The 278,248-nt window shown below is 41.5% G+C and overlaps 3 protein-coding genes, 1 long non-coding RNA gene and 2 other non-coding genes across 8 annotated transcripts; 1 reads left to right on the top strand and 5 right to left on the bottom strand.

Moving 5' to 3' along the window:
* The first annotated feature begins 36,171 nt into the window (after nucleotides 1-36,171).
* GTF2F2 (general transcription factor IIF subunit 2) lies at nucleotides 36,172-190,200 on the top strand. Its single transcript, XM_043579108.1, has 8 exons — nucleotides 36,172-36,430; nucleotides 49,986-50,059; nucleotides 58,319-58,337; nucleotides 59,681-59,825; nucleotides 119,650-119,731; nucleotides 162,170-162,269; nucleotides 175,567-175,710; nucleotides 189,638-190,200. Exons 1-8 carry the CDS (start codon nucleotides 36,365-36,367, stop codon nucleotides 189,755-189,757), a joined length of 750 nt encoding a protein of 249 aa, XP_043435043.1. The 5' UTR covers nucleotides 36,172-36,364; the 3' UTR covers nucleotides 189,758-190,200.
* On the bottom strand, nucleotides 101,706-112,692 carry KCTD4 (potassium channel tetramerization domain containing 4). 2 transcript variants are annotated; one of them, XR_006297223.1, is made up of 3 exons: nucleotides 112,304-112,692; nucleotides 112,161-112,208; nucleotides 103,282-103,334 (listed from the first exon to the last, which is right to left on the bottom strand). XR_006297223.1 is itself a non-coding variant. In XM_043579094.1 (2 exons), the coding sequence occupies exon 2, from the start codon at nucleotides 103,147-103,149 to the stop codon at nucleotides 102,370-102,372; it is 780 nt and encodes a 259-aa protein (XP_043435029.1). In that variant the 5' UTR covers nucleotides 103,150-103,334; nucleotides 112,161-112,692; the 3' UTR covers nucleotides 101,706-102,369. The 2 variants fall into 2 exon arrangements, 1 of the variants encoding a protein (XP_043435029.1); XM_043579094.1 differs by having other exon boundaries at nucleotides 101,706-103,334; nucleotides 112,161-112,692.
* Nucleotides 190,201-232,392: 42,192 nt separating the features above from the next.
* Nucleotides 232,393-232,526, bottom strand: LOC122496748. The gene has a single exon (XR_006300923.1). It is a non-coding gene; the product is annotated as a small nucleolar RNA SNORA31 (small nucleolar RNA).
* Nucleotides 232,527-232,978: 452 nt separating this feature from the next.
* TPT1 (tumor protein, translationally-controlled 1) lies at nucleotides 232,979-237,311 on the bottom strand. Of its 2 annotated transcripts, XR_006297221.1 has the most exons (7): nucleotides 236,979-237,144; nucleotides 236,642-236,715; nucleotides 235,902-236,092; nucleotides 235,376-235,481; nucleotides 234,506-234,622; nucleotides 233,345-233,517; nucleotides 232,979-233,258 (listed from the first exon to the last, which is right to left on the bottom strand). XR_006297221.1 is itself a non-coding variant. In XM_043579073.1 (6 exons), the coding sequence occupies exons 1-6, from the start codon at nucleotides 237,004-237,006 to the stop codon at nucleotides 233,515-233,517; spliced, it is 519 nt and encodes a 172-aa protein (XP_043435008.1). In that variant the 5' UTR covers nucleotides 237,007-237,311; the 3' UTR covers nucleotides 233,310-233,514. The 2 variants fall into 2 exon arrangements, 1 of the variants encoding a protein (XP_043435008.1); XM_043579073.1 differs by lacking the exon at nucleotides 232,979-233,258 and having other exon boundaries at nucleotides 233,310-233,517; nucleotides 236,979-237,311.
* LOC122496744 lies at nucleotides 233,589-233,718 on the bottom strand. The gene has a single exon (XR_006300922.1). It is a non-coding gene; the product is annotated as a small nucleolar RNA SNORA31 (small nucleolar RNA).
* Nucleotides 237,312-240,012: 2,701 nt separating the features above from the next.
* LOC122482788 lies at nucleotides 240,013-240,967 on the bottom strand. Its single transcript, XR_006297222.1, has 2 exons — nucleotides 240,772-240,967; nucleotides 240,013-240,226 (listed from the first exon to the last, which is right to left on the bottom strand). It is a non-coding gene; the product is annotated as an uncharacterized LOC122482788 (long non-coding RNA).
* Between the last annotated feature and the right edge of the window lie 37,281 nt (nucleotides 240,968-278,248).

Genomic DNA, 278,248 nt, shown 5'->3' with positions numbered 1-278,248 from the left:
TGCTATCCTATTTAAAAAGACAAGGGACTCGGGTGCCTGGGTTGTTCAGTCAGTTAAGCCTCTGACTTCGGCTTAGGTCATGATCTCACAGTTTGTGAGTTCGAGCCCTGCATCAGGCTCTCTCTTTGCTGTCAGCAAGGAGCCAGCTTCGGAATCTCTGTCTCCTTCTTTCTGCCCCTCCCCCGTCTTTGCATGCTAGGAAGTTCAGGGGCGCCTGGGTGGCTTAGTTGGTTAAGCGCCCAATTTTGGCTCAGGTCAAGATTTTACTGCTCGTGATTTCGATTCCCTCATCAGGCTCTGTGCTGACAGCTCGGAGCTCAGAGCCTGAAGCCTGCTTAGGATTCTGTCTTCGTCTCTCTCTGCCCCTCCCCTGCTCATGCCCATGCTCATGCTCTGTCTCTCTCTCTCTCGCTCTCTCCAAAGTAAATAAACGTGAAAAAAAGAAAGATAAGGGGCACCTAGGTGGCTCAGTGGGTTAAGCATCAAAGTCTTGATTTTGGCAGCTCATGATCTCACAGTTTCCTGAGTTCGAGCCCCACACGGGGCTCTGTGCTGACCTTGCGGGGACTGCTTGGGGATTCTCCTTCGCTCTCTGCCCTTCCCCCACCTGCACTGTCTCTCACAAGATAAACTTAAAAAAAAAAAAGTCTTTGCCACTATAATTGACTTAAGTATCTTGAGGTGAGATCATGCTGTGTCATCCAGGTGGGGCCTAAATCCGAAGACTTGTGTCCCTAAAAGCCACAAAAGAGGAGAGGGCCGCGTGAAAGTGAAAGCAGAGGTTGGGACGGTGTGGCACAGGCCAAGGGAGCCGGCAGTCATCAGAAGGAGGAAGAAGCAAGGAATGGAGTTTCCCCAGAACCTCCGGGGGGCGTGCCAACACCTTGAGGTCTTCCGGCCTCCAGAACTGTGAGAGAATACATGTCTGTCGTTGTAAGCCACCCGGCTTCGGGTCACTTGTTACTTCAGCCTAGGACAGATCCACCTGTCCACAGCCTGGGCTGCGTGGAGATCTACTCTTCGCCCTTCAGACTTAGTTCAGGTGCTGTGCTGTCTGTGGAGGCTCCCCTGGGCGGCCTGGATAGAGTCAGGCCCTCCCTGCCCTCAGCGCGCGGCTGTCACCCTCTGCCTGGTGTTTCTCCTGTTGCTCTTGTTTCACTGCCTGGTGACACCCAGCCGTCCTTGGCCTGCTCTTCAGCACGACACCGAAACCCTTCAGGGACAAGTCACCCCTCACCCCTTTCACTTGCTCACATGGGTCTTGAAGTGAGAGTAAAAACGGATTTAGATCTGTTACCTAAAACAGCACCTAGAGCAAGCCCTCGGCCGTGCTTCGTCATCTGTCCGCGGCAGCCTCCCCTCACCTTCTCCCCCTCTGGCCGTCAGAAACGGGCTTCCCTGGTTTCTCTTCACTGTGTTGAAACAACTCACGGGAGCTGTGCAGCCGCCTTCCTGGGAGAAAGGCCAGAACGAATTGACTCACAACATCTCTAATAAGAGGTTAAACACATATTCTGAGGCACAATTAAAACAAAGGGGAATTTTGTGAACTCTAGGAAATGGTACATTCGTTTCCAAAATCCCTTTCTACTTGCACTGCGTCTGGCATTTAGCTCCCTGTCCTTCCCCATCCCAGGCTTGTCGTCACTGGCTTCTGGGTCTTCCTGTCAGGCTCCCCATCCCCCCTGCCAACTTGTAGCTCTCCCCTCTGTAGTGCAGAAGGTTCCGGTCCGTGTCAGGGCTTATTCTGAAACATGGGCTCGGCGAAGCCAGAAACCCATCCTCTCTGGGGAGTTACTCACCTGAACATCATGTCAGACGATAATCGCCCCTCACCAGAAGCAGCCATCCATGTACATGAATCAAACACCCACAGTGCCTTCCTTAATAGGTCAAGTGAAAGACATTTTCTCCATCTCCCAAAACATGTCAATTTCATAATCAGAAAAATAACCAACAAAAACTAGATAGCGTGTGTCAAAGCGTGAATATCCTACTCAGAAAGAAATCAGTGTGCTTAAGAGACGGGCTGACTGTCTCTCTTTTAGGGAGTTTGCCACGATCTATCAGTGTTTGAATATGCTTTCTCTTAGACCTAGAAATCCTCCTCCTAAGACTGCCACAGAAAAATCTCTCCGAAGTGTACTTGGGCACATGTTCAAGATGCTGGTGTAATAGCAAAATACCTGGGAGAGATTGTTTACCAAATATTAAATCAGGAAATAGTTAAATATACAGCACAGGGAAGATAGTCAGTGGTATTGTAATAGCATTGTACGGTGACGGATGGTAGCTATCACGTAATGTACAAAGTTGTCACATCATCATGTTGTACACCTGAAACGAATGCAACATTTTGTGTCAGCCATACTTCAATAAAAAAGAAAGGAAGAAAGAAAGAAAGAAAGAAAGAAAGAAAGAAAGAAAGAAAGAAAAGAAAGAAAGGACGAATGACAGTACACATACAAAGAGGGCAGCAGCTGTTACAAAGAACGCCTTAGGTGGGTATATTCTGACCCAAAAGGATGTTTAAGGTACATTGTGGAGCGTTTGGTTTTTTCTTCACTCATCAGGCTTGTGAATTCACCTACACTACACTCAGGTGTATAAATAGAGTGTTATATTATTATATCCCATTATAGATCTGATCTGATGAGCTCTCATCATTTGGGGTAGCAAGGGTAAAAATTTAGTCCAAAACCACAACTGTAACCCAATCCAGTGATACCTTTACTCTTTAGTTACTCTTTCTCTGCTTGGGTAACTCAGGCAAATGCTCAGACCTACTTCTCTCCAAGGGGAGTCTGGGTCTATGGGGAGGGATGAGGGTCCTGGCATGAGGGTCAAGGGGCCTGGCTTCTTGGTGGCTCTCGTGGGGTCTCATAGAGTGTTTGCAGAGGTGTGGTGTGTTCATTCCTAATCCCTGGACCCTCTTCGGGCATCAAACCCCTTCCTTCCAATTTGTACCTTCATTGCAGCCACAGTGATCTTTCCACAACTACAAGTCTAATTTTGCCATCTCTTTGTATAGGAAAACTTAACCACCGCCCTCCCCTGTTGCCTTAGGAGAAAGACACAAACCTGAACACCATCTAAGAGCCCTTGCATGTGTCACCTCTCACTCTCCTGCCTCAACCGGTACAACCCCCCACCCCCACCCCAGTGCGCATGAGCCTTCTTTCAGTTCCTTGAATATGTAAGGCCTTTGTACCTGCCATCTTCCCTTCTCTTTGTTAATTCCTATCATTCCTTCAGATCCTTTCCTGAGATTCATCTTCCTTGAACTCCTTGATGTCCTCAATTCTCTGGCTTATGTGCCACAGTACCTCTCTCTGCAAAGCCCTGATCACAATTGTGATTTTATATTTGTGACACGTATGGTACCTAAAACACATCAACGCTCTATCAATATTAGTTTCTCCTCCTTCCTGATTTATAATTTAGGCCTACACACCAGGTTGGTGCTCCCTGAGGGAAGACCTGTTATCCTGCCAGCCATTTCTCATTGTAGATGAAAAAATTGAAATCTGAGTTTATAAAACAGTATGTGAATTTTGGTTAGAATGAATCAGCTTCCCAAAGCTCAGTTGCACATGAGACTGCAATGTCGTGGTAGTATCCTGGGGCCGTGTAGCAAATTACCACACACTTGGATGCTTAAAACAACAGACATTTATCCTCTCACAGTTCTGGAGGCCAGAAGACCAACATCAATGTATCAGCAGGGCATGCTTTCCCTGGAGGCTTTAAGGGAGGATTCTTCCTTGCCCCCTCCCAGCTTCTTGTAGTTCTTGGCTTGAAGACACATCACTACAATCTCTACCCCCATCATCACGTGGTGTTCTCCTGGTGGGTCTGTGTCCAAACTTCCATTTTCTTATAAGGACATCAGTCGTTAGATTACCACAATCCATAATCACCATAATCCAGATGACTTCACTTTGATTTAACTAATTATGTCTGCAAAGACCTTATTTCCAAATAAGGTCACATTCTGAGGTTCCGTGTGAATCTGATTTAGAAGACATTATTCAACCCAGTACACACATCCATATGTCTCATTTTTAGGCTTTTTAACATGCTTAAAACCAAAGGAGTAAAGATTCCTTTCCCTAGGCCCAGCACATGTGAGATAATAGGAAATAATAAAGTCATATAATAAACCCCCAAACAAACTTAACTCTTCTTTAATAATTAAAAAAAAATTTTTTTTTTTTATTTGAGAGAGAGAGCAGGAAAGGGGCAGAGGGAGGGAGAGAGAGAATCCCAAGCAGGCTCCATGCTCAGAGCAAAGCCCAATGCAGGGCTTGATGTCATGAACCATGGGATCATGATCTGAGCCAAAATCAAGAGTCGGATGCTCAACCTACTGAGCCACCCAGGTGCCCCTGCACTCTCCTTTAGAAGTAATGGCCATAGCATTTTGTTGACATGGAAGAATGTTTATGAAACATTGCTCAGTGTTTGTTCTCCTGTGTCAAGGCTGTACATCCACTCCCGCTACACTCAGATCTATAAATATAATGTTATTTTATTATGTCCTATTAATGTATCTGGTCTAATGAACTCTCACCTGCTGCCACTGTGATATATAAAAAAAGAAAGCACTGAAAGAAAAACATTGAAAAATAAATCAAAAGAGAAAACATCTTCCAACAGCAGACTTTCCTTCCTTTGTGTGAGTTGAATGTTCATTGTCTAATTCCTATGACTTGAGTTTTCCTGTTCGCTTTAGATACAACTTTTTACGACAAGCATATGTGTATTTAATATTTTATATTTGATCAATGATAAGCTTTTTCTTACAAACCCCTGAGACTAGTATTTTCTTACTTGCATTGCTAAAGAGAAAATCAAAGCACAGAGAGGTGGTGTAGCTTGGGTAGAGCTTGGCTAGAGTGATCTACCTGAACAGCCAGGTTCTGAGTCACTTGTCCCGCTCTACAGAGGTGAGGGCTCTTACTGCTGACATAAGAATGACTTCTGGACCCTTGAAACTTCAACCAAATCATTATCATCATCATCTTCTTCTTCTTCTTCTTCTTCTTCTTCTTCTTCTTCTTCTTTTTCTTCTTTTTTTAATTTTTTTAATGCTTATTTATTTTTTAGAGAGAGAAAGACAGAGTGTGAGTGGGGGAGGGGCACAGAGAGAGGGAGGCACAGAATCCGAAGCAGGCTCCAGGCTGTCAGCACAGAGCCCGACGCGGGGCTTGAACTCACAAACTGTGAGATCATGACCTGAGCCGAAGTCAGATGCTTAACCGACTGAGCCACCCAGGCGCCCCAATATTTCTTCTTAACAGACTCCTAAGGACAGTTTTAAAGCCTGGTGTTTTCTTAGCACACTGTTTCTTATCATTCTTATTATTCAACTGCTCAAGATAAAAGGAGAGTTATGGGACATACCAAGCAGTAACAAAGGTCTGATTCTAGATTGAATCTTGGTATGGAGAAATTAACTGTAAACGGCATATCTGGGATAATTAGGGGAATCTGAATGTGGACTGGGTGTTAGATAATGTTAAGGAATTGTTATTATTTTTAAGGTGCTGATGTTATTTCAGCCACATAGGAAAATGTTCTTAAACTTTTAGCAATGTATACTGAAATTAAGAAATTATTTTTATTCATTTATTTTTTATTTTAAGGCTCCATACCCAAAGTGGGGCTTGAACTCATGACCCTCAGATCAAGAGTCATGAGCTCTAGCAACTGAGCCAGCCAGGTGCCCCAGAAATAATTTTTTCCTCCTTTTTTTTTTTTTTTAAAGTAAGCTGTAGGCCCAACCTGGGGTTTGATCTCACAACCTCAAGATCAAGAGTCACATGCTCTATTGACTGAGCCAGCTAGGCACCCCACAAAGAAATTATTTTTAAGCAACATTTTGAAGTTAAAACTTAAATGTTAACAATGCTACGCTTAAGGAGTTGGAGAAGAGGCAAATTTTACCTATACTTTTATGTACTTCTCAGTTTGAATTCTTTGCAACATATGTGATACATATGTAAAACTATTCCCTCAAGAAACATCCAAATAAATCTAGATTGACATTTTATTTTATTTTATTTTATTTTGATGCTTTTTTAAAATTTATTTTTGAGACAGAGAGAGACAGAGCATGAGCAGGGGAGGGGCAGAGAGAGAGGGAGACACAGAATCTGAAGCAGGCTCCAGGCTCTGAGCTGTCAGCCCAGAGCCCAACGCGGGGCTCCAACTCACAGACCGTGAGATCATGACCTGAGCTGAAGTCAGACGCTTAACGGACTGAGCCACCCAGGCACCCCTAGATCGACATTTTAAAAACAACTGGCTTGTATCCTTCGAAAATGTTGAGGTTATGGAAGATAAAAGACAGACTGAGGAGCTATTCCAGTTAAGGGAGACTAAATTGGTTTGACAACTAAATGCAACTTGTGAGTCTGAATTACATCCAGACCAGAAAAAAATATATTTTTAGTGTACTATTGAAAAAACGTTATTGGGGGGGGCGCCTGGGTGGCTCAGTTGGTTAAGCATCTGGCTTCAGCTCAGGTCATGGTTTCATGGTTCATGAGTTCGAGCCCCACATTGGGCTCTCTGCAGTCGACATGGAGTCTGCTTCGGATCCTGTCCTCTTCTCTCTCTGCCCTGACTCCACTTGTTCCTTCCTCTCTCTCTTTCTCTCTCAAAATAAGTTAAACTTAAAAAAAAACAAAAAAAAACAAAAAAAAAAAACAAAAAAAACCCAAAACACATTATTGGAACAATAGGAAAAAGACAAAGTCTGTAGATTAGAGGATAGTGTGGTATCAGTTTCAAATTTCCAACTCTGATCATTGTACTGTAATTGTGTAAATAATGTCCTTGTTCTCCGAAAATACACATCAAAGGGGCATCATGTCGGCAACTTACTCTTTAATGGATCAGAGAAAAAAAATTGTGTGGAGAGAGGGGTTACAGAGAGAGAAAGAGACACAGGAAGGGATAAAAGATAAAGCAAATGTGGTAAAATTTTAACAACTGGGGGTCTAGATAAAGAATACACCAGAATTCTTTGTTCCATTACTGTGACTTTCTGTGATTAAAAACGTTACTCCCGGGGCGCCTGGGTGGCGCAGTCGGTTAAGCGTCCGACTTCAGCCAGGTCACCATCTCGCGGTCTGTGAGTTCGAGCCCTGCGTCAGGCTCTGGGCTGATGGCTCAGAGCCTGGAGCCTGTTTCCGATTCTGTGTCTCCCTCTCTCTCTGCCCCTCCACCGTTCATGCTCTGTCTCTCTCTGTCCCAAAAATAAATAAACGTTGAAAAAAAAAAATTTAAAAAAAAAACAAAAAAAAAAACGTTACTCCCAATTTTCCTTCTCTATCTTCAGAAAAGATTGGAAAGTCGCTTCCTCATCTGGTAATAGATATAAATAATAGTAATTATTTCTTGGCCATGTGATGATTAAATTAGGTAATGTACATAAAGGGCCTAGGATGTTACAAGACAAAAATTGAACTTCTGAAGTAGTTAAGAATAGAATCCTCTCTAACTAGTTTAAGTACAAACAGATTTATTGAGGAGTAGAAAGAGCTCCCAGAACTGTTGAGAGGGGAAATACAAAACCAAACCCAAAAAACCAAAAAACCTAGACCCACAAACCAAACCACACTAACCAAAGAACTGGTCTGCCAAGATGGCTGCTGCTCCTGCGGCCATTAGGAAGCTGCAACTTAGGGTGGCTCAGTCGGTTAAGTGTCCAACTCTTGGTTTCAGCTCAGGTCATGATCTCATGGTTTCCTGAGTTTGAGCCCTGAGTTGGGTCCAAGCTGACAGCACGGAGCCTGCTTGAGACTCTTTCTCTCCCTCTCTCTCTGCCCCTCCCCTGCTCTCACTCCCTCTCTAAATAAATACATACACACATACATACATACATACATACATAAAAGCTACAAACTCATGAAGCTACAAGCACAGCTGCTATCTGACTATACTGCCTCCACTATCATTCAAACCAGCCAAGAGATGATTCATAGCCTGCCTCTTTCTCCATGGTCTTCATTCCAAGTGAACATTTTATTTGTGTTCATCTGATTAGGGAAGCCTAAAATGTATCTAGATCCTAACTGCAAAGGATTCTGGGAATATGGTTCTTTGTTTCCCAGGCTTGTGGTATAGACAGCCATACCAGCAGTTGGTTGGAAAGGGTGTGGAAAGTACAACTGAAGCTACCTAACTAACCTCTGAAACTTCTCATTCTTGAATTTCCACACCACAAAATACCTGCATAACCTAACTCTGTCTCCTTCTCCCTACAGTTAGAAGCCCAAAGCCACATGAGTCCCTGCATCTATCTCTAGAGGATTTTTATTCCTCTTCTAGTTTAATCACATACCGTCTTGATATCCTGTAACCCGGGAACTAAATTAAAATTCAATCAGGGCAGCTGGGTGGCTCAGTCGTTGAGCATCTGACTTCATCTCAGGTCATGATCTCACAGTTCATGAGTTCAAGCCCCATGTCGGGTGAGCTCATGCCCCACTTCGGGTGAGCCATGCTTTCTCTCTCTCTCTCTCTCTCTCTCTCTCTCTCTCTCTCTCTCATTCGCTCTCATTCTCTCTGCCCCTTGCTCACTTGCACCCTCTCTCTCTCAAAAATAAAATAAAATAAAATAAAATAAAATAAAATAAAATAAAACAAAACAAAATAAAATAAAATAAAATAAAATAAAATAAAATAAAATAAAATAAAAATTTAACCCAAACCAAAACATTTATAAAGCAAAAAGGGAAATTGGTGGCAGGAGAGGAAGTGGGACAGGACAGTGGAGGGAAAACCATGTTAACAGGTATGAAAATATATACCTAACAGATAGAGTTAACAGATAAACTGGCTGAATGCTTAGTGGCCAAATGTTAAAATAAATACTTTGACAGAGGCAAGACCAAAGCTAAATATTACCAGCATAGGATGGACTTCTTGGACATAAGAATCAATCTGAAATATTATCAACATGTTTATTTTTATAAACTTTGGTGGCCCTCTTGAGAGTTATCACAGGGCAGAACAACATTCTCAGGTCCTGGGTACCTCTCATGGTCACCATACGCACATTAGGAATAGTAACTCATCACTTGCTTTCTCAACAATAGCCAAACTACGGAAAGAGCCCAAGTGTCCATTCACTGATGAACGGATAAAGATGTAGTGTGTATATATATATATATATATATATATATATATATATATACACAATTGGATATTACTAACCATCAAAAAGAATGAAATCTTGGGGCATCTGGGTGACTCAGTCAGTTAAGCCTCCGACTTCTGCTCAGATCACAATATTGTGGTTCATGAGTTCGAGCCCCATATCTGGCTGTTTGCTGTCAGCACAGAGCCTGCAGCGCTTTGGATCCTCTATCTCCCTCTCTCTCTGCCCCTCCCCTACTCACAATCTCTCTCTCTCCCTCAAAAATAAACATTAAAAAAAACGAAATCTTGCCATTTGCAATGATGTGGATGGAGCTAGGGTATATTAGGCCAAGTGGAATAGTCAGAGAAAGACAAATACCATATGATTTCACTCACATGTGGAATTTAGGAAACAAAACAGATGAGCATACGGGAAGGGAAAAAAGGAGAGAGAGAGAAGCAACCCAGAGGGAACAAACTGAGGGTTGATGGAGGGAGGTGGGTGGGGTGGGGGAGGACTAAATGGGTGATGGGCACTAAAGAGGGCACTTGTTGGGATGAGCACGGGGTGTTGTATGGAAGTGATGAATCACTGAATTCTACTCCTGAAACCAGTGTTACACTACATGTTAATTAACTAGAATTTGAATAAAAATTTGGAAGGGAAAAAATAAATCATCACTTGCTTTCAACTGTAGTCGGAAGAGCAGCAAGAATCTTTTCTAGCTTTACCAGTAATCTTTGCCTGATGGGATATTACCACTGAAGTGGAAGCTGTCCTTCTCTAATCACAATTGACTCAAGTAAAGGCTTCTTTGCAACTCCTGGTCTTGAAGCACAGTAGATCATGACAATGCACTTTGCCTAAAGCAGCCTCACAAACTGAAGTCCTTTGTACTGTTTGGATATGCGTTCTGCATATTTTTAGAAGTAGAATTAAGATTGTAGTAGTGATTTATGCTCTTCTGTTTCTAATATTTCAGTACGCACTTTCAGCTTCAAACAATCCCTTGAGAAAATTCTGTCCTTAAATATTGGAAGTAGAAATTTTTTAGTGGAAAGTATAGTTCATTTGAGTAGTGAGAACAAAATGTGTTTTCTCCACCCACTTTCTTCTCTTCCTCATACTTTTTCTGTTCGTTATTATTCATGGATCACAAATGATTGTCACGCTCCATGTGATTTTGGAGGTCTTTTGCTTGTGATATTTTGAGGTGGCAAAGTTGATATTCTATTTTAAAATTAAAATGCAAAGGGTGCCTGGATGGTTCAGTCGGTTAAGCATCCTACTCTTGACATCAGCTCAAGTCATGATCTCATGGTCATGAGATTGGGCCCGAGTTGGGCTCTGCACTGAGTGTGGAATCTGCTTGCGATTTTCTCTCTCTCTCTCTCTGTGTCTCTCTTCCACTCCCCCATTCTCTCTCTTTTTCTCTGTCTTTCACAATAAGTAAATAAATATTGAAAAATAAAATTAAAATGCAGCCTCACAGGGGCGCCTGGGTGGCGCAGTCGGTTAAGCGTCCGACTTCAGCCAGGTCGTGATCTCGCGGTCCGTGAGTTCGAGCCCCGCGTCGGGCTCTGGGCTGATGGCTCAGAGCCTGGAGCCTGTTTCCGATTCTGTGTCTCCCTCTCTCTCTGCCCCTCCCCCGTTCATGCTCTGTCTCTCTCTGTCCCAAAAATAAATAAACGTTGAAAAAAAAAATTAAAAAAAAAATGCAGCCTCACAAAATGTGAAGAAATCTCTAGTAGAACTTAAAGCAAACAAACAAGAACCATGGCCTAAACTTAATTAAATACAAAAAAATTATATACATTCTTAAAGGAAACACATCCTACTGCCTGCCATTATGCATCAGCCCATTATAAGGGGAACGTGAGAAAGTGGCAGTAAAGACAGAAGACAGTGAGACAGGTGTGGGAGTGGCAGATGGCCAGACATCTATCCATGGGGAACTAGATGCTGGGGAGCAGTGAGGTGCTGAGCTTGCACTTGAGAGTGCCTCCTTCAGTTTTGAGCCCTGAGCCCCTTGCTTGCCTCACCCTAGGTTAGCACTTCTGAGTATCCATTAGTATGCAGGCAGCAAGGACATAAGTTGTGAGACGGTGGTCCTCTGTGGAGTTGTTGTGGGCCGCGGTGACCCTACAGCCGAGGCTCGGGATGCACTACCGGGAAAGTGTGTAGAACAAAGGACTTTGCAGAAATTCAGGGACTGAGAAGGTGGAGTGAGCCAATGCTCCCCAAGAGCAGGTATTTCTCTTATTATTCCTTCTAGCAGCTCTGCACCTTCTGTTCCCGTACGGACTAGTCTGAAGCCACACGTAGAGTTGTCACTGTGTGATTTTCAACACCCTCTCTCCTGTGTTGGGCCCCTTCTATCTCATGGGTTTCTTCTTATTGGTGTACTACTAGAGAATTTTAGAGAATATCCTCTAATAGCTTTCTGAGAAAAGGTGCATGGCAGGTTCCTTTCTGAGACTTTATACGGCTGAAATGTGTTTTATTTCATCATGAAGTCGTATTAATCATTTGGCTGGGAATAGAACTCTGTATTAAAAATCATGTCCTAGGGGCACCTGGGTGGCTCAGTCAGTTAAGCATCTGACTTCAGCGCAGGTCATGATCTCCCAGTTCGTGGGTTCAAGCCCCACATTGGGCTTTCTGCTGTCAGCACAGCAGATCCTCTGTCCACCCTCTCTTTCTGCCCCTCCCCCACTGGTTCCCTCTCTCACAAAATAAATAACAAATAAAATAAAATACAAATTATGTCCCCCCAAAAAGAAAAGAATGTCCTTATGGTATGTTGAAAGCAATGCTCTTCTGTTTCCAATGTGGTTGTTGAAAACCCAGAAAGCATTTTTGTGTCTTATGTTTTATTTCTGGCCTATTCTCCATCCCAGCTATTCTCCAGAATCTATTATTATTTTTTGTTAGAATTTACTCTTGATATGTACCATTTCATATTTACTTTGCTGTCCTCTTTAAAAAAAAGTTACTTGTTTAAGTCTGTTTTTCATGTTGGGGACTTTAATCAAATACTTGGTAATCCCAAGGTATCCATTCGTGATAAAGAGTGGAGCACTAAAAATCTGACTGCCTTCATTCTGGCCACAATGCGGTGACAGTGACCAGGGTTACTCTTTTACTTGAAACAAAGACTCGCATACAAATGTTCATACCACTTTATTTTTTAAATGTTTTTTATTATTATTATTTTTGAGGGAGAGACAGAGCGCAAGCGGGGGAGGGGCAGAGGGAGAGGGAGACGCAGAATCTGAAGCAGGCTCCAGGCTGAACTGTCAGCACAGAGCCTGACGGGGGGTGGGGGGCAGAACTCATGAACTGCGAGATCATGACCTGAGCCGAAGTGTGATGCTCAACCGACTGAGCCACCCAGGTGCCCCTAGCACTTTATTTTTAATATCCCAAATGTCCATCAGTCAGTACATGGATAAACAAATTGTGGTATATCCATATATTATAATGGGATCCTACTTGGAGATAGAACAGGGCAAATTAGTAATATATGCAACAATTTTGATGAATCTCAAAATTATTATCATGAATGAAAGAAGTGAGATGAAACCTGTCAGAATGGCGAAAATTAACAACTCAGGCAACAACAGATGTTGGCGAGGATGTGGAGAAAGGGGAACCCTCTTGCACCGCTGGTAGGAATGCAAACTGGTGCAGTCACTCTGGAAACCAGTGTGGAGGTTCCTCAAAAAGTTAAAAATAGAACTATCCTACCACCCAGCAAGTGCACTACTAGGGATTTATCCAAAGGATACAAAAATGTTGATTGCACTCCAAACATTTGCACTCCAATGTTTATAGCAGTGCTATTGGTAATAGCCAAAGTATGGAAAGAGCCTAAATCCAAAGTATGGGAAGAGCCTGTCCATGGACTGATGAGTGGATAAAGAAGATGTGGTATATATATATTATATATTATATATATATTATACATATATATGTATATATCCATATATAATGTATATATACATTATATAATATATAATAATATAATATATATAATATATATATAATGGAATATTACTCAGCAATCAAAAATGAAATCTTGCCATTTCCAACAAGGTGGTTGGAACCAGAGTGTATTATGCTAAGCTAAATAAATGAGAGAAAGATAAGTATCATATGATTTCACTCCTATGTGGAATTTAAGATACAAAACAGATGAACATAAGGGAAAGGGAGCAAAAATAGTATAAAAACAGAGATAAATCATAAGAGACTCTTAAATACAGAGAACAAGCTGAGGATTGCTGGAGGGATGTTGGGTGGGGGGATGGGCTAATGGGGTGATGGACATTAAGGAGGGCACTTGTTGGGATGAGCACTGGGTGTTATATGTAGGGGATGAATCACTAAATTCTATTCCTGAAGGTATATATATAATTAAATAAATCAAAAAAAGAAAAAGAAAGAAAGAAGTGAGACTGGAAAAAGTACATATTATGTAATTCCAAGTATATAAAATTCTACAAAGTACAAATTAATGGAGTGGGAATTTGGGAGAAGAAATAGGAAACCTGTAGTTTGATTAGTATATGATTAGTCCTTCAGTAAAGCTCCCTGCTCCTAGTGTTCCCCACCTGGTCTATATTCTAGTTTTAGAAACCTTTCTAAAAAAAAATCTTGGGGCGCCTGGGGGGGCTCAGTTGGTTGGGCGTCCAACTTTATCTCGGGTCATGATCTCAGGGTTCCTGAGTTCGAGCCCCATGTCGGGCTCTGTGCTGACAGCTCAAAGCCTGGAGCCTGCTTCAGATTCTGTCGCCTCTCTCTGCCCCTCCCCCACTCATGCTCTGTCTCTCTGTCTCTCTCAAAAATAAACATTAAAAAAAATTTTTTTTAATCTTTCTAAATTACAAATTTTACCATGGTTCTCATGTACTTATGTTATGCCCAGAATTCGTGATCCCCAAAGACCACTAGGGAGCCGAGTCCGATGCCAAAGCAAAAGAGCCTTTATTCGAGCTAGCTCGAGCTCAATCCCCTACCTGCACCAAAGCAGCGGTGAGATATCAGGGAGAGAGAGCGAGTTTCAAAAGGACAAAGGTTTTGTGGGGCCTAGGGGCAATTGGTGAGGTAATGGCTATGGCCTCAGCCGATTGGCTGGGGAAGGGTCCGAGTCCAGTTAGGCAGGTGAGGGGGGGGTGGTTACTCAAGGGGAGGAGGTGTGGTTAAGGTGAAGGACACAGAACAAGATGGAGTCGACCCGCGTAGGCCCGCCCTTTCACTTAAATCCATTTGTTTTTGTTACAACACAAAAGAGTAATTGTGAGTTGCCCTAAGACTTGAAAATAAGAGCTTACCTCCACATGGAATGGATGTGATTAGCAATTTGTTCTAGGATCCTCATATATTGCCCTGAGAGGAAGATCGAGCCCATCATCTCAGAGTGCCCACCTTTGGAAAATCACAGGTGCAGAAAGCCACCTTGGCTAATAGATGTGTTTTGTAACCCTGGATATATTGCAGATGAAAAGGTGAGTGGCAATCACTGTTTAAAGCGGTTTGTGCAAAAGGGGAGAGGAGTGGAACCAAGAAGAGGTGAACAAGTGACATGTGAGGTCAGTAACGAGCTTGTTTTTTCACATGACAGAAAACGGCTGGACAGAGTGAGGTTTTTCAGTAGCGAAGAGTGAAAGGTAATAATAGTAATTGTACTGTTCACTGTGATGTGTACCAGAGACAGCCTCAAGCTGATTAGTTCCTTCAAGAATTACCTGAGCTGCGTAGAAAAAGGTCATGCACCTTCTTGGGGCAGCCCAGATCCAGTAACTGACGAAGGGTGTCTTAGCCTGGACTGTTATAACAAATGCCGTAGACTGTGGGGGCTTGAACAACAGATGATTATCTTCTCATAGTTCTGGAAGTCGAAGTCCAAGGTCAGTGTGCCACCACAGGTGCTTGGTGAGAGCTCTCATCCTCACTTGTACATGACTGCCTTCTCGTGTGTCAGTGGGGAAGGAAAGAGCTGTGGTCTTTTCTTCTTTTTATAAGGACACACTAATCCCATCATGGGGCCCCACCCTTGTGACCACATCTAAACCTAATTGCCTCCCAAAGCCTCAGCTCCAAATACCATCCAATGCTGGCGATCTAGGCTTCAACATAGGAATTTGGGGAGGACACAAACACTCAATCCGTAAGGGGTTGGGGGAAGGCCTGGCCATGCCAGCCCCGTTTGGGACGATCCTGGAGCGCCACGCTAGCCTGGGAATTCATCTGAGGGCTGGCTGCAGTCGTTGTTGGAGCGCATCTATTCACAACTAGATGTCTCCCTATACTCAGCCTGCTTTCTTCTGCAGGTGCTGATCCTAAGGGCTCCTTAATAGACAAGCTGGCAGTGAAACTCCTAAAGTTGGCCTGGGGGAACCTCCCCTGGGTCATGAGCTTAGCCCTGCTTTGCAATTTACATGTTTTCATGATCTCCTCTAATCCTCATGAACAACATTATGAGGTATCATTATTTTTCTGCTTTAAGGATAAGGAAACTGAGGGTCAGAGAGCGGACTTGCCCAGGGTCAGATGTTAGAAACAGGGCTGGAAAATAAGCGTCGTCTACCGACTCTGACGTTTAACAGGGTGAGTAGCTCTGCAGAAAAGAAGGAAAGGAAAGGGAAGGGAAGGGGGAAGGAGGAAGGGAAGGGAAGGGAGAAAAAGAGGGAGGAAGGAAGGAAGCAAGGAAAAAGAAGGAATAAACAACAAAACAGGCCTTTGTCACAGGCCAGGTCAGAGACTTTGGTACCCACAGCCTAACTAACTATTCATGGTATTTTCTGTAACAAAGCTGCACTGTCATTTCTGAGGCTGTACTCATTTAGATGCCAACGTGTTCACAAGTTACGCTCCAGGGCCAAAGGCACTCCAAACATTAAAGAGACCAGTAGAATCTTAAAATGTTGGCTGCCTTAATGAGTTTTCAGGTTTTCTCTCTGGGAAAGTAACAGGCAAAACTGCTGTAATTCTTTCCAAGCAATATGGTACCTAGGACATAGAGATGCCAGTAGTCTCCTTAGCAACCAGGAGTTGCTAGAAGATGAAATCCTGATCTTTATTCATGCAGCAGATCACATGGGGTCAGGTACTATTTATCGCTCCAGCAGAAACCACAAGTCACTGGGATTTTAATTGCATCCTTAAGATCAGTAAGAAAAGAAGTAAATGGGAGAAATGAGAAGAGTTACTAATGAGCATGTAGTGAACATAAAACATTCAGTTAGCTTCTTTGAAGCATGTGCTTTTGTTAAGTGTGCTTCAGAAGCCATTGCTTACACACACACACACACACACACACACACACACACACACACACAGGCTTTAGGGCTTCAAACACTGCCTTCTCTTCATTAAAATTCTAAACTCACAAACCGAGCTCATTATGTGAATGTTTGGTTTGGGAGGATTTTCCAGCTACATACCACTTGACCATTATATGTTTGCCTCATCTAGCATTGCTTTTAACAAACTTGCCTCCCAAAAGACCATAATATTGAGCAATCCTGGAGCCGAACTGCAGCTAAAGGATACAAATCAATGTTATCCCTTTTCATTAAAATAGCCTTGTTGAGGTAGCAGGTGGTGACTGGTCATAAAACCAACTGCTGAGTCCTTGACAGATGGGGTCTAAATTACATTTTTCGTTGTCTTTCTGAGTTCAATTCCATGTATTTATTTAACAAATATATATTGCTGTGTTCTTGATATTAATATGTATCAGGCACTCATTAAGACTTAAAAGTACTATACACAATGGCATAATTAGCTTACCAAAATTTCTCCACCAACAAATAAACGAGCCCTATTGATTAATCACGTTTATGTAAATTTACAGGACTAGAGAGTTTACAGCAGAATAGCACCCTGTTTCTCATATGCATAAAAGGAGTAATAGTATTTTCAAGAGTCCCAGAGAGAGCGATTTTATAAAGTTGACAAAGTATCTTGTCTTACAAATCAATTTTTCCCTTCAACCTTTGAAAGGAGCCGCTTTTGAAATCTGACCTCTGAAGGAAAGGAAATGACATTTAAAAATAATAGCTGTAGCTTTTTCTTTACTGGCTGCTAAATGAAGGAGCCAGACCAAAGGCAGGCAGCCTAAGGCACCAAGGACCACTGAACAGGAATAGGAGGTTAGTCCTAAGGGTACTATACTTCTCTCTTTCCTCTTATTTTCTTTTCCTTTTATATATTCTTTTATTTACTTCCCCCATTTTCTTTTCTCCTGCCCAAGTTCCTATTAATGGAATTTAAAAGATAAAAATCCTTCTAGCTCCATGGCCAGTGGCAAATATTTTAGACAACCTCTGTCACCTTTTCTAGCATGCCCCATGGGTTATTGTTACAGATGCAACGTGGGAAGACACAATAGTGGGTGCTTGACATGCTGTCAGAATCTGTTTCCAAAACACTGTGAAATTTCCCAGGGATTTGTGGAGCAATTTTGAAAGTCAAGTCAGAGAACCTTGGAATTCGTATGCAGGCAATTTGTACCAAGTTGTCAGCACCAGCAGTGGATGTTTTAATGTATGTGCACATAATTCTCCCATTTTAGGTAAGTAAAGTTCTGATCTTAAAGGAATATTCCCCCCCATTCTCTCTGGCACCTGTCTTCCTGTTTGAATGATTCTGTAACTACTATCGCATAATGATAGCAGAGAAGCCAGAGAAAAATAATTCTACCTGTCAAGGAATTAGATTTTAAAAATATAAAGCTCCAGAGCTGGAAGGGAATTGCAAGTTATTCACTGTTGTATTCCCAGTGCAATGCATATTCAAGGAATATTTATTGAAGAACTGAATGTATGAATTAACCATCCCCACTCCCACCCCCATCCTCAGAGTTTCATGTGCATATGAATCACCTGGAGATGTGAAAGTGCAGATTCTGATTCAGTAGGCCTGGGGTGGGGCTCTAAATTCTGCGGTTTTTTTTTTTGTTTGTTTGTTTTTTTAAGATTTTATTTCTGAGTCATCTCTACACCTAGCGTGGACCTCAAACTTGCTCTACCAACTGAGCCGGCCAGGTGCCCCTAAATTCTGCATTTCTAACAAAGCTCTTAAGTGATGTGACCTTGTTCTTTGGAGGGCCACTTTGACTAGCCAGGTTCTAAACCCTAGATTTCAAACTTCCCCTTGGTTTTTCCATCTTGAAACATAGACAACTGAATTTTCCTTCAGTAGCAGCTATTTTGTTTTTTAGACTGGCAATGTAAACATTGGATTGTGCTATAATTGGCCTGGTTGCACTACACATGAGCATTTTGGGGACTGTAAACGAAATAAACAGACTTCTCTAGTTGCTAAGAAGCACAGTGAAGAGTTTTTCATCGCTTCCATTCATGAAGTTGTCATTTCTTTCATACTCAACAAAATCATGGCTGATTTAGGTTTCCCTAGGCGCCTACTGCTAGAGGCACACTTATTTTCCCAGCTATGACCTTGTTCGCATTTTGGGTGTTAAGAAGGGATCCGGAAGGGAGCACGGGGCTGTGGGTGTTTTTACCAACATCGATGCATCTGCACGTTGAGAGGAGGAGCCTGTATTAGTGATCTATTGCTGTTTGCCTCTGCTTAATGGTATCTGGGGCCGCAGCTGGAGGATGCAAAGACCTGGAGGCTGAAACCATCTACAGGCCTGATGGAGGTGGGAGGAGCCGCCTCAGGGAGGCCCACTTGGGCTGCTGGCTACTTGGTGTCGCTGCACCTGAGCCTCTTTATACAGGAGCATGTCGACCCGGGACACATTCACCAGACTGCTGGAGCGTCAACATGGCGCTTAGCTTCCCCCGGAATGAGGTTGCTGACCGAGACAAACACAGACCTCTCCCCTTTTTCCTGAACCTGCCAACAAGGCAGGCCCTCCAACATGATCCTTCGACTTCCTATTCTTTGCCTCATATTTGATTAGGTAAAATTAGAACTGCTTTGTTCCTTTGTAAGCAGCTCACCAGAAAAAAACTTTTCCTCTTTGGATAACTAACTGAGGCTTCTGCTGGCAAATAAACCACACCCAGACTGTAAATCTGTAACTTGTTACCCCTCCGTATAAAAGTCTAAGATAAAACCATCTTGCTGAGACGCTCCCGATCTTCAGCTTTAGTTTCCACTATTGCAATAGCCTGAATAAAATAATTGGGAAAGAGAGAGGGAGAGGGAGGAGCAGGTGGAAGGCTATTCTTGTTATGACCTAGTCATGGAAATCATAGAACTACTTCACTTCCACCACATTCTATTTGTTTGAAGTGAGTCGATGGGTGTGGCCTATATGCTATATGGAGGAGGAGCCTACTAGGCTTCACATTTTGTAGGAAGGAATATCAAAGAATTGGAATATAAGAAAGAAAAAGAAAAGGAAGGAAGGAAGGAAGATGTATTTTAAAACCACCCCAGAATATCAAAGAATTGGAATATAAGAAAAGGAAGGAAGGGAGGGAGGGAGGGAGGGAGGAAGGAAGGAAGGAAGGAAGGAAGGAAGGAAGGAAGGAAAGATGTATTTTAAAACCACCCCAGAGTTGTAGCCAATGGCAGCAGTGGGAGTTGTCCAAGAAGGTAGGTAGTAACTCACACCGAATAGTAGATTAGTCAGGGATTCTCTCAATGTAAGTTACAGTTTTAATTTTTCTTGCCTGGTGGAACTTAAATAACACATAGAAAGTTCATCTAAATTCAAATAGTACTATAGCAGGTGCAACACATTTCTTCTAGTCTGCCGCTTCACACAAGAGGATATTGGTTACATCTGTCTGGATATGGAAAGGAATTTTTATCCTAGCATTTGTCTCTCCACCACCTGCGAACCCCACCACCACAACCAATACAGAAAGTCAGGACTGTTAAGTGCATTTTGTAAATCATCAGTGACCCACACTTTATACTGACAAGAGAGAGAAGGGTTTTAGTCATTGAAGAAACATTTGTTGGAATTGAAGACTCACATAGTTAACCAACATAATGAATAAGCTGAATCAAAAGATTTGCAGTAATTATTTCATTTAGAAGATGTCAGAAGAAGAGAAAAAATCTACTGAAAACAAATTTTCTTTAGAGTGAAATAAATGCTCAATTATAACTCTTGTAATACTAATGGTCAATTCTTCTTCTGGGTTCTTAATGGCTATTGGATTTGCGATTTACAAAGAGAATGTCTGACCCCAGGGAAAGCAGTTAACATCCCTTTCACCACAAAGTATTCATTGCTTAAGGTTTCTGAAAACTGAATGGAATTGTAAATGGATCACTGTAATAAAATCAATTTTAAAATGTGATTTACATAGTACCCTTTGGATTCAAGTAGTAGGCAAATTCTGATTATCTCATTAATGAGAGGTACATAGAAACAAAAGAATATACAATGATAAGTAACTGCTAAGGGTTTTTTTCCCCAGCTGTAGTTAAATCTAAGCATTGAAGCCAGAAAAATAGATAGCAATGGAACAGAAATATCACTACCTACAGTCTCCTCTCAGAAGTCATTCCATATTGATCAGTTCTGTCCTCCCAAGTATAGTTTGTTTACCAGTCCTGAGGAATTACGGAAATGTGTCCACATGGGCCAGCTAGTTACAGAACAAAGACTTGCGACCCAGCCTCCTGTATCCCCACACAGAGCTGAACTTGTGTGCACCCCAAATGGGCACTTAATTCTCTTAGTTTAGCAATCACAGAAGAAAGGTGGTGCCGTTCTTTCTGGATGCTGGACAGACAAGTTCTGTAGAAATCCATTATATCTAGGAATAAAAACAATGAGGCAATCAGCCGGTTGCAAATTTGGGGTTTCCAATTTTCATGGGCCATGTAGCTCTTCTTGACAAGTGATCAAAGGATGTTGTGGGAAAAATTAAACAACAGCAACAAAAAACTATGGCTTTGGGAATGAGAGACAAAGAGGATGTGAGCCGGGGAATCAGAGTATTGCAGATGGAGTGCAAGCTGCTCTCCCTGGGGCCCTCTTCCAGTGCTCAGGATCTATTCTTTTAATCCAAATACCCATTGGCCTTTTACACAGCCTTCACATGATGAAAACCTCACTCACTGGCCTTCACTCAGATCTGTGCCAGAATCAAGTTTTGATCTTTCATCTCATGGGAATGATGCTGGAATTTTTTTCCAAAGAATAAATGACAAGATTTGAATGTAACAATTTTGTAATCCTAATGAAATGCTGGGTCTACGAATAATCAATCATCAATGGCTGCCAACATCACAAAAAGAAAGAAACCTAGACATGATGCATCTCATGCTGACAGTGCATAAGAGTGCATATGAAGGAAATAGTCTTCACCTCCACCAACATAGAACCTAGGTCTGATTATACTTCAAAATCTAAGTACCGATTTGTAGGAAATCAAAGGGAAGGAGGCACATCAGAAATTACACCCTGAGGATACAATCAGCAAAATACAGAATGCAGAAAAGTATACAGGAAAACGAATCTAGTTTTAAAAATTTGTTTAAAGTCTATTTATTTTTTAGTAGTCTGTACACCAACATGGGGCTTGAGCTCACGACCCTGAGATCAAGATTCGCATGCTCTTCCTGACTGAGACAGCCAGGTGCCCCCCCCTCCTTTTTTTTTAATAGCAATGAGAGAGAAAGAGACAAAGTGGAAACTAGAAGATATCCAATCACAATGCGTGTGACCCTTGGATCCCAATCGGAACTATAAAATTTGTTTATTTTTTAAAAATATTTTAGGTGTTTTTAAAACTTGTGGTAAAATACATATAACATAAAATTTACCCTCTTAACCATTTTCAAGTGTATATTTCAGTGACATTAAGTACATGCATATTGTTGTGCAACCATCACCACCATCCATCTCCAGGAATCTTTCATCTTGCAAATCAGATTATTCTTTGCTCATTAAAGAGTAATCCCTCATTCCCTCCTCCTTTAACCTCTGGCAACCACCATTTTACCTTTTTTTCTACCATGTTTTTATGAAGTTGACTACTCTAGATACCTCATATAAGTGGAATCACACATACTTGTCCTTTTGTGACTTGCTTATTTCACTTAACGTAATGTCCGCAAGGTTCATCCATGTTGTAGCACGTGTCAGAATTTCCTTCCTTTTTTTTAAAGCTGAATAATATTCCACTATGTGTGTGTGTGTGTGTGTGTGTGTGTGTGTCTGTGTGTGTATACCACATTTTGTTTATCCTTTTCTTCCTCCCATGGACACTTGTGTGTGTTGCTTCCACCTTTTGGCTATTGTGAATAATGTTGCTCCGAAAAAAAAAAATATTTTTAAGCTCTAGACAAAAGGAGGTATAAACCTTCTTCCCCTTTCCCTTTTCCTGCTGGTTGGAACATGCAGACATTGTGGTCCACCGTGTAGAAAAGGGGAGCACTTCAGTGATGGTGAAATAGTAAAATGGAAGCACCCTTGGCCCCCAGCCCCTCCATGGAACAGAGCCATTATCAACTCAGCTGTTTATATGAGACAGAAGTGAAGGTTGCTTTGACAAAGCTGTGGCAAGAGCTCTCCTTACAGAAAGCAGCCTTCAACTGAACTTTTCTCAACTCTACCCACTGATGGGTGGGTGTGGGGACTGTGCTTGGTTTAGCTAACATTTTCACCTAACCCTGCCTGTGAAAATTAGCCTGCCCATGATGTTTGTGTACTGGGAGTAAAAGTCTGATGCATTCATAGGGAAACCCCTAGATTTTGCTCTCGGCAGGAATGTGGACATGATTCCTCATCGATATTCAGCACGTGTGGCTTCTCTGGCTTTGAAATCTGGGCATTAGTGAGGATCCATCTGTTTAATATGGTATTTTAGGACTTACTGTTATTTGTGATTTTTACCTGGGTCCTTTGACCAAGTATTTCCATGCTGTTTCTTCGCTACAATTTTATTTAATATATAAAATGTGATATAAAAGTTTTGGTAAATTCTGTATGAAAACAAATTGGATTTCATGACAGCGACCACAAATTAAATTTTCCAATGCTTTATTTAACACTTTACTTCCAGACTAATCCCTAATGGACAATTCAATTGACTTACTGACAATGAGGGCTTCTTGTAGGCCACAGCAGCCATATGTTACATCATACATAAGACACTTAACAGAAGCAATTCAACTGCTTTGTGTCATCTGGTCGGGCAAAATACATCCAGAGCCTTGTCTGATCTCCCAGAAGGAACGATACTGTGTGCGTGCTGACAGGTGTGTTTTGTTTCCTTGTACTGAGTTATCACTTGTCAGATGGTCCTATTCTGCTACGCAGCGAGGAATCACAAAGCCCTGTCAACTCTACCTCTTGAATCTATCTATATGTGTCCAATTCATTTACCTCTCTTCGTCTCCACTGCCACCTTCCTAATCCAAACCACTGTCCTCTTCCACTTGCATTAGTGCAATAATGTCTGAACTGGTATCTTAATTTCCTTTCTGCCCCCCCCCCCTTTTTTTTTTTGCACATCTACTAGAGGAATCTTTTTTTTTTTTTAATGTTTATTTATTTTTGAGAGAGACAGAGATGGAGTGTGAGCGGGGGAGGGGCAGAGAGAGAGGGAGACACAGAATCCAAAGCAGGCTCCAGACTCTGAGCTGTCAGCACAGAGCCCAACGCGGGGCTGGAACCCAAGAACGGTGAGATCATGACCTGAGCCAAAGTCGGACACCCAGCCTACTGAGCCCCCCAGGTGCCCCTGGAGGAATGTTTTTAAACACGTAAACTGAGGAGCCTCTGGCGGGTTCAGTTGGAACAGTATGCAACTCTTAATCTCAGGGTTGTGAGTTGGAGCCCCATGTTGAATATAGAGATTATTTTTAAAAATAAACTTGGGGTGCCTGGGTGGCTCAGTTGGTTAAGTGTCTGACTCTTGATGTTGGCTCAGGTCATGATCTCCTAATTCGTGAGTTCTACATGAGTTTGAACCCAGATCAGGCTCTGCACTCATGTGGAGCCTGCTTGGGATTCTTTGTCTCTCCCTCTGTCTGCTTCTGCCCTGTTATCACTCTCTCAAATAAATAAACTTTATTTATTAAAAAAATTTTTTTAATGTTTATTTTTGAGAGGGAGAGAGAGAATAAGTGGAGGAGGGACAGAGAGAGGGAGACAGAGAATCGGAAGCAGGCTCTAGACTGTCAGTGTAAAGACCTACCTGGGGCTTGAACCCATGAACTGTGAGATCATGATCTGAGCCGAAGTCAGAAGCGCAACCGACTGAGCCATCAAAATAAATAAATAAACTTAAAAAAAAAAAAACTTAAAAAAATATGTAAATCTGATTATTTTGTACTCAAGTTTTAAAATCTCTTGCCAGTTTAATTTTTCATTTTTTAAAATATTTTTAAATGTTTTTATTTATTTTTGAGAGAGAGAGAGAGAGAGAGAGAGAGAGAGAGAGAGCGAGCAGGGGAGGGGCAGAGGATCTGAAGCAGGCTCTGCACTGACAGCAGAGAGCCTGATATGGAGCTCAAACTCCCAAACCGTGAGATCATGACCTGGGCCGAAGTCAGCCGCTTAACCGACTGAGCCCCCCAGGTGTCCCTCTTCTGCCAGTTTATATTTGATCAGAAAAAGGCCTCCGGGGCCTTGCATCATCTGTTTACCGCCCCCCCCCCCCCCATTGCCTCTTCAACTGATGGCACTGGCACTGCCTCCCCATTCAGTCATTGAACCCTGCCCATGGGCATCCTCTCTGTTCCACAGACACAAACAGGTCCTTCTTCCTTGAGGGTTTACAGAGCTACCCCCTTTTTCCAGAGCACTAAACAATTAAATGTGTTACACACCAACCTAATAAAAACCCCAAACTCATCACTTCCTATTTTACTATCATGTATGCTCTTGAAGTTATTTACGTCTAATGAATCCATATGGTGAAATTCTGTACGATGGCATGCTTCAATGCATCTCATCCGACTCTACAACTACAAATCAGGCAAACACAACCAACTGGGGCTTTTCCTGGGGCTTAGTAGAAGCCACCTGTGAAACATCCACCAGCACACCACTGCCTGTCATAAATCTTTTGTGTTTCCTTCCCATTATTTGACCCAGTATAATTAATGCAGTTACCAAATAGTTTTCACATCATAGGGTTAAATCCTTTTGATTTGTTTTCTCATTTAGTCAAGTAACCTTACGAGGCAGGTATAGTCACCCCATTTTATAAGCTAGGAAATAGGTGTAGAGATGATGAAAGAAGTAGGCTACCATGCAGCAGGGCTATGACTTGAAAATATGTTTGACTCCAAAGCCGTGCTTAACAATATGGAAGTTATTTTAGGGAGTGTTTCTTTTTGATCGTGCGTGACGGAAAAAAGAAGGAAGGAATCTCCCAGGGAGGAGGGGTGAACTGATGTGGGCAAGAAAACGGATGAGGCAGAGGGAAGCACCGGGGGAATTTAGAGATGGGGTTTTATAGCCTTGGTGTGAAACCAAAGCAAAATGATCTACCTATGACATCACTAACATACGGGAAATCTAATTAATTGCCACATTTCAAAATTCATTTGTAAATTTTGAATGAAAAGCTTTTTAAAATAATGTTTTCTCGGTTTTTAATGTTTATTTATTTTTGAAAGTGAGAGAGCACGCACGCACACACTCGAGAGGGAGGGGCGGAGAGAGAGAGCAGGAGAGGATCCCAAGCAGGCTCCACACCATCAGCAGTGACCCTAATGCAGGGCTCCTCACAAACCATGAGATCATGACCTGAGCCAAAGTGGGATGTTCAACCGACTGAGCCACCTAGGTGCCCCTGAATGAAATCTTTATATTAATAACTGATATATAGTAAGTCTAGCTTTCTGAGAAGAATTCTATGGTGGTGTTCTTGCCATGCTAGAATGTTTCTGAGTATGAACAAATAGACTCTCTGGCCTAGAAAGCTACTGGGCCCATGTGGGATGGCCAAGGACAAAATCTGAGAGTGGACTTATAAGCAGAAAGAGTTAGGGTCCGCAGAAAAAGGAAGTGGAGACATCACTTTTGTGACACAAGTCATTTTAGGTCCCCAACTGTTTCTGTTAAATATGCCCTGCCGTCTCTACTTGCTCTGGCACACTTCTTGCAGAACATTCTAGTAGATGTCAAAATTACAAAGAAATGCAAAAACCTCACCCAAAGCAATCTACATATTCAACGCAATCCCTATCAAAGTAACACCAGCATTCTTCACAGAGCTATAACAAACAATACTAAAATTTGTATGGAACCAGAAAAGACCCGAATAGCCAAAGCAATCTTGGAAAAGAAAACCAAAGCAGGAGGCATCACAATCCCAGACTTCAAGCTATACTACAAAGCTGTAATCATCAAGACAGTATGGTATGGGCACCAACGTATGGGCAACTAATCTTTGACAAAGCAGGAAAGAATATCCAATGGAATAAAGACAGGCTCTTCAGCAAGTGGTGCTGGGAAAACTAGACAGCGACATGCAGAAAAATGAACCTGGACCACTTTCTTACACCATATGCAAAAATAAACTCAAAGTGGGTGAAAGACCTCAACGTAAGATAGGAAGCCATCCAAATCCTCGAGGAGAAAGCAGGCAAAAACCTCTTTGATCTTGCCCGCAGCAATTTCTTGCTCAACATGTCTCTGGAGGCAAGGGAAACAAAAGCAAAAATGAACTACTGGGACCTCATCAAAATAAAAAGCTTCTGCACAGCTAAGGAAACAATCAGCAAAACTAAAACAACCGACAGAATGGGAGGAGATATTTGCAAATGACAGATAAAGGATTAGTACCCAAAATGTACAAAGAACTTCTCAAACTCAACACCCAAAAAACAAATAATCCAGTGAAGAAATGGGCAAAAGACATGAATAGACATTTCTCCAAAGAAGACATCCAGATGGCCAACCGATACATGAAAAAGTTATCAACATCACTCATCATCAGGGAATACAAATCAAAACCACAATGAGATACCACCTTACACCTGTCAGAATGGCTAACATTAACAACTCAGGCAACAACAGATGTTGGCGAGGATGCGGAGAAAGAGGATCTCTTTTTCATTGTTGGTGGGAATGCAAGCTGGTGCAGCCAGTATGGAGGTTTCTCAAAAAACTAAAAATAGAGCTACCCTACGACCCAGCAATTGCACTACTAGGCATTTACCCAAGGGATACAGGTATGCTGTTTTGAAGGGACACATGCACCCCCATGTTTGTAGCAGCACTATCGACAATAGCCAAAGTGTGGAAACAGCCCCAATGTCCATCGATGGATGAATGGATAAAGAAGATGTGGTGTATATATACAATGGAGTATTACTCGGCAATCAAAAAGAATGAAATCTTGCCATTTGCAACTACGTGGATGGAACTGGAGGGTATTATGCTAGGTGAAATTAGTCAGAGAAAGACAAAAATCATATGACTTCACTCATATGAGGACTTTAAGAGACAAAACAGATGAACATAAGGGAAGGGAAACAAAAATAATACAAAAACAGGGAGGGGGACAAAACAAAAGAGACTCATAAATATGAAGAACAAACTGAGGGTTGCTGGAGGGGTTGTGGGAGGGGAGATGGGCTAAACGGGTAAGGGGCATTAAGGAATTTACTCCTGAAATCATTGCTTCACTATATACTAACTAATTTGGATGTAAATCTTAAAAAATAAAAAAATAAAGTTAAATTATATAAAAAAAAAGAAATGCTAAAACCTCAGTAGTTAAGAATTTTAATGTAACAAAACAAATGTAAAAAATGAACAGTCTCTACAGAGCCAGAAAATAGCCTAACCACACGAATGACAACTAATCGATGGTAAAACTCCCAGTGCTGTTTCAAAAATAAATAAGGCCCTGCATTCCTTGTCTGAGAAAAGGAGTCCAAGAACCCCATCCAGTTTATACTGCTCTCAGAGCGTGTCCATAGCCCCAGGGTTTCCTCTGCTTCATTAAAATGTTAAAGTCTCCGCCCAAGGGGGAACACAAGCTCTATTGTCATTAACACAGGATGCTCAAGTACGCCTGCACGAGCTAATGCCTGCCTTTACAAATCTCCCCTTTCTGAATGAATATTCATCCCAAACCTAAATAAAAAGAACCTGCTCACCCCTCCCCGCCCCCACTTGGGGAGTCGCGGCTTTGAAAGTTACTCTCCTTGATCTCCATATTTGTTGCAAATAGAGCACTTTGTGTGAAAACTCCACCTGATATGGTGTCTACCTCTAACTCATCAAGGCGCTCAGGATAGTTTGGTTACAAAACTCAGCTACAGTTAATATTCTCATTCCCTCAACCCACTCGTTGCATTTCCTCTAATGACTATGCTGCTTATACTCCAGCGGCTACAAGATAGAATTGTGGTGTTCTGAATTACAAGCCCTGGGGGAGTTCCCTGCTGACTTCTTGGAAAAACTTCAACCAGCAGTGAGTTGAGTCCTCTCTCCTTGGCTTGCATCTGTGCCTTAAAAGATTTAATGAGAACTTGACGAGTCAATCATCTGGGAGAGCAGCGAATTTTGGAGTTAAGGGTACCTGGATGGCTTAATCGGTTAAGGGTCCGACTCTTGGTTTGGGTTCAGGTCATAATCTCATAGTTTGTGAGAACGAGCTGTTAGTGTACAGCCTGCTTGGGATTCTCTCTCTCCTTCTTTCTCTTTGCTCCTACCCTGCTCAAGAGTATGCTCTTTCTCTCTCTCTCGCAAACAAATAAATAAACTTAAAAAAAAAGTTATCTTTTGGGGCACTGTATACAGAACCCTGTATCTATGATGGTCAGGTTTTTTTTTTTTTAAGATTTATTTTATTTATTTATTTTTAAAGTTTATTTTATTTATCTTGAGGGAGAGTGTGTGCCTGTGAGTTGGGGAGGGGCACAGAGAGAAGGAGAGAGAATCTCAAGCAGGCTCTGTGCTGTCAGTGCAGAGCCGGACCCAGGAGCTGGATCTCACCAACCGCAAAATCATGACCTGAACCGAGGTTGAGTCAGATGCTCAACCAGCTGAGCCACCCAGGCGCCCCTTAGGATTTTATTTTTAAGTAATCTCTACGCCCAAGGTGGGGTTCAAGCTCACAACCCCAAGATCAAGAGTCACAAGCTCGGGCGCCTGGGCGGCTCAGTTGGTCAGGCGTCGACTCTTGATTTCACTCAGCTCAGGTCTTGGTCTCGGGGTTGTGAGTTTGAGCCCTTCCTTGGGCTCTGCGTTGGGCGTGAAGCCCACTTAAAAAAACAAAGTCACACACTCCACTGACTGAGACAACCAGGCGCCCCTGTGATGGTCAGTTTTATGTGTCAACTTGAGTGGGCCTCAGGTTGCCCAGATGTCTGGTCGAATGTTCTTCTGGGGGTGTCTGTCAGGATGTTATTGAATGGATTCACATTTGAATCAGTAGACCACGTAAAATACATTGTCCTTCCCCTGTGAGTGGGCCTGATCCAATCCACTGATGGCCTAAATTAAAAAAAAAAGATCAGGAGGGGAGAATTCTCTTTCTCTGCCTGTCTTCAAGCTGGGACATTAGACGCAGACTGGTACTTACACCATCAGTCCTCCTGTCTCTCAGGCCTTTGGTCTCAGACTGGAAGTTTACCATCAACTCTGCTCATTTCCAACTTGCCAGCTGCAGGTCTTAGAACTTCTCAGCTACATAATCACATGTGCTGATTCTGTAGAGTGGGTCTCTGTCTCTCTCTGCATTTAAAAAAAAATTTTTTTTGAATGTTTATTTAGTTTTGACAGAGAGAGACAGAGCATGAGTGGGGGGTGGGCAGAGAGAGAGGGAGACAATGAATCCGAAGCAAGCTCCAGGCTCTAAGCTGTCAGCACAGAGCCCAACGCGGGGCTCGAATTCAAGGACCGCGAGATCATGACCTGAGCTGAAGTCGGACAATTAACCGACTGAGCCACCCAGGTGCCCCTCTCTCTGCATTTATATAATTCAAATAAAATTGCAGGCCCGAGATGGAGTCACTTTGCCAGGCCAAGTTATCAAACCAGGGCTTAATACACAACCTAACTGCAGTTTCGACCTCCCTCAGAAATGTAGTTTTAACTGATCAGTCAGGAATTTTTTGGTTGGCACCAACGAAGTAACTGTGGTGTCTAACTGGTGTCTCTTGATCAATTGGATGGTGGCCTCCACATGTGAGGCGACGATCGATCAGGTGGAAACCAGTGGGATGGGAGGTCAAGAATTCCCCTGAAACCCAACAAAGGAGATAGAATACACCAGAAGGGAGGGCGGACAGGACAGCAGAGGAGAGGCTGTCTACAAGGAGGCAGTGGGAGGGGGTGGCGAAGGAGGGAAGGTGAAGAGGCTTGGCGACCGAATGGAATTTTCCCTGTTTGGGTGACTGTGCCTGGTTTAAGTAGCCCATTGGTCAGTTAGGGCCTATGGATCTTTTGGGGTGGGTCGCCTGATGGGCGTGTCTGTATTCAGCCAGGTGGTCACTCTGGCTCCTTCCGCATTCCATTGCTCAAGCCTGTTTGCCTAAAAGTGGCCTCCACAGCAATCTCTCTGTCGCCCAAAGGAGGATCAGGTCTTCACCTAATAAGACCTCCTGCGCTTCCCTCTAAGGAGAAGTGAACTTGCCTGGAACAATTCTTTTTTTCTTTTGCCAAAAACGTCCTTGTTCTACCCTCCTTCCTATAAAAACCTTCCATTTTGTGCAACTCCTGGGAGCTCTTCTCTACTTGCTAGATGTGATGCTGCTCATGCTGAATTCATGAATTGCTTAGTAAAGCTGATTTTTTTTAAAATTTTTTTTTTCAACGTTTGTTTATTTTTGGGACAGAGAGAGACAGAGCATGAACGGGGGAGGGGCAGAGAGAGAGGGAGACACAGAATCGGAAACAGGCTCCAGGCTCCGAGCCATCAGCCCAGAGCCTGACGCGGGGCTCGAACTCACGGACCGCGAGATCGTGACCTGGCTGAAGTCGGACGCTTAACGGACTGTGCCACCCAGGTGCCCCGAAAAGCTGATTTTTTTTTTTTTAACCGTGTGTGTGCACGCTTGTGTGTTTCTCTGGAAAACCTCGACTAATGCAGATTTTGGTATTGAGAGTGGTTCAAGAGGAACTGTATGTTAAGGATGAATTTTCTTTCTTTTTTTTTTTTTTTAATTCAAATCCGAGTTAGTTAACATATAGTGTAATAATGATTTCAGGAATAGAATTTAGGGATTCATCACTTACATATAACACCCATTGCTCATCCCAACAAGTGCCCTCCTTAATGCCCATCACCCATTTAGCCCCTCCCCCACCCCAAACCCCGCCAGAAACCCTCAGTTTGTTCTCTGTATTTCAGAGTCTCTTATGGTTTGTCTCCCTCTCTGTTCTTATATTAGTTTTGCTTCCCTTCCTTTATGTTCATCTGTTTTGTACCTTGAATTCCACATATGAGTGATATCATGATATTTATCTTTCTCTGATGGATTTATTTTGCTTAGCATTATTCACTCTAGTTCCATCCACGTTATTGCAAATGGCAAGATTTCATTCTTTTTGATTGCCGAGTAATATACATATGTATATATACCACAATCTTCTTTATCCATTCATCGGTGAATGGACTTTTGGGCTCTTTCCATAATTTGGCTATTGTTGATAGTGCTGCTCTAAACGTTGTGGTCCACGTGCCCCTTCGAATCAGCACTCCTGTAAGGGATGAATTTTCTGAATTGGTTCTGGGTTTCCGGAATTGGGTCTCTAATCTGATTAGATTTAAAGATGCTAATGACTCTATTCACAGTAGTAAAGAGAGCACTGATAGTCCATTGTGTCACTGGGCTACGTTGATACATAAAATAACTGCCTGTGCTATGCCTAACTGACCACTTATAAGAAGCAAGGATCTGGGTGACTGTGACTTTTGGAAAAGTAGCAAACATAAAGAGATTGGCTGGTTGCTCCTAATGTTGCTGGACAAAGTGGTGATAGAAAAGGGCAAGCAAGCTCAGGGATTTGAACTCTCTCAGCTCAAGCACTGCATACGTAACCCGAAAGCTAAAAAGTTAAAGACCTTTATCTCCTGTAGCTGCTGGGCTAAGATGGCTAGAAATCAAACACAGATGCTCCTTCTGGGACTCAGTTACAGCACAGGTTGAACTCCCAGCCTCAAAGGGTGTCTACTGTTAAAGTAAGGGCATTGGTTGGGAAAAAATGAAATCCTGTGTGTTGGAATGGGGATGTGTGGGAAAACCCTGATGAAGCCGGGAACGTTGAAGTCCTAAATTCTGCTGAATCTTCGTTGTCAGTAGAAGTGGCCTCCCCCCCCACTGCCCGTAGAAGCAACCCCCCAACCTCAAGTGGTAGAATGCCCTAAATTCCCTAATCTCCTCTGAGAAAACTAAGGAAGAAATTCTAATAGCTTTGCGTAAGGCAGTTGTCTTGCTCCACAATCCTAATTCTCCTCCACTCACCACCTCTCTTTGCTCCCAGACCTGTAACTAGACACAAGTTTCAAAAGACCCCAAGGGTGAGGAACAAAATGTGACTGAGGAGGAAGTGCACTATACTTCAAAAGAACTACTTAAGTGTTTTTTTTTTTAATGTTTATTTTATTTTTGAGAGAGAGAGAGAGAGAGAGAGAGTGACAAAGCATGAGCAGGGGAGGGGCAGAGAGAGAGGGAGACACAGAATTTGAAGCAGGCTCCAGGCTCTGAGCTGCCAGCACAGAGCCCGACGTGGGGCTTGAACTCACAGACTGCAAGATCTGAGCCGAAGTTGGCCGCTTAACCGACTAAGCCGCACAGACACCGTAAACTACTTACGTCTTACAGACACCGCAAACTACTTATGTTTTATACAAGTAGAAATCCAGGGCACATGTGTGTTTGAGAGTGGATATTAAGGATGTGGGATCATGAAGGAAGGAGCACAAAGTTAGATCAGGCCAAAATTATTGCTGTCTGGCATATAATGGGCCCTCAGGAGGGAGAAAAATCTCACTGTGATACCTGATACCCTGCTGGTCACCACAGTGAATCTGTGAATCTGGTTCGCAGTGTTAGAGGCAGTTAGTTAGGTTCTAACAGGATGGCTGGAGGCCAGCAAAGGGGGAGTCAGGGTCATTATCATGAAAATCAGATACCTTTCCTGACAGCACTCTCTAAAACAAAACCACAGGGGCACCTGGGTGTCTTGAGTTGGTTAAGCATCTGACTCTTGATTTCAGCTCAGGTCACAATCTCACGGGTTTGTGAATTTGCAGTTCTGTGCTGACAGCACAGAGCTTGCTTGGGATTCTCTCTCTCTCCCTCTCTCTCTGCCCCTCCCCACACTGGTGCACGCTCTTGTGCGCGTGTGCTCTCTCTCTTTCTCTCTTCCTAAAATAAATAAACATTAAAAAAAAAAAACAGAGCCACACGAAGCCGAATCAAACCAGACAGGCCTGAGAGGAGGAAGACCAGAGACCCTAATCAAGTAAGGGAGAAAAGGTGCAAAACCCTGCTCCCAAAGAAGTCCATCCCCTTGGTAATATTCCATCCCCTTGGTAACAACTGTCAATGAAAGATAGGGACCCAAATCCCAGGGCACACAGCTCTCCCTTGAGCTCCCCTGCTCTCACATCTCGAGAGTGGACTCTCATTTTATTCATTTTTAAAGTTTATTTATTTATTTTGAGAGAGAGAGTGAGATCATGAGAGGTAGTCAGAGAGAGAGAGAGAGAGAGAGAGAGAGAGAGAGAGAGAGAATGCCAAGCAGGCTCCTCATCAGCAAAGAGCTTGACTTGGGGCTGGATCTCATGAACCATGAACTCAAATCAAGAGTCGGATGCTTAGCCAACTGAACCCCAGCAGGTGCTCCTGGACTCTCTAATCAACTCTTCATTTGCACAATTCAACTACTGTTTCTGGTCTGGTCCTGATTTCTTTTTTGCAAAGAGACTAAGAGCCTCCAACAACATCCCAGGGACAGGCTGGAGGGGAGGCTTCAGTGCCTGGTGATCTTCCCAGTCCACCTGGCAATGACAGAGCCCATGTCCTCCTTTTCTCTCACAGCTCATCAGCATCCCTTTTCAAGCTGGGAGTTTGAAAAGGAGAGATGAAACTTTAATCCTTGGGGATGCCTGAGTGGCTCAGTCAGTTAAGTGTCCAACTCTTGACTTTGGCTCAGGTTGTGATCTCACACCTGGTAGGATTGAGCCCCCCATAGGGCTCGGCACTGACAGTGCGGAGCCTATTTGGGATTCTCTCTCTCTCTCTCTCTCTCTCTCTCTCTCTGCTCCTCCCTCTCTCTCTGCCCCTTCCTCTCTCTCTGCCCCTTCTTCTTTCTCTCAAAATAAATAAACTTAAAGAAAAAAAAGCTTATTTCTTGTTCAACACTGTATGGGGATGGGGTGCTAAATAGTTTTTTTTACCCTTCCCTATGTAATCACTTGTTTGTTTGTTTGTTTGTTTGTTTGTTTGTTTGTTTAGCTCTACACCCAACCTGGGGCTTGAGCTCACAACCCAGAGATCAAGAGTTGCATGCCCTACTGATTGAGCCAGGCAGGTGCCCCACCCTATGTAATCATTTCAAATTCTTGCACTTTTTTCTTCTCTTGCCATTTCTTCTTTTCCCATTTGTTCTCCCTCATTCCCTGTACATGCACCCATCCACACACACAAACTCATATTAAGTCTTCCTGTGACCCATAGATCAAGGTCTTAATCCTTTTAAGTCCATTACTAGGGTGTTCCAGGCTCCATTTTCTCATGGTCTCATATCTCAATCTATTCCTTCTATTTGATCAAGATCAAAGCTGCAGGTCTCTTGACCCTTTATATGTTTTAAGACCCTTTTGTAAGCTGTGACACAAGAATGTAACCTTCCTTTTCAACCCATGCCTGGTCTCCCATCTTTCCTATTAGTTTTCCCAGCTGATTACAGAAACCTGATAACTTTTCCTGGCTCTGTGCTGCACAGACACAGAATTTCCTCAATTGTGCACATGGCTCTGATGCATGATTCAATATATTACTTGCCATTCTTACAGTGTTTTACTGTTTGTTTCTCTTTCAGCAAATGTTCATTCGGCTAAAGCCTATTGAAATCTGACAATGTGTCAGGCACTGTGTTAGCTGTTGTGGATATAAAATGAATAAAACATTATTTCCACCTAGGAGGAGTTCATAGTCTAGAAAGCAAAGGCAGCATGTAAACATGTATACATAGTGCAGGGTGATAAGTATCACACTGTGATGTGAAGAAAAACCAACTTCCTCTGGGGAAGTTAATAAAAGGTTTCTTAGGAAGTGACATTTCCATAAGTCTTGAAACCCAAGTAGGAGTTTGCCAATCAGAGGACACTGGTGAGAATGAGCGTAAGGGAAGAATAGGGCATCTGTTTATGAGTAAAGGGCATTCAGTGTGCAGAGGCTATGAAATAGTTGAGGAAGAAGATCCTGACCTGTTTGGGAGGTCTGATGATTGCATGTGGTTGGATGTGTGATAGATCGAGTGGCACAGATCAAATAAGGAGGGTCTTTGTAAACAGGATTGAATTTTATGCTAGAGGCGAGAAGACAGAGAGGAAACTCTTTAAGCCGGGTATTTAACAATCAGGTTTATCTTACATGTCTACTGTAATTGACCTAATTATATAGACTCGGGGTTTTGAAATCTAAAAGAGCCGCTCTCTGCTTGTTTAATTGGAAGTGCTCAGGGTAGCCTCTCACTTGAGACACTCTTACTTTATTTTATTTTTTGCGGGTCTACAAACAATGTTTTCAGTATACCCAAGCCTACACAGTCCGATCACAGTGCCCACGTGTGCTAATTAACTTATTCTTTTTATTACTCCGACCCTGGCCTCCAAAAATGTTTCTTTTTCCTTGACCAGGGTTGGACATAAATTTACAGCCTTTGTCTCTTTGAACCCCATTTTTCTGTTTTGATGCTGTCTTTCTTCACTTATGCTGACCTGGTCTTTAAATGTATTGTGGACATTTTGTCTCCTCCCACCCTGTGTCTTCATCACTCAGACACAACCAGCTACCGTAGCCACGCCCACTCAAGAAGGTGCCTAACCAGGAAGTTTGTCCTCACCGGCGCGCCGTATTGGCGGTGGCAGTGCGCAGGCGCAGTTCCCGCCTCCCAGCGGCGTGTTTCTTTTTCCGGGGATTCCCAATATCCTGGCGGGTGGACTAGGCTTCTTCAGTCAGCGCCTGGCCGCGGCGTACCGGGTTCTCCAGTCCTTCGTGCCGCAGGACCCCAGCTTCCCGGGCCGCTGATCTGGCCGGTTCGCCTCTGCCGTCAACAGACCCATGGCCGAACGTGGGGAACTCGATTTGACCGGCGCCAAACAGAACACCGGAGTGTGGCTCGTCAAGGTGTGTGCGCGCGGCTCCGGCTTGCGCTCCTGCTAGTTTAAGTAGTTTAAATGACTTGAGACTGTCCCACTCCGTCCGCCTTTTAAAGTTCTCTACAGCCGTCTCGTTAGAGCCACACACATCTTCGGAGGCAGGAGTCGTTGTGCTAGTTTGCAGACGAGGACGTTAATTGAGGGACTTTTTCAGTGTCTTTGCGACTTTGGAGTCCGAACCTGCCTGGTACAGATTCCTTTTCCCACCATGTCGTTTTTATGGGGTCCTGTCCTGGTGTTCTCCGACTTGAGTGGTGTATTGTACCCCAGACTGAAGAATTTCTGTATCTTCTTTGGGTGAAAGTGATTTTAGTCACGAGTCTGCATAGAGAGGTTGAGTGAAAGCTTCTGTACAGTTTTCTCGTCCAGAAAGTAGAACGGGTCCCTGTTGGCCCTTAACGTGTTCTTTTAGGTTGATGGCCCTTATTGGAGTTCCCAGGAGAGCTGAGAGAGCTCTGAACTCACGGAAGCAGAGGCCATTGAATTGGAGTGTTCTTCTAGAGCACCGCCGTCAATAAGTGTTTTGTTTTTTTTTAACAGCAGTCTTGATTAGCCCCGAGTGAGCACAGTATTTGTGCTTTCCTTTTCCTTTTTTTTTTTTTTTTTTTAAGATTATTTATTTTGAGAGAGCGAGAGCGCGCGTGCAAGCAGGGGAGGGGCAGAGAGAGTGGGAGAGAAAGAATCCCAAGCAGGCTCGGGGCTGTCAAGCGCAGAGCCGGTGGCAGGGCTGGAACTCAGGAACCGTGAGATCAGGACCTGATCTGAAATCCAGAGTCCGGCGCTGAACCGACTGAGTCACCTAGGCGCCTCCCAAAGTTTATTTCTTTGCTTTACTTTTACGTATTGAAGAGTGTTGCCTCTTAGGGGAGCTTTAGACACATGTATGTTCAAAATGTGATAATGATGGTCTTTGAAGTGTAGGACCTTTGGTTTAATTTTTTTTAACTTTTATCACATGGCTCGGTATTCATCGGTTAAATCAGGCGCTTCCTGTCCACCTCTCGAAAATAGCTCCCTTATGAGCAGTTGGTAGCATGTCAGACCTGTACTATATTTTTCAAAGCACTTGTCACAGCCTAAAGTGATTGTGTACTCATGTGTTCGGTGTTGGTTACCTCCTTCTCTCTAGTGCCGGTGCAGGGTGCACTCACACAGTCACATTCCATGAAAACGGAATCTTTTCTTGTCTCAACCAGAATTGTGTTTGGCACATGGAATTGCTCAACATATATGTAATGAATGAATGAACAGTCTCTTAGTTTTTATTCCTCAACTCCAGCTTTACTCTCTGGTGCTCATTTGATCTCACAGCTATATCAGTATGACCTAAAAGGCCGGGGTAAATTTCTCCTATTGTATTTCTCCTGTTGCATGCCCAATGGAGGAGAATCATTAAGGAGGAAATCTCCCTTGCAGACTGAAAGAGCTTGAAAAAATAGTGGAACTTGAGATGATGCATTAGTTCTTGGAGCACAGTAAATGCTTAGTGAATATTGTTTGCCTTACACGATTTGGATGGGTGGCCTGAGGCATTAACATAGTATATTACGGAGAGTGGAACAGAAGTGCAAGACTGAAAATGCATGTTAACATGGTGTGTCCTGTAAAACAAAGGAGATTATTATGCCTAGACAAGAGGGTTTGTGTAAAGAAAGTTGGGACCATATACTTATCCTGTTGTGAAATGGGGATGTCTTAACTTTAGTCTACAGGAAGTGAGGAACCTTTTGGAGGGTTTTGAGTAAGGCAAAGATGCAGATAATTCAGGGGGGCAGGGGAAGCTTGAGAGGAAGATTAGCAGAGTCAAAATTTAAAAAAGTCACATGGGGCGCCTGGGTGGCCCAGTTGGTTAGGTGTCCAACTTCGGCTCAGGTCATGATCTCATGGTTTGTGAGTTTGAGCCCCACGTTGGGCTCTGTACTGACAGCTCAGAGCCTGGAACCTGCTTCAGATTCTGTCTCTCTCTCTCTCTCTCTCTCTCTCTCTCTCTCTCTCTCTGCCCCTCCCCCACTCATGCTCTGTCTCTCTCAAGAATGAATAAACTTTCAAAATAAAATTAAAAAATTAAAAATTATCACGTCATCATAGGTATGTGATAAGTCTGAGGAGTTAGGGAAACTTTTTCAGTAAAAATTGTCGGGATATGGTGACTGACTAAATGAAGATGTGAAAGAATACAATCTAAAATGAAATTTAAAAAACATTAGTATTTTCTCATGTATGGGTATTTGAATACCTTTTATCTGTTTAAAAAGAACTCAACAATTTGTACTTCTTTTTTTTTTTTTTAATTTTTTTTAACGTTTATTTATTTTTGAGACAGAGAGAGACAGAGCATGAATGGGGGAGGGTCAGAGAGAGAGGGAGACACAGAATCCGAAACAGGCTCCAGACTCTGAGCGGTCAGCACAGAGCCTGGTGCGGGGCTCGAACTCACGGACTGCGAGATCATGACCTGAGCTGATGTCAGACGCTTAACCAACTGAGCCACCCAGGCGCCCCTCTTTTTTTTTTTTTTTTTAATGTTTATTTATTTTTGAGAGACAGAAAGAGCACGAGCTGGGGAGGAGCAGAGACAGAGAGGGAGACAGAATCTGAAGCAGGCTCCAGGCTCTGAGCTGTCAGCACAGAGCCTGACATGGGGCTCGAACTCACAGACTACAAAGTCATGATCTGAGCCGAAGTTGGATGCTCAACCGACTAAGCAAGCCATCCAGCCATCCCTGTTCTTGTTTTGTAAAGTTAGTTGTTACATTACTTATTGTTTGCAGTATCACAATTTCTTCTTGTCAACTTGGCATACAGTATATCTTCTTTTTCCAGTCTTATATATTAAAGAAAATAACAGGCTTGCACATAGGTCTTTCCAGGGTGTGAAAGGACTTTCTTGCCAGTTCTTGTCCTTTACAAATTTATCTCTGAAAGATGATGAGAATTGGTAGCAAATGCTTTCTGCTCTACAGTCTACTCATGTTCTTTCTTTGACAACTTTAAAAAAAAAAATATTTTTTTATTTTGAGAGAGAGAGAAAGCAAGCAGGGGAGAGAGAGAGAGAGGGAGACAGAGAATCTTGACCAGGCCAGTGCGGAGCCTGAAATGAGGCTCGAACTCACGAACCATGAGATCATGACCTGAGCCGAAATCAGGAGTCAGACGCTTAACTGACTGAGCCACTCAGACACCCCCTTTGACAGCTTTTGTTTCTGCTCCATTAAAGGAGACCCAGTAGACAGTGGGGTTTGATTTGAACAGCTCTCAGGTATTTTGAACTTGTTTCATTTGCCCCGGCCTTAGTATCCAGTGTGATTTTCATGCCCATACTTGAGCATACTTGGATTTTCATCTCTGAATTATAGGAATAAATTATATGACTACATCAAATTGTAATGGTCAGTTTCATTTTCAGCTTTCCTTGTGTGATATTAAAATATAACGTATTGATTAGAAAGCGTGTCTTTGTTTTTATCCAGTCAGAATTTGTGAATAGAATTACACACCAATTTCAGGTCTGAGGTGCCTGGGTGGATCAGTTGGTTACGTGTCTGACTCTTTTTTTTTTGTTTTTTTTTTACTTTTTTTTTTTAACGTTTATTTTTGAGAGACAGAGACAGAGTGTGAGTGGGGGAGGGGCAGAGAGCTAGAGAGAGAGACAGACAGACGGACAGACAGTATCCAAAATGGGCTCCAGGCTCTGGACTGTCAGCATAGAGCCCATTGCAGGGCTCGAACCCACGAACCGTGAGATCATGACCTTAGCTGAAGTCAGCTGCTTAACTGATTGAGCCACCCAGGTCCCCCGAGCGTCCAACTCTTGATTGTGGCTCAGGTCATGATCTCACGGTCATGGGATTGAGCCCTGTGTCATCAGGCTCTGCACTGACAAGGCAAAGCCTACTTGGGATTCTCCCCCCTGACCTTTCCCCACTCATTCTCTGTCGCGCGCGCTCTCTCTCTCTCTCTCTCTCTCACTCTCACTCTCACTCACTAAAAATAAACTTAAAAGATTTCAGGTCTTTTCTCTTTATGTTAATATTTTCACTATAAGTAATACTTTGAGTTCTGTTCTTTGAGGATCATTTGTTGCAAGATATGTAAATTTCTTTCTAGAGGATCTCAAAGTTTATGGGCCATCTTGTACCTATTAATTCCATCACTAGAAAGGCATAAAACAGGATAAATACAGTAAGGTATATACACCTAAGATCTCTGACAGTTTTGAGCAGGAAAATAGTTGTTTTTCTGGCTGGAACAGGGGAGGCTTCATGGGGAAGTTTACATTTAAGAAGAGCTTATGAAATTGATAAGTTTAGGAAAAACTTCCCAACACTGCTGGGGAGAACTAGAGTGTGTTCCGGAAAAAGCAAATGTAGTAGAATGTGTCCCAGAATATCCAGTACCTGTACTGTTCTGGCTTCATGAAATGCCATTTCTGGGAGTTTTGAAAATCTTCAAAGACTGATGATCCAAACAGGTTTTGATAGGTAATAGACACGATTGAATTTAACTTTATGATAGATGTCATCTGCTAAAACATAAAGTCACAGTTTTTACCTTGTCAGGAAGCTAGTCCTTTGTAGTTTGCATTACCCTGTTCCTGTTGCCCAGTCTGTGCTACTGTTAGGTTGGCAACTGGTCACAACACTGTTACACACCTTATACCAAATCATGATTTAAAAATTATAGGATGTTTAAAAATATTTTAGCCTAGTTGTTTGGCTTCCATATTTAGACTTCTGGAAAAATCATCTCTAGTTATGGTTGGCTGGAGGGTAAGGTACATGATGGGAAAAAAGGAGATAAAGCTAGCAAGGTTATTAGGAGCGGTGGGATTTTCATAAGTAGTGAATATCATACCGAGACCTGAGTTATAACAAATGCTACCTCTTTTTGGGGGAAGAACAAGTGGAGGTATTTAGAAAGTTTGCAGTAGGTCTAAGCAACAGCTTTCTACCCAGGAAAAAGATGTGTTTCTAGCACAATCAGTCTTTTAGGCATTTTGACTCATGTTTGTTGGAGAAGAGGATCAGGACAGAAGGGATGGACATCATCCCCAGTGAATATTATGTCCTTCATTCAACAACTGAAATGCCAGCAAGTACAGCTTCTATTTTTTTCATAGATAGGTAAACCATTGGACATTAGTGGCCAGAGAGAAAGCTGTATACCAGAGAGAGATGCTACTGGAATGGGTGATACCCCTAACCCTTGCAGGAGAAAAAGGAACTTTCATATGTGCCTAATATTTTATACAAAGCAAACCTGGGAAGTAGATACTTACTGTGTGTTTTTCAGACGATGAAATTGAAGCTTAGGGAGGTTATTTTACTCAACCATGGTATAGTGATTTAAATTTAGAGATCTGTTGGGGTGCCTGGGTGGCTCAGTTGGTTAAGCAGCTGGCTTTTGATTTCGGTTCAGGTGATGATGCGGTTTGTGAGATTGTGTGTGGAGCCAGTTTGAGATGCTCTCTCTCCCTTCCTCCCTGCCCCTCCCCCACGCACTCTCGTGTGCGTGTGCACTCTCCATCTCAAAATAAATAAATCAACCTAAAAACACAAACAGATTTAGGTCTGTTTATATGCTAAGATGGGAAATGTCCTTTTTACAGCTTAGGGCTCTTTTATGAGTTATCTCCCTGGGGAATAGAGGTGATGTGGGGATTTCATATCTGTGACCTTGGGTCTTGTCAGCTCCTTATGGTGATCTTCAAAAAACATGGGAGTAAAAGCTGCCTGTCATAGATTGGATTTCCTGGGAAGCTGATTCCAAAATGATTAGGTTTAATAGGGAGTGCTCTTGGGATCATCACCTGTGGAAGGAAAAAAACAGAATTGGGCACAGGGTATAATGCAGTCTGTAGGAGAGCTGAGGAGGATTCCATAGGGAGCCCTCCAGGTGTCATGAGTTGGGGTGAGGTATACCCTGTATTGACCAATCATTGCATGTGGTTTGTCCCAGGAAGAGTGCATGAATTTGGCAAAAGGGCCTCTCTTCAGTGAAGGCAATGTGAAAGAGGGCTAACAGCTAAGGGCTAACTTGTGGCCACACTCCCAGTAGCTAGGAGGATAAGGCCTTTGGTCCTAAATGGGGAAATGGTTGTACTTACAGTGTCCATTGCAATGCCCTTAATTTGCTTGTATTCTGGGAGAAACAGGGTTTGGAGACTAGTAGTTGGGGAACTGGACATTTGCTGAAGCAAAGTTGGCAGAGAAGCTTAGGGGAGTAATGTCTATACATGTCACCTTAGCACCTTGGCTCCAAAGTCATGGTTGACCTTAGTACTCTGCCTGCCAGGACTGAACCGGTGGGCGAGTATATTCATCCCACAAGCTTTGATTGCTGGCCATTGTGCCAGGCTCCGAGTCTTTTATGGTGAGCAGAAACAGACATGGCCCGTGCTCTGTGAACTAGGATTTATAGTCTACCGCAGGAGACACACATCAATCAAATATTAGTCCTAATGAAAACAGTTACAGACAGATAAGGACACCGAAGCCCCGAATACTGTTCTGTGGGTGTGGATAATAAAGGAATTTGACTTAGTTTAAAGGGTCAAGGGAAATTTCCCTGAGGAAGTATTGCTTAAGTGAACCATTTTCTGTCGCTGTTTTTGGAAATCTGAGAAAACATTTCCTTTTATGCCTATTATCTTGTCTCCATCTAATTATCTTTAATGAATGTGGAGACGGTGGAAACAACACATATCTCATACGTGACATGTTGACAAGAGTGTTTTGGGAAAATGTACAAGAGAGTAGAATTCGGGTGTTCTTATAAAAGAATTATGTGAGGACATGATATGTTAATTAGCTTGACTCTAGTAACCAGTTCACTATGTATATCAAATAATCATGTTGTATACCTTAAATATATACAATTTTGTTAAAACATAAAAGAAAAGAAAATGTTTTAAAACTTCAACCCTTCAAAAAAAAAGTTTTTTTTAGAGGCTTGGGACCATATCAGTTTTTCTTCCCCGTCTCCCTCCCTTTTTTCCAGACTTAATGCTGATGGGCTGGAACTCCTGGGAAGCTCATTTCCATAAGTTCTTGCTTTTGAGTTATGTGTATATGATTGACATACTATCCTCATTGTGTTCTGTTTTTCATCAAAAGGGTATAGAATTTTGGCAGCCTTTTGAATTAAATAAGCTGGTGGGGTTCCCTGGGAATTTACAATTTTATTATAATGTTGACAATGTAGTATGAGTTCCAAACTTATTTTTATCAATTAACTTCTGAAGCATATTCTTTTTTTAAGTTGTCAGTTGCTTCGTATTAGATACAATGTATTGTAGTGAATTTGATTTCTTTAAGAGAGAGAGTGATGCAAATGGGGTAGAGGCAAAAGGGGAGAGAGAGAAAGAGAGAGGGAGAGAGAAAGAGCATATCTCTAGCAAGTTCCACCATGCTCAGCGTAACCCTGGGATCATGACCTGGGCAAAAATCAAGAGTCGGATGGTCAACTGACTGAGCCACCCAGTCACCCCTGAATTTGATTCTTAATTTGTTTTAGTGTATGATGTATATTGTACTTAGAACTTCTGGTTGTTTGGTGGCCTAAATTGTCATCTTTAGCAGTTTGATCAGAGGCTCTTCTGACCTGGTTAATGTAGTAAAGAAGTGTGGTCCCCTCAGGTGTTTCTGTGCTCTAAAATATTTTTGTCTTTTCTTTATCTTAATAGCATTTCAGAGAACCAGCAATAAGGGACAGAGGCAAACTGGAAAATGATGTACTTCACTATTGGTGTCTTTCTTCCTTCCCCTTATTCTAAGGTAGATCTCTGAAATAGGTTTCTCTCTGAGAATGCAGTGAGGTATATTAAAATTAAATTCTGTATCGTAGATGTATCCCAGTAATGCCACCATTGTTAACTGCTGTCATTTTTATTACATTAACATTAGCTCATGTTTCTTCAATATTCAGTTATTAAAATAACTCCTTCTGCAAAATGCCAGGCTATTCTAGCTGCTAGGGATATAGCAGTAAACAAACAGACAAAATATCTGCCTTCTGTAGATTACATTCTAATGGGGAGGGAGAAGAGATGGTAAACAAATACATATATAGCAGGTGATAAGTGCTCTGAAGAAAAATAAATAAGGTAAAATGTATAGAAAGTAGCTGGGGATGCTGTTTTAAATAGGGTGGGGAAAGGGCCTTACTGATAAGGTGGTCTGTGATCAGAGACCTAAAGGATATTATGGGGGCATGCCCTCCAGATATCTGGGGGAAGAGTTTTTCAGAGATAACAGCAATTCAAAGGCCTGCAGACACGAGGTGCTGGTCCGTGTGGTTAGAGTCAAGCGAGTGAGAGAAAGTAGAAGGAGATGAGGCCATGGGCTAGCAGGGGCCTGAAACATGCAAGACATTATAGGATTTTTACTCTGAGTGACATGGGGAGCCAGTAGCCGTAGAGCTGGCAACGTGGCATGGTGATTATGGAGCTAGACTGCCTAGGTTAGAATCCTGGCTTCACTAGTAATTGTGAGAACCTTGGCAAATAATAACTCTCTGGTCTCCTTTTCTTTATCTGCAAAGATGGGATAATAATAGAGTTGTTCTGAGGATTAAGTGAAGTAACATTTATAAAGTGATTAGAAAAGTACCTGGCTTGTAGTAGGCACTATGTACATGTCTATTAAATAATTGAAAAGCTTTGAGCAGAACAGTATCATTTTACTTAATGTTTTAAGATGATGACTCTGGCTGCTGTATTGAGAATAAACTAGGTGTGGACAAGAGTGGAAGGTAGGAAATCGGATAGGAGGCCAATGTGATTATATAAAAAGTGATGGTGGCTTGCATTAGGATGGTAAGCCTGGAATTGGTGAGAAGGGGCTGGAGTCCTAATACAATTTGAAGGTATTGCTGACTGGATATGTCATTCAGTTGGATGTGGAATGTGAGATAAAAGGAGCTATTCAGAGTAACACCACGGAGTTTCAGCCTGAGTACCTGGAAGAATGGAGCTTTTGCTGAGACATGGAAAACTGCATGAGGAACATGTTTATGATGGAGAAATTAGAGTTCTGTTATGGATATTTTAAGTCTGAAATGTCTAGTGAATATTCAGATGGAGAGTTTGAGTAGGCAGTTAGATATATAAGTTGGGATTTGGGGGGAGAGCCTGGATTTGCTCTAAATTTGGGAGTTGTCATACAGATGGTATTTAAAGTCACGAGACTGGATAAGATTACATAAAGTTGAGTGTGGGTAGAGAAGAGGAGTGGTCTGAGGACTGAAACCAGAGCCTTTTAAAGGTGAGAGGCCAGGGAGATGAGAATCTAGATGTGTCGGGACCTAAAAGGAGAGGCCAGAGAAATATGAGGAAAATCAAGAGAGATTGTGGTGACTTGAAGCCAAGTGAAGAAAGTGTTTGTAGGAGGAGGAAACAGTTCTCAAATATTGTTGAGTGGCGTTAAAGATGAGGATTAAACATTGACTTGGCAGTGTGGAGATACTTGGTCAGTAGGGTCATCAGTTTCAGTGGAGTGGTAGAGAGTAGAGCCTGTCTATAGTAAAACAAAATGGCAAGGGGGGAACTGTAGTCAGCCAGCAGAGACAATGTTTTCAAAGCGCTTTGCTGAAAAGAGAGGCAGAAAAATGGGACAGTGTATAGAAAGAATTATAGATTCTGCTCTTAATAGATGTGTGATCTTGAAATTAGCAAATTTGCTCATCTTCCTGTGCCTCAGTTACCTCATTTGCAAAATGACTCTGTGGGTCAGGAGTCTTGGCAGGGCTTAATTGGGTCTCCTGCTTCAGAGTCTCTCCCAGGTTACAGGCAAGGTGTCAGCCAGGGCTGGAGTCTCATCTGAAGTAGTAACTGTGGAGAGATTGTTTCCGAGTTTTATTCTGGTTGGCAGAATTCAGATCCTCCAAGGTTATTGGTTCGAGCATTTATGTTTCCTGCCTGCCTGTTGGCTGGAGCCTCTCCTTAGTTTTTTGCCACCTGGGCCTCTCCAGCTTGGCAACTTACTTCATCAAAGTGTGCAGACTAAAAAAACAAGGAGAGAAGCAACACAGAAGTCACCATCTTATGTAGCCTAATCACAGAAGTAATATCCCATGTAGAGAAAAATGAATCCTCTTGCACTGTTGGTGGGAGTGGCCACTTTGCAAAACAGTATGGAGGTTTCTCAAAAAGTTAAAAGTAGAACTACCCTATGACCCAGTAGTCATGCTACTGGGTATTTACCCAAACAATACAAAAACACTTATTCAGAGGGATACATGCACCCCTTTGGTTACGGCAGCATTATTTATAATAGCCAAGATATGGAAGCAACCCAAGTGTCTATTGATTGATGAATGGGTAAAGATGTAGTATTTATATACACAATTCAATATTATTCAGCTATAAAAAAAGAATGAAATTTTGTCATATGCAATGAGTGACATGGATGGAGCTAGAGAGTATAATACTAAGTGAAACAAATCAGTCAGAGAAAGACAAATACCCTATGATTTCAGTCTGTGTGGAATTAAGAAACAAAACAAATGAGCAAATGGTGGGGGGGGGGGTGGAGAGATAAACCAAGAAACAGACTCTTAACTATAGAGAATAAACTGATGGTTACCCAGAGGGGAGGTGAGTTGGAGATAGAGGTGATGGGGATTAAGAAGTGCACTTGTTTTGATGAGTCACTGGGTGACTCTTGATCTCAGGGTTGTGAGTTCAGGTCCCATACCGGGTGTGGAGCCTACTTAAAAAAAAAAAAATAGACATGAACAAATTTTGTAGCCAAAAAAATAAAAATGAATGGAAACAATTAATTAAATAAAAGAATAAAGGTATCCTAGCCAAAGGGGAAGGGGAGTAACATCCCATCACCTTTGCTATATTGTATTGATTAGAAACAAGTCACAGGACCCCTTATCACTCAACAAGAGGTGATTACACAATGGTGTGAAGGTCAGGAAGTGAGTATCATTGGGGGGCATCTTAAGAGTGTTCCTGCCACATGTGGTAAGCACTCTAGTGTCAACGGTCATCGTCGCCGTCATCATTCTGATGGGGGGATGATTAGAGGAGAGAGGAAAGAGAGGGTAGAATTGAAGGAAAGATGCCCTTGATCAGACTACAGGGGAAGAAATTCAGGGCACAAGTGGAGGGATTGGCCATTGTTCATGTATTGTTTTTAGAGGGGAAGTCAGGATAAACGGCTCCTGCTTTGGCTACCTGGTAGATTTAGAGGTGCTCTGGATCCTCTTTCCCAGTTGGTAGAGGAAGTCAGGTTATCAGCACAGAGGGAGAAGGAAGGGAGGTGTTGTGGGTTTAAGAGTGAAGAGAACCTGTGACTCATCTGCGGTGGGAGAGTGAACTGACTAGGCAGATGGAGTTAAATTGCCAAGCATCTTGAAGGGCTAACTTGATGTTAGTGGCCATATATTTCAAGTGAGACTATTTGGCATCACTGTGTTTTTTTCCAGTTGCTCAGGTGCAGTGTGGAGAAGTAACACAAATCAAATCAATAAATTAATTAATAAAATAAGTAGCAGATAGATTGGCTTTAATGAGGATTAAGTTTCTGCCAGGCCAGTATGATGGAGGAGATAGGGGCAAGGAAATGATTGTAATGATGGGCTGTAAGTCCTTTAAGGAGCGAAGACGGGACATAGGCAGCTGAGGAACAGTGTTTAGAGTCAGTGATTTGAAGGGATGAAGGAACTGTTGAAGTACTGAGGAGAGAGCCAGGAAGATAGGAGATAGTGATTAGAGTGATTGCTTGAAATACAGATTGTGGAAGGGACACTGTTACTGTCAGGGAGGAGGTCTTATGGCATCTATATATGTAGAGGGCTCATTTGAACCAGGAACTTGGAATATGATGGAGAAAAGACACCAACTTTCTCCTATGGACTTTATTAAAGAATATGGCTGGTCTTCGATAAATTTTGGTGTAAAGAATGCATTCATAATTGAAGAAATACCATTAGGATCTCCTTTTGACCCTTTTGTTTCTGATTTTTTTTCTACTGTATATCCAAACAAAGCACTATAATTTGTTTGATAGTTAAGTGGTTCTTGTTGCAAATGAAATCTTGGTAAATAGAATTTTTTTTCCTTTCTTGTTTGGAAGCTCTGACTCAGTTATGCATTGACGTCCGTGTTATCATTCCAAGATTACTGGGGGAAATAACAGTGACACCTGACACCCATTGAGTACTTGCTTTGTGTGAGGTATTATGCTTCATGTGGTATCTCATTCCTCACAGCAGGCTAACCTTGAAGGTGTGTACTGATTCCAGAGTTTAAATTACCTCTTAGAAGAAATAGTAATGATTCTAAAAAAAAAAAAAAAAAAGGGGGCCGCCTGGGTGGCTCAGTTGGTTAGGTGTCCAACTTTGGCTCAGGTCAGGATGTTGCAGTCTGTGACTTCCAGCCCCACATCGGGCTCTGTTCTGACAGCTCAGAACCTGGAGCCTGCTTCAGATTCTGTCTCCCCACCCCCCGCCCCTCCCCCACTCCTGCTCTCTCAAAAATGAATAAATGTTAAAAAAAAATTTTTTTTTTTAGAAATAGTAGTGATTCAGCATGTATTCTCTTAACCTTTTTGGGAATTAACCCCCCCTCCCTTTTTTTAAAAATTATGTTTATTTATTTATTTTGAGAGGGCAAGAGCGAGCCCGTGCATGTGAGCACAAGCAGGGGAAGGGCAGAGAGAAGGAGGGACAGAATCCCAAGCAGGTTCTGTGCTGTCAGTGAGTGCAAAGCCTGATTCAGGGCTTGAACTCACAAACCTCGAGATCATGACCTGAGCTGAAACCAAGAGTCAGACACTTAACCAACTGAGCCACACAGGTCCCTGGGAGTTAAATATATATCTAGTTACAAATAGATGCTGGATCCAGACTGCCTGGGTTTGAATCCTGACTCCATCATTTACTAATTATATAACCTTGGCTAATTTATATAATCCCTGGGTGTCCCAGATTCATACTCTGTGAAATGAGGGTAATTAACAGTACCTACTTTATAGAGATGTGAGGATTAAATGTGTAAAGGTATGGAAAATGCTTATAACAATGTCAGGAAAGTAGTAAGTAGTATATAAATGTTAGTCGTGATATTTAATCATTTATTTCAGCAGATCCTTGATCTTTGGTCAGAGTTATAGTCTTAAGCACAGTAAAATTTGATTTTTGAACTCATCTTGAACTTGGTGGTATCTCTGAATAATATCATGTTAGAGTGTTATGCCCCTCTGAGAAACATTTTCTGGTAGCCTTTCTCATGTCTGAACTTTAGGACTTACTTGGGAACATAAGTTAGCACTTTGTTTTGTTAAGTTTTTTTGACTAGCTTTAGTTTTGTGTCACCAGCTCGACTGACTTCAAGCTCTTTGAGAATTAAGATGATTTCTTAGTATCCCTTCTAGTGCAAAATGTATGAGAGTGTGATACTTAATGATCAGTTATTACAGGCAGAAAGTAACATAGAAACATATCATTTTATGTTGAAGAAGTTTGTTAGCATCTAAAACATAGTCTTATTAGTGTTTTATTTATTTTTGTAGGTTCCTAAATATTTGTCCCAGCAATGGGCTAAAGCCCCTGGAAGAGGTGAAGTTGGGAAACTGCGGATTGCTAAGTAAGTTATTTATTTTTGACATCTTAAAATGCTGGTTTTTGAAATTTTTATAAATGCTTTTACAAGTCATAACAGTTCTTTTTCAGATGGGGAATTTACCTGGAAAATGAGAATGAGCACATCAAGGATTGTCAAGAGATGGTTAGGTGCGCTGTGAGGAGTTGTGTGTGCACATGTGTATTTGTGTGCATGTGTATAGATGTGTGTGCACGCACACACACACACCCCTCTCTAGTGATAGGTGTAAATATAAAGTCAGATTTATTGGTAAAACTTACTGGCAGTGAAACAGTAGAGTATGTAGTTCCCTCATCCCTCCATCTTCTCCACATCTTGTGAAGATGGATGCTTGGGTTGGGCATAACTAGATGTACCCAGTAAGTGCTTCAGTAGAAAGACTTTGCCATGGTGTCACCGTGTCTATCTATAGAGGTATTGGAAGAGGGTAGGGAACACCTGGAAAACAATGTAAAGGTTTAGTTTCCTGATTAAAGAAATGACCTTGTTAGAAAGGGAAGCCTCTTTCAAAGCTCAGCTGGTGTCAGCCAGAGGCCTTGCATTCCACTCTGTTCATTCAGTCTTAACTCTAATCAGATTTTCCTGCCTACTACTCCATTGGAAGAGCTCTAGTTGGTCTCCAGTGCCTTCCTTTTAGTTAGTTAGTTAGTTAGTTAGTTTAGTTAGTTTTTGCTTCACTACAAATCACCCCCAAATTTAGTGGCCTAGAACAAAAACCTTATTATTTGCTTATAATTCTGTGGAGCATTTCTGTTTGGGACTGACCTGGCCTTCCTGGCTAGAATGGCTTCACTCATGTGTCTAGTGGTTGGCTTGCTCTCAGCTGGGACAGTGGCCGTGTGTGTTTTATCTGCGGCATGCTCATTCACATGATGGTGAAAACTCCTAGAGCAAAAGAGAGAGAAGTCCCAATACACAAGCACTTAGCAAACCTGTGTTTGCATCATGTTTGCCAGAGTCCTCAGGATGCAACTCATAGCCAAGCCCAGGTTCATGGGGAGAGCAATACAGTCTACCTCCTGGTGGGGGTCACTGCGAAGGATTTGTAGTCCTTTTTTGCAATCTGGCACATCTACCTTCCTAAATCTAAGAGTCACTTGTCAGCCTTCTTAATTGTCCTTCAACAGAATTTTGACATAGTGATTATTCCAATCCTCCAACCCTTTTTTTCATTTCACTTCTGGGACACCACTCCTGATTGTCGTCCATAGGGGACTGTTCCTTCTCAGTCTGATGCTGGCTTCTTCTCTTCATCTTCTCAATCTCTAAATGTTATTTGACCCCAGGGTTTTCTTTCTAGTTTTTTTTTTCTTCCTTACCTTTGTTCTGACAGATCTTTTTTTTTTTTTTTTTTTTCAATGTTTATTTATTTTTGGGACAGAGAGAGACAGAGCATGAGCAGGGGAGGGGCAGAGAGAGAGGGAGACACAGAATCGGAAGCAGGCTCCAGGCTCTGAGCCATCAGCCCAGAGCCCGACGCGGGGCTCGAACTCACGGACCGCGAGATCGTGACCTGGCTGAAGTCGGACGCTTAACCGACTGCGCCACCCAGGCGCCCCCATCTTCAAATATTTTTAAGGCTAGGAGATACATAGTCAAGTATGGATTCTTAGAGGAAGATTAACCAGTTTATGGATGATCTGTGTGACAAAAAAAAAAAAAAGTATATTTGGGTAAAGCATGAAAACAAGGTTTTAAAGAGCCAGTGTGACATAGTGGCTATGAGTATGGACTCAGGAGTCATTCAGCTCTGGGCTTTATCTAGACCTTGTTAACTTACTAGCTATGTGACTTTCGGTAAGTTGCTTACCCTCTCTGTTTCCTCATCTATTAAAAGGTTGTGGTATTAATACTTCAGGGGTTCAATGCATGTAAAATAGCCAGTAGTGTTTACCTACTGTTGTGCCACATACTGCATAGTACAGACTCTGTGTTGTGTATGATGTGTGGGTATGGACCTCCCTTCCCCGGCACATCTCCCAAAGGTAAGCAGCAGCAGTTTGCAGTGCCTTAGATAGGCCAGAAGCCAGGAAGGTCTGTGTGGTGTGGTTGTTCATTCCAGCAGAGACAGTGCTGTGGAGTAGAGGAATTGGGAGAGGCAGAGGACGGGGAGAAGACATGCAGGTGGGAGTGCAGCTCTCCCCAAATGGGTTCCGTTTACACCTGAAAACAGGAGAATCCAGCCTGTTGTAACAGCTGGTGACATTTGGGCCATTTCTCTTAGGCAGTTTATGCAATGTTTCTAAAGCATTGTACTTGGATTATTTTTATACCTTTGGGCGTGTGATGTGTACTGCGTTTCAGTTAGCTTACGGTTTTACTTTAGGTTAAGTTTTATTTGTTTTTTTTTTTTAATTTAAAAACTTTTTTTTTAATGTTTATTTTTGTTTTTTTGTTTTTAATTTTTTTTTTAACATTTATTCATTTTTGAGACAGAGCATGAACGGGGGAAGGTCAGAGAGAGAGGGAGACACAGAATCCGAAATAGGCTCCAGGCTCTGAGCTGTCAGCACAGAGCCCGATGTGGGGCTCGAACTCACATACCGCGAGATCGTGACCTGAGCCGAAGTCGGACGTCCAACCGACTGAGCCACCCAGGCGCCCCAATGTTTATTTTTGATAGAGAGAGAGAGAGAGGGAGTGTGAGTGGTGCAGGGGCAAAGAGAGAGGGAGGCAGAATCTGAAGCAGGCTTCAGGCTCTTGAGTTCTAGCTTTATTTCTAAACACATTTAACAGTTAGGGTCATATGGGGGCCCACTAATAAAAAATATGTGGACAAAAAAATCAATGAGATGTAATTTTTCTGTTATAAAATTGACTAAATTTAGAAAACCTTACTGTTGATAGGAGTTTAAATAGGTGCAAACTTTCTGAAGGCCAGCCTGGCAACATATATATGTGTACACACATATATGACACACTCACATGTATTCACACACACATTACTGCCCAGAACAAAGTAGAATAATAATCCTGCTGTTTTCTCTGCCAGTTAGCTACAGTGCCAACAGTTCAGTTCTTGGTGCTGCCCTTATAGAAAGACTCAGACGAACTCATCCAGCAGTGTGGGACTGGGATAATGAGAAGGCTAGACATATTAATAATAAAATATTCATGCTCTTGACCCAGCATTTTCATGGCACATAGCTTCTAAAAGAAATAAGTTAGTGATGCAGAGGTTGAGGATATTCATTTCATCATTGTTATAGAGAAAAATTAGTAACATTCTCAAATTCTGTAGCAAGGAATTAATGAAGTAAACTGGGGACATTTTGAAATTATTTAATACTTTTTTTAATTTAAAAACTTTTTATTTAAAAACATTTTAATGTTTATTTATTTTTATTTTTATTTAAAAAAATTTTTTAATGTTTATTTTTGAGACAGAGAGAGAGTGCAAGTGGAGGAGGGGCAGAGAGAGAGAGACACAGAATCTGAAGCAGGCTCCAGGCTCTGAACTGTCAGCACAGAGCCCGACGTGGGGCTTGCACAGACCGCGAGATCATGACCTGAGCCGAAGTCGGATGCTCAACTGACTGAGCCACCCAGACGCCCCTAATGTTTATTTTTGAGAGCGGGACACAGAGTGTGAGTGCGGGAGGGTCAGAGAGACAGGGAGACAGAATCTGAAGCAGGCTCCAGGCTCTGGGCCGGCCACACAGACACCAACGCGGAGCTTGAACTCACAAATGGTGAGATCAGACCTGAGCCGAAGTCTGATGCTTAACCGACTGAGCCACCGCCCCCAAAAACTTTTTCATTAAAAAAATTTTTCATTTTAATTTTTAAGTAGGCCTATGCCCGGTGTGGGTCTTGGACTCATGACCCCGAGATCAAGAGTCCTGTATGTTCCACTGACTGAGCCAGCCAGGCACCCCAGTATTTTCATTTTAAAACAATGTCAAGCTACAGAAAAGTTAGTCAGAAGAACAGTATAAAGAACTTTTGTGGTTTTTTGGTGACTACAAAAAGGACATTCTCCTACAACAATCACAGCACACCCCTCCAAATCAGTAGGTTAACATCATACGCTACTGCCTAATCCTTAGACTTTATTCAGGGTTTGCCACTTATCTCCAGACTGTTTTATAGCAAAAGGATCCAGTCCACAACGTTGAATTACATTCCGTTGTCCGTTCTCTCAGTTTCCTTAAATCTAGAACATTTGGAAGTCTTTGATCGACTTGTATACTGTATAAGTGTCAACATGCTTGATGTTTACAAGGCTGTTATTTTATGTAATTTGAGTTTGATGTTTCTTCATGATTAGATTGGGGTTATATACCAGGTGAAACTGGGTTCTTACTGTATTTTAGCAAGGTTTATGTGTTTTCATTTTGTCCCATTACTGGTAGTGGTAACTTTGATCACTTGATTAAGGAGCGTCTTCTATGCTTTTTCACTGTAAAGTTACTCTTTTCCCTTTTATAATTAATATTCTGTGAGGTGGTACTTGGAGACTATGTATATATTCCATGTCTTTTTTTTTTTTTAATTTTTTTTTTTTAACGTTTTTATTTATTTTTGGGACAGAGAGAGACAGAGCAGAGACGGGGGAGGGGCAGAGAGAGAGGGAGACACAGAATCGGAAACAGGCTCCAGGCTCCGAGCCATCAGCCCAGAGCCTGACGCGGGGCTCGAACTCACGGACCGCGAGATCGTGACCTGGCTGAAGTCGGACGCTTAACCGACTGCGCCACCCAGGCGCCCCTCCATGTCTTTTTTTTTTTAATGTTTATTTATTTTTGAGAGAGAGAGACAGAGTGCAAGTGGGGGAGGGGCAGAGAGAGAGAGATAATGAGAGAGACAGAAAGAATAGAATCCAAAGCAGGCTCCAGGCTCCAAGCTGTCAGCACAGAGCCCGATGTGGGGCTCGAACTCACGGACTGCAAGATCATGACCTGAGCCAAAGTTGGACACCTAACCAACTGAGCCACCCAGGCACCCCTATGTATTCCTTTCTCATCAGATTTTCCACTTTATTAATTTAGCTTTGTTAGTGTGAACTCATGGATTCCAGTTTTAGTCAGTGAGTCACAGTTTGTTACTATCATCATTTATTCTCGTGTTCAAATTGTCCAAAATGCAGCCACTGGAAGCTCCTCCTAGCCCGGTTCCCATGCCCCTTTGTAAAATGTGCAGTTCAGTAGTGCAGCCCCATGGCCTTTTGGCATGTCTTCATCATTCTTTGAGCACTTACTTTTTGTCATAGAAAAACGGTTTTGGACTCACCTTGCGTATTTCTGTCAGAGCCTGGAGTCAGGCATTTCTCCATGGAGTCCTAGTTCTTCTTCTTCTTTTTTAATGTTTATTTATTTATTTTGAGGGGTGGGAGGCGGGGAAAGAGGGAGAGAGGGAGAATGAGAATATCCCAAGCAGGCTCCACGCTGTCAGCACAGAACCTCCATCTCTCGAACTGTGAGATCATGACCTGAGTGGAAATCAAGAGTCAGACGCTTAACCCACTGAGCCACCCAGGCACCCCCCCACACCCCTTTATTTCCTGACCCTGCTAGGTTCTGACACACTTCTTGTTGAAGCATTCCTCTATAGGGATGCCTTCCTTACCCTCCTGGGCACTGACACCTCGCCCCAGGCTATCCCCTCAGCCCCAGGCACTTGCTTTCCATCCCATTCGGGTTATGCTGCCTCTTCTCAACCCAGTCTTCAGATACCCACCTTCCTTGGCTCCATCTAATGGTTTTTGAGCTGACTTTTCAAGAAGGGAATGTATGAATAGGAATTAAAACCAACAAAAAATCCTGGAGCACAGTTAAAGACTTGGTATTATTTGGTTGATTTTTTTAACCTTCAAAAAGGGGGTGTTTTATTGGCTGTCAGTAATTAGTGAAAAGTCTCCTCCCATTGATGTCAAATCTGAGAAGTATTTAAAAAGTGTAAGAAAAAGACAATTTTCTAGAAAGGCCAGAGGAACTAGATTGGAGTGTAAAGGAATAGTGGCGGGGTATTGAGAAGTGGACTCAGAGTGATGAAGGACTGACTGCACAGCATTGTGAGGCATTCAGTGAAAGGGTGGGCTACATGTTCACTGCGTTCATTTCTGAGGATATTACCGTGTTTTACAGTAGTTGATGTTTATAATTTTAACCACAGGTTATCATGAAAAAGATATATTTTATTGGTAATATTGAATGACAAAAGGTCGTGTATACTTCACACATTTATATGCCAAGACAAAAGAATATCTAATCCTTTAAAAATAAGTCTTAAGTCTTTTTTATTCTAGAAAATTAACTCATCCAGAGTTCATCAATCTCTTATCATTCCAGCCAAGATGATGTTATAAATAAATATATGAAAATAAAATTGTCATCCCCTGTTGTGTTCTGTAATTGCATCTGGGTGATTTTCTATCCCCCAGACTGGAAATGTCAGCATGATCTTTAATCAGTCCTTTTCCCCTTGCTGCCTACTTCCAATCATTTCTTCTTCTGTCAGTTCTGACAGCTCAGATATCCTGCCACACACTCCTCCTCTTTGCATTCTGCCATTGCCTGGTTAAAGCCTTCATTACTTTTTTGTGAGTTTTTGCATTAACCTCAATTCAATTCAGTAAACATTCTGCAAGTGCTTTCCCTGCATCTTTGCCTTTATTTTGATTGCGGCACCTCTGTCTGAAAGGTTAGCTTAATTAAATGTCCCTAGAAGCCAGGTCCAGGAGTAATAGGGAAGGGACTGCAATGAATTCATTGCCTGTCTGTGCATGTCAAAGGGATTATTGTCATACTGAATTGAGGGGTGGGTGAGGGCACTATCGCTGCCAAATCTTCCAGTCTTTTGAGAGGAGCTGCAAATGCATATTTTTACATGAAATCTTAGAATTTTTTCACTTCTCTTTTAGGTGCTTCCCAACAAAAGGGTGATCAACATTGCATTTTAATACGTGAAAGACTCTGAGGAGTCCTGCAGTAAACAAATCTGTTTAAGATTCTGGATTCCTTAGTCTGGCCCAAGAGGCTCTTTACCACTTGACTCAAGCCTACCATTCACTGATGTTAGAAAGAATGTGCTAGATCTTCTCACTTCTGTGTTTAATTGGATTACTCTCTTAACCTGGAATGCCTCCGTGCTGTTGACCTCATCTCTCATTTAATTTGTCTTTTGCTAGCTTTCTCATCTGCATTTCCTGACAGCACGTTGTACCTGTCATAAAGTTATTATCCTGTTTATGTTGTTCATGGATCGAATCGTTTTGCATTAAACTAGGACCTTTGAGGACAAAGACCTGTGTTCATACTGTATACCATGCACTTGGCACAATGCCTAATGTTTGTAGACACTTCATCACAGAATGAGTGGTTGAGCCTCTGAGTGAAGGCAGGTTGGAACTCAGTCTGGTGTCATGGAGAAACAGTAGTTTTCTAACTGGTCTTCATATCCATTTTATATATATTTTCTGGTGCAAGTTTCTAGGAGCATATTTTATACTGTATTCTTTTGTTCATGCAATACATGTGGCTCTCCATTGCCTAAGGAATAAAGTCCATGCTCTGCACTGTGATATTCAAGATATTCTGTGGTCTAGCCTCAGTTCTCCTTTATAGTTCATCTCCCACTATTCCTTAGTTTGTACTCTCCGAGCCAAATGTGACTACATTTTCATGATCAGACTCTTTGTGGCTTTGCTCAGCTGATACGTCTGATACTATTTTCCGGTCTCAGCCTGTTGAAATCCCAGTACCCTTCAAGACTTAGCTCAGGCTTTCTCTTTTGTTAAGCCATTCCTCAACTCCTAGAATGGAAGAAATGGTCTCCTATCTGATCCTGGCACATTGGGATTCTCTTAAACATTAATTAAAATTTATCTCTTGTAGTTATGGATATAGCTTTTATTATCTTCTGCCTGGGAACAGATATTACATCCAGTACTTTGCTTAGAGTAGATATTTAATACATGGTTTTTAAAATTAGACTATTATATAGTATGCAGAAATAAAGGTAACAGTAACAAGATCATTACTTGGATAAACTGTTATTAGGACAGGTTGCAATAGTGTTAAGTGATATAAACTTATAACATGTACACAGGGGATTAATGTGGTTTTTATTTTTACCAAATGATTACAAGTAGGTTAGTTGAGGAGAGCCAAGGGTAAATATTAGTTGATCTATGTAAATGCTATATTTTATGTAAATATGAAATAGTGTTATTTCTTTTAGTTCTTAACATACATTTGAAGAAAACATGAAATCTAAATAAAATTCTTTCCTTTCTTTTAGGAATCAAGGAAGGACTGAGGTAAGATTATTTCTATGAATATTTTATTGAAAACGTGAGATTATTTTACCATGTATTAGTAATAGTAAAGAGAACGTGGTGTTTGCATTCTGGAAAACTACATCAAAACACTGGCTGATGGTGAGGAACACGTAACAGTATAAATGTCACTTTTGTGTGAATGAATGGACTCCTTTCTAGTCGTTCATTCTTAGCATTTTTCTGCTTTGACCCAAAATATCCCTTCACTGGGTACTATGAGGCTTATTCTTGCTTCAGTATTACTCGAATATTATTTCAGTGTGGCAAAGGCATTTGGTCTGGATTTTTCAGGGCTTTAGGTTTTGACCCATTAAGTCCAGGACATAATTATGGTACCTATCACATACTAGAGAAGTATTTAATAAATGCTTTATGGCCTTTCCTTTGTGGTTGGGAGATTAGTATTTTATGTTTATAAATCCCTTTGATATAAAATGTGAGGTTCCTTTGGGGAGAGCTGGTATGTAGTAAAAATCCTTGTGAAAAAACGTCTACTACGTCTTTTTTATTCTAAACCTCAATATTGAATTGCCTTTGTAAGTATTTATTTGTATTTGTTAAAGTATTCAAAAATAAAACAGCACCATGTACTCCTACAGCAGTCATTAAGACCTAAAAAAGAAATACATCCCCTGCTTATGGGAATGTTTAAGCTTTCTAGTAATAGCTCACTTTCCCCCGCTTTAAGTTCAGTCACCTTTTAAATACTCTTATAATATTCATTAAGCAAATACTGTTTTCTTTCTATGTGCCAGGCCCTTTGCTATATATTTATTTATATTATATATTTAAGTATATACATTTTGTAAGGATATAAATGTAAGAAGATAAAATCCCTTGACTTCAGAGACCTTAGGGGAAAAAATTTATTCCTGTTTTGGAGCTAGAGTTTCTTCAGCCATAAACCAGAGAAAAACATTTGAAAGCTGTCACCCATCTTTATAATGGTAGATCAGCCCCATTATTCTGACAAATGGGAATAGATTCCCTTTTTATGACTAAGTATTAAGGATTTTTTGATAAAGTTTTAGAAAAATGTTGAATAAAACTGAGGGCTGATGGGGGGTGGGAGGGAGGGGAGGGTGGGTGATGGGTATTGAGGAGGGCACCTGTTGGGATGAGCACTGGGTGTTGTACGGAAACCAATTTGACAGTAAATTTCATATATTAAAAAAATAATAAAAGAAAAATGTTGAATAAAATGACTAGAAATTGAGGTTCATATTTTTAAAAAGGTATTTGATTTATAATCAGAATTTCTGTGAAAGATACTTTGAATACATAAGTCTGTTGTAATAAGCTTTTGTTAATGTGTCTGTTAGGTGTCATTTACTTTGAATGAGGATCTTGCAAATATTCACGATATTGGCGGAAAACCAGCTTCTGTCAGCACCCCTAGAGAACATCCATTTGTCTTACAAAGTGTTGGAGGACAGACATTAACAGTCTTTACTGAGAGCTCATCAGGTAAGTGGGAATAGAATTATTTAATGTGATTCCAGTACTTGTTATATAGATGCTATGTCTCAAATTACACTTTAAGGTCATTATCAAGGCTGCTTTACCTGTTGTTCTGTCTACCTCTGTTATTCATTTCATGCTATTTGTTTCTGTACTTTCCTGTGATTAATGAAATTTTGGCTGTTACTCGAAGGGTTTAATTTCCATTTGGGGCATGAAGAAATAGAACAAAGCAGATGGAAGAGTCTGGTGCATCAAGCTGTCTTCTAGGATGTTGAAGAAACAGTATTCTGAGTTTTGCCAAGATAAGGTCATACTTTCCTGTTTTGGTAAATTGATATTCAGCAACTATAAGTTGTGTTTAAAAAAATACTGCTTAATATTAGGGAATATTTTAGTCTGAATTTTTGCCTTTGTAGGTTTCAGTTCTAAGAGAGCCTTTTTAGTACCGAGATTTGAACTGTTTTTACTTGGTTTTGACACTCAAGAAGCTCTGTGTTAAGTACAGTTTGTAAATTTTGTGTGTTTGCTCTGATATGCTACCAGTTCAGTAAATCAGGAGCAAGTGTTTCAGTTTGTGCATTAGAGAGGGAGATTTTTTGCAGCATATGTATATGTTTATTTTCATTGTTTCTTGGTTTTTCACCTTCTCTGAATGTAGAATATTACTATTAATGTAGCAGGGCAACTCATTTTAATGGAGCTAATTTCCTATATCTAATTTAAAAAGTTTGTTGGTTGTGTAAGGAAAATGATTTGTGATTTTGTCATATCTGCATTAAACATTACAAAGAAGGCTATAAGAAATTATAGTATGTTAAGGATGTTATTGTTATAAAAAAAGAATATGTTCAGATAAATTTTTTGTGATGTCTTAGAATACCAGTAGCTATAAAAACTGATCTAAAAAATATTAGTATTTCCCCCCACTTTTAATGTAGAATGTAACACAGGGGTAAAATAACTTTTCTGCATGTGGTTTAGGGTAAAAGTTTTGTTTTATTGCATTATTCTGATGCTATAATAATATTGATACTATAATAATGTGTAGTATTATGGGAGGTAGAAAGTGTTAAATACTTGCATTTTCTCTTGGAGAGGATTCAGTCATTCAACAAATATTTATTGTATGCCATGCAGGGCATAGCACAGGTGCATCCAAGGAATCTTGTGTTTGTCTTGTGATTGATAGGATTTAATAATACCCATTGAACCTGTGGGTTTTTTCTACTTTTGTGTTGTCCCTGGAGTAGAAGAGGCATAGTACCAAGATCGTAAATAGGAGGCAGAACCGTGAAAAAGTTTGAGGTAGGAAAATTTTGAACTACTTTTGTAGAAAAAGGTATCCTATTTCAGCCTTTTTACATTTTACTAAATTGCTAATTTTTTCAACATGTGATTTATTACTTATATAAAAGACAGTGCTGACAGCTCAGAGCCTAGAGCCTGTTTGGATTCTGTGTCTCCCTCTCTCTCTCCCCCTACCCCGCTAGTGCTCTGTCTCTGTCTCTCTCAAAAATAAATAAAACATTAAAAAAAAAGTTTTAAAAGACAGTGATTTAGAACGATAAGGTTTGTTATCCTCAAAATTTATCTTCCATTAAAAAAAATTTTTTTTTAATGTTTATTTTTGAGAGAGAGAGAGAGAGAGAGAGAGTAAGCATGTGCAGGCAGGGGAGGGGCAGAGAGAGAGGGAGACACAGAATTCGAAGCAGGCTCCAGGCTCCGAGCTGTCAGCACAGAGCCTTATGTGGGGCTCGAACTCACAAACGGCGAGATCATGACCTGAGCCGAAGTTGGACACTTAACCGACTGAGCCACCCAGGCACCCCTTTATCTTCCATTTTTAATCTCGTAAATTCTTTAGTTAGTATTGTTCTCTTTTTGAACATTTTGTGTTCACATTTCTGGTTACAGTGTACTCCAAAGTGAATTTGGTATTATAAGGATTATCTTGGCAGGGATATGGAAGTGGATCAAGATTGTCATCCTTCTTCTGGAGTTTGGACAATATGTTCTTGCTTTGTAGAGCTGTGGTAATACAAATGCAAGTCTAAGTTGCTGCTAGATGCTGCACACTATAAGGAAACTTTTTTCTTATTAATAGCAGTCATTTCGGTTTAAGTCATTGTTCCTTGGTTCTCCTTGCACTTTTCTGGGCTTTGTTTTCCTTATTTGTGAAATGGGATAATTATTATTTATGTATAAATAAGAATATATTTAAAACACAACAACACTCTACATAATAAATGGTCAGTGACTATTAACTGTTATTATTAGATTTTTTTTTTTTTTTTTTTTTTTTAGCTCTATCTATAGATGTATATATTTTTTTAAGTAAGCTCCGGGCCCAATATGTGGCTTGAACTCAGCCATGACCCCAAGATCAGGTGTTGCATACTCTACTGACTGAGCCAGCCAGGTGCCCCTATATTAGATCTTGTTTTTAAACACTTTAGGTTTCAAGTTTATTTTAAGCCATGTGCTTGCAGTTTAGCTGTCTGTGTGTATACCATTTGATGAACTTCAGCCAATAGAGATTTTTATTTATTTATTTGTTTGTTTGTTTGTTTATTTATTTATTTTTTTCCTGCTTTATTTATTTATTTATGAGAGTGAGCGAGTGCACATGTGTGTGCAAGAGCATGAACAAGGGAGGGGCAGAGAGTGAGGGAGACACAGAATCTGAAGCAGGCTCCAGGCTCTGAGCTGTCAGCACAGAGCCTGACACGGGGCTGGAACTCGTGTACCACGAGATCATGACCAGAGCTGAAGTCAGACGCTTAATCTACTGAGTCACCCAGGTGCCCTCGTTCAGTATTTTTGGATTGCCTCAATGACCGAGGGGGGGGGAAAAAAAACAACTCCATAGAGTTTTTTAATGAACCACTGTTTTTAATGATTCAATTTTATATGTTAGAGTTTTTTTTTTTTGTGAGGATGGAATTAGAGGGGACTGATATGTTTTACATTGTCTTCTTAATTAAACCATTCTGCATTTCTTGAGTGTTCTGTGACCACAATTCGTTTCTAGTTGAGTATTCCTGTCTGAGGGAACATGTTTTATTTTTAAGACTATTTGGGGTTTGACTCTTTTTCTGCCTTCACATTTCTCTGTGAAATTCTAAGTCTATTTCTCTATTAAATACATTTTTAGCTAGTCTTCTTATCTCTGTACCAGTATCTAGAGAGAAATGCCTGTGTTCAGTCTTCACTTTTTCCTGCTTGGATCTTTGGTTTAGTGTTTTTATCTACTATTTGTTGGAAATTAAATAACTTATGTTTCTTTTATAATTTACGCCCTTATGTTTGTTCGAACTTAGGTTTTATTCTTTATAATTGCAAATCCTAGACTAAAAGTTGCTATTCATTCATCTGTTCAGTAGATATTTAATTCTAAGCTCTGTTAGAGTAAGACTAGACTTTTGTTCAGTTGGGCAACTGGTATGTGGAAAAAATAAGTGTTACAGAAAGTACTGTCATGGAGCTATGTATAAAGAAGGAAGAAGAGTATGCACTTTAATTGGAGGAACTGGGAAAGACTTCAAAAATGGAGATAATATTTGAGCTGTACCTTAAAAGTATATGAATACTTATATGAATAAGTGTGCCTTGAATAGGAGGAGGGAAAGTAAAGATAAAAAGCATTTTTCTTGCCTTCAGATACCCTATTCTTCTTCACTTTGCTTTCTCCTACCTGTCATACTTTGTCATAATCGATCTAAAATCCATTAAATAGTCCTTGTTGGATCAAAGCAAAAAACTCAGTTGTGGACCTGATAGTCTAGTTTACAGACAAAAAAGTTTGAACTGGTGCCATGGGAGTGGAAAAGAATATCCTCTTCGAGAGATAACAGAGGTAATTTTGACAGCTTTTGGTGATGAATTGACTCGGACAGTTGGATGAGTGAGAAGTCTAGAATGGTTTCTAGGCTTTTTTCGCTTGAGCATCCGGATAAATGGTGAGATCATTACGGAGATAGAAAATATTGGAAGAAATGGGTAGGATTAGAGCTGATAGAACCACGGTGGCATTTGGTGTTCTAAGTTTTCATTACCTTTGACCCTTCTGCAGCAGTTCATTAATTCAACAAACTGATGTTTGTACCTGTTGTTTGCAGGACCTCTTTTATTTAGAGTTGGGGTACTTCAGTGAACAAAATCCCAGCCTTTATGGTGCTTACATTTTAAGTAAGAGGAAATAGCAACAAATAATAAACATAATGAGTAAATTGTATCTTAGTCTAGAAGGTGGTAAATTATCTGAGAAAAAGGCAGAGTGGTGTCAGGAGTACTGGGTTGAGGGTGGTGCTTGCAAATTTAGTGTGGTCAGTGTGGGTCCATTGAGAAGATGGGATTTGAACAGCCTTGAACTCCGTCTGGAAGACGTAGCCATGTGGTGTTAGTAAGCCAGCTAGGAGTTCTCAAGGCAGAAGCAACAACACATTTGCCCTGAGGTGGAAGCAAGCCTAGCATGTTCCAGGAGTAGCAAGGAGGTCAGTGTAGGGTGGAATAGATGGGCCAACGGGAAGAGTAGTGGGCTAGTGGTAGTAGGAAGCTGGAGCAGAAGGGAGTTGGCAGTGACCGGTCATAAAGGAACTTGTAAACTAGTAACAGTTTTGGATTTTATTCTGAGAAAAGTGGGGAGCCACTGGATGGTTTTGAACAGAATAGAGATTTGATCTGACTTACATTTTAAAGAATGACTCTGGCCAGCAAGTAGAGAAGAGACTCTGAGGGCAAGTGTGGGAGCTGGAGGCTGCTGCAGTAATCAGGGGAGAAATGACAGAGGACTTGGACCTCTCAGTGGTAGCCGTGACAAAGGTCTGGGCTCTCATCTGATGTCCAATCCCATCTTTTTTTTTTTTTTTTTTTAGTTTTTTTTTTTTTTTTTAATGTTTATTTATTTTTGAGAGTCAAAGCATGAGTGGGGGATAGGCAGAGAGAGAGAGAGGGAGACATAATCCAAAGCAGGCTCCAGGGTCTGAGCTGTCATTGCAGAGCTCAGTGCTGGGCTCGAACCCACAAACCATGATATCCTGACCTGAGGAGAAGTCGGGCACTTAACCGACTGAGCCACCCATCTTTAGTTGTCTGAACAGATAATCCACTTGGATTTTTTGTTACAAAAGTCATATTGATTTTTCCATTCGTTTATTCTCCAGATATTCATATTTCTGTCAGTGATAACATCATCAGTCTTTTATTCTCTTGGCTATGATAATTCTTAGACTCCTTTTACTCACACATTTAGTCAGGTGTCTCGTTTCGTCATTTCTGTTGGAAAAATCACATGTAAATGTTTGTGTGGTCCCCTGAAGCAGTCCTGTGAAAGCTTCACCCCTCTCTACCCTCTCTGGTTCAGTCTGCTGGAATCCCTTTTACAGTAGCTTCCTGGCACCTGCCCCTGCTTTTCCCCTTTGTGCCCCCCCTCCCCTCCCCACCAAGGATTTGTTTGCCTTTTTTAGTTGAAGCCACCTTCCTTCGCTGCTCTAGTCTTGCTTGATTCTTCTTTCTTGGTAGTAAGGTTTGTTTTACTCATTTTGCCCCTGAATTAAACCTTGTGGGTAGGATACTGTGTCTCATGCTTATCTCCATAGTGTCTGGGCTAGGATCGAGCAATATAGTGGGTGAGCAAAGGTGCTAAAATCATTTATTTTCTCTTAAGAATTACTACTCCAAAGGTACATTTTAGAATGGTTTTTAAGGGAGATGACTTATTAGTGACAAAGGATGGGCTTTCTTCTTCAGAGTTTCTTAAGACGTTTGAGGTTCAGAACTGAATATTACATTCCTTTGTTTCTCACTTTATTTCTTGCTCGTTATATTTTAATTTTGGCACAGCTGATTCTTTTACTTTTTTTTTTTTTTTTTTTTTTTTTTTTTTTTGCTAATCAGAGTAGTTCAGCACTGTGTGCTGTAACACTTGGTTAACCACTGCACACATTATAATAAGACCTATTCCCTGGATAATATAGCAGCTGAGATAATTGGAAGTATGAGAATTTACTTGGTGGTGGCTTGCCTTATTTTAAGCTTGAGTTTGGTAACGTATACCAACACATATTTATCTTAGAATGTATTTGAATTTGAAGTAAAATGTATATCTGTGGGAATGCTCCTTGAAGATGGAGAATTACTAGTCATGTTGGAAATATTGTCGGATTTATAATCTGCCTTATATGGACTGTCCCGCAAGTATGGTAAGTGAAGCCCAAATATAGGTAATCTTTTTATTTGAAGTTGAATTTTTGACTGTTAATGAGAAACATTAACTTGGTGCATTTCCCCCATTTGTTGAGGATGGGATATTGTATAATTTTCAGAGGTGTGAATTAAGCTTTATATAGTGTATATGTGGTTGTTAGCACTCAAACTACAGCTCTTTTTTGTTGAATTTTTTTCTCATCACTGCTTTTAAACATGACTTACACTGTGTTGCCTAAATCATCACCATATGCATATTACTGATTGCCATGCAATGGGACTCTGAGGTTTTATTTAGCCTTACCTGTCATAATTGTAATGATTTTATATCACTTTAGTGCAGTGGTTCTTGAACTTTTTGGTCTTAGAGCTCCTTTGTACATTATGTGTTAACATAAATCACATATATATGTGAAAAAGCCTTGTTTTCAAAAAAAAAATAGGGTGAAATGTGGCATTTTGTAAATCACATTAATATCTGGCTTAAAAGACTAGCTGTATTCTCCTGCCCACTTCTGCATTCAGTCTAGAGCGGTATGTTGATTTTGGTTAAGTATCTGAAGAAAATCTGACCTCTGACAAATTATGCAGTTAGAAAACAGAGGAGTAATTAATGACATTTTCAGATAATTGTGAATATTCTTTTGATACTACACCAAAATTTTACTAAGTGGTAGTTTCTTAAAGGTTTGTTGCAGCATAGAATTTGAAATCGGATCAGTAAACTTTTTATAGTCTGTTACATTGAAATCCACAAGGTTTATTCAGTAGTTTGAATGGATCTTTTACCTATGCATGATTTTGTAACATCACATGTGCATCATTTTGAGAATGTTGGTTCACTGAGTTGTGCACTTCTTCCGCATGTTGCCATGTTTCCTTACTCAATATTGAAATTTTGCATTCATTAACATCACTGTGTTAATCAGAAGATCTTTAGGTATTAGAGTGCTGTCAAGTTTATGGTGATGGGTATAAGTTTTTAACAAGGGCTAATTTTCATTTTAAAGGTTGAATTTTAATTTTTAAAAATTTTTAATATTTATTTTTGAGAGAGAGACAGAGCACAAGGGGGGAGGGGCAGAGACACAGGGAGGCACAGAATCCGAAGCAGGCTCCAGGCTCTGAGCTGTCAGCACAGAGCCCGACACGGGGCTCAAACTCATGAGTCATGAGATCACGAGCCGTGAGATCATGACCTGAGCCAAGACTGGACGCTCAACTGACTGAGCTACCCAGGTGCCCCTGAATTTTATTAATGGTATCAGATACTCTCAGTTGTTTCTTTGAAAGGATGGGCTTATTCCATTCATTTTTGAGAATTTTTTCCAGATACTTGAGCCTGATAACCAGAGTTTGTGTGGCAGCCACCTCTAAGTGTCGTCCGCTTTAGCAAGTGCACCGGGCTTTCCACTCTTCCAGTGAGTTATGTGCAAAGACCCCGGTGGCAGAAGTCGGGAAGCCTTATTTTCTCCTTACTCTTGAGTAATGGCCATGCTACTGAACACTTGGGATCATATCAGTTTCTGGCACTTTTATACTTGTCAGGAAGAACAAACTGAAGCCAAAATGTATGACCTTAGTGTTTTGTATATTTCGCGAGCTGCCACCAAGGTTTGTGGCTGACTGCAGAGGTTCAGCTTTGAGATTTCTGCCAACTGCCTGAGTCAGGCCTACTCTCTGGAAAGTTAAACCTAATAGCAGAAAATGTTCCTTTATTCAGTGGTTGGAAAAGAGAGTAAAAGGCATGTTTATACTCTTTTCATGTTCAGGTATTCATGTATAGATACATGGTTGTTATATAGTGTGGATTTCATAATTTGGGGATGAGGGTGAGGAGGAGAAAAAGGAAAACTTGTAAGAATAACATTAAGGTTTGGAATCACAAGTTAAATCCATTAAAGCTGATTTATTTTTTAATGAAATATTTCAAGCCTGTAGTAAAGTGTAGAGAATAGCGTAACTTGTGTGCAACATCTCTATTTCATAACTTGATATTTGCCATATTTTTTAAGGATATAAAACATTTTAATTTTTTTTTTCAACGTTTATTTATTTTTGGGACAGAGAGAGACAGAGCATGAACGGGGGAGGGGCAGAGAGAGAGGGAGACACAGAATCGGAAACAGGCTCCAGGCTCTGAGCCATCGGCCCAGAGCCTGACGCGGGGCTCGAACTCACGGACTGCGAGATCGTGACCTGGCTGAAGTCGGATGCTCAACCGACTGCGCCACCCAGGCGCCCCTAAAACATTTTAGATACAGTTGACATTCCATTTTCTTTTTCCTGGTCCCATTCTACCTTCCTTTCCAGAAGTAGCCATTGTCCTGGAGTTAGTGTATATTATTGTGAGAGTTTGCAATTGCTTACGACAAATTCTTCACAATATTAATGAAGAAAACAAAATTCTTTAGAGATGGTTTAAGCAGTGTCATCTGAATTTCTAACAATTAGGGAAATTCAGTGTTTAGATTGAATAGAGACTTTTTAAGTGTAGAGTATTTCTTGACAAGCCTTTTTTTTTGTTCTTTTGTTTCTTTACTGCATGAATTTTTTAAATTTCCTAGAATTTAACATAAATTATGTGATCAAGGAGCACCTGGTTGGCTCAGTCGGTTGAGCATCTGACTTCGGCTCAGGTCGCGATCTCACAGTTTGTGGCTTCAAGCCCCACGTCGGGCTTTGTGCTGACAGCTCGAGCCTGGAGCCTGCTTCAGATTCCGTGTCTCCTCTCTCTGCCCTTCCCCGCACGCTTTGTCTCACTGTTTCTCAAAAAAAAATAAATGTAAAAAAAATTTTTTTTTAAATTATGTGATCAAAAGTAATTATTAATGAGAAACTTAAAAACTCAATCCCATGTTTTCTGGTGAGAAATAACTGATTGATCGGTGAAAACTATGAGGATAAAAGAAAATATTTGAATTTTTTGTTAGCCTTGCCACTCATGCATTTTTTATTTTGGTAATGCAGTCTTCTGTATCTGTATTGTGATAAGCACACTGTCAGTGTTTTGAGTATGAGTTAGGTAATAAAGTGTTATTTCTCAGAAGAATTGATGTATAATTTATGCTAGGAATATTGGCATGTTTTTTGTCAGTTTTAGTCATTGCTATGAATTTGTTAAAGTAACCTAACTTTAGAAAGCATCTTCAAGTTTTTATCTTTATTGTATGTTGTGTTTACTCTTCCTAAAATTCTGTGATGCTCAGTTTTTATCCTCAAACCTCTCATTTCCTTTTGGTAAAGCAGCTGAGAAGAACTTGGAAGGTTTTTATTATGCCTGGATGTACTGATAGGCTGTACAAACATGTTTCTCCTTTTTCCTTTTAGTTTTCTATAGATTCCAGGTTATAAAGTTGGCTCTTTGTTTTGATTCATGTATACTTAGGAAGAACCTGGCTTCTTTACAGACATAGTAAAATCAGTTTTACAGTGCATATTATATTACTTTAAGTATTAAAACTAGGTCTTGAGACAGTGTTAATTTAAAACTACCAATGTATTTCAAAAAAAGTAAAACCATCTTAATTTTTTAAAAAATCGTTTTCTTTGGGTGTTTCAAATAACTTTATTGCCATTTAGTACAAGCAGGAGAGGTGCAGAGAGAGAGGGAGACACAGAATCTGAAGCAGGCTCTAGGCTCTGAGCTGTCAGCACAGAGCCCGACATGGGGCTTGAACTCATGGACCGTGAGATCATGACCTGAGCAGAAGTCAGATGCTCAACCGACTGAGCCACCCAGGAGTCTCTATTGCTATTAGTTTTTTAAACCTTATGCAAGACTGTTGCTCACAGACATGGTTTTGTCTCTGGTTCTTTGAGCATAAGTGTATTATTCTTATATCAATATTTAAAATGGAGAAAATGCCTTACAACTGATTTTTCTTTTTCTGCCACACAGCCTTTCATTATGGAAAGAGAAGACACATTACTTGGTTGGCTTTATACTTTGAGTGCTTAAAAGATAGTACTAATACAGTAATTCCGTACAGAAAAAAAGAAGCTAAGACTTTAAATTTGGTTTATTACTTTAAAAAGCAATTCATACTCTATTTATTTTATTTATTTAATTTAATTTAATTTTAATTTTAATTTAATTATTTTTTAAGTAGGCTCCATATCCAGTGTGGGGCTCAACCTCATGACCCCGAGGTCAAGAGTCCCATGTACTACCAACTGAGCCAGCCAGGCACTCTTCACGTTCTTTTTTTAAATTTTATTTATTTATTTTTTATGTTTAATTATTTTTGAGAGAGACACAGAAAGACAGTGTGAGTGGAGGAGAGAGAGAGGGGACACAGAATTTGAAGCAGGCTCCAGGCTCTGAGCTGTCAGCACAGAGCCCAGCGCGGGGCTCGAACTCATGAACTGTGAGATTATGACCTGAGCCGAAGTCGGCTGCTTAACCGACTAAGCCACCCAGGCGCCCCTCACATTCTTTATTTATTTGTTTTTTAATTAAAAAAATTAATGTTTATTTATTTATTTTTTTTGAGAGAGAGAGAGACAGAGTGCGAGTTGGGGAGAGGCAGAGAGAGAGACACACACACAGAATCTGAAGCAGGCTCCAGGCTCCTAGCTGTCAGCACGGAGCCCAATATGGGGCTCAAACCCACGAACTGGGAGATCGTGACCTGAGCCGAAGTCAGATGCTTAACTGACTGAGCCACCCAGTCGCCCCCACATTCTTTATTTTATAAAACGTGCATGGGGCACCTGTCTGGCTCAGTCAGTAGAGCATGGGACTCTTGATCTTTGGTTTGTAAATTTGAGCTCCACAGTGGGTGTAGAATCTTTAAAGTGCTGGGGCGCCTGGGTGGCTCAGTCGCTTAAGCGTCCGACTTCGGCTCAGGTCACGATCTCACAGTCCGTGAGTTCCAGCCCCGCGTCGGGCTCTGTGCTGACGGCTCGGAGCCTGGAGCCTGCTTCGGATTCTGTGTCTCCTCCTCTCTCTGCCCCTCCTCTGCTCCTGCTCTGTCTCTGTCTGTCTCAAAAATAAATAAAAACATTACATTTAAAAAAAAAAAAAGAATCTTTAAAGTGCTGTCCAATAGAAATAAAATGCAAGTCACATACATATTTAAAAAAATTTTTAAAGATGCATAGGACACCAAAGGCTTTCATGTAAAAAAGTAACAACCACTTCTCCCACGGCCTCACTAGTCCCACTAATAGGATACCAGCCCTGGTAAAAAGCTACATCACAACAGAATAGGAAGGGCTACCAAAATGAATTTGAAACCTACATTTGAACTATATTCTTTTTTTTTTTTTTTTAATGTTTATTTATTTTTGAGACAGGGAGAGACAGAGCATGAACAGGAGAGGGTCAGAGACAGAGGGAGACAGAATCTGAAACAGGCTCCAGGCTCTGAGCTGTCAGCACAGAGCCCAGTGCGGGGCTCGAACTCATGGACCGCGAGATCATGACCTGAACTGAAGTCGGACGCCTAACCGACTGAGCCACCCAGGTGCCCCTGAACTATATTCTTGACTACACAGGTTGTGATGCAAAGTGCCTTGTGTCATTTTATATTCTTGTAACTATTTGGTCTGGAAGAATTGAAGGAGGTTTTTATTAAGGCATAAATATTTACAACATTTACATCTTTCTTACCATTAAACAGTGAAAGGTAACAGAAATAGGTAATCTCCAAGCACGTATTTTGTTGACTATGGTGAGCACTTTACATGAATTATTTCCTTTATTTCATGCAGCAAGCCTGAGGTGGGTACCATTGTTATTTTATTTGATTGATAAGAGAACTGGGCTTTACGTAGGATATAGCTTGACTAATATCATGCAGCTTATAAGCTTGTGCCCTTAATCCTCATACTAGTGGTTTTCACCGTGACTGCAAGATCAGTTTCCTGATTAAAAGGTAACATTAAAAAAAGAAAGGGAGAAATAGAAGAGATTTAACTTTTTATTTTGTATTTCACACATACACTGGTGTAGAATAATAAAAAGAATCCTGTATGTCTTCACCCACTTTTAGGGATTTATGGTGCATTTTGTAACATGCTGTCTGTGAAAAGAGCTACTTCTATAAACAGGTATAAGTTGACTTTATTCATACACATTTGCACTCCTGCCCCATCATTGCGCTGCTGAATTTTACCTCCCAAAGTTCTATAAGGCTATATACCGCTGCTTTTGTTTTGGTTTTTTATCACAGTGATAGTTTTACCTGTTGTAAACCTCAGTTCCTTCTTCAATTCCCTATTGGATTTGCCTTGCAGAATCAAAAATAACCTGTCTGATTATCGTCTGTAGATTATGAATGTATTTTTAACCTGCCACCTTCAGGTATATGTCTTTAATAACTATCTAGTGCAGTGGTTCCTACCTGGGGACAACTTTGGCAGCTTTTAGAGATGTGTTTGGTTGTCACAGTTGACTTGTTACTGGCATCTAATGAGCAGGAATGCCACCAGATATCCTACTGTGCACAGGACAGCCCCTTGCAACAAATAACTACTGAGCCCAAAATGTCAGTTAGTGCCAAGGACAAGAAATCATGGTCTCATAAGAGAAACTGTTATTTTTAGCAGACAAGCTATTTGATGTAGCTAATGATGATACTGAGGTCATGAAATAATTTTTTTTTTTTGAAGGAGCCAGCAGCAGTGACCAAAACCTGTTCACCTCCCAGTAGTTGCTTTTGTTCTCTGCTTTCCCTTCTCCTCCTGCTGCTCCTCTTGCCGCTTTTCTTCTGTTGTGTCAGAAGAAATTTGTGTGCTTTTAGGGGACTGCCCTTGAGGTTTTAGCTTTATATGGATGTTTAAGAATTTTCTATTTTGTCCTTAAATTTTTTTTTTAAAGTTTATTGTTTTGAGAGAGGGAGAGTGCCCGAGCCTGATGGGGGGAGGGGCAGAGAGAAAGGGAGAGCGTGGATTGTAAGCAGGGTCCACCCAGTCAGCACAGACCCCTAGATGGGGCTTGATTTCAGGAATCAGGAGATCAGGACCTGAGCCAAAATTGAGTTGGATGCTTAACCTGCTGACCTACCCAGGTAACCCCAAAATATCTACTCTTAAGCACCATATTTTTTTCATTAGCCATTGTTTATCAGATTACTTCTTTAAAACACTTTCGGGTATTTACTATGACCACAAAAGTACATTTTTCTTTGTGTAAGTTCTAACTGATGAAGGATCGTAGAGCAAAAAAACATGGTGATTTAAACATGGCTTTTTATTGCCCCTGAAAAAATTCTTACATTTAAAGGGTTGTCACCTTCTACCTCATCCACTCTAATTCAAGCTTGATTTAATTCTAAATTTTTTTTTTAACGTTTATTTATTTTTGAGACAGGGATAGACAGAGCATGAACAGGGGAGGGTCAGAGAGAGGGAGACACAGAGTCTGAAGTAGGCTTCAGGCTCTGAGCTGTCAGCACAGAGCCCGACGTGGGGCTCGAACTCACGGACCGCGAGATCATGACCTGAGCCGAAGTCGGGCGCTTAGCCGACTGAGCCACCCAGATGCCCCTCAAGCTTGATTTAATTCTTAAATTTCAAGCTTGAAAGTTTAGGTTTAGGAAGGAGAACAAAGCAGTACAAAGTTGAAATGTGGCAGATTTCTCACTTATATATTAGTGTATTAGTAGAGAAGAATTATCTATAGGGCTTTTCATGACAAAAACTTACCAGGAAAGAGGGGCGCCTGGGTGGCGCAGTCGGTTAAGCGTCCGACTTCAGCCAGGTCACGATCTCGCGGTCCGTGAGTTCGAGCCCTGCGTCGGGCTCTGGGCTGATGGCTCAGAGCCTGGAGCCTGTTTCCGATTCTGTGTCTCCCTCTCTGTCTGCCCCTCCCCCGTTCATGCTCTGTCTCTCTCTGTCCCAAAAATAAATAAACGTTGAAAAAAAAAATTAAAAAAAAAAAAAAAAAAAACTTACCAGGAAAGAAAACTAAACTTGTTTTTCTCTTCCCCACCCCCATATTTTCTTTAACTTTTCATTGTGGAAAAATTTTAAGCATATACAAAAGGAGAGAAATAGTATAGTCAGTCTTGTTTCAGCTGTACTACAGCCACTGCCCTTTGTACCTCACAGGACTATTTTATTTATTATTTTTATTTTTTTAATGTTTATTTTTGAGAGAGAGAGAGAGAGAGAGAGTCAGAGCACGAGCTGGGGAGAGGCAGAGAGAGAGAGGGGGAGACTCAGAATCTGAAGCAGACTCCAGGCTCTGGGCTGACAGCACAGAGCCCAATGTGGGGCTCGAACCCATGAACCGTGAGATCATGACCTGAGCCAAAGTCAGATGTTTAACCAACTGAGCCACCCAGGCACTCCAATGTTTATTTATTTTTGAGAGAGAGAGTCAGAGCACGAGCGAGGGAGAGGTAGAGAGAGAGGGAGACACAGAATCTGAAGCAGGCTCCAGGCTCTGGGCTGTCAGCCCAGAGCCTGATGTGGGGCTCAAACCCACAAACCATGAGATCATGACCTGAGTTGGAGTTGGAGTCGGACTCTTAACTGCCTGAGCCACCCAAGCACCCCAGGAGTATTTTAAAGAAAATCTCACACAGTATATTATTCTCTTCTAAAATTCTTCAGTATGTATCTCCATGAGGATTCCTTTTTTTGTAAATAAATAACCACAACATTGTTAGGGTACCTAAAAAAAAAAACCAACGAAACCCCAAAAAACAGTAATTCCAATATCATTATAGATCTAGTCATTGGGAGCTATAATGCTCAAATTCCAATGTTTCCTGATTTTTCTCCTCTTCTGATACATGGTTCAGTTCTATCTGAAGGCACAGTGATTTGCATCTGCACAGCTCACAGTGTTCACTTGTAAAGGTACCACTGGAGAAAATATAATTCATCAAGTCATTTATATTACTGTGAAGGCATGAAGCACTCTCTGTAGAACTGTCTAAGGAATTTGGCTGATAAAGAAGTGACAGAACATTGTGTGTCAACTAAAATAAAAAGAAATGACAGAAAAGAAATCATTCTAAGTTGTACTGAGGTACTGATGTCTAACTTGCAACATTGTTGCTGGGGGGTATACTTAAGCAGTGTTTATTGAATGTGTTTGGGTTATTTTCAGATTGTATATGGTTAAAGTTACATACAGTTAACCAGATACATTTAGGAAGAAGGAAATCTTAATTCAGTCTGCCCAAACTCTAAAGAAAGAGGGCTTTTAAAACAGGTTAACACTAAAATAGGGGTGCCTGGGTGGCTCAGTTGGTTAAGCGTCCAACTCTGGATCTCGGCTCAGCTCATGATTTCACGGTTCATGAGTTCAGGCTCTGTGCTGATGATGCAGAGCCTGCTTGGGATTCTCTCTTTCCCTCTCTCTCTGCCCCTTCCCCTGTTCATGCTCTCTGTCCCTCAAAGTAAATGAATAAACTTAAACACACACACACACACACACACAAAATAAAAGCAGGTGGTATAAGAACTTATGTGATGAATGGAATAAAAAAATATTCGTTAATTTACTACGTATAATATGGATAGGGAGTGTATCCCTATCTGTCAATATAAACAATGGGGATATTATATTCAGTTTGTATATAAACCTTGATTTAGAATATTTCTTGCAATATAAAAGAGATTGATGAGGAACAGAGAAACCTATTTCCTTTAAGTTGAATTTAAGTTTAAAATCTCTTGAAAGTAACTTGAATTTATGTGTCTTTAATGCAAAACAACTCAGTAAAACGTTTTTAAGTTCTGAAATAGAAACTCCTTCCTCTGTGTTCTTACCAACTGTTAGAACTCGACAGCTGTGGCCTGGCCAGAGGTGAAACACTGATAGAGAGCCAGCATGCTCTAAAAGACTGCTGTGTTTGAAAAGACATGTAGCTGGTGATTATTATTTTTTTAAGAACTCTATGTATGTGTATTGGTCCACAATTTCTTGCTTACACTGTACCATTAGCTCTTCCAGAAGAAAAAGGGGGGGAAACCCTACGGACACATTCAGTGTTCACAATTTCCCCCCTTCCCCCTCTAAAAGACTCTGTCTTTCTTGAGAATATTTTATGGTTAGAAGTTGTAGCCTTCTCTGCTCATACAGAAAAACAGCACACTGCGCAGGATTGTTTACAGCTTCGGTTTCGTTTTCATAACTGAGGCAAACCTTAATGACTGTGAGGATCTTGCAGGTTTTTCCTTACTATGTCACTTGTCATGTACCATAGCTCAACAGTTTCTTGAGAGGAACACCTATACTGTTTAGCAGAGGAAAATGTCTGGTGATTTAGAGCAGTGCACAGTCCTTTTTCTGCAGCTTCTAGGTGAAGGGTGATTTTTCTTACATTCCCAAATTAGGGACAATGTCCCACAGATTGGGGATTATGGCATAATACCATGACGCTCAGTGCTTGCCCGTAGTCTTTCTTCCCTTGCCATTTCTGTGCACACTGGTCAACTTCTAGATCTCAACATCTGTGTGTCTTCCTGAATGTTTTCTCTACTGCCAGCCACTCTGCCTTCACGGAGGGCTAGTCAGAAATGCTAGGGTGTTAACACTCACTCTGAGAACCGCTCTCAGCCAGTATCTGACAGGAACTGGTGGGTAAATACCCAACTCCCTTAACCCTCAAGTGGGGTAACTCTGGACACATGTCCTACAATGTCTGTAGCAAGATTAAACAAGTTTTCCACAGTGATACGTAGTTGGTACCAATTTTCTAGACTCATCTCTTAAGTAATTTCTTTCCTCTTCCTGTCTCTTTTCCCCAGCCATCTTTCAAAGTTTCTTGGAATCATCTCACAAATAAGTTACCGGAACTTTAAAACCGTGTCTTAGAGTCAGCTTCTGGAAGAATCCAAATCAGGATTGAGAGAATAAACTGTAGCTTTACCTTTATTTAGAAATTGGAAATCGTGTCTTTATAGAGATGACCTTGACATATACCCCACCTTTGAAAAAATCATGGACCAAACGTGGTATTACAATTTTTATTAAGTTACTTAGTGCCATACTTCACAACTTACCACTTACACTGGTAAGTGTAACTTGCTGTATAACTGTAACTGTGTAAGTGTAACTCACTAGTATAACTGGCACTGATGTGTTCTTTGACCCTCAGCTTTTTGAGTGTCTGTGCGCCCAAATGGCTTTAAACCCTACTGTGATTCCTAGGGATACTGCACATAAAGCATACTTTAATAGACCCAAATATCCTAAGACTGAGGTTCAGGAAGATGTAAAGGAGGAAGCCGAGATGTACTTTTAGAACACATTGTTGTTTTTCATGCTGTGTCCTTGCAGACATTTTCTCTCCCCTACTTATTGCCTGTTTCTGCTGCCCTCTCAGTCAGCTGCCTATTCCCATTCTGACCGACCGTCTTCCTCACCTACCTCTGCTCCCACCCGGTATGACTGACTCTGCTTCACTAGGCTTTCATTAGTTCCCCTAATGGGACTCAATCTTGCTGTGTGATAAACACGTCCTTCCCATCCCTACCCTTCTATTCATTTGGACGTCTCCAGTGCCTCCGTGAACTGTTGTTACGACCTCAAGAAGATGCTCTCGGATACCACCTCTGATTCTTTTTCTGACTTCAGCCCCTAGTCTTTTAGATATGCACATTCTCTGTTTCCAGCTTTTGGAAATAACTACTTCAAAGTCATAGAACTGTCCCACTGAATATACGTTATTCAGGAAGACAGTTGAAAGGGGAAAATATGTATACACAGTACCTCATTAGCTGAAGAAACTATCATTTGTGAGAAACTGTCTTATTCCAAGACTATAAAATTCATGAAAATTAATTCACATAAATTAACTGCATCACTGATTCAGCTGACATTCACCTTCCAGCAAAGCTTTTACTTGCTTCTAAGTCTTGTCAGAAAAAAAAAAAATTAAAATATGTTAAGTGGGAGAAAGAAAAACTAATTGGAAACTGTGTAATGGTAAGTTTACCAGACTGTCTCACAGAGATAACTGTAGTCTCTTTGTGTTAAAGAAAAATCAGTAAAATCTTCAGTGCTAGAACCATGATTCTGGTTTGCTTGTTTTTAACATATTAGTCCTTATGAAGTTTAGTATTTCTAATACTGCAGTATTTCTAGATGGGTTATGTCCACAGTAAGACTTATGCTTGAAAGTTAAACAATTCTATTAGAAAGGAAACAGTGTCACTCATGATATGTAAGAGATTGTATAGCAAATTCTGTAATGAATGTATGAATTCAGAATCAAAGCACAGCTTTCAGTGTTCTACATTTTGATCTGAGCAGTGGTTATAGGAATGTGTTCACTTTGTGAAAATTCATCAAAGCTATAAACTTATGACTCGTGTGCTTTTTTAAAATTTAGGTTATATTTCAGTAAAATTTTTATTAAAGCAAAGCACAAGAAGAAAACACATTTTTCTTTTTCTTTTTTCTTTGAGAGAGTGTGTTTGCGAGCAGGGGAGAGGGGCAGAGGGAGAGAGAGAGAATCCCAAGCAGGCTCCATGCTGTCCCACAACCCTTGGATCATGACCTGAGCTAAAATCAAGAGTTGGACACTCAACCGACTGCGCCATCCACGCACCCTGAAAGCACATTTTTGTAAAAATCTGTGAACCAGATATCCTATTTGGTTCAGAAAATTAAATTACAGGTATTAAATCACACTGTATGAGTTTGCTAGGGCGCCCTACGAAAAGGACAGACTGAGTGGCCTAAAGAACACATTTATTTTCTCACCGTTCTGGAGCCTAGAAGTCTAACATCAAGGTGCCAAGGTGCCTGAGTGGCTCAGTTGGTTAAGCATCTGATTCTTGGTTTTGGCTCAGGTCTTGATCTTATGGTTTGTGAGATTGACCTCGGGCATGGAGTCTGCTTGGGATTGTTTCTCTCTCTCTCTGCCCATTACCTCCTCGTGCTCACATTCTTTCTCTGTGTGTCTCTCTCTCTCAATGAATGAATGAATGAATCTTGAAAAAAGTAAAGTGGCAGCATGATGGTTTCTTCTTAGGCCTCTCTCTGTAGTGTGCAGATGGCCACCATCTTGCTGCTGCTTCACGTGGTTGATCCTCTGTGCACAGACGCCCCTGGTGTGTGGTTCTGTGACCAAGTTTCTTCTTAGAAGATCACCAGTCATTTTGGATTAGGGTCTACCCTGCCTGCAGAGTACAGTAAAACTGTAGAGTTAACATCTTACTATCTCTGATTTGATTTGGATTTCCCTAGAAGCTTACCATGTGATATTTGATTGGGAACCTGAGATTGACTCTGTAGCACAAGATGTGTCTGTCCTGTGGTTTACATATCATTGGAGAGTGGTACATCCATGGCTACTTCAACCAGTAGAATCATCTTGGCTAAATGTACAGAATTAGAAGGAGTGCTGTTTAAATAGTAATTTGCTGACATTAGTGGAGGAGACTTGCCTTTTGACCCAGACCATTTCCGAATAGGAGGATTATGTGTGTGTGTGTGTGTGTGTGTGTGTGTGTGTGTGTGTGTGTGTTAGGATATTGATCGGAAGAGAACTAATTTTACTAATAATGGTAACTCAGACACTAAAGATAGTGGCCGTGCTGCACAGATAAAAGAGTATATTGGGAAAATAAAAAGTCATAGACTGTTGGTGGAGTTTAAGTAGTAGACCAAAGATGTTTTAGGACAAAATATTCAAAGTTACTGGTTCATTATTCAGAGTAAAATAGGGGCTGGCAAACTCTGTTCTATTGAAAATGATCTCTCCCAGTTGTAGTGTTCTCTAATTTCGAAAACATGGCTCTTATGGTTCTTTTCTTTGAGTTTAATTTTAAAGGTAGAGGAAGTGCTTAAGCGTTACCGAGTTCAGGGGTGAATTCAGCAGTATAACACAAGAGTTTATGTGTGTTATAGCTCCTAAAATAGTGCTGGGGTAAGAAACTGAATCCAACCTGTAGGCCTTTTTTATCTGCTTGCTTTCTGTTTTGTTTTTAATGAACTTTGATGATTTTAAGCAGGGCAATCATTCTCAGGATGGTTGGACTGGTAGCCATTATTCCTTATTTCGTACTCACTTGTTTCACATGGTTCTCTTTCCTGCCCCACACCTGACAACTTGTGGGTTTGAGATAGTTTCCTTTTTCTGAGGTAACAGATTACTTTGAATGATTTTGAGAAATAGAACCAGAGACCAGTTTCTTTACTTCACGCCCATGTCTTTCCTGCGATGGTAAGAATAGCAAAAAAGTGAAGAGGTGAGTAAAAAGACAAGTTATGTATCTTTGGACACAGGACAGAATGATAATGGGCTCTGTAGTTCTTGCTTTAGGAGTCTAGACAAAACTAAAAGAAATAATTGTAAGTAATTTGGCGGTCCTGAATGACTGTTGCAAAGCATTCTGATATTGTGTACCTCTTAAGCAAATTATAAGGAACCACTTTGGAACACTGTAGATTTTCCTATCCATTTGAAGTTAGAGGAAATTAAAAAAAAAAAAAAAAATTCCCAGATGGAGAAGCTTAATATTCCTGAAGGTTACCATACCCATCTTAGGAATGGAATCTCATAGCTTATTTGGTTAGGGAATTAAGAAATTAAGTGGTAGAGGGGCACCTGGGTGGTTCAGTCAGTTAAGTGTCTGACTGTTGGTTGTGGCTCAGGTCATGATCTCGCTGTTTTCTGTTTGAGCCCTGCTTTGGGCTATGCACTGTCAGTGCAGAGCCTGCTTGGGATTCTCTCTCTCCCTCTCTCTCCCTGTCTCTCCATCTCTCTCCCTGTCTCTCCATCTCTCTCCCTCTCTCTCCATCTCTCTCCCTCTGTCTGCCTCTCTCTCCCTCTCTCTCCGTCCCTCCCCCGTTTGCACTTTCTCTCTCTCAGAATAAATAAATAAACTTAAAAAAATTAAAAAAAAAAATTCAACGGTAGAGACCAGTGGGGTGTTTGGTTTTTTTCAACTATAGTTTCAGATAAAAAGCAGTGGTTTATTGTCTGAAAGATAAGTTTAGCCTATAAAAGCATCATTTGCACAGTGCTTTACGAAATACTTTCTGAATAAACTATCACGTGATCCTCAAAAATTCTGGGAGGAAAAATAGGTACCATGATGTGGGGTGAGCAGATTTAATTTGACCACCCTCTATGAGATCGCTATTACCCCCGTGTCCTGAGAACCAACTGTTTTGAAAAGATACAGTTCCCATCCTCAAAGAGTTAGTGTCTAAAAATTGGGTGGGAGGGGGAAGAGGTTCCATGGGAGCAAGAGAGGAAGCAGCCAAATTATCTTGAATGAGATGGAAGCTTCACTGAGAACCTAGCGTCTGAGTTAACACCTGAAGTATTAGTGTGGGTATGCACAAGCAAGCACAGCATGCCTGTTGCGTGCTGAAGCAGCCTGTGCAGAGGCCGAGAGCATGATGGATCTGGAACACTGCCAGAGTGGAAAGGCTGAGGCACGGAGCGAGGAGACATGGCACTAGATACAGGTACGCGTTGGAGAGTGGATCAAGCTGTGATGATGACTGCTTTCTGCTACTTTGATAAAGGAAAATGGTAGCTCTTGAAAGTGTGTCAATCTCGGCGAACACGCTTTGGGAGTGTTGAAGGGTGGCAGCGTCTTCACAGTCTAGGAGGTAGGGGCTGCTGTACAGGGCGTCTCAAAGACTGGCAGTGCTATTAGAATGAAGGTTTGGAAAAAGAAGGGGAGAAAAGTACTCCCTTGGAGTTACTTCCAGTAACCCTTGGGATCTGCCAGGCCCTCATGCTTTTTTGGGCTACCATGTTCTCATAAGAGACTCAGTTTCATTTTGAAGTTAATTGTCATGCAGCTATAAATATTTTATATACATTTTATTTCATATTTTATTGCTCATACTGAAGAATGAGGAATGTTTTGATCACTTTTGGGTATAGTATTTTTCGAAAGACGGCTATAAGCTTTGTTCACTCTAGCAGGCAAGTACCTCATTCGCTACTAGTGACTGTTTTATATGCTCTCCCATTACTTTTATTCACACAATACACAGTACTTCTCGTATCTTAGCACTTAAATATTTGTCATTTAATTTAAATTTAATTTGCTTTGAATACATTTGTGGAGGATTTTTTGCATTTTAAGATCATTGTTCCATGCGATTACTCTTAAGTGAAAAGAATTAGCTTTAATAGTGTTTATAATTCTGTATCAGTTCCTTTCAGTTGTATTAATTAATAGCCCTTACTTGGAGTCAGTTTTTAATTGTCTTGGTTGGTATATTGTCTGATTGACTATGCAGATTTTTTTTTTTAAGTTTATTTATTTATTTTGAGAGAGACAGAGAAAGCATTAGGGGAGGGACAGAAAGAGAGAGAATCCCAAGCGGGCTCCACACCATCAGAGCACAACCTGATGTGGTGCTCGAACCAATGAAACCGTGAGATCATGACCCAAGCCAAAACTGAGAGTCGGACGGCTTAACTGACTGAGCCACCCAGGTGCCCTGACGGTGCAGATTGTTACCTGAGTGTAGTGATGTTTTATAAATAGTAAGAAACAAATCTTAGTCTGTTTTAGATTTAATCAGACAGTGCATATTTGATACAAATTGTTAAGAATTTCGATTATAAAGTGCACTGTCTTATTTTGAGGGATACTCTGGTGCTGTGTAAGGCCTTCAGAAAATCAGATTTATTAGAAAATTGATTTTTATGCCATTTCTATAGAACCATAGATATCTTTGTAAAACTGATTTTCTAATATTTTAAATAATTATTTGTCTGGAAGTTTGGTGCTTAAGGTTATACTTTTCATTTCTTTAATGGAAAATTTCAAACATAGTAGAGAGAATAGTATATGAATCTCTGTATACCTTTTACTCCCTTTTCTACCTTCTTTATCAACTGCTGGATTCCTTTAAAGCAAATTCCACATCTGTTACTTCATCTGTGCATACCTTAGTATGGTTCTTAGATCCTACTCTCTCTTTATGGATTGCTCTTTTCTCTCCCATTAAAAAAATAATAATATAAAAGCTCCAAAATGAAAACTGTCTGTTTTCTGCTTAAGCATAATATTTCTGAATTTTTCATAATTTCCTATTTCATCTGTAAGTAAACTTAATATTATTTGTCTTAAAAATGAAAAGGAGTATTTTCATTATATTGTCTTTTTTTATATAACAGCTTTATTGAGGTATAATTCATATACCATACAACTTACCCATTTAATGTCAGTGTTTTTTAGTATATTCAGAGACATGTACCCAGCACCACAGTCTTTTTAAGAACATTTTTATCACCCCCAAAAGAAACCCCATATATAAGCAGTCACCTGTTATTCTCACTCCAGTCCCCTAAGCTAAGGCAAACACTAACCTACTTTCTGTCTTGCTATATTTAACTGTTCTGGACAGTTCACATAAATGGAATCATACAATACGTATTTGGTCTTTTGTGACTGGCATTGTTCACTCAGCATAATATTTCCAGGTTTCATCCATGATTTACCATTAATGCTTCAGTTTTTTATTGCTGAATAATATTCCATCATATGGATATGCCATATTTTATTTATCCATTCATTAGTTGATGGGCATTTGGATTGTTTCCACTTTGGGGCTATTATGAATAATGCTGCTTCAGAGTGTTTGTGTACAGGTTTTTTATGAACTTATGTTTTTGGATCTCTTGAGTATATACCTAGGAGTAGAATGGTAGGTCATATAGTAACGTTATGTTAAACCTTTTGAAGAACTGCCAGACTTTTCCATGGCAACTGTGCCATTTTTCATTCTCACTAGCAGTGTATGAGGGTTCTGATTTCTCTACCTCTTCACCAACACTTGATAGAGTCTGTCCTTTTTATTACAGCCATCCTAGTGAGTGTGAAATAGTCTCATTGTGGGTTTGATTTGTATTTCCCTGATAGCTAATTCCATTTCTATAATTTTATCATTTAAAAAATTATGTAAGTACTTTTTTTCCCCACTTAAATTCCCTGGAGATTCATCCAAGGTTTTACACGCTTCAGTAGTTCATTTCTTTCTTTCACTGGGTGTTCCATGGTATGGATGCACCGCAATTTAGTCACTCATTGAAGGACATCTGTGTTGTTTCCAGTTTTTTGCTACTACAAATAAAGCTGCTATGAACATTTGTGTATAGATTTTTGCGTAAGCATAAGTTTTCATTTCTCTGGGATAAACGCCCAAGAGTGCATTTGCTGGGTCGTGTGATAATTACGTGTTAAATTTTGTAAGAAACTGCCAAAATTTTCCTGAGTGGCTATTTCTAAAAATAAGAATATAGATAATTTAACAAACATTAGAAAAAGCAAACACTAACACATGCAGAAAAGATACATTAACATAAACAGTTGGAATAGAACAAGACCAGTTCTTCAGAAGCTGCTGGGTATCCTTCCTCCATCATAGTACACTCCTTCCTCCACAGAGGTATCTGTTATCATTGACATTTATGATAATCAGTTTGATTTTCTTTCATGATTTTAGCATTTAAGTCTTCATCCCTATTCTGTATATTTTACTTTGTTTATGATCGTTAAAAAGGAATCCTACAATATGCACTCTTTTTTAGTTGGGCTTTTGTCACTGAACATTGTTTTCTAAGACTGATCTACATTATATATATATATATAGCAGTAGCCCCCCTCTCTCTCTCTTTCCCTCCCTCTCCATATATATATATATATATATTTAGCGTGTGTATGTGTGTGTGTGTGTGCGCATGCTGTATTCCAAAGTATATATTTAACGCAGTTTATCCATTTTTACTATTAGTGGATATTTGCTGTGTTTGTAGTTTGTGGCTCATTATCAGTGCTATCATATTTTTGTATAATTGCCCTGGTGCATACATTTTTAAAAGGCATATTCGTAAGTGTGGACTCTGTTTGGTCACAGGGTATATTTATTTTTTCTTCTAGTTGATAAGCCCAAACTGTTTTTCAAAGGAGTCATACCAGTTTATATTCCTGTCAGCAATGTACGTGAGTTCTTTTTGTTTCAACTCTTCTCCAATAGCATTGTCTAATTTTTGTTTTTAATGTTAACTGTTACAATGAATGTGTAGTAATTTCTCATTGTGGGTTGATTTGACATTTCCCTGATTTCTCTTCTTAAGTTTATTTTGAGAGATCATGCACACTTGTGAGAATGCAAATAGGGGACAGGCAAAGAGAGGGAGAGAGAGAATCCCAGGGTTAGCACAGACCTGTATGTTGGGCTCATGAACCCTGAGATACATGAGCTGAAATCAAGAGTCTGACACTTAAGTGACTGAGCCACCCAGGGACCCCAACGTTTCCCTGATGTCTAGTGGAGTCCTTTTCACGTGTCTGTTGTCTATTTGGATTTCCTGTTTTATGAAATGCTTGTTTAGATTGCTTACCTAGTTTTTACTGGGTTGGCTTTTTGTTTTTTGAGTTGTAGTTCTTTATATGCCCTCAGTTATATGGGTTACAAGTGCCTTTTATTCTGTGGCTCCCCTTTTCATTCCCTTAAATGTGTCTTTTGATGAGCAGAAGTTGTCATCTTTGGTACATTCCACTTTATTAGTCTTTTATGGTTTGTGCTTTTTGTGTCCCATTGCAGTATCCAAGATCATGAAGGTATTTTTGTATCACTTTCCAGAAGCTTTTCTGTCTTGTCTTTCACATTTAGATCTACAGCTTACTTGGAATTGTTTTTTTCTCTATGGTGTAAGATAGTGGTCAAATTTTATCTTTCCTCCATGTGGAATATCGTGTACCTTTTAAAAGACTATGAGTTTTTGGGGCGCCTGGGTGGCTCAGTTCGTTGACTGTCCAACTCTTGATTTCGGCTCAGATAGTAAATTCACAGTGTGTGAGTTCAAGCCCTATGTTGGGCTTTGTGCTGACAGTGCCTGGTGAAGATTCTCTCTCTCCCTTTGTATCTGCCCCTCCCCCCCCCCCCCCAATAAATAAATAAAACTTAAAAAAAAAAAGAATATCATTTTCTCAACTGTTATGCCATGTCACCTTTGCCATAAGTTATTTATTGAAGCAGAGTCTGTTTTTAGACTCCGTATCTGTTCCATTAGTTGATTCACTTATCTTTGTGCTTTACTGAACAACTTTCTTACCCTATCATATAGTAAGTCTTGATATCCAGGAGAGCCAGCCCCTTCCCCCCTTGTTCTTCAGGAGTATCTTAGTTATTCTTGGCCCTTCTGCATTACTATGTAAATTTTAAAATCAGCTTGAAATCTTCCATAAACACTTGACTGATTTATTTTTTTATTGGAATTGTATTGAATCTGTATAGCAACCTAAGAAAAATTAATGTCTTAAAAATGACCCTTGCAATATATGAATATTTGTGAGGCCTTTAATTTTTCTTGAAAATTTTTATAGTTTTCTCTATAGATATCTTATATATTTTTATTATTTCTAGATATTTGATTATTTTTGACACTACTGTATTATGTATCTCTTTAAAAAGATTGTCATCACTTTGTTTCTGGTATATAGAAATATAGTTGAATTTTAATGTTGACCTTGTATTCATCAACCTTGCTCAACTGCCTTATTCATTCTAATAGCTTATCTATAGATTTACAAAATTTTTATATCTACATAATCATAAAAATCTGTGAGTAAAACCTCGGTTTTGTGTCCTTCCAAATATCATACCTTTTATTTCTTTTTCTTGCCTTATTGTACTAGTTGGGGGTAGTAATGGGGTCATGTCTATTTAACATTTCATTTTTAGGTATGTTTGCTGTAGGTTCTAGATAGTTTGTTGTTTTGGGTAGGTAGTCTTCATCAGATAAGGGAAATTCCTGTTTCTTCCTAGTTTTGCTCAGCGTGTCAATGAATGAATGATGAATTTTATCAAATATTTTTTCTGCATTGAGAGCTAATGAAATTATAAAATTTATCTTATTTGGAAAACTGTGTTGATTTGTAAAATTGCTCTTTCATTCCTGAAATAATTCTAACTTGGCTTTGATTTATTATACTTTTAAATATTGCTAGATTCAGTTTGCTTATCTTTTGTTCCATATTTTTACATTTGTATTCATGAATGAAATTGCCCATAAATTTCCTTTCTCCTAATGTTTTTATTAGGTTTTGGTATCAAGGTTACACTGTCGTCATAAAATGAGTCAGGGAAGTGATCTTTCTTTATTCTTGTAACCAAGAAGATTTTTTGTAAGACTGTAAGATTTTTTTTTTTATCCTTAAATATTTAGTGGAATTTGTCAATTTGTCTAACTAAGAAATGGAATTTTTTGGGGGCACCTGGGTGGCTCAGTCGGTTAAGCGGCTGACTTCGGCTCAGGTCACGATCTCGCGGTCCGTGAGTTCGAGCCCCGCGTTGGGCTCTGTGCTGACAGCTCAGAGCCTGGAGCCTGTTTCGGATTCTGTGTCTCCCTCTCTCTCTGCCCCTCCCCTGTTCATGCTCTGTCTCTCTCTGTCTCAAAAATAAATAAACGTTAAAAAAAAAATTTTTTTTTAAATTTAAAAAAAAAAAAAAAGAAATGGAATTTTTTTGGTGGGCAAATTAAAAAAAATTTTTTTTTTAACATTTATTTATTTTTGAGAGAGAGAGAGAGAGAGAGAATGAGCACGGGAGGGACAGAGAGAGGGAGACACAGAATCTGAAGCAGGCTCCAGGCTCTGAGCTGTCAGCACAGAGCCCGACATGGGGCTCAAACCCGTGAGCCATGAGGTCATGACCTGAGGCAAAGTTGGATGCTTAACTGACTGAACCACCCAGGTGCTCCTGTGGGCAAATTTTTGATTATGGAATTGGGAAGCAATTCTTTTTTTTTTTTTTAAACTTTTTTTTTTTTTTTCAACGTTTATTTATTTTTGTGACAGAGAGAGACAGAGCATGAACGGGGGAGGGGCAGAGAGAGAGGGAGACACAGAATCGGAAACAGGCTCCAGGCTCTGAGCCATCAGCCCAGAGCCCGACGCGGGGCTCGAACTCACGGACCGTGAGATTGTGACCTGGTTGAAGTCGGACGCTTAACCGACTGCGCCATCCAGGCGCCCCGGGAAGCAATTCTTTATAGCATTTCTACATATCATGTGATCGTTCTTGTGTTAGGCTATCCTTTTAAGGATGTTTGTATAACAAAAAGCCTTGAAATCCAGAAATAGGGTCTCCCTACAGGGCAAAGGTTTGTTAGGCTTGCTGGCAGCCTCCATGAGATCGGTGATTTTCTAAGCTTGGGGTTCCTCAGCGGTGACACAGACCCTCTGTGTGCATATTATCCACATGAGCCTCTTGTAGGTTGCTGCCATGTGCAGATAGCAGGGATAAAAGCAACTGATAAAAAGTAAGAACCATGCTGTTTTGTGGTTAATAATAAAGTCCTTTTCCCTTGGCCTAATAATGTCCCCCTGCTAGCATCTATGAAACTGTGGCAGGATAACTTGTTAGTTTGCAAGTAATTTGGGTGAAATGTCAAACCCTCCTCAGTTCTCGACGTGAAGTCAGTTTATTTGTAGGACTTTTGGGATCTCCTATATCTTCTTGTGTCATTTTGGTCAGTTTTGACTTTCTTCATTTTATCTAAATTGTCAAATTTATTTACATAAATTTCCACTTGTTTTCTTTTAAAATGTCTATAAATTTGTAATAATGCCTTCATTTTCATTCCCGATACTGGTAACTTGTGTTTTTGCTGAGTATAGAATTATAGGTTGGCAGATACTTTCACTCAACCATCAAAGATAGTTGACAGCCTTGAGTTGTTTTTGCTTAGTTTTACTGCAGCTTCTTTGAAGGTAATCTTTTTGTTCTCTGTGGCTACTTAACATTTTGTTCTTTACATTTAATTTCTAAAGTTTTAATATATATCTAAGTCCCAATTTCTTTTTATATAAGGTACCTGAGATTCGTTGAGACTCTTGTATCTACTGATTGCTAGTTTTCTTCTGTTAAAAAATTTCAGACACCATCCCTTTAAATGCTGCCTTTGTTCCATTTCTTTTTTTCCCCTCCTTCTGAGATACGGATTGCACTACTAATATTTTAAACATCTGCTCAGCCTTTTCGCTCTACATTTTATATCCCTCTTCTGATTTTTCCACCTGTATTCTTTTCATGCTATGTTGTGGAAAGTCTATTTTTCTTATATTTCAGCTCACTAAAGTTTTCTTCAGTTGTGTCTGGTCTGCTGTTTAAACTCATCCAGTGAGGTTTAAATTTTACTTATTGTATTTTTTGTTTCTAGATATCCTGTTTGGTTCTTGTTGTTGAATCTGTAAGAATTTTCCTTATTCAGAGATGGAGGACTTGATGTCGTCTTCAGAGACAGTCCACTACAGCCACACTTACACCATGTTTAATTAAGGCTTGACATTTTTTTGATAGGAGAGCCAGAGGATTGAAACTAGAGCATCGTTAGGGTGACCATGTAACATACCATCCACCTGGAGCATTTTTGATAGTAAATACAAGTGTCATAAACGAGAATGTCTTTGGGATACTAGGACTTGGGGGTCATCCTGGTTGTGGTTCATCATGGATTTTTCCACATCCTATTTACCCTCTCCTTGAGGGTATGGTCCTTTGGAATTTTAATTTTTTTATGGTAAGAGACCCCTGTTAGGCTTTCCACCTTGTGCAGCTCTGGGTTTTGATTTCTGTTCCTTCCTCCTGCTGCTTTCTTTTGGAGATTATCTAAACACAAGGTTTCATTTTTTTCTCTGGATTGACCCATAACCTCATGGATTCTGATTTTCCCTATATTTGGAGATGACCTATTATCTTGTGGTCTTTTTGATACTTTTCAGATTTTATTCAGCTTTTATAGTTGTTTTCAGTGGGAGCTTTGATTTAGCCCATGATTATAGGGAGTAAGAACAAGTATAGTTAACTTACTTGAAGTGAGAGAAGAAAGAGAATGGAAAGAACTATTGAATGTCAAATAAATGCTTCTTTCCCATAAAAAATCAGAGTTCCCGAGAGCTGCTTCTATAGTTGGAGGGTGGGGCTGTAGATTTGAGAAGGGAGGACCTCGGGGATTGGAGTCATTGTGTTTGTTTGTTTCAACTCCAGGTTCCACTTTTTGACAAACTTGTTAATTCTCTTTTATGAAAAATTAGGAAGTTATTTTTCTCAAAACACAATTTCTCAGTATTTAGTGGTTAATTTTCATTTTATTGAGGCTTTAAAGGTTAACATTGTGTTTTACAGCTAATTCCCCTGCTGTTTAACCTTAGTATTAGTTGTAAAATCCATTATGTTTTTTTCTAGTTTTCTGATCATGCCATCTTATTCCTGAATTATTTTTCAGTTATCTCTATATTGTCTAGATTTCTACATTAGAGCCCTTTATTTTTTTTAATGTTAATTTATTTATTTTGAGAGAGAAAAAGAGAGAGACAGAATCCTAAGCAGGCTCCACGCTCAGCATGGAGCCCGAATGTGGGTCTCAGTCCCACAACTCTGGGATCATGACCTGAGCTGAAATCTAAGAGTCGGACACTTAACCACCTGAGCCACCCAGGTGCCCCAGAGCCCTTTATTTTTAAAACTGGTTCATGGGTGACTTTTACAAAATACGCAGGTTTTTTTTTTTTTTTTCAGTTTCATTGTAGAATGTTTGTCTCTATTTTAGACTCAAGATTATGTGTCTATTTTAGGTGTATAGCTAAAATTTTATATATGTAGAAATATATATATGTTTTATTCCTCAAAAAGTTCTAGGCAATTGATGAATGTTTATTTTTAAGCTGGCTAAATACTTATGCGGAAGAATTGATCTACATATTGAACCACACTTTTCTCTCCATGCTTCTTTATTTCCTTTGATGTTGAAATCTAATTTTTTTGAAATCTAATTTTTAATAAGTACATTTTCTCTTAATGATACACTGATTTAATTTAGTCAGTATGGTTTATTTCCTGTGAAAAGTGGCCATTTTAGTTGGGTTTTTTTGTGGTTGTTTTTTTTTTTTTAGTTTTGTGTGTTTGTAGTGAAGTGGATTGAATTGTTATTTTGTATGTGTGTTGTTATTGAGGCCTATTAACTTTTTTAATATACTACTTGAACAAATTTTTATTCAATAAAATTATTCAATTATTTTTCACATGTCTTAATATTTTCTTTAGAAGGATATAGTTACATGCAGAAAACATGACTTTTTTTTTAGAAATACATTTTTGTATTGGTGGATTGTCAGTCTCTTCAGTGATCCTTGCCATGGATAGTCATCAAAAAATTAAAATGATATGACATCAGTTCTCTTTATGTACCTCCCTCCCTTCTTGCTGGCTGCCTCAAAAAGGAAAGGGTCACACGTTTCATCTAAAGGCAGCTTGGAATTTATTTTCTTATTCATAGTGGTTTTAAGAAAAGTCATTATTATTACTTCAAAATAAGAAATCAGAGGAAAAAAACTTGGAGGTTTTTGGGGAATCTTTGAGTGAATAGCTGAAGAAGTTTTAGATGTATCAATTACTTACATATATAAACATTTTGTCCTACTGTTTCTTAAAAAAACCATTTTCAGGTAAGTTAAACACTTTGCCTCTGAATCACATTCATATTATAAGTTTGTTTGATGAACACTTTCTCACAGATGGAGGAGAAAAAACAATTTTCCAACTTTTCAAAATGGATTGAAAAGAGAAATAGAGATTGACGATGTTAGGTTGTATTAGTTGAGAGTGGGTTCTGGAACCTGGCTGTTCAGTTAAAACCCTCCTCAGTCTCCTGTTAGGAGCTCTGGAACCTTAGGCATACTTTGCCAAACTTCAGTTTCTCCATTTGTAAATTAGATACAACAATAAGAAAAGTGCCTGGCACAAGTTAATGCTTAGTAAACGTTAGTGACTTTTCATTCTTCTTTATTTTTACGTTTATTATTTACCATTATTATCATTTTTTATTTGTAATATGAGCCAGTAATTGTGTGGGTTAGGATTTTGAATAGAGATGAGCAGTAGACTTAAAGGTGAGGGTCTTAGGCTACAGAGACGATTTTAAATAAACGTCTGTTGCAAACGTGTTTTTAAAAGAAGGATCTAAGATGGCCAACAGGCACATGAAAAGATGCTTAACATCGCTCCTCATCAGGGAAATATAAATCAAAACCACACTCAGATATCACCTCACGCCAGTCAGAGTGGCCAAAATGAACAAATCAGGAGACTATAGATGCTGGAGAGGATGTGGAGAAATGGGAACCCTCTTGCACTGTTGGTGGGAATGCAAACTGGTGCAGCCGCTCTGGAAAACCGTGTGGAGGTTCCTCAAAAAATTAAAAATAGACCTACCCTATGACCCAGCAATAGCACTGCTAGGAATTTACCCAAGGGATACAGGGGCACTTGTACCCCAGTGTTTATAGTAGCACTCTCAACAATAGCCAAATTGTGGAAAGAGCCTAAATGTCCCATCAGCTGATGAATGGATAAAGAAATTGTGGTTTATATACACAATGGAGTACTACGTGGCAATGAGAAAGAATGAAATATGGCCCTTTGTAGCAACATGGATGGAAGTGGAGAGTGTGATGCTAAGTGAAATAAGCCATACAGAGAAAGACAGATACCATATGTTTTCACTCTTATGTGGATCCTGAGAAACTTAACAGAAAACCATGGGGGAGGGGAAGGGAAAAAAAAAGAGGTTAGAGTGGGAGAGAGAGCCAAAGTATAAGAGACTCTTAAAAACTGAGAACAAACTGAGGGTTGATGGGGGGTGGGAGGGAGGGGAGGGTAGGTGATGGGCATTGGAGAGGGCATCTTTTGGGATGAGCACCGGGTGTTATATGGAAACTGATTTGACAATAAATTTCATATAATAAAATAAAATAAAAGAAGGATCTAAGAAAGTGAATTGTTTTGGTAAGTATATTGCATTTTAACTTAAAATGTAAAAGAAATGTATCATTAATGTGAAGCCAAGCAGAAGATATTGTTAGCTTTAGTTAAGTGTGTGTTCAATTCAGAAAGATTGACCAAGCAGTGCCATTGGTCCGATTCTTCTCTATTTGATTTTGTAAAAGATTGGTAGGAACTAGGTTAGCAGGCATCGTCCTTGAGTGCTTTAGAATAAGAACATTTCTCAATCTGTCTGCATCCTGTTTCATTACATTTAATAGCTATAAGTGACCAGAAGCTAAAAAGATGCCTGGGTTCCAGGGCAACGTTCAGGATTGTTTAACTGTATTGGTCTTAGTTAGGTGACATCTTTGACATCTTTTGCTTATCAGTTTGCCAATTTTCAAAATACTTTTCCTTTCTAATGGACAATTCCGTGTGTATTCTCGTGTTTAAGTCTTCTAAGGATTTATAAGTAATTTGGCTCTCAGCTGTGTAAAATAAGGTTTTAAGCAACAGTAACTTCATATTTTATCTTTTAAACCTGTGTAATACAAAAACACTACATATTTAGAAGTAAATGTAGAATCTAATGTGTGGATGAGTGAGTGTTGTTCTTAAAAGATCATCTGTTTCGAGTTGTATAACCGGAACAACAACAACAAAAAAACCTCACCTGTTGTCTTTTGGGTCACTTTTTATCTTATTATTAAGAAAAAAAAAAAAAAGCATGTGAGCATTAGCATCAGTGCTCCAGTATTTTAACTTAAAGTGTAAAACAAGCCAGCAGTTGTTTTTCTTGATCCTTCTGTTGACATGTTCTTGGGGAAAGTGTCTAATTATTTGAGTAGTTTACCACAAGCTTATTAATTGGGAAAATTGAAGATAATAATACTGGCTACTTAGGAAACAATTGGCTGTCCTGCTGGTTTAGAGCCTCAGGTCCCTCTGTCTGGAGATAGCTTCTTACGTAAGGAACTCTTTCTGCATCCATGCCTTGCTTTACTAAGAAATTGGCCATGTCCATCTGCCATCTTCCACCAGTTCAGTTTTTCAGACTGCATTTCTTCTTCCCAGTTTTCTTCCTCTCAGAAAACTCTAAAATGGAGCAAAGAAGATGCTTTTTGATCCTATGTATTTTTTTCAATTGTTTGATATTACTGGGAAACGGAAGAGAATTATGCTCTTTTTGGCCTACACTCTTACTCCTCCTCCACTCCCAAAGTGGAGGGCGGGGGGTATAGTACAAAAAGTTGACTATATCGGGCGCCTGTGTGGCTCAGTCAGTTGAGTGTCTGACTTTGGCTCAGGTCATGATCTCACAGTTTGTGAGTTTGAGCCCCGCGTTGGGCTCTGTGCTGACAGCTCGGAGCCTGGAGCCTGCTTCAGATTCTGTGTCTCCCTCTCTCTGCCCCTCCCCCACTTGCACTCTGTCTCTCAAAAGTGAATAAATATTTTTTAAAAATTTGGTTTTTAAAAATGTGTCTCAGAAATATGTAAAGTTGTTTCTTTGTTTACTTAAAAACTTTTTTTTAACATTTATTTATTTTTGAGAGAGAGCATGAGTGGGGGAGGGGCAGAGAGAGGGGAGACACAGATCCAAAGCAGGCTCCAGGCTCTGAGCTCTCAGCACAGAGCCCGATGCGGGGCTCAAACCCACAAACGGTGAGATCATGACCTGAGCTGAAGTCAGACACTCAACCGACTGAGCTACCCAGGTGTCCCTCTTTGTTTACTTTATATGAATGCTGTCTCCCCCCCCACTCCCCTCCGTTGTGTAAAGATATTCTACTTTTTCTTAGATGTTCCCTTAGAAGAATTTTTAGCAATCAGTTTGATGGTTATTCCCAGGGAGCTAGTTATTCTTCTGGATTATTTAATAATTATTCTGTACCTGAATAAGGAAAATCTCCTTGGCTCACAGAGGTTTCTTTCCTGGTTAGACATATTCTTTGACCTGTCAGTCACCCCTTTTCCTTAATGTGGTTGTGGTTCAACATGTCTCAGAAATGGATTCTCTATCCTAGTTTTTTCTTACAGCAAACTCACCAGACTGGCTGGATTCCCTTTTGGTTAACCTCGACATCTTCCAGTATTTGAAGCCAAGTCTTAGCCTACCCAAATGAGTGGAGGTACTCACCATCTTACATTATCTTGCCCATTTTCAAGTCTCTCACTGAGTTCTCTGTGTCAGGTCCGAAAGTGGTATCGTGTAAGTGGTTAGGAGCTTGGCACTTGGAGGTTTCTTTCGAGCTGTGTACCTGCAGCAAGTTGCTTAACTCTGAGTCTTGTTTCCTCATCTGTAAAATGGGGATTGGACCCACATCCATCTGTTAGGATTAACAGACATCCCAAAATATCAATGAGTTAAACACACTTTTCTTCTTTGGAAAGGAATTCTGAGATAAGAAGTCCAGGTCTAGTATGATGGTTCCATGGTCATTATCAACCATCTGCTATCATTAGTTCGTGGCTTCCATCCTCAGCATGATCCAGAATGACTTCTGCACTTATAGCCACCACGTCTGTATCCCCGGAAGCAAAATGGGGTCAATAGGGCAAGCCTAAAGGTTCACCTGACTTTGTAACCTTTTAGAAGACATTATCCAAAAGGTTTTTTTTTGCTTACATTGCTTACGAGTTTTGCTTACATTCCATCGGTCAGAACTTTATAGCTTGTACACACCCAGCGCAGCCACAGAACACTGGAAAATACAGCCTTTGTCTGGGTACAGTTGTCATCCTGAATCAGGACTTGATTACTAACAGAAAGAAAGAGTGGGTATTGGGGACATAAGTAGCAATCTTTGCATTATGTTTTAAAGGAGACAATGCACATAAAGTACTTAGAACTGTACCTTATACTTGGAATTTTATTTATTTGTGTGTTTATTCTTTACTTCGAATTTTAAATCCTCAACTGCTCTTCTACTGTCTTGAACCCCCAAAGACCAGTGTTTGATACATACTCATTATTTAAAAGTTAAAAGGGATTAAAAGTAATTCTACTTTAAAATACTTTATTACATCCTTTAGTTAAATGGAAAGTCTCAGGGTGAGATTGGGAATGAGTTTACTTAATGCATAGCCTATGGTGTCGCTAAATATGTCAGTGTTAACTGCCAAAATTATTTTTTTTTAATTTTTTAAAATGTTTATTTATTATTGAGAGACAGAGAGAGACAGCGTGATCAGGGGAGGGGCAGAGAGAGAGAGGGAGACACAGAATCTGAAGCAGGCTCCAGGCTCCGAGGTGTCAGCGCAGAACCCAGCGCGGGGCTTGAACTCACAAACCATGAGCCAAAGTCAGACACTTAACCGACTGAGCCACCCACGCGCCCCTTAACTGCCAAAATTAAAAAAAAAAATTTTTTTTAAATGTTTATTTTTGTGAGAGAGAAAGAGAGAAAGCGTGAGAAGGTGAGGGACAGAGAGAAAGGGAGACACGGAATCCAAAGCAGGCCCCAGGCTCTGAGATGTCAGCACAGAGCCTGATGTGGGGCTTTAACTCATGGACTGCAAGATCATGACCTGAATTGAAGTCGGACGCTTAACCAACTGAGCTACCCAGGTGCCCCTTAACTGCCAAATTTTTATATCAAGCTTTGTTAGTTTTCTACAAACTCATTATCTTGTGAGTTTTTACAACATAAAAAATTTTTGTTCTAAAATAGTAAGAGACACAGTACCCCATTTTCTTGCCTCTTGTAAGTATGATCTGCCTTATATCCAAATAATTTAAATTTGATAAGGTAGAAAGAAGAGGGGAGGGAAATAAGCTGGCAGTCAAAATGGCATTTTAATAAAGCCTGCTTCCAGTTTTCAAGGTAGCTGTATATTTACATACTGAATCCCAATGTGTTCTTTTTGGGCTGCGTTGTAACAAGTAAAGGTGTATGTATCATAAGTGCAAGTGCCTGTGGTTGTATAATTTGATTTTGTTGTTTTATAGACTTTTAGATTCTTTTGTGTTTCTCTCCAGTAATCACCCAACGTTTACTAATAATTTATTCCTGCACGTAGCTATATATAATAGTCTTTCCTTTTTCTTTCTACATGGGTTTCTTTAAAAATATATATGGATAGAAAAAATATGCAACAGTCAAAACAGATATGAGATCATGGGTATCTGCATTCATACTTATTTTTAATGTTTTTTAAAAATGAATAACAATTCAGCAAATGATCTATCTAAAGTAAATGCTAAATAGTCTCATTTTTTGGTAAAACCTCATTAAGTCACAGAAGGTTATTAAATTTAAATAACCACTGAGATTAAAGTTAATATCGTTCAGTAATTCTTAAGAACCTTAAAAATTAGTTAATATCTGTTATAACAAGACAAAATCAGTGGAGTGGAATTAAGAAGAAATCAGGGGGCGCCTGGGTGGCGCAGTCAGGTTGGGCGTCCGACTTCAGCCAGGTCACGATCTCGCGGTCCGTGAGTTCGAGCCCTGCGTCAGGCTCTGGGCTGATGGCTCGGAGCCTGGAGCCTGTTTCCGATTCTGTGTCTCCCTCTCTCTCTGCCCCTCCCCCGTTCATGCTCTGTCTCTCTCTGTCCCAAAAATAAATAAACGTTGGGAAAAAAAAAAAAAAAAGAAATCAGACTTGTTCAGTTTTACACTAATAATGTAGAATATATGTCTAAACATCCTTGAAGATAGTAAGCAGAATTACTTTTTGAAAAGTTGAGCCTGTCTTCAAAACGGCATTTTCCACAGTTAATGAGATCTTTAAAGAAAAGAAAAGAAAAGAAAAGAAACCAAACTACTAAATGTTGCTTTTAAATGTACCTAAATACTCTGGAATCTTGGGTTTGGAAAAACTCGTTGTGCTATTAGGTTGACTGTTATATTTTATGCTAGGGAACAGTTTTTTTTAAAGACCTACAATTATTTCACTCTTTCATATCCAATTCAGTATTTTTTCTAAAATAATTAGTGATTAAAATTAAACTAGAGTTTCCACATTGCACATTTTTTTTTGCATTGTTGGAAAATTTTAATTAAATGGAGGTCATTTATAGTCGCTTATGTGGTGCATATCAGTGATTTTTGTTTGATAGAAACTTTTGTGCATTTTTAAAATATATATGGATGAGTGATTTATTATATAGTTGTCTGTATTTATTATTTTAAATGTTTATTTTGACACACACACACACACACACACACACACACACACACACACACACACACACGGTAGTGCAGGGGAGGGTCAGAGAGAGAGGGGGAGAGAGAATCCCAAGCAGGCTCTGTGCTGTCCGTGCAGAGCCCTATGCAAGGCTCAAACTCACAAACCATGAGATCATGACCTGAGCTGAAACTAACTGAGCCACCAGGCACCCCCTATTGTATATTTTGTTCAAGAAGTAGAAACATAGTCACCTTTTCATAAATTATTTTAGGTAAATTTAAAATTTCATCTTAGATATTTCCCTCTGCCTGGCACACCTCCCTTTATCACCACTCCCTTGGTAATTGTTCACTGAAGCAAATTAATTTTAATACTAGCTTAAGCAAAATATGATTAGGAAGATCAGTCTGCTACAGAAGTAGCCATATATATTTCAAAGCTAAATACAAATAATTTCTAAGTTGCATGCTCTCTGGGATAGTCCATACTACACTTCTGCTTTGTTAGCAAGGATAATTATGATTCAGATGCTCTGATTTTAACCTTGACTGACATCATTGTAGTTTAAGACATTTAACCAGAATTTATTAGATTGGGGTATCTCTGGGATTGTGTTATCACATATATTACTGCTGACTGGTTTTATACTGCTGATGAAACAGCTGCCATGATTATTTGGTTCTCGTAGATTTTGTACATGAAGGTAGACTAAAAGTCCCAAGAAACTCGTATGTATTTTTAAACTAATACCAATGAAAACTATGTTTGCCGGTAGCAATTTAAAGTATATTCTTGTATCTTATAGCATTCATCAAAGTATTAGGCATTGCATTTGTTAAAAGTTCTGCCTTCTGTTTATGTCTAAGTTGAAAGCCTAATAATGGTAAATGTACATTTTTGTGCATGTTATTCATGGTTGTGTCATGAAGATATCTTTACACTGGATAATAACCAGTGCTTATTGAAAGTCTACAGTGGGTGAGGCCCTTTACATGTAATTTAATTTAAGCCTTATAAAGGGTCTATCAGCTAATCATTATCTCCATTTTGCTCAGAGGATATTGAAGTTCAAAGAAGTGAAGAATCTTGCTTACATTATGTAGGCAAGTTAGTGGAGGCTAATTGGATTTGAATCCAAGTCTGACTTCAGAGCTCATGTGCGCTATATTTTTTTCTTCATAATATGTCAGTTCTGTGGACTGTACAGGTCATAAAAAGTTAATCTCCTTTTCCACGAACCTGATATGTGAAGATCCAGATTTGTCAATAGACAAATTTAGGCTATCCTTTATTGTTGTGAGATGATTCATCTCAAGTTCTTTAAATGACCCAACATGACATTAAAAATTTTATTTGCTTTCCCATTAGTTCAGTTTTTCACTCATTTTACAAGAACCTGCATTGTGAGATTTTTTATCAAGTGAGGCAAACCTGTATTTTGGTATTCTCTGTTGAGCCCATACTTCAGGAATGCCTGTTTTATGCCAGGTTTTAAGTGTTAGAGATGTAAGTGGCCGGCAAAAGCACACACGGTTCCTGGGCTCTGAAGTTAATGTACCTGGCCGGTTTTGAATCCGGCCTTTGATTCAGGTTTTGAATCCTCTTTTACCTCTTAATAACTATATGATTGAAAAAATGATAGTACCTTCCTCAACGTCATTCTGAGGATTAAGATAATGCATGTTCATAGTGCAGTATCAGGCATGTAATAAAACAGTAAGGGTTATCTTTTATTATCTTTAAAATAGAATTGAACTGTAATTAATTTTCTTTAAAAAATAACAAGTTTCATTAGTATCATTACCTTCAGTCTGAGTTGGTAGTCATCTTTCATCATTTGAAAAGTCTCATTAAGTGTTTCATTTGCTCTGCACACAGCCATATACATTTTACAAGTATAGTACACTATAAGCTGTGTTTTTATTTTTCATATTTTAAGGACAGTGCTAGAAGCATTGTGTGGGTTAATTCCAAATATGGGACTATCTATGTTTGGCTTGCGGCAAGTATAGTAACCTATTTTTTTTTTATTACCTGTCTTCTGAAAAAGAAGATAAAGCGTCACTTTGTGACTTACTCTGTGGAGCAGTGAGAAAAACAAGAATTTTTTTGTGAAAAATTTGAGGAAGAAATTCTTCATTGACTGCAAACAAAAATATGATATCACCCTGACTTATGATTGGCATTTTGTATGATTTCTTGAGTTTTTTTTAATGGGAGGCATTTCTAAATATTTTAAGAAATGGTGAAATTGAAAATGATATTACAACACATTATTTATGCACTTGATGTATAAACCCAAGTGCAACTGGCTGAATTTAAAAAGCTACACTTCTAAAAAGTTACACAAGAATAATCAATCTGGTCAAATATCCTTCCAGATTATTAAATTGTTTTACAATATTATGGTTTATCAAAAGTTTGAGGATGAGTTAAATGCATCCAGATACAATTATTTTAGAGACATTTATCAAAATGATTAATAGATTTCTTTAAGTACTGGTTTCCATCAGTAATGATTTGTTGTAACAGTTAAATTCTCTTTTTGTGAATTCATGCAAAAACTTATAATACTTCTAAGGAGATTTGTTCAGTGATATCTCCTGTAATAAGATATGTCAAGGCTATATTCATTATCTGTAATGAAATCTTGTTAGAGAAAATCTTGCTTTGACATTAAATCACTATCATTTTTTTCATTACCAAAGTCCAAATGCCAAGGAAAAGTCAACTCATAAGCTGGAGATGCATGTAAACAGTTCAATTATAGTAACAGCTAAAATAGATTTTACTGTATTTTTCTGTTTTCATAGTTCCTTTAACTCTTAATTAAGCCATGTTAAAGTATGTAAGAGATAATTTGATGTTTTATTAGAAGCATCTTTTTTCTTGTTATATATAAAAGAAGATTGTGTGGTTGATATGGAGTTTTGAGGTGTTTTTTTTTTTTATGTGCATTTTTTAAAGGACTTTTTTGTATGATAGATTTTAAAGTATTTCCCTTAGTATGTACAGCCAACTTTTGCATTACCTTTGATTTTATAACTGGAAATCAGAGTTCTAAGAATGAATTAGCTTTGCTGCTAATTCCAAGTTTTTATGTTTAAGCAAACTTTTGGCATTTATGTTAATTTATGTAACCTCAGTCAAGGTTTTCAGAAACTTTTGTTGAATTTTATTAAAATCAAGATTTAGTTACCTGTTTTAATGGTTAAATTTGTTTAATAATGGTTAAATTTTAAAGGAGCAAATTTAAGATCTAATTTGTTCTTAGAAGCCAAAGGAAATGAGAGGCATATTAATGATTTAGCTGTTCTTTGGGAGGAAAATGCACTCTAACTTAGCACTTAGAGCTAAGTTTCTGCATTATCTCATTGAGACAGCCATATATGAAACTTAATTTAAAAAAATAACTTCAGCATGAGGTTAAAGAAATTAACACAATTCAGTGAATCTGAGATTTAGCATCAAAATAGGTACTGAAATGAATAAAGTTCTTTCATAAGAATAATGTCTAGTGATGCTCATTTAATATTTTTGAGCTTGAAGAATGAATAGACAGGGTGGTTCTGAAAATGAACTCCTGTATTATTTTGATACCACATATTCTGTTGAGGCTAAGTTATGCAGGTTGTGTTGGAACCCAGCCTGCAAAGAAATGAATTTGCTGATTTTTGTCACTTGGAAGACCAGCCAGGGTTACTGTAGCCTGCCAGTTGACTACATCAATAGGTAATATTGTGTGAAATCATCAAGTGGTACACTTTGTTTTGAAAGTGACACACATAACTTTTTATTATAATTATTAATACAAACAAAGAAGTTAATAGTGCTTTTATTTATTTTTTATTGTCATCAAGCAGTTTTCTAGGAATGTTCAGCAATATGTCAATTCAGCTATAATTCTAGTATAAAATACAGGAACTATGAATAAGCTTTTAGTGCCTGCCGTTAAAATTAAGTCAATAGCTTTAATACCTTCTTACAGTTACATTTGGTTTCACTGTAGCTCTGTTTTAGTACGTCTGCACATCTCTTTTTCTCTCAATGTTTAATTTTACCAGTTCAGTTTCTTTGTAGATTGGTAGAAAGGATTTTAAATCTTACAGCCCCTTAAAATATTGTATTACCATTTACTTAAATGAATGATAGATAATGTACATGCTTGTTCATTGTGCAAGTACCAAAGACATTCTGATTGAAAGACAGTTTACGGAGAAATAAACAAATAGCAAAAGCATTCAGTCTTTATTTATAATATATAGAACATCACTGTTTTCATTTTAAGTATAAGAGTCTGATCAGCAGGAACACCTTTGAGAAGGACATCTTTAGCGATAGAATTTACATACCGTTAGCTCACAGTAATTGATTAGCAGCAGGGCTCTGAGTACAGAGCTGACTGGGCACACGTTATTTGGGATGCCTTTGATGCCGTGGTTTTCCGAAGCTTGCTGGCTGCATGCTTGTTGCCTTTGTTCGTGACACAGGTAATTACTTGATAAAATGAAGTGCATCGCTGTGAACAATTGACCCTTTGGAACAATCCAGGCTGGTCAGCAGTCTAAAGCCACACTTTAAAGCCATCATTATAGCTTCAAACTTAAGAGTTTCCAGGGTACAGACAAAGGTGTTGTCTTCCTTTAGTACAAGTCGAGTGCCATTTTCAGATTTTATGAAGTATTTAAATTGAATGATGTTTGATGATATTGAAAACTCCTCTGGAAATCCATCCAGCCTGCTTTTGGACACCAGAACAATGCGAGATTTTATTTTTGATATGAAATCAGGAGCATTACAGAAAATTCTCAGTCCTTGGGAGCGATCATGGTTATCTGTTATTTCCAAGAAAGTAGTCTCTCTGGGTGTTAGCTGTTCTTTTTCCCACCTGGCTTTCACTTCCTCCGCCAGTCCCTTGAGCTGAAAGAATTCTGCTTCTTGTGCAAGAAGTTGATTTTCTCGAAAGCCTTCAGGCAGTAGAAGTTCTCCATTTCGTAGGAAGTTCAGGACATGCCTGAAGAGGAGTCCATCCCTGTCTATGAAATAATGCCCATCAGCATCAAACGGGCAGAGGATTTTTCCATTTACTATACCTTCAAGGAAAGTGTCTGGGTACTTGGTCAGTGTTTGTTTTTGAGTAATGTATAAATATCCACCAACGTTGAGGGTCATCAGTGTGGATTTGCAGTTCTTTCCTTGGTCAGCGTCTTCCAAGCTGTTGTGTTTCCCTTCATACTCCTTTTCTTTTTCTCTTCTGTTTATTTTACGCTCCATTTTTGAAAATGCTATTTCAGCCTGTTCTTCTTGGCTCTGAGATTTTTAAAAAAGAAACACTACCACACAAGCACGCCTTTATTCAGCCCCAGCCTGGTGATGGAATGGAAATGCTGGCAGCGCCGCCTGCTCTGTCAGCTCGGTTTTGCAGTAGGTGGCGCATCAGCTATGCGTGCGGGAGATTTCTGGAGTAAGAAGACAGGGAAAAAAAAGATAATTTGCATTTAACTGTATCAGGGAAGGAATTTGTTGTTTAAGATTTTCATGTGTGTTCTTTGAAGTAATAAAAGTTCCTCAAGTTACTCAGTAAATTGAATTTCCTCTTAGCAGTTAAGCAGTTACAAATATTTAATTCTCCAGCTAAGTTGAGTATGTTTCTGTTTCTAAATGTGTTTTAAGTTATTGTTCACACAGGCAAGCTTAATATTGAATAATATTTTTAGTTTTTGAAAAATAATGCATATTGAATCTGTGTCATTTTTTAAAGTAAATCATAAACAGGAAACCAAAAGAGAAGGGAAGGAGGTGTATAGAATCTTTTCTCCTGTAAAACACACGTTTCACAGTGGTGAAGTCATTTTTAAAGACCCAAATGAGAACATTTAAACCTGTTGTTTATGATGTGGCACTTGAATTTAGTTTGATTTGCACGTGATTGTGATTTAGAGATCTTTAGCACAAGAGAAGAAATTTTCTTAATGCTCTTAATGCTTAACGAAAGGTTCTATTATTTTATTTTATTTGGGTTTATTTGTTTGTTTTACCCTAAGGTAAAGCGTCAAACGTACAGGCTTTCAGTAGTCGTTTACATGTCTTTTTGGTTAAGATATCCTATGAAAAATTCATAAGCTTGTTCTATCCCAAACCCGCTCCATGTGGAACAAAGACTTGGGCTGCTGTAGAAAATACTATAACTGTGTGCGCATGTTCACATACCCACGTGCACGTGTTTCGGAAGATAAAAGATTCAGAATACGTGCTATAAAATAGTGCCATGGTAAATTTCATGGTGTTTTTTTTTTATGGTCCTCCCCCCCCCCCCCCCGTACACAAAAGGCAAAAGGGCCAAAGACAACTTTTTATTTTATTTTTTGGTAACTTGGGAACTGGAACAGTGTTGAGTCTGGTGTCCCCTCCACCCCTGCCCCTTTTTTCTTCTTCCCCTCTAACTTGCCTTCCAAGGCATTTTAGAGATCTGAGCTTTCATTTCTAGAGTTTAAAGGCCCAGGGGTAAGAAATGTGAACATTGTCCCCAGTACACTATTACTTGACTGGTCTATCTGCTAAATTATTCTGAGGAGCACATTATTCTCAGAGTTAAATTAGATTTAGATTTAATATTGAATTGATTTATATTTCTATTACATTAAAGGCATTTTTAAATTATTCAACTGTATGTTGGCGGAAACATTGGAGCAGAGTCTTCTAAAAAATGCTTTTTGTATTTTCTCTAAGCAATGTTAGATTTTCTTCAGATATAAAAAATTATATCTTTTTGTATTTTCTCTACAAAAAAGCATTTTGTATTTTCTCTAAGCAATGTTAGATTTTCTTCAGATATAAAAAATTATATCTTTAATTATAGCAGATAACATGTATTAATACTTAGATTATCAAAAGTCCATTGAAATTAAACTAGAAATCTAATGCATAACATTTTTAGAGCTGAGTTTTTGCTTAGAGACCATAAAATTCAACCTCCTCATTTTACCAAAAATAAAATTACATTCTGGGGAATTTTTTTAAATGTTTGTTTATTTTTGAGAGAGAAAGTGAGAACGAGTGGGGGAGGGGCAGATAGAGAGGGAGACACTTTAAAGAGGCTGTAGGCTGTGAGCTGTCAGCACAGTGCCCGACGCAGGGCTCGAACCCACGAACCACGAGATCATGACCTGAGCCAAAGTTAGACGCTTAACCGACTGAGCCACCCACGCGCCCCTAGGGAGCTTTTAACAGTGTTTTACCTAGAACTTTACAGCTTGTTAATAAGCCAACACTTGAACTAAAGCTTCCTCTTAGTCCTGTATCATTTAAGAAGAGTTTACTCTTATAACTAACAATTTCATGTCTGTGTTGATTTTGTTGTTTTAGAATCAAGTCTTGTCTATAGATCTGACTTTTTAAGAAATATAGAGGTGCCTGGATGGCTGAGTCAGTTAAGCATCTGGTCATGATCTTTCGGTCCATGGGCTTGAGCCCCTCATTGGGCTCTGTGCTGAGAGCTTAGAACCCAGAGCCTGCTTCACCTTCTGTGTCTCCCTTTCTGTCTTTCCCTCCCCCACTTGTGCTTGCTCGCTGGCTCTCGCTCGCTCGCTCTCTCTCAAATAAACATTAAAAAAATTTAAAAAATATATTTAATAGATTTTTTTAGCACAACTTTGGAAATGTATTCATGGGATTCATATGTTTGTAGTCACTGTATGCTAGTAGCACCATGTAATAAGCAGAATCCGCAAAGACGTGATAATTTCGTTGCTGGGTCTGGTCCTCTTTAAATGAACTTTATGGGACATCAGAAGCAGCAGAACAGAACTGTAGTGTAGTGATGGAACCTGGGTTTTGTATGATTAAATGGAGTGACGTAGGAGATGATCACGTAATCCTAGGCCTTCTTCCCTACAGCCTGTTTGGCCCATTTGTAGATGCCTTCATGGGGAAATGAAGCTCGTGCTGCTAGAAGGTGGGCTTCCTCAGGATGGGAAGGTGAGGCGGGGCTGCCTCTTCAGCCAGCGCACTGGGGCCCTGTTACACTTGCCAACTCACTTCTGTTTCTGCTGCCTGGGTTTTAAGACTATTTGTGTTCTTTGTTTCTGCTGGCTTGCCTTGACAGACTCTGAACCCACCCCAATATGTGCCTCTGACCGTCGGTCGCTTTTTTTTCACTCTTGACTTCACACCGGCGTTCTTGGCTTCTGCACACCTGCCATGCATGATTTGCTTGCCACCCGTGGCCTGGCAACAATAGTGTGACGGAAGCTTTGTCTTAGTGCCTGACTGGAAGTTGATATGAATCCATAGCACTTTTCTTTTGTGTCCTGCTGCCCCCAACTTGCAGTCTTGAAAAAGAAAAATAGCTCCCGGTAGGCCTCACTTTATCCCCATTACACCACATTATCCCCTTTAAAGTAACATGATTGCGTTTTATAGATGTTGCAGGGGGTTGTAGATCATTGCTGCCTGTTGTGGCACACCTGCCCCTTACGAGACAGCCAGGTTGTTTTCTTCTTTCTGTTCTATTCTAAGTTTGTATTTGCCTGCTTGGGTGGATGGAGGGTGGGGAAAGCTTGTCCTGGATAGTGTCAGTCAGGTCCACACAACCCTAAAACTATAAAAGTGGTGCTTCGTATGCCAAGAAAAATATGGTGTGATTCTGTTTCTCCACCTCACTGCAGATATAAACTGCAGTTCAACAGTTTCAGCAAAAAGCTTAACCCACATGTCAAAGATTAGCTTACTTAGATCCACTTGATCACTAGATTTGAGGATTTCATCTCCTTTGCAGACAGAATGATTTTTTTAAGGTAGGGGCCCTGTTTTCTACTCATTACCCTAGACCTTTATTAGAGTTAGATCACCTCTGTCTTAGACATCTGTACTCACACATACAAAAGAGCCCTTTAGCCAACTTTTAGGATTTAATTTTTTTTTTAACGTTTATTTATTTTTGAGACAGAGAGAGACAGAGCACGAATGGGGGCGGGTCAGAGAGAGGGAGACACAGAATCTGAAACAGGCTCCACGCTCTGAGCTGTCAACACAGAGCCCGACGTGGGGCTCGAACTCACGAACCGCGAGATCATGACCTGAGCCGAAGTCGGCCGCTTAACCGACTGAGCCACCCAGGCGCCCCAACTTTTAGGATTTAGACAGTGCCATGTTAGGTTCTTGGTATAGGTATATCCATTAGTTAGGCCCAGTGCCTAATCAAATTCTAGCAAAACCTTCCACTAATATGATGATGCTAATCTTCCAGTATCTGCATTAGGCAGAACTTCTTCCAGGCCAGTGGGAGGAGTTCCCATCTTATCTACTAGTTCCTGAGGGAAAATGAGGTCATTGTCGTCGCCATGATTGACACGGGATGTCATCATAATATATGCTTGCCCTATTTATGTGCCATGGAAGGAAGTAGAACCTCACCAAGGTATCTCTTTTGGTTGGAAGATAAAAGATTTGATAATTCCCCCAAACTGACCATATCACTCTGTGAAATTCAAACACTCCTTTTCAAGGAAAAAGGTTGGTTTTAGGAGCTGCCTTTAAAATTAGAAAGAACACTGCTTCTGTCTCCACCTATACCAGATCTTTTTGGTTGTTTTTACCTCCATGTTTTCTGCCTGTCTTTACAAAAACAAAACAAAATAAAACAAAGATGGGTTCCCATTACCTTAGAAAGAAGGTAAAAGCAACTGTCAATTTTTGCTTGAATCTGGCACTTGGTCTTAGCTCCGGACTTGCCACATTTTTTCAAGCTTCTTGATCTGTTTCCTCACTTGAATTTGATGCCCACCTACCTGACCACATAATGATAGCTTTATCTGTTCATTTTCTCAAATCTGGCTAACCCTTGGCCATCTTACTTTTATGTCCTCTGATATCTCTGCTTTGAACCGTGTCTTTTGCAAACTAAGTTTTCTCTCTCTCTTTTTTAAGTTTAATTATTTATTTTTGAGAGAGTGAAAGAGAGAGAGAGCGTGCATGTGAACAGGGGTGGGGCAGAGAGAAAGGGAGTAAGAGAATCCCAAGCAGGCTCTGCACTGTCAGCATGGAGCACAATGTGGGGCTCGAATTCACAAACTGTGAGATTATGACCTGGGCCGAAATCAATCGCATGTTTAACTGAGCCACCCGGGTGCCCCAAGTTTCTCTTTTTTAATGTGTGGTTTATCTCTTCTTTGTAGCCTCCTGTTAATAGCATTTAATGTGAGAAACATTCGTTTTGATATTCAGCTATGACTAATTTACTCTAGCCTCTGTGTTAAAAAATAAAAATAGGGGTGCTGTGTGGCTCAGTCAGTTAAGCATCTGACTCTTGATTTCAGCTCAGGTCGTGATCTCAGGGTGGTGATATTGAGCCCTGCATGGGGCTCCATCCTAAGCGTGGAACCTGCTTGGGATTCTTTCCCTCTTTCTCTGCCCCTCCCTAGCTCTCTTGGGTGTATGCTTGCTCTCTCAAAAAAAATAAAAATAAATTACACAATGTAATGTATTAATATAAGAATCAAGTATTTTTCCATGTTAATCTAATTATGTTTGAATGTCAAACCTTTAGTTTTGACGTATAAAATTCATCTGCATTAAATGTTGTCTGGTACTGGGATTGTACTAACACAAATACTGCCCCAGCTACCTTATGCTGCTGACTGGCCACAGTATCTAACCAACTGTGTAGAATGCTTGAATCCTAGGACTCACTGGATATACTCTGGCAGGAAGGTGATGTGGATGGGTACTTCCAGTCAGGTGAACGTGTTTGAGAATGTTTTGCAGTGTTGAACTGAGTCTTCAGAGAAGCCCAGGAATCTTTGCTATATTGGCAAACTTAAGGCTTATTTGAGGAGTGTAGAAAAGAGTAAAGCACTGTGTATTAAAAGGAGCACAAATAAAAATGACAGATTAAATGAGAACTTCAAGCAAAATTCCATTCCACATTCTTTGCTTTTCATTAATTATACAGTTGACTATGAAAACAATTTACAAATCATATTAATTCATATTTTAAATATACTTTGGGAGATGAGTGCTTCAGGGAAAGCAGTGTTTTATAATTCTGTGAGAAGTCATTTATGTTTTTTAAAATGAATTTTCTCTTTTTTGAATTGTAGCCTATGCATTATTATTCACTGGAAAATTCTATTGTAACCAGATGAGCAAAGCACTTTCATGAGCCATCAAATGAACATTGAAATTATATTATTATATAGAACTCATTTTTATAGTGCTATTTGGCAAAATGGAATTTTGCCTTCTCTTTGGGAAGAAGATATTTTTAAAATGTTAATAACCATTATGTACAATCTCAAAATGAGGGACATGACTTTGAAAACTTGTAAAGGTAATATTATTATGAAATCTGTGATGAAAAAAAATCTTTGCTCTTAAGTACTGTCCCCCACCACTGGTCCTTCTGTCATCCTCTTTTCTTTAGATCCTCTTGTGTCCTTCCTTAGTGGTGACATGGTGTGGAGGAAAGAGAAGGGAGCCTGAACAGCAGGACAGGATATATGATGGTTCATAGGAGCAAATGCTGTTTCTTAGTATATTGATTGTAAATTAGGGACGGAGGACTCTTTCATGTTGCACATTTTTCACATTAAACAGTTCTGAAATCAGGGTATGTCTTAAAATCATGGTAGAGTTTTGTCTTAATGGCTTATAAGATGATGTATGTTATAGTTGATGCTGTCTCAGATTTGATGAAATATTTGAGCAGTTCCGTGAGCTGCTACCTTCATACCACCAGAAAATAAAATTAACAGAGATACAGGGAGAGGAAGAAAGGGAGCCTGGGGTGAGGAACCATATTAGGCAGCAGTTTTAAGCTCTGGCTACTGCATATTAGAATGATCTATTGAAGTTATAAAGATACCACCATCTCTTGCCCCCATAAGCCACTTCGAGTAGAATCTCTGGCTTTGGGCCCAGTAGTTTTTGTTGTTGTTTTAATTAAAAAAAATTTTTTTTTTGTTTATTTTTGGCAGAGAGGGAGAGACAGAGCATGAGTGGGGAGGGGCAGAGAGAGAGAGAGGGAGATACAGAAACCCAAGCAGGCTCCAGGCTCTGAGCTGTCAGCACAGAGCCCAACGCGGGGCTTGAACTCACAGACTGCGAGATCATGACCTGAGCCAAATTCGGACGCTTAACTGACTGAGCCACCCAGGCGCCCCTGGGCCCAGTAGTTTTTAAAAAGCTCCCCAGGTGATTATTCTAATGATCAAGCAGAATTGAAAAACCACCATATGAAGGTAATTCGTGAGTTCAGGAAAGGGAATTTATCTCAGAGGAGTTCTTAATGATGCGGACATAACTTCTACCCTGTAGTTGTGGAGATAACTTTGTTAAATTATCTTGAAAATCATAAAGAACTAGTGTATGGCATCCACTGCTGTTACCAATTAAGCATGGTGAAGAGAACAGGAGGTACTGAAGTTGAAGTTAATGAAATACTTGAATCCTATTGACTTGATTTGAAAATAGGTGCCGTTGGATTGTCTGTAAGTATTTCATTAATATTGTATCCCTCAACTCTCTTGCAGTCTTTTCTATGTGCAATGGTCTGTATTTTTCTTCCTTGGTATCACTCATCATATCAAGCACAGTGTTTGGCACTATTTAATAATACTATAATATTGTAGTGAAAGTCTGTTCTCTAGGAGACTTAATCTTTCCTGGAAGGATTTGTTTTTTGTTTTAATTCATTTAATTACCTTTGCTATTGTTTTTTTTTTTTTAATGTTTATTTATTTATTTATTAGTGTTTATTTTTGAGAGAGAGAGAGAGACAGAGTGCCAGCAGGGGAGGGGCCGAGAGAGAGGGAGACACAGAATCTGAAGCAGGCTCCAGGCTCCAAGCTGTCAGCACGGAGCCCGATGCAGGGCTTGAACTCACAAACCATGAGATCATGACCTGAGCCAAAGTCGGACGCTTAACCAGCTGAGCGACCCAGGTGCCCCGCTTTTCCTATTGTTTTTAAGTCATTTCTAATTTCAAGTGCAGCAGCCAAAGCTGGATTGCACCCTTTGGTGAAGGTCTAACTAAAACAAACGATTATATTATTAGGATTTTCCTGCCTTATTTCGTTTATTGTTAAACATAGCATTACTTTATGTTTTTTATAAAGCTGTGTTTTATTTCTGGGTTTTATCCAGCCTCTTATTCTTGAAAGCAGCTTTGAGGTTAGAAATTATGTCTGTTTACAAGTCAAAACATCATGCCCACATCTGTATTCAAGAGACTTTTATATTGGCTAATTACATATATGATGTAACAAGCATAAAAGAGACTGTAGTCTGAAGTATAGGAGGAATAATAACTTGTGGACTTCATTTGTAAACATTAAAACATACAAATATTTGTTTTTAAAAAGCTCATTCACTAAGTTACTTCTTTGATCTAAAGTCTGTTACGGCTCTCGACTGATAGAACAATCCAGATTCCTTTGTGCCTTTAGGCCTCCATCTTTGATTTTGTACTTTAGCTAGCTACTTTTCTTTGTACTCCTGGGCAACCATTCTTGTCATTCACAGATGCTATTTGATCATCATTACATCATTTTTTTCTTTAAAGTTTATTTATTTTGAGAGATAGAGAGTGTGGGAGAGGGGCAGAGAGTCGGGGGGGGAGAGAGAGAGAGAGAAAATCCCAAGCCGACGTGGGGCTCAAACTCACGAACTGTGAGATCATGACCTGAGCCAAAATCTAGAGGCAGATGCTTAACCAACTGAGCCACCCAGGTGCCCCTCAATTTCCCTTTTATAGGAATGTATATACAGCCTTCTTTCTTACAGTCCATAGGTGAACAGTTGAAGAGCAGTGCTATGCATCAGGAGGTTGAGATGTTTTCTAAATCTTTGGTCTAGTCCTCAAATCTTGTTTCAGTATTTGTTTAAAATTGGGAATTTCCAGTGCATTAGGTGTATTTGTAATTTGAATATTATATGAAAACATATTACATAAATAGATAACTTTGGGGAATATTTATATTACTGCTCCTTTGTTACTTTTGAGGTAAATAATCAAATGCTAACTCTGTAGGTTTACTGAAATCTGAACATGATCTTTCATTCCTGAAATTTTTGAAGGTTAGAGATCAGAACATCCGTTGCCAAATTTGAATAGAATAAGGATCACTTTCTTAATAATATAGAGATTGCAAGTTTGCCTAACTGGTTTGTTAAGATAGTAGTTTATATTGATTTGCCTTACCCTGTGAACCACAGGCAAAAAACTTCCATGAAAAGATTTTAAATGAGAAGAATGGAAATTAATAGGAATATTAAAAATGGTTTACCTTTTAAATTCACCGGCTCTGTGAAAATATTTTTTCTTCAGTCCTCTTCTGATGATAGACACAGATGTGATATAAATAAGAATCAGGAAAATAGCTTCAGAAGTTATAGGAACAGTCCAAAATCTTGGTTCTGGCTCACTTACCTGTGTTTTAACTGGAATTGGAAGTGCTCTTAAAGGCCTCCACACTGAAGTGGATCTGGAGTGGCCTTGTGGAAATGAATGCCTATAACTTCCTGATGCCTAGCATCTTCCTAATATACCTGGTATCATTAATTACATGCCAATGCTAATAAGCACCCTCCCTGCTTATTACTGTAACTTGTTTAAACTAGGTATGCCCTTAACTTGTAAAAAGTGCCTGTCGGTTTTCTTGAGTTCTTTAACATAGAGTCTATCTCAGTTGAGATAAAGAGCCAGAAGGTCTTGGTTAGAGCTGAAATTTCTCAACATTTTGTTGTTGTTTCAAGAAAGTTTCTAATTTCTCCTCAAAGAAAATTTGATTATATCTAGGTCTTATTAGAAAGTTATCAGCGCAGGGGCGCCTGGGTGGCTCACTCAGTTATGCGTCTGACTTTGGCTCAGGTCATGATGTCACGATTTGTTTTGTGGGTTCGAACCCTGTGTCAGGCTCTGTGCTGACAGCTCCGAGCCTGGGGCTCGCTTCAGATTGTGTCTCCCTCTCTCTCTGACCCTTCCCGTGCTCGAGCTCTCTCTTTCACTCTCTCTCTAAAAAGAAAAATGAAGGAAGGAAGGAAGGAAGGAAGGAAGGGAGGGAGGAAGGAAAGAAAGAAAGTGAATCAGCCCACACAAAAGAAACACTAATGAAATGATAAAACATCCCCTGTTGGAAGTGAAGGCCAGTTGTTGTTGTTGTTGTTGTTTTCTTTGTTTATTAAGTGAAAGAGAATTGGAACTAGATCTCAGAGATCCTCGTCACTTCATTATGTACATGCTGAGGCCCAGAAATGTGAAGTAGTCTTGCCAAAGTGACATCACTATTTACTGACAGAATCAGAACTGGAACTCTTCAGTTCTTCTTTATGGCATATATTTTATATATTTACCCTTTAAATTTTTCTTAATTTTTTCTTATTCATTTATTTTAATTCTTATTTTTGAGAGAGAGAGAGAGAGCGCGAGCAGGGGAGGAGCAGGGAGAGATGAAGACACAGATCCAAAGCAGGCTCCAGTTCTGAGCTGTCAGCACAGAGCCCGACGCGGGGCTTGAACTCGTGAACCGCAAGATCATGACCTGAACTGAAGTCGGACACTTAACCGACTGAGCCTTCCAGGCGCCTCTTTCTCAATTTTTTTCTGAAACTAGGTGGTAGGATATAGATAAATAAAACCATTATCAAAGTTGTGTGTTCATATTCTTTAAGATTCTTTTGGTCACAAGTAACAGAAACCAGGAAGTAAATGGATCTTGCAAAAAAGGATGGGGGATAGGTGATGAGGAGAAAATATAGGAAGGATTCTGGAATATTACCCAGTATCTAATTCTGGTGTGGGTCCCTTGGTTTGAAATTCAGAGAGAGACAAAAACACACACAGGGAGAAAGAGAAAGAGGAAGGAGATGAAAGCCATTGTTCACTCTATTCCTACCACCTTTAGTGTCCTTCTGCCTTACCTCCTGTCTAAATTCTACCTGTTTTTCAAGATCCAACATAAACAGGGTGCCTGGGTGGCTCAGTCAGTTAAGCGTCCGACTTGAGCTCAGGTCATGATCTCACAGTTCATGAGTTCAAGCCCTCACGTCGGGCTCTGTGCTGACAGCTTGAGGCCTGTAGTCTGTTTTGGATTCTGTGTCTCCCTCCCTCCCTCTCTCTCTCTCTCTCTCTCTCTCTCTCTCTCTCTCTGCCCTTTCCCTGCTTGGGCTCTGTCTCTTTCTCTCTAAAAAATAAACAAACATTAAAAAAAAAATCCAACATAAACATCGTTTTCTCTATCAAACCTTTTCTTGAACCTCAGCTAGGCATAATCTCTTTGTGTGTTTTAGTCTCTGTATTCTGTGTGTATCTGTCTTATAACTGTTAAAAAAATTCTGCATTGTGCAGTGGAGTCCCATAGCCCATAGGGAAGGACCGGTAGTCTGTCAGGTAAATTCAAAGGTAGGGAACCATAATGTGCATTCTTAGTGCCTTAAACATTTTACCTTAAGGGTTAAAATGTACATTTAGCTACCAGTGTACATGTAGGACAAGGCCTTTGATTACATTATAGTATGCTGATTGAGCATCTGCTCTCTGTTTCTTGGGAAAATTCAACTCATAATCTAATTTAGATTTACAATTTTGGCTTCTTAGAAAAGAGCAAGAACTTAGACACTGAAACAGTAGGAATGCAGAATCCTTCTAGACTTGCATGTTTCTCTTCTAGTCTCCTGTTAATTTCTCCAGTGTCCAATTTGACAGTAGTTTTTTTAGCAACTTACTTTTATATCATGCCTTGCCAAGGCACTAAACCTGGTTTTCATAGAAACATCTCCTTCCCCCATACTCATAATTAATAGGATTATATAATATATAATCAAATTGCATAATTACTAACAGTAACACTAGCATAAACAACTTCTAATATAGTTAGAACAGAAGTGTGTGGGAGTACCAGAGATGAACCTAACTGCCCACTATGGGCAAGCTATGGGCATCTGTCACTGTATTTAAAAGAGGGGACTTGAGAGCCTTGGTAATCTAGAAGTGGGTTAAGTGGAGGTCTATTAAAAGTGATTCTGGTGTTGGGGTGCCTGAGTGGCTCATTCGGTTGAGTGTGCAACTCTTGGTTTTGGCTCAGGTCATGATCTCATGGTTTGTGGGTTCAAGCCCTGTGTCAGGCTTTGTGGAGCCTGCTTGGGATAAGTGATTCTGGTGTATTCAAGATGATTTATATACCTGTCTTAGATTCCCACTAGACCAGCAACTCTCAAAATGTGATCTGGAAACTTTTGGGTAGAGGGATTCCTGAAACCTTTTCAAAGGGCCTGTGAAATCAAAACAATTATTCATAATAATACCAAGGCTTTTTGTCTTTTTCAATTCTGATTTTCTAAACATTTCTTAGTTTAATTTCTAATATCAGTAGCAATAGATAAAACCCACATCAAAGCTCTTTGGGGGGGTCCTCAGTACATTTTAAAAAATATATGCCACAGAATCATTTGAATGGCTGCACTAGACTCTACTCCTTGAGGACAGGAGTCATGTTTTATTTATTTTTGTTATTCCTGATGCATTGCAAGTATTTATGGTCTTTTAAATTGGTTTTGTTTTGTATTTTTTTAGAAAGGGAGAGGGAGAGTGCGCTGAGCTGTGTGGAGGGGCAGAGGGAGAGAGAATCCCAAGCAGGCTCCCTGCCCAATCTCTCAAACTTGCAAACCGTGAGGTCATGATCTGAAGAAACAAAATCAAGAGTCAGTCACTTAACTAACTGAGCCACCCCTCACCCCCAACAAAGTGGTTTTAAGTAATGAATGAAAATGATCTGTAATAAACAACAGTGGTGTGCAAGTAGGTGCTTTCAAATGCCTTTAAAATATAATGCAATATTTAAAGCATGGTTAGTGAAAAGAATATGAAAACATTTTCCTATGAGGCTTTAAAATGTGTGTGAAGGCTTTAAATCCTGCTTCGGAGGCTTTCTCATAAGTAATTGGCTTTTTAAAATTTATTTAAGAAGAGAAGGGGAATGAGCTAACAGAGATGTGGGGTTATTTAAGAGCAGCCAATCAGTGGGAAAATTCATTGCTGATGATTAAGACTTTTCTTTCATTTGAGAATCATTGGAAAGCTATTTTAGGTTTGAAAAGGGGATATGATGGACAGGAAATTATGGTTTGGGAAGTGAATTTTGTTGCTTTATGAGAATGACCTTGATTGAAGAATAGTGATGAGAGTAGTGGCCAAGGTGAAATGGGCAGGTGCTTTGGATGCTTCTTACCCTTTCGAGTATTATATGGGGAACATGGACAGCAGAATCCTTTAAAAATTAAATTCACCCTGTCTACGTGGTATAGATACTGCTAGACACGTGGGGAACATTAACAGATGGTATTAACAGGTAGCTCCTTTAGTATTCAACATTAATAGACACATGGATATAAAAGTAAATTATTTTCAGGAGTCATGTGGTATTCTAAATTTGTTTTTTAAAAAGGATTGATTTATGTTTCAATAGAAGACTTTCTCATGCACTTAAGATACTTTATACATAGGAATTTCCCAAATCTTGTTCTTGTTATGACAGTAATTGTTCTAGATAGACTATTCATTTTCAGTGGAGAGGCAAACTCAAACATAAGATTTGGGAAATTCAGATTTTTAATCTCAATCTTACTAAACTGATTAACAAGAAATTATTTCTAGACATTTAAATTTCATATAAAATATTTATGGCTTTATTTCCTTCCTGACATATTTTGATGTAAGATATGCATGCTTCTCATCATTGCTTTTTACAGACATCTGTTAGTCTGTACTTGAGATTTGTTGTGTATCTCACACGCATTGAGGGACTCTTCAACTACTGAATTACGCATGTGTTCACAGGTTAGGGACTACAGTAAGGAGTCTTCTGGAGTTTGGAGACAAAATCAAGAAAAGTCACCATAAAGAAGATTTTCTAATATAAATCATGTGGGTGTGGTACTATCTGCACCCTACATTTTGGTCAGTTTTTCTGCCCCCCCCCCCCCCCCCCCCCGTGAACTGTGTGTCTCTTGAAAAGAATACCATATCTTTTGTTGTGTTTTTTTTCACATTTTAAATTATTTTTTAAATTAAATTTTATTTTTTAAAATTTATATCCAATTTAGCATAGAGTGTAACAGTGATTTCAGGGGTAGATTCCTTAATTCCCCTTACCCATTTAGCTCATCCCCCCCCCCCCGCCCCCCACCCCACACACAACCCCTCTAGTAACCCTCTGTTTGTTCTCCATATTTATGAGTCTGTTATGTTTGTCCCCCTCCCTTTTTTTTAATGTTATTTTTGTTTCCCTTCCCTTGTGTTCATCTGTTCTGTGTCTTAAAGTCCTCATATGAGTGAAGTCACATGGTATTTGTCTTTCTCTTGACTAATTTCGCTTAGCATAATACCCTCTAGTTCCATCCACGTAGTTGCAAATGGCAAGATTTCATTCTTTTTTTGATCGCCAAGTAATACTCCATTGTATATATATATATATCACATCTTCTTTATCCATTCATCTATTGATGGACATTTGAGCTCTTTCCATACTTTGGCTATTGTTGATAGTGCTGCTATAAACACTGGGGTACATGTGCCCCTTTGAAACAGCATACCTGTATCCCTTGGATAAATACCTAGTAGTGCAATTGCTGGGTTGTAGGGTAGTTCTGTTTTTAATTGAGGAACCTCCATACTGTTTTCCAGAGTGGCTGCACCAGTTTGCATTCCCGCCAGCAGTGCAAAAGAGATCCTCTTTCTCTGCATCCTTGCCAACATCTGTTGTTGCCTGAGTTGTTAACATTAGCCATTCTGACTGGTGTGAGGTGGTATCTCATTGTGGTTTTGATTTGTATTTCCCTGGTGATGAGTGAGTGATGGTGAGCATTTTTTCATGTGTTGGTTGGCCATCTGGATGTCTTTGGAAAAATGGGCCCATTTCTTTTGCCCATTTCTTCACTGGATTATTTTTTGGGTGTTGAGTTTGATAAGTTTTTTATAGACTTTGGATACTAACCCTTTATCTGATGTGTCATTTGCAAATATCTTCTCCCATTCTGTCAGTTGCCTTTAGTTTTGCTGATTGTTTCCTTCACTGTGCAGAATCTTTTTATCTTGATGTGGTCCCAGTAGTTCATTTTTGCTTTTGTTTCCCTTGCCTCTGGAGACTTGTTGAGTAAGAAGTTTCTGCAGCCAAGATCAAAGAGGTTTTTGCCTGCTTTCTCCTCGAGGATTTTGATGGCTTCCTGTCTTACATTTAGGTCTTTCATCCATTTTAAGTTTATTTTTGTGTGTGGTATAAGAAAGTGGTCCTGGTTCATTCTTCTGCATGTCGCTGTCCAATTTTCCCAGCACCACTTGCTAAAGAGACTGTCTTAATTCCATTGGATAGTCTTTCCTGCTTTGTCAAAGATTAGTTGGCCATACGTTTGTGGGTCCATTTCTGGGTTCTCTATTCTGTTCCATTGATCTGAGTGTCTGTTTTTGTGCCAGAAAATAGTACTGTATCTTAATCATCTTTGATTCCAAATGCCTAGATGGTGCCCTTTACCTAGTACGCACTTAGTTCATATTAGTGGAATGCATGAAGTCATTCACCCTGACGAGATGAATCATAAATACATTGCTGATGAGCCAAAGGATTTCCTGAATTTCTTCTCAAAACCCGGGTGAATTTGCATGGAAATAAGACTGAACCATAACTTCCTAACCATAGACATAAATCTTTTCAGACCATAGGAAAGCTAGTGCCATCATGGGACAGTCATATATGTGCTATCAAATAAAATAACGTCTGTAAAGTGACTTCACAGCAATGTTTGGTGCCTGGTAGTCATGTTGGAAGTGCTAACTTTTGTTTACTTTTTCAGTTTCTCTCAAATTTTGTGTCAGGGTCACCATAAGAATTCTTACTAATGGTAGGAAAAATTGCCCTTTTGTTTGAACAGATGTCCATAGCAGTTAAAGCTCTTATTTGGACACACCCAAGTTAATAATTCTTCTTGAAAATAGAAGTCAGAGCAACTGGCAGGCAGAACTGGTACACAGCATAGCCTAGACAATGATCTGTTCAATTTCACAGTTTTCTAGTCATAGTGTATTCTAGAATTTTATTTGCCTACATGTATGTGTGAGTGTGCACACCCACACATGCAAATATATATTACCTTTGATTTTAGTGGTTTAGACTAGCTGAGTTTTTAGAAGTTACTTCTCTGCCAAAGATGAGATAGCCTCCACACCCTTCAGATTTTTTAAATTTGATTTTATGCCCTTACATTTAAGCCACCCTCTCTAGAAAAAATAAATAGAAGTTGTTATTGGCAAGCAGCTGCAGCAGCCCAGTAAACCTGACAAGCTCAGTTTTTCACTAGCCAAGAGTAAGGTTGTTCTCTATTCTGACTAATGATGGTACTATAAACTTACCAGTATTCCTTTTGTTTCATTGATTTTTATTATTATATTTGATGCTGATCATTATTACTGTGGTTAGGATGTCAAAGTAAAATCTTAAAAATAATCCATGTAGGGGCGCCTGGGTGGCTCAGTCGGTTAAGCGTCCGACTTCAGCCAGGTCACGATCTCGCGGTCCGTGAGTTCGAGCCCCGCGTCGGGCTCTGGGCTGATGGCTCAGAGCCTGGAGCCTGTTTCCGATTCTGTGTCTCCCTCTCTCTCTGCCCCTCCCCCGTTCATGCTCTGTCTCTCTCTGTCCCAAAAATAAATAAACGTTAAAAAAATTAAAAAAAAAAATAATCCGTGTAATCTCTGAATACATTTGTTAATTTTTTTTCTTTCCATTCAAGATAAACTTTCATTGGAAGGAATAGTCGTGCAAAGAGCTGAATGCCGACCTGCTGCCAGTGAAAACTACATGAGATTAAAGAGGTTGGTGTTTTTTAACTTTAAAATAATACCTGATATTTCCTCTTGGGGATTGAAATACATAGATTACTTATTGACTGCATGAAGACTACAGTTATGTTAAAAGTGTTTTCTTCAAAGGCTGTTTGGTTTTAAACCTAAGAACAAACTTCTAGTTATAAAATAAGTCCTGGGGATATAATGTACAGCATGGTGACTATAGTTAGTATTGCTATTTTGCATATTTGAAAATTGCTAAGAGAATAGATCTTAAAAGTTCTCACCACAAGAAAACCTGTAAATATGATGAACAGTTAACTAGGCTCATTGTGGTGATTATTTTATAATGTCTGTAAAGTTTGAATCATTATGTTGTATACTTGAAACTAATATAATGTTATATGTCAATTATATTTCAATTAAGGAAAAAAAAAAAAACCCAGGTACGAGTTCCTTTGGTAAGAGAACTTTCACAACTTGGGCTATTTGGGATGTTTTAAGCTACTCTTTTAATATAACCTGAAATCACACTTTTTATGCTTCTTTTTTCTAGTCATCTTTATAGATTTTGATTCTCTAAAGATATGTAATAAGATATTTGTACTATTTTATTTTCAAAGGCTGTAATTTTCCCATAATGAACATGTCTAAAATACTATACAGGATAAAGCAAGTAGAGCTGCTAGAATATCATCCTTTTCTCTTGATTACAGAGAACTTTTTGTAAACTTACTCATTAGAGATTTTTCATAAGGTCTTCCCCACTGTTGTATATGGTTAACATTTTATAATTAATATTGGAAGATGACTGCAAATTCTCGATAGTCCAAATTTGGACTTTCAAAGAGCAATTTTTTAAATGCTGAGAAGTGGAATATACTTGCTTTAAACTTTTTAAAACATTTTTTATTTTAAGTAAACTCCATGCCACCCGTGAGACTCGAACTCACAACCCTGAGACCAAGAGTCGCATGCCCTACCAACTGAGCCAGCCAGGAGCCCCTTGGTTTATACTTTTTGTTGAATATATTTCAGCTCCATGTAGTTTAGAATTATAACTTTGTTCATTCATTCAGCACTTACTGTGTGAAAGGGTAGTGAACAAAACAGGTAAAACTCTCTGTCCTCGTGGAACTTCTATTTCAGCCAATGATAGCTGTACAGAGCTCATAACGGGGAGCACACTGTTCAGGCTATAGCGACAGCCTCTCTGAAAATAAGTGTTCTCATGCTTTAAAGTGGCTGCTTGAGCCACATCCTCTCTAATGTCATGTCATCTTTTTAATTTCCCCACCTTCTCAATTAAATTATTGTGTGTCTCTCGGGAATGAAACAAAAAGACTTATTTTTTTTGTGTCCAATAATTCTTCTCATTTAAATGCCTCCCCAGGGCAAGTAAAAGGATGACAACCAAAATGAAGACTTTTTATAACAGAAAATAACTTTCATAACAAAGTAACTTTGGAGAGGTGTTTCTCTCTTTGGGTGTAGCCTATAAAGTTGATCATACAATGCAAGTCTTTTTTGTAGACTTCTCTTCTTCAAGTACTGAAATGGAAGAATGCAAAATCTGGTTATTGAGCGGCCTGACAAGATCTTTTTTTGTGGTTCTAATTTTCTTTAAAGGTTTCTAAACCTTTTTAATGATGCGATTAGGCAAGTCACCTGTTGTGTTAATGAAATGTCTGCTTTTTTCTGACCAAAAAAGATATGAAAATTGTTTAGCCTTTTGACTCTTGCTAAAAGACCAGCCATTACATATTTCAGTTACTTACATGACTTAAGGACACAGAGTGATTCAGGAGATGATAATCATGTGAGTTTCATAAAATAGGCGATACATGATGCGTCTTGAATACTGAGATTGTTTTGACCAAGTAGAAAAAGAGAGGAGTAAGAACACCCTCAGCAGAGAGACATGCATGCATAAAGACTTGAGGCCTCTTTCACACCTCAGATCCAAAGTGTCAGAAAAATTTTATTGACCGTTCCTTCAAAATATTACACATCTGCATTCTGACCATCTCCCCCCCACCCCCATGATGTGTTGTCATCTCTCACCTGGATCACTGCAGTAGCCTCCTATAGCAGACTTCCTGCTTCTGTCCTTGCCCCACTGTGATCTGCACAGCTGTCAGACCAGTTCTCAGATCTGTTAAGTCATGCCATTCCTTTGCTCCTGGGTCACTTGCAGTGTGTCCTTTATTACTCAGAATAAAATTTGAGTCCTTGGAATCATCTGCAAGGATCTACATGATCACCCTCCTACTCCTTCCCACTTCTCCCTATCCTTTGATCCTCCCCCTCACTCCCCTCACTCTGCTTTCCCCACCCTGACCTCCTCTAACAGTCATGAGTACTCTAGATACTTCCATATTAGGGCCTTTACACCAGATTTTCTTTCCTGCCTGGAATGTCCTTTCTGCAGAGAGCAGCATGGCTCACTCCTTGCCTCTTTCAAGTCTCTTCTCAGATTCTGCTTTTCCAATAGTGCCTACCCTGACCAGCCTACTTCTTTCTATACTTGTATTTTCTTATAGACCATATCACCCCCTAATATACTGTATAATTTATTTATGTTTATTGCCATCTTCGCCCTTGTGTGATTTAAACTTCCCTGGTTGGTTCTTTGGTGTGTCGGCACGCACACACACGAGCACACAATCATCTGTTTTGCTCACTTATACACACGTATACCCAAGTGCTTAGAACAGTTCATGACATGTAGTGGGTAGTAAATATCTGTTCAGTGAATAAATGGCAGAAGATAAGGTTTAAAATGTTAAATACCTTTACGTTCTTGCTAAATTATTTGTTAAAGAGTCTCTGTTGTGGTAAGAAATTTGGACTTTGTGCTGTGGCTATTAGGGAGGCACTGAAGAATTCTAAGCAGCGTGGAAAGCAAAGTTTTGGATAAGCCTTTCTGTCCACAATATAAGACTGAAAGCAGGGAGATAAGCTAGAGGCAGATGTGATCTGAATGGCTAAATGTTAAAGTGGTTCTAGCCGGAAGGGAGATGAAAGACTAGGTTTTGAGGATATTTGGGGGTAGAGTCGATAGGATTTAATGAACTCATCTCCTACTTAAGTGGTTGCGGGACAGGAGATTTCGCTAGAACCAGACTGATGGTGGCCTGGGTGCACTTCTGCTACGAGTCCTCAGACTGATTCCATGCCAACCTGTGTGTGGCACAGGATGGGCAACACTAATGAGAGGGAGGGGTGAGGCTTTATAGACCCCATGTCCGTTTTACTTTAAATCCTGGTTGACAGTTTACATAAAAACTTAAAAGAGCAGAAAGTACTTAAACTGCAAGAAGAGTACTGATGGGTAGATTATCAAAATAGGAAAGTAATGCGAGTCATAAGTTGTGTCTCATGTACAGTTGACACTTGAACAACGAGAGGGTTGGGGTGCTGACCCTTTGCAGAGTTGAAAATCTGTGTAGAACTTTTGACTTTCTCCAAACTACCAATAGCCGACCATTGACTGGCAGCCTCACCAATAACATAAACAGTTGATTAAACATATTTTGTATGGTCTGTGTATTATTACTGTATTCTTATGATAAAGTAAGCCATAGAAAAGAAAATGTTAAGAAAATCATAAGGAAGAGAAAATACATTTACAGTGCTGTACTGTAAAGTATCCATGTATAAGTGGACCTGTACACCTGAGACTAGTGCTGTTCAAGGGTCAACCTGTACTTTGTTTATCGCCATTCAACATTTTCAAATGCCAAATGTGATGACTGAGGTAAGGCTCAGTTTAAAGAAAATCACTAGATACTCTTCTTGCTCCAGAGAATTTACAGTTTGTGAACCTGAAGGAACACACACACACACACACACACACAAGATTATCTAAAACATCTATTTACTGATGATATAGTAGGAGGCAGAAAATGTGGTGGTGCTGGGGCGCCTGGATGGCTCAGTCGGCTAAGTGTCCAACTCTTGATTTCGGGTCAGGTCATGATCTCACGGTTTGTGAGATCGAGCCCTGGGTCATGCTATGCACTGACAGCACAGAGCCTGGTTGGGATTGTCTCTTTCTGTCCATGTAGAACTTTTGACTTCCCCCAAAACTACTCTCTCTTTCTCTCTCTCTCTCTCTCTCTCTCTCTCTCTCTCTCTCTCTCTCTCTCTCTCTCTCTCTCTCTCTCTCTCTGTCACACACACACACACACACTTAGAAAAAGAAAAGAAATGTGGTAGAGATCAAATGGAAAGGCAGATTTCTAGATGTAGGTGACATCAAAGTAGAACTGTTTGAGAGCAGACCTGGCAGTCCAGTACCTAAGATACACTATCCCTCATATTTCACACATATGCTCAAAGTTTTTCAGGGCCTACTGACTGCTTGGTCCTTAATGACATTCAAGTTTGTGGATAATCTGGCTTTGTTTTTAGCTGTTTTCCTTTTGGCAGACATCAGCTAGTTCTGCCACACTACACATGGTTACCCTGGATGTGCTGGGCACTTTTAAGTTTTTATGCCTTTGTTACATGCTGTGTCCTATACCTAGAATGCCTCATCTATCTACTGCCAAGATCCTCTGAGCTCTTACATCCAACCCAGGTGTCACTTACTCAGTGAAGCCTTCTCATGTCTTCCATTCCCCAGTCCAGTTAGGATCTGCCATACCCTTTTCCACATTCCCACATACTTACTTATTCTTTTTTAATGGTGTGTATGAATGTCTATGTGTTCTTTTTTCTTTCTTTCTTTTTTTTAATGTTTATTCATTTTTGAGAGAGAGTGTGAGCTGGGGAGGGGCAGAGAGAGAGAGAGGGAGACCCAGAATCTGAAAGAGACTCCAGGCTCTGAGCTGTCAGCACAGAGCCTGACGCGGGGCTGGAATCCACAAACAGTGAGATCATGACCCGAGCTGAAGTCGGACGCCTAACCAACTGAGCCACCCAGGCGCCCCATAAATGTCTCTGTTTTCTGCTGTTTAAATGTGCATGGTTGTATCTTCTACAAGATTATGAACTTCATAAGAACAGGGGTTGTAGGTTTTATCTTCTTTCTTCCTCAGTCTCTCTCTCCCTTTTTTTATTCTGAGCACTTAGCGTAGTGCATTACAAATACTAAATACCCAGAAGTATTTGTCGAGTTGAAATAAAAAGGAATGGCAAAACTAGGTGCAGAAACTTAGGAATCAACAGCATCCAGCTTTAATTTTTTTTTTACTCAGAACTGCACTTGAAACCTGGACTTGATTTTTTTAGTTAATTTACACATGTGTAAGTGGACCCGCACACATACATACGTATCTTCCTTTCAAAAGGGGAAAGTGATGATAAAGCAAATATAGAAGCATTTCATCAACAACAAAAGGTTTTCAAAATATAAAGTAAGAATTAAATAGTTTTCCATTTGCAGAGGACTGGAAGAGAAAGCCTTTTTATCGAAGAAGACCTTTCCTTAAGTCAGTGAGGTTTTTTCTTTAACCATGCGTTTTTACTGTATTATATTTGCAAATAGTGGCTGAACTACACTTTTAGTAACATAAATAGATATATTACAAAGTATATTTTATATTTATATATAATACTCTTTAAGAATGTCAGTGCTACTTTAGTGGGAATTTAGTTTTAGTAATAAAATTAAATTTTAGTGGATAAATTAGCTACATGTGATGAGAATTACAATTGCCATATTATCACATGTAAGTAAGATTCTGTCAGTTTGTAAGATGCTGTCAATTCATTTAGATAAAGGTGGAGAGAAATATTTTTACTATTTATTTATTTTGTGTGAGAGAGAGAGCATCCCAAGCAAGCTCTGCACTGTCAGTGCACAGCCCGACATGGGGCTTGATCTCACAAACTGAGCTTATGACCTGAGCCAAAATCAAGAGCCAGATGCTCAACTGACTGAGCTACTCAGGCACCCCATGGTGGAAATAAGTATTGCAGTAAACCCAAGGAATATGGGAACCCCTCCAGTCAATAAAATTCAAGCCAAGGAAGAAAAATTCATCCTATGCTATAATTTTCTTTTGTCCAGTCCCATCACATAATATAAAATTCTGCGAGCATCCATTTAGCCACCAAGAAAACACAAAAGGGAAAAAGAATTCCACTGCTTCTATTACTTTCTGTTTATCTGACATGAATTTGGATGGATCTAAGTGATATTTTATTAGGAGGAAGTTTATTTTGAATTAGTAAATGTGAATATATTTGATATCAGTTCACATTTGGTTTACTAATTTAAACTTAAATTGTGTTTTATTAAGTATAACTTTAATGATCGTGAGGCTTTTTAAAAAAACTAATCTCTGTGCCCAATGTGGAACTTGAACTCATGACCCCAAAGTCAAGAGTTACATGCTTCACTGACTGAGCCAGGCAGGCACCCCTTAAGGCTTTTTAAATAATCAAATGATAAATTAATACATTCACCCTGCTTATAATTCATGTTGTACTTTTTAAAATATAATGGGGACATAAAGATAAGGCAGTCACCCTAGTGGGTGTTTTCTTGTAGGAAAGTCATAGTAATAGGAAAAAATGTGGCTTTTTAACTTGTGCATGTTTATGTCACCAATTCATCTAAAAATACTTGTCTCAAAAGTTTTTATTTTTAATTCTTTCAGTGTTTGTGGGCTTTCTTCAAAAACCTAAGAAAAGCCTTTCTCTTTGGGAACAGAACATTGGCTGTGGAGAGGTGGAAAAGAGAAAAATCAGAGTCTTTTTTTCTGTGCTAAGACACCAGATAGTAGAAAGCAAGTTGTGATTCTCTTTCTTTCCTGGGGAGAGGTTACCAGGCTGTAGCTGCCTAGATTCCTGATGTCTCATATTATGATAAAAGATGTCTTAGAATGTCTTATTATAAGGGAGGAAGAAAAGTACCCCCTCACTCAGTAAACCTTTATGTAATTTGTGGGTGATGTGATTCATATGGGTGAACTAGATTCATGCCTGAAGAAGTTTCTGCAAATAAAATTTTTGCTCAATGCAATAATAACACCGAAGCATTTTCTTTTCTTTTCATTTAAACTAGTATGTGGATATATTTAGTACTTGTAATTTTGACTCTTCTCCATAGATAAATTTCATAAAGAATAATTACTTTGTAAGTGGTTTTTCTTACATATTAGGATGATTATCTTATAGCTGTGTCCCTTTATATTTAAAAAAGAAATACAAGGTGAATTATAAATAGGATTATCCCATCATTTATCATTCAAAACAGGATACTTTTGAGAATGAAAGCAGGCACTAACCAGAGAAGATGCCACACTGGGACATAGGAGTGTAAACTGCCAGATAAAATTGGGGTATAAGGTCACCCTTATTATGAATAGCCCAGATACACTGAAATACTAACCTTTTAAAATGAGAACTGAAAGGTAAGAGTCAAATAATGAAAGTGCCAGCAGTTAGGAAATGTATACAGTACCAGATGTCCTAGACTAGGTAAAACTGCTATGACTGGGGGCGCCTGGGTGGCGCAGTCAGTTAAGCGTCCGACTTCAGCCAGGTCACGATCTCGCGGTCCGGGAGTTCGAGCCCCGCGTCGGGCTCTGGGCTGATGGCTCAGAGCCTGGAGCCTGTTTCTGATTCTGTGTCTCCCTCTCTCTCTGCCCCTCCCCCATTCATGCTCTGTCTCTCTCTGTCCCAAAAATAAATAAACGTTGAAAAAAAATATTAAAAAAAAAAAAAAACTGCTATGACTGAATGTAAACCTTGTGCGCTCCTCAGTAGCCACAGCAAGTTGGGCATACCATAGTGCTGGGTTAATGTCTCCATGTAAATTTTTATATGAAGTTTATTAAAACAGCAAAATCAGTAATCATTTTTCTATTAATCCTCAATAAAATTTGAAGTCATAACAGCAGCTCAGAATTCTATAAAGATAACTTTATGTCCAGGGAAACGTAGTATTAGATTTTAGCTTTATGATAGTCTCATTTGAAACACAATTTTTGGTGAACATTGAGGTTAATGATTAATATATTTATATCTGTTACGATAACTTTCATTTGCTGGTATCAGAAAACCCAGGGCAGACTGGCTTAAAAATCAAAGAAACTCATTGACTCACATAAATAAAACACAGTGGTATTGTGGGCTTTAGCCATGCTTTATCTAGAAGTTCTCCACATCATCAGTGCTTGAGCTGTCCTTCTAATGTTCTTGGGTCTTTCTTCAGCTTGACTGTCTTCAGGCTGGTATTTCTCCTGGTAGCAAGATGGCCACCTGCAGCTGCCAGGATTATCTGCCTCTTTATTCATATGAAGCCCCGAGAGTTAAGTGACCTTGTCTTTAACCAATGGTTAAACAGATAGACCCTTCACTTCCTTCTTTGGGCCAGCGTGGGTTCTGAGTCTGTCCCTGAATCAATAAATGCAACAGTGAAGATGGAATATGTGGATTAACAGTTGGGAACCACCTGTGAAAATGCGTAGGTGGTGGGGTCAGTTCCATCTAAAACATGCTCCTCAGTAGGGAGGTGGTAAAGTGGATGCTAGGGAGACAATCATGAGGTCCACAGTGAAACCATTTTTATCAGAAAGCATCTTAGGGACCGGAAACATTTGCCAAAGACATTCTCATGCTTGATTGCTTCCTTTGAGGAATGACCATTTTATCCTCTAAAGAGGATCAAGAGTTTTATTAGAAAGCAAATCTGTATCTATGAAGATAATAGTAGGGTCAGGTAGTTAAGAGGTTGGACTCTAGAGTCAGACAACCTGGGTTTAAAAACTGGCTTCGCCATTTACTGGCTATGTGACCTTTCTGTGCCTTTGTTTCTTCATCTGTAAAATGGGATAGTGGCATTTATCTGTTATGATAAAGACAAAATTATATAGTATGTGAGGTGTCTGCCACAGAGTAGGTACTTGGTAAGTATTAACTCTTACACTGACAATAATTACCTGAGTAAGAACTCTTGCCCTAAAACTCTGCTGGAGATACTTCCAACCCTATCCAGTCTGTCTTAGTTCTCATGGTAAGAGACTTGCAACAAGGATTCTTTTTGAATCCCTACCTTGAGGTAGATCAGTTACTTCAGTCAAGTGTAAATTAGAAGTAGAGCAGAAAGAGAACTGTTGCTGAGAGAAAGAATCTGAAGATTTTGTTATAGAGTCCATGATAATCTCTTTTCAAAATAATCCTAAAGTGGTAGTTTAGAACTATCTAGATATTAACCAGATTCAGACACAGGGAACTGCGTTAACTCTCTCTTCATAGTCTTTTCATCTACTTTTTTCTCTGTCCTCAGGGAGTCCTTAATGTGGCCACCATAAATTACATGTGTATATTAGAAACCCATGGGTTTTTAGTTTATAAATCTGGATATTCAGAATCTTCGTGAACAGCGTGAGGGGTAATAATCCTGACATTTTCCCAAGGTTTCTTTGGAAACAGTCCTGTCCTCCTCTCCTGCAGTGATGCTTGGGCTAAAGACTCTCCTAAGGTACCCAAATGTAGGATTTTTAAAATGTGGAACTATAAATCTTTTTTAATCAAAGATATTTTTTAAGTGCCAGGGAACAGGAAGTCCTTCTGAAGAGCTAATCCAAGAAGGCAGCTGGCCTTCTTTGCCTTAAGCATGCTGTTGTTCTCACATCCTTTCCCCTGTACTGCTCCTTTTTAGTTATCACTTTATTTTATTTTATTTTATTAAAAAAATTTTTTTTTTCAACGTTTATTTATTTTTGGGACAGAGAGAGACAGAGCATGAACGGGGGAAGGGCAGAGAGAGAGGGAGACACAGAATCAGAAACAGGCTCCAGGCTCTGAACCATCAGCCCAGAGCCTGACGCGGGGCTCGAACTCACGGACCGCAAGATCGTGACCTGGCTGAAGTCGGACGCTTAACCGACTGCGCCACCCAGGCGCCCCTTTAGTTATCACTTTAAATGAAGGAGCTGATGTATAAGGAGCTGGTGTCATCATTAAAATACAATTTTTAAATGTATTATAAGTAGTGTAGTAAAAGTACAAAAATATCAGTGGGATAAAACTACCATAAGAAACTAGGCAAGGTGTTTTACTTAGAATTTTTAAAAAGACTAAAACAGCCCCTCATAGGGAATGCTATTTGGTGCAAGGAAGACATCTTAGTCCATAATAAGAATTGTCTTTTATTATTTTTTTTATAGATTTATTTATCTATTTTGAGAGAGAGAGAGAGAGAAGAGCTCAAGTCCCAAGCAGGCTCTGTGCTGTCAGTCCAGAGCCTGTCTCAGGGCTCACATTCACAAACCATAAGATCATGATCTTAGCTGAAAATCCAGAGTTAGATGCTTAACTGATTGAGACACCCAGGCACCCCAACAATCCTTTTTTCAAAAAAAAAAAAAAATCTTAGGGACATTGATGGTGAGGATGCCACCGTTTCCTCTGAAGAGCCATAGCAAGCTGTCCTCCATAGCTCTTGAGCTATAGACTACACCTGAAGATTTGGTATTTTGATGAAAGAATGGTTTCTAAAGGATTGTAAAAAGCTATTGGGAATATATATACATAAAGAATTAAAGTGGGGCGCCTGGGTGGCTCCGTCAGTTAAGTGTCTGACTCTTGATCTCAGCTCAGGTCTTGATCTCAGGGTCGTGACTTCAAGCCCGGTGTTGGGCTCCTCACTGGAGCACTGGCATAATTATCAACCAAGTTTTCATTATGATTTCCTTCTTCGGAGTTCTCTGATATTTTTACTGTAAGATAGGAATAGGAGAGGAACTTTTTGAGTACCTGGGAACTGTCTCACCCTAAGCGGCTCTCGTCTTTGGAGTTTCACACCTCCTCTGCCCTTTCTCTTGGTCTTCCTTGGGGTTCCAGCCCCTTCTTATTATACTGCTAATTCCGACTCAAGTGTGCACTGTATCAAAACCGGTCACTTTCACTCTTCCCAGGTGTGTCATGTCATAGCCCTCTGCTTGCTGTGCTCTGTTCTTGGGTTTCTGCTTGCCAGAATCCCTGTTAATCCTTTAAGATTCGCTTCAAATGTGAAATGTCGCCAGCTATTTTTCTCCACACAGGATAATCACCATCATCACCAAGCCCCTGCTACACTTTTTCTAATAAACTGCTAATCACATTTTTCTTTTTAGTTTGTTTTTTATTACTTTTGTTTATCTCTACTAGATCGATAGTGAGCTTCTTGAGGTCAGGGAATAGATCTAGTTCATCTTTGTGCTAACAGCTTTATGTTCAGTAAATTCTCATAATTGACCAAAACCCAGCATTTTGAAGTTAAGGATTTATAGTTCTAGTATGATTAATGAATCTCTTCAGGATTAATACACCTTTAACAATGCACTTAGCTGTGTCTAAATTTAAATTAGAAGTCCAAAGAAGCCGTACTGGCATGTGGTGGTGTTTCTACAAAGCCTCACAGCTTTGTAGGATAAAAATACTTCAGTATACAATTTCTCTTTGTTCACTCACAGTTGAAAATCAACAGGGCTAACCTTAGGTAAAACTGTGAAGTATGGAAAGTTTATCTTTATTATCCAGGCATCTCCTTTTTTCACCCCTTTCCCCCTTAGTAATGTCTATCTTTAGGCATCTACTTTTTATCATGTTCTGATCTTTTCTGTTCTCTCAATTCTGAATACACTCCGAGAATGAATAGGTATAAGTCAAAGTGGGTATTTGATTTTAGACCATTTATTACCACATGTGAAATAATAGCCATTAGATTACCTGTTCAAGGTATTTGAGTAGGCAGATTTTTTTTTTTTTTTTTTTTTTTTTTTTTTTTTTTTTTAATGGGAGAGGAAGGAAAGTCATTGAAATTACACTGAATAGGTTGGCCCTAAACACAATATTGAGTAGTCCTTTTTGTTTGTGGTGAGACTTGTCACCAGGACAACCATCTCTGCTTCCTGGGCCGAGTGGGTAGATCTGGCCTGCCTGCATTTGTTGGAGGTATCTTCTGAGAGTTTAAAACTTACTGCTGAATGTGAGCCACAGAAATGGCCAAGTTGCCTTATGCAGGATCAGGACCATCACTAGTCCATATAGTGTCTTTGTACAAATTTGTAAAAGGTGATCCTTCGTTAAGTGTTTTTATTTTATCAGTCAGAAAATTATGGCAGTTTACATATTTTGTTAAATGACGTTATTGTCATCTGCCAGAAGTCACAATAATCATACAAATCTTTGCTGTTTCTTTGAATGTGCCCCTTCAGTGGGACCCTACAGTGCGCTGCGAACTGAGCAAACCTGGGGATGCGCCGCACTCTGTCTGGTTTGCTGCAGGCCCACGTGTCCTGTTTACTTACCAATTGGCTTAAAGTGTAAGTTGCTTGTCTGGTCCTTGTAGGCACTGAAATTTTTGACCCTTAGGCTGTAATTTCCTGAAGTACTTAAGGAAAGATCATATGTTCCTTTATTAGGGAACAAGGGTCCCATTTACCATTTAGTACCTTGAATCAGCAGTAACGATGATAATCAATAGTCTCTAACTTACTACTAGGAGGGACTGATGTAGACTTTGGAATGATCAGGTGTTAAGTACAAGAAGACCTTACTCATAAACACCTTACAGACTATCCCTCTTGCTTGAGACTCTAATGAACTTGCCATCAGATAGATTGTAAACAAAACTTGAATTTTAAGCAAGAATCCTAGATAAGTTGAGAAAGAGAAGATAATGTTTAAAAAAACATTTAAAGTCTGCCTAGGAGAATTGATTTTCAGGCCAGACAGCTTAGCTTAGCCCACATGGTAGGTCATGTACTCTTAAATGGCTTCATATTATATGAAATGTTCATTTTAGTTACTTTTTAAAAAAATCTTGTTTCCATTTTCACAAATGAAAAAATTGAGTTGTAGTTAAGTGATTTGCCCAGGCTCAATTTTGTAAATGGCAAAACTGAAATTTGAACCCACATTCTGTTGATTCCAGTGCATTAGACGACAAGATACCTCTTCTGGCCGTAGTGTTTTCAGAAGGTTGCTTGGCTTATCAGTAGGAAAAGGGAAGGGAGTTTGTTCTCTTTTTCTTCTCTCTTGTATAGGATGATCTTCACCCTAATGCCTTATGATTTACACTAATACTGTTAGTATTGTGGGTCTGTTACATTATAAAATAAATAGTAGGATAACATTTATAGGATTTATACAAGCTATGTAACTGCTTCATTGTTTCATTTTAGAATGCTTATCTAATTTCAGATCCTGCGACTTAAAAATGAACTTTGATAGCATAACTTAATTGAATTTCAAAACTCCATATATCTGCAGGGGAGAGATAGAATATTAAATAATTTTACATGTCTGTGAAGATTATTATTTTACTTCTGTGAAGTTTATGTGAAATCTTTAATGCTTTGGGTAGTTTTGATGCACTTAGTAGTTACGCTGTTTTGAAGATGTGCTTCTCTATAATATATCCTAATATGACAGTTGTCACATACCATGTACTGATTTTTTTTTTTTACAACATTGAAGACCTACGAATGTGTAAAACCCTTTTCTTATAATGTGTTACATATTCGAGAAAAACTGAAAGCATGGAATTACTACTACTACTACTAATGTTCAGGCAAAAACTTCTCAAACTGAAAAATAGTAGGCATGTAGGGAAAACAGGAGAGGAAAGTGCGGGCTTAATAAGCTTATGCAAAACATAACATGCCAGCGAATGGTATTTCCACTAAAATGTCGCTCCATGAGGGCAAGACCTTTTGTCTACTTTATTGGATGGTGTATCTCTAATAACTGGAACGGTGCCTGGCACCTAGTAGGTGCGCAATAAATACTTGTTGAATGAAGAAGGAATGAAAGGTATGAGACTTAGCCTTTTGTCTCGCAGGCAGCCCAGGACTTAGATCATAATGAGTCATTTCTTTTTAAACTGTTACATGCCAGGTTGATTTATCTACTTCTGTTACTTCCCCATATTTCATAGCTTCAAGGTGTTATTTATTACTCATTTGTTCAACAGATGTATATTAAGCATCTGATGTATACTACACAATATAACATTAAAAGTGAACTAGAGCTTATCTGTTTTGGGAAATGGATCATAGACATGTATTAAATAATAATTTAGGGTAATATATTATTACATGCAACATAGGAGGTTGACACAGGTATTAAATACTGAGTTTCTGAAGATGCTGATTTGGTGAAGTCAGGGAAAAGAATCATGGGCTTTGAATAGATAAAGAGTGGGAGGGAGAGATTCTAGGAGGAACGGGCACATCACAATCTGGGGTACCTCAATAGGAGTGCTTGAGGAAACATAGTAGATCATCCTGGTAGGTTGAGTAGACAAAGGGCTGATTATAGTGTATTGCAGTGTTGGGTTGAACAGGTAGATGAACCAGTGTGTCACAGATTGAGCATATTTCACTCTGAAGGAGGTTATTAGGTATCCTTCAGGGCTCTGTCCTTAGCACATTCTCTTTCCTTGGTTACTGTGACCCTCTTTAATTTTCCTCTGGCCCTCATAGTCTCTGTAGCTTCTGCTTATGTCTTGAACTCTATCCCTCCTATATTGCAAAGTGATCCCATCCACGTTAAGAATATATACACGATGACTCTGGAATTTGTATCTCCAGCTCAAAACCTCTTTTTGGGCTTTCATACCCATATATTTACAACAGTTCTCTTGAAAGCTCCCTTTGGATGTCTGAAAGGCCTCTTAACTTCACATTCCTAAAATTGAATTCTTGGTTGTTACCCACCTTCCCACCCTTAATGCAGTTCTTTCTCCAGTCTTCCCCATTTTCACTCACTCAGGCAAAACAAAAACAACCTAGGAGTTTTCCGTGATTCCTCTTTTCTTGACAAGATACATCCAAACCATCTTCAGGTTCTGTCATCTGTACCAACACTATAGATGCTGCCCTTCTTATCACTCCTGCCACTCTACAGGTCTAAGCTGTCTGTATTATTTAGTCACCTATATTTAAGACCAACCACATAATTCGTAGGGCCTGTTGCAAAACAAAATTCTACAGCCCCTTATTGATAAATGAAGAATTTCAAAACAGTGACAGCATTGCACTAAATCAAGTGTAAGACCCTTCTGAGTGCAGGACCAGTGCACTGGAGAGAGCTCCTGCCCCTGCAGCTACTACTACAACCGCCTAGTAGTAACTGGTGGCCGCCTGCTAACCCCTGTGGGCCATTCTTCACATAGCCGTCATTAGCCTGGATGACGTCATACCACTCCCGTACTTAGAATGTACAGATCCTGTATGACCTACCTTCTGAGCTTTATGTGCTCTGACCCTGAAGCTTCCTCATCCTCCTCTCCCACCACACCCCTGTTCTCATGCACTAGGCAACAGCCAAAATGGCCCCTTCTTTGTCTCTCAGAACAAGTCCGATCTTTCAGTGTAAGCACGAGTCTTTCAGGAGGTCTTAGTCAGCCTCCTTTCCATCAGGCAGTCCTCAGGCCATATGCCACCTTTTCAGACAGGCCTCTCCTGACCACTCGTGAATGAAATAACGTAGCCATCTCCCCACCACCACGGCCTAGTTGCTTGTCATGCCATTACTCAGTTTTATCGTATTTTTAGCACTTACTACTGTGTGGCACTATCTTTCTCGTATTGACTTATCACCTAGCATGGTGTCTGTCATTTGATAATGATCCAATAAATGTTTCATGAATTAATTTTTTTTATAATTCTTTGAGCCTCTTACATTTTGGAGATTTATCTGAAGAGTAACGGGTTTATTTTTCCTTTGTTAAAGTTCAATAATCTTTTATTTGTTGAATTCTCATAAAATTGAATTACTTATGTTTAATTTACAAACATTCCAAAGTTAATTTAAAATATCAAGTTATTTTCTCTTTAAAATGGACATTTTTGGTGTGACACATACTTGCATGTATTGTACTTGGACAAAGACTTACAGATGCTATTGCTCACTGAAACTGAAGTTAAAAAATACCTGGGAATAGGGGCGCCTGGGTGGCTCAGTCACTTGGGCGTCTGACTTCAGCTCAGGTCATGACCTCATGGTTCATGAGTTCGGGTCCTGTGTCAGGCTGTGTGCTGACAGCTCAGAGCCTGGAGCCTCCTTGGGATTCTGTGTCTCCATCTCTCTCTCTCTCTCTGCCCCTCCCCTGCTCACGCTCTGTCTCTCTCTGTCTCAAAATAAATAAACAGTAAAAAAATAAAAATTAGAAAAATACCTAGGAATAAACCTAACCAAAGAGGTGAAAAATCTATACACTGAAAACTATAGAAAGCTTATGCAAGAAATTGAAGAAGACACACAAAAAAAGGAAAAATATTCCATGCTTCTGGATTGGAAGAACAAATATTAAAATGTTGTTACTACCCAAGCAGTCTACATATTCAGTGCAATCCCTATCAAAATAACACCAGCATTCTTCACAGAGTTCGAACAAACAATCCTAAAATTTGTATGAGCAAATTTTAGCAAGAGACTCTCAGCAAGAGACCTGAATAGCCAAAGCAATCCTGAAAAAGAAAGCCAAAGCTGGAGGCATCACAATTCCAGACTTTTAGGATGTATTACAAAGCTGTAATCATCAAGACAATATGGTACTCGCACAAAAACAGACACTTAGATCAATGGAACAGAATAGAGAACCCAGAAATGGACCCACAAACGTATGACCAGATAATTTTTGACAAAGCAGGAAAAGTATCTAGTGGAGAAAAAAGGACAGTCTCTTCAGCAACTGGTATTGAGAAAACTGGACAGCGACATGCAGAAGATTGAACCTGGACCACTTTCTTATGCCATACAAAAATAAACCCAAAATGGATGAAAGACCTAAACGTAAGACAGGAAGCCATCAAAATCCTTGAGGAGAAAGCAGACAAAAACCTCTTTGACCTCACAGCAACTTCTTATTCAACATGTCTCCAGAGGCAAGGGAAACAAAAGCAAAAATGAACTCTTGGGACCTCATCAAGATAAAAAGCTTCTGCATGGTGAAGGAAACAATCAGCAAAACTAAAAGGCAATCAACAGAATGGGAGAAGATATTTGCAAGTGATATATCAGATAAAGAGTTAGTATCCAAAATCTATAAAGAACTTTCAAACTCAACACCCAAAAAACAAACAATCCAGTGAAGAAATGGGCAAAAGACACGAATAGACTTTTTTCCAAAGAAGACATCCAGATGGCTAACAGACACATGAAAAGATGCTCAACATCGCTCCTCACCAGGGAAATACAAATCAAAATCACAATGTGATACCACCTCACACCTGTCAGAATGGCTAACATTAACAACTCAGGCAACAACAGATGTGGGCGAGGATGCAGAGAAAGAAGAACCCTTTTGCATTGCTGGTGGGAATGCAAATTGGTGCAGCTACTCTGGAAAACAGTATGGAGGGTCCTCAAAAAATAAAAATAGAACTACCCTACAACCCAGCAATTGCACTACTAGGTATTTAATCAAAGGTTACAGGTGTGCTGTTTTGCACCCCATTGTTTATATCAGCACTATTGGCAATAGCCCAAGTATGGAAAGAGCCTAAATGTCCGTTGACAGATGAATGGATAAAGATGTGGGTTGTGTGTGTGTATATACATATATATATATATGTATATGTGTATATATATATATGTATGTATATGTATACATATATATGTATGTATATGTATACATATATATGTATGTATATACACACACACATACATACAATGGAGTATTACTCAACAATCAAAAAGAATGAAATCTTGCCATTTCCAACAACGTGGATAGATCTAGAGTGTATTATGCTAAGCAGAGTTAGAGACAAATATGATATGACTCCACTCATGTGGAATTTAAGATACAAAACAGATGAACATAAGGAAGGGAAGCAAAAATAATATAAAAACAGGGAGGGGGACAAAATATAAGAGCCTCTTTTTGAGAACAAACTGAGGGTTGCTGGAGGTGTTGTGGGTGGGAGGATGGCTAAATGGGCAAGGAGCATTAAGGAGAACACTTGTTGAGATGAGCACTGGGTGTTATATGTAGGGGATGAATCACTGGATTCTATTCCAGAAATCATTATTGCACTATATGCTAACAAACTTGGATGTAAAATAAATAAATAGAAAAGGAAGGAAGGAAGGAAGGAAGGAAGGAAGGAAGGAAGGAAGGAAGGAAGAAAGAAAGAAAGAAAGAAAGAAAGAAAGAAAGAAAAAAAGAGAAAAGGAAAGGAAGGAGAAAGAAAGAAAAGGAAAGAAGGAAAAAGAGAGAAAGAGAAGGAAAGAAAGAAACTGAAGTTAATACTATGGAGTGAGCAGAGTTCCCCCACCCCCATCAGTATTTTACACCATAATACCAAAGGCTCACAACCCAAGCTTCACGAATGTATGTAAACCTATTCATTCAGTAGACTGGGAGTACCTATTATGTACCCCACACTCAGGAACAAAGGATGAATAAGATGTTTTTCCTGCCCTTGAGTTAGTTGCTCACTGTAGATAATATGTTCTTTGATATGCAGCATTCTGTGTAGTTTTGAAAAATACTAAGTCGGCTTCATAAACTATATGCGATCTGCTAGCTTTTAAAACTTTAATGCACAACTCAAAATAACGCACTTGTTATGGGAGTATCACTCACACACATATACACTTTATGAGGCTAACATGAATGTGAAATATTTAAAATTACTTTACAAATCTGTTGTTTACCAGTACTGTCTGGTACACACACCAGTTTTGGAGAGGGTGGGTGTGGTGATGGCCAAATGCTATTGTTCACAGAATTTGCAATGCTTATTATATAATTACATTGAATGCCATATGGCGTTTTATTGCAGCTCATTAAATTACTAGGAGTTTATACTTCTATTTGTGTTATCTTTAGTGACTTTCAGTACTGCTGTTTTTTCTTTTTTTTTTTTTTGCAGATTTATTTATTTATTTTTAAATATATGAAATTTATTGTCAAATTGGTTTCCATACAACACCCAGTGCTCATCCCAAAACATGCCCTCTTCAATACCCATCACCCACCCTCCACTCCCTCCCACCCCCCATCAGCCCTCAGTTTTGTTTTTTCTAATATATACTGTAGATACCCTTTTTTTTTTTTTTTAATGTTTATTTCTGAGACAGAGAGAGACAGAGCATGAATGGAGCAGGGGCAGAGAGAGAGGGAGACACAGAATCAGAAGCAGGCTCCAGCTCTGAGCTGTCAGCACAGAGCTCGACGCGGGGCTCGAACTCACAAACCGTGAGATCGTGACCTGAGCCGAAGTCGGTCACTCAACCGACTGAGCCACCCAGGCACCCCTAGATATCCCTTTTAAAATCATAAAAAATTATCTTTCAAGATGAACATAATTTATAGAATACAGCACCATGACTTTTCCAGAAATAATCCCCAGGTGGATTCTAATGGTGACTGAGTGGCAGTGTATGTGCTATATATACACTGTCACTCAGTCACCATTAGAATACAGAAAATAAGAATATTGCTAACCACATCAACAAAGGTAACTGAAATTACTTTTTTCAAGAACATATTGTTCTGAAAATTACCTCTTATTGGTTTGGTACATTAGTGTCTTTTTCCTTCCTGGAACTCTAGAGGAATGAGTTTTTTCTAATAGTTCAGTTTTCCAAAAAGCTGTTACTCAATTCTTTTTTAAAGTTTGTAGCTTTAAACAATTTTTAATTAACTGTAATGAATGAAAATCTTTCTGAAATGTTACCTATTATGCCTGCATCCATACCTGGTATACAGAGTTTATTGGGATCGTAATTTAGCCTTCTCTCTAACTTAATTTTTCTTTTGAACACGTGTTTTTGAGTTATACTATAGGAGATGCCTTCAGATCCCGTGAAAGATTAGGGTTATTTACCCTTTCATAAGAGGGCCACAGAGTATTAGGCTTTTTGGGTTCTTTTGGTTATTTTATATAGTTCTTCACTCCCCTGTTAACAGCTTTCATTTTGTCGTGTTGATGGTGTTACTATCTCTTGCAGCCCCTCTCTTCATTCTGATTTAGTGTTTTTAATTTCCTGTGAGCTAGGAAACCGGTTTTAAAATTCTATTAAAATGAATAATATGTGCAAAAGTAGACTGAATAGACTCTGAGTGAAGGTCTAATGGGCTTGCCTGTGAGTCAAGTGCCCAAAGCTGTCATGCTTGGCCTTGTGACATCTGTTTTGGTTGCTGAGATGTTCTTTTTTGCTTCTTTCCTAGTTCTGCTTAGGGCAGATGTCACTACTTAGAAAATATGTGGAATATCTCATTTTGTAATCTTTCCTTTGGGTCACTCGGTCCTTGTTAACATGATACACTTGTAACATCGATTTCAAACTCAGATATATAATAAAGTATTGCTAATTAAATTCCCTGACATCTTTCCGAGTGCTTTGCTATGAAACTGAGTCATGCAACTAAATGAACTCTATTTAAGCTGTTGATTGCCAAAGCTTGTTTCTCTGCTCTTTATTCAAATTTCTGTCATCCGATGAAGCATACAGTTTCAAAATCAGTTGAGTGTTAATAACAGAGTGAGGTATTCTGCAGTCAGTCCCAACGTACACTGATTAAATCTTCACCATATATTCTGGGATACTTTCTTTGTCAGGCATTGTGCTAGGCACTGTGCCTACAATGAATAAGAAGGACAGGGTTTTGGGGTGCCTGGGTGGCTCTGTCGGTTGAGCGTCCCAACTTTGGCTCAGGTCATGATCTCACAGTTCGTGGGTTCGAGCCCGTGTCTGGCTCTTTGTCGACAGCTCGGAGCCTGGAGCCTGCTTCACATTCTGTGTCTCCCTCTCTCTCTGCTTCTCCCCTGCTCACACTCTGTCTCTCAAAAATAAATAAAGATTAAAAAAAAAATTAAAAAATAAAAAAGAAAGACAGGGTTTCTGTGATTATGGCTTTAAATAGTACCCAGTGTTTTTATTATTGTTATTATTTTATTTTTTAATGTGTACTTATTATTTTTGAGAGAGAGAGCACGCGCACATGCGAGCAAAGGAGGGGTGGGGGGGGGGTGGAGAGAGGGTCCACAGCAGGCCCTGTGCTAACAGCAGAGACCCCAACACAGGGCTTGAACCCACAAACCACAAGATCATGACCCGAGCCGAAGTTGGACGCTTAACTGACTGAGCCACGCAGGCACCCTATTTTTATTTTAAAAGAGAGAGAGAGCGAGCGAGAGGGTGAGTAGGGGAGAGGGGCAGAGGGAGAGAGAGAGAATCCCAAGCAGGTTCTGCACTCAGTGCTGAGCCCGATGCCAGGGCTTGATCCCATGATCCTGGGATCATGACCTGAGCCAAAATCAAGAGTTATTCACTCAACCTACTGAGCCACCAGGCACCCCAGTACCTAGTCTTTCTTAAATTTTAACATATATGTAGATCACCTGAGAACTTCATTAAAAATGTTGGGCCTAGCCCCAGAGTTTTTGACTTTGTAAGTTTTGAGTTAGGATTAGAAATAAGCACTAACAGGCAACCTGATGATTCTGATGTAATGGTCCTCAGAACACATTCTGAGAAATTCTAGTTTGGCAGATAAGAACGTTTTCAAATAACATGGATAAAAACAGTATAACAGTATATATAACAGTATATTTAACCTGATTGCTATTTCATCTGTAAACTGTCTCAAAAGTAGTTTTTAAATCATTGGATTCTGTTTCTACTTATTACCTTTATGTTGAGATGAAAGGACTGGAAACTGTGATTAATAAGCATTGTAATTTATTATCTCTTAAATAACCCACCAACAAATTGCTCTTTTCCATAAGAATAACATTGCCCTATGGCAAGCTGTCTCTAAGACGGCGGTTATTTGACAGCTAGAGCAAAGGCAAAACATTTCCTCTCAACAACTTCTTTAAAAATGAAATGTCATCGAATGCACACGAAATCATTGTCAGAGGTTGCCTCCAGAGAGAAAGATCTAGATGTCTGGAGGAGACTTACTTTTAATCATGTATGCTTTTGCACCTTAACAGTTTTTATACCATGTGACTGCATTACCTAATCCAAAATAAATTTGAGAAGTTATGCTGTTACCTTAGGTCTAAAAGTATACTCTTGGTTACTATTTCACTATAGAAATCTCTTTTTGACAGCTTTCCCGGTTATTATATACTAGAGGGTGGAGCTTTTCCTCTGCTAAAGCGCTTCATTTGAGTAACTCTTCCCTTCTTCAGAAGTTTGTGAAACCACTTTATCATAAACTTCATTTCTACACATCACAGAGTCTGTTTCTACTTCATTGTTCTAGTTTTATATCAGAAAGGTGCCATTTTAATTATTGTGGCTTAGTAATATAAGTTAATGCCTAGAATATCACGAGCTGCATTGTTGTTCTTTAAGAAATTTTTCTGAATTCTTAACTCATGTGTTCTTTCTTGTTAATTTTAGAACTTTTTTCCCAAGCTCAAAAAATTCCAGTAAAGAGTTTTTTATTTTAAACCTGTTATTTGGGAAGAATCAGCTTCTTAGCATAGTTAATCTTCCTGTTCAGAAACACAGTTATCTTCTCCATTCATTCAAACCTTCTTTTATATCTTTCAGTAATAATTTTTAGTTTTCTTCATAGAAGTTTGAACATTTTTGGTGAGGGTTGCCCTGTGTATTTATATTTTTGTTGCTATGGTAAATGCTGCTTCTTTAAAAAATGTTATGTGTCTGGGGCGCCTGGCTGGCTCATTCGGTGGAGCATGAGACTCTTGATCTGATCTCAGGGTCGTGAGTTTGAGCCCTGCGTTGGGAGTAGGGCTTACTTAAAATAGAAATCTTATAAAAAATGTTACATAGCTACAATATAGGAAAGCTACTTTTGTAGCTTGCACTGTTTCTAGTCTGTCATTGTTGAGTTTTTCCTTTTTTTTTAAAGTATATAATTATATTGTTTGCAAATGTATACTGACATTTAAAAAAGTAATTAGCATATGAAATTTAGAAGTGTATTCTACAAATGGACTTATCCATAGTTGTTATTCTATTAAAAATGTAAAATAAAACTTATGTGTCTTTAAGTTCCTGAGATTATTGATCAGAGACAGACAATAACTTTTAAAAAAATATATCCAGTTTCAGTTTGTTGATTCTTTCATGGAAAAAACAAAATTGAGCATTGAAGAACCCAGGTTGTAAGGTTGGGCAGTTTTCCTTTCTTTCTTTTTTAAATGTTTATTTTTGAGAGAGAGCAAGAGAGTGCACAAGCAGGGGGCAGGGGAAGGAGGGGTGACAGAGGAGCCAAAATGGGCTCTGTGCTGAGAGCAGAGAGCCCACTGAAGGGCTTGAACTCAATGAGCCATGAGATCATGACCTGAGCCAAAATCAGACATTTAACCGACTGAGCCACTCAAGCACACCATGCTGAGCAGTTTTTAAAAACAAGTATCACACAGTTGTATAGGCATATGCATTTGTGAAAACTTAACATCTAGGGGTGGCTAGATGACTCAGTTGTTTAAGTGACCAACTCTTTTCGGCTCAGTACATGATCTCACAGTTGTGAGATCAAACCCCACGTTGGGCTTTGTGCTGGGATTCTCTCTCTCTCTCTCTCTGTCTCTCTCTGTCTCTCTCTCTCTCTGTCTCTCTGTCTCTCTCTCTCTCTCTCTCTCTCTCTCTCTCTCCCCCTCTCCCCCATCTGTCCCTTTCCCCCTGCTCACACTCTCTCTCTCTCTCTCAAACAAACAAAAAACTGATCAAACTGTACATGATAAAGATCAGCTTCTTTTATATCAGTTATACCCCGGTAAAACTGTTTTTAAAAAACAGATAATCAGGGAGCCTGGGTGGCTCAGTCTTTTAAGTGTCTGACTTCAGCTCAGGTCATGATCTCTCAGTTCATGGATTCGAGCCCCACCTTGGGCTCTCTGCGGTTAACATGGAACCTGCTTCCGATCCTGTCTCTCTCTCTCTCTCTCTCTCTCTCTCTCTCTCTCTCTCTCTCTCTGCCCTTCCCCCACTCATGCTCTCTCTCGCGCGTGCGCTCTCTCAAAAAATAAACTCTCTCTGCATATACATAAAACTTTTGCTTGAGTTAGGTTTCCTGTGTGATAGTCTTGCCTTTGTTTGCTTTCATTGAAGATTTCTTTAATAGTTTCTGCTAGTAGACTAGATCATTAGTTAACATAGTCCCTGACAGGTCATACATAGACACTCTGAATGTATTAGATGGACTGTAATTGAGTACCATTGGGTCGTTTTCCTTCTTGAACACCACGACGCTTGCAGCACTGGCTTTAGCTAGCTGTGGGAGTACTGGAGTCTAGTGAGAGTTGCCAGAGAGTGGGGAGTAAAGGATGAGGGAAATGGAGCGACCACTCATTTCAGTACTAAGGGGTTGCTCTGCTTGGGAGAGGATAGCCCAGGGAGGAGTTTGCCAGGCAAACTGAGAGTGAAGGGTTGAAAAGAAGGTGATAAACTCCAGGAATAGTGAGGAATCCTTGGAAGTTCAAGAAGCTCTTTTGTTTGGGTATTTGTCTTGCCCACTCCAGCAGCTTGTAGCTTTTTCATGTTGGTTTCTCCTGGCTTGTATTAGGTCTCCAGAACTCTCTGGAATTCAGCATCAAATGTGTACCTACTGAATTCACATACCATTCTGCCCGTCCACTCAGTCCACTCACTCGTATGTGTAGCTTCTCTTCATCCCTTGTTTATTGTTCTCCCCGACATCTCTGTCTCCTTATCCTGATTCATTCTCCTTATTGTGGTCAGAGTTAATTTTCATTTTATTTTGTTTTATTTTTTAATGAAGAAGATGTGTTTATTTATTTTTATAAGCAATTATTTTTCTTTCTTTTCTTTTCTTTTCTTTTTTTTTACTGTTTGTTTATTTTTGAGAGGCAGAGAGACACGGAGCACAAGCAGGGGAGGGGCAGAAAGAGAGGGGGAGACACAGAATCTGAATCAGGCTCCAGGCTCCGAACTGTCAGCACAGAGCTCAACGCGGGGCTCAAACTCATGAACCACAAGATCGTGACCTGAGCTAAAGTCAGACGCTCAACCGACTCAGCCACCCAGGTGCCCCAAGTTAATTTTCATTTTAAAGTGAGCCCTTTCCTGGGGCGCCTGGGTGACTCAGTCAGTTAAGCGTCCAACTTCGGCTCAGGGCATGATCTCGCGGTTTGTAAGTTCGAGCCCCACGTCAGGCTCTGTGCTGACAGCTTGGATCCTGGAACCTCCTTTGGATTCTCTTTCTGCCCCTCCTCCGCTCATGCTTTGTCTCTGTCTCTCAAAAATAAGTAAATGTTAAAAAATAATAATAATAAAAATAAATAAAGTGAGCCCTTTCCTGTAGTTCCCTGTTTCAACAAATGACTAACAGCTAAGTTTGGTTAGAAGAGCTTCTGTAGCCTGACCTAACAACCTTTAAACACTTATTTTTCACCACTTTTCCCCTCCCTCCCTCCCTTCTTTCCCCTTTCTGCCTTCCCTCCTTCTTCTCCCTCCATTATTTCCTCTTTCTCCCTCCCCCACCCCCTCCATTCTTGGAATTTGCCACCTTCTTTCTGTCCCACTTTGTACAACAAACTCCTAACTAGGCCTTCACCTCCCCAGAAAAGCCTTCCTCTACCCCTCCAGGCAATTGCCCCATCTTCCCCATGTACTTTACTCATCTCTCCATTGCAGCTTTTCCTGTGCACTGTTATTTACCTCTTTGTATGTTTGTCTTCTCTGTTAATTAAGAACAGGCACTTGTGGAATACAGCGTGACTTGCCTCTGACAGTCTGTTGAGAGATGGTAGAGATGTGATATCCCTTTGAAATAGTGGCTTTTGTTGGGGTTGGAAGGTGGCTGGTGAGAAGATAGTGTCAACATACAATATTTAGAAGAAGCTGGAGGTACTGTTTATAATACAGTGTGAAGAAGAATGAAGATGGGGTGAGAAAAAGATTTATGTGTAAACATCAAAATGTTGAAGGTGAGATGTTTTGAGAGCTGTTGGCAGAAAGGAACCTGGTCAGAAGAGCAAACATAGTGATGTATGGAATTTTTTTTGGTCATCTCTTTGTTTTAGAAATAGAACAGGGCATCTGGGTAGCTCTCAGTCAGTTAAGTATCTAGCTCTTGACTTCGACTCAGGTCATGTTCACAAGTTTGAGCCCCACATCAGACTCTCTGCTATCAGCACAGAGCCTGCTTCGGATCCTCTGTCTCCCTCTCTCTGCCCTTTCCCCGCTTGTGCTCACTCACTCTCTCAAAAATAGAGAAAACATTTAAAAAAAATAGGAATAGAACACGTAATTAAGTACTGTTTTGAACTGTACATTTTGACAAGGAAGGTAAGATAGATACATTAATAAATTGTAGTAAAAGTTTAATAATGGCAATGTGTGTGTGGTTGGGTGCTTGAGTATGGTAGGAGAGGTAATTCTAATATGCATTTGTATGTCTTAAGCAGTGCTGATGAGAAAGCCTTTCAGATAGAAGAGAAGAGTCTATTGTGTAGTGTGCCCAAGTCCCGAGGATTAGAAGATCCTAATAGAAATTTGGGAAGACAAGTTGAGGTGCTTAGTAAGTACAGCTTTTACACACTGATGTTTATACTGATCGAAGCAAGACAGAAACAAGCATCGCATTTAATATTTAATAGAAGACAGTTTTGTATATTGCTTTTTTACTCGTAATGGTAATTTTGCTTAAAAACAAAAAAAAACAAAAGCAAAAAACTAAACTAACTTGAGCCAGTATTGCCAATGTACTTGTCCGTCTTAAGCTGCTATAATTGTTCATAACAATGTGCTATACATAATTAGCTAAATGTCTTACAATTGTAATACCTTACTTTGAACTAGGACTTTTTTTTTAATGTTTGTTTATTTGTTTTGAGAGAGAACAGGAGTGGGGCAGAGAGAAACGGAGAGAGTCTCAGGCAGGCTCTGTGCCATTAACACAGAGCCTGACACGAGGGTTGATCTCATGAGATCATGACCTGAGCTGAAATCAAGAGTCGGACACTCAACCAACTAGGACTTTATTTTTGTGGTAATGTGTCATCAGAAGATCATAATGTGGAGCATGCACACATGCTCTCTCTCAAGATAAATAAATACAAATTTTCAAAAAAGGTCACAGTGTAACTAGCATCATTTATATAACTAATGTGATTATGTAGCATAACTGACATTTTTATAACAAGATGATATCAACATAACTAATAACATTCAGTAGATACTAAAATATAAGCATATATTTGGTTAGTCCGTATATAGTTAGTGTTAACTAAACGTTCTTAGTGGAGGTGTAAATTTATGAGGGGAGGAAAAAGCATTTGGGGTTTTTTTAGTTTATAGCCTTTGTTTTCATGAGGTTGGAGTAAGAGTAGTTTGAATTCTTCCAAGTTGAAGCATGTGCAGAATTCTTTCAACCCCTCTATTCATCCTCTTGATGGAGAGAAAGTGAGACCATATGGCCTGCAACCCCACTCACAGTGGAAAGTCTCCTAGAGTGAATCAATAGGGAGTCCTTCTTTCTCGCTTTGCTGTCCTAAAGGACAGTCTAAATGACTCGCAGTCTCTAATATCAATATCCGCATCACAGCAGCTGGTCCTAAATGGAGCACTCTCCCTTGAGCCTTACCACTCCTTCTGTAATCCGCCCCCCCCCCCCCCCCGCCCCAGCTTGATTTGGTTTTAATTAGCACCAGAATCTCTCTTCTTAATTTTTTGAAAGTTGCTAAAATAGCGTATTGAAATTTACTTTATCTTTTCAAAAATTCTGAGTCTCAGCACACGTTGGTGGCCACATACAGTCAGACATTTCCCATCTATTATTCCAGCATTTATAGTTTCATGGAGTCGCTAATGAAGTAGCCATTTGCTATATTTGCTTAGTCACCATAGCAACAGTGTTTTGGTTAGTGTATGCCTGGGTAGTTTCCTACAGCTTGACGTGATACGCAGCTAATAATGCTGATTTCTACTTAGAGGCAACTGAAATTTTGCAGAATGGAATTTTTAAATTTGCTGAATAGAAGTTGTTTGATCCCACTGGTGTATTCTGTTGGCACTCATCACGTAGTCATAGGATCATAGAAATTTTAATTTGGAAGAATGATTCATACTTGCAGTATATATCACAGTGACTGGCTAGAGAAACATTGCTTCTATCACCATAAGCAGCTTATTTAATCCCTAACCTAAATATTTTTAGGAGTCAAAGGAATTGATGTGAAGGTTAGCAGTTGGGGCTACTTGATAATCTTGGGTGCTTAGCTTTAAACTATTTTAAATAATTCTGGTTATAAGCCTTAAATTTATAGTATAACAAATATGAAAACTGGAAAGGACTTCTTGTCCCAGTCATTTTTTCCCATCTTTTATTGTCTGATTTCTGTTAGGTCAGCCTCTTTGAACTACATTACTTCATTCATTTCCCCTTCTACACATCCACTTTAAGTTCCTTTAGTCACTACTTAAAGTAACAGTTACATAAATTTATTTTCATTTTTAAAATGTGTTTCCTTCAGGGGTGCCTGGGTGGCTCAGTTGGTTAAGTGTCTGACTTCAGCCAGGTCACGATCTCGCGGTCCGTGAGTTCGAGCCCCGCGTCAGGCTCTGGGCTGATGGCTCAGAGCCTGGAGCCTGTTTCCGATTCTGTGTCTCCCTCTCTCTCTGCCCCCCCCCCCCCCCCCATTCATGCTCTGTCTCTCTCCGTCACAAAAATAAATAAATGTTAAAAAAAAAAAAAGTGTTTCCTTCAGAAATCACGTAGTATTAACTTGCACCTTACAGAAAATACACATTATCTAATATACGTTATTTGGAGAAAATAGTGTAGCTTGTTCGTGGTGATAGAGTTCATAGTTTCAAGAATCTGATTTAATCTTAAATGATGTAAAGATTGTTGCTGTACCATCTGTTATAAAAGATGTAAAGGCTCACTTAAACTACCAAGTTCATTTCACATCTAAATTGCTTTTATCAAACATACTCCATACTTTAACCCCTACTTCGTGTATGAATTAAACCCACAGACGCCCACTTCCCTTTAGTCATCTATAGTCTCATTTTGATCTGTATAAAAATACAGCAAGCTCAGATCCTATTAATTTCTTTCTTGGCTCTAAATATTGAGCTGGGAGGAATATAACATGGGTGTGTTTTAAAATGTGTTCATCCAAATATGTATGTACATATATGTACATACCTACATATTTTTTCATTTGTTCCTGCCTAACACAGTGCTAGGAAACCAAAGTCATAGGATTGGTTGCCATTTGAGTGTGTTACCTTGGACTGTTCCATGGACACAGCTGGCTTTCAGATAGCAACACTAGAGGGAACTGGGGAAAACAGCTTGTATAGAACCATTACCACAAAGGAAAAAATAATAATAGATAGGAGTTTATGATTTCTTACTGGTATTCATCCTCATCATCCTTTTACTGATATTCCCCCTCACCAAAGAGGTCTACCAAAGTGACATTTACAAAAATAAATTGCCCAGCTTATCATATCAAAAGAAGTGGATTTTGTGCATCACTCTCAAATAAGCATCATGGCCTGTGTAGTAATTTGTATTATCTCTGCACGTTGATGATGCAGAAAACGTTTTTATATATTTGTTTTGGGCCCATAATAGCAGTCGTTCTGTGACTAACCAGAGCTACATGAAGAATATCCTGATATCCCTAATATTTTGTGGGAATTATAGGCTATTAAATAGGTGACTATAAGATGAAGCTGCTTTCAAGTAGAGCTAACAGTGCAAATAAAATAACACACAGAGTCTAAATCCATAAAGCATCAGGACTGTTTTCACTCCCATGTTGTTTAGAAACCCTTTTCCTGTATGCAAGTGTGTTGTCTTTGTACTGAGACCAGTTATAAAAATCCTAGGTATAAATTGAACCGGGTGGTATTTTATGTATTTAGAAAAACCAGATTAAAACATTTCTATAATGCTTTCCTCCCTCTATTAATAGCAAGAAAAAATTTGTGTTATACTCATAAAATGATAGACTCGGTTCTTAGTAAATCTGTCCATCGGTTTTATGTAAAAGAAAATTTGTATTATGGATAGGGAACTTTCTGTCTATTGTAGAATTCCCCACCAAATAATACCAAACCCAAATCCTATTTATCAGTCAGTGGATAAGCAGTTTGGGGAGCTTTCAAAATAGTAGATGGAGTTGAATGTCTACTTGAGAGGACTGGCAACATGAACAGATAAAGTTGTGAAAAGAGAAAATCTTAGTGTAATAATTATTCCCAGCACTTTATCAAAATGGTGAACATAAAAGCGTTATTAGTTTTTCTGTTATGAAATGGAGTTGCTTTTATTATATTAATGGCAATTTCTAACAATTTTTCTTTTAGTTTTTTTTTTGTCTTTTTTTTTTTTTATATACAGGCCTCTGTAACTACTGCCTTTTTTTTTTTTTTTTAAAGCTTATTCATTTTAGGGGCGCCTGGGTGGCGCAGTCGGTTAAGCGTCCGACTTCAGCCAGGTCACGATCTCGCGGTCCGTGAGTTCGAGCCCCGCGTCAGGCTCTGGGCTGATGGCTCGGAGCCTGGAGCCTGTTTCCGATTCTGTGTCTCCCTCTCTCTCTGCCCCTCCCCCGTTCATGCTCTGTCTCTCTCTGTCCCAAAAATAAATAAATGTTTAAAAAAAAAAAAAAAGCTTATTCATTTTAAAAGAGAGAGCACACACATGTGCGTGAGTGTGGGTATGGGCAGAGGTTGGCGGGGAGAGAAGCTGAAGCAGGCTTCATGCTGTCTGCACAGAACCTAACGCAGGGCTCAGTCTCCTAAACCATGAGATCATGACCTGAGCTGAAATCAAGAGTTGGAGGCTTAACCATCTGAGCCACCCAGGTGCCCCTTTCTTTTAGTTTTTAAAGAATTTTATCCACAAAAGTAAAACCTATGTGAGACTTGAAGGTCTTAAAATCACACTGTGGCCTTAAATTAATAAATACATTTCAGTCTTTAGTGAAAAGAGAACTTTTGCATCCTATTAAATACTTTCTTTTTAAATATTTTCAATCAAAGGGGCGCCTGGGTGGCGCAGTTGGTTAAGCGTCCGACTTCAGCCAGGTCACGATCTCGCAGTCTGGGAGTTCGAGCCCCGCATCAGGCTCTGGGCTGTTGGCTCACAGCCTGGAGCCTGTTTCCGATTCTGTGTCTCCCTCTCTCTCTGCCCCTCCCCCGTTCATCCTCTGTCTCTCTCTGTCCCAAAAATAAATAAACGTTGAAAAAAAATTTTTTTTAATATTTTCAATCAAGATGTGTGTGATGTGGAGCGCCTGGGTGGCTCAGTCAGTTAAGTATCCGACTTCAGCTCAGGTCATGGTCTCACGGTTTGTGAGTTCAAGGCCCGCATCAGGCTCTCTGCTGACAGCTCAGAGTCTGGAGCCTGCTTGGATTCTGTGTCTCCCTCTCTTCCTCTGCCTCTCCCCCGCTCACGCTGTGACTCTGTCTCTCAAAAATGAATGTTTAAAAAAAAAAAAAAAGACGTTTATGATGTGATTCGAGAATATTCAAGGGCTTGGCAGTTCCCTAGTATATCACACTGAACTGCCATGGTGACTGCTTGGCCTACAGCTCTCTCATCCAGTCATTCCTCTGAGTCATTCAACTCTGTACGTGGGGAATCTGCAGGGAAGCAGAAGGCTGAAGTCCGTTACTTAGCTGGTAGGGGGAGCCTTTAAGCAGCAGGACTCTCTAGAACTAGTACTTAGGCAAAACTCATGTTCTGTTTTCCTAAGTAATCTGGGAGAAGAAATAGATGGTGAAACCCAAGTTGCATGAGTAAAATGGTGGTGTCAGGAAGATTGCTAAATGCTAAATTAACCCACTGCATGCACAGAAGTGTATGAGGGTCGTTATAGGTAAGTGTTGGGCACAGCATTCTTTCAGATATGAAAATCTAAATGAATCCTTAGGGGTTACAGGGTAGAAAGGGCCTAAGTGTTATTGCTTAATATTTCCTGAAGCATTTGCCTATTTGGTCATTGGGGTAAAATAATGTATTTGAAATAATAATCTCTAGATAGAAGATAGAAAAACAACTAAAAAGGTCAAGGAGGAAAAACAGGGACACTAGCCAAAGTAAAATAGACACAATGAAGGGAAGGTGAGGAATAAAACAGTTACTCCATGCATTTGTACCCACCTTGCAGTTTTTCTAAAGATGGCCCTGTCCTCTGGGAAGAAAATTATAAAACCTCCTTGAACCATATTTTAATATGATGAGGAAGACAGGGAAAGATAATTTTTGAGACTTAGTTTAAGAATGGTTATGAATTTTCCGTATAACTTAAAGCGATGTTCTGCTCAAATGTAGTTTTCTACTTTTGTTCAACTTAGATACGTGTTCTAGTCACTACTGGTTGGAAGTCATATATGAGACATTGATTTGAGTGCCCTAAAGATGAAATCCAAAAATATTTGACTACATCTAATAATTCAGTGAATCTTAATAGTTTTTTTTTTTTAATGTTTTTATTTATTTTTGAGAGAGAGAGACAAAGCATGAGCAGGGGCGGGGCAGAGAGAGAGAGGGAGACATAGAATCTGAAGCAGGCTCCAGGCTCTGAGCTGTCAGCACAGAGCCCGACTGAGGGCTTGAACTCACGGACTGTGAGATCATGACCTGAGCTGAAGTCGGACACTTAGCCAACTGAACCACCCAGGCGCCCCTAATTCAGTGAATTTTAAAAAACAGATGCATAGTTACCCAAAACTGTAAGCTACAATATTTTTATGTCTTTTGATGCTGTGGTTAGGTTATAATTAGTTTTTTATTTTTTTATTTTTATTTTTCAAACGTTTATTTCTTTTGAGAGAGAGAGAAAGAGAGAAAGAATCCCAAGCAGGCTCTGTGCTATCAGCTCAGAGCCAGATGCAGGGCTCAAACTCAGGAAGCATGAGATCATGACCTGAGCTGAAGCCAAGAGCCACCCAAGCACTCCTAATTAGTTTTTTTAATTAGCACTTCTGTGAGCATTACATATGTTACCTGCAGCCGAATGGCATTTAGGAAGAAATTTTCTTATCCTTTTTTTTTTTTAATTTTTTTTAATGTTTATTTATTTTTGAGACAGAGAGAGACAGAGCATGAGCAGGGGAGGGTCAGAGAGTGGGAGACACAGAATCTGAAATAGGCTCCGGGCTCTGAGCTGTCAGCACAGAGCCTGACGTGGGGCTCGAACTCACGGACTGTGAGATCATGACCTGAGCCGAAGTCGGCTGCTTAACCGACTGAGCCACCCAGGCGCCCCGAAATTTTCTTATCCTTGAAAACATCAGAGGAGATCAAAGAAAGTGCTTTTAATCTGATGTAGCCAAATGTCTCCTATTAGAATAAATAAAGGATAAACACAGATTCCCTAAGTCTTGGCTTTAAATTCAAATTGGTAAATCAGATAATTATTAAAAGTTGTCTTCAAATAACTCCCATACATTTCTGTTCAGTGTAGTTACTTGAGTAATAACAGTAATTACAATAATAGCTACCATGTACTGAATGCATACTGTGGAATGGCTATTCGGAGTGTTTTGTAAAGATTATCTCCCTTATTTCTGTTGTTACAATCCTCAGTTTTTCCCCACAAAGTCACAAAGGTGTCAAAGAGGTTGACTAACTTGTCCTAGGTCAGACCTGGTGGTAGGACTAGAACCTAAAATCAGAGTCTGGTTTCAGATCTTACCATATCATGCATGGTATGGTACATTCTTTTTAGGCTAAGCATTGTTCAAGGTCTTGCAAATGCCAAAGATTTGATTTTATTCTCAAATTTTTTTTTAATGCAAGATATTTGTATGAATCTGAATACAAAAGATAGTTCTTTGTTGCTCTTTTGAATATTGAGTTATAAATATTAGTGGACCTTTTGATAGATAAGCTTTTGACCACACCCCTGGGAACTGTACCAAATTATTTAGGCTTTTTACTTTCACTGGAGTTGGAAGAAGGGAAATACAATGAAAAGTTTTGGGTTTTTTTAATGTTTATTTATTTTGAGAGAGAGAAAGAGAGAGATGCAGAGAGAGGGGGAGAGAGAAAATTGCAAGCTGGCTGCGTGCTATCAGCACAGAGCCCAATGTAGGGCTCCATCCCACAAACCATGAGATACGACCTGAGCCAAGATCAAGAGTTGGATGCTTAACCAACTGAGCCACCCAAACACCCCTAAAATGAAAAGTTCTTTTTAAAAAAAAAAAAATTTTTTTTTTAATGTTTATTTATTTCTGAGATAGAGACAGAGCATGAGCAGGGGAGGGGCAGAGAGAGAGGGAGACAAGAATCCAGAGCAGGCAGCATAGAGTCCAACGTGGGGCTCGAACTCACAAACCGTGAGATCATGACCTGAGCTGAAGTCGGTCACTCAACCGACTGAGCCACCCAGGCGCCCCTAAAATGAAAAGTTCTTGAAGAATGAAGTAGAATTATTTTTGTCACTCACCATCCATTGAAGTTTAGGATAATTTCACTTCTACCATAGGAAGAGTAGCTAGTTTTTGATCTTGTATTGAGAAGTAATAAATGGTCCCTGCTTAGGTAACCTTTTCTTTTCCCCTCATATATTTCTACTTTTTGCCTGTACTAAAATAGTGACTAGAGTATATGATTAAAAGGAAAAGTATAAGCAGGGGCACCTGGGTGGCTCAGTCAGTTAAGCGCTGACTTTGGCTCGGGTCATGATCTTGTGGCTCGTGGGTTCAGGCCCTGCATCGGGCTCTGTGCTGAGAGCATGGAGCCTGGAGCCTGCTTTGGGTTCTGTGTCTCTGTCTCTCAGCCCCTCCCCCACTCGCACTCTGTGTGTGTGTCTTTCTCTCAAAAATAAATAATCATTAAAAAAAAAAAAAGTGTAAGTAGCAGAGGATTTCTCCCAATAAAAGCTATCCTCCCTTCTGTCCCCTCTTTCCTTTCTGCCTGCTTCCTGCTTCCCCATCACATGCTTAAATTGAAATCCAAACTTTCCATGGTGAAAAGAAATTTACTTTCATGAGATGGTATTAAAAAAGCATGCCTAACTTAGACAAAAGGAAAAAAAAATTATAATGGATAAGTTGCAAGTGACCATAATTTATAATTATTTGAACAAAATCTTCAAGCAATGCAAACCTTAGACATCCTATTGTTTTCTAGACTCATAAGAAGTTGTTGTTGTTGTTGTTGTTGTTGTTGTTGTTGTTGTTGTTGTGTGCGCTGTCTTCCTGGCCCCCTTCCTACAACAGTTTGGGTGTCTTTTGTACTTGCATTCAACCAGAGCTCTGGTGACTTAGAAGTAATGCTACTGCTTAAGTTAAAGGTATCCCCTGGATGAACTTGCCTTCAAGTTTAAGATAATAAATATATTACATAAGGAAAGAATATGAAAGGATAAACTATGTAAGATAGTGGAAATGTTTTGGCAGGAGGCAAGATATTTATATTTTGGACTGTCGAGTGGAGACTTTGTACTGTTTAGCAGCGATAGATACCCTCTGAAATGCTGGTGACACACTCTTCCTGGAGCAGTGAAAATTTGATAATAGATTGACAGTCTTGTAGTGTTTCAGTGAAAAATAGAAATTAGGCAGTAACTTAGAAAACAAGAACAAGACACTTACAAAATGTCTTCATTACACTAACAGTCGTTTATTTTACCTTACTCAACACATACCAAAAGCTTGTCAGTGACTGTTGTTTCTAACCAGAATCTAGGAGAAAACAAAGTCCAGGTGTGAGTCATCATTCCTTGAGGAGTGTAGGCCCCTTCTGAGTACCTTGCTAGCTAATGTAATGGACATATTTTGGGACATAGGATATTTTCTCAAATAGCTATAAACAGTTTAAATTGGGACAGTATATGCTTATCAACTCGAAAAGACATCTGGGTTGTTTCATTATATTTAAGATGTAATTGTGATACAGGTGAAGAGCCCTGGACAAGGTATCATACATTCCCCCCTACCCCCCGCCCTGCTTCTGACAAACTGTATGATCATGGGTAAGTCACCATTATGCTGGGACTTAATTAGCGATTTGAATTCTTTTCTCGTGTAAAAGAATTCAACTCAGTGTTAAGCCTGTCATTTAGCAGGAGCGGTTAGGTTGAATCATATGAAATTGCTAGTTTTATAAAGAGCCGAAAACTGTCTAATTTCTGTATTGTTTAGGAGATATTTTTCGATTGTTAGTCTGCTTACTGGCTGGAATGCACTCCCTTAGCAACAATCTAGGAGAGCATCTCAGCCAGCTCACGGATTCTCCTTAGGATAGGGGCGTGGGATTGGAGGTGGAGGGAATGGCTGGTCCTTCAACAAAACTGGTGTCTTTATGCAAGTGGTTATTACTTGTGTCATGACTTTCTGGCTTCTAGTAAAGAATTCTTAATTCTTTGCTGCTGCTTTGCTTCCAAAAAGCAAACAAAACCCCTGAGATATAGATGTTTGAGGGCTGCTAACTAGTGGCCTGGTAGAGCTAGTATATGTGTTTTTTGGTATTGAGAGTTTTGTTTTCGTTTGGGGAGGGGAAGGGTTTGCCCTTTATAAAAATTGAATTAGTTGGCACTGTTTAATAAATGCTTTCACTTAAAAATCTGACTGCGTTTTCTTGAGTAATTGGAAGATCTGGTAATACTCTGCTTGTATTCCTACAGACTAACAAGTAAGTGCTAAGGACTTACTGCCCACTGAGGATGGAGCATGTGCTCTATTTCCAGTTCACCACAGCCCCTAGCTCTCACTGGTGCTTCCTTCTCCACTGAACAAGCTCCTGTAGAGATTTGACTTTGTGATTCTCCAGTTGAACTTTCTGCCGTGATAGAAGTGTTCTATCTCTGTGTTGTCCACTATGTAGGCCAACAGCCACATGTACCTATTGAGTGCTTAAAATGTGGTTGGTGTGCCTGGGGAGCTAAGTTTTAATTTAAATTAATTTAAATAATTGTATTTTGCTAGTGGCTACTATATTAGACAGTGTAAGTAGATATGGAGTGTCTGTTTCCTACAGAGTGAAAATTAAACCTATTAAGCCTATTCTCTTAAATGTCAGATCTAAATGTTAGATATATTCCTGCAAATCTCATGATTTGACAACCAGATTACCATTCCTGATTGAATGCAGCCTAAAACTTTTATTCTCATCTTTTATCTTCTCACTTATTATTCAACACAATTATCCTGCAGGCCTATTCTAGGCCCTAGGAACACAAGGAAGGTTTGTGTTTTCATAAAGCTTACGAATAGTAAATATTTGTAAGGGACACTTAAATTATTTAATTTCATATTTACTCTCTTTAATCCTTTGAACAGCCCTGCCAGGTAACGATATAACTCCATTACTCTGGTCCTCCAAGAAGCTCTCCCTCTCCTATTCTCAGAATATTTAAAACTTCCTATAAGTGGACTGTGTTAAATGTCACCAGAACCTTTCATATTAGTAAATCAGCTCAGTGTGCACCTGGTTATTACCTCACCTGGCCTTTCTCCCAGCCTTCTGTTTGCCTGTTCCCAAGCTGGGCTTTCTTCTGAAACTTCCCTTTGGTTATCTGACTTTGGGCCAAATGTATGTGCTCTCGCTCATAGACGCTTCTGGTGCTCCACTGCTATTCCTGCTTCTCCTTGCCTTGAGATCTTTCTTTCTCTCACCCTGCAAATGTCAGCCTCCTTCTCCCCCTTAGAGGCACTGTTTACCTCTTTCACTGCTTACTTTCTCCTTTTATTTTATTTTATTTAAAAAAGAATTTAATCTTTATTTTTGAGAGAGAGAGTGTGTGAGCTGGGAAGGGACAGAGAGAGAGGGAGACACAGAATCCAAAGCAGGCTCCAGGCTCTGAGCCAACAGCAGAGTCCAATGTGGGGCTCGAACTCACAGACTGCGAGATCATGACCTGAGCCAAAGTTGGATGCTCGACCGACTGAACCACCCCGGCACCCCTTACTTTCTCCTTTTAAAAATGAAATAAAAATCTTAGAAAATACACCTCCTTTTATGAAACCTGTCATTTTAAGAATAGCATAAGTTGCAATCAAATACAGCTGTAACACAAATGACTCCTACATTGGCAGCTGCTGGTGGAAACACTTGTTCAGTGTTTGTTTTGTTTTTTTTGTTTTTTTTGTAGTTGTTTAATTCTACAGTTGATAACCAGATTAGCCAAGGTGGTGTTACTTAGGGTTTTCCAGTTAGTCATGAAAATAGTCTGCATGTATCAAATCAAGCATTAATGTGGGATTTCTTAATGTGGTTCTTGCCCTGCATGATCTAACTGTCCAATAATGGCGTCATTTCTTCATTTGCTTAACAAATATTTATTGTTACTTTAATAAGGGAAGCACTGTACTTCCCAAGGAAAGTGAATAGAGGATCTGTTGACTAAAATTTATAGACTTCTCTTCCCCAATCTGCCAGTGTTCATCTTTTAAATTATTTTGGAGATGCTTATGCTACTATTCTTATTTTTTTAACATGGATTTTATATTTCAGAAATACACTAAATAATGTGAAAATCGATCCCCAGCATAGTACATAAATCTATATAAAGTATAATGAAGGAGATCTTTAAGTGATTTTGATAAGAGTGATTGATTATGGACCATGATTGTAGCCTAATGACTTGTGACATTAACTTAATAGGAGTCTTTTTTTTTCAGTGTTGAAAAGGAGCATGTGCGCGTGCGCGCGCGCGCGCGTGTGTGTGTGTGTGTGTGTGTGTGTGTGTGAGAGAGAGAGAGAGAGAGAGAGAGAGAGAGAGAGAGATTGGGCTTGTTGCAGGCAGGTTGATGAGTGTCAAGGAGAATTACTTATTTTGAACTAAACTCAACAAAATTTTGATTAGAGATTTTATTCTGCTATCTGGCCTTTTGGGAGACTGTATAGAAGGGACTGTATACTGTGAGGGACTATAAATTAACTGCTTGAAACCTGGAGTAAAAGAAAAAAAAGGATCTGAGTTCCAGTTCTATTTTTGCATACTATGAAGAAACAGTGAGATGGAGGTGATGTAGATAAAGCTTTTAACACTGTTTCCAGTGCGTAGTAAGCACCTTTTAGGTGTTTATTATTACTTGTTATAGTTACTACTGTTTTGTTAGTATTTCAGCTCTTAGGTCATGTGGCCTTTGACCTTTTAATTTGATGGGGAGAAGTAAGAGATAAAACTGGCTCTTTAATAATTCCAGAAAGACTAGTAATTGAGCTTTCTAAGAATGGAAGTACTGTATTCAAAATTGTCCTGAAGTGGTGATAGTAATTAGCACTAATAAGTATTTTTTTAATGGTTTATAAAACAAAAGTAAAACAAGGCCTGCCTGCATCTGAATGATCACAGGATATGCTTTTTCTGTTACAGTTTCTTTAAAATAACACCATATTTAAAATTTTCCTGAAAAAAGTTAACACCCATTTTTTTTAAGTCTCTAGGACTTTGAAGCTCTTACTTTGCTCTCAGTCCAGCCCACAACCTCTGTGTGTACTTTGCTGTTCAGCCTTGCAAACCAAATATTTCCACATTATGTTATTTTGTGCAAACCCAGATAAACCAAGACTTTGAAGGCATGTTGAGGTCCCTGATGTTTAATTAAGTGCATTGTTCAGTGGTGAAATGGAGTTGCAAATTGTTTCAACACTTCATGAGATAATGTTAGATGAATTTATTTATGTTAGGTAAAGAACCTGCCAACCTATTTTAAACTATTCGGGTTTATTAAAGTATTTTAAGACTTAGTTCTTTAAAAATATGTTATATTTTCAGTGCCTAGATTAACGTTTTGAGTCTTAAATCATAAGATACCCCCTTTTAATTAAAACCCTTGAAGTTGACATTTTAAGTACATAATAGGAAGGTTAAGTTTTTATATGAGTTCTTTATTTTTAAAAAGTTAATTCACTGTTTTCCTTTCTATATTTAAGAGATGAAATACTTTGAGGATAAAAACGGCATGACCCTCTGTGGATGACAGCATTGGCTTTTAGAGCTGTTGCACTAGAATTGAAAGGAAAGTATGCCACCTGAACCTGAATCAGAATGCAGTGCCTGCAAATAAATTCAAGTGTAAGAGTATGACAGGAATAAGTTACCACTTATAAAGACACACTTACCTAAACAAACTGAAACCCCAAGGAATTTTCAAATTGTGAAGTAATGGGAACAATCATTTAATGTGGGAGGAAGGAGCTAGTACATGCCTCCCTCCTTGAATGTCTCATAAGATCAAATTATGGAGAGCAATGATTGAAACAGGGAAGACAATTTAGTGGCAGCATAACAGATAGATTACCATTTAACAGAGGCCAAACCCCTGAGAACTGATTCCGGTAAGGATAGGGCTAGGATTAGAACACAAAGGTTTTCAGAAACAGGCTGCTACTTGATTCCCCCCCCCCCCCCCCAAGGGGTAGTACATGCCTAGTTCTAACCCTTTGTAAACATCCCTACACCTGTCTTCAATCATTTTTTTCTCTTAGTCACTTCGAGACTTCTTCTGTGCTCGGAGGAGTCATTTCCACCCAGTCTTTTTGCCTCACCTCTTTTTTTTTTTTTTTTTTTAAGGTTTATTTTTGAAGGAGAGAGAGACTGAGTGTGAACAGGGGAAGGGCAGAGAGAGAGCGAGACACAGAAACCAAAGCAGGCTCCGGGCTCTAGGCTCTGAGCTGTCAGCACAGAGCCTGACATGGGACTTGAACTCAAGAGCCATGAAATCATGACCTGAGCCGAAGTTGGATGCTCAACCGACTGAGCCACTCAAGTGCCCCTTGCCTCACCTCTGAAAAGCATGAGCAGTCCTGCTCTAGTTTACCCTCAAGTGCACACACTGGGGTTAATATTTACTTCATAGCATCATGCAATCAGCTGTCATAATACCAGTCCCCTGCTCCATTTTAGTACTGCAGTTAATGAGTTATAGGTAAGCATTTGTTTAATGCTGGTCTTCCACTGTAGTAAGTCTGGTCTTTACTGCAGCATTCCCAACCTCTAACCCGGCGCCTGGCAGAGATAGGCACCCAGTAAACACTTGCTGAGTGATTGCCAGCCAGAGGCTTCTACTAAAATCTGGTCATGGCACAGCTGCATGCTGTCAGATGCAGATGTGAGAGAATGTGGATAAAGCTGGAGAGATAAGCAGGGACTAGATCCCAGAGGGACATGAACTCCTATGAAGGAGCTGGTGCTTTGTCCAAGAGCAGTTGAGAGGCTACTGAAGGAATAGAAGTCCAAGTCCATCTTTGGGTGGACACCCCCCTTCTAGACTTCTAGCTAGTACTTTCTTCCTGGTTCATAGAAAGTATATTTGGCTCATGAAAAGCAAAGTAACATTGTATGTATGATTTATGGTACATATACAGTAAGTTTCTAAAGATATTTGTAGAGTACTTTTCTTACGCTTCATAAAATAATCATTTTGGGGTGCTTGAGTGGCTCAGTGGGTTAAGCATCTGACTTTTGATCTCAGCTCAGGTCTTTTTTTGTTTTTTATTTTAGAGCATGCAAGTTGGGGAGAAGGGCAGAGGGAGAGGAATCTTAAGCAGATTCCGTGCCCAGTGCGGAGCCTGACACAGGCAGGGCTTGATCCCATGACCCTGGAATCATGACCTGAGCCAAAATCATGAGTCAGATGCTCAACTGACTGAGCCACCCACGTACCCCTCAACTCAGGTCTTGATCCCAGTGTCATGAGTTCAAGCTCCACATTGGGCTCTATGCTCCATGCTGGGATTTATAAATAACTGGTAGAATTTAAATATGTGTGTTTGAACACAGGAATTACTATATCGAATTCAGGAATCACGGTAAAATCAAAACCTGTAATATTTATAACTTTTCCACTTAAAAAAGCAACTGGTATATATCTAAATTCCTCTGAGTAATTAGGTGTTATATACCTAAAACAGGCAGAAGCAAATAGATAACTGCAAGAAATAAAATAATAAGAATTTTATAAAAATAGGTACTTTTTATACTGTGAGTTGTGTTTTTAAAGATATCTTAAATGAAAATTATTTTTAGTTCCTGCTCTATTAAACAAGAGTATTTAAAGTCATGTTTATAGCTTTTCCCAAAAGTGGTATTTTGAGTTATATTTTAATTTAGATGGAGGTCTGCATTCTATACCAGTGTTGTCAAAGAGAAGTTTCTTTGATGGCGGAAATGTTCTATATCTTGCTGTCTAATAAAGCAATCATTAGACCTTAGTGTCAACATATTATCTTTCTGTTTATCTTTATCTTTTATCGAGTGAATAGAATTTTGAATTAATCACTTGATTAGTTTAATGCCATATAATTAAGATAGTTCGTTTTTACAGGTAGATTTTTTTCCCCAGAAATTTAAAGCTGGTTAGTTTCTTTGGTTTTAGTAGTTAAGACTTGACTATACAGTGTAAAATTAGAAGCAAATTGTAGAATTATGAGATGGTTTATATGTTTAGCCTATGTTCAGGTTTCTGCATTATTGTCATACACATTCAGTGTGTTTTTGAAGTATTATATTAAGACTTAGTACATCTTCTGAGGTTACTTTTTAATATATTAAGTATTCTTGAGTAAGAAGAATTGTAGAAATAACTCTTCAGGTTTCCCTCTAATAAATAAGTTTGTTGACAATGCCTTCTTTTTTTCAGATTGCAAATAGAAGAATCTTCCAAACCTGTAAGGCTATCACAGCAACTGGACAAAGTGGTGACAACTAATTATAAGCCTGTTGCTAATCATCAATACAATGTAAGTGTTCATGTCTATCTTCATTCTGTTATATCTTTGTTCTTAAGTTTTGTAGACTCTTAGGTTTTAAAAGGACATTAGCAGTCATGTACCTGCTATTAGGTGCTTGAGTTATCTAGACTGAGGAAAGAATATGACAGTTTGGCAAACATGGAGAAGATGTTCACTGTGTATCCTAAGTTAAACAATGAGAAGAAGGCAACCACTGTTCAAAATACTCTTGATAAATTTTTCAAAGAAATAAAACACTTCATTTTTCAGTGTTTCCAATGTTTTAAATTACAGTGTACTTAATATTAGTTTGATTTTTCCCACTTTTCTATACCTTTATGGGACTTTTTAATGTATCGAGAAGAAATTTTAAGTTTGCAACAATGGTAATTGCTCCCATTGATTATTAAGATTACTTTGCATAGTTTCCGGGAGCCTGGGTGGTTCAGTTGGTTAAGCGTCCAACTCTCAACTTGAGCTCAGATCATAATCTTGTGGTTTGTGGGTTCAAGCCCCACATCAGGCTCTGTGCTGGCAGTGCGGAGCCTGCTTGGGATTCTGTCTCCCTCTCTCTCTGCCCCTCCCCTGCTTCTTCTCTCTCTCTCTCTCTCTCTCAAATAAAAATAAACTTAAAAAAATTTTTTTTAAAAAAGATTGCATAGTTTCAACTTTTATGGGCATTTTTATGGTCTCACACTACATGGAAAGTGAGGACTGCCTGTATATGTTTTTAAACCATTTATATTGAAGTATATCTTGTGTATACTATATATATCATGTTATGTTATGCTATGCTATGCTATGCTATGCTGTGCTATGCTATATACACACATGTAATATGCATATCGTGTACCAGGCACTGTTCTGAGTGCTTCGTAATAACGCATTCGGTCTTCATACCTGCCCTAGAAAGTAATTACTGCTATTGTCCTCATTTTAGTTGAAGTAACTAATACAAGCTGAGAGGTTAGCTTACTTGAGGTCACACAAGTCACTAATTAACCAGTTCAGGTGTTGAACCCAGGTAGTCTGGTTTGGGAGCCATGCTGTTAAATGTTGTTGCAGGTCATTAACAATACTAAAAGGGCTAAGGATTTAGGGTCTTGAAATACTGGAGATGTAAGGGAAAATATAATGATTTTCTGAAAATACAGTAAAGCCCAAGTTAAGGGCAGTAATACTTAACAGTTGATATCTTGTGTCCTACTTTGTTGCTTAACATTTGTCTAGATATACAGTATTTAGGAAGAAAGAATCCCTTTTTAAGACTGGCCTTAAGTATACAGATTTAGGTGTCACAGATTAGTATCTGTCAAACCATTACTTTATGATATTTGAGTTATTTTACATGAGAGGTAGCAAATGCCTACAGAGCCAACTAGGCATCTTCAGTGAGCAGAATGCTGAAATTGAAGGTGAAATGGTAGGGACTGTGATGAACTGGAGTGCACATGCCTCTTCTTAAAGACATTCAGACTTTAAAAATTGCTACACTATGTGGATTAAGTAAAGCAAGTCAAAGTTCATTTGCATCCAGCCAGGCTTTCATTTCACAGCCTCTGGTTATGCTTTAGGGGAAACGTAAATTAAAAGAAGAGAACAGGCTGAATCAGTGTCTGATAATCCAAGAGGGATATTTTATGTTGTCTCTTGATTGAGACACGTAAATAAAAGTCTACTTTTCTGGCTTCTTCTTTATCACAGTAAGGACAACAAAAGACCATACTTTCCATAAGCTATAAGGAGATCTAACCTTTCTGGAGAGAAGTTTGATAATTTGTGTAAAAGGATATATTGTGTATAAAGGATATATCCTTTGACCCAGCAGTCTTGTATCTAAGGATATATCATAGAAACCCAAAGCTAGATATACAGTAGTGTTTCTCTCTATTGTTTAAGACAGGCAAAGGTTGGAAACCAGTGTCCAATCTTAAGATTAAATACTTTAACAGTTGTTATTTTTGGACGGTAGGAGCTAGAATGATTTTATTCTAATTTTCTTCTGTATAAAGTCTTTTTGAATTGTTGGAATCATCATAATGAGTGTGAATTGATTGAATTGTTACAGTGGGCAGTAAAGCTTTTCATTGGAATAAAGGAAAGTAAAAAAGCTAGGAAGGAGTGTTAGTACCTAGCCATGATGATCTCCTACCAAAAGAAAAATCAGTCAGAGCTGGCACTTTGCTAGTGTCAAAGTTCATATTCTTAGCAGCATTGGCACTATATCCACCTGGTAGGTATAGAAGACATATTCCTAATTTCATGTTTTTAGGATGTTTTTTTATTATTTTCTTTTTAGTACAAGTATGAATACATTGTATTCTGAACTTCTTATTGGGACATAATGATAAAAAACATCTACCTTAAGACTTTTTAACATTAAGTGGCAGTTCATGGTGTCAACCTTCATTAAGGTTGTCATAGCATTGGTGAGTCATTGTACTAATGTAGTTATAGTAATGAGCCATATAGTAATCTTTGGAAAGATGTTGTTCATATAAAAATAAAGATTGACTATAATCTATCACATTGCATTATTTGAATATTTAGTAATTCTTTTCCCCCATGGGAGTATATCAGATTGAATGGAGGCACCTATGTAGATTTTAAAAACATCCTCAGTATTATAGTATAAGATCAGCTATAGGAGTATAAAGCTTTTGTCGGGCACCTGGGTGGCTCAGTCAGTAAAGCGTCTGACTCTTGCTTTTTGGCTCAGGTCATGATCTCACCATTTGTGAGATTGAGCCCCTAATGGGGCTCTGTGCTAACAGCTCAGAGGCTGCTTGGGATTCTCTGTCCCTCTCTCGCTGCCCTTCTCCCCTGCTTGTGCTCTGTCTCTCAAAATAAATAAATAAACTTGAAAGAGTGTAAAGCTTTTGTTATTTTTATTAGAAGGAGACTTTGACTTTTTAGAAGATTGAGAAACATTAACATAATTCAACAAGAATGACTTAGAGGGTATATAATCAAGACATTCAATAAAAATTTTAAATTCAGTATAATGTTGAAATGTTTTCAAACATTTCAAGCATAGTGAACTACATAAACATGAAGTCTGGTATTTCATTGTAACAGTTGAGGATCTTTGAATAAAATTTTAAAGATAAATGTAAGGAAAAAATTTTCTACAAAACTTAAAAAGAGGTTGGAAAATGACATAGATATTTTTAAAACTATATTACTGCATTTGATCAGAAAGAACCCACTTTGCATTTACCCCTGGAACCTTTTCCACCCACCTATGGCACATAGATAAATTTACAAATACAGTTGACTTTTGAACAGTGTGGGGATTAGGGGCACTGACTTTTCTCCCCACCTCACCCTCCACACTCAAATCCATGTATAACTTTTGACTCCCCAAAAACTCAACCTACTGTTTATTGGAAGCCTTCCTGATCATATAAACAGTCAATTAACACATATTTTGAATGTTATATGTATTATACACTATATTCTTACAATAAAGTAAGCTAGACAAAGGAAAATGTTATTATGAAAATAGTTTCTCTTTTATAAGGAAGAGAAATACATTTACAGTATTGTATTTATTGAAAACATCCATGTAGTCCGAACCTGGTCAACTGTATGTAGAACACATATGTAATCATTTTTTTTTTTAATATAATTTATTGTCAAGTTGGCTAACATACAGTATTATACAGTGTGCTCTCAGTTTTGGGGGTAGATTCCCATCATTTCCAAATATTTGAGCTCCCACTTTGTACATGGAGCTATTCTAAGCATTAAATTCAAATTTATTTCTTTAGTTCACAAACTATCTGGGATATAATACCTACCATACTTGCCATTCAGGAAGCATTTACTGAGCCAAAAAGAATATATGATTAGAGTTATAATTTAAAATGTTCCTTCCTTGAAAGACTTGGCCCTGAGAACTCTTGCCTTACCTGTAAGGTATGACTTGTTAGGTTTCACTATAAGTGGTTTCTTGTACCTTACATCTTCATTACATTTCTGAAACTTGAAACCAGTTCATGTGGGTCAACATTTTTCAAAGTTTTGAAACACCAATTTTGTGAGAGTCTTCTGGGGGGAAAAAAAAGAGTTGTGTAAAATGATTCTGTGTTAAAAGAACTTGTAGATTCTGATTATGTAATCCTCTTCAAAATGGACACTGTAATATATTAAAATTAGGGACCTTGGAATTGGTTTAAGTCTATATTTTGTATGCATTTGAACATTAAATTTATCTTCCCCCATCCTCTGAAGTGTTTGTAAAAGCAAACTTTGGGAAATAATGGCTTGTCAAAGTAGGATTTACGGGAGGGCCCATTGAGTGAGGGGAGAAATATTGGAGCTTGTATTTATCTTGTTTTTCATGTAATAAAGGAAAGAAATTGAGCTTTAGAAATACTGTGGATTGACCCTTGCACCCTCACACAGTCCCCGTGCTAGTCATTTTTCAGCAGAAGAGTAGGAATTTTATAACACTGATGGTTTGACAGTGGTACTTCCAAGCACCTCACATTTTCATTTGCTTTCAGCTTCTTAGGGTTGGTGCTAAATTCAGAGGTTTATATTATAGTACCTATTATTAGTTAAACTCAGTCTTAAAAAATGAACAAATGCTTTTAAAGTTACCTGTAAAGATAATATACTAATAAAGCACGTATATGTGAACAAGAAAGTGGAAAAACTGATGCTTCTATCTAAAATGACCTCTTTATCAGTCACTGTGTGAGGTAGAAACAATGATGATGTAATCTGACGTGACAAGAACTTGGCCCTGGAATTCCAAAAAGGAAATTAGCAGTATCATTTTAAATGTGACTTGTCATCCCTGTCTTCAGTGATGATTCAGTTAGTGTCTATCACGGAAACAAAAACAACTCCAGATATTCCAGCAGGAAGGGATTTAACGTGGGGAATTGGTTACAGATGGTTTACCAAGACAACGTGGAAGGGCTGGAGTTGGAAAAGGGGGAGGGGCGTCGATTACCAGAGACGAGGAAGCTGCTGCTGCTGGAGGTGTACAAAACGCACACAAAAAAGCAAAAATCTCCCCTCCTCCTCCTTTCATTCTCCCATTGGCAGGCCCCCAGCTGGAAACCAGCTGGCAGGGGACTCTTGGAAGTGTAACCTGTAGGTCCCCTGCTGCCACCACCCCTGAGGCCTGGGGCTGAAGGCTTGTTGAAGATAGCTGACATAGTGATCCTTACCTTTGCGTGTATATTGGACCTTAAGTTGTATTAGCTATTGCTGGTACAAAGCTACTATTTAAAAGAAAAAACAAGTATAATTTGGAATTCACCTAAAAACAAGCATCCAGAATGTGAAGACTGAATAGTATATTTTCAGAACAAAACCAAAATGTATTTAAAATTTTGAAAGCTTACTCTTAAAATAATGCTTGTTTTTATTTCATGTCCTTAAGTTTTATTTGTGTATGCTTTAAAATATCCATGCATACTGATATAATAGTACATTTTACAATTTACAGATTGACATACATAGAATGAGTTGATAGGTTAGATTCCTTCCAGCTCCCTCCATCTCTGCAAGTAAGGATGCTTCTGTATGTGGTTTCGTTGGCTTTGTGGACATCATCTAGCATGTGTAAATTTCACAGCCTTCTCACATGTAGTCTACACTTTTCGGCCCTTTCTCATAAGGACTTCTGTCTTCTGTTGTCTAGATAATAGTTCTTAGTGCTAACTGTACACTAGAATCCCCTGGGAAGCTTTTTAAAAAGAAAAATACCTCCAGAGATTGATTTTAATTGATCTATGGTGGAGGCCAACTATCTTAAAATTTTTCAGGTTTCCTTGGTAATTGTAGCATGCAGCCACCAACTCAAAGAGACAGGAACTTCATAGTTTTGTCTGCCATCTATCCTGTTGGGGGTAGGGCCAAAAATAATACCTGAGAGGAGACCAGGAAGTCTCTTTCCAGCAAACCTAAGGTTTTTAAAAAGAATTAATATTTTCTTGTCTTTATCATCCTCTCTGGCCCCAGCTTCAAAAAATATTTTTCTTTCCCTTCTTTTTCTCGGTGACAACTCTTGGTCAGAAAGTGATAGAAAATTAGAAAAACTTAACTAGAGAATCATTGTTGGAGGGACTTGAATGATTACATAAGATTTTGCGGTCAATCCCCAGGAACTAGGAAGAAAATTTATTTTTATGCACATTCTGTTTCCTTCAGTGTGGCAACTAACTATGTTACGGTTGTTGGGTTTGTTTTTGTTGTAGTGGTTTTGGTTTTTTAGTTTTATGTATAAATTTGGAATTTCGCTAAATGAATAATAGATAATTGTAGGACCGTATCATAAAGGCTTATCAGCAATTTGCCTAGTATTAGTATAAGTATGCTACATGCTCTGTCCATTTGAATTTGCATACCAAGAACTCACAGACTCTAAAGAATTAATTTCCTCCCAAGAGATAAAAACACACTCTGCAAAAATAGAAGCATTAGGGGTGAGGAGGATCTTTGTAAGAATTTAAATGCAAACCATGATATTCAAGGCTGTCATGCTCACTTCAAAAGTTAAAAGCTTCCACAAAGACTGCCTTGACAAAGCAATCAAAGTATTTCTGCAAACAACAATCTAGAAATTTACAGACATCTGTATTATAGTATTTTAATTGGCAGTGGGTGGCTTTTATAATTGTTGTCAGTGATTAAGGTTTCAGTAATGATGGTTGAGTATCTCTATACCATACCACAATGGATTTTCTACACGTGGTTGCATTTTAGTCTTGAATAATTTATTTTCTGTTAAAGAAAAATTGTGTATAATAGATTTGTTTGGATTATAAAATGTTCAATTGGAGACTAAGTTTAAAGTCCTTTATGAATTGACATTTATTTCCATGCAGCTGGTTGTGCATTGATCTATGGCCACTGGAGCAGATATAATATCGGTAATTAAAATGCACATAATAGGGGCGCCTGGGTGGCGCAGTCGGTTAAGCGGCCGACTTCAGCCAGGTCACGATCTCACGGACCATGAGTTCGAGCCCCGCGTCAGGCTCTGGGCTGATGGCTCAGAGCCTGGAGCCTGTTTCCGATTCTGGGTCTCCCTCTCTCTCTGCCCCTCCCCCGTTCAAGCTTTGTCTCTCTCTGTCCCAAAAATAAATAAACGTTGAAAAAACAAAAAAAAAAAATTAAAAAAAAAAATGCACATAATAGCCATTTCTGGTCCAGTAACTATCCTACCAGTATATTGTGGTGGCTGCTAACAAGTTAGATATGCGACTGTTTTGAGTGTCACCATTTTCTTACAGTGCCGGTGTGCCAGTATGAAACAAAATGCCCAAAGAGAAAAGAGCTAAAAAGAGAAGAAATAACATTATGTTAACATTATAGTCTTCTCCTTAATAGACTAGTTCATATCATTTGTCGTTTATTTGTAGAATTAACTGTATCTGTACAACATACAACATTGTGAGTACTACAATATTAAGATTGCCATTTCTGTGCTGTTCAGTTTTAAAAAGAAAAGTTACCTCAGGACCTTAGTTTTGTCCTGGGTATAAGGTTAGTCATTAATAACTTAATGACCATGGAAATCATTTCAGTCCCTTTTTATAATTTTACATACATCCACTGGAACTACGTGCTACCACAGAGTAACATTTAGATTATAAGCCTGTCCTGGAAATTACCAAGCAGAGATTTAACTAATGCTATAGTACAAAAATTTTGTTTTAAAACAGTCTTTTTCTATAAGTTATCCCACAGTACAGACCCTGAGGACATTAAAGGCATGTTCTGTTTTGCTTTTTGTGTTTAAATAAATTAAATTTCTGTTATTTTAGTTTCTCTGATAAGGATTAATATTGCCAATTTGTTGCTGTTATTATTTTATATGCCTGGGTTCTCAGATTGCAATTTTAAGTGTTTTTATTTCACTAAAGATCGGTTGCACTGCTCATAGATACTGAGCCATCAATAGACACCATTAACACAGCACATTTCTAGTCTCTTTTCCCCCAGATCTAAAGTAGGAAAGCACCAGCGCTGAATATAGTAATTTTGAGGTTGAAGCATGTAAATCAAGATTTTCAAAACGATCTATGTAGAATTTGGTACTTTTCTCACTACTCATTAACATTGAACCACAACTTAATTTGACCCTTACTCTGATTCTAGTATTGATTTTAAAGTTCTTTTCCAACTTACTCTAAATTCTTACCTTTGATTCAGGCTCTCTTGGATCTGTCATGTGGCTCTGGGGTTGGAACAACTTTGATGACAAACATGTACGAGGTTTTTCTCTCTGCTACCAATTAGAGTATGTGCCCTCTCTGAAGTGGACCATCTTGCTTTATCAGCAGGTTTCTTTTATAGCTCTTCCTCAATTTTTGATGGGGTTTCAGTCCAAACTGAAAATGCGTTTAATATGCCTAACCTACCAACACCATAGTGTAGGCTAGCCTACCTTAAATGTGGTAAGAACACTCGCATTAGCCTCCCTGCATTTGGGCAGAATCCTCTACTGCCAAATCATAATGAACTGTTGACCATCTCGTGTAATGTATTGAGTACCGTACTGTGGCTGTGAGGGTAGGGATTCTTCACTCTGGTGATGGCGTGGCTGACCTGGAGCTCCAGCTGGCTGCCGCCACGCAGCACCGTGAGAGAGGATTGCACAGCATGTTGCTAGCCCTGGAAAGGATCCAAATTCAAAACTCCACTTAGAGTGTCTACTGCATGCATATTGCTTTCACACCATCATTAAGTTGAAAAATAAGTCAAACCATCGTTAAGTTGGGGATTGTCTGTATTTGAAAACATTTTTCCTGTTAATCTTCCTCGCTTCTCCAGGCATTTCACACAAGGAAGAGTCTCCTAAGGGTGGAAGCTGAATGTACCATCGCTTATTTTTAAAGTCTCCTGAATTTAACTCTTCCACCTTCTCGGCATAAATTAAAGCTGGGACAGGAGGGCACACAGAATATCATGCAACTGTGGCTGCACGCAGAGAGTACCGAAGCCAACACTGGACCTTCACTCAGTCCTCACTTCCTTGGTAGTATTTTTCTTGAGGACCTGTGGCCTCCAGCTAAATGAAATCCCACATCCCACTCAAGCCTATGAGAAGGCAGTAGGCTTTCCTCACCCTTTCTTAATCTGATTATGTCTCCCTTTATTTTTCTAGATCCAAGTTAAGTTTTTTTTATCCCACGCTTGACTAGAGTAAAGGATTATAACAACTTCATCTCCTAGTCCAGACTTTTTTTTTTTTAAGTTTATTTTGAGAGAGACAGAGACAGCACAAGTGGGGGAGGGGCAGAGAGAGAGAGAGTATCCTAAGCAGGCTCCGCACTGCCAACGCAGAGCGGGACCTGGGGCTCAAACTCACAAAACTGTGAGATCAGGACCTGAGCTGAAATCAAGAGTCGGACATTTAACCGACTGAGCCACCCAGATGCCCCTGGATTGTTCATCTTAATACAAAACATAAAACCATTCAAATGAGGTACAAGAGTGGAAGGGGGTTTCAGGATGCAAACTAAGTACAATTGTAAACAGGGAACATAATATATTTTAGACATTGCTCAACAAAGCAGGACTTAAAATAGTAATCCCTTAAGGCATTCCATGATATTTCTCTATTTGACCCGAAGACACTCCTGCTTGGATTTGTGTGTTTTGTCCTGGTGTGTCAAGCTTACTTTCTCCATGATGTGCCTATTCTCTTGCTTCTGTCCTTCTTTTTCTTTTGTTAAGTAAGCTCTACACCCAAGGTGGGACTTGAACTCATGACCCCGAGTTAAAAGGCTGTGTGTTCAACCAACTGAGCCAACCAGGCACCCCACTTTTGTCCTCCTTTTGATCCTAGAGAGAGAAAATTTTTTAATGGACGTCAGGTCCATCCCTTTGGGGCTTTGCTGTCTGTTCATCTCCCACTGAATTGGGACAGACACTGTATTTCTGCCTGTGCCCTTAAATGCGTGTTTTCATCCGTTTTTTACATCTTCCCCATATTGGGAAGACTTGGATCTTCTCCTTGGTCATATGTGGCTGTGGTCTATATCTTCTCCAGTCTTGCTTCTGACTCTTCTAGTCACACTGCTCTTCTCTATTTAACATCAATAGAAACTAAGTTTTATCTCTCTTATAACAAATCTCTATTGTAAAATACAGAGAGTAAGCCTAACTATATGAGGGTGGCATTTATGCAGTAATTAAGCTGTAGGTTTTGAAATAAGTTTCTTCCTTCCTTCCTTCCTTCCTTCCTTCCTTCCTTCCTTCCTTCCTTCCTTCCTCCTACATTAATTCCAGTTGATGCACAGGAGAATGTTCCCTGCCAGCTTTCATCGAGCCTGCCTTTATTTATTAGGTGGGCTGCTATATATGTGTGTGTGTATGTGTGTGTGTATATATATATATATATATGTGTGTGTGTATATATATATATATTTCCTCTAATATGCTTTATGCTTTATCACAATGCCTTATTAAAATGAAATGTTTCTTTAAAAAATTAAAAGCTTGGTCGTCTGGGTGGCTCAGTGGGTTAAGCATCCAACTCTTTCTTGATTTTGGCTCAGGTCTGATCTCACAATTTGTGAGATTAAGCCCTCTGCCGGGCTCTGTGCTGACAGCATGGAGCATGCTTGAGATTCTCTCTCTCTCCCTCTCTCTCAAAATAAATAAGCTTATTTTAAAAATAAAAAATAATTAAAAATTAAAAGCTTAACCAGCTGAAACGAGTGAATATAAGTTGCATGTTTTCAATGAAGAATACGTTTTTAAAAATTCTTTTGAGTACAGCTGACACACAATGCGATTAGTTTCAGGTGTATAGTTTGATAGTGATTCCACTTCTCTGGACATTGTGCTGTGCTCACCACAAGCATAGCTACCGTGTCACCATACAGCACTATTACAGTATCATTGACTGTGTTTCCTGTGTCCCACCTTTTTATATATATATAAATGTTCAGTTACTCATTTTGAGAGAACAGGTGGGGAAGGGGCAGAGAGAGAGACAGAATCTCAAGCAGTCCCCTCAGTATCAGCACAGAGCCCGACTCAGGGCTCAAACCCACAAACTGTGAGATAGTGACCTGAACTGAAACCAAGAGTCGGACCCTTAACCTGTTGAGTCACCCAGGCAGCCCCCCATGTTATACCTTTTATTCCCGTGACTTACTCATTCCATAACTGGAAGCCTCTTATCTCCCACTCTCCTTCATTCATTTTGCACATCTCCTTCCCCTCTTCCTTCTGGCATTTCTAGGTCTGATTCTTTTTGTTTACTCATTTGTTTTTTTTGTTTTTTTTTTTCAACGTTTATTTATTTTTGGGACAGAGAGAGACAGAGCATGAACGGGAGAGGGGCAGAGAGAGAGGGAGACACAGAATCGGAAACAGGCTCCAGGCTCTGAGCCATCAGCCCAGAGCCTGACACGGGGCTCGAACTCACGGACCGCGAGATCGTGACCTGGCTGAAGTCGGACGCTTAACCGACTGCGCCACCCAGGTGCCCCTACTCATTTGTTTTTTTTACATTCCACATAAGCAAAATTACATGGTATTTGTCTTTCTCAGTCTGACTTATTTCACTTAGGATAATACCCTCTAGATCCATGCATAATGATGTGACTTGGTGACTGCATAATATTCCATTGTGTATATATTTTTCTTCTTACCATTTGTCTGTTGATGGACTCTTAGGTTGCTTCCATATCTTGGCTAATTGTAAATAATGTTGCGGCAAACACAGGGATGCATATATCTTTTTGATTTAGTGTTTTCTTTTTCTTTGGGTAAACAATAGTGGAATTATTGGATCATGCAGTACTTCTATTTTTAATTTTTTTGAGGAACCTCCATACTGTTTTTCACGGTGTACCAATTTACATTCCCATCAGCAGTGCATTAGAATTCCCTTTTCTCCGCATTCTTGCCAACGCTTGTTGTTTCTTGTCTTTCTGATTTTAGCCATTCTGACAGGTGTAAGGTGATATCTCATTGTGGTTTTAGTTTGTATTTCACTAATGATTAGTGGTTTGAGCATCTTTTCATGTATTTGTTGGCCATGTGTATGTCTTTGGAATAAATGTTCAGATCTGCTTCCCATTTTTTGATCAGATTGGGGGTTTGGGGGATTATTTAAATTTTTTTTTGGTGTTTTAAAAGTTCATTATATGTTTTGGATATTAACTCCCTATCTAATATATCAGTTTCAAGTATCTCCTCCCATTCAGTAGTTTGCCTAATAAAAAGTAATTTTGGTGGCCCAGTTAGTTAAGCCTCCTACTTCATCTCAGGTCATGATCTCACGGTTTGTGAGTTCCAGCCCCACATGGGGCTCACTGCTGTCAGCACAGAGCCTGCTTTGGATCCTCTGTCTTCCTCTCTCTCTCTGCCCCTCCCCCACTTGCACTCTCTCAAAAATAAATAATACATTTAAAAATTTTTTTTAAGTAATTCTTTTTTTTTTTTACAACTGATGAAATCTCTAGAGGATAACACGAGGAGAAAGTTTGTACCTTCTCTTAGTGCCACTGCTTTCAATCTAGCGTGAATAAAGGTACATAGAACTACAGGACAAACACACCATTTGATCCTAGAGTGTCATTTTTATTTGAATGAGAGGGATTTTATTTTTATGTTACAAATGAAGGTGTAGTATACAGCTGAATTTAGAGTTCACATGAATTAAGATAAAATGGGGATTTGGGGAAAATAGTTTGCTTGTGCTTTGACTACTGAGTATGTATTATTACCATTTTCTGTTAGTAAGCTTACTTCATTTTATGTGTTCAAGGAGGTCACGCAGTGTCGGGAGGAGAAAAGGCCTCCTGTCACTGCCTACATTCTTTTCTCTTTACCACTGCTTTTCAAACTTTTCACTTGCTAGAGAACCTCTTCATAATATGCCTGCTTTTTAATCTTCTGTCTGTCCCAAAAAACCTCAATTTTGAAAGATGTTACCTACCAAACTGTTTCTATGAGATAAACTATTTTACTGTATTTTGGGTAATAAAAACAAAGGAACTGCAAGTTGGACTTTCTGATCACCATGAGCAAATCAGTAGCCACACTGATTTCTAATTTGGCACAGAAAGGCTATTTGGGGGTAAATGGAGGCATTATATAAAGCTTTTGGAAATAATGAAAGTGGTTTACAGATAGCATGTTGATACCTCTTAGAGCCTTCAGGTTCTGAGGAGCCCCAGAAGCAGTCTGAACTGCTCTTTAAACCGTAGCCTAACAGCTTGAAATTAATCATATTTTGGGGTGATAAAAAGAGAATGCCTATATTTCAGAGTGAGAATGTTGGATTGATGCCTTTATTACTTTTGCTTTTTGCACCTAGATTGAATATGAAAGGAAAAAGAAAGAAGATGGAAAACGAGCTCGAGCTGATAAACAACACGTTTTAGACATGCTATTTTCAGCATTTGAGAAACATCAGTATTACAATCTTAAGGACTTGGTGGACATCACAAAACAACCTGTGGTATGTATATGCTCACATTGATCCTTTAAATATGTCCTGCTTCATTTAGATGACGTTTCTGAAGAGAAGGGTATCATATATGAAGAAGTTCACTTGCACCTATGCTAATGTCAGGGTTTATTTCAACACTCAGGAAAGATGTCTTAATACAGGTTATTTTTTGGTGACATCAACTTCATTATTTTAGATTTCAAATACATTAATGTTAAAAGTTCCATATGAAGATAAAGTAGATATACCCTTCTTTTGACTGATCCCTTGACATCAAGCCTAGTCTTTCATTTGTTCCCCTACCTCCCTCCAAAAGCGCTCAGCTTCTTTCATATATTTGAAAATGTGCCTTCTAGAAGAACTGCATTCCTTTAAGAGCCATACTGATTTGTCATGATGAGAGTGTTCATCTCTGTCTTGCGGGTTTTTTTTTTTTTTTTTAATCAAAATTTACCTAGCACTAACATTAGGTCCTTTTACACTTGAGCTGTGTACTACCCCAGTGTTGGTTGAGGTTGTGGTTGGGTTGGTCTGTTCTCCATTTTTAAGGAAAAATTTATTAAGTTGATGTTTTAGAAAGTTTATACTATAAATAATCATTTTTCCGTCCCTGCTCCAGACTTTTGTGCCTATTTGCTAACAATTTGTATTTCTAATCCATTAAAACACTGGTAACAAATAAGGAATCCAAATCCCTTTTCTCCAGTCTTTGAGTCACGTTTCCTGCTGTTTCACTTTCTTACACCTAACATTAGCAAAGCAGAGAATTGAATTGTAACAGTATTTATTTATAGGGTTTTAAAAATTAAATGGAATCTCTTTTATTTTCTGTCCTTTTACACTCTGACTTATTCAAAGCTTTAGGAAATAACTTAGGAAATTTCAATATTGATGGTAGTTTTCCCATTTCTGCAGATTTCACTGTTACATTTCAATCTTTCACTTTTTTATTAAGAAATTAAATTCCAAAAGATCTAAATACTTTTTTTTAATAGGAGGCAAGTGCTCATGCTGCCATTATCAGCTCCTCTTAACGACTTCACTCCCTTCACCATCAAAGCCTTAGACACAGCATTTCAAACTAGATTTTTAAAAATTGAAATAGAATAATTCATTAGCTAAGCTGTGTTTTTTATACATTTAATGAAGTTTATCCTTGTGTCATATATATATATACACACACACATACATACATACACACACAAAAAGGCCATTCCAGAAGCTGAATGCAGACAGTATATTCTCATGGAATCACACACACACACACACACACACACACACATTAGCTACAGGAAAATACGTATTTGTATGTAGAAGGACATTTAGATGATACTAGAGAAAACAATTTCTTTGCTTCCCAATTTCTTAACGTGGAACAACATACTGTTTTTTTTATCTTTTTTACTTTTTTTAATGTGTATTTATTTCTGAGAGAGACAGAGGGTATGAGTGGGGGAGGGGCAAGAGAGAGAGAGGGAGACACAGAACCTGAAGCAGGCTCCAGGCTCCGAGGTGCCAGCACAGAGCCCGATGCAGGGCTCAAACCCATGAACTGTGAGAGCATGATCTGAGCCAAAGTGGAACTCTTAACCAGCTGACCCACCCAGGGGCCCCAATATACTATTTTTAAAATCCATTTTGTGTCAGAGAAAAGGAATAACTAGTATTTCTCTCAGTTTTGGTGTTTCAGATAATTTTTATGTAGAGGTGCTCAGTGAATCTCTTAAAATAGAGCTACTTAGGGGTGCCTGGGTGGCTCAGTTGGTTAAGCATCTGACTCTTTGTTTTGGCTCAGGTCATGATCTCATGGTTTGTGAGTTCCAGCCCCATGTCGGGCTCTGTGCTGACAGCTGCAGAGTCTGCTTGGGATTCTCTGTCTTTCTCTGCCCTCCTCCACTCACTCACTCTCTCAAAAATAAACATAAAAAGAAAGTGAGAGAAAGAGAGAAAGAAGAAGAAAGAAAGGGAAGGGAAGGGAGAGGAGAAGGAAGGAATGAGCTGCTTACCTCATGGTCAGTAGATGGGCTTTAGGAGATCCAGCAGTCTTCTGAATATGTGCAAAAATATGTGGGTTGGGGAGCAGATCATAGTTAATATCAGATTCTCAAGAGCTTGTGAACCACTGATCTAGAAACTAAATTATTTTATAATTGTCTTATTGTTTAGAGGCAATTTGCCTCAGCAAGCATAAGGTTCTTAAAGGAGGGTTGTGTATTAGTCATATCCCTAAATATTCATATGTTCTACAATGTAAACATAGTAGAAATCCAGTAAATATTAGATGAATTGGTGGATTCAGATGGATTCGACAGGCCTCATGTCATTTTTGGGAAGAGAAGGAAGACAGAGAGCCAGTCTCAACTAAGTGTAGAACGCCAGGGTTTTAGCTATCTCCGCCTAGAGGAGGGGGCAGGAAGGGGTCAGCTTGGGTTGGGTTCTGCCATTTACCTACTACCCACTGGGATCTGGGGGAGTTACTTCCTTTCCTAAAATTGAGGAACACTGGATAGTCACTGTGCTCCCTTCCAACCCGATACCTGTGACTCTCTCTCTCTCTGTCTCCTATTTTATCTCCTCTCCACCTTCCTCTCATATTTGAATTGAATTAGCAAATCCCATTGACCTGCGAAGTGGCCCAAGTTCAGCTTTCCTCTGTATAGATAACTATCCCCTTTAAAAGGTTCACCGGACGTAAGTGAGTCTGTACTCATGGTCATCAGTATACCCTTACCAATTTGATCTTAATCTGAGCAATTCCAGAAGAATGAAAGAACCCAGTATAGCATGAAGATTAGTGATCCAGGAAAGGGGCTTCCTGGTATGATGGAAATAGTGGTGGATTTGGAGTAATGGCATCTCAGTTCAAGTCCCAGCTCTGCCATTTAGCCTGGACAGGGTACTTAAATACATTTGATGTTTAACACAAACCAATTTTTGAGTCCCTGTGTAAAAGAGGAGAAAAGAGATCTTGTTTGTGTTAATCACCTCTTTAGTATATGCATTTAATGACTTTCTCTCATTTTCTGATGGCCCCCAGTGCCCCCTTTGATAACAGATTTCCAGCCATGAACTCTATTACTGTAACACATCCTCTATTTCATTAACACTGCTACCATATTCTTAAGTTCCCATCTGCTTTCTGACCTTCAGAGTGTAATTTTTGACACATTGAGTGGACCCGAGATATTGTTCTTGTTTTTGCAGTTCTTACTCTCTGTATTCTTCTTCCTAAAAACTTTCACTTCCATGAGCAAAATTATTGATCAGAGAAACTGTCCTTATGGCCAGACCTTTTCTGTCATTGGCTGGCATGCGACTTGCATGAACAATCAAGGAGTTAAAGTTACTCATCAAGGGTAAATAAGCCAATTTTAAAAGGCCAAGCTCTGGTAATTGATGTAAAGTCAGAAACATGATATCCATTTAAAGGGATGTTTTTATATGATTTAAATTTGGGCTTTAATGTGAAATACCAGAGGAAGCCTATTACTTCTCCCATGCAGTATTTGATCTTTCACCTTGAATTTGTTATGTCTAGCCTTTCTTCATATCTTATTATATCTGTAAAATAGAAATACACAGCATTTCCTTCAAAATTTAAACCATTCAGAGCTGTACCTAATTGCTCCCTTTGAAACACCAAACTGCCAAGACCGTTTTGAGCCTTGACACTGTGTTCTCTCTAGCATAGCAGCCATTTACCAGTGTTCCTTGAATCGTACTTTTCTGCCAAAAGTATCCTTGAAAATCAGCTCTGGTTATGACCAAACCTCTTTAATTTTCTTGTTCTGTATCCACCCAGTTTCCAGGCATGATCTAGGGAAGTTGATCTTTAATTATTGATGATTCCTTCTGAATCAGCAGTCCCCAGTCATGTCAGTCCAGCAGACCATTGTTTAATTATACAATTTGCATGCTTTTTACTAAAGTAAGTTCAAATTCACAGGAAAATCTAGGAAAACATTTGTGTGGCTTTGACTTTGAAGGAATTTGGTGCCCATATTTCAAGGTCCCAGCACTAAACATTGCTCAGCAGGCAGTTGCTTATTCGCACAAAGTGGGCTTTCAATAAACAAAGCCATTGCAGCAATAAGGCAATGTTAACCTAATCCTCAGAATTTGTTTCTAGATAGACTTAAAGTGTGAACAGAAGTAATTGAAGCAAAATTTGGATACAAGGAGGTAGGCTTGTTTTTAAGGATAAAATGTCTGGAAAGTATGACCTGAGTATTTCTCCTGTCAAACAAATTTTTTTATTTTTTTATTTTTTTATTTTTTAACATTTATTTATTTTTTGAGACAGAGAGAGACAGAGCATGAATGGGGGAGGGTCAGAGAGAGGGAGACACAGAATCTGAAACAGGCTCCAGGCTCTGAGCTGTCGGCACAGAGCCCGACGCGGGGCTGGAACTCATGGACCGCGAGATCATGACCTGAGCCGAAGTCGGCCGCTTAACCGACTGAGCCACCCAGGCACCCCCAAATTTTTTTATTTATAAGTATATGCTGTTATAGGGGCACCCACCTGGCTCATTCGGTGGAGTATGTGACTCTTGATCTTGGGATCTTGAGTTCAAGCCACATGTTGGGTATAGAGCTTACTTAAAATAAAGAGTTTGTATATGCTATTGTAGAAACGTGAATTAGTTGAGACTCTTCTAGTTGCAGAGAATAGAAACTCAGCTCAAGGGGCGCCTGGGTGTCTCAGTGGGTTAAGGGTCTGACTTCGTCTCAGGTAATGATCTCACGGTTTGTGAGTTCGAGCCCTGCATTGGACTCTGCGCTGACAGCTCGGAGCCTGCTTGGGATTCTCCTCTTCCTCTCTCTCTCTCTCTCAAAAATAAATAGACTTTAAAGAAAAAAATAGAAACTCCACTCAAACTAACTTAAACAAAAATAGAATTTATTGGCTCATGTAGCTGGGAAGTTCAGGAATGCATCTAGCTTTAGACATTACTGGCTACAGCCACTAATATTAGTTAGAACTTTAGAACTGTAACTGTCCCTTCCCATCTTTCCACATTTGTGCCCTCATTATTCTTTCTTATTTGTTATCTTTACTCTTAGGCGGGATCTTGCCATATGATAGCCAAAATGGCCTCCTCAAACACCTCACAGCTAACAGCCTCTAAGAAAAAAGGGAATATTTGCCCTAATTATTTTATTTTATTTTATTTTTAATTTTTTTTTTAACGTTTATTTATTTTTGAGACAGAGAGAGACAGAGCATGAACAGGGGAGGGGCAGAGAGAGAGGGAGACACAGAATCTGAAACAGGCCCCAGGCTCTGAGCTGTCAGCACAGAGCCCGATGCGGGGCTCGAACTCACGGACCTTGAGCTCATGACCTGAGCAGAAGTCGGACGCTTAACCGACCGAGCCACCCAGGCGCCCCAAAGACCACCAATTTCTTTTTTTTTTTTTTTTTTTTTTTTTAAACGTGAGTTTAATTTTTTTTTTTTTAATGTTTATTTATTTTTGGGACAGAGAGAGACAGAGCATGAACGGGGGAGGGGCAGAGAGAGAGGGAGACACAGAGGGAAACAGGCTCCAGGCTCTGAGCCATCAGCCCAGAGCCCGACGTGGGGCTCGAACTCACGAACCGTGAGATCGCGACCTGAGCTGAAGTCGGACGCTCAACTGACTGAGCCACCCAGGCGCCCCAAGACCACCAATTTCTTAAAAGAGCATGTTAACAGCCTTTTTTGAGACTTGTGTTTTAAAAAATAATTATTTGCTAATTAATGATGTAGAACCTAATATATTTTAAGCTTTAGAATATGAAATGTCATACTAAAATAAATCAACGATTTGAATTGTATTGAATATAAATGGATGAAATTTAAACACATTTATGAAATTTTAATATTTATTTGTAGAAGATTTTAATAACTTCTAGATCTACCAGAAAGTTTATCATAGGTAATAGCATTTTCTCCTTTAACTTATATGCTTTGTTTCAGTCCCCACCCCACCACCCCTATTTTTTACCATATTTCTGAATGAGGTAAAATTCGGGGTGAATTTACTAACATAACCAATTGAGTCCATATTTTACGTGAAATATTATGTAGATAAAAGCAGTATTTAACACAAGCACCCAGTAAAGAGAATTGGGCATTTTTTATATGCAAAATTTACATAGAATTTTTAATTAAGCAATGGACTTTAAAATTTATATTTAATCTGAAAAATATCATTACTTATAAAATCTCCTTCCCCACTCTTCAGCACCATTTGATTTGAAGGGAAGTTAAAGTAAGTTTTTAAGCTTATTAACTGCCTTCTACTGATTTCTTTATTTAGTCTCTGAACAAGCTAGAAGGATTTGCTTTTAGGCTTATGGTCCTTATGGAAATTGTCTCAGGAAAGGAATTTCACTGGTCTTTAGATTGGTCTTAGCATTAGAGAGAGCATGACTCTGTGGATTTAGATAAGTGTTCACAGCCTCCCAGTTTCTCTATCTGACAGGAGAATTGAGATACCAGAGGATAAGCCTGTTGGCAGAAGACCTTGTAGTGTCAGTTCTGTATTGCAGCTTTGTAGAGCCATTCCTTCTACAGTGTCCCAAGACCAATATTCTGATGCCATCATATTTTCCAGTACATACGGACTAATGCACAGAGCTAGCTACTGTTGATTGGCAGTGTTACTGTACTCATCATAATTTGGTAATAAAAATGGTGTTCTCTTAATTTGTTGTTAGGAGCTAGATAGGTCACTCGCCCCCCACCCCAATTTAAAACCTTTATTTTCAGTACAAATTATATTTGTATTTTTTTCAATTACAGTTCAATGGATTTTAATGTATTCACAGACTTGTGTGACCATCACTACAATTAATTTTAGAACATTTTCTTCATCCCAGAGGGAAATCCCATACCTATTAGCAGTCACTCCCCTTTACCCCACTTTCACCCCCCACCCCCCACCCCCCAGGCAAACACTGGTCTATTTTCTATCTATCTGTATAGATTTGCCTACTCTGGACATTTAATACACATGGAATCATATAATATGTGATCTCTTATCACTGGCTTCTTTCATTTAGGCATAATATTTTCAGATTTCATCCATGTTGTGGCTTGTATCAGTATTTCCTTGCTTTTTATTGCCAACTAGTATACCATTATATAGATCTACAACATTTTGTTGTTTCTGCTTTTGGCTATTATGAATACAGCTACTGTAAACGTTTATGTACAGGTTTGTGCATGAGCATATGATTTTATTTCTTTTGGGAGTGGAATTGTTGAGGCACTTCATAGCTTTGATAACCTAAGGAACTAACTGCCAAATTTTCATCAATCCTTTTTTAATCTTTAGCCAGCAAAAATTTCTATCTTATCCTATTGCCCTTAAGTACAACTTTACTCTCTATTCCAGATATCTTAAGGGTGAATAATACTTCATGGTTGCAAGTGCTAGCTAATGTACCAAAAATTCTCTGTTGGTAAAATATATACCTATAGTCTCTTTGCTTGTCATTTAATTTCTAACAGTATTTTCAAATAGACTAAAAATAACTATGCCAATTGATACCTTCTTACATTCTGTACATTTGAAACTGCACTTCACACTAAATGCACTAATAGATAGGTTCTAAAATGCAAGAATTCATATTTAAATTTCAAAAGGAATTTTAGTTTTTGCTACTTTGTTAAGTTTTGGATTTTTTTCTTTTATTTTTTTCTCTTCTCTTCTCTTCTCTTCTCTTCTCTTCTCTTCTCTTCACATTTTATTTATTTACATAATCTCTACACCCAACATGGGGCTCAGATTCGCAGTCCTAAGATCTAGAGTAGCACACTCCCCTGACTGAGCCAGCCAAGTGCATCTGTATATTTCTGATTATATTTTCCTAATTAACTATAACCTAACATTAACTATATAGGTATACATTTTTTTCCCAATTGGAAACCATCATTTCTCAGCCTTGGAATACCTTGCAGTCAATATTTAAGGTTAAGTTATGTTTAGCGTACAAATAAACAAATACAGTTTAGAAAGCACATCTTGAAACACATAGTTAAATTTAAAAGTTTTGGCCCAAAGGAGGTAAACTTTGTTTATTTGAAATATGCAAACATGTGAATCATTTGCTAGTGCCTGGCACATGAAGTGTTACTAAGTTGATTTATGGGAATGCAAGCTGGTGCAGCCACTCTGGAAAACAGTATGGAGGTTTCTCAAAAAACTAAAAATAGAACTATCCTATGACCCAGCAATTGCACTACTAGGCATTTATCCAGTGGATACAGGTGTGCTGTTTCGAAGGGACACAGGCATCCCAATGTTTATAGCAGCACTATCAATAGCCCAAGTATGGAAAGAGCCCAAATGCCCATCGATGGATGAATGGATAAAGAAGATGTGGTGTGTATGTGTGTGTATACACACACACACACACACACACACACACACACAATGGAGTATTACTCGGCAATCAAAAGAATGAAATCTTGCCATTTGCAACTATGTGGCTGGAACTGGAGGGTATTATGCTAAGTGAAATTAGTCAGAGAAAGACAAATATATGACTTCACTCATATGAGGACTTTAAGAGACAAAACAGAGAAACATAAGGGAAGGGAAACAAAAATAATATAAAAACAGGGAGGGGGACAAAACGTAACAGATTCATAAATATGGAGAACAGAAGGTTACTGGAAGGGTTGTGGGAAGGGGGGACAGGCTAAATGGGTAAGGGGCTAAGGAATCTACTCTTGAAATCATTGTGGCACTATATGCTAACTAATTTGGGTGTAAAAAAATAAAATTTAAAAAAAGAAAAAAAAGTGAGTTGGTTCACCAACACACAAATATTCATGCAATAATAAAGTTGCTTTTCCAGAATTTGGATTAATCCATAAGGTAGTGCTGAGGTGGGATAGGGCTTGTGCCTTGGCCACTTTATTATGCATCATCTACAAAGGGAGGAATGCAGCCTATGTGACCTGAGAGGAAGACAAGGGAGGGGAGTGTCTAGTAGGAAAGTGGGGGTGAAACCAGAAGGAAAAGAGGATAAAAATACTGACATGGCCCATGTCCCAGAGAATTTGGAGCATCACCTTCCCAATCCTGTTTACAGTTTTCTCTATGTAAAGGAGGGAAAACATATGTTGCCTTCATTCACAGCTTATGCCTAATGTGTTGTGTGTTTTTTTAATCAAACAATTTTGTGCCTTGGAGCCACTAACATCTTCATCAGTAAGCCCTCTGATTTATCACACAAATCATTTGAAATGATACTTCGAAATTATCATAGAACTGATAATGTCCCTCTTGCCTTGGATCACTTTGTAAAAAGCATATAATGATTTTCCGTGGCTGTCTGCATTAACCAGTACCATCTTTGGTATAGACTGCATATTGGATATTCATTCCAACCTTTCTGGGAAGATTTTGTGACCAAAAGTCTAATAGGGTCATATTATTTGCTTACCTAAAGCATTAATTCTTGGTGATCAGCTCTTTGTTAAAGATACATGTTCTTGACCAATTTCTAGAAATTTAGATATAGTTAATTTATTATTATATATGTAATGTTTAACTGAAATTCCTGGTTTGGGATTGGTTCGCAGAGCAGTAGAGGAAAAGATGATATGAGAAATGAAGGGGGGGGGCGTGGGAAGAGGGACAGAAGGAGAAAGAGACTGCAATAGTAAGCTCCTGTGCCTTGCAACTCCACATCAGTTTGTCTTGATTTGGGGGAAAATAGGAATTTGGTCTGTGGATTTCTGCCTTTTGGCCTACCACAGTGTTATCTTGACCCACAGTTATGCAAACCACATCCTAATCACTTGACCCCCTCCCCTTTAAAAAAAAAAAAAAACTTTTAAGTGTTTATTTTTGAGAGACAGAGCTCAAGTGGGGGAAGGGCATAGAGAGAGGGAGACAGAATCCATAGCAGGCTCAAGGCTCCAAGCTGTCAGCACAGAGTCAGACGGGGCTTGAACTCACGAGCCTCGAGATAATGACCTGAGCTGAAGTCCGATGCTTAACCAACTGAGCCACCCAGGTGCCCCATCACCTAACCTCTTTGGTCCAGTATTTGCTTTGCCTTTTCCTTCCAAGGAAGCTGTAATGTTCTATCCCTTTTTTCTCTGCAGTTCAGACTTCCTGTAAATAGTCTCCCACACATCCCTTTGATGAAAAGTTTCTAGATCTGAGCCAGTTTATTTCAAATCTTGTTTTGTAGCACTGCACATAGCATTAATGAGAAATCTCTCCAATCCTGTGTGACATAAAGGTGATCTAATTAGTTCTAGAATAATTTGTTTAAAATGAAGGGGATCAGGCAAAAGATTAAATTGGAAAGTCAGTGTTTAGTATAAGAGGAGAATTAGTATCTTTTGATCTGGGCCCAGAATTGCCATTTAATTCAAAGGATCAAATACACATCCTCAAAACCTAAGATCATGACTCAAGCTGGGCTGAGTGCCCTTCTCAGTGCTCCCATAATATCCTGTATATATGTCCTTCTTACTATGCTTTAACTTAACGATTGTCTGCTTCTATGCCTTTGTGTCCCCATTCACGTACCCTAATATTTTTTTTTAATTTTTTTTTTAAATTTTTAAATTTATTTTTGCGACAGAGAGAGACAGAGCATGAGCAGGGGAGGCGCAGAGAGAGAGGGAGACACAGAATCGGAAGCAGGCTCCAGGCTCTGAGCTGTCAGCACAGAGCCCGATGCGGGGCTTGAACCCACAGACTGTAAGATCATGACCTGAGCCGAAGTCGGACGCTTAACCGACTGAGCCACCCAGGCGCCCCCACATACCCTAATCTTAGACTGTGAACTCTTGGGGATGAAAATGACTCTGTTGCCATTCTTCCTGTCACACAGGAGGTCTAAAATAAATACTTGTGCAAATATATGAATTTTTATAAAAGGAGAGTTAGATTGCCAAATGATCTTCAGTCCTGTTAGAACTTTTAAAATTTCCCCCAGATGGCTTTGTCCCCATCTTATAATACAAAGGTTAGTAATAAATAGAATTCAAATTCAGGTAATACAATTTAATCAGTCAACTTGTATTTCTCAAACCTGGTCATAACCCTATAAGTTAATTAGAGCCTGAGTTCTAAAAATGAAAAGAAGTAGAGTTAGCATAGTTTTAGTCCATAGGACCTTCTAAATGATCTCACCTCAAACACCCCACCCCTGCCCAAATCCTTGTTCCCTTATTTCCTTTTTTTTTCTCCCTGAGAGAGAGAGGGGGCATGAGGGAGGGGCAGAGAGAGAAGGAGAGAATCCCTAGATCTCTCCAACTAGGAGAACATGACCCAAGCCCAAATCAAGAGTAGGACGCTTAACCAGGCACCCGAATAGTTCCCTTGTTTACTCTTAAGCACTGCCTATTCATTCGCACCACTAGTGGTTTGATGGGAGAGAGACCTAGAAGTAAAGGGTTATAAGGTGGTATGAGGGCGATCACTGAGGTACATACAGTGTGAAATGTAAACCTAAGAGGTAGGTGCCAAGTCTTCAAGGCTGAGGAGTTCAGATTTGAGGGAAGGGGGTAAGTATGACGGGAAAAGGAAACAGCATATGGAGAAAACTAGAAGCATGTAGACACACAAATGGTAAGTATGTGTTCAGGGAATTCTTAGAAGATGAGGCCAAAGGGAAAAGGCAGGCCTGAATGGATGCCTGTGAAGGGGTTTAGAATTTAACCTGTAGACCAAAAGGGAAGTCACTGAAAATTTTTCAGCAGAGGAAGGACGTGATCTCGCTGTTCCCTACCTGTGTCTTTCCTTCAGCGACTCTTGTGACCTGTGTTCCCCTATCAGTACTGTTACTTTCTTTACTAATAGGTTGTGGCCAAGTTAATTCATTTGGTTAGAGTAAAATAGCTTTAGGTTGTAGTTTAGAACATTCTAAAGCTCCAGAAATAGGCTCTTTCCCACCTTCCACCAAAACAGAATTCTGTACCAGGGCTAGATATTGTGATCCTAAATCAGGAAAGCTTCTGTCTCACAACTGTAGCGCTCCTAGCAATTGCTCTCTTCAGTTTGGACCCATTGCAGTGCGTCCACATTTGTCTTATTGTTTGTGTGCAGGTTCGTAGCCAGTATCACAATAAATCATTCTTTGGAATTTTACAAAGATGTCGTCCTTGGCATCTAAGCTGAAAATCATTTATGCCCAGCACATCAGTTTCCCTTTGTGAATACTGTCTAATTAGAAAGTAGTTTATGAACAGTGTCTCCTTTTAAAAATGTAATTTGAAGTAGCAGATAGCAGATGTGCATGTTACCTGGATGTCTCAAGCCTTTATGCTTACTCATTCGCACAGATCGTTCAGTGGAGGCAGCTGCAGAAAGTGTGGGAGGCAAGCAGGCTCCTTCCTGGGGAAACCCAGGCCTCATTTGATTCATTGCTGCCACCTGCTGGGGCCTGGCTGCTGGAACGGGAAGGCCACACTGGTAGTAGAGCTACGTCATCCAGGGCCACATAAAGAGCCATATGTAGTTCCAGTGCTAATCAGCCACTGTTTCTAGGGGACGACCTACCCCAAAGTGAAAGGATCTTCTAAGCAGTAGAACATTATACCAGTCAGTGTAAGGTGGTGTTTGATTATGTTGGTTAACACATCTCCAGCAATTGTGAGGTTCAGAGAACTAAGCAACACTTGGAGGACTCAAGATCCTAAAGTGTTAGAGCTGGGAGAGTCCTTCCCACAGATATTGTGGAGCTTTAGTGTAGTTAAACCAGTCTCCTAGAGGCATGTGAAAATGCAGATTCCCAGGCCTGGCCCCAAAGATTGCAATTCACTAGGCCCAAGATGAGGCTTCTTTAACAGGTTTCCCATAAAGTTCTGATGCAAGTGACCCAGGACCATACTCCGGAAAGGCACTGCCTTAAACATGATCTATGTAGGAGCTTCTCAACCATTTTTCAAATCAGTGCCTCATTTCACTTTTAAAAAAATTACATCTATCCACAGGGTGAGTTACGAATACTGTAGCAGGTTCTTTGAAGCATATACACAAAATATTATGGGATTGGTTCTGCAGGCGAGAAAAACACTTTTAAATAATTAACTTTCCTCTCTTACTCCAAGAGACAAGTACTCTAACTTAGGTTCGTCCTTTTATAATGGGGTGTTTTTTGGCCTTGGGCATTGGCACATAAAGGTGGCGTTTGGTATTATATTTATCACAGCCACCAATTCCCTGAATATAGTAATCATTTGGTTAACGTGTATTAAATTTTCAGGGACCTAAAATAACATAAGACGGAGTTCTGCCCTGCATCATTGTTACCTCTGTCCTTTGGAGGAGCCAAGCACCAGAGAGCTGCAGGCCTGGGCGTTTAGCATGTCTTATTATCGTTTCGTAGGCCTTACATTGCCTTGGCAAGCTTGGCCAAGATACAGACAATACTAATCACAAATAATAACTTTCCTTATCACAGAGGAGGAAAAATAAGTGGCCTGTAGCACATATGAAGAGTCACTTAGAACTGAGAATTCTGGATGCCTGAATATTTGTTATTTTTTTTTTATATATGCTACTGCTTCTGAAATGCTGATTGTAATCCAAGAATAACCCTATCCAGCTGTGAACTGAGGCCACTGAACTCGAGGGAAAATTACATTTGGTATACTGCATCATCTTAGTAAACATCGAGACTAGTAACATTCTAGTGTATCTTCATCCAGACATCTTTTCTTTTTTTTTTTTTAAGCTCTCAGGTTGTTGGAATCCCAGACTTCCAATCCCTTAATGCAAATGATCTTACATTTAACACAGTTACCGTGTATTGCATAAATAAAACCAAAAGGCGGTTTATTAAACCTCTTTATAGAGAAATCTTGTTGTGCTTTCAAAATCGTAATTTTTATTAGTTGTGAATGTAGTTTGATGTGTATTTTAAATTTTGTTTCTTGCCTTCATAATCTCATCTTGGGGATTTTTGTTTTTAGGGCTACCTAAAGGAAATCTTAAAAGAAATTGGTGTGCAGAACGTAAAAGGAACCCACAAAAACACATGGGAGCTGAAGCCAGAGTATAGACATTATCAAGGAGAAGAAAAGAGTGATTAAGAAGACTTTCAACCAGCATGCTAACAGAACAACTAAAGGGTGATGTGCTAAGGAAACACCATTGATGCTCAAATACTTGAGGTCCATCTGTTATAGGGGTAAAATGACTGGAACTGTAATTTGCCTATGTAAATTTTTTAAACAATAATTCTTGTAAAGTTACTTAAGTGTTTTTTGACGAACAAAATTATTTATAGGCTTGTATTAAACTAGATTATTCAGGAGCGGGTGTGGGATTGGGGCGGTTAATAAGGTTTTTCTCTTTAAATATTGACTTTTAAAATGTAAAATTAGGAAATGATTTCTCAATAAGGACTCTCTGTCCTTGTCTTATGTCTGAGGAGCTGAGGTAGTGCAAATCCAAAGTGAATGGCAAAGCAAGAAAAAAGTCAACTACAGAAAGTCTTCAAAGCAATAAAAAACCAAAGTTCCTTTTTCTGAAATTGTCAAAAACCAAAGCTGTCTTTATTTTATTTTATTATTTTACAGATGATCATGTTTCATATTCACACCCATTAATAAAAAAAGAGAGCGTTTATTTTGTACCTAAGACAGCAGTTTTCACCATTGGCTTGCTTATTTTACCCTAGTGTTAGTGACATGAAAAAATGCAAAAAAAAAAAAAACCAAACCTGGCCAATGGGTATTATTTCTTTAATTTGCTTTTAAAAGAATTAGAAATTAAATATTTTTCCAACAATTCAAGATATGTCTCCCCCATCCAGATTATAAGCTTCTCAGAAACTGACTTTGCCCTAGAATTTTACCGCACACCCATCAGGGAGGTATTGACTATCCTACGACCAGTGATGTTGGGGGTGAGGCTGGTGTGTGTTAGGCAGTCACAAAAACAAACATACTCACAAACAAGACCACCAAAACAAAAGAAGCTTTAACAAATTAAACACAAGAAAAAGTTGCTTTTTACTTGTTCATTTTGTCAGCTGCATCATGTGTGCTCGCAACCAAGAAGTAGCAAATGCCAACAATTTAAGAAAATGTTACATAATTAAAGCAAATCAAGGGAAAACCTGTCCATGGAGATGAATATTTGTCTGTGTTTGATATTCAGCAGGAGAACACCAGCATGCTGAGGCCGAGTACTACCGCACTGAGAAAGTGTTAATCTATGCATTCCCACTGTCAAATAAAATTCTGATGAGGGAGGGTGGTCCCGTTCCCTGCCTCACCTCTAGTTGTCTTATCCTACTTTGTTCTGGTGCAGGAACCAGGTAGATCCCCATTACCTTCCAGTTTCTGATTACTTGAGCCTCAGCGTCAGGAAGCAGACGGATTACGGTGTGAGGAGTCTGTATAGCACTGAGAATTCTGGATACCGGTCATGTGCTTGCTTCATAGCACCTGTCTTCCCCCAAACCTTGTCTTTATTTCATATTTGGTCTGCCCTGAAACAGACCTGTGTCTCCTCTACCTCTGTCTTTCGTTTTTGTGGTGATAGTGGCTGCCACATAGAACTTTGTAGCTGCTGATAGGGCTTCCAGGCAAGAGTTGAGTCTCATCTGAAGCTATGCTTTGGTATTTCTGCAAAACTGGTTTCCTCAGCTTATCTTAGTTACCTTTTACCTCATCACACCTGTCTGTATCTGCTTGCATCTCTTAAACACTTGTCATCTGTTCAGTGCTATAGCTAATCTAGGCAGCAGACTGGTACCATTTGTGATTAGTTTTTTTTAATTGCTTTAATACTAAAATGTGGCTACTGATAATGGAGGAGACTCTCCCTGGGTTCATTTTTTTATTTCAGGACTCTCTTGCTCTATAAACATGCTTTTGACAGTCAAAAATCAGGAAGTAGGAATCCTAAGCCCTTACAACCACTGGGAGATTGAGAGACAGGAAGGCTAATAAGAGATATATCTACATCTGGTAAGATACCACATCGTAAGAGCACAGGGGGCACCTGGGTGGCTCAGTCGGTTAAGCATCTGACTTCAGCTCAGGTCATGATCTCACAGTTTGTGGGTTCAGGCCCCGTGTCGGGCTCTGTGCTCACAGCTGGGAGCCTGGAGCCTGCTTCGGATTCTGTGTCTCCTTCTCTCTGCCCCTCCCCTGCTCCCACTCTGCTCTCTCTCTCTCAAAAATAAACAAACAAAACAACACAGGAAGGCCGTGTTTAATGGATGACTTAGTTAAACTCAGTACACACACTTAAGGGATGTTTTAACTGACAAAATGTAATAAGTATATTTTGGTTGCTGGGCATTGGAAAGATTTGAAATTACATGTTGCCACAGTAACTTCTAAGGAAGAGATCTTAAAAAAGAAAACCATTTTTGCTCTGTTGTATCATAAGCAGCCCTAAAAGAGTTTAGCAGAGTTGCGGTTGTTCCCAATGGTCTGTGAACAAATTTTCTTTGAAGCTTATTTTCATCATCTTTGGTACTTATCAGTGAAATAAGAGTAAACATCATGCCCTTATGTGCCTGGCAGTGTGTTAAGTACCTAAAATACCTCATTTAATCCTCAGAAATAGTTCTCTTAAGTAGATAATGTCCGTTTTACAGAACCATTTCCTGCCCAACACGCTATGATGAGTCCTGATCCCTCTTTCAGGGGAATTCTGCCCTTGGGGCAAAGTGAATACCAGAGTGTACTTTTCTAAAAACCTTCCCCCCACACACAATCTTCCCTGCAGGACAATGGTACAGACCCCAGAAAAAGCTGTGTGAGAGATTGAGAGTTTGTCTTTGGCATCCCCACTTTAATACAAACACGCAACCTCCCTACTGATGGGATGAAAACTGACCTCCCTCCTTTAAATATTTTTTAAATTTATTTTTTTTTAAGTTTTTAAAAAATATTTTTATTTATTTTTGAGACAGACACAGAGCATGAGGAGGAGAGGGGCAGAGAGAGGGGAAGACACAGAATCTGAAGCGGGCTCCAGGCTCTGAGCTGTCAGCAGCTCGAACTCACAGAGTGTGAGAGATCATGACCTGAGCCGAAGTTGGACGCTTAACTGACTGAGCCGCCCAGGTGCCCCTTTAATTTATTTATCTTGAGAGAGAGTGCAGAGAGAAGGAGAGACAGAACCCCAAGCAGGCTCTGTGCCATCAGTACAGAGCCTGATGCGGGGCTCGAACTCACAAACCATGAGATCGTGACCTGAGCTGAGATCAAGAGTCTGATGCTTAACAATTGAGCCAACCAAGGCACGCTTGAACTCTCTCCTTTAAATTTTTTTTTTTATGTTTATTCATTTTTGAAAGACAGAGACAGAGCACAAGCAGGGGTGGGGCGGAGAGAGGGGGGGACACAGATTCCAAAGCAGGCTCCAGGCTCTGAGCTGTCAGAACAGAGCCCGACGTGGGGCTCGAACTCACGAACCACGAGATCGTGACCTGCGCCGAAGCCGGACACTCAACTGACTGAGCCACCCAGGCGCCCCTGAACTCTCTCCTTTAAAGTCAAGATCCTCTTGCTAAGATTTTATTCCCTGCTGCACTTCTAGTACTCAGGTAGGGGGCACAGCTTTGGAGTGGACTCTCTTAGACAGTAGGCATTAAGAGCCCCCATGGAATGTGACAGGAGGCTGGGGCACTGACTGAAGGGGCACCACCTTATGTTCCGACTCCACCTGCTGTGCACCCACCTTTCGCCCCAGCACACCGGCCATTTTCCCTGGCATTGGCGTAAGAGTCCAGGAGATGATGAGCTGGTCTTTTTGACTTAGTTTTCTTTCTGACATGAGTACAGAGCAGACTCCTGGGCCTAATGTTTTCATAATGTGTAAGAGGAGGAATCAGAGATTGCTTTTTAATCTTCCTTTTCTTCACGTACTCCCATCTTTTCTTCTTCCTACTTCCTTGTCTTTGAGCAGGTGTCACCATTCACAGTACAATAGTATGATGTCAATCTTCCAGACAGCAGTATGAGCCTTTAATAGTTTATTATAAGAAAATTAACAGTTTTTATTGGACTTTGTTGGAAATCTAAATTAAAAGGGACATAGATTCTGTCACATCATTTAAATTTTAGAGTTTTAAAGAAATGATTTAGAATGTACTGTATTTTTAAATGTTGAAATTTATATTTAAAAATCTTAAAGACATGAGGTTTTGATTGTTTTATGGAGATGTAGGTACACCAAAAGAATATGTTCCCAGGCTAAACGTTTTACTGTGGTGTGCTCACGGAGCACAGTGGCTGTTATTGGCAAGTATGTCCTGACCATGATTATATCCCCGGCACAGTGGATACTGAAGTGCTAGACATAAGAGGCGTTCACAGTCTAGTGAGAAATAGAGAATGTAGACGGATACAACAGCGTGTGGGTAGAGAAGTGTGAACTAAGTGTTGCAATCAATCAGAATATTCCAGTTAATTCATTGTTGCCATTTTTGCTCTACATGGATTTCCAATTTTTAAAGCGTTTGAATGCAGTAATATATACTTAATTTTAAAACTGCTTTGAATGTAATTTAACCATTGAAAATTCCTAAAACACAGGAGGATTTATACAATGTCTAAGGATCGTTATTATGAACACATACAGTGGATGTCTGTAACACGTCGATCTTGTTAGTAGAATGCTAAATTGATGGGTTTACCGGGCTAGTCCTCGTGACATTCAAGCCTTATTTCTGATTGCCATTCTAGTTTCTCTCCTTGAACAAAAGCCTGGGAAGCACTTGGGCCATTCATTCATTCATTCATTCAGTGAAAACCCACTGGATGCCGACTGTGTGCCAGGCACCAGGAGCAAAGGTGATGGCTGTAATAATGTGTCTTCCATGCCAGTCGTTCTCTGCCTGTGTTACTGAAGAAGCAGGAAGGTAAAAGGTTCTGTTTATTGTACCCTTCATGTGTGCCGGGCACTGTGCTATAAGCATTTGGTTCATCACTCATTTAATCCTCCCAACAACCCTAAAACATGGGTTCTCTTTTTAAGCCTTGTTTTATGGGTGTGGAATGTCAGGCACCGAGAGGTTGAAGAACCTAACCAAGGTCATACAGTAGACTGGGGCAGAGCCACATTGAAATTTCAGGTAGCACTGGGCAGCGTAGGCTCTTGTTACTATTCTGTGTATTAACTGTGCTTTTATGGGTGCTATGCTGTTGATTGCCCACAGCTGTAATTCACTGGCCCAGAATCTTCCATTTGGTTTTTTGTTGTTTGTATTATTGTTATTAATACTATTGGGGTGTAATTGACGTATAACTCTTTTGTGTTTGACCTTGCACTAATGGGCCGCAAAATCTCAAGAGTTATCTTTTCTGAATCAAAAAGAGTTAATTCTGGATTCTGTCTGAGTTGTTTTGCCTTTAAAGATTCAGTTTCCAATTTTTGTTGAGGTTCTGGAGTTTCTTGTGGAGTGACGTTCCTTTTTTTTTTTGGCTCTAGATTCAGATGAGGTATTTCCCAGGGATGATTGCAGATGGCCAATGTACTTCATTTGCTTACATCCTAGGCCACCCAGTGAATGTTCAGTTCCAGGCTTATTTAGAAAGTTGGTGACTTGGCTGGTCACAGTTGAGGGTCTCTGTCATGGCCTGGTAAGCACAAAGGAGGTCCATCAGCTTGGACTGCCATGTAATGGGGATACAGAACTGAACAAAGATGAACAGGTTCTTGCTTTCAGAAGCTCACAGTATTGAAGAGGACTTGGAAACAAACTGCAAAATAGCGCATTAAGTGCAGCAGTATAAATACGTGGCAGAATGTTTTCAGAGCTATGTGGGTTCAAAGCAGGTCACTTAGAGCAAGTTGTTTGCTTTCTGTGCCTCTGTTTCCTCATCTGTGAAATAGATATAGTAAGAGTACCTACCGGAGAGTTGTGATGAAACTTAAATGAGTCAATATATCAGCACTTTATTTCCCACATTCTTGGTTACACTGTAGAGTGCAGAAAAATTGCTGGTTCTTTCCGTGGCATGGCGGATTTTGTGCCATTCTGCTGTTGCTGTATGGAGTTAAGAAACATAACTATTTTTAAAAAGTCAATATGTGTAAAGCACTTGAAACACTATATGATGTGATATCCAAAAGATGTAAAGATGTAAAATACAAAATGTGTATCCTATACAAAAGATGTAAAATATGGAAGTGGCACAGAGAGAATTACATCCTTGGGGAGTGAGGAAAGCCTTCCCAGAGCAGTTCCTGAAGTGGATTTTGAAGGGGTTTAGGAGTTCAGTAACACTCGCAGCCTTACTTCACGAGGTGATTGGAGTGAGAACCCACACACACCTTCAGTGTACTAACAGATACAGCTTGGTAGTGAGGGAGTGTGGCTCGACACACTGAGTCCAGTCTTGGTCTGATAGAAGAATGTGGAGGTCACATCATCTCTCCCTGGGATCGGGTGCGATGGATGAGCAGCCCCGCAGGACTAGCCTGCTTCAGGTGTACCCCCAAGTTCAAAATGGTGCAAACAACCTAATTACTCCCATATGTGCAGCATGCTTTTCCACTTTGACTCATCCCTGAACACATTTCTTTAATTTGGTCCTACTGAAATGGCAGTTGAAACCAACCATAATGAATTATATCATAGAGGTTTGAGATCTCAATCCTTTATCTTTCCACCACTGCAATAAAGATAAATAGGGAGCGGGAGCTAAATAGGGTCAAATGATTCACTTAAGTAATGGAGGCCCAGTAACTCCTAGCTGGACTAGAGGACCTAGACAAGAGCTGAGGCTAAAGAGGGAGTCCCTTATCCTTGTCCTCTGTTGGTGATGACTGGATGGCCACTGGTGGGTGGGTGGCCTGACTTAGCATTTGCAGGTGAAATCTGGAGCAACTGGAAGAAGACGTCCAAATGGCCAGCAGGTACATGAGAAGATACTAAGCATCACTAATCGTCAGGGAAATGCAAATCAAAACCACAGTGAGATCCCACCTCAGACCTGTTAGAATGGCTAAGCTCAAGAAGAGAAGAGATAACAAGTGTTGGCAAGGATGTGGAGATAAGGGAACCCTTGGACACTATTTACGGAAATGTGATTGTTTTAGTCGATATGGCAAACAGTATGGAGTTCTCTCAAAAATTAAAAATAGGGGCAGCTGGCTTGCTCGATGGAGCGTGTGACACTTGATCTCAGGGTCATGGGTTCAAGCCCCTGTTGGTCATGGAGACTGCTTTAAAAAAAGAAAACACACCATGCAAAACAGAACAGATCTACCTTATGATCTAGCACTTCCACCTTTGGGTACAGACCCAAAGGAAATGAAAACAGGATATCAAAGAGGTATATGCATGCCCATGTTATTGCAACATTATTTACGGTAGCTAAGATAGGGAAACATCCCGAGTACCCATCAACAGATGAATGGATAAAGAGATGGGATCTATATATGAAATAAATTTTCAGGAATTATTGAGCCATGAGAAAGAAAAAAATCCTGCCACTCGCAACAACATGTATGGACCTTGAAGTCCGTATGCTAAGTGAGATAAGTCAGGGAGAAAAATACAAATAGTCTTAAATGTGGAATTCACTTTCACGTGGAATCAAAAAGGTCAGATTCATAAAAAGCAGAGAGCAAAATGGTGATCACCAGGGACTGGGGGAAGGGAGGGGTAGAAGAGATGCTGTTTAAGGGTACAAACTTAAAAGTGGTAGTAAGTAAGTCCTAGAGATTTAATGCATAGTGTAACATTGTAGACAACAGTATAATAGTCATCAAATTTGCTAAGACACTGAATCTTAATTATGCCAGCCACAAAAATGATGCAGTAGAGGTGCTAACTGATGCTACACTGACAGTCATCTCACAATATAGTAATATATCAAAGCAGTATGTTGGATACCTTAAATTAACATTTAGGTGTCAAACATGTCGCAGTTAAAAGAATAGTAAAAGTATTTACCAAAGGTGGATCTCCAAAGAGACACCAGTACAGCATGGAACTACTTCAGAAATGATGATCTCTTATCAGTGATGTTGAAAGGGAGCCTTTAAACATCCTACAGAAGAAAAGATATTTATAAAACACATATAATGGACTTGTATCTAGACTGTATAAAGATCTCTCCTATTTTAGTAACAGCACAACAAGCCAATTTAAAAATGAGCAGCAAACGTACACATACACCTCACCAAGAAGATACGGATGGTCAGATAAACACGCAGAAAGCTACTCCACATCACTGGTTGAAGGAAATGAAATTAGAACCACAGGGGATAATGTTAGATACCTACTAGAGTGGCTAAAATTTCAGCAGGCTGACAGTTCCATGTGCTGGCAAGCATGCAGCACAGCCTGAACTCACGTTGCTCGTGAGAGTGCAAGGTTGAAAACAGCTGGGTAGCTTTTAGTAAACTCGAATATACCACCGTACAACATAGCAATCCCACTGATAGGTATTTACCCAAGAGAAATGAAAATAACATGCGGACACAAAAACCTATACGCAAATATTTATAACAGCTTTAATCCTAATTGCCAAAAACTAGAAACCACCCACATGTCCACCAGCTTGTGACTCCGTAAAACTATGGTGTGGTCTTGTGCTAGAATACTCAGTAATGAAAATGAAAGGACCATTTGGATGAATCGCCTATGCATTGTGCCAGGTGAAAGAAGCCAGACTCCTGGAGCTACATACTGTATGCTTCATCTGTAGGACATTACAGAAATGGCAACACTCTAGGGGTAAATACACAGGTCAGTATTTGCCTGGGGTTGACTACAGAGACCGGGGAACGTCGTACAGCCCAGGAGTCTTCAGAGATCTCCAGTCTGGGAAGGTCGGAAGCTGGTCGGGACCTGTTGGCAGTGTTAGAGGTCTGCTGTGTTACCCTGACAAATTCTCCAGGCATTAACAAAGGTAAATTCCATCTCCAAAAGGGAAGAAAATGCCTAGTGTGTACGATGCTAGAGGCCTTGAATTAAATACACTGGGAGAGCGTCCTCAAAAAGCCAGCAATGGACTGAGTCATTTATATATCCACAATAAATTTGAGAAAGGAGTGTCACTGGGGGATGAGAAACCCATCACTTCTTTGATTTGCTGAATGTTTGAGAAAGCAAGTTTGAGCAATGATTTCTTACTGTAGTAGGGGAGGTAAGAAATGTGTTGTTTTTAAAGCAGAGAAAACCAAGATGAGTTCATAACCGTGTGACAGCAGAACTGTGGAAAAGCTGAGGCTAGAACTCAAGTCAGCTGAAGCTGAAGCTTTTGCTGATGTCGCTAGCCCCACGATGTCCCTGGTCTCAACCTCATGCCCTTGGATGAGGAGTCTTACTCCTCATGGAGCCAAGGATCAGAGAAGAGGGCGAGCATGTCTTTCCCTTGCCGTGTGCTCTGCCGGGCATGGGCCAGCCTCGCGCTGAACTCAGGCAAATGGACCTTTTCAGTTGCAGCTTCTGGAGGTAGTGTGTCCTTACCACTCATCGAGCTTTACGTCCTCTTAGAAAATAAAACTCTTAATCACCTTCAGCCAGCACTGTCAAGTGAAACCTTAAGGGCGTCAGTCATCTCAGATCACATTCTGTTAACCACCTACACAGACTCATCTGTAAGCCCACAAACCTTAGCCTGCAAGCTTAGTCCGTTGAAATGAAAACATCTCTGCATGAGGTCTCCAGTTGCATGCCGATGCCAATGGGTACCAAGTAATCAACTGAGAAAGGGCAGAAAAGAAAGATCTATTTTTTTTTTTTAACGTTTATTTATTTTTGAAACAGAGACAGAGCATGAACGGGGGAAGGTCAGAGAGGGGAAGGTCAGAGAGAGGGAGACACAGAATCCGAAACAGGCTCCAGGCTCTGAGCTGTCAGCACAGAGCCCGACGCGGGGCTCGAACTCACGGATCGCGAGATCATGACCTGAACCGAAGTCGGCCGCTTAACCGACTGAGCCACCCAGGTGCCCCAAGAAAGATCTATTTAAACAACTTTCTGGAAAAACCCTTCAGTTGGGCCCAGCTGGTTGATTTCCTCATGAAAAAATCGAGTATGTCCATCCGGCAAGGGCATCACATGTGTTAGAACTGAGTTTGGGGGGCACCTGGGTGGCGCAGTCGGTTAAGCGTCCGACTTCAGCCAGGTCACGATCTCGCGGTCCATGAGTTCGAGCCCCGCGTCGGGCTCTGGGCTGATGGCTCAGAGCCTGGAGCCTGTTTCCGATTCTGTGTCTCCCTCTCTCTCTGCCCCTCCCCCGTTCATGCTCTGTCTCTCTCTGTCCCCAAAATAAATAAAAACGTTGAAAAAAAATTAAAAAAAAAAAACAAAACTGAGTTTGGTATTCCCTGGCGTACCCGATACCTAATTTTGCCGGGTCTTTTTAGGTAGTTGGCTGTCACCAGTGATCCGGGATGGAGAAATTTGTGGTCTAGAGGAGGTGGCTGCCGAGAGGCTGGGCAGCAGAAAAGAGTATCTGTACTTAGAGGTTGGCAAAGATGAACGCTAACATCCTTTCTGGTTTTAAGATTATGTAATATAGGGGCGTCTGGGTGGCTCAGTCGGTTAAGCGGCCGACTTCGGCTCAGGTCATGATCTCACGGTCCATGGGTTTGAGCCCTGCCTCGAGCTCTGGGCTGACGGCTCAGAGCCTGGAGCCTGCTTCTGATTCTGTGTCTCCCTCTCTCTCTGCCCCTCCCCCGTTCATGCTCTGTCTCTCTCTGTCTCAAAAATAAATAAACGTTAAAAAAAAATTTTTTTAAAGATTATGTAATATAAAACATTATATATAAGTTGATAATTTTTTTTTTTAAGATTCTGTAATATGTAATGTAAGCCGTGGGCCTGACAAGGCTTGCTCCCAAGACCGGAGAGGGGTTTGCTTCACTGTTCTCACTCAGAGCTTCTGCACCTGGCACAGACCCAGCTATGACACACACGCCGAGTTGTACACAGAAGCTTCCCGCTGTGGACAGGCTGGCGGCCCCAGACAGGCGTGTGTGCTCTGTGGAAAGACCATTCGGTACTCGGCTTCCCAGCATCACCTGCTCCCTGCTGCAGGCCCACTTGATTGTGTACACACTCTTGCCTGCACCCAGAAATACTTGTCTATCACCCAGTTCTCGTTCAGCTCCATCCTACTAAGGGCTCTTCCAGTTGTAAGAAGGAGAAAGCCACTTAAGTCTGCTTAAAGGCAGAAAAGACAGCCCTCCAAGGGACTGGCCCTTCTTCCCTTCCTCTCTCAGAGATCCGTACTGTTGGCCTGCCTCTGTGCCTCTGCTCCACCCTGTTCTCTGCAGATTGGCTTCCCTAGTTCCACGAGGTCATGTTCCCTGGAACTTCGGCATGCACTTTGCTCTGCCTTGACACAGTGTTGGCTCTGGCTTCAATTCGACATGACTTTTCACGTCAGCTTCTTACAGCTGACTGACTCTAATCCTGGGTCCCATTTCTGGATTTCCCAGAAGAATGTGATGGCTGCCTGTTTTGGTCAGGCGTCCACCCCTAATCTGATCGGTGGGGAGAAGCATGAAGGGCCACAGAGGCCCCCTCCAATGGCAGCCATAGTTGCAGGGACAGGAGGGTTCCGACGGAAGGGCTTATGTGTAGCTGAGCGCTCCAGAAAGCAACCACAGTACCCCCAACTGAGTCAGTTATTCGGGAATGCACATCTGGGAATAGAAGATCCTGAGGTCTTGGAGTGCCTGGATGGCTCAGTCGGTTGAGTGACGACTCTTAATTTTAGCTCAGGTCATGATCTCACAGTTTGGCGGTTCGTGGGATCAAGCCCCATGTCAGGTTCCGGGCTGATGGCACGGAGTCTACTTGGGATTCTCTTCCCCTCTCTCTCTCTCTCTCTCTCTCTCTCTCTCTCTCTCTCTGCCCCTCCCCCACTCGTGCACATGTGCTCGCTCGCGCTCTCTCTCAAAATAAATAAACTTTAAAAAAGAATCCTGAGGTCATTGTTTCATTGTTATTTCTGTAAGATTCTGTGCCCTGAGTTCCACAACTAAAGAAAGAAGAGCCCTGGGGGGGGGGGGGGGGGGGGGGAGCTCCACCAGTGAATTTAAAGGTAATGGTGAAAATTAGGAGGAAAAGGCCCTTCAAGTTCTAAAATTCCTAGGATTCACATGTAAAGATAGAAAACTCAACCTATGGAAGAAACAATGTGTATAGTGTGCTTACACACAAACCCGGCTGTATAAAGGACTCCTCTATCGAGTGCATGAGAAGAGGGAAAAAACCAACATGGCGGTGGGAGCAACGTGACCTGCACTTTACACATAACATCAGCAACAAATCAGAAAGCTTTGATCTCCAGTTCTGAGAAAGTTAACGTGACGCTTGTACTTCTTGTGCTTCCACGTTGCTAGTGAGCACTGAAGAAACACCCTCAGCATCTCGAAGAATTCAACAGCTATTTCTGCCCCCACTCTACAGACACAGAAACAAAGGCACAGAAAGGTAAACGCCACACCGCAGGGCCCGACAGTGACGGAGCTTGGGGCCAGCGTGCCCTCACTGCCAGTGCCACAACCTCTCTCCAGCCCCAGGATTCTCGAACCTACCTAGTCATCAGAAACAAGGGGGAGCAGGGGAGTGAAAATATGGATGGCAGGCATTACCTGCGAGAACTGAAACCTATCCCTCGGGGAGGGGGCCCTAGCTCTGTATTTTTATAAAGCTCCACGGTTACTGCTGATGACCAACCAGGTCTGGAAATAGCCGCACTCATCAAAATTTTCAACTACAAAATTAATTAAAAGGGTGGTGGTGTTTTCCTGGCCGTAAACAGCTTGTAGGAAGGGTTCAGGCTTTCCTGTGTTTCAGGAAGCTCGGTGGTATCTACCTATCACGCATCACACCCCACAGCCTACCCTGAGAACCCGAGAGTGACTCCACGCTGAGTGTGACCAGACGCCTTGTGAGACCACCCTGCTGTCACCTGAAGCCTGGGGGTGAGGATGCCTGTACCCAGCAGGGGCTGAGAGGGTTAAGTGAGAAGCGTTTGTAAAGCAGCGTGGTGCCTGCCACATAGTATATGTTCAATAAACGTTTTTGTTGAAAATGTTTCCAGAGCTGCTGTCACTGAATGGTAAAAGTAACCTGCGTTTCACATCTTTCATTTCTAGCCATCTCACGGGAAATGGCCAAAAGCTGCTAACAGGGATGAAAGGCTGAGGACACAGGAAAACCAACGGCAGTTGTTTTTATCCAGCAGACCAAACGGTAACTCCAGTTTGGGAAAAAAAACAGAGAAATATTGACCGGCCCCTCCAGCCCTTGAACCACTTCAGACCTTGGTTCAGGTGCCCCAAGACCAGGTCTCCACCTGCCCCTGGGGCCACCAGAGCTGGCAAGCAGTTTCGTCCACCCGACGCCTAGCCAGCCCTGGATTCCCTCCCCTCCTGTCAGTTTTCCTGGTTAGGTTCCTCCTTAGGCTGAGTGTCCGGATGTAGACAATGAGAGGAGGGGGCAAGCACTTGTCGCCCCAGTGTGCGTAAACTCACCCTTCGAAATAGCAGCTCAGTCGCTTGGGATTTCAGGCCCCTTGGTTTCTTCTCTTCAGTGTCTACTCTGATTTCCTTGCCCTGCTTGGTCTGGCTCCTACATCTGAGGAGATAAGAGCGCTAAGAATAGGTTCAGAAAATGCCTCTTTATGGTCACTCCTTGGAAGGCAGACACTTCCAATCACACCCTTGAGGCCTACGCGTTCTGGGGTACCGAGTGGTGAAAAATAGAACAGGATGTGACGCTCAGAATTCCTACTGGGTTTGTGCCTTAATTAGCTTCCATGACACACAAGGAGATGTAGACATCTTTGAACCGGTGAGCCCCTCGCGTTGTTGGGTAACAAGGAGTCTGGGCACATTTTTGTTTTGGGGCAACAGTTGGTTTTCTCATACCTAGAGCCAGCTTGATGGGAGACCTCGTTCCAGGTCTCTTCAAATGATGAATCAACCTTATTTTGAAAACAGCTATTCGCTGCCTTCCATCCTCAGATAAAATGAGTACACAACTCTGTCATTTATCAAAGTGGAGGCTACACCTACACACAGGATCTACTTTTGGGCTTGGAGAGGGTGGAAATGCCACAGCTCACCAAGTCTCCCTTGCCAAGTTAAATTGGGTTGAATAGCAGTTCTCGCACGCTGGCTGAAAACACTGGGACTGACCTCAGCGTTCAGGTTGGTGAAAAAGCGCGTTATATGGTCGAAAGCAAGCAGTGGGACCAGCCCGGGGGGCTGTCTTCTTCAGCATATTTTTCAAGGACCTGACAGAGGAAATTTAGCTCTGTCAGTCAGACCTGCAGGAATGTCATGTAGCTGTCCGGGCACCTGGCGCTGTCCCCTCACTTGGCTGCAGAGAGACTTGATAATTGATGAAGAAATAACTCCTTCCTTACAGTGGGGAAGGAGATAGAGGAGGGAGGGAGGGATGTGCTGAGCTGAGAAGCGTATTATTACCTTAAGGCTTTTCACCACTTGCATTAAGGAAAGTCTGAGGTCTTGCAAAATTACTTCAGGCCCCATTGTCTAGAATTTGAAAGAAATTAGAAGCATCTAAAGAAGAAATCAGACTATGGGTGTAATAGAAATTAACAAGTATTGCAAACCACTCCTAATCGCGTTCCTTCCATTTATCATGTATAAACAATGTGAACCACGCCCATTCTCAGACAATCTGAGATCACTTAAAACGTCCCGTGCAGAGGCAGGGAGTTTGATGGGAAGGAGCATAGGTTTTTGGGCAGGAACGTAGGTTCAAACAGCCTCTGTTTGGGAATAGCCTCTGTTTCTCTGCATTTTCTGGAGGGTATGACCAAAGTGCCTGCCTTGCTTTGTTTATCGTGAAGGTAAACTTTATCCCCTGTAAAATAATATGCAAATGTTATTTTATTACCCTGGGGCCTTTGAGTTATAAATGACAGAACTGGCTGAAGCAAAAAATTGAATGCATCAGTCCCATGGACCCTAAGACAAGGGAGAAAAGTGCAGTGGTGTAATGATGTGGTTTATAGGTCCATCTCTTTGAGTACTCACTCCAGCGTTCTGCTTTATGAGAGCTCATCCATCAGGAACTAAGCTCATGCTCTGCAGAAGATCACATTCTGAGACTCACTCAGTACAAGTACTGAGCTTACAAAACCTGCAGAACTAGTGACTCTCGTGTCCTTTTCGTTGTCTCTCAAATGTCGAGGCTTTAGGAGCTCTGTCCTCATTGGTGTCGCTCCACTAATATGATTGAAGGGACCTGTGAGCGTTTTTCTTGCTGATATTTTAAGTTTCCTTTTTTAAGAAGTGTGCTACTAGCGTGGGGCGCCTGGGTGGCTCCGTCAGTTGTCTGGTTCTAGATTTCAGCTCAGGACATGGCCTCATGGTTCACGGGCTCAAGCCCCGCCTCAGGCTCTACACTGACAGTACAGAGCCTGCTTGGAATTCTCTCTCTCCCCCTCTCTCTCTGCCCTCCCCCTGCCCGTGCGTGCTCTCTCTCTCAACATAAACTTAAAAAAAAAATTAAAAAAGAAATGTGCTAGAGTAACAATTTATAGGAAATGTGAAAAGTATTAATTGTGAAATATTAATTGTGTAATATTAAATGTGAAATTACTACTAAGACTCCTAGACCCTTGGGAAGAATTTGTGTGGTCGGAACCGCTCCTGAAGCTCAGACTGCCTGGCCTGGCTGGTCAGCAGTGGGTGCCAGAGGCGGGGGGTGTGGAGGGGGGCTGGCGAGGGACACCCCATGCTGCCGTGCGTGAAGGCCACAGTCTCGCACTCCTCCCGCCAAATTGAAATTTGCGATTGGTGTTTGACTCTTTGTCCGGCATAGTGCTTGGCACACGAGAGACATTTAATAACTATTTGTTAAGTGAATAAACTGATAAACAACAATGTTGAGAACTAGGATGGAAACGGACAAGAAGTTCTGGACATGTTCTGAAGAAAGAAAGAACCAGAGTTAGCAACGGATTTGGGGAGTGAAGGAGAAGATCCAAGATGGACTGATGACAATGGCTTTGTATTTATTTGCTATAGACTGATGCAGCAAAAAGCATTGACAATTCCCATTTGGACTTGAGGAGTGTGAACTGCAGTCAGGACACTGAAACTGAAGATGTGGAACTAGAGACTGGAGGTGTGGAGATGGGAGTTGGGGGCATGGAGGTGATGGTTCTTGGAACTGAGGGAGATGAGCCAGAGGAGTTAAGATTGGAAGAGTTTGGCAGTAAATCCAAACCGTCAGATATCCTCAGTTAGGTGGATGATGATGATGATGATGATGATGATGGTGTGTAGAGCTGAAGGAAGCCTGGGCAGGGCGGAAATGGAGTGGAAACATCCCCCTACCTCCCTTCTGAAGCTGCGCCCTGGGATCACTGCTCCTGCGTGCCGACCTGCCAGAACTCTGCACAGGAGTGATGGGCACCGCTACTGCCTTCAGCCCCGGCACACTCCAGATGGTTTCTGGGAGGAGCAGACTTTTGTCTTCCTGAATTCAGCTTGAGGAACGGGAGCCTGCTCTGTTTCCTGGGTGAGGAGTCTTGAGAGTCTTGGGAAGGTTACAATTTTTAAACCCCGTTGAGCTGTTGTCCGCGTGCTCAGCAGCTCTTGTCGAAGGTTAATTCTTCCCTGTGTTGAGGAAACTGAGGCCGTCCAGAGGGAGATGAGTTTTCCCCAGCTCTGCCCATCTGTCCCCGAACTGAAGGAATCCAGCCAGTGCTAGTGGACAGAGAGCCCAGGACAGAGGCGCCGAGCAAGGCATCAGCAGCCACCGGCTATGATCCAGCATCGTGCTGGACCCAGGGCTGGGACAAAGGCTCTTCCTCTTTCCCTCTCCTCCCTCCTTGGCCCCTGTGTCTCTTTCCAGTCTCCAACTTCTACTTTTCCCCTGCCTTAGTGTCCCTCCCCGCACCCCCACCCTCCTGCAGATCCTGGCTCCTCCCCTAGCATCACCTTAGTTCCTGTGCTCACCTGCACGGAGAAACTTCCCACCCTTAGTCAAGGAACCCCCCTTGACTAAAACATACTGGGATATGATTTGTTAAATTCGATTCCCACCCCTGACAATGAAGAATGTGTGTCCCTTATAGAAAATTGGGAAAGTATAGAATAGTGGGGGGGGGAGGTCATTTGTGGGGTAAGTTAAGCCTCTTCGTAGAAATTAGCATTTGATCTCTGATTCTGAGCTTTGCTTCTTACTATGGCTGTGTGACCTGAGGCTAGTTACCTGCCCTCTCTAAGCCTGCCTGCCTAATAATTACATCTGCATCTTTTTTTTTTTAATTTTTTTTTCAACGTTTTTATTTTATTTTTGGGACAGAGAGAGACAGAGCATGAACAGGGGAGGGGCAGAGAGAGAGGGAGACACAGAATCGGAAACAGGCTCCAGGCTCCGAGCCATCAGCCCAGAGCCTGACGCGGGGCTCGAACTCACGGACCACGAGATCATGACCTGGCTGAAGTCGGACGCTTAACCGACTGTGCCACCCAGGCACCCCTGCATCTATCTTTTAGCTTTGTCCCAGGATAAAATGAGCTAATACTTGTAACACACAGTAGGGCTTAACGGATGACAGACATTAGTATCAACTAAGAGGCCGCTGTTAACTGTGATTAGATGCTCAATGCGTGACAGCTCTGACTGTCATCCACGGCCAGCCCAGCACCCCGCTCATGCCCCTCCACCCACCGCCTTGGAAGGTCTCTCTGGTAGTGCCACTGAGCTGCCGGTGCTGGTCACAGCGCCTCTGGATTTGAACAAGCTCCCAGTGGAAGGTGGACAAGTAGGGTTGGGTCCCACCAGACACATTGGTCCTGGGGATTCTTTCTCAGCTGCGCATCCTCACTAACCACTGTGCTTCACGGCCAGTCCGCTGATTCTTTCTGGCCCAGCCCCCCCACCCCAGCCCTCCCTGGCTTTTTAACCTTGCCTTGTTGCTTTCTCGACTTCCGTCTTCACTCCCCAGAGAAGCCGATGACAAAAGTAAGAGGCCTCATGCATTTTACTTTACTAACTAGGGTTTTTAAAAATTATATAGGTACATTTTGCAGCACGTATAGATCCGTATGTTTAATAGGCCCATAGTATGTATACTCTTCTGCAAATTGCCTCTGTTGCTTAATACATGATGGACATCTTTCCGTATTAGTTAATACAGCCCAGCCTTCTCCTTTTAACAGCTTTGTAGGACTTATGATATGGATGTACCATAATTTTTATTTAAATGGCCCACTAATAACATACATTTAGGGTGTTGCCAGGCCTGGGTTTTGTTTTCTTCGGCTTTGGAAACAGTGCTGCCCGGAGCATCCTAGCCCATAGATCTTTGTGCTCTGAGCAACCACACCGGGTCAGGGGCCACTGGCCTTGAGGGAGGGGCTGGCGTCTTGTTTATGAGCATCAAGCAGCAGCAGTCGTGCTGTGTCCAGGCCTGACTTCCACCCTGATTTCCCTCATGCTTCAGGATCTGATGTGCAAACAGTGTGCAAATCTGCCGGGAAAGCCACGTTTGCATAACTACTAGGGAACACCAGCCCCTCCAACCCCTGTGTACCCACCTTTGTTTCTAATTTTTTTTTTCAACGTTTATTTATTTTTGGGACAGAGAGAGACAGAGCATGAACGGGGGAGGGGCAGAGAGAGAGGGAGACACAGAATCGGAAACAGGCTCCAGGCTCTGAGCCATCAGCCCAGAGCCTGATGCGGGGCTCGAACTCACGGACCGCAAGATCGTGACCTGGCTGAAGTCGGACGCTTAACCGACTGCGCCACCCAGGCGCCCCTACCCACCTTTCTTTCAAATAGACACACAGTGAACTTTCTCTACCTTGACTGAATAGGTTTCTTTCTACTGAATCAAGGTCGGATTCCTACTTTGTAAATTTTCTTCGTAGAGTTTAAATGTACTCAAAGGATTCGTGTTCCTAGCTGCCTATTCATGTTTTTGTTTTGATTCAGAATCTTGCTGTAGAATCAAATCCTGCATGAAGGAATCAGCTTCTCCTTATTTCAACCCACTCAGCTATGGACGCTTAACTCCTTAAAAAGATTATACCTAGATATAGATATAAATATTGTCATCAAAGCACCGTGTCTGTGACTAACAGATCAACCAGCACAGAGGACTTAGGAGGAAAAGCAACAGTACCTAAGCCATGTCTGCCTCCTGCTTCCAGTCTCTTTTCACCTAGACCATGACCTTCTTCTAGACCTTTTTGTTTTCCCGGAGTTTTTTTTTTTTAATGATTTATTTTATTTTTTATTTTTAAGTAATCTCTACACCCAACATGGGGCTTGAACTTACAACCCCAAGATCAAGAGTCACACACTCTACTGACTACGCCAGCCAGGCACCCCTCCTGGAGTTTAAACGTACCTTTTTTCTTCCCCTCTGTATCTTTATCTACCCATACATTTATTTATACATTTATCTAGCTGGCTGTGTGTACATTTATTTGCTGGCTGTGTGTACACTCAAGTTTAATACTAGCAACTCCGTAGAGTTCCTCTTTCCTCTCGGGAAACTTCAGTCGTCTTTCTTTAAACTGGATCACACGTCTCTGTCATTCTGGGGAGTCCTCTTACTACTCTTTTGTTGTTGTTGTTGTTGTTGTTGTTGTTGTTTTCTCCCTCATTTTTGAGGATTCCATCCTCAAAATAGCTTGCTAAAAAAAGGTATATAGGAAGTAAGTGTTCTCCATCTGAACTGCCTGAAAATGTCTTTATTCTCCCTCCTCCCTCATTGATAATTTGGCTGGGTATAGAATTCCAGGCTGAAATCATTTTCTTCAGAAATACTGAGGCATTGAGCCATTCTGTTTAGCATCCAGTATTGCCGGAGAAGGCTGCACCTCCCTCGTGGGGGTGAAGTGTTGCGAGGGTGTGTGTGTAGTGGTTAAGGGAGTGGGCCCTGCCAGTAGACTGGCGAGTTTCCACCTTGGCTCTTTTACTGTTTGCTGACTCTGTGACTTCAGTTTCCTTGTCTGTGAAGCAGGAATGACGATAGCATCTACTCATAGGGCTGTTGTTAACGATTCAATGATTTAATAGAGTAGTGCTTTGAAGAATTCCTGGTACTTAGCGTATAGTTCCTGGGACTGATACTAATATTTTTCTTTATTGGGGTGTTTTAGTTTTCTTTATCTTCAGCGTTCTGACGTTTTACTAAATGTGACCCATGCTAAGACACATTGTCTTTTCTGGTATGTAATAGTGAAATACCTGAGGTGTCCTAGTATGGGACTTTTAACATTTACTGGGCTCAACACTCAATATAGCATTTAGTTTGAAGACATCCCTTCATCTCAGGGAAATTATTTGTTATATTTCTTTAATAATTTCCTCTCCTCCATTTTCTCCGTTCTCTCTCTTTTGAGCTACTGTCAATCAGAGCTCGGTTCCTAGACTGATTCTTTAAGTGTCTAATCTTTGCAATGTTTTATTTTGTTGTATAAGAAAATTTGTTCTGCAAAATGTCCCCATTTTTATTTTCCAATCCTTCAATTTATAAGGTTTTTAATTAAAATTGTTCCATCTCCAAGAGCTCTGTTTATTTTTTGTTTATTTCATGTCATCCTTTATAGCTGTTCTGCCTTTGTGAATTTCTCCGAGGATGTTAATTAGAGGGTATTGTTTGTTGTTGTTCTTTTCTGTCTCCTGAATTATTTCTGTTTTCTGTTTGTTGTGAGTTATCTCTTTCTCTTTTGTGCTGCAGGATTTCTTTATGATTCTTGCTTATTTGTTCACATTTTTTAAATAAGGGACTTGGCTGTTTGATTAGGAGCTTTATGTGTGGGCAGGACGTGTGAACTAACAGACTTTGCTTTGTGGTGAGCAGGTGGGAACCTGGCCATGATTCTGGGGATCCTGAAATGCCAGCATGTGGAGGACCTAAATTTGGGACATCACATATTCTCACTGCCCTAATTTTTCCCAGAGTTTATTCAATTTTTTGAGAAAAATCCTATGCAATGTCATGTTGGGTTTTAGAGAGAGAGATAGATAGATAGATCTATCACATCACAACTGCCCAGGAAGATAAATATAATTTTCTTCATATTCCACAGATAATATAATTATCTTTATGTTCCATATAATTATATTCATATTCATATCCTCAATTCCAAATTGAGCCTTAGAGAGATTAAATACAGCGCCCAGGGTCACATAGCCAATGAGAAGTGACAGAATTTATATTCAAGTCTCTCTACCTCCAAAAGCCATATGTTCCTAATAACTAAGATAAACTGTTCTAGAATGGGTACCAAGGTGGATGGTTTGGGTGGAACTTGGCTTACTTCCATCCCCCACAGAATATCTTTGTTACTAGTCTTTTTTTAACTTAAAAAAAAATTTGGGGGGGGGGTGCCTGGGTGGCTCAGTTAATTAAGCTTCCGACTTCAGCTCAGGTCATGATCTCGTGGTTTGTGGGTTCAAGCCCCGGGTCAGGTTCTGTGCTGATGGCTCAGAGCCTGGAGCCTGCTTCGGATTCTGTGTTTCCCTCTCTCTCTCTCTGCACCCCCCCCCCCCATTCATGCTGGCTCTCTCTCTCAAAAATAAACATTATTTATTTATTTTTTTATGTTTATTTTTGAAAGAAAGAGCACGAGCAGGGGAGAGGCAGTGAGGGAGACAGAGGATCTGAAGCAGGTCTCAAATGATGTGGGTCTCAAATTAATGGGGAGATCATGACTGAGCCCAAGGTGGACACTTAATCGACTGAGCCACCCAGGCACCCCTAATTATTTTTATTAGGGAATCTCTACTGCCAACATAGAGCTCAAACTCACAACCCCAAGATGAAGAGTCTCATGCTTCACTGACTAAGCCAACCAGGCGCCCCTGTATAGAAGATGTGGAGACCTAGTGTTGAGAAGAAAGAAGAAACAGAAGAAGAAACAACCAGATTCCCCGGATGTTCGTTAAGCTTGACTTTCTCGGCACAAAGAAAATCTCTTGGCCTGGGTTACCCTTTCAGGTCCTTTCCCCCTAAAGGTCATTGCGAAGGGCATTGCACACAGGTACGTTTCTGAAGCCAAGGGACACTCTTGGAACTGTCGCAGCATCCATCCTGTGTGGGGATCAATGACATAGCTCTTTGATGCCTGGGCACTGTCTCTGCTGTGACAGAAGTGGAGGCTGTTTTCTGAGCGAGAGTCAGTCTCCTATTAACTTTTTAATGGCATCCAAGGTCATTGTGGGTTGGAACTATAAATACTCAGCCAGTCTCCAATCCTGAAGTTGCTTAAAGCTGCTCTGCCTTAGAGCCCTTATTTGTGAAAAGAGACTATAAGAATCATCCCGGGTACCATTCACAGACGGCTAGTGTCAGGCCATGCAAAAAAATTCTTGGGATTATTAATTATGAAGCAAAGTGACCCAGTAACTCCCTGAATAACCTTTATTGAATTTTATTAATTTGTCATTTGCTAGAAAGTCTGAATGTTGAAACGAGAGCATTCCCTACCAGACAACTTCTCCCTAACACATCGGTTTTTATAGTTGTGAGATATCATATGCGCACTGTATTATTACAGGACACCCACACATTCCCCAACACACACCTCTTTAGAAATTGTTTTCTGATCGGCGGGAGGCCTTTGTATTCATAGGGAAGTAAACTTCCGGTATACGTTTAAAAAGTGGCTCAAGTACACATTTTCGAAACAGGAAGAATAACAGTAAACAAGGTAAAATGTCCATTTGAAAGAGACTTAGATCTGCATTCAGAAAACAAGGCCAGTTGTAGACAGCATCCAAGGGGGTCTTGGAGGACCCCCTACTTCCTGATACTCACACCCCTGGGTAGTTCGCTCCCTCCCACGCTGAATATGGCTGGTGTTGAGGGAATGATGGTGTGTGACTTCCGAAGGGAGGTCATAAAAGGTGCTGTGCCTTCTACCTTGCTGTCTATTGGCTCTCTCGCTCTGGGGAATACCAGCTTCCTATCACCGGGCCACTCAAAACAGCCCTAGGATGAGGTCCACGGGGTGAGGAGCAGGTGCGCCTCCTACCTGCGCACATGTGAATGAGCTTCTCAGAAGTGCCCCCCCCCCCCCCCCCCCCCCCGCCCCAGCCCGGCCGGATTCAGATGATTACAGACGCGGCTTAACTTTCTGACAGCTTCACGAGAAAGGTCCCAAGCTAAATCACGCCTGAACTCCTGACCTATAGAAGCTGCAAGATAAGCAGTGTTTATTATTGTTTTAAAACACAAAAACTGGGGGGGGGGGGGGGGGGGGGGCGGGGATGCTTGGGTGACTCAGTCGGTTAAGCCTCCCACTCTCGATTTCGGCTCAGGTGTGAACTCACGGTACTCTAGATTTCGGCTCAGGTCATGATTTCCTGGTTAGTGAATTTGAGACTATATCCGGCTCTCTGCTGACAGTGGGGGAGCCTGCTTGGGGTTCTCTCTCTCTCTCTCTCTCTCTCTCTCTCTCTCTCTCTCTCTCTCTCTCTCTCACTCTCTCTCTCTCCCTCCACATACACACACACACTCTCTCTCAAAATAAATAAACATTAAAAAAACCCACTAAATTTGGTGTTATTTGTAACAGCAATAAATAATACAGCGAGTCACAGTAAACAAGGCTAAAAAGATTCAGATGTGTATTTGAATATAAAAGGATAGGTATTCAGATATGTATTTGAAAATAAAAGGAATTCCAGTATTCATTCAGAACGTTAAATTTTAGAACACCTGACAAAGTTCTTTTGATTATGTAGAACTGATTTCACTCATTTGTGGGTGGACGCCCCCTCCCATTCATACCTACCTATTCATTAGGCTGTAATTACACTTTTCCAGGTAGTGCTGTTGATCAGCAGCACCGGAAGAGCCCTTGCAGGTGGATAAGCTGGGAGAGAGGGGAGAAGGAACTTCCTCCTCCTCAGCAGCAAACCACAACAGAAAACAACATCCAAGACTGTCTAAGCCAGCAGCGGGCATTAGCCCGGACGTCTTCGAGTTCACATCAGTGGGCCTAGGGTTACCAGCCCTGCATGTCCGTGCCACCTTCCAGGAAAGAGACGGCCAAGCGTTGAAACAGTCACGGGCTGAGTCTCACGGAGCCTTTTGAACTACAACTTGTTTTGTAGGAACCAAACCTGCGCGCCATCTGGTGGCCTGCTAAGAAATTACACCACGCAAACATTACTGGTCCCTTTAAGTACATATAGGAGTTTAATTTAGTGAAGTCCCTTTTCTGTACATATACTACGGATGCAACAGCTGGGCATTTTGATTTTCAAAAAGAATATACCTACATACTTTTTTTTTACCGTGTTGCATATATTTTTCATTCTTTCCTACACGTATCTATACCTTAGTGGTGCAACTAATGGTTTATGGCTATTGGTTGTACCAATTTTAATAACATCATAGCAATTCCACCATCCAGTCTAATTCTCCTGGCAAGTCTTGGAGAAATGCTTGCAAAGTTTGTTAAATTTTTCTGGAGAGCTAGAATAGCAATGATGAACTCAGCTGCTCTTATATTTTAATTTTTGCTGGTTCCAAAAGACCCTGGGGCAAGATTTCAGTATTATCAGTTTGTTTACCCTCCCCACCATGTCATCATTTTCCCTGCCTTTGCCTTTCTTTGAGTTAGGAAAGGGCAGGAATAGAGGAAAAATAGTCACAAAACGATACAAAAAAACTGATAGATGTGTGCATGAAGAGCTTTATAATACTTAATATCTTTGGAAAGAATAAATTCATAAAAGATCAAGGCTAACCACTCTGGCCGTCTTAGAATGCCCACACCACAAATTAATAACAGAATTAGACTGAACTTAATGTACCAACAGCATCATTTCCATTCATTCCCAAGAGAATGTTTGGTATCTTCCTGCAAAGACATATCTAGAACCAAGACTCTCTCTTTCTCTCCTCTCTCCTCTCTTCTCTCTCTCTCTCTCCATTTAGCCATCAGGCATTTCAATCATGGGACGCAGCAGCATCCCTGTACTTTGGTACCACCTGTCTTTTATTGTGCGTTTTCACTTAATGGTTTTATGAACACTTTATGTTGCTAAGCAAAGAGCCGAGTCTAGGCTCTTCTCCCTGAGGCTCTGTAAATGTCTGCTTCGTCCTGGTTCTGAAGGGAACTTCACTACACCTAAAAGGTACTCTTCATGAGTGTTTTCTCCCGACCTTGCTTTCTCTTTCCTTGGGCCGCTCCCAGGACGGTCCCAGCCGCGCAGCAGGCGCCCCCTCCAGGCGACGTTTCCTTCGGTGGACGCACCGAGAGAGGCCCCAGGCAAGACCCTTCAGCTGTTTGTGCTGCAAACCAGTTGTCAATTAGGCTTCACTTTCACGCTCCCTAAAGGGAGCGAGCAGCCGCTCGGTCTGTCCAGTGGCTGCAACCGGCGAATCCGGAACGGCTGCTTCTCGTCTTAGTCCCTGGAAAACAGGATTGAGGGGGAGGCGGAGAGGGGTCACGCCGAGGAGTTGCTGGGGCTTATTGTTCGATTTGGGCAAGTTCGAGGGCATCCTGCTAGGCAAAGGCAGGTCGGGAGAGGCTGCCGGGAAGATGGAGGCGCCCCCTGCCCCCCTCCCCCCCCGGCCCCCAGGCACCAGTTGCCCTCTGGCGAACAGCAAGCGCACCGGGCGGGCTGCGGGCCCCGGCGGCCTCGCGCTCCCGGCCTCTCGGGGCGAGGCGAGGCTGGCGCCGAGCCGTGTCCTCTCCCGGGGAGTGCTCGGTCCCACCCCACCCCCACCCCGGCCCCTGCTCCCGGAGCCGGCCCCCCTGTCCTCGCCGCTGTGGGCAGGGGTGGCGCGGGCGGGGGGCCCGGGGCGGGGAGGGCGGCCGCGCGCCGGGGACTCTCGGACGCCCGGGAGCGGACGGAGGCGGGGGAGGGCCGGCGGGTCGTGGGTCTCTGGCTGCCGCACTTCCGAGGGGGCGCCCAGCCGTCTCCGGCAGACAGAAATCTGTCCTCCTCTCTAGGGCTGTGGGTGTGGTTCTGAACGGTGGGTCTTTGATTTTTCCCCAGGATGGTCCGCAGGGGTCCCCATCACAAGTCCCTCCAAAAAGTCTGTGTGTCCATTGAATGTCCCCAGAAGATTTGGCGCTACACCAAAAGCAGACAGGTAAACACCTTTAAATGTCACAATAATGGCGATTTTCCGGACAAATATCTTGACATGTGGCCCTACGAGGGGCAAGCAGCGATGGGCAGGCAAATGGCCCTTGAGGCCTTTGACTCTGTTTAAAAAGTGAGAGATGGGGTGGGGGTGGGTGGCAGGGGGTACAATCTGCTTTCCAGAAACGTGAATTTTAGGCCTTTTCCTGGCATTTCTTCTTTCCACGCAGAATTTTGCTCAATGTCAACACGCTTGTTAGACTTTAAGCTCATATTCTTTTCTGCGCTGAGTTCTTGTTTTGTCAATTATTCAGCAAATATCTACAAAGCGCCCGGTGGAAAGTATTCTAGACACTAAAACTAAAAAAAAAGAAAAAAAGAAAAACAAAAAAACAAAAAACGCATGGCCCTCCCTGACATGTCCCTGTTTTCGTGGAACTTCCATTCTAATGGGTGCGGGGAGAGGGATAAACAGTAGCCAGGAAATATATAATTTATCAGGAGGTAATACCGTATCCAGGAGGGTTGCTCTGTTAGGTGGTTGGTTAGGAAAAGTCTTCCTTTCTGATAGGAGACCAGAGACCTTAAGAAATGAGAAGAAGTGTAAGCCACGTGGACATCCCCGGGAAGAAGAAAGCCAGGAGTGTGTGGGGGGGGGGGCGGATATTTGAGCAAGGGGGGTTGCTGGAGATGAAATCACAGGGCAGGGGACCACCTCACGGTGGGCCTCCTCCAGGGACCCAGGAAGCTGTGGGAGGGTGTGTTGGAGGCCTTACAGAAGGGACTGAGGTTGTTAAAGCTCACCCGCCTGTGGGTGAAGGGAGAATAGACCGGGTCCAGGGCAGAGCAGTTAGCCAGCCTGTGGACAGTGGCAGATGAAAAATGGCAGTGGCTTGGCCCTGTGTTCCCTGTGAAGATGATGAGAAGTGGTCATTGCCCGGGTTTATTTTGAAGATCCAGGTGTTATAGGGCCAAAAGCTGATATAACTGGGGAGACCCCATTTAAGGAAATAAACATAAAATTGTGACTCCAGAGTTACGTATGAGAGTGGCTGTTGTAAGGCATTCTTACCTTGGGGTCCATGACACCTTTTCACACCCTCCTATGGAGGTGTGCACTTGGGTAGAAAAAAAGTACATCTTTATTTTCTTTAACCCGTAACTGAAAATTAGTATATTTTTCAATTATAAATGCAAGCAACACACTACAGTAGTAAGAACATTACCTTTGACCTTGTCACTAATACAGTACTTTGACTTTATCGAATACTAATAACCATATCTTATACTAATAATAATAGTTTGATTTTGTCACATATGACAATGCAGTTGTACAGATAGTTCAGAATATCCTTTATGCTCATCATTATTTTTTTAAGTTTACTTATTTTGATAGAGGAGGGGGGAGGGGCAGAGAGAGAGAGAGAGAGGGAGAGAGAGAATCCCAAGCAGGCTGTCAGTGCAGAGACCGATGTGGGGCTCGATCCCATGAACCATGATCATGATCTGAGCCGAAATCAAGAGTCAGATGCTTAACGGACCGAGCCACCCAGGTGCCCCGTCCATCATGACTTTAATATTTCAGTAGTTATTAGGTCTGCCAGTGAATCTTCATATTTAATGCACGCAGAAGCAAATATGACGATATTATAAGTGGGTTCATTTAATATTGTGAAAACTGTATTTCAGTGGTGTCCTTTGTAATCATATATATTTTATTTTATACATTTAAAAACATTACTCTGTGGTGCCTGGCTGGCTCAGTTCGTAGGGCATGCAACTCTTGATCTCAGGGTAATGAGTTCGAGCCCCAGGTTGGGCATGGAGCCTACTTAAAAATAAAAATTAAAAAAAAAAATTAAAACAACAACAACAACAACAACAACACGTTATTTTGAGAAGAGGTTAATAGGCTGCTTCAGACTGCCACAGAGGGCCATAGGGAAAAAGGCTAAAAACCCATGGGTTAGAATGAAAAAAAAATTTTCAAATTTCTAATTTTAAGAAGCTGATACTTAAAAAGTAACAATATTTTAATGAGTTGCCTCTCAATTTCAGTATTTTCCATATATATTGCAAAAAATATATTTTTTTATTGGCCACCATTTCATTCCGCAGATATCTCCAAAACATATGGGCCTCTGATTACTCTTGAAAAAAATCAAAAGATCTGACAGTTCTGGACTCTTATGCCTCTATTTGTACAAAATGTAACATAATTTTATAGAGAGTTTTATTCATCTAAGAAGTGTATGACTTTTCCATAGACTTGTTTCATGCCTTGTTACTTTACTTTTTCCCCACCTATATGTTTCCAATGTTGGTCACTCAGGGTTTATATCGTACCACCTCTTGGGGCACCTGGGTGGCTCAGTCGGTTGAGCGTCCAACTCTTCGGCTCCGTTCATGATCTCATGGCGGCTCGTGAGTTCGAGCCCCGTGTTGGGCTCCACCTAGAGCCTGCTTCGGATTCTATGTCTCCCTTTCTCTCCGTCCCTCCCCACACTGGTACTTTTTCTCTCTTAAAATAAATGATTAAACTTAAAAAAAAAAAGTATATATCATACCACCTCTCACCTCTGTCTTTTCCTCGTTAAGTAACACATCACAGTTCTAGGTGAATTGTCCAGTGGGTGGTAGAATTTCTGGAAGTTATTCCCAGGCCAGCATGGCTGGTAGTAACTGAATTATACATGTAAATGGCCGCCAACCATGATTAAATACATCCCACTAAACACACCCTCAAGTCAACTTCCCTCTACTACACTTGGATTCCAGAAATGTCTACATCCACTCCAGTGCCACCCACTTTTAGAGGGAGAACAACATAAAGGAAAGCAAAGTAGAAGGAGACAGCAGCCTTAACCGATTACAGACACGGTATCTTATTTTTGCAAGTTTTATACAACATTTGGGCCCCGGAAGGAGCCTATGCAAGAGGAGATGCCTAGATTTTCTTGAAAAATCCGAAGGCCTGGGGCGCCTGGGTGGCTCAGTCAGTTAAGCGGCTGACTTCGGCTCAGGTCATGATCTCGAGGTCCGTGAGTTCGAGCCCCACGTCGGGCTCTGTGCTGACCGCTCAGAGCCTGGAGCCTGTTTCAGATTCTGTGTCTCCCTCTCTCTGACCCTCCCCCGTTCATGCTGTGTCTCTTTTTGTCTCAAAAATAAATAAACGTTAAAAAAAAAAAAAATCAGAAGGCCTGACAATATTGGGCCCTCGTGCCCCGGGGCCCACAGCCCACTGAGCTAGGTGGTAAAACACCTTTCAGCAAGGGCACGGGCTCTCCGTTTTGCTAGTCTCTCCTCAGCCTGCCTCCCTCAGACACACAACCTGTCAGCACCTGTAGCTATTTGAGTTTGCAGGGATCCACACCATTAAACCTGAGTACCGCCTGCTTTTAACTCCGGCTAAAGGACAGGCCTTAACCTTGCCTCTCAACGAAGGTGGTCTCACCCTGCTGAGATTAGATAGATTAACCAAAAGAGCTAATCCACCCAAAATATCTATTGTGATTTAAACTGGAGAAGAAGGTGGAATTCTCCATTACAATGTAACACGACGTGCTGAGTGTATGGAGACAGCAGTTTGATCAAAGCTCCTAGGTGCGCATCAAGGGTGCGGTGATATGTTCCGATGGAGGACAATGACGGGGCGCTCGGAGAAAGTGACACTGGTCTGAATCTTTCAAGATTGGTGGCGTCAGCCGAGTAGGGGATGGAAGAGGGAGCATTCAGGCAGACAGGATGGCACGAACAGGAGATAGGTGCAGGAAGGTGGAGGGTGCGGGGGGGGGGGGGGGGGGACTGGCTGGGCGTCAATGAGGGGGGAGCTAGAGAAGGGGGGGGCTGAGGTGGTAAAAGGCAGGGCTGAGGAGGGTGAACATTTCACGTCAGCTATTAGAAACGTCAAGGGCTAAGATGTGAATAATTATTTGTTAATGTGTTAACCTACTGGGAATGACTTACCTTTTTAAAAAAAAGCCTTTTGAGCCCCCCAAAAGTTGACCCAAAGGGAGCATTTTTTTTCAATAATATATCAAACCTTCATGTACCCATCATCCAGCTGCTTAATTATCAACTCCTTGCCAATCTCGTTTCATCTCTATCACCGTCCACTTCTCCCTTTCTCTATAATGTTCTCTAAAAGATTAAGACTCTTAAGAAAAAAAAAAAGGCATAATATCATCAATGTCATAATTCTTTTTTTTTTTTTACAATTTATTTTTCAATCAGGATCCAAATAAGGTCCATAAATTACAATTGCCTGCTCTATCTTTTAGTTTCTTAATCTATAGCTTGCCTCTTTCTTTTTTCTTTCAATTTATTTAAATTTTTAATGTTTTTATGTATTTTTGAGACAGAGAGAGACAGAGCATGAACAGGGGAGGGGCAGAGAGAGAGGGAGACACAGAATCCGAAGCAGGCTCCAGGCTCTGAGTTGTCAGCACAGAGCCTGACACGGGGCTCGAACTCACGGACCGTGAGATCATGACCAGAGCTGAAGTTGGACGCTTAACTGACTGAGCCACCCAGGCGCCCCTTACTTTATTTGTTTAAAAGAAAAAAACCCAGTTATTTGTTTTTTAGAATCCACCCTCTCCCCCCCCCCCCCCCCCCCCCCCCCCCCCCCCCCCCCCCCCCCCCCCCCCCCCACTCCGCCACTCAGGATTTTGGTGACGGCATCTCTGTAATGGAGTTTAATACATTCTGTTCCTGAAGATGCAGTACTTTGGTCGAGTTGCACGTCAACCAGATTCAGATTTGCTCTTTTTCACAAGACCGTTTCATAGGTGGTATTGTGTTCTTTCATCAGGAGGCACTTTATGCCTGCTTGTCTCTTTTTTTGTGATATTACCAATTGTTGATACTCGATCCTAGATAGGAATGGATCTTTAATGATGCAATTTCAGATATGCAAGCAGGTCAATTGGGGGAGGGAGAACCGGAATATTTCGTCACCCTTTGAATAAATCCTCACATCACGTAAGGTAGACAAGTATTTATTTAGTCTTTTTTCAAATGAGGTTGTCGTGGGGTGCCTGGGTGGCTCAGTTAAGTTTCCATCTTCAGCTTGGGTCATGATCTCACAGTCCGTGGGTTCCGAGTTGGGCTCTGGGCTGACAGCTCAGAGCCTGGAGCCTGCTTCAGGTTCTGTGTCTCCCTCTCTGCCAGTCCCTCGCATTGTCTCTCTCTGTCTCTCAAAAATGAATAAATGTTTAAAAAAATATATATATATACACACACACATATATATATACACACACACATATATATATACATATATATACACACATATATATATACATATATACGCACACACATATATACCTCAAATAACGTTGTCACAAAGGAGCTATTGTAACCTCCATTAGCTTCCTTCTCTCCAAGTAATTTACTTATTCCCTTTTCTCAAATACATATATACTGGCCCTTTCCGTGCTTCACTAATTATGTTCCTTAATTCAGCAGAGGTTTACCGAATGCCTACCCTATGTAAAGAACTGAACCTGGCCCTGTGGGGGGTGGGAAGCTTCCAGACTGGACCCCACTATCAGGAATACTTAGAATCTAGTGCAGGAGGCAAGCTCTGAGAAAGGTATAGTTCTGCGGGCTTCCCCACAGAGGGGAGCAGTCACCTCTAACTGAGAGGAAGAAAGAGAACTTTGTGGGGTTGGTGCTTGAACCCAACTAAGGTAGATGGAATGATATGGAAAGGGATGTTGTAGGCCAAAGGAGTAACCTGAAGAATGGTGACGAGAAAGGAGATCTTGACCCGTCTGAGAAAAAGAAAGTAGTTCAGTATGGCTCAAGGGTGGGTAGGAGGGAAGGTAGGAAATAGAAATTGTGAGAAAAAGAGGTGTGGAGTTCAACATTCACCTATCGTACGTACAGCCTGGCCATTCCACTCCTAGGTTTTCACCCAAGAGAAGTGAAACATATGCCCACTCGCAGGCCAACACATGGATGCTCGCAGTGGCCTTATTCACAGTAACCGAAAACTAGAAACATCAGCAGGCTCCAACTGGAACGCCACTATAAAGGAAAAAATTGCTGATACATCCACAGCATGGATGAATCTCAGAGTCATTAAAACGAATGAAAGGAAACGCAAAACTAACCTCTGGTTACAGAAGCAGTGTGACTTTGGCCCTCGAACTGTGGCCAAATGGACTACAAAGGGGCACGAGGCATATCTTGGGGGTAACAGAGATGCTTTGTAGCAGGATTGTGGTGGTGATGAGGTTTTGGGGTAGTGAGGGAGTGCGGAGCTGATGACCAAGAATGAATTCTTGGAGACGTCTTTGGGGCAAAAAGGTGATTTTATCACAGCACAGGGACAGGTCCCGTGGGCAGAAAGAGCTGCACTGGGGTTGTGAAAAGTGGCTGGTTATATATATAGGTTACCGGAGGCCCAGCTATTAGCAAGCTAAGCTTGTTTTTCCCTCTAGCAAAACATTAACATTAAGACAGTAGGGAGTTCCTGGACTTTAGGCTATTTATAAGATTGCCCTTTTCTTGTCATATTACTAAGATATTTGTAAACTGATGGAGATGATACGAGTTTAACCATTTGTTTTCTGTCCTTTCCTTTGTTCTGGCGCAGCCGGGAGTGCCTGCGGAATATCACATTCCCACCTGGTTGGTGGGGGGGCGCGGGGGGCAGAGTGTGCTCGCTTGTACTTTGTCCTCAGCTTGCCTTATGCTCCCTCATCAGTGGTGGTTTCGAGGGTAGACACATCAAAATTCATGAAATCGTACGTACACTTGAAATGGATACCGTGGCTTGTGTGTACATCGTACAGCAACCGAGTGTGGTGTTTTAAAAGTACGCGCGGGACACATTGTGGAGGTTTTTGAAAGACAGGCTGACGTGTGTAGTGTGTGAAAACAAGGGTTGGTGTGCTTGGATGGCAATGGTCAGGACTCCACACCGGGCACTATTCAGGCCAGCACAGTTACTCAACATGTGGTCCACAGCCTGGAGCAGAGGTTGAGATGAAAGATAAACCGAGGCATATTAAAAAATAAAAATAAAAAAATCAGAGTTTATGAGCAAGAAATGATTTGACTCGGGCACCGCCAGACCAGAAACGTTTGGGGGGATTCCAGCAACAAGAGCTCAGGGAAAGACTTGCCTATGGAAAGGCGGAAACAAAGCAGGGAAATTATTTGATTGGCTGCAGCTTCCTGGGTTGCAGGCTTTGGGAAAGCCTAGGGGTTGTTTCTGATTGGTTGTCCTTAGCTTTTGGTTTCTTAGCCTTAGGCACTTTGGTCTGCTCTCACAGGCTGCTAAAGTATTAGGGCCACCTCAGTCTACTGGCCTCTTTGTTTAGTTCATTTAACAGGACTTTTTAAGGCAATTTAACAGAATAATTTTGTTTGTTGGGTATGAAAATATAACCTAAAGGGGCGCCTGGGTGGCTCAGTCGGTTAGGCGTCCGACTTCGGCTCTGGTCATGATCTCAGTTTGTGAGTTCGAGCCTCGCGTCAGGCTTTGTGCTGACAGCTCAGAGCCTGGAGCCTGCTTTGGATTTGGTCTCCTTCTCTCTCTGACCTTCCCCACTTGTGCTCTCTCTCTCAAAAATAAATAAATGGAAAAATATATATAACCTCAATATCTAACAAACAAGAGTTTAGAGCTGTAGTATCTATACTTTTGTATTTTCTTTCCATGATATTGTGGTTCATAATAAGCAACAGATATTTCTGTCTTCTCCTGGGTTCCCAGCATTTAGCACTTTAAGCCTTTGTAATTTCCTAAGCCCTAAGCGATAAGAGCTGTAAGGGCCTCTTTTGTTCCCGGGATCTCGAAATAGCTCCCAAAGATAGAAGTGAAGTGTGTGGTTTTTTTGTATCTAACGAGTCCCTTTCAGTGACATCTGATTCATGTTAACGGAGTGACTTTTGGAAAGTCCTACTGTGTACCTGGGCTGGTTGCCACGGGAACCCGCTGAGTGATGAAAGGGTTGGAACTTTCAGCCCCATACCTCCTGGGAGGGGAGGGGGAGGGTTGGAGACTGACTTCAGTTACCAACGGCCAATGATTTAGTCAATGATGCTTATGTAACGAAGCCTCCCGGTTCTGAGAGCTTCTGGGTTGGGAACATATCTACACACTGGGAGGGTGACAAGCTTGGAGAGGGTGTGGAAGCCCTGTACACCCTCCCCCATGCCTTGCCTGTGTGTCTCTTCCATCTGGCTGTCCCCCTGAGTCCTATCCTTTTATGGTAAACTGGCAGTCTAGTAAGTAAAATGTCTTGAGGTCTGTGAACCACTCTAGCAAATTAATGCAACCTGAGGAGGCGTGGGACTCTCCCAATTTCTAGGAGCAAAGGTGACCTGGATTTAGGATTGGCATCTGAAGGGGGGGGGGGGAGGTGGGGGCAATCCTGTAGGACTGATTCCTGAACGTGGGATCTGATGCTCTCTCCAGGTAGACCGAGTCAGATTTGTGTTAGATTGTGGGACACCCAGCTGGTGTCATGGAGTGGCTTGGTGACTGGGAAAACCTGCACACATTTGGTGACCAAAAGTGCGTGTCAGAAGTGAAGAGTATCTATTTTTTTCTTTTTTAAAATTTTTTTAACGTTTATTTATTTTTGAGACAGAGAGAGACAGAGCATTAACAGGGGAGGGGCAGAGAGAGAGGGAGACACAGAACCTGAAGCAGGCTCCAGGCTCTAAGCGGTCAGCCCAGAGCCCGACACGGGGCTCGAACTCACGGACCGCGAGATCATGACCTGAGCCGAAGTCGGACGCTTAACCGACCGAGCCACCCAGGCGCCCCAGAAGTGAAGAGTATCTAAAGCCCCACACAGAAGTGTTTTTCCCTTAGATTTCCTGGTTCACTTTTCCAGTAACTCGTATTTATTGTGTTTTACAAAAGTTACCAGTCCACAACGGATTGAAATGTAAAGAAAATCATCCTTTTACCACAGATAGTTTGGGCAGAGCCGCACTAGAGTCAGGACAATGCAAGGCAAGATCCTTCTTCAGTAGTTGAGGTTAGATTTTGGGGAAAGAGAGAGCATATGTGTATACTAATTAAAAGTTGGGGGGCGCCTGGGTGGCTCAGTCGGTTAAGCGTCCGACTTCTGCTCAGGTCATGATCTCGTGGTTCCTGAGTTCGAGCCCCGCGTCGTGCTCTGTGCTGACAGCTCAGAACCTGGAGCCTGTTTCAGATTCTGTGTCTCCCCCTCTCTCTCTGACCCTCCCCCCGTTCATGCTCTTTTATGTCTCAAAAATAAATAAACGTTAAAAAAAAAATTAAAAAAAAAATAAACAAAAAACAAAAATAAAAAAAAAAAAATAAAAGTTGGCTGTTAAGAAACTTGTGGTTTGCCCAAGGCATGGAAATAAGGAAGGAGTGTGACCAGCCACAGTAAGCAGGATTTAAAGTGGCAATTTAGGGGCACCTGGGTGGCTCAGTCAGTTAAGCGCCTGACTATTGATTTTGGCTCAGGTAATGATCTCATGGTTCAGGAGTTTGAGCCCTGCGTCAGGCCCTGCACTGACAGGGCAACGGGATTCTCTCTCTCCCTCTCTCTCTGCTTCTCCCCTGCTTGCATGCTCTCTCTCTCAAAATAAACAAACATTAAGAAAAAATAATAAAGTGGCAATTTAATGACAGCACTATTGGTTTCAGACTCCTAGTGATGAGGGAACATGGGCCAAGATGCAGGCTAACAGCACCCCCGTCCCCCAGGTGGGACGTGTATGATATTCCTTGGACACTCCCAGCTACCCCAAAACAGGAAAGGACAAAACAACAACAAAAATGGTTAAACTGATGACAATCTCCACCAGTTTACCAGAAAAAGGCAATCCCATCGTAGCCTAAAGTCCAGGAACTCCCTACAGTCTCGAAGTTAATGCTTTCTTAGAGGGAAAAACAACCTTAGCTTGACAATAGCTAGGCCTCCACTAAGTCTTTAGCATGTGAAAGTCTCTGTGGAAACTCCCTCTAGACTTTATCTCCGCCCCCCCCCCCCCCCATTGACTGCATAAAATGGTCACCCTCCACACTTAAGAGTGCAGCTCTTTGCCTGTGGATCCTGGCCCCTTGCTTTAGTAAAAAATCACCTTTTTGCACCAAAGATATCAAGACTTCTTTCTTGGCCGTTGACTCTGGACCCCACGAACCCTCCCATCACCCCAAAACTTCATCACTAGAGTGCTCGCAGAACCTTAGACTGTATTCAGATTTAAGTCTAGGCTGCTATTAGATAAATGAGGAACAAAATAATGGGGGGGGGGGTTGGAATTGAAGCTTTCCTCTTCTTTTGCTAACCTCCTATAACCTGGAAGCTTATAGCTACTTTCACATTTTTAAAATAAGTTATTTATACATAAGGGAAACGTAAAGAAATCTAAGTAAGGGGCACCTGGGTGGCTTAGTCGGTTAAGCATCCGACTTCAGCTCAGATCAGGATCTCGCGGTTTGAGTTAGGGCCCCACGTCGGGCTCTGTGCTGACAGCTCAGAGCCTGGAGCCTGCTTCGGATTCTGTGTCTCCCTCTCTTTCTGCCCCTAGCCCACTGGCACTGTTTCTCTCTCAAAAATAAACATTAAAAAAAAGAAAAGTCTAAGAAAAATCTAATCTTACAAGATACTGCAGGTAAAAGTCACGTGTAATAGCTCCCATGTCGTGTGGGGACACACTTGGGCTTCCTGCTTAACCATGCACCGCATTTTTCATACTCCCTCCTTCTAGGCCTCACCACTTACACAGAAATTCACTGCCTAATCTTGAAGTCCATACTTAGCCAAATTATCGATCATGTAGAGAATAAGGGTATTTTATACAAGGAAAATCACACAAAAAAATTCCTAACCTCTCAATAAGCTATTAGGGAGCTGCTTCACCAAGATAGAAAGGAAACTTGGGATTTAGGCAAACTGTAGTCTGAGACTGCGGCACTCCCGGACCGGCCATGTGACCACAGGGCAGCAAGGTGGCAAAAGCCTGGATGAGGGAGCTCTTCAGGAAATTAGACACTGGGTCCACTAGGTTCCTGGAGCACTTCCAAGTTAAAAAAAAAAAAAAATTACATTTTGCAATGTTGTGATTTATAACAAGACAAATATTTGATCTTTGTCCCCATTTCTGGCAAAGGTCCTAAAACCTTTGGGATTTCCTGTGATGAGGGCAATAAAAGGGGTCTCTTGTTTTGAGGTCATTCCTGGAAGGCACCTAAAGATGGAGGCAGAGTGCCAGTGGACCCAACAGTGTGTGTGATTGAAGGGTTGACAATTTCAGTTTTACCCCATCTCTTCCTGGGCGGGGGGAGGGGCGGGAGATTGAGTCCAATCACCAATGGCCAGTGATTTAATCAGTTGTGCCTAGGTATTAAAGCCTTCATAAAAACTCAAAAGGACAGGGTTCTGAGAGCTTCTGGGTTAGGAACAGATCTATCTGCTGGGAGGGTGACGTGTTCTGACACAGTCTACCTGGGGACAGCGTCAGATCCCACGGTAAGGAATCTGTCCTACAGGACTGTCCCCTCCTCCCTCCACTTAAGATGCCAATGGCAAGTCCAGGTCACCTGTGCTGCTAGAAATTGGGGATTCCCCTGCCCCTTTAGGTTGGATTAATTTGCTACAGCGGCTCGTAGACCTCAGGAAAACACTTTGCTTACTAGATTACCGGTCTGCCATAAAAGGAGAGGACTCAGGAAGAGCCCGATGGAAGAGACGCACAGGGCAAGGTATGGGGAGGGGGGGTATACAGCTTCCATACCCTCTCCAAGCTTGTCACCCTCCATAAAGTCCGAAGGTAATACCTAAACTCTGAAACTGAAAAATCAAGAAGTAATCGCTGAAGCAAGTTATTTAGAAAGAAGAAAAAAAAAAAGGCAGAAAATATGCAGATTGTGTCTTGGGACAGTAAAAATAGCCTAGCAGGAATGAAGCAGGGCAAGGGAGTGATGTTTTTCGCTACAGTCACTAAATTCCGCAGTTTGGGACGTGAAACATTCTTTCTTAAAAGAAGCATATCCAGGTGAAACCCGGCAGTGTGCATAGCTATCTCCCGTCATTCTTTCAATCCTGTGACACACACACACTGAGCACCTATGTGCTAAATGCCGGGCACTGTCCTGAACATTGAGGAGATGGCACTGAGCCTTAAAGCCAAGCCCTTCTGGAGCCTGCATGAGGTTGGGGTAGAGACAGAATAAGCCAGCAAGCAAGTAAAATACATAGTATGTTAGATGGTGAGAAGTGCCATGGAGGAAAACCAAAGCAAAGGGGACTGAGTGGTGGGGCCGTGGGCTTAAATGGCATGGTCAGAAGGCCTCTCTTGATCTTGACAAGATGGCCTCTGAGTAGACTGAAAGGTTGTCAGTGAGTCACGTGGCTCTCTGGGAAAAGAGTCTGCGTGGAGCGAACGGTGGGAGGAAAGCCTGCGAAGTGGAAGCCTGCCAGATAAAATGCAGGTGCAGGGAGGGCTTTCAGATACGGGCAACCCAAGGGCTTAGAAAATAGCAAAACCACAGGATATTGGTAGGGGAAGCGAAGCATCAGTTGGGGAGTTTTGCACAGCTTCCACACCCTATAAACCATGGGGTTTAGTAACTACCTTGGAAAAGTAGTCCTCCACATGGCTCTTGGGATGCTAAACCCAGCAGCTCACATTCATACCCAGCCCTCCTCCTTCGTGGAACAGTTTGCACATTACTTAACCAATTTCCAAAAGCTTAGTCACTTTTGCTTTTAATAGATGCCAGCAGTTGGCATTTACCGTCCTGCTGGTATGATGGCAGTTGCCAGGGGTGGGGCCACCCGGCCCATGTTCCATTTGACAAAACCCATCAATGTGGGCTGCCCTCATGTTAACATGGGGGAGGAGACTTAAGAGGGATGGGGAGAAAGACCGAGTGGATACTTGCCATCTGTTGAGCTCCATTATTCCACATCGATAAGGTAGCCAAAATAGGTGTTAATGTAGTTATTTCCTCCTTTTTCTTGCTGATTCCCACCTCCACTCCAGGATGAATATTAGTTTGGACATGTGACTCACAAAACAAATTAGCAGTTCTTGAGGGAGACTTCCAAATTCCTGTACTTAAGAAAATTACATGCATAGCTGTTTTGAATACATGCCCACAAAATACCAACTTTCTCTGTGACTTACCAGAGCTCTACCAGCTGCTTAGGGAATGGCAGATTTAATACTCTGGGTACAGTCCCCTTATAATCCTGTGCTCCAGGTGAGGCCATGGGCAAGCAGCACTTGAAGATAAACTAGAACTTCTCTGCCATCTTTACACATGAAGAAAATTACCAAGTACGAGACGAGATTTCTAGTGTCACGCTTAGAATCTCAGGACTGAAGGTCTAGCATAGCTCTACGAAACTACTGGAAAGTGCTGCCGTCTTGGCTAGCCAACTGTGGTCCGTGTCCTCTCCCACAGAGGACCCAAGTGAGTCATCCGATGTCTCAATTCTCACTTCTCCGTGTCAAATTTTGATGCATTAATGCAAAAGCACTCCATAAGGCCCCCCCCCATCTCCATGCTTCCTGCTTTACCTCCAGCTCAGAAGAGTACTACCCATATAAACGAAGGGAGATGTCAAGTAAATCCTGGAGGGGGCGGAGGAGAGGCATCAGCGATTGAAGGAAACGTCACTGAACAGTTACTTTGAAAAGAATCTTCCCCTAGGCTCAACGTTGACATTTCTCTCAATTGTATAGACTCTTGCTAACATCACATCTACTTAAGGTTCTCATGGCCCAGCATACGGAGGAATCTTGTTTGTGAATTTCCAGGCTGTTGTATGAAACCATGTAGAATAGCACAAATCCACAATCTACTAGCTTAGGAAATAAACTGGAATGCTCCAGTAGCTAAAAACATGCCCCACAATAGTTAAAAAAAAAAAAAAAAAGAAAAAGAAAGAAACAGGCTTTGGACTGCCAACAAGCCTTATGGTCACATGTACCACTGCTGCACTTAGGGATGGATTTGGAGGAATTTAGTGGGATAAATATAAACTACCAGCCTCATTAGGATTTGCAACTTTATATTCAAACTCCAAGCTTAAAGAACGTACCTTGTACTTCGATTGCTTCTGTCACAGCAGTTAACTATTTCAACAGAGGGTGCATAGCATTTTTTTTTCCAGACTATTTTTAATTAATCCCTACACCCAATGTGGGGCTTGAACTCACAACCCCAGGATCGAGTTGCACGCTCTACCAACTGAGCCAGCCAGGCGCCCCAGCACCTTTTTCTTTAGTTGTGTTCTGTTAAACACTTTAGTCAGATTTTACCTTTGGTATGATGGAATATTAAAAGTTAGCCAAAGAACTAAATACCCAAAGTTAAGTCATTTTGGGGCAGCATCAAAGGAAAAGTGATTTTCACGTATGATCCATAGCCCCAGAGGATCATGGATCCGCCCCAAAACATCAGGTCGGGCACTCGGTTCTTATGGGCAGTCTCTGGAAACAGGTACCCATTTCCACAAAGCTGGAGCTCTTTTGAAGGAATAGGTTTGTGGCCCACCGGGGGGCTGTTGTGCTTTTATCATAGAAGTATGAGTTGCGTAGCAGCAACCTAAGTACAAATTCTGGTCGCTAAGGTGTGATCTCCCCTCATTCATTAACATCCTCCTGATTTAAGTTCTATTGTCGTGAATATTCTGGCTGCCAGCCAAGGTCGCTCTGCCCCATGCATATGCTCAGAACTTTAGGACACTTTTGTATCAATGTCTTTGAGTTGGTTGAGGTTCTTACTGTTAAAATTTACCGTAACTGCCATTACCAATTTAGTTTGTAGTTATTGGTTAACCCTCAAGTTCAGATGATGGAACTTAGATCAATGCAAGTTCTATTTTAAGAAAAAGGTCTATTGACTCAAAGGAGCCATTCACACACCTATTACTTAAGCAGATGAACAGGCAATAAAAAACACGTAGTCGATCCTTAAACACAGGGATTTAAGGCACCACCCGCCCTGTAAAAAATCTGCACGCTAACCTTCGACTCCCAAATACTTAATGGCCTACTGTTGACCAGAAGCCTTGCCAACAGCACATTAAAACATATTTTGTATGTTGTATACTGTAGCCTTAGAATAAAGCTAGAGGAAAAAAAGCACGAACTACTTTATGGCACCGTAAAGTCTAAGTGTGCTCATGCAAGTTACACCTGTGTTGCTCAAGGGTCACCTGTTTCTACGGACAGTTCACGGGCAACATGCTGGTTGTTCGTGGAGTCCATTTTTGCCAGGCTTTCTTCCCCTTATTCAAGCCAAACATTCGTCAAGTTCGCCTTCTTGGCCCTCACCTTGACTAGTTTGGCAACAGGTAACTCTCAAACAGTCCACTGGACTTCCAGACCACTCCCATCATTTTCCTACCTCTGGGACCAGTTCCTTCTGAATCACCTTTGCCAGTTCATCATGCTGACCAATCTCAAGCTGTACGCTGGAGGGCAGAGTCTATCCTAAGTGATCTCAGGGTGTTCTGGCTTCAAAGATCATGCATTGAGATCTCTCAGGCTCTCTTCAAATCCTTAGACCTCCTCTTTCCCCTCCTAAGAGTCCATTGTTTACCCAACTCATTAGGTCATATCATGTCACCCTTCTGCTCAAAGCCTGCCTATGGCCTTCTTACATTAATCTGGTTTCCTCTTTTCCTGGAGACTCACTTTTATGCCTTAACTTTTCCCCTTATCATCGTGGGTCCAACTGGCCACCGTGTCCCCAGAACATGTCAAGCACACTGCACTTCAGACTCTGCGTTTGCGTTTCTTTGCTTGGAATGTTCTGCCCCGATATCCATAGTCTACTTACTTGCTTTCAGGTTCCTATTCAAATCACATTACAGAGGCCTTCCCAGACAACACTATGAAAGTCCTTTTTCAATTTTTCTCCATACACGTAACAAAGTCGAGGGCTTAAACGACACTAGGAACGTGCCTGTTACCGATCTCAGCATCATTAAGGGACATAAAATGACAGGCCTTCTGACATATACACAAATACACATAAGCTGTTACTCTCACACAAAGTATCTTAACCTGGCTAAAATAAGCATTCCTGGGTTTCACTGACCTGAATGCTTCACTTCCTACAAAGCCTCTGCATTGCTACTCCTGTTCTTCCACTGGTTTCTATGGCTAGTTCACTAAATCAGGTTTCAGTACAGATGGGACCTCAAGACCTCTCCCACCATCAGGTGGCCATACTCACAGCTCAGACCACTGCCTGAAAATTCTTTCCCGTTTGAGAGGGCCATGTGGCCTCCTAGATCAGGGACTGGCACTTTTTCTAGATTTTAAGGTCATACCGAAATGCTTAAATTGCTACCAGCCTGGTTCCCAGTATTTGAGTTTACTTCTACCAATCATCAGGGGACACCTCCAACCTTGGCATGTCTCAGGTTCCGAGCCACATAATGGACTCTTAGGGCAAATGCCACATAGCTAAGTCACTGGACTCATCCTGGGTTCACGTGTCGAAGACCAGATGAGTCACTGGCCTGCCTTCAATTTAGTTTTAACCCCTAAGCTTTTAAAAGTGGAATTAATCAAAAGGCAAGGGTCTCTGGGCAATCATTTCCCAACACTTCTGTCATAAAACTCATTTTAGATCCTCTGGAGTAAAACAAGGTCTTCGTGGTTGACCGGGTTACTTCGGAGTTGCAGAAACTCTCTCCCACGTTTTTGTCCTGTATTCCCCCATTCAATCTTAACTGCCACGAGCAGACAGACAGAAAGCGCGAGGACACTTTTTTCTTGCATCTCTAGTGGAAACCTTAGCAGCAGATGGGAACTGCTCCAGGCCTGTCAAATAGATGCATTTCCAGTATTCTATTTCTGACACCCACAGCCCTTTTAGATACAGGACACAGCAGTTGATTTTCCTCTGCCCACCAGCTCTCCCACATTCCATCTTTCAAAGCCGGGCCTGGAAAGCCTTGTGAACGGTCACGTGGTTGTTTTAGCATCTGCAGGCCTTAAGGTCTGTCATACTCTGCTCTTACCGCGAAGAGCCCATCAGTATGTAAGCAAATGAGCACGGCAGTGGTCAAAACGAACTGGACAAATTGACATTTTCATATCCCACCAGCTATTTTCTCCCAACCGTTTGAGAATGTAAACCACCACCTTAAAGTCACACGAAAAGAGGTGGCAAGACAAGCCAGTCTGCCGAGCCCATTCCAGGGAGTTTGACACACGCATTCCAGGAGAGGTCTAGATTTCTCTAGAACTTGGCTCTACTTGATTTGGGATAAATAAGATCAGACAAAACTTTGCTTCCAACCGTATTAGTCTCTTTTTATTCTTTTGGTAATCTCTTCCAGAGTTAACTACTTCCGTTTGCAGGTGATGAAATGTGTGAGGAATCCACTTCAAATGTTGGCACAGCTATGAGCATGGTCTTTCCCTTTCCTTGAACTCAGAATTAAGACTTTGGGTCCTTGTTTTTTATATGGCAGTCCCAGAAGTAGTTCTCACTGTAGAAGTTATCTGCAGGCAGTCTTATGCTTTCTAGCAGTAGTCTACAACCAGGCTCTAGCTTCTCCAGGACACTACACAGGATGGATTTAAATATGTATTAAACTAAGAGGCATTCTCTCAAATGAGTTTAAATGCATTTTATTTTTAAACAACCTACATGACATGTTTTCTTAAAAACAATGCCTCCGCTCCAAATAAACCAAGGTCAAAATAAATGAAGAGCTCAAGATGACGTCAGTCCCATTCGTCTAAGTCCTGGTGTCGTGTGGATGAGTAGGAGCCAGCTAGGACGACAGGTGATACGTCCAGAGTTAAGAGCCCAATTCGTTACTGTAAAAACAAGGAAGCCTGAATTAACACTTTTAGCCAATGCGAAAATACATTTAACATTTCTAGGCTCTAGGTGTATTCCCCTATTCAATCCGGGCTGCCACAAAGACAGACAGAAAGCGCGGGGATTTTTTCCTTTCGCATCCTAGTGCAAACCAAAAGAACAACGGCCAACTGTTCGAGGTCTATCAGTGGATGCAGAGCCATCCTTACCAACTCAGAGGTAGCACATTTTCTAGATGCCTCATTCTGGAGCAAGTCCCACTCACACGTTCCACCAACAAAAACCTCAGACAAGCCTGGGATGATCCCCTCACCGAATCATCTGTACCATCCGGGGATATTTTAGTCCACTGTTGCCTCTGATCTTATTTAGTGTAGCCTAAAGTTTATCTTGCTCCTGATTTATATGGAAGCCTTGGGAGAGCTAGGATGATGAATGCTTTCATTTCTGTACTGCCTCCAGCAATTCCGTGCATAGCAGACATTCGTTTAGTTTTACTAAAGCAGTCTGCGTCGCGGGTCAGCAGCCAGCTCTAACTTTATTTACTAAAAGCTAGTAACGTCAAGACTTTCAATGACCAGTTGCCCGTTATCAGTAAACCAAAGTGGAAAACGTTTCGTGCCATACATGCTACTCACGCACACGTGTGGCAAAATATAAAGGGGGCCATTTCTACAGGGGAAGATTAACACAGTGCTGTTTCTCATCAGTTTAGTGTGTAAGCTAGGATTTAAGCCGCCCAAAGACAAGCTTTCTGTGTAGATAAAAAAAACTCTTAAGTGCCTTTCTGTGCCATAAAAATCTCTTCCGTGTAAAACACAACCCTTTTAGACCCCCAAAGAAAGAGAAAGAAGACCCAGACCTGTATCTTTCAAGAGTGTTGTAAAACCCATTCTAACCATCCCAGTGGCAGGAAACAAGGAGTCACATCTGAGATGTGTCCATTTTTACAATGCGGCTCTCAACCCACTCCCTGATACTTACACATTTTTCCATTTCTAAACCGTCCTTAAAGAAGATCATATATGGGGTCACACCATCCTCGCGGTAGTCCAGCAGGGCAACCATGCCGTCCGGATTCATGTTTTCACCAATAAAGAACTCAGGAAGCAAACAAATACCCAGGATTAGACCTTTATATACACGTCATACCAAAACAAACTACGATGAAACAATCAAAGGAGAATTTAGAAAACCACAATTTAAGAGAGACTTTCACCAGGAGAGGGGGAAAAAAACCAAAAAAAACACCAAACTTCCTGTTCACCAAATGACACTAATAAATGAGCAAAGTAAGTACAGAACAATCTAGGAACACTTTAGGTGTTCTGGAAACTTACTCTCTCATCCCCACATATACAATTCCAAACTCTGTAAAAGCCTGTTTACATCATCAAGCACAGGGAACATAACAATGAAAGAGCACATTAAACAAAAAAAAAAAGAGCCAGGGTATTAAGTCTTAGAAGTAAGGCAAAGTCACCGAGTTTCCCAACAGAACAAGTTTAGAAAGAACTCCACTGGCAGTAACACACTGGACTTGTAAATTAGAAAGAAAACTGGAAGACCACTTAGGACGTTAACAAGCAATTCCAGAGAGGAAGAAATGGAAAAAGTCATCCGGGAAGCAAGTAGGGAAGAGATTCTGCAACAAGGCAAGATCTGGAAACACACTTGGGGGCAGGGAAGGCTACTTTCCACAGCCCAGACTACTGGAATTCAATCTATGAAGTATTTAAACCGCTCACGAGACCCAGGAAATAGCCACAATTACATCAAAGGTTCATCAAGCAATTTGTTGCGCTGGCAGTTAAGATTATACAATGCTTTGATACAAACACTCAAGGTATTTACCTGGTAATTTTTGAAATTAGCAAGGATGTGCTTGATTTGTTCTGCAGCCCCTGTCATAAAAGGTTTTACTCTTTCTGGCCTCTGTTCTTCAAGCTTGCCTTTGATTCTACAACAATATTTCATTAACAGGTTAAAGTACGGAGTTCTCAGCAAAACAAATTTTTATTCACTAAAGAAACCCAAACTGAATCCAGCAACCACTGAAAGGGCAACTAGCGGTCACTGGGCAAAATTAACATGGCACAATCAAGAAACTAGTAGCTCACAAGAGGCAGGTTTCAAGACCATTCACAATTTTGGATTTCATATGTTATTTCCAAAATAAGATTCTAAAAGGCTGAAACCACACTGCATGCTCCAGTATGCTCCCACGTTTACGTCTAGAAAAGCAACTATCCCCATGAGCTCATCCACAGCAAAAGGTTCAGACCTTTCGCCAAGTATGCCTGCTAAGAACCTCAAAGTGAGCATATTCCTAAATCCCCCGGATTCCAGACAGTAGGAGGGTTGCACCAGGTTCACTTACGATTTCATGTAATCTTTGATGTACTTCTTGTAGGCTTCCTTTGTGAAGCTGGTTTCCTGCAAGTGATGGTTCATGACAATATCCACACCAGTGATTACTGTGCTCTCGGTACCTTCGCCCTCAGGGCCTTCGGCGGAGGCATTTCCACCAATGAGCGAGTCATCAATGTTACCCTCTGTCCTACTGACCATCTACATCAAGAAAAAAATAGTTGCTTCAAACACTTTTGACCTTAGCATAAACGCGTCCCGAAGATCTATGTCAGCAGCTCATGCTTCCATCATCGTCCCCCCAGACACTTTGGACTCTTGTTAAAAAACCACTAACACATCGTTATGGAGAAAAAAGTCATGCACCGCGAAATCTCCTGAAACACCATAACTCAACAAGAATTCTTTGTTGACTGCAACAAAAACGGGATCATTTACACCCAAGGAGAAGTTCTGTGTGGGATTTTAGGTCGATGAGCAAGTACGGATAAAGCAAATGTGGAAAGGCTTGGGGCTCCCAACTCGGGGCTACCTGTCCCGGATCGCCCGGGAGGAGGATGGGCGCCAAGCCGGCGGACCTATTTCCAGGCTCAGCTCCGCCTCCACTTTTCTAGAAAAACCCGAGCCCGGAAAAAGCGTCTCCTCCGCCAGGAGGCAGCGGAGAGGATTGCACAACTTCGGGCGGGGGTGCGGCGGAAACCCGAGCCTGCCCGGCCTTGCCTCCCCCGCGCCGCGGCCCGACCGACTCACCTTCCCCTCCACCTCCAGGCACAGCCCGTCCGCGATCTCCCGGATCTTGTAGATGTCGGAGAACATCTCATCATCTGCTCGGGGACACAAACCCGCCGGTCACGGTGCGTCCGGAGGCCTGGAACCGGCGCCATTTCCCGCGCCAGCCGGCCGCACGCGGCCCCCACCCCTCCCCGGGCGCTCGAAACCCCGACGCGTGCCCCAGGCACCGACGCCTCCTCGCTCCCGGAAAGGCCGCCAGCGTCCCCTAGGCCCACGACAGCAGGGGCGTCCGTCTCCCCCGCCCCCACCCGCGTCCCCTGCGCGCGGCAGTAGGAGTAGTGCAGTCACGACTCACGGCTGATGAGGTCCCGGTAGATGATCATGACGGCGGCCGGGGAGAGACGACGGCGGCGCTAGCTTGGCAGGAGCCGGGAGCTCTGAGCGAGCGCGGTGCAGCCGGAGCGGCACTCGGGGGGAGGGGGGAGCGGGCGGAAAAGGCCGACTCAGCCGCTCCCCAACCTCATATAGAGGGCACGTCCCCCTACGTCATCGCCCGCTGCGCCTCCGGAAGCGCTGCAAGCGGTGACGTGGCACGCAGAGCCGCGCTGGGGGTGGAGCCAAGGCGCGGGCCGGGGAGGAGAGGCGAGCATCCGGGGACTCGTCCCTGGTACACAATGCCGAGTTCCGCTGCTCTCGTGGTGGGGGAGGGGAGCTCTGGAGGGAGGGGAAAGGGGTTTCCGGCCCCGAGTGGGGAGAGTGGGGGAAGCGGGGCCTGGGGCCCTGCCCCTACCTGCCCTGCCGGGCTGTCCTGGGAGGTGGGACCGGGTGGAGCGTAGATGAAATCTCTTCAAGCTTCCGCCCGACGCCTCTGTCCCGCAGCTCCCACCCTTTTCTGGGAACCCAAATGTCAACTGTTGTAGAGTAGTTCGCGTTTACGGAGGGTCGGGGCTGGGGGAGACCGCGAGGCTGTCCACGACGATGAGGGCAGAGGCCGGGTTTTGGCCTCCCTCCTGGGTCTCGCAAGGCCTCGGGGAACTGTTTAGCATTTGGCCCAGGCGCTTGCCCCAGCTGTAGTTTTCGGACGCCTTCGTGGGACAGGACTGAGTCCGGGTGGTGGGCTACAGGTAGTCCCGCCAGCCCTCGGATCCGTCGTGGGGGGGTCTGAAAGTCTGTGGGAAGGAAGGAAGGAAGGTGTCGTGGGAGTTTACATGATGGGGTTTCCATCTCCCAGTTGGGTTCCGTGTTCGAAAGCTTGCGGATTCCTGAGGCCGACTGCTGGAGAACTTTGTTTTGCACTGGGTCTTGAATTATGTCCTTGGTTTGATAAAAGGGCTATATTGTCACTTTAAGATGACGTCGAAATTCTATCCTAGATGCTGGAGAGTTAGAAATAGGGAGTTTCCCACCTGCTCAAATGTTATTTGGACTTTAGACCCAATTATTAGGTGTAAAGCAAAATAAACTCCTAGTGAAACAATTTCCCTTTTTGCGTGAAACCCGAGAGCTTGTTTCATTCCACGAGTATTTTTTACGCTCTGTGGGGTCCCTAGCACCGGGTTTTGCACGGACGTCCTAATTGTAAACAAGTTAAAACCAGCCCTATCCTTAACAGAAGTTTTTGTTCTAGTAGGTCAAATAATCGGGCAATTATAATACATTAACTTTTTTTTTTTTTTCCTAAATGCGGTAATAAAGCATTCTGCCCAGTAAGAGAGCGCAGCTCTTGGGAAAGAGCAGAGCATAGGACAGTGCATTGAGATGGAAGAGTTAAAAGGGAAAAGAGCCAGGAAATAGTATCCTCCCAGAAGGGCAGCCCAGAAGGCCCTGGGTAACTGGGAAGAAACTAAAAAATGGCATGAAGGCGATTTGAAAACAAATGGACATCTGACAGATGGTCTCTGGAGGGTCTTTCAAACCTCGGAATTATTTCTGGGATGTTAGGAGTGAAACAGATTATCCCAGGCATATCATCAATTATTTTCCTCAGCTTTAACATTTTAAGTTATTTAGAAATATTCCCATTTACTGATACAGTACGCCTAAACTGCTCCCTCCGTTCCTCTCCAGTTACATGTTCAATTAAAAACATTTTTTTTCAAGTTTTTAAAAAGCCACAGAGAAAAAGAGTACTGAAGTTGAAGGACCTTAGACTGAAATCTTGGCTTTATCTGTTACTAGTCCCGCAACCTTAGGAAAGCCAGGTTCCCTAAGCCCAAGCATAGAATGGAGTGTTTTCAGAGTTAAACGGTTTTGGAGGGGGTGCCTCAGTGGCTCAGATGGTTAAGCGTCTGACTTCCAAGTTTGGCTCAGGTCATGATCTCAGTTTGTGAGTTGTAGCCCCACATCTAGCTCTGTGCTGTCAGCTCAGAGATTTCGGAATCTGTGTCCCATCCCCCGCCCCCGCCACCAACTCTCTGCCCCCCCCCCCACTCTGTCTCTCACTCAAAAATAAACATTAAACAAAAAAGGGGGGTTTGGGGATCTTAAATAAGGCAATGAAAAAAGCCTGGTGTCCTTAATAGGTTGTCAATAAATATTGGTTGAATTTGGATGCATAATTCTTCTCATATTTTATTACTTTATAAAATATTGCTGAAACTATTCCATTAATCCTCTAATTATGCTATTTGGAGATATTTTAGGGATTTAGTTGTATTAAAGACGTTCTATTTAATCATAACGTTAATTGCAAATCCCTGAAAGAATTCAACTTGTGTCATGAGATTTCTAACTCAGGTTAATGTTTGATAGCTCATGGTAATTCAGAGACTTGAAATCATAAAAAAAATCTTAGGGGGGCGCCTGGGTGGCGCAGTCGGTTAAGCGTCCGACTTCAGCCAGGTCATGATCTCGCGGTCCGTGAGTTCGAGCCCTGCGTCAGGCTCTGGGCTGATGGCTCAGAGCCTGGAGCCTGTTTCCAATTCTGTGTCTCCCTCTCTCTCTGCCCCTCCCCCGTTCATGCTCTGTCTCTCTCTGTCCCAAAAATAAATAAACGTTGAAAAAAAAAAAAAAAAATCTTAGATTTGAAATTTCGGCTATTTTGTAAGCTCCATCCTGTTGACTGAAAAACTCTGTGCTGTACCTTGAAAATACCTACTTAGAACACCAGTAATGTAAATAGGGAAAATTACTCACTAATTGCAAGCCACTGACAAACTGGAAGGATTTGGCCTGTATCTAACTGATTAGCTTTTGCTTTGGCATCATTTGAAATTTTCTATGCTATTTAACTTCTTACAATGATTTGCTCAGGGACGTATAACAAAAATCTAAGATGGTCCTAAATTTTACAGCTGAATATGACTTGTTATCTCTCACAATTGAAGAGGTCTCAAAGACCACGACTTGCGGCCTTTTCACACAAGTCGTCACAGGAGAAAAGCACCTCATGAGAGTTCACCCATTTTATCAGTTCAGGCTTGACTACAATAGCTTCAATATAAGGGGTTATTCTCTCATATAAAAGAAATTCAGGGATATGCAGTCCAGCCTGATTTGGAGGCTTCATGGGCACGAGGGGCCTAGGATCTTCCTTTCTTCTCCACCACCTACGCGGTCTACAATAGATTCTGGAACTGCCAACCATCACATTCACCTTGCAGGCTGCAGGAAAAGGGGAGGACAAGAGAGGTACATTCCAGCTGTGTGGTTCCCTTCTAAGGAGTTATTCCAGAAGTCCTGAAAGAGGATTTCCTCTGCCTCCATTTTGACCTCAAGCTGTCTAGCCGGATTCTTCTTTCAAGCTTGGCTCTTAGCTCAGATGGAAGATCCTGAGGGCAAAAGCATCCTCAGCGGGAATCAAAACTACCCCCTCACGCCATGAGGACCGCCCTGATCCCATAAGACACCACCCGTGATTGACTCCAAAACAATGATGAATTTGACCTTCACTGCTCACCTGCATTTACCCACCCACCTTTGCCCCACACTTTCCTTACGTAAAGCCGGAAGTATTTTCAGCACTTGGGAGACAGTCTTTGAGACCCTAGTCCTTTGCCTGTTTCGCTGCCACTCATCTCTCTGCCGTTGGATTTTGCCAGCAGTGAGTGACCGAATCTGGTCTGTTTGGGACCCCCCCCCCCCACCACCGTCGGAGCCAGGTGCCCTTGCACCCCTGTACCCTGGCCACAATCCCACCAAACAATTACATGGATACATCTACTTGCAGGGAAGGCCGCACACTGTCGTCTTCCAGCTCATGGACACTGGCTCGTCGCCACCTAAGTGAAATCAGGATTTTGTTATTAAGGAAGAATGTAGGCAACTAGTAGTCCTTTCTGTACTCACAGTGCAAAGGGTCTGGTTCGCAGCTTAGTAGTGTTCGCTTTACTCACTGGGGTCAAGTTCAGGGAAGTTAATATTTACCAAACTCATACGAGATTGATTTGCAAAACAAGAATACCGTTAATGTAGAATGAGAAATTCCTGGCTGGTTACGTGTAGTATAGAAAGTCGTCAAGTTACAGAAAAAGGAATTTGCTTAATTCGGAATTAGGGAGGTAGGAGTGTAGTTTATGACTGTGACAGAAGGTGGTTGAGGAATGAGCCAGCTGGACTATTCCTGGCGCATGGTCTGAGCCCCTTCATTCTGAGATCTGTTAATGAATTCTCTTGCTCCTTTCACCTAGGCTCTTTGTACTCTGCTAACAAATCTTTACTTTAGTCAAGTTACAAGGCAAATTCTTCCCTTTAGAGCAGAGCTGTTCAAAAGAGTTTACTCTGATAATGGGAATGTTCTGTATCTGCTCTAATACAGTAGCCAATAGGCCACAAGTGGCTACTGAATACCTGAAATGTGGCTAGTGTGGCACTGGAACTGAGATTTTACTTCTATTTAATTTTGATTAATTTAAATGTAAATATCCATGGCTAGTAACTTTATTGGACAGCAGAGCCCTATAACGTAAGCTCTATGAACAGGGGACTTTGTTTTGTTAATTGCTGTACCTCAGGAGTCAGAACAGGGCCTGACTCAATCATTGTTTTTTGTTTTTGTTTTTTTAGTTTATTTATTTTGAGAGGGAGAGAGAGAAAGCTCACGTGTCCGCCTGGGGGGTGGGGGGAGGCAGAGAGAGAGAGGGAGAGAGAGAATCCCAAGCAGGCTCTGTACCAATAGCCCAGAGCCCCATGTGGGGCTGGATCCCAGGAACCTTGAGATCATGACCTCAGCTGAGATCAAGAGCCTGACACCTGACTTCCTGAGCCACCCAGGCTCCACTCAATCATTGTTGATAAATGAACGGATGAGATAAAGTTTTCTTTAATCCTCTTAATTAAATTAAGTTAAATCCATCTCAATTAATACGATTCAGCATATATGCAACCCCTGGTATAACAGTCCTTTTCAAACTGAGAGCTGAAAAACAATTCAGTGACTAGGGACCAACTTAATTAAAAAAGAAACAGTAGAAAAGAAAATAGAATCACTCATAGTAAAGGTGAATGCTGTTTCATGAAACCTTTAGATTTACACATGTATATATGAACTGGATCCTAGCATAAGACGTATTCCTTCATGTGGATCTAGGTCAAAAAGGTTTGAAAGCCATTGACTTAGGCAAGTTTTCTCTTCAGATATATTTCCTGGCGCATCACCTGGACAGATTCAGTGGATTTTTTTTTTTTAATGTGGCCCAAGATTTGGTCAATATCTACTTTTGACTCTCTAGCCCTTTTGCACAAGGTTCACGTTTTTGTCACAAAGTAGCCGTATCTGGTGTTAATGTTCTGGGAGATTGCTTCTGCTCAAGGAGAGTACAAGGTTCCCTTTCTCTTATGTGAAACCAAGCAACATAACTAATGTGACTTCCTGTAATGTCTTTGATGACTGTAAAGTGATCGTTAGAATCTAAGATATTTTGGAGGTTAAGCTTCTGACTCTTGATATCAGCTCAGGTCATGATCTCTTGCAGTTTGTGGGACTGAGCCCAGTACTCATCCCAACAAGTGCCCTCCTTAATGCCCATCACCCATCTAGCCCATCTCCCACCAGCCTCCCTTCCTGCAACTCTCAGTTTGTTCTGTGGTATTAAGAGTCCCTTGTTTCTCTATAATTTATTTTAAATTATAGATAAAACATTGAAAAGTATAGAGGCATACAAACATTTTAAAAAGAGTTAGGTACCCACCAACCAGAATAAATAACTGCTAACAGTTTTCATATTTGCTTCAAGGTTTTTTGTTTTTTTTTTTTTTTTTTAAGTTTGTTTATTTTGAGAGAGAGAGAGTGTGGGGTAGGGGCAGAAAGAGAGGGAGAGAGAGAATCCCAGGCAACAGGGCTCGATCCCACAAACTGTGAGATCATCACCTGAGCCGAAATCAAGAGTCAGATGCTCAGGGTGCCTGGGTGGCGCAGTCGGTTAAGCGTCCGACTTCAGCCAGGTCACGATCTCATGGTATGTGAGTTCGAGCCCTGTGTCGGGCTCTGTGCTGACTGCTCGGAACCTGTTTCAGATTCTGTGTCTCCTTCTCTCTCTGACCCTCCCCCTTTCATGCTCTGTCTCTCTCTGTCTCAAAAATAAATAAAAACATTAAAAAAAATTAAAAAAAAAAGAGTCAGATGCTTAACCAATTGAGTCACCCAGGCGTCCCAAGTTGTTTTTTTTTTTTTTTTTTTAATGAATGAAAAAAAATGACAGATCACATTGAGGTCTACTTTATCCTCCTTTATGGACATTCAGAAGTCCATCCACCCTCCCCACAAACACCCACTCTGGTAACCACACAACACCTGTCTACATCCCAGCAAGGAAGGGATAAGCAGAAATTGAAGGGTAGGCACTAGCACCTATCACCTCTTTTTATCTTGCTGCCAGAACCTAATCACAGAGCCTTTAGCTGCAAGGTGACAGGGGAATATATTCAAGGGGGCAGATGGATAGGGAGTTGTAAGAGTGAGCCTCTTCAGTCACTGCCAAATCAGTACGTCTATGGTCTGTGGCATAGGGGAGGAGAAAACGCACAGAATTGAGGAAGAATTGAACCTAATGGCTGTGCTGTGAAACAGTGGCCGAAATTAGCCTCAGTTTCTCCATCTTGCCTATGGAATTATTATTGGATGTATGAATACTTCATCATCATGAATGAATGAATGAATGAATGAATGAACATCTGAATTAATAAATATTACAGTCATTTCCATACTTATTTTTATGTCCCTTCCAGATTACTAACTTGTTGACTGGCTTACTCTTCTTTTCCGTATGACCTCTCCTTTCCATCTTGTGTGTCTGCCTACCATTCCCCATCCCAGTCGTGGGAATCAGCTTATAGTAGGAACTGAATACAATTTCAGAGTATCAGAGAACATTTAGAACTTGAAATATAGAGTCTGAAGGTAATTAAATTTTTGTTATGAGAACAAAGGAAATAGAGTAATGTAGATAGTATCAGTATTCCCATTTTTTTTAGGTTTATTTATTTATTTTGAGAGAGAGAGAGAGAGTGAGAGTGAGGGAGGGAGGGGCAGAGAGAGGGAGAGAGAGAATCCCAAGCAGGCTCTGCACTGTCAGCACAGAGTCCAGCACGGGGCTCGAAGCCACAAACCATGAGATCATGACCTGAGCTGAAATCAAGAGTTGGACGCTTAACCGACTGAGCTGCTCAGGAGCCCCTCAGGAAAAGCATATACATCTGTTTGTGTCTATGTAAAAATTCTCCAGAAGTTTCATAAATTATTAACCATGATTACTGTGGGAATAGTGATTGGGGTTAATGTGGAGAAAGGAATTAGAAAGACTTTTAGTTTTACTGTTATAACCAACAGTACTCTGTGGAGGCAGAATTTAATTGGTCTAATTTATCTTTGAAATTTATCACACAGTTGAGGACAAACAAGGAAGAAAACAATGGCAGACTTACTCATTAAGCTGTTGGTATGGCAAGTTATTTTTCAGGGCTGCCTTAGCAGAGGTCACTGGAATGTTAACTATGGTGAAGGAAGTAATTTTTTTTCTTAGTTCTCATAGGACACACTCAATGCATGGTAACTTATTACTGCTTTTACAGCAAAATTTTAATTCTGTTGGAAACGTCAGATATATAAACATTTGTTCAAAAGTGCAAGAATTAAAATTATAGAAATGGATATAGAAATATATGTGATGAAAATAAAATATAAAATATATATTTAAAATATATAATATGAAATATATAAATGTAATGTGAAATATAATTATAAAAATGAAATATAGGAGAGCCTGGGTAGCTCAGATGGTTGGACGTCCGGCTCTTGATTTCAGCTCAGGTCATGATCCCAGGGCCTGGGATCAAGCCCCGTGTCAGGCTCTGTGCTGAGTGTGGAGTCTGCTTGAGATTCTTTCTCTCTCCCCCTCTGTCCCACTCCCTCGCTTGCTGTCTCTCTCTCTCTCTCTAATTAAAAAATAATCATAAAATATAAATATATCATGTATATTCCTATACACATCATATATATCATATAAATATATTTATGGAATATATACGAACATGAAGATGTAATTTTTTATTGGTCAACTTTTGCCCTACCCGGTATTGTATATATTTTAACATAGGTATAGAGGTTGCTACCATTTTCAATCACTGTCCCAGTATGGCAAGAATTAGATTTGAAACAAATATTTGTTTCTTTTCTTTTTTCATTATGGACTCTAAGATCAGTGAATGCATTTCCTTGGATCACATGATGCCTTCAGAGGAACACAGACAGACCAAAGACACATAAAGTCGAGCAGTTTCCATCCACGCTGGTAAGAGCACTCGTTTCAAAGTTAGAAGAACTGGGTTCGAATTCCAATTCTGCAACTTATAACTGCATGGCTTTAGGCAAGTCACTTAAACTCTCTGAGCCTGGGCTTGCTCAGAGAATAATTTTCAACTGATAGAGTTGTGACTATTAAACAGGTACATGCCATAATGTACGTGAACATGATATTCAGGTATTTCGTGATATATTGTCCTTTTAGTTATCATTTATAGTTCAAGAGGATTTTAACTTATTTAACTAATTCAAATTGTTTAAATTTAATGTCAAGAAAGATGTGAGACCTCTATGAGTTCAGAGTACAATGAGCCTGAGGCACATAATAGCTGCTCAAGAAATTCTTTTGGAATTAATCTGCATTTTTGGCCAAGCCCCTCCCCATTAACATTTACCAGTGCGGTCTCTAGTGTCTTTTTAAGGACATGACTAAGGATGACAACATATATTTCCAAAAAGATAATATATTGGAGAGCACTTTGCAAAAGCATGAAATTGTGTATAAGGAATTAAGGAATAAGTAGTAATAATAGCATGTGGCTAATTACAGGATCCCCCAGTCTTAGTTTCTGGCTGAAGTGGCCTTCAATTGGAAACCTGTGGTCATTTGCGGAACGCATTATCACTGGGGCTAGCGGCCTGTAAAACAGTGGTTCTCATCCCTAGCAGTGCCTTAGAATCCCTGGGAAAATTTTTGAGAAGTTCCGATGCTCAGGCCATACTCCTGATCAATGAAATTACGACCTCTGAGGGTGGCACACGGGCAGCAGAAAATTTTAAAGCTCTCCTGGTAAAGCGAGTATGCAGCCAAGGCTGAGAATCTTTGTCTTAGGGGAGTTTCGCAAGAAAAGAATTTTTCTTTTTTTTAAATTTTTATTTAGAAAAAAAACATTTTAATGTTTATTTATTTTTGAGAGAGACAGAGACAGAATGCGAGTGGGTTAGGGGCAGAGAGAGAGGAAGACACAGAATCCGAAGCAGGCTCCAGGCTCTGAGCCATCAGCACATTGCCCAATATGGGGCTCGAACCCACAAGCTGTGAGATCATGACCTGAGCCGAAGTCGGACGCTCAACCGACTGAGTCACCCAGGTGCCCCAAGAATTTTTCAAAATAGCAGTCAAGACAAGCAATTTCATACCTTTTAAACATTTTATGTGTTTATTTTAAGTAATCTCTGCACGCAGCGTGGGACACAAACTTACGACCCTGAGATCAGGAATTGCATGCTCTACCAACTAAGCCAGCCAGGTGCCTTGTAATATGACACCTTTTAAAAGTGCAGGTGCCTGATAAAGGAAGCCAGAAAGAGAAAACAGCCAAGTTGTTTTCTGGCATGCTGTCTGTAGGCTGACAGAAGTGTGAACATCCTGACCCCTCTTAGAATTGCTCAACAGTCAGGTTTTAGAAGGTGAGCCAGCTGTGGGAGGGCTGAATGATGGGAAAGATATTGCTAAAAATGCCGCACTTCACTCTTTTCTCGCTCTCTCGGAAGAAGAAGCTACTATCTGCACAAATCAAAGGTATACTTTGGCTCAGATTGTTATCTTCTCCATAGGCCCTCCGTGGCCACCATATTTAAAATTGCATTCACTGGTCTTCCCTTGGAAATCCCTATTCTTCTTTTCTCCCTGAGTTTTCTCTATAGCACTTATCAGCACCAACATATTACTTCTTTTACTTATTATTTTGTCTTCTGAAAGCGCCAGAGAGGTACAGATTTTCTTTTAGATCACAGATGAATCCCCAGTGGCTGGAACAGTGGGTCGTAGATAGCCAGTCAAAAATTGTTAAATGAATGAACTTGAGACGGAGACAAGTAATAGGTTGAGCACCATATTGTAGCATGGCGGCCTCCAAGGTAGTCCTCCTGTGATCTCCTTTTCTGAATTCCTTTATGACCTGCCACTTTGGTCTTTGGTAGTGCCAGTGACTGAAAAATAAAGGCGGAAGACCAGTAGCTCCTGGCTAGAAGAGGCTGTTTGGATAAGTTAACATAGAAAATTGCTCTTCCCTCGAAGCAGGAAATGTGGCTCTGAAGACATAATGTTAGGTGAAAAAAAGCAAATTGTAGAAGAGCGTTAACATGAACAGCATTTAACATAGAGACACATATAATAACATGAACAGCATACCGTGCATTTAACACAGACACACATAATAAAAGCAATGTATAGCTGTAGATACGTTCATATATCTGCAGAAGCATAGACAACAATCTGGAAGGACGTGCATCAAGCTGGTAACAGTGACTAACTCTGGGCGGCAGTGGGGCTGAGGAAAACCATGGTGGAGGGGAACTTTAGTGCTAATTGTAACGCTTACATTGTAGTTGACCCCAGTGATGCTTCACATACAATTTCATGGTTAATTTCTAAAATTCTTTTTCTCATAGATACTTAACATTGTATCATAGTAACACAAAGTATACGGGAAGTATTTCTATCACGCATAAACAATTTATAAGGAAAATGCACTAAAGAAATAAGAAGCATGTTATATCTGAGAAGAGCTGAGGGAGTTCTGTCTCTAAACTGTGTGGCTGGGAGGCAGAGAGTTTTCTGATCGCTTAATGAGCTGGGGATGTGTGTGCCTGTGCGTGTGTGTGATCTAGCATGATTTTGATCCAAAAAAACAGACCCATAAATAATTTTGCTAGAAATGGCAGCCAGTACTTACAAGGGAGGAATGGGGAGGGATGGGTGAAACCTGCCATCAGGCTGTAGGAGGGAGATAGCTTATCTTCTGCTTTCCACTCTTTGAAGTGCAGAAGCACCCTGGGGTGGGAACTGGAAAGAATATAATTTGGAGAGTTTATTAATTTATTTTCTTTACACTTTGCCTTGCTTGAAAAATTGTTGGTGGCAGCTTATGGAATTCTGTGTGGCACAAAGCACCTCCAAAAAGTAAAGAGGCAGGGGCCCCCTGGGTGGCTTGGTTGGTTAAGTGTCGGACTCTTGGTTTCGGCTCAGGTCATGATCTCACAGTTGGTGAGTTCGAGCCCTGCATTGGACTCCATGCTGACAGCGCACAGCCTGCCTGGGATTCTCTCTCTCTCTCTCTCTCTCAAAATAATAAATGAACTTAAAAAAAAAAAAAAAGAAGACGAAGCCAGGGGTAGGGATGGTGTCAAATTGGGTATGTCAAGTCCTGCACAGTCATTAGAGATGGGCCCCAAGTTTGGTCAGGAGACTTTAGCAACTGAAGAGAAGGGAGAATATCATTAGTTCTAAGATTTGCTATCATTTTTATGCAAAAAAAAAAATCATGTTTCCTAGGAATTTTTTTTTTTTTTAGTGTCTGGTAATGAGACACACGAGCCCTCATCAGCAAATACCCCTACGTCAATTCGGTAATGGGCTCCCGTGGCTTATTTTGTATGACCTCCTTCAGTGTAGGCCTAATCTTCTCATTCAACTCAGTAAAAATAATTCCAGTAGTAGACAGAACAAAGGAATCTGCGTCACAGCTTTCTGAGGTCGGGACTGATCCAAAGATAAAATTATTTCATGACCGGGAATGGACAGAAGACTCTTCCAGCAATCTAGCACAAGTATTGTTTCTATGATACAGTGTCTGCTGGGCTCCCCTGTCCCCATGAAGTCCGGATAAGGTTGGCACATACCTTCTGAGGAAATCCAAAACCCTCTCCAAGGATTCTGTCCATGTTTACATTATTTAGTCGCTGACAATACACGCGAAGGGAGACAGTGCCTGATCACAGCAACGCAGCTTCAGAGTGAACTCTGGGTGTTTCTGTTCTTAAAGTGCCCTTGGCCACCCAACACAGCTGTGCATGGACCCCCCCAGCCCCCACCTGCCCATAGGCAGCTCTCTCTTCTCTCCCTTCCTGGACCTGCTCCCCACCTTCCCCATCAGGAAAAAAAAAATTTTGCAAATCCCTCTTGTTTTCTTATGCAGAGGCAACTTAACCATCTCATTTTCCTTGCCTTCAAGGTCTCTCACTTCTGTTACCAGGTGATTTATTGCGTTCCCAAAGGCGGTTCTTTCCCAAAAGGGAAAAAATTTAATTAGCACCTGAGCTTTGGGTAAGAATTGAGTAGTATTAATTTTTGATTCATTCATTCAGCACACGTATATGGAACAATTACTACGTGCCAGGCGCACTACCAACTGTTCCACGTATGACGGGAACGGGACACAGTCCTGGCCCTGAAGGAAAGTGGAACAGACATGGGGGGGTCAACGTGTAGATTGCGGTAGGGTAACAAGCCTCACCCACGGGAGGGGCGCCATGCTGCTGGTAGTACCTAACTCAGGCGAGTCGATCAAAACATCATTCCATTTCCTTTAAGGATGTCAAAAGTTTCTGAAGACAGCACCGAAAGCAGGCTTTATAACTTTCAGGCTACCTTTAATAACTGTCTTTTAGCAGTGACCTGGAATTGCTCATACTTACCTCTGTGACCCTGCCGGGGTCTTTGAGGGGCGCAGTAATGGTGGCCTTCTGCCTCATTCTTGTTTAACGGGTATGGAGTTTCAGTTTGGGATGATGAAAAGTTCTGGAGATGGATGGTGGCGATGGCTGCCAAACAACGTGAACGTTCTCAATACCAGTGTATTATACAATAGAAAACGGTTAAGGGGCGCCTGGGTGGCTCAGCCGGTGAAGCGTCCGACTTCGGCTCAGGTCATGATCTCACAGGCCGTGAGTTCGAGCCCCGCGTCGGGCTCTGTGCTGACGGCTCAGAGCCTGGAGCCTGCTTCCGATTTTGTGTCTCCCTCTCTCTCTGCCCCTCCCCACTCATGCTCTGTCTCTGTTTCTGTCTGTCTCTCAAAAGCAAACATTAAAAAAAAAAAAAAGTTAAAATGGTGCATTTTGTGTTATGTATATTTTACCAAAGTAAAAACAAACAAACAAAAAACTGCAAAAACTCAGCAACTACCACGCTGCCTGACTTCTACACATTCATCAAACGCTAGTTCCCTCCCTATTTTTGTCACTGAATTTGCATCTTGGATCATCCACTGTCTTGTTTTATTGACTATCATACATAGAGAAAAGTGCAGGCCATCCAAAAGGAACTTCTGTAAAAACTCATTTGTTTTTTAAAATTTTTTAAATGTTTTATTATTTATTTTTGAGAGAGAGAGAGAGAGACAGAGCGTGAGTGGGGGAGAGGCAGAGAGAGGGGGAGACACAGGAGCCATTTCAGGCTCCAAGCTGTCAGCACAGAGCCCCATGCGGGGCTCAAACTGCGAACCAGGCGCCTCTGTAAGGCTCATTTGCAAAGTGACAAGCTCTGAGATACTTTGAGTCCTGTATATTTTTATTCTTTCTCGCTTTAAATTGCCAATACTGTCCTCTTCTTCAATAGAATGATTTCCTAGAATATTGTATCTGGAGCTCTGTGGCAGAATAATTCTTCATAGCAGAAAAACGGGAGTCAAGGTTTCACCGTAAAGGGACATCACCTTCTTACAAGTCATTTGTTTGCCTAAGAGATGAATTTTAAGAGGCTTGGTGTGTCCAAAGTACTTTCTGGCCAGGAAGCTCAAATGACTGTAGTGATGCTCCCAAGGAACAAGAATTACCTCTTCCTCCAGGCAGCCGTCTCAGGCTTTTGGAATCAAGGATGGTACTTACAGCAGATCCCATTAGGTAAATATTTCTTCTAGAGAATCTCGACTCTCAGAGCTAATGAGACCAGACATTTTCAGAGGAAATTCCACTTCAGTGCTAGTTTTCATTTCCATCGGGTAAATAAAACACGGGGCGGGGGGGGGGGGGCATTTATGCTTTGGAGGAATATTGCAGCCCATAGCTCAAAGATCATTATTACAGCAGGCATGAGGTGGAAAGACTTTTATTTAGATTCTTTTCATCCTCCCCCCTTCCTCCTCCCTCCACGTCTCCTCAGAGGGAGCCAGTAGTGAGATATTTTTCAACTCCCATCTTGGACCCATTCGCTGGCACCAGACTCAACGATCGGCAGCTGTGGCTCCTCTTGGGTCCTACGCCATGGACCAAGATGTGGGTGCCGCTAAGCCATTGCCAGGCCCAGCGATCGGAGCTGTCGGCTTCCTCCTTCAGTCAAGAACAAGCAGGCCGCTGAGTCAGGTCTAATTTCATTTCGTGGATAGTTAATGAGTGGAAAGGACCACAATTCCACTTCTACACGTCGCGATGCATTCTTTGAATTCTGACAACCTCAATAAGGCCTGGGTATTTCCCTAAGATAGGCTCTTAGGAGTGCAAGATACTTTGAATTTTATTTTTAGAAAAGTTGTTATGAAAGTATAACATACATACAGAAGGATGTGCGTATTGTTAAATGTACAGCCCAACAGTTTTTCACAAACTGATCACGCTCAGGCAGTCACATCCAGATCCACAGACAGATCATTGCTGGCACTCCAGAGGCCCCTTTTGCTCCCCGAGGGCCTCCGAGAAGTTATTTTATACATCTGTCTGCCCATAAGTAGGCCTAGGCCTAAATCCCCCTAATAGATGGACACTCTACCTTTGTATTTTATTGCTTTCTTTCTAGGTCTACAGAACCGCACATAATTCATCTTAGGAAATGCATATATGTTGTCATATCATAGGTACTTTTTTGTGGTGGCAGAAAATTGCTTTCCTTTTTTGCCTGGCTCTCCCGTCTCCCTCTCTTCCTCCCTACGCTCACAGTGATCTCAGCATGCCCCAAACACCTTTGTCATCACTTCCCGGGACAAGAAACAGAACGGGTTGGGGCCACCCCAGGTGCCCCTTGGGTCCCATCCCTACTCAGCCTTTATCCTGCCTTTCCATATGGCCCCTACCCCTGGGTAACCAAATCATAGATGCAGGAAAGCATCTTTTTAGTCAAGGGTTCCAACGAACACATTTAAAAAAAAGAAATGGTAGGTAACAGGGTGTCTGTTTGGGATGATACAAAACCTCTGGAAACACAGAGAGGTGATGGTTGTACAACATTGTGCCTGCACTTAACGGTGCTGAATAGTACACTTAAAATGGTTGATTTTATCTACGTATATTTTAGCACTTCCAGTAGTTAAAAAAAAAAATGGTAGAATTAGAGTATCACTGTCTTGGAGCTCAGAAATGAATCCTGTCCCACCTCAACCCTACCCTTTCCTTAATGTAAATACTCCCCCGATTTTACCCTGATCACTTTCTTACTTTTTCGAATACCTTTATCAGCCAAATGGTATCTTTAGACGTAAGAATCGGAAACAGGCTCCAGGCTCCGAGCCATCAGCCCAGAGCCCGACGCGGGGCTCGAACTCCCGGACCGCGAGATCGTGACCTGGCTGAAGTCGGACGCTTAACCGACTGCGCCACCCAGGCGCCCCAGTGTTGTCTTTTTAAAAAATGTAATCGGTCTTCTAAGTCCACAAGGCTCCCCTCAATTCCTTTCCTCACTTCCCTCTGTTAAAGAATTCACATCATCTGACCTGTTTCTTATGGTCTGGATTTTGTATGGTTCGTGTTCTTCTGGCCTCTGGGTTTCCTGCTAGATTCCAAAGATTTCCTGCTAGATTCGGGGGCTTAATAAGAGTCAGTTCCTTTGGCAAGACCACAGTGGGGTTGAATTCTCTCATCAGGAGGCCCATATTGTCTGGCTTCTGCTCTTTTAAAGTTTTGATATTTTTGATGTCCTCAAATAACGTATCGAATCTTACCTCACTGCTTTGCCATTGTCTATTATTGTGTGAAAGTGCCCCTGAGGCTTTGGAGCAGGGCGTGCTCTAGAATGGCTTGTCTGACATCACCGAGTTCCCACTTCTGGTATTTCTGGGTAGGATTCAAATACATGGCAACTTCCTCTCTGGGGTTTTCTTAATGAATTTTTTTTTAATGTTTATTTTTGAGAGACAGACACAGAGAGAGAGGGAGAGAAAGAGAGAGAGTGGAGGGGAGGGAGGGGCAGAGAGAAAGGGAGACAAAGAATCCAAAGCAGGCTCCAGGCTCTGAGCACAGAGCCCGTGGTGGGGCTCGAACTCACCAACCACGAGATCATGACCTGAGATTATGACGCTTAACCGACTGAGCCACCCAGGCTCCCCCTCGCTGGGGTTTTCTGGCTCTGCTCCCCTCCCCTGCCTTTATGTGGCCCTTCTGTTTCTTATGTTCCTAATTTCTAGGGCTCACAGGAGCTGGGCTGTCCAGCATCCTGAAGGCTCCTTGCATCCCCTCTCATCACTGGAGTGGCAGAGACTCTCCTATTGGCTCCGCTTTCCGGGTGAATAGCTGTCAGTCACTGTTCTCAGGTCATCGGGCACCCTGGTCACACCCTCTGCCTTTTCCTGCACAGATTCTGCAACCCATGCAGTCTGGTGGCTTTCCCACGTTTCTCTTATGCGCCTTTATTTTGATCGTCATGGAGATTTCTTACTCCTAATTTTGTTGTGTTTTCCATAACATTTTGGATTTGTTGTACCTGCTCTATTTTTTTCACTTGGGAATTCAGAGAGATTAAAACACTACCCCACCCTTACTGCCATTTTCCCAGAATCCTTTTTATTGACTTGGATGCAGGGTATATTCACACACACGCACACCAGTTTGGCTCTTTGCTGAAGGATATATCAAAGGCTTTTTAAAAATGTTTATTTATTTATTTTTGAGAGAGAGAGAGGGAGAGAGAGAGAATGCACAAGCAGGGGAGGGGCAGAGAGAGATGGAGACAGAATCTGAGGCAGGCTCCAGGCTCTGGGCTGTCAGTACAGAGCCTGATGTGGGGCTTGAGCTCACAAACTGTGAGATCATGACCTGAGCCGAAGTCGGGAGCTTAACTGACTGAGCCACCCAGGCACCCCTCAAAAGCTCACATGTTTGTGGGGTTTATGCGGTTAAATCTGAAGTATGGGCTTTAATTTCTCAGAGTATCTCATTTGGTTTTCTCTACCAGTGATATCTATGACATATCTCATTATCAAAATGTCCCGACTTCATGTTCCAGGGCCTCCCTCAAGTGACCAAGGGCAATCTGGAGAGGACGTCTGCTTTGGTGTGCTGTGTGAGTGTTGGGGTCCTCGGGGCTGGTGAGCAAGGCTTACTGTGCACACTTTAGACATGCGGTATATGGCCTTGACTCCTGAATTAGTGGCCAAGTGTATTCCTAAAATGATGTGCTTCTTTTGGGGAACAGACGGTCGGTTAAGGCACAGGCAGGGCGCCTGGGTGGCTCAGCTGGTTAAGCTCCTGACTTCTGTTCAGGTCATGCTCTCATGGCTCATGAGTTTGAGTTCCCCATGGGGACCATCTCAGGTGAGCATGAGCCCCACTTTGAGTAGAAAACATGAGCCCCGTTCTCTCTCTCTCTCTCTGCCCCTCATGGGATTCTCTCTCTCTCTTTCTCCCTCTTTCTCTCTCTCTCTCAAAAAAAAAAAAAAGTGGAGGTAGAAGAGAATCTACTCAGTCAGGAAATGCCTGATGTTCAGTTAAATGAGCCCGGTGTCTTACTATTCAAGAATTGATTTAGACTAAATGTGTTGAAGATTCCTAAATTGAAGTCCGAACCCCCAGTGTGATGGTATTAGGAGGTAGGGTCTTTGGCAGATGGTTATAAGGGTGAATGGGATCAGTGCCCTTATAAAAGAGACCCCAGAGAGCTCCCTTGCCCCTTTCGCCATGTGAGGACACAGCCAGAAGGTGGCCGTCTGTGAACCAGAAAGTTGACTGTGACCAGACAGCAAATCTGTGGATACCTTGATCTTAGACTTCCCAGCCTCCAGAACTGTGAGAAAGCAACATCGTTTAAGTGCCCCCATCTGTCGTATTTTTGTTAAATCAGCCTGAGTAGACTAGGACGTATTCTTTTCAAGGTTCTTGATCTTTTGGATCCTGGACCACTTTGAGAATCTGATGAAAGATACAGCTCTTTTCCTCCAGAAAAGTGCACATACCCACAAATTTGGCACATCCCATTAAATGGTTATGGACTTTCTTGACCATGACTCCTAAATTTAGAATTCCTATGCCGACACATTTGTCCAAAGCGCATGTCTTCACATGATTGGTGGGTAGCTCACAACAGAGAGCAAGGAAGGTGCCCCTGTCTCGGATTGTCATCAAGTCTACTGGAGTCTAACTAAACTCGGAGCTCTGAATCACGCTGCAGGGAAGCATAGTTTGTTCCTGCGGGAGGCCAAGCCGACAACTGTGGGTACACAGGCTTGACTTCCTGCCAGGCTCTGGGCCGCGTTGGGAATAGAACGCCCTGCGTATTACCACCACTAAAGAAACACATATTTCTGGCTGCTGACAGATGGAGGTAGCCTGCTTCTCCTCTGGCTTTCCCTGCCTGGCACTTCTCAGATTCCGTTGTTAAAACGAACCAAAGTCCTCCTTATCCTCTTTGCTGCCTTGGCATTTCCACTGCTGAGTTCCACAGAGGGGAAACATGCACACAGATGCTCGTGTAACTCAGGGAAGATGTAACTCAGGAGACCAGGGGGGCATCAGCAGGTCTGATGTGCAAGCCCGGAGTTGAGTCCTGGGAGAGTCACCGCTCATCTTTGGCGTCAATCTCTTGATATATAAACAACTAAGTCATCTGACAAACACATCAGAAGGGGGCACACCCCTTCCAGTTTGTCGGCAGGACGTGCTAAAATGCTAGTTTCGTTTAAAAAAATTACTTTTGAGAGAGAGAGAGAAAGAGCATGAGCGGGGGAGGGGCAGGGAGAGAGAGAGAGAGAGAGAGAGAGAGAGAGAGAGAGAGAGAGAGGATCCAAAGCGGGCTCTGTGCTGACACTAGACAGCCCTATGCAGGGCTTGAACTCACAAACCGTGAGATCATGACCTGAGCTGAAGTTGGTTGCTTAACAGACTGAGCCACCCAGGAGCCCCTAAAATGCTAGATTCTAAAGTCAATTTGCTTAACTTTATGTTTTCGAAGTTTTCTCATTTGAACTCTATTCGTTAAAAAAAAAAAAGACTCAAAGGGATGAATAATGCTACAATTTCAACAGCAAACAATCCTTTTTGGTGGCCAAGTTTGTCTTTATAGGTTCACTTAGAAGTGAATGCCCAACGACAGCGGTCCAGGAAGTAACTGCCCCTTGCCGATCAATGAGATCACAAATAAACAGCACAGGATCGCCCAAAACCAGTGCCCCCAGACTGCCGCATCGCAGTCGGTGGCGTCCCCTTCCGCCTGGATGCGTATGCCCTAAATGAGGAGTCGTCCTTGCGTGGACTCTCTCTCTCTTGCCTCCCCATCGGAGCCTTCAGCCTGTCCTGTTGCCTCTGACACGGGTCTCAGACCCGTCCTCTTCTCTGCGTGTGCACTGCCCCACTCCCCCCGCCCTGGGCGAGGTCCCTGCCACTCCGCCCGAGCCCAGCCACCACGGAGAGTTCCCGGTTCCCGTTTCTGCTCCTCCGCGGTCTGGGGTTGCCGCGCAAGTTTTCCTGCAGCGGCTGCTTGTTTGGTAAATCAGATGGTGATAAAGTCCCGGCCCTCCTCGCAGCTTTCCAAGGGACTTCCCACCGAATTGAGACTTGAATTTAAACTTAAATACATTCCTTCGATGGCTCAGGCTGCATTTAGAAAAAAATCCAGCTTCCTTACGTGGCCTCACAGGTCCCTTCTGATTAACCTCGACAACCTTCCCTCTTTGTCAGTGATCTGCGCTTTGTCTCCGAACCCTTCTTGGGCTTGGACATTGTTGAATTCACCCTCACTTATCTAGGTGGGTGTTTTTCCTCATTTCTCCTCCAGCTGCTCCCCGCCCCTGGCTCATGGCTTCCCGTCTGTTTTCCAAACACACAGAGCTCTTATTTCTCCCAGGCCATGGCATCCACTGGACCTTTTGTCTGCAGCCCTCCTACCCTGGGCTTATGCTCAATGCAAATGCTCCCTATTCAGGGTGGCTGCCTGACCACCCGCTCCACTGAGGCTGCTCCCTGGCCTGTTAATAGGGTCGGTCGTGACCTTGGCGGTTTGCTTGTGTATTTACTTCTTCTCTGGCTCCACTGGAAGGCGAGGTCCAAGAGGACAGAGGCCCTGACCGCTGGTTTTGCGAAGCTGTAGGAACTCTTCCCTTGTTGATTCACCCCCCCCCTCCCCCCCGTGCATCTGCTCAACTCTCTTTCCTGTTTCATGGTTTACTCTTAGCTGTTGGGTTGCTATCAGCTGGTCCCATAGGTCCCATAGGACTGTGAGCTGGGCTCAAAGCAGTCAGCTAGCTCAGGCTTCCCAGATTCAGGAGGGAAACTGCCTTACTTACTCCATTTTCCATCCTCCCTGCCCTGACCCCAGTTAACAGTAGCTGGGAATCGGAGGAGGGACAAATGTGTAACCTGGCCACCAGTGGCTGGGGTTTTTGAGGGGGGCTTGGCCCCAAGCCAATCGCCAGAAGCAGCCCCTCTCTCAGGGCACTGACCCGAACAGCAGCTGAGAACCAGCTCCCGCTGTGGTAACCCATCAATGGGGCCCTTGTCTGAGCATCTGACACCTAATATCTCTGCATTGATGCTCTCCAAGTTCAAGGAGATGAGCACTAACTCTTCCCAAGAGGCTAATGTTAAGAGTGACTAAGAAAAAGCTGCTGCTGTACAGGGATGTGGCCCTTCTCCTGCTGTAATCTAGGATCTGTGGGCTCCTGGAGGCCGAGTGTGCACGCACACACGCGTGTGTAAGGACACTCTATTATGCTCATTTTGAAAGTGGCTCTTTGTCAGTGGTCGGCTCTCTCTCTCTGGAAACGGTTAGGAATTTCTCCTCGTGTTTGATATTCGTGAACTCAGCGGAGTATGCCCGGGTGTCAGGTGTTTCTTCTCCCCCCTTTGGCCTCTGTGGGCCTCTCCATCTGAGGTCCCGCATCTCTAACTCTGTGAAAATTGTCTCTGCGGTTTCTTCACACATCGGCTCCTCTCCAGATTTTTTCTTTGTTTGCCTCCTATTTCCTTGACCTCTATTTCCTGAGACTTCTATTTCTGTCCTCCATAGTGCCCAACTTTGCTTTTATGCTTTCAAAGTCTTTACCCGTTCCTTTTTCCTGCCACAGGACATTCGCAAGTTGGTCTCTCATTTTCACCGATTCTGTTTTCGGCTGTAATCAGTTTTCCCCCTGCCCCCATTTTTCTCTTCTTTATTTTAATACGTTTCATTCTCATCTCTGCACTTGAATCCTGTTTCATTCTAATCTCTGCACTTGAATCCTCAGTATGGTTTCTCGTTTTTGTTGGGGGTTTCAAAGAGTGGGGAGGAGGTGAAGAGATAAGTGAGGGAAGATGCGCCCTAGGGTGGAAAATTCCATGCCCTTGAGGACAAGGGTTTCTCACTCCCAGTCAACATCAAGGCTCTCCCTAACCGGTAGAGTGCTTATAGCCTTAGGAGGTGGAATCCCTTCAAATCTCGTCTTGTAGCCCCAGGCCTGGGAGAGGAGGCAGAAAGTGACCCTGGGTCTGCTCGATCCCACATATATACACAGCTTCTTGCCCTTCGCTGACTTTCCTCTTGAAACTGAAGAGCCCCCGCATCTGACTCCTCTGGTGAGGAGGCAAACCTCAGTCCCCTCAAGCAGTAGAGGGGGAGGGGCAGGACTGGACTCCTTCCCTGGCCACCCTCTCCCCACCCTGTACCCACCTTCCAAACAGCCTCCTGCCCTCCCAGGGGCTCCTGGCCTCCTCTTGATCTGTCCCCTCTCTGGGCTCTCTGGGTGCTGTTGGGGAAGGAGGCAAGGGTCTCGAGCCATTTCAGCACCGGGGGTATGAATGGGAAGCGGAATGTCTCATCCAGGAGACACGCTCACAGTTCATTTGTGATCATCTATTCTTTTGTTGTTTATTTGGCAAAACCTTGATACTCAAATGTGGTCCCTTTGCCAGCACTCGACATCACGTGGGAGCTTGTTAGAAAAGTAGCATCTCTCAGGGGCGCCTGGGTGGCGCAGTCGGTTAAGCGTCCGACTTCAGCCAGGTCACGATCTCGCGGTCTGTGAGTTCGAGCCCCGCGTCGGGCTCTGGGCCGATGGCTCAGAGCCTGGAGCCTGTTTCCGATTCTGTGTCTCCCTCTCTCTCTGCCCCTCCCCCGTTCATGCTCTGTCTCTCTCTGTCCCCAAAATAAATAAACGTTGAAAAAAAAAATAATAAAAAAAAAAAATAAAAGTAGCATCTCTGTCCCCTCCGGACCTCCCAAATCAGAGGCTGCACTTTAGCAAGATCCCTAGTTGATTTGTAGCCTCATTAAGGCTTGAGAAGCTCAATTCTACAGTAAAATATACTTCTATAATTAAGAAAATGATAGGTTTTAAAAAATGGTAGAGCTTCTCCAATGGCTCTTAGTTACTCTGAGCACTTGGCATAGAACTGCACTTCCTGTACGGGGTTAGGCCTCAGGGTAAAGCTAGATCTTGCCTTTCTTCCTGCTGGAGACAGGAACCTCTTAAACATTTATGGCAGCGATCCTCAAGCACCCAAAAGGGCTATAAAAGAGAGTATTTTCATCACCGTATTAATTAATGATGAAATTACTATCATAGGATTATGGGGACAAAATGATTGCTAAAATCATAACCCTTTCTGGGTGAAGATACTAAAGTGGAAAGAGAAGCGGGTGAAATCAGGGCCAGTGGCAGGGGAAGATAAAAAAAAAAAAAAAAAAAGAAAGAAAGAAAGCCACCGCAGGAAATGACAACAGGACTATGACTAATAATGCCCGAGCCCCACCCACCCTCAAGGTGGAATCCCTCTCCCAGAGGTCTGTGGGCCTCTGGACCTGAGCTGACACCCTGTCCATCCCTCTGTGTATCCCGACAGGGAGCCGATCTGGGAGCCCGATGGGGGACTGAGGAGTTACAGGGGAAGTGATGAGACACGGTTCTATTTCAGGCTGTACCTGCTACTTTCCAGGGTAGCCCGGTGCTGGGCCTCACACAAGCATGTGGGCTCCCTGCGCGCCGGCCTGCACTCTGATGCCGGCGGTCCCTGGGTCTCGGCCAAATCCTCCCCACATGTAACAGGAAGGAGGCGTCTCTCTTCTTCAGAGGACATTAGGAGCCAAGTCCTGGGCTGCTTTTGTTTTGTCATTTCTTCCTTCCTTCCTTCTTGGCTCTCCTCGGTCACCGACTCTCTAGCTCCCTCCACTTCCTTCCCTTCCCAGATCCACACTCCGTGTGCAGGAATTTCTCAGGGCTTGGTCCTAGGAACTGTCCCCTCCCTAGCGGCACCTATTACGCTAAAAACAACACATTTCCGTTTCTACCCTAGATTCTCCTCTGAATTCCAGAATGAGGCAGATGATGAGCTTACTTTCACACACACTAAGGTCGAGATGCCTGTGCATTTCCCAACAGCCCATCGCTCAGACTTACCGTGTGACTAACACTGAACTGTACCTGTTCCCATGTGTGCTCCCACGTCCACCCCAGGCAGGGGTCCCTACTCCAGTCTCCTGAGCTTGGGTGCCAAGTTTCACGGCTTCCTCTCGCACACCCCGCGCATGATCCGTCACCAGTCCTGCCACTTCTGTACTAAATCCTTCCTCTTCTCCCCCATCTCCGCTGCTACCCCCCTTGCCTAGGCCACCATCATTCCTCTCCTGGCCCGCTGCACTTGCCTTTCCATTGTGTCCTGCTACTCCGTCCTCCTGCAGTCTGTTATCCATTTAGCACAATCTTGTTAACACATAGGAGAGATCGCTCAGAGCCCCTGCTTAAAAGCTGACAAAGATGTCTCCTGCGCTTAGAATAAAAATACAAGCTCCTTAGCGATGCCTAGAAGGCAGGGTAGGGTGATGGATAAATGTTGAGTCTGGGTGCAGAAATGCATGCGTTTCAACCCTAGTTTGGCTACCTGCTACCTAAAGGATTTCGGGCAAAGTGCTTAATCTCCCTGTGCCTCAATTTTCTCATCTATAAAAAGTCAAACATGAGACTATTATTTACTTCTTCAGATGGATGGGGATCAAATAGGACAATGTGTGGAAAGCAAGCGGAACAGGGCGCCTGGGTGGCTCGGTTGGTTAAGTGTCTGACTTTTGATTTCGGCTTAGGTCATGATCTCACGGCTCATGGGTTTGAGCCCTGAGTCAGGCTTTGCACCCAAAGCCTGCTTGGGATTCTCTCTCTCCCTCTACCCGGCTTGCTCATGCACATGTGTTCTCTTTCTCTCAAGGTAAATAAAACTTAAAAAAAAAAAAAAAAAGGAGGGGTGCCTGGGTGGCTCAATTGGTTAAGCCTCTGACTTTGGCTCAGGTCATGATCTCACGGTTCGTGAGTTCAGCTCAGGTCATGATCTCGCGGTTCGTGAGTTCGAGCTCCACATCGGGCTTTGTGCTGACAGCTCAGAGCCTGGAGCCTGCCTCAGATTCTGTGTCCCCCTCTCTCTCTGCCCCTTCCCTACTTGTACTCTCTCTCTCAAAAAATAAATAAACATAAAAAAAATTATTTTTAAAAGGAAACAAGTGGAGCAGTGCTGTCACATAGTAGGTGCTTATTGTTAACCTGACTCCTTTAACCTTGTCTCAATTCACAAGCCCCTTACTCAGGATGCTCCTGGCTTCCTTGAGCGCCTCAAATGAGAACTCCTTACCCCACCTGGAATCCCCTCTGTATTTGCGGGGCTCATTCTATCTCAAATTCCAGATCTTAGCTTCAAGTCAGCTCCAGAGGGAGGCCTTCCTTGACCTTCCTTCTTTCTTTTTTTTTTTTTAATTTTTTTTTTCAACGTTTATTTATTTTTGGGACAGAGAGAGACAGAGCATGAACGGGGGAGGGGCAGAGAGAGAGGGAGACACAGAATCGGAAACAGGCTCCAGGCTCTGAGCCATCAGCCCAGAGCCCGACGCGGGGCTCGAACTCACGGACCGCGAGATCGTGACCTGGCTGAAGTCGGACGCTTAACCGACTGCGCCACCCAGGCGCCCCTCCTTGACCTTCCTTCTTAAAACAGGGCTCTCAAAATCTAGTTCTTTAAAAAAATTTTTTTTAAAGATTTTATTTGAAATAATCTCTATACCCAACGTGGGGCTCAAACTCACGACCCCAAGATCGAGAGTCACGCGCTCCACGGACTGAGCCAGCGAGGCCCTCCAAACCTAGTTCTTTTCTTTCATAGGATTAATCACTATGTATAAGTAGGTACTTATCTGTTTGTGTATTTAATTCCTGTCTCCATCACTAGACTATAAATTCCACAAGGAGAGGGTATTTTGTCTTGTTCTGAGCTAGAAGAATGCTTGGTCTTTACTAAGCATTCAATGAATACTTGTTGGAAAAAAATGAAGGAGCACATGGATAAGAAAAAGTCTGGGTAACTTGGAGGGAAGCAACTCTACCCACTTGGGCCCCAAACTGAATAAACTACCCTCTCTAAGTGTGTGTACCCAGCATTGTTCTCATTGAAAGCAAATTATTAATCCCTTTGCTCCTTAATAGCATACGTGGGCATGCATTTTCTCAGTCAGCAAAGGGGTTGGGGAGCGCTGCCTGACGCCCCTGAATTTCCCCGCAGAGAAAGTTGGTTGCAGTCAAGGTTTTACTACGTGTCCCGTAGAGGGCGCTGCGGAGACATAGCTGCCGCGGGCGCAAGCGCAGTTCCGCAGGGCGGGGCGCAGGGAAGGTAGAATGACACTAGTGACAAGTATTAGCACCTTCCTGGGACAATTTCCAACTGCTGGGTGGCTTCAGAGCCCAATATAAGGCAGTGGTTTCCTAGTCTGGCTGTATCACTGGGACATGGAGAGCTTTTGAAAAATACAGATTTTGGGGCGCCTGGGTGGCGCAGTCGGTTAAGTGTCCGACTTCAGCCAGGTCACGATCTCGCGGTCCGTGAGTTCGAGCCCCGCGTCAGGCTCTGGGCTGATGGCTCAGAGCCTGGAGCCTCTTTCCGATTCTGTGTCTCCCTCTCTCTCTGCCCCTTCCCGTTCATGCTCTGTCTCTCTCTGTCCCAAAAATAAATAAACGTTCAAAAAAAAAAAAAGAGAAAATTAAAAAAAAAAAAAAGAAAAATACAGATTTCTTGGGGGCACCCTCCAAAAGTCTGGTTTTTTAGTAGGACCCCCTTGAAGATGTTTCCACTGATTTTGATGATCAAGAGGTTTGGGACCCATTGGTGGGCTCACCCCCTCCGGGAGCAGAAAGAGTGAGGAGAAGACAAACCTGGTTTCTCATTCCCAGGCTTGTTCCTTTTTAGCTGTGTGACCTTTTGGAGCATCTCATCCCTTGTAGAATGGAACTATAACACCTGCCTTGTAAAAGTCATTTTATCTTATTATTTCTTTAATGCTTATTATTTATTTTTGAGAGAGAGGGAGAGAGAGGATCTGAACCAGGTCCTGGACGCTCCATGCAGAGCCCTATGTGGGGCTTGAACTCACTAACCGTGAGATCATGACCTGAACCGACGTCAGATGCGGAACCCACTAAGCCACCCAAACGCCTGTAAGGTTATTTTATTTTATTTTATTTTATTTTATTTTATTTATTTATTTATTTATTTATTTATTTATTTATTTATTTTTTCAACGTTTATTTATTTTTGGGACAGAGAGAGACAGAGCATGAACGGGGGAGGGGCAGAGAGAGGGGGAGATACAGAATCGGAAACAAGCTCCAGGCTCTGAGCCATCAGCCCAGAGCCCGACGCGGGGCTCGAACTCACGGACCGCGAGATCGTGACCTGAGCTGAAGTCGGACGCTTAACTGACTGCACCACCCAGGCGCCCCTGTAAGGTTATTTTAAAGATGAAAGGACATCCAGATGTCCTTTCTGCCAATAAGCCGCTAATAGTGTTTCAAGCAAGGTGGTCTCTAACCTGAACCAGAGGTAGTTGTTCTGAGTCCTCTCCTGGCTGTCCTCCTCTCTCCCTAGAAAGGACACTGTCCAGTCCATCCATTTGAGAACTGACTACGCTATTCGATTCTGGAACCTCTGCCTCTGCCTGTCTTTAGTTCATTCACTTTTCTGCCAGGAGGCAGTCAACAACAGTATGCGGAGATGAGGGATGGTTCTAGTTAGAAGGGACCGTATGCAGCATCTAGGCAATCCCTTTAACTTCTCAGATGGGGACACAGGTTCAGAGAGGTTGAGGCTGGCCCAAGATCACACAGCTGGTTAGCACAAAGCCATGGGCCTGTGCTCTCCCCTGTACTCAGCGCTGCCTCTGGAACTTCAGTGGTGAATCTATTTGGGTCTTGACCTTTTCCTCCAGAAAAAAAGAAAGGTGGCTTTCTTGAAAAATCAGTGCTTTCTGTTCTCTCATTTTGGGCACATTATTACTGCCTTGTCCAACAAAACCGACTTGCAACAAAAAAGGAACAATAGTAACACTACTAGGAATAAATGCCATCGTTTAGCTGCCTGGGATTCTCCAAATGCTTAGTCACATCATCATATGTAATCCTCAACTTCACCTATCCATTCATTCATCAAATATTTGTTAAGACTTCAAAGGATTCCGGGCACTGGGGATGCCGCATTGGGCAATCAAGGCCCCTGCTCTCAGGCAGCCTGCATTCTGCTGCGAGTTGCAAACCCACAGTACCAATCACACAAGTAAACAAGATCATTTCTGATAGCGTCAAGGGCTTTGAGAAAAACAGGACACAGTGATGGGAAGTGACTGGTCCGCGAGGGACCCGAGGCCTGGGGTCCAGAAAGACCTCTCTAAGGAGGTGACATTTGAGCAGAGACCCGGACAATAAGAAGGATCCGACCAAAGAGCGCGGCATGGAAATCTGCACAGAGTGAGTTCGGTGTGTTCAGAGAACTAGAAGGAGGCAGGGAAGCAGGAACAAAAGCTGGCAACAGCTGGAGAAGGTGCGGAGGGCGGTTCGAGGCTTGTCCGGCTCCTACCCCAGGGCTTTCCTTAAAACCGGTAGCCGCTTTTTCCTTCCCTTGGGCAAAATGTCACAGAGGCAGAGAGGACTTTGGGGGAAGAAAATGGGGGAGACTTTTGGAAAATAGTCGCGCAACTTTAAGAGGTGGGTGTATTTGGGGTGCCTGGGTGGTTCGGCCAGTTAAATGTCTGACTCTTGATTTTGGCTCAGGTCGTGACCTCGCCATTTGTGAGATCCAGCCCCACTGCCGGGCTCTGTGCTGACAGCACGGATCCTGCTTGGGATTCTCTCTCCCCCGCTCTCTCTGCCTCTTCCCTGCTCGCTCTCACTCTCTCTCTCCAAATGAATAAATAAAAACTAAAAAAAAAAAAAAGAGGTGGGTATATTTGACTCATTTCACACACAAGGCACTGAGCCAAGGGAGACTGAATGGTGGCTTCATTCTCATTTTCCTTCCAAGCCATGCCTCTCACTTCCCTGTGTTCGTGACTTTTTTTATACCCATGACTTACCTTCCACCCAGCCCAACCCTGCCCTCCCCGGGTGTCACCTGACCGCACCATCTCTCCCGGTAGCCTCTCCTACCTCCGTGCGGGGCTTGCAAGGGGGCTCTGGTAGCATCCTTCATTCACAGGCCCCTGCTCCGATCGAAGTTAAAACCCAGTTTCCTTTTGTGTGAATGTCTCTCACGGCTTAAGCCAAGTCCCTTTCTCCTCCCTGTTTATTAAGTGACACCATCTAGCTTCCTGGCCGGTGGTCTCCGGGCTCCTGCTTCCCCTTGAAGGCTTCGCAAGAGGCTGCTGGAGGGGCAGCCTCAGCCGCCAATCTAGTAACACCAGTCGATTAGGACTATATTTCATCCGGAATTTACAAATAAATGACGTCCGCTTTGCATTTCTTGGTAATCGCCAAGAAAAGCTGGCCCTCCTCTCTTTGAGACTTAGTAGAGGGGTCATTTCCCCCGGCTGAGCTCCTTAGGCACTGCCTGCCAAAGAACGTGATCAGATTTACCCCATTTGTTCGTACATTTACACAAGCCCTTTTACATGCCGTGGCCTGGGGATTAGAAGTCAGTCTTTGAAATTTAGGGAGTCACAGTAGAGTAACATCAGACATAGTCTATAATAATGTTCCCATATGTTACCTTATTTCATCTTTATAATCAACCTCTGAGGCAGGTGAGTACTATGGTCTCCTTGGCTGTTGCTGGCTTAGAGAAGGCAAGCCACCTGTCAAGGTCACACAGCTGGTTCCCGGAAGAACTGGGCTTCACCCAGGCTTCTTCACTTGGTATTTATTACTCTGGAATCATAGTCCTTTTGATTTAGAATGGATGAATTCAGGGCTGGGCTATTTTAGAAACTGTTTCATTCATTTTTTTTAAGTTTATTTACTGAGAGAGAGAGAGAGAAAGAGTGAGCAAGAATGAGTGTGAATGGGGGAGGGGCAGAGAGAGAGAGAGAGAGAGAGGGAGAGGGAAAGAGAGAATCCCGAGCCGGCTTCGCACTGTCAGTGCAGAGCCTGACACAGGGCTCAGTCTCACCAACTGTGAGATTGATTGTGACCTGGGCTGAAACCAAGAGTTGGACGCTTAACTAACTGAGCCACCCAGGCACGCCCGTTTCACTGATTTTTAAAAATCAGGTTTACACGAGAATACCAGAAGGAATCCTTTTCTGGGCGGCCACTGCTAGAGTTGGGACTTTTCAGGTAGAGAAGTTCTCTTTTCACACTGACTGGATGAACTTCCTGGGAGGTCAGAAGGGCACGATAGGGAGCTAACTGGGTTGTCATGTGACTTCCTCTAAACATCCTGAACAGGGTCCACTTCTGGTAATCGCCAAGGACTGTGCCTCCCATAGATAACAACTATAAACCCTGGAATCTAGAAAAACTACCTGACGGTGCTGTGAGCAAAAGTAGGAAGATTCTGTAGGAGTCAATACTCAGAAGAAGAGGTGGGCACGGGGGCGGGGGGGTCCTGTTTTCGGGCTCCTGTCTTGAGGATATATGATTACATGTGGGTGACAGGGAGCCCAGAAGAAGAGAGAAAATGGGACGGAAAAAAAAACGTTTGAAATTACAGTTGACATTTCCCCACCCTTGGTGAAAGACATTTATAGGTACCAGAAGATCAGTGAAACAGAATAAATACCAAAGCAAGCTGTGCCTAGGCACCTGAGAGTCAAACTGCAGAGAACCAAACACAAAGACAAAATCTGAAAACAGCCAGAGCAAAATGTCACTCTACCTACAGGGAAACAATAATTCAAAAATTCCCTGACTTCTCACTGAAACAATGGAGGCCAGAACGGAAGTGAAATAAAGACATTTCCGGAGACAAGAAAACGGAGGGTATGTCTCACCGGAAGACCCGCCTCTACGAGACGTACGTTACAAGAACAAGAGGTGTTTCAGGCTGAAGGGCGACGATGCCAGACAGGACCTTGGATCCCCACGAAGGGACGGAGAGCATCCAGAGTGGTGACTGTGTGGGCGAGTGACGATGTCCTTGGCACTCTGCTGCACGGGCAAGAGGCTCACTCAGAGGGTAGGGGCTTAGATGCATCAGTGCCAACCAGACCCAGTTGGATGTCAGCTGAAAGACACAATTTTTGTCTTTTTCTTTTTTTTGGAAAGACAGAGAGAGCACGCCTGGGAGGGAGGAGATGGGTGTGATGTGATGCCCACTGTATGGGACCTCCCTTTCACTTCTGTCAGAGGTCCACTTGAGTTGTGTCTTCTCATGTCTGGAGACTCACAGTCGAACACTGGCATATCTGTGAAGTGGTGATGGCAAATCTATGCGATAGAATTTTCCTCTGGATACACTCAGTGTGCAAAGTGAGGTAAATTTAAAAGTGATAAGTAAGACTCAGAAGTCCTGGGGCGCCTGGGTGGCTCAGTTGGGTGAGTGTCCGGCTTCAGCTCAGGTCATGATCCCACGGTCCATGGGTTCAAGCCCCGAATCGGGCTCTGTGCTGACAGCTCAGAGCCTGGAGCCTGTTTCAGATTCTGTCTCTCCCTGTCTCTCTGCCCCTCCCCCACTCGTGCTCTGTCTCCCTCTGTCTCCAAAATAAACATTAAAAAAAAAAAAAAAAGAAATCCAGTTCTAATTTCTTTTTTTCCCCTTCCATGTGGACATACAAAAGCTACCTTCCTAATAACATAAGAACCCAACTCAAGTTCACCCCTTCAATCGCAGGATCCACAGTGAATTCCGTGTTGTTTTCTGTAGCCACACGCGTGTGCAACACTTCATTCCGGTTGTCGGCCCCTGAGAGCGGTCATTTAGGATCAAGGATATAATTTCCCATCCAGAGACCAGAAGGCCAGAGAGCAGCCTGGGAGCCTGCTATCATGTCAGGGGCAGTCAGATGGAAAGGAGTGGAGAAGACCAAGGTAGTTGTAGTCATGTATGGATATATTAGTCGGGGTTCTCCAGAGAAGCAGAACCAACAGGATATATATGTAGATATACACAAAAGGAGGTTTATGATAGGAGCTGGCTCAGGTGATTATGGAGGGTGACAAGGCCTTCAGTCCGTTTTCTGTGAGCTGGAGACCCAGGAAGGCCAGTGGTGTAGTTCAGTCCCAACGTGAAGGCCAGAAACCAGGAACACCATCGTATGAGAGCAGGAGAAGGTGAAGCATCTTCTGAAGAGATCCCTTTTGCGCCCCCACCTCTCCCACCAGGCGGGAGCAGTGTGCCCCAAGCCCCCTTCAGGCCACAAGACTTCCTGAAACAGCACACGCTCCCTTTCTGCATTACTAATATTCGGTTCCTGAAGACACATAGCTGGGAGAAATTGAGTGGCCGATTTCACCTCTTAGTTAGGCAATTTGATGGAGGCTTACCATGGGCAGGCCTGGTGCCCGGTGGGGATGATGCACCGTCCGGGCCGGCGCGGCAGAGGGGACGTGCATGTGTGTAGCTGCCGTGCGGGGCCGTGACAGAGCGGTGACATATGTGATAATGAAGGTAGGTCCAAAGCTTCCCTGAGCCATGTGGTGACCAGTTACCAACCATAGTCCCCACACATGTCCTACTGTGGAACCCATAGGTGTGATCAAGGAAATCTTGGCAAAGTCAAATAATTGAAAACCAGAGGGCATGGGCTGGTATTAGGCTAGGAAATAAAAACACCTGCCTGGTCTTCCCCTCGCTCATCGATCTGACCTTGTCTTCAGTCCCAGTCCCTCTGAGCTGCTATGTAGAACCCACAGACTGGGGAACTTAAATACAACAGAAACTTCTTTCTCACCGTTCTGGAGGCTGGGGAGTCTAAGATAAGGCCCCGGCAGATTCAGTGTCTGCTGGGAGCCTACTTCCTGGTTCACAGATGTCTTCTCACTGTGTCCTCACATAACAGAAAGAGCAAAGGAACTTTCTGGGTTTTGTTTTGTTTCCATTACATTTTTTTTTAATTTGACACACAATGTTACATTAGTCTGGGGTTCCTTTTCTTTTGCTGTTTATAGAGCCTCCCAAAGGCCCCATCTCCTAATATAATCACACTGGGGATGAGGCTGCAACATGGGAATTATAGGGGACACAACCGGGAACACCAATGTCCGAGAGCAGGAGAAGGTGAAGCATCTCATAACATCTGCCACGATGCTATTTCCGGCCACGCTGGACCCCGCGCTGTTCTTCAAACAAGCCAGTCACACTGGCCTCAGGACCACTCTCTTTCCTGTTGCCCGGGTCTCAAATTCTTAGATGGGTTGCTCCCTCTGCTTTTATGTCAGATGTGTGCAAGCTTATGGCTTCATTTCATTATACCTCCTTTCAGACATGGCCACCCCATCTGACATGGCACCCCCCACTCTCTTTTGGCCCTACTTTATTTTTCTTTATAACTTGTCTCACCTGACATTGTGTACTCGTGTGTGTGTATGTGTGTGTGTGTGTGTGTATTATCTGTTCCCTCTAAGCACAGTGTAAGGTCTAAGAGGGTAAGGACCCTGCTGTATGCACTGTGCCCAGTAGAGTATCTGGCATAATCAGTGAAATCAGTATATGTCCACAGAATGGACAAACACATCATCTGTCTGAAAGAATATACGTTTTTAAAACACAGCCAAATGAATGTCTTAAAACTAGGCTGTCATCACAATTTTTTTTTTCCATTCTGCATGTTTAAATTGGTTTAAATCGAGAATAAGGTTTTATGAGAATAAAGCATTAAGGAACTTAGACCTGGGCAATTTGGTAATCTACTCACCTGCATCGATTTCTTTTCTCGGTACCTAGTGAATTTCCTGTAAGTCATAGAAACAGGCCATAAAGGAGATTAAGGAGGATATCAGTTGATGTATTAAGCTCCAATTTCTAATTAGAAACCATGGAAAGTCATTGCTTCTCAACCAGTTGGGTCTAGCCAGCACAGAGGGATGTAGAGATTGAATAAAATGAACACCTATCCAGATACAATCAGAGAGCATCTGACATCCAAATTGGCCAAATTATTTTAATTGCCAAGTGTCTCTTTCATGTTGTGACAACCAAATGCAATTAAACTCTCAAAGGCGTCATTTATTTAAGCAGTGAGAAAACGGGATAGAATGTCCAAATGAATGACGAATTATGTTATAAACCTGGCCTTTCGTTTAAAGATGAAATAAGGGCCTGTTACTGTGGTAGAACCTTACTGCTAAGCCTTCTGAGAGCTATCTGGTCAGTCACACTTGGGCGTGAATATATGGGGGCCGAGGGACTCTATGTGCTGTGCTAGGCTGATAATGGCCCCCATAGATATCCGGGTTCGAATTCCCAGAACTTGTGATGTTAGCTTATAAGGCAAAAGAGACTTTGCAGGTGTGATTAAGGGTCTTGGGATGGACAGTTATCACAGGGTCCTCGTAAGAGGGAAGCTGAGGGGCATGTGATGGTGATGTGACCACGGAGGCAGAGATCGGAGCGATGGGCTTGGATGAGGGAGGAGGGGCCGCAGGCTGAGGAACGGGGAGGCTACCCCTAGAAGCTGGAAGAGGCAGGGAAGCCGAGTCAGCTCTCAGAGCCTCCCAAAGGAACCCGCCCTGCAAACACCTGAACTTCGGTTCAGGGAAACTGATTTCAGACTTAATGACCTTGCGAACATTCAGAGGAAAATCTTGGGTTGTTCTAAGCCACGAAGCTTGTGATGACTTATTACAGCAGCAACAGGAAGCTGATGCATGCGCTTGGTGGGAATCCTTGGCTTCTGAGCAGTGGGTCCCGGAGCATCTGAATTGGAAACGAGCTTCCTGGCCGGAACATGTACACATTGGCTGCTGCCTAAGCCTGGTCGTCCAGAAAACAGAACATGAGGCAAAGGTTAGGATGCTCACCCTGTTTTCCAGTGTGCAAGACTAGGGCAAGGAGGGTGAACGAAAAGGGATGTGAAGCAAGGGAAGATGCGGAGATTTGCTCCGAGATAGGTTATTGCGGTGAGCTGTGAAGACACGTAGCCGGCTGGTCAACTGCACGTGTGCTCCCGTGGAGGGTCGCCGAGAGGGACCGTACCTCAGAGTAGTCCACGCAGAGAGAGAGAGGAGGGAGGTTGTACCTGTCTGGCCCCCTCCTATCTCTCATTTCCAACGGGTCAAAGTTCATCCATGGGGGGTGGGGGTTAAATGCCCCAAACTTCTAGTTTATTATTCCATCCGGTACCTCAGAGGCTGCTTAGGAAATCACACCCCGAGCCTCAGGTGATGGCATTTCATGTACAACCAAAAATGCGGTTCAGGTTCGCACAGTGGTTGGGTGAGGATCCAAGAGAGTGAACAAAAGCTGGAGGCCTCTTGAGGCCCGGACTCAGAGCGCACGCAGCGTACTTCCAAAACATTCTAACGGGCAAAGCAAGTCACGGGCCAGTTCAGCTCGGGTGGGTGTGGAAACGGATGCCGTCTCTCTCCCTCCCTCTCTCTCTTTATTTCAAGTGATCTCTCTGTGCGACGTGCGGCTCAAATTCATGACCTTGAGGCTGAGTCCCACACTCCCCTGGCCGCGCCAGCCAGGCACCCCAGATGCCGTCTCCTGAGAACAGAAGCTGCGCGGGCATCTTGCGAGGGACCTGGGTGTCGAGAGGGGAATCATTGGGACAGTCTTTTGCAAGCAATCTACCGCAAGTGGCTAGCAGAACAAAACAGAGGGAGCACGGAGCACAAAGTCTGGGAAGCATGAGTACTGCACGTGGGGCAAACCTCTCGTCCTTTACCAGAGCCGACGCTCAGCATGCCATGGCATGAAAGAAGAGAGCCTGCAGCTAAGAGCCGGATCAGGAAGACCCTTGGGTGCCATGCCCAGGCATTTGGATTGGGTCCTGAAGGGGCGCCTGGGTGGCGCAGTCGGTTGAGCGTCCGACTTCAGCCAGGTCACGATCTCGAGGTCCGGGAGTTCAAGCCCCGCGTCGGGCTCTGGGCTGATAGCTCAGAGCCTGGAGCCTGTTTCCGATTCTGTGTCTCCCTCTCTCTCTGCCCCTCCCCCGTTCATGCTCTGTCTCTCTCTGTCCCAAAAATAAATAAACATTGGATTGGGTCCTGAAGGCAGCAGGGAGCCACAAAAGGCAGGGAGATGGGCAGGCTTTCTGTTCTGAAAGAGCCCCCGAGGGCAGATTAGGTCCTCGGGGCAGGCGCAGAGGCAGGGGCCGGTGGGTGCCTGTTACAGCAGTGTGGGCAGATGACGGTGGCCTGCTGGAGCACGTGGGGGAGGGCACACAACGGACGTGTGCAGGGGGAGGCTGAGGAAGAAGATGCACCAGGACCCGGCGACGGAGGGGAGGACAGGGTGCAGGTCTGACCTGCACGACGTCAAGGAGCAGGACTGAGGGGAGGGTGAGAGATAGGCGGCCGTGGGCAGTAGTTAAGGATAGGAAGGAGAGAGAGATGTGAGAGAGGCACCGGTCTGGCATGACTGAAGGATGTCCTCCCTTGTTCAGTTTCGCGCCAGGCTGCTCATCAGAATTTCATTATCCCGCGTCATCCGGGAAACGGGGTGGGAGTGACAGGTGCCATCCGCCAGCCCGGGGAGAGCACCGCTCTGCACTCCTGCTGATAGGAGCACGGTCCAGCTTCACCGTTCATTTGTACGGTTCTAACGGGCCTTTGAAGAAAAGTCGGGGTGGGGGGTGGAGCAGAGGCCCGAGGTGAGGTCATCGCTTCCTGCTTTGTAAGGCTTGAAAACAAACTTAAAGGAGTCTGAGATGTCAAAATTCCGAACACCTCTTCACGTGTGTTCAGTGAAAAGTATGGAGGAGATGGGAAACTCGGATTCACTGCTCAGAGCATTCTCTCGCCAAGAGCAAAGCTCTACAGGGAATTAAATGATCGTCAGGGTGCTTGATAAACTCCTGAGTCTCCATTTTCCTGTCCAGAAAACGAGGGTACTAATTCCTACCTCCCATGGATTGTTATAAGGATGGAACAAAACTACGTATGTAACACATCACGCACGGACATTATTTTATATGCCATGAACCCAAAAGTCAATTGCTGAAATAAATTTAAAAACTGTGTATACTTTTCATAATTAACAACCATGTGAATCACCATATCCTATCAGTTAACAGAAGTCTTTTTTTAAATAAGAATCCGTGTTCTTTTTAAAAATTTTTAAAAAATGTTTTATTTTTATTTTTGAGACAGAGCATGAACGGGGGAGGGTCAGAGAGAGAGAGGGAGACACAGAATCTGAAACGGGCTCCAGGCTCTGAGCTGTCAGCACAGAGCCCAACGCGGGGCTCGAACTCACAGACCGCGAAATCATGACCTGAGCCGAAGTCGGCCGCTTAACTGACTGAGCCACCCAGGCACCCCATTTTTTTTTAAGTTTATTTATCTTTGAGAGAGAGGGAGAGAGAGTGCAGGAAGGGCAGAGAGAGAGGGAGACAGAGAATCCCAAGAAGGCTCTGTGCCAGCAGCCTCATGAACTGTGAGGGCTCAAACTCATGAACTGTGAGATCCTGAGCTGAGCTGAAACCGAGGGTTGGACGCCCAACCGACTGAGCCACCCAGCTGTCCCAGTTAACCGAATTCTTGACAATCAGACCTAAATTTAGTTCACTAGCCAGAAAAATCAACCTTTACTGCCATGGGCTGGATGCCTGTATCCCCCCCGCCCCGCCATCTCATAGGTTGAAATCCTCGTCTCCAGTGGGTCGGTGTCAGAAGGTGGGGCTTAGGGCGCGAAGGTGGAGGCATCACGAATGGGATTACTGCCCTTGCAAGCGGGACCCCACAGAGCTATCTTGCCCTATGAAGACTCAGCAAGATGACGGCTTTGACAGCAAGCACCCTGACCTTGGACTGCTAGCCTTCAGAACTGTAAGAAATGAATTTCTGTTGTAAGCTACCCGCCGTAGGGTATTTTGCGATAGCAGTCCAAACTGACCAGGACCCTTACTCAGGTTAATCCTGAAGTATCTAACAAAGGTCACACATAATAATACAGGGTGGTAAATGCTGTCAGTCAAAGCTGCCCTATAAAATCCTCCTCCAGGTAATGTTTTACTTGGGGTAGTGTTTGTATTCTTGGGCTCCAGCCTTTAACACCACGCGCTCTTACTTTGGTTTCTGGTAATTGCCTGGAAATCTCTAAAAGAGTAGCTTGGTTAGATGAATTCCGTGGTAGCTCTTGCATCTGACTGCCTTTGTTGGCTCCAACTATGTCCTATGTCAAGGTCGCCTCCCAGTTAATAGAGCCTCATGATTCAGTTCATAGTACAAAGTAGTTATTTGGCCTCAGGAATTCTTTGCTTTGGAAGAATTATTCTCAGCATGTTTTCTTCAGCCATCCGCAGTGTTTTCCCAGGGACCTTAATTCCACTTAATTGCCCTCTGTGAATCTTGCTGTTTTCTCTCAACTGTTCCAGGTTTTTCTGGAGAGGACAAATTGTACTGGAGGAAAGTATTTAAAGTCAGAGGATAAACAGGTGGAGAGTAAGGATGAGTCCAGAGGGAACGGAGGGGAAGAAAGCCCTGTGGCAAAAGTCTGGATTCTCAAACTACTACTGAGTAGCTATTACTTACAAAATACTCTGCACACTGATGCTAATGAAAAGTATAAAGACATGCTATTAATAGTTGATTTGGGAAACAAGCTATAAGTCTATGAAAAGCCACATAATCCAAGAGAAATATCAAGATAGGTTGATCGTTGATGCTATTAATTACTGAAGTCATAGCAGCAGCAGAACCTTTTATGAAGTCAGAGTCATTCGCTCATAAGGTCCTAGCCATTGGGATATAGCTGTGAACAAGCCACTTGGTCAGGCTTCCTAGAGGACCTGCCTTTCAATTCTACTTCGGGAGAGGAAAGACGAAATGACGGTGTGAACAGAGGCACTAAAGCCCAGGATAGATTAATGGGGTCGTGAGTACGTCATTTGAATTATTTCTTCCAAAGCGATCAGCTGGACCCGAATCCCTTCCATAGCGGACATGAAAGGAAATGGTTAAGAGGTTTAATTTTTGATAGAGCAGCTCTGAGCTCTCCAAAATGTGGTCACTTTCACTTTCCGGTCGGAAAGGTCCCCGTTGTGCTGGAACCTGGCATGACTTGGGGGATAAAGGTCTGGGGTGAGCTCGGGGCACAGTTACGAAAAGCTGAGAGGAGTGTGGGCACTGATGTGTCTTGACTGGAACCCGGTCCCTCTGAGCTCTGCAGACCCGCGTCAGCCTCCAGAGTGGCCTGGCTTCTGATTGAGGGTGGCGGGGGCCCTGCTCAGCTGGCACTTCCTGTTCTAACCGGGATGCCAGGAGTTCCAGCATTCGGTGGGGGGGTGGGGATGGGGGACAGCCTACGAATAGGCTCGTTGACCCCACCACCACAGCTGGTATGATTCCTCTCCCTGGGGCTTATGAGGAGCCTTGGAGAAGGGACCAGAGAGAAGGGCTCAGCACCATTTGTGTTAAGGGAGCCCATCTTCAATGGAAACTTCGGGGCTACCCAGTTGGCTAAAAGATGGTCAGGTGCACAAGATCACCCTGCTTGTTAGTGACAGCGCCAGCCCAGACCTCTACCACACTTCTTGCCTTCTGTGCAGATGTGATGTTGTTCAACTCCTAGGCTAGTGCGTGCCACGGACTGTTCGAGGTGATCTCAACTTCCGTGTGTCTCTGACACCATACTTTGCCTTTTTCTTCCTCTTCGTATCATGCCTTTACCCTCCCTTGGTCCTTCACTTCTTTCACGGAAGAAAAGGTAGTATCCCACCCCCACCCCCAAGTTTATCTCATTTCCTCCTTTGGCAAGTGACATGTTGGCCGCCACCCCCTCGCTGGCTCTCTGGATCCTCCTCCAAGCTGGTATCTCCTGAGGTGGGTCCTCACCCTCCACTCCTCCCCCCTGCCCCGGGAGCCCTCAGCCAGATCTGTGGACTGACGCTTGGACACTTTCACACAAAGTCCCTCAGACACTTTAAACCAGTATGCCTCAGAGTTACCACCTTGATTTCGAACCTGCCCCGTTTCCCCCAGTCTCTGCACTGTGAGTGGCACACCAGGCACCTTTTGGCACAAGCCAGGACCCCAGGTGTTTGCCTCAACCTCTTCTCCTCCACCCCCGTGGCCGATCAGTCAGGTTCTCTGAATTCTACCTCATTTGTCTCTCTTGACTCTACTCTTCTCACTCCCTCTATCGCTGTCTTAATTTAGCTCTTCAACGGAGAACCTACACTCACGATTCAAGACTTGGTCGGCTCAAGTATCATGTCCCCCAGGAAGCCTTCCAGAAGTCTGTTCAGACTATTATGAAATTGTTGGGTTCTCTTTTCCCCCCTCTTCCATCAGACCATAACTCGCTAAAGGCGGAGACACTTTTCCCCCTTGTACGCAGCATGGCACTTAATCGGTGATTGTTAATTGCACGAATGCACAAATACACAAAGGAACAGAGTGAGGCAATATGTATTTTCCACAGCTGCGTGTAGGACTCACGGTCAAATGTGGGTGTTTCTATTTGACCTACCACGCTCCACAGGTTTTATCGGGGTTTTTTCTGGGCATATTTTCTCTTGTTCTGTTTCATTCTCTACCAAACACAAAAGGAAACAAGACCTCAGACTCAGGATACACACTAGTGGCTGGGAATTCAATTCTAGTTTCCTGGACGAGAAAATGAAGTGAAAAAGCATTTTCGAAGGAAGTTAAATTTGTGAGCTACGGTCAGACAAAATTAGCCGTGGGAAATTCCATTGTCCGGCATAGGAGAATCACTTTACACCCCTCCCGTGGCTGGCTACGGAAACACCACGGTTAGGCACCTCCCCTCCCTCCTGTTTTTGCTGGCGAGTTAGCTGTGATGGTCCATTTTAAGGTAAAGAGTTGTTAGCGTTTGAGAGCGAGTAATGAGGCGCAAACTTGGAGGCATTCATCATGTCATTCTCACCGAAAAACGAAGGACGGGAAATAATTTTCAGCCTACCCTTGTAAATTTCCAGATTGTATTCACTGATTATGATTTACCTAACATTAAAAAATTTTTTGGAACTCTGTAGGATGACAGATGGTAATTAGATTTACGGTGGTGAGCATTTCACAATGTATACACATGCAGAATCATTATGTTTTACACCTGAAACAAGTATGATGTTGCATGTCGATTACACTTCAACTAAAAAAAATGACCTAACAGTTATTAAGCACTCACATCACATGTGTCTGATATATTCACAATTGGAAAAACCATCTGGCCATCCCATCAAGATTTTTTTTCCTTTATGGCATAAATAGAAAGAGGACAATGAATACCACATGCAGACCAATTTGTCACATTACCCTTAGTTTTTATTTTTCTGTGAATTCTGATTAAAGGAAATGTATTTGGGGAAAGGGTCATCCTGTTTGTTTATGTAGGACTTTTTTTTTCTTAATTTGAGAGCGACACTGCGTCAAAGCGTGGAGGGCATTCTCTTGAATAGATCAATATGCCCCAGACAAAGTCTAGTTATCCCGTTTTAGGTAAGTAGGTGAAAAGGTGATGGTGGTAACGCGGGTCCTTGGAGCTCAGGCTGCAGAATTTTTCCCAGGCCGCTGGAAAATCCAAATTAAGGACAGGGCTGGTGGTCATAGAGAGACCCTGTCGATTCAAAACCCTTCTGTGATGTCAATAGTACAGGCTGGGCATTTAGCCACCCTAAGAAAAATGCATGT

The sequence above is a fragment of the Prionailurus bengalensis genome, chromosome A1 (genome assembly GCF_016509475.1).
Source record: "Prionailurus bengalensis isolate Pbe53 chromosome A1, Fcat_Pben_1.1_paternal_pri, whole genome shotgun sequence".
Classification (NCBI taxonomy): domain Eukaryota; kingdom Metazoa; phylum Chordata; class Mammalia; order Carnivora; family Felidae; genus Prionailurus; species Prionailurus bengalensis.
Note: the sequence above shows the minus strand (reverse complement) of the source record. Positions and strands in the feature narration are given on the sequence as shown.

Coding starts and splice junctions, on each gene's coding strand:
- GTF2F2 (XM_043579108.1), top strand. CDS start 36,365: ATGGCCGAACGTGGGGAACTCGATTTGACCGGCGCCAAACAGAACACC. Junction 119,732..162,169: donor AACTACATGAGATTAAAGAG/GTTGGTGTTTTT, acceptor TCTTTTTTTCAG/ATTGCAAATAGAAGAATCTT. Junction 162,270..175,566: donor TTGCTAATCATCAATACAAT/GTAAGTGTTCAT, acceptor TTTTGCACCTAG/ATTGAATATGAAAGGAAAAA.
- KCTD4 (XM_043579094.1), bottom strand. CDS start 103,149: ATGGAGCGTAAAATAAACAGAAGAGAAAAAGAAAAGGAGTATGAAGGG.
- TPT1 (XM_043579073.1), bottom strand. CDS start 237,006: ATGATCATCTACCGGGACCTCATCAGCC. Junction 236,716..236,978: donor CTACCGGGACCTCATCAGCC/GTGAGTCGTGAC, acceptor GTCCCCGAGCAG/ATGATGAGATGTTCTCCGAC. Junction 234,623..235,375: donor CTAATTTCAAAAATTACCAG/GTAAATACCTTG, acceptor TTGCTTCCTGAG/TTCTTTATTGGTGAAAACAT.